This window comes from Pseudonaja textilis, chromosome 2 (assembly GCF_049901715.1).
Source record: "Pseudonaja textilis isolate UNSWEBS1 chromosome 2, rPseTex1.2, whole genome shotgun sequence".
NCBI classification, from domain to species: Eukaryota; Metazoa; Chordata; class Lepidosauria; order Squamata; family Elapidae; genus Pseudonaja; species Pseudonaja textilis.
The window spans coordinates 211,388,521-211,676,878 of NC_141991.1; the positions used below are offsets into that span (position 1 = coordinate 211,388,521).

A 288,358-nucleotide genomic window follows, 5' to 3' on the forward strand; every position below is an offset into this window, starting at 1 on the left:
TTCAGTGTTAAGAAACCCTAGCTCACTGTATCAATTCAATCAGCTGAATGGCTGACATTAAAACTTTCTATCCTCTGCTATAGCTTTTCCTTCTTTCAACCTCTTTGCACTATTCCTCCTCCCTTTGCCCTCTCCACAAATGTTCAGGTACATGCATAATAGATGAACAAAGGTGCTCTATTGTTTGTGGGATGCCATCCTGATTGAGGTTGCTTACAAAAGATGCATGTGACATGCTGCCATTTTTCCTCTTAATTACACCTGAAACTTCAGCCATCAGCTTCGGTGTCCCATTCGTTCTTGTTTCCCAAGTTGAAACTTTTCTCAAAGGCTTTCTTATTTGGCTGCTGATGACTGGCAGGAAATCTAAAATTGACCTTGATTTAAGGTATGGAAGGGAAACATATCTCTTAGGTCTCCTCTGATATCTTTTGTCTTTTCTCAAGTTTGCAAGTAATTGGCAAGAACTTTCTCACTTGTCTATTTCTTCCATCGCAAAAAGAAATCCTAGCAAAAATTATGTAGCATCCTAATTTGTGCAGTGTGTCACAAAAATAATTTGTATGCATGCAAAAATAGTATGTGGTTTCAGCTTAATAACAAGTTTGAAAAACAATCATATGCATATTTGCATAAAAGAAGCACAACATCCATTGAGCCCAGAGAAAACAGGATGGCAACTGAACTCTTTCACACAACAGGTTAAAAAAATGATTGAAAATATTTATATATGTACTACTTGAATAGTATCTGAGTAATGAATTCAATTTTGCATTGTTTAAAAATAAATTAAAAAGTCAGAAACTTTTTATATTTCTGAGTTAACCGGTGCAGCAGAGGGAACCTAGTGAAACATACTTTAATCTGTTATTCACTGTTAGATTTTATTTATTTATTTAGATTTAGATAGTGGGCTTCCTGCAGGTTTTAGTACGATCAATATTTCTCACTTCTATCCAACCATCACTGGCTGTGAAACTTCCATTAATTTTAGCAGGGCTTGGTTTTGGGAATCTAAAAATGAAATGAATAGCACTTGTGCACCAGGTGCCTGTTAGTGCAAGCTGTTAAGATAATGGAATACAATTAATTTGCCTTGCTTTTCTTTTTCATAAAGATACAATAAAGTTCACTCTTCTAGGTTCACCTTTGTTAGGCATGGGGAAAACGGCATCATGGTGTGTTTACACCTGTGGCCTTTAGTCTGCTTCTTTAATATTAATTTGTCTCTTAGCTCCCAGTTCAAACTTATCTCTCTTCATATGTAGAGAATTCCTTCTTCTTAGCCTCGTGGGCAGAATATAGCCCAAATATATAAGAAAGAAAATCCCAGAAGAAAACCGAAGAATATCTTAAAGGCCAAACTTAGTGATGGAAATACCATTAAGGTTATTAAGGGTATTAAGGTATCTGAGTGATTCCAGTCATTATATATGCAGCTGGAATAGTGGACTGGGTTCAAACTGAAGTAGAAGCCCTGGGCAGGAAAACCAGAAAAATGTGACATTGATTCATGTCATTGAATGATATTGAATCATTATGTAGTGGTATCGACATAAAGATGGGTCATACAATAAATCAATCCAAAGTTCTTGTATGGATGGACTTGATTAGAGCAGCAATGGTACACTGAAGCCTGAAGGGCTAGACCAGGGACAGATCATCCTAGATAAAATATTTCAATGTTGTTGCTAATGGCACATAAATACTGTATATCATATCCAACCATCCCATTGCTTAGAAAACTTTCATCCATAGCTTTTCTTTCTTGATTTCCTCAAGGACATATCCTACTACTAGTACTTTCCATCTAGAATTAATTTTGCTACTGCTCCCTGAAGTATTTTGCTACTGCTCCCTGAAATATTGCCACTGCTTCCTGGAAGATGCAGTGGCAATATTTACTATCTCCTTGCTTCTCCTGTTCTACTGCTCCAGTTCATTAGAAGTTTTTTCTTCCTGCTGATTATCCATGACAATATGCTGTATCATCAACTTGTCCTACAAATATCAACTACAATTCCCAGAACCTCCATCAGTGTGCTGGGAGTTCAGTACCTCTGCAGCAACATAGGCTGTATCTTTAGCTCTTTCACATTTTTAAGTCTACAGCCTTGCCTTATTTTTCTCTAACAATATTACAACCTTTCTTGTTGGTTTCAACATTCTTGCTGACAATTTCAGACCCAGCTGACTGGCCCAATCAGTCAGGCTGATGGACTCTTTTTTAATCTCTAAGAACTACTATGTTATTAGCCTTCTCTAGATAGCCTTTTTTCTGTGTTAAGCAACATTTTGTCAATTTCAGCATTGCTCATTTTCTGTCTTTGGCCTCCTCTACTTTCCTGACTTGTGATGAATTGTTGCTGGCTCAGAAATATTCTAGCCTTCTGTTTATTCCCACTCTATGCACCTTCATGTTATCAGTTTTTCTCTATTTCTCTCTCTTCTCTTTTTCTGCCTGTTGCCTCTAGATTTTGTTTTGGGTTTTTTTTGGGGGGGGGTCACTTTCTGGGTCAGGCAAAGCTATTGCCCAGCTGTCCCAAAGGTGCTTTTTTCAAGAGGCAACTGGACTTTCTGGTTTTTCTTTGAAGACGTTTTGCTTCTCATTCAAGAAACTTCTTCAACTCTGACTGGATGGTGGGGAATGGAAGAATTTATACTCCTTGCAGACAGGTGTTCATTTGCATTCTTTTAGTGGGTTGTTAAGGTCACCTGGAGGTTTATCTGTGCCATCAGGGTGTATCTCCAGGTGACCTTAACAATCTGCTAAAAGAATGCGAATGAACAGCTGCCTGTAAGGAGTATAAATCCTTCCATTCCCCACTATCCAGTCAGAGCTGAAGTAGCTTCTTGGATGAGCAGCGAAACGTCCTGAAAGAAAAACCAGAAAGTCCAGTTGCCTCTTGAAAAAAGCACCTTTGGGAAAACCGTGACCTGGATGACTGAGAATTTCCTTAGACAGATTGCCCAACTGAAATAAAATACATGATGCATTGCATTTATTCACATCCACCTACTATTATGTTAGCCTTTTACAGAACCTCTGGTTGCACAAATTAAATTTATTTGTAATATATTGAGATAGAGATATTTCTTTTCTTTGTAATCTATAAAGCACCAAGTATATGATATGTAGTTATTGTCATAATTAATATCCTTGATCCTTGGCTCAGCTTATTCACTGACATTATTTCCTTCCTGCACTTGAAAGCCATTTACTATATGCCTACAACATCACTGCCAAGGACATTTCTATATAAATAGATGATATATAAAGTTAACCAGGATACAGTACTTCAGTACAAATGAAACAAAACCGTTATGAATAATATAGTCTTATTTTTGATAGGATCAATTATAGTGATTTTTCTCAATATATCTACTATTGCAAATTTCAGATTTCCCCTCCAGAACAAAAGCAAATTTGGGAAGGTTCAATTGATTTTAGATAAAGCAAGAAAAATAAAAACATAATGCAAAATAAGGGAGGTGTTTGCATTGTTTAGAATCAGAAATTAATTGTTGTCTTCTAAATATCATGACATTCACCTAGAAGATTAAATTCAAGGTTATCTGCAACAATGATCAAACAATACACAGTTTACGTTAAGAAAGAATTGGGCCAAACAAGTACAAATTAAATCTACTTTTTGGAGTAAAAATTGTGAAACTTAAAGTTTAAATAGAGAGCCAGTTTGATCTAATGGTAAAGGCACCAGCCTAGAAACCAGGAAATTATGAGTTTTAGTCCTGCTTTAAGGCATGGAAGCTGCTTGGGTGTTCAGGCTAGTCATTCTCTCTTAGCTCAACCCATATCACAAGGTTGTTGTTATGGGAAAAATAGCAGGTAGAAGGAGTATTAGGTATGTCTACCATATTAAGTTATTTATAAAGATAATAAAAGTTGGGATCTAAATACCTGCATAAATAAATATATAACAATTCTAACCCAATTTTTCTCTGGACAAAAATAACATATTTTTGTTCTACTTCGAGTAAAGCAATTATTTAAATGGTAAAGGGCATAGTTGTATTTTAGGCACCACATCTAAAGGAAATGAAATTATGTAACCATCCAATGGGCATGATGTTCAAAGAAAGAGAGAACAACAGCAGCAGCACCAACTATAAACACCCTTGTTTAAAGCAGTGCAATGGTCACCAAATTCCCAATGAGATTTTCAATTTCCTTCTCTAATCTCATACAAAAATTCTGTTTATTTCTGACTTCTGATCAAAGACAGGCCTTTCTGTGAATAAAAGGCTATAAACAACAAAAGGTAAACTTTTTCAAGAATGCAGAATAGAATTGTGGCAAATGAGTATCTTGAACAACAGTACAAATTTTAACTTATATACCAGTCCACTCCTTGCAAATAGTGATTTGAGTACCATCATCCCTCAGTCAAATTATAGGATGCTACAAATATTGCCACAGAAGATAATTTTAATTGCATAAACATGCAGCTTTTAAAATTATAGATATCCAAGAAATTGTACAAGTGAGTTGTCACGGGCCTGGGGGTTCATGAGGTGGTTTGTCCCAGGGTCTTAGCTCGGCTTTTTATCCAAGCACCAATGGGGGTGGGGGGCAGAGAGATTGAACGCCATGGTAGAGTAGTATCTGAGATGCTATGTGAATTATCAGCAATTGATAATTGGGCAGACCTCCTGCCTTTTGTGGAGATCGTGTACAATAATGCTGTTCACAATAGCATGGGGTTCACCCTCTTCAAAGTAGTGAGCAGCATGGACTTTGTCCCAATGCCTGAGTATCCAACCCGCTCCTCAGTCAGCCTGACCAATTGGATGTCAACGCTGAAAGCAACTTGGGAAAATGTAAAGAAGGCACTGGCAAAACTGGCACAAAGCTATAAAAAACAGGCAAACAACGGGCCCCGCAAAGGCCATTCCAGGTGGGAGAGAAGGTCTACCTATCCACCAAGTACTTGAGGTTAAGGCTCCCTAGTAAAAAGTTGGGGCCATGAGACCTTTCCCCATAGTAAAGGCCATCAACCCAGTCACGGTGCAACTGAAGTTGTCCTGACTGTTAGGGAAAATACATCCAGTATTCCATAGTAGCCTCTTAAAACCTGTGGTGGGATCAACCCTGAGGCCACCACCTCGTGAACCCCCAGACCCTGTGGTCATAGGGGATTAAACCCATTATGAGGTGCAGCGAATCCTCAATTTGAGGTGATAGAGGAGACAACTCCAATATCTAATCAAGTGGAAAGGCTACCCTTTATCAGAGGAATCTTGGGTAAAAAGTAGGAATGGCCAAACTGATCACCTTGTGACAAGGTTCCATGCAGAAAACCCAACCAAACCTGGCCTTTTTTTTTCTCAACCCTAAGTTCTATACCTATAATAAATTTGTTTTCTTTCTGTGTTGTACAGGTCCCTTCAGAAAGTGAGGGGAGCTGAATGTCAATTAAAAAGTTACTCCTTTGATCTTTTTAGCTGCCAGAAAAAGGGAGTGGAGGAAAACAAGGCATTCCTTAAATGCCTAGATAATCACCTCGGTAGCCCAAAGTTGTTAGAGCATAAGAAGGTTATTGGAGAGCATTATGGATGACTCTTGGAGATGGATGTGTCCCATTGGAAAAGTCACATCCAGGGGGTGGGGGGAAGACCAGGATCAAGGGGGAAATGTATGGTATAATTCAGTATTGGCTATGCCAACATGTCCATTCCTAATAAATTAATTTACTTTTCTCTGAGATGCAGATAGAGCCTTTTGATTTGAATGAGGGTGGATTTGTTGGAGTCCTGGCATGAGTCCTGTATGATGCGATCTCAGATTTAGACACCTGTATTTGCTCCCCAGCACAATTTAATCCAACTTTGTTAATTTAAAAGGAATCTTATTTGTCACAATATTTATAACTTATAACGTAGTCTACATCAACAGATCTCAGAATACATACAATAGTTAAAATACAATTAAAAGCACATATGCCCATAGAATTCAACTGCAATCACTAGAATCCAGAAGTTTAATATCAATGCCCAGCTGCAGTGTAGAAAGATGGACTGAATGACTTAAGAAATGTTTTTATGTTATCATTCCCTATTATTGTATATACTGTTCCCAGTATACAGAATAGAGAAAATTGCTCTTAATGGTGAAGTATGGAAAGATACTTTTGTTCAATCAATGAAGGCAACACCTTAGTAAATTTGGGGACAATGAGGTCTTTATGGATGCCAGCTTCGTCTTTGGTTACCATGTTGATCTAGAAACCAGGAGATTGTGAGTTCTAGTTGTGATAGCTGACTAGGTGGCTTTGGGCCAATCACTCTCTCTCAGCTCAATTCAACTTATCTCATAGAACTGATGTTGTGAGGAAAATAGGAGGAGGAAGCAACATTAAGTATGTTTGCTGCCTTGAGTTACATATAAAGTAATTAAGGCAGAATAAAAATCTAATAAATAACCACGTAGTTTCTTCTTGTCTGAAATTTGCGTGATGGAACAAAATTAAAATTTTCCCAACTGTGACATAGTTTAATTTGAATTATTGCTCTGGATAAACTTGCCAGATCCTCTCTTTTCAACATTTAAAATCATTCATCCCCAGTGTCATTATTTAACATTTCATCTGACATGATGTTGTTTTGCTTGGTGCTGGTGTAAATAGTTTTCAGAGTTGTGCATGCAGATTGTGATAGTTCCTTTGTATGTAGTGTTGTAGATAATATATTATTAATGGATTGTCTTTTGTTAAAGACCTCTGAAGCTATTTAGTAGAATACAGATGCAGTAAATAAAAAAAAATGTCCCAGTAATACATATAATGAAAGTCAAAATATTCAGAAAAATCATAATTTGATAACATTTTAAGTCCTGATGCTGTGAAGAATTTGATATGGACTTTTAAGGCATTTTTGTACATGTGGAAATTTCCACTTGCATATTAAAATATTGTACTCTTCAAAGTTAATCAAAGAAGTAGAAATTGCCTTAAATCCCAAAAAATGTTTTAAGTCCAAAACTGTGGGTTAAAAAACAGAATAAAACTTTTTAGCTGTTCTTAGGTGAAATTACATAGTATAAGAGGTGTGAGTTACCATGTCAGCACAAGTCCATATCTCTCCTTATATGTGGTTCTTCAGGAATGTTCCCTGTAATCAATGCAAATGAAAATGAAAATATTATTTACTTTCTGCATGGAGCTAAGATTCAAAGATCTAATCATAGGATGCTGCATCTGTAACATTTTTTCCAGTTTTTCCTATCACATGCCATGTTTTCTTTGGCCCCCATAAATATCTTGGGAAAACTATTCTGAGCAATATGTGAACTGCCAAGAATAATTTTGATTGCTGTTGGATAAAAGCATGTTTAATGAAAATTCATAAATTTCTTCGACTTGGGGGAATTTTAGTGGAAAATATCTTAATCAATTGTATTATTTCCATTAATACTTTTTTCTGCAATCAAATTACATACAATTCAACATGTTTTATATTTACTTCATAAACACACATAGTTTATGTACAAAGAAAATCTCACTCTTCTCCTGATATAACCAAAACCTAGATTGGCATATAACATTGGTAAATTGAGATGAAAACATTGTGTCCTGGCAAGCAACACACACTTGCTTTCTCTTTCCTCTCCCCAAATTTAATGAATAGAACTTCTGTCCTAACTGAAGAAGTCAAATGCTGCATTATCTTTTCTACTTTTTCAATCTTCAAGCTGTGATGTCATTGTTGTAGTCATCAGGTGCCACTTCCACCCTAGAGGGTTACATAGGGTTTTAACTTGTGCCAAGAAATGCTACAGAGGAAACAAAAAAAACCTAATTAGATAAAGTTGCCCAAATTAATAACATGGACCAAGTATGCTCAGTGACAGAGAATGTTGACCACTTGAGGATGAAGATAGGAAATACTATAGTTGTAGATCAACCAGGAAAATTTTACATCTTGTGTCTTTCTATTATGTTATTGCCTATATTACAGAAACAGCATCACTCTGGACCAGGGGTCACCAATCTTTTGGACCTCAGGGACCACCAAACTCTTAATTTTAAATCCCGTGGACCACTAATATGAATTTTGATTGTTGCTGACATTGGTGGGAAAGTCGGTCCCATATTCCAGAGCTGCAGTAGTCAAAGGACAGGCCCTTTGGTCCTCCTGGAGCAGCTGCTCCTCCAGTCCATGGCTGGCCAGTGCACCTGGGTGGAGGAGCAAATGCTCTGGGATGACCAAAGGGCCAGTAATGTGACTACTGCAGCTCTGGAATGTGGGACCGACTTTCCCACCAACATCAGCAAGCCATCCCTGGGTGGATTTCCCTCCCCTGCCATTGGTCTTACCTTCTAGTTCCAGCTTGCAGGGCTCTACTCAAGGTAAGCTTTGCGCTCAGCTGAAGGGTGGGGGTCAGCGGGTGGGCAGGCCATCTGGGCAGTGCAGCCTTGTGTTCCCATGCAGCCTGGATTAATTGCTTTGGGGGTGTGTGCTTTGGGAGGGACATTTCTCTGTGAACCACCAGTGGTCCCCAGCCCACTGGTTGGCGACCACTGCATTGGACAACCCAATGCAGCCAAATGAGAGCAGAATGTGCTGAAAGTCCACAAAATGTCAATAATTGTGAAGCATGGACGGAAAATAAATTCAGATGAAAGGGAACATGGAATACAATATCTAAGATGGCACAGCTCCCTGACTGTAAAGCAATCCATGTGTCCTACTTTTATTGTGTATTGGAGTAGTTCTTAAACTTGGGGTAATTACCCTCAAATATGTAATTTGGGCATTTCCTGGATAATGGAACAATTTTTAATTGCTTGTTTGTGAATCAAGATCCAATTTGGGAGTACTTTTGCTGAGATGCTGTGTAAAACAACAGGGTTTTTTTTTTGTGTGTATAGAAGGTAATAACATTATTTGAGACCAGAAAAAGGGCTTATTGTACTAGACAGTTTAGGAACCAGAGGTGGCATTCAACAGGTTCTGACCAGTTCTGGAGAATCGGTAGTGAAAATACCTCTGGCTGGTAATTTTACAGTATCTTTCCCCTGCCATGCCCACAGAACCCGTAGTAAAAATTTTTGAATCCCGCCACTGTTAGGAACCATTGATTTATTAGAGGGATTTCTTGGTAACCAGAAACGAGTTTTCACTGATGTTGTAAATTTGTCTCTTGGTTGTTGGTTGGTTGATACAACAAAACAGTTTTTTGCTATCTACCTACCTATTATACTGAACATTCTTAGCTTGTTTCCTACTGTTTCTAATTTTCTATGTGGATATTGTTATTCATTTTCACAGTAGTTCAGTCATTTACTAAGATCTCCCTTGCACCCGGGATACAGTTCAGATGCAGCTTATTAACTGACCCTGGTCTTCAAGAACTTTATGTGTGTATGTCCGTCTGTGATTTATACTGTTTTCTAATTAGTATGCTTTACTTAAACATATGAGAAATATACTTCCACATCACTTATTGAAATGTTTTAAATTTAATAACTATTTGGCATGGTAAAAGGCATTGACTGCTATGGGCAGGTGTGGACAGAAAGGACCTTGTTCTATATTTAAGGCTGATGTTGAGTTAGCACATTACGATATCAAATCATTCAACAAATGGAAAGAGCATTCATTTATCACCAATTACAGCAATTGCTTCCGATACAGTAATTAATTAGATGGACATCAGCCAGTTCTTCATTCATTATATATTTATGAAGCATTAAGTTTCCAGGGATATTCAAATGACTTACAATTGATGCACATTTTCTATGTGTAAAAATAAACAAAAATTAATATTGAGAAAAAATATATTTGTGATAGACTTTCCTATTTGGCATGGCATGTTGCTTCTGAGTTCTCATCAAGTATTTAACGATTTCTTGTGCAAAAAGGAACAAAGCAACCAGTCTTACATGCAGAAAATTCCTATCAATTTTTAATATAGATAGCATCAACTTTCTTCGGTATGCAAAGAGGAAAAGCATTGTATGCATTGTGCCATTTTTCAACTCAGCCAACCCCTAAAAAGCATCAGATTTAGGTTCTTTGTAGCTGCTAACCTTCAATTACTTGTTTTCAAAATTTAGCTCTATGTTTCCTGTTCCTCTTCGACCTACCACACCTAACACTCTTCATTCACAAACTGCCTCTTCAGCATCCTTGGAGAAATAGTGGTTTGAAGACTATCATAAAACAAATTTCTATGTCTGACTTTTTGACACCCTAAATTATTATTCTCTTTGAAGTGATAATGTTCAATGATGTTAATTATATTTCTCTGCATGCTTTCTGAGTTCTAAATTCTTGGGCTGGATTCCAATGAGCGGACATGAATATATGAGAAAAGAGAACCCACCAGAGTTTCATAGTCTCCGCTTACGATATAAATCTGCCAACTTGTCATCTTAGAGTTGTGTTAGAATTAGACTACATATCCTATTATTGCCAACCAATATGTTCTTTCCCAAAGAGATACACACTCCTTTTCTAGAACACCAGCTCATTTATATAATAGGAAAATGCAGTTAAATATTTTTATATGTGCATGTTCATATAAAAGGCTACAATGCCTTTTATTAATTATCTAAATTGTCCTTACAGAAAAGACAGAAAACAGAATTAAATCAAAGCAAGCCAGAACTGTCCTTTTCTAGTATCATCCTGAGGACCAGATATTCAGTCTATTTATATTTCCATGGATCAATATCAACAATTTGGGGAGTTAATTCACTGATGATTAGGCATATGTACACTGCTATATATGACAGAAATTTATGGATATGACAATTGCCTGAACCAAAGCATTTATTTAGAGATGGAAGAGATGAAGTTTCCTTTGTATATACTGCACTATTGAAAGAGGTACAGGCAAAATTGAAAATTAAAATTATGCATAAATAATGTATCAATAGCGAACATAAGCATTGAAATATATGTAAAGCACTGAAATGATTAAATGTGAAGCTAAATGGGCGCCACATTTTATTTTGTGGTTTTCATGCAAGTCAATGTCATGAGGAATATTTTTGTGAAATATTTTTAACTAAAAAGAAAAATATATCTCTGTAAAGTAGGAACATTATTATGTATATAATCCAATTAATTATGTTACACAGACAGAATTGGTTGGCCTCAAGTTCTCAGAAATGCAGAGTCAGAGCAAAATAATTTGGCTGCATGTATGTACATAACAGATGCTTCGGGCTTTGCTTCTCCAAATGTGTTAATATATGAGAAATACACAAACTGTAGCTATTTTGTTGTTGATGACCTTATTCATGCATTCCTTGAAGTGCTCAGAGCTGTTTATGGCCAAAATCATGTAAATGCAACTTTTAAAAACAATGTCAGAATCACATATAAATGCTTGGTTTTAAACGTAAATTTAAATAGGTCATTTAAATACTATGAATTACCACGAATTAATTTTACTACCCATTTCATAGAATACGCAATATGGTAATATTAAAAGCAAAATAAAAGGTGATATCTTGGTTGTCAAAAATACTGTTATGAATTAATCTGCAGTATTGTTAAACCTTGTCACTGAAGTGTACGATGCCTGCAGAAATAAAGTTGAAAAATGAACCATGGTGAAATGCATAGTGCCTAGTTTGCAAGACATGGAAGTACTTTTGGAGTCTATAATATTGATATATTTTATTTCCATTGGTAGTGAAAGTTTTCCATAGGAGTTCTTTCAGTCCATCTCACCACCCAGTCCTTAAAAGGGACTTAACCATCCACCCCCAGAAAAGAATCAGACATTCTGCTATGCTGCCTTTTGTTATACATGAGTACTTTAATGTTGTAATTAGCTGCTATTAGCCATGTTTATAATCCTGTGAGATCTGAGGCAATTTAATTAGGAGAAGGCATGGGCACTATTGTGGCATGCAATGGGCATCTGATACTACTAAGCTGACCTTTGCCTTAATTCACTTCATTTGAACAAAAACCCTGTAATCCAAAGGCCGGACTCTTTCATTACTTGGAGTCAAGCTATTGATATGTTCTTATTTCTGAACGTAGGATATGATGCAAATGGAACTATTGTGATTTAATTCCAACATTTGCCTAAGGATTGCCACCTTAAGTCATCCGTTTTTTTTAGTACTCTTTGTTTCCATGTCTGTTGTTGAATCCACCGGGCTGACCAAGATGGTTTTCAGCATCAATAAGGAAACAGTCAAATTAATGGATGCAGAAATGTGCATTTATGGACTATTCCAATGTAAGTTTCTTATGGGATTTTATTTTCAAATAAGATTAAACAAAACGGCAGCAAAAAGAATGTGCACAATAATATAACATTGACAAAGATGCTGTATTAAAACTTTTGGACTGGCATTATATATGCAGTGTACCGCCATTTTTTACAAGTCCACTAAACATGATTAAAAGACTTTCATACTGTTCACAGTTCTAGTAAATTTGAAGCGCCCTTATTTATACTAAATATTTTTTAGGAGTCATGTGCCAATGGTACATCATTATACAAATTATCTTTTAAATTTTAATGTAAATTTCAGTCCTTTCAGCCACATATTTTCCAATTGTTCCCCGTGTATTATATAGTCTTTCGCTTATTCTTCTTCAAATTCAAATTCCAACAAAAGTTTATATACTTTAATGATTACATGCTAATAGTTTGTATGTAATTCAACTTCAAAATCTGTCTTATGCTGTTCAGTTCCAAATGCCTCCTTAGCTACGTTAAGTCTTTTTCTTAACTGTGCACATGAAAACTTTTGAAAGTTGAATATTTTTGCAATTGATTTATCTTATATTCTCCATGCTTTTAATATTTCTCTATGTATTAATAATTTCTTTTTGTCTGATACTTTTCTGTGTAATGCTTCTTGGGCCGAGACCCATACAATCACAATTTGGGTTGATATCTATTCCATAATTCTTAATTATGACACTTCCAATATAGTTATTTTAAAAACCCATATTAACCTTAGCTTTATCATATAAAAATCCATACCATCCAAATCTCAGGTCACGCTCTTCTAAAAATCTCTTATTTTTTAGCAGAACCTACTTTTTCATCCAAACTAAGAACACAGCTACACATTTTTGTTTCAAAGCAGGAAGTCCCAACCTCCCTCAACACTTTGCATATGACCCCTGACCTTTTCTCTTGCTGTACAAAACCAGATACATGTATTCTGGCCATTATTAAAGCATATTACATTCTCAGACAGCTACTGTAAGAGCTATAGTATATTCCAGGGATATCCATACAGGGTGTCAGTGGCAGCTGCCACCATATCCCTTTGTTATTCCACTGGCAGATACCACAATTCCAGCTATTTTTTTAAATAAATATAAAAATTAGCCCTTAGTTCCTTATAGGCAAAGCCCTTGAAACACTGAACTGCATTGAAAACAATTGTAAGCAGGTGTGGTATTCTACCAGTTCAGACTGGTTCGGTCGAACCCCTTGCTTCGGATCAGCTGGAAGCAAACCGGTTCTCTTGGATGATCATGTAGGCCCACCTGTCCCCCCACCCACTGAACTTACCTATATCCTCTTAGATGATTTTCACAGCAGAGTGGATTGTTGCTCCTCAGCTGTGTTACTCCCCAGTAGTAACATAGCAGGTAAGGTTTTTTTGGAAAGCAGTTCACGTGTGCTATCACCAAACCAGTTGTTACACCAGCAGCATCCCACCACTGATTGTAAGTGGTATTGTGAGTCAACCCTAATATAGTTAGGCTGGCAATAACTGTGATCAATTACCATAAAGCACATTGGATCAGCAAACTGATTTTATTTAAGCAAACTTCTTCTGAGTATTTGAATGACAAGGGAGAAGAAACGCCATATTATAACATATGCACCATACAAATGTCTCTTGGCACCATTGTTCAAGTAAATATGCTAATTAAGATCAGACTACAGTGTTCAGTACATTGTTACCCAATTTAATTTTTTATCCTATTACTTGATCCTTATTTGCAAAAGTGGAGTTTAATAGGGCTGTCAGAAGGATGATTTTATTTCCTTTTGTAAAGTAAAGTCTATTATTTGCATGTTAGAGATAACATCAGTTGTCTTTAACAGAAAACTTTATGTGTAATAGGCAATAACTAATGTCAGCTATGTCCTCTGTATTGAAGTTATTTTTTCCTGCTTCCTCTAGATCTCCTTCTGATTAAGAATGTCACACTAGTCAAGTCAAAATTCTTTTTCATTTATATTACTATACATGCTTTCATAAAAAAAGATAATGCACAACTTTGTAAAAGTTACTAGCATTTTCGTTTAGATGGCTGACTTGTGAATTCTTTTAATTAACTTTCTCTTTTACAATTTACCAATCATTATGCAGCTCTTGACGGCTGCGCACTCATGTTCTGCAAAGCTCCAGTTATGTTCACGCATCTCAGAAAGATGCTTTAGAATCAGCACTGCAGCTGCTACATGTTCTGATGATTGTAACAATGAAGGCACATCTGAAACGTCTCTTTAAAAAAATTCGTATGAGGAGACAAACAAGCATCTTTGCTTCTACTTGGATGTACCCCTCTACTCCCAACAGATGTGCAAACCAATTATATTATAATGATGATATTGTGTGGAACTTCAAATCTATAATTATTCAGCCTCTTTTCAAAACATCCTAGCACACTTATATGACTCTCCCTCCCACTCTCTCTCATATTATTGGCTTAGGTGAAGTTTGATGCCTTTCAATATCTGAAATCACTGAAAAGGAAGACAGTAAACAGAAGCTTGGTATACTGGAGAAATGTGATTAGATGGTGTATGGCTGAGTTGCCCTGCCTTCTACTTTAATACCTTTGAAGTTTCTAGCTCCCAAATAGCTGGTCACTAATCTCTGGGGAGAGAAATGAAATCACTCTAAATTTTGATAAGCCATTTTCCCATGGATTTTTTTTCTATTAAGCAAGAAAAATGTAAAGTTTTATTATACATTAATAAATAGAATCCTTTATTATACATTAAATAATCCTTTATTATACATTAATAAATAGAAAAATTTAATGATGCTATTCATGATTATTCATGTCACCCTATAATTAATTTTCAAACATTCTCCTCAAGACATTTTCTGAAGGACCTCTTTAGCAAACACAAAATGCCTTGTGTACTCCGAAAGAACTGAGAATCAGTTCTTGGCCAGAGGGAGTCTTTATCTTTTTTTAAAAAAAGACATTCAAGTGCTCAGTGTCAAGCAATCAAAATCTATACCAGAGCAGGCAGCTTTCTAAAAGAGTTTCCTTACTTTAATAAAGTGGCAATAAAGATTGACACATACCTGTTTTATTTTCGTCCCCATGGCAGCAGAAACACTCTGAAGTCCATGTTGATATTGAGAAGGAACCTGCTCCTGTGATAGAAATCATTTTAAGGTAACTTCTGCTTCTTGCACATCTTAGGGCTGAATGAGTACTTTCTCATTCCCCCCCCCCCGACCTTTGAGATTTTAAGTCAGCAAGTGGGAAAGCAAAGTCAGTAAGTTGTTTGCTTTCATCTTATCTTTACAAGATGAAGGCGAACAACTTACTGACTTTACCTTCTCACTTGCTGTCTTTTTTCCTACTTTGCTGCCCCTTCAATCACAAGGCATAGATAACCATTGTAACCAAGATCCAGTGCAACTGCAAGTTTATATTTGAGGATGCAACAACAGAGCTGATCCTAGGATCTGTGGAAGTCAATCCGTTTTTTTTTCCTGGCCTGGGAAATATTTATCTTTCTTTATTATCATTTAAGGCAAATTATGTAGAACTATTTAATCAAACATATTAAGTCTTTAAGATGCTACTTAATGGACTGAAACAAACTAACATGGCTACTTTTCTAAAAATAAATGCCAAAATGAAAGTCTTCTGAGACTGTTTGTCAATAGTCAACTGTACAATATACTTTTGAAACATAATGTCCATTTTGTGTTTTGCCAGCTTCCCTTCTGGAAAAATGTATTTACATGCACGCAGATACAAAAGCAGAATAAATATTCTTCATACAACCTCAATGTGTGTTAATAGGCCTTATTATTGTGTGTGTTACCAAAGTGAAAAGGCAAATATTCCTCTTTCAACCACAAGCATGGATTATTTTGGGCTAATTCACTAGTAGCAGGTAGCCCTCAAATTTTCTTTCCTCTGCTTCATTTTCTCCATTCTGCATCCTTAATTAAAATGGTAAAGGATGGGAATCAATAAGCTCTCTTCAAACAGCACAATAGCTTAAATGTGAATCTTGAGCCCAGTTCAAGAAATGAAAAATAATAGAAGGTAAGTGGATCAGGGAACTAATTCAGTGCAAGACATTTTTATGTTGAGTATTAAAAATCTGTAAAAATGTATTATTCCATTTTAAAATGCACTGTCTTCTGCATTTATTTCCTATTAACAACTCCTGTGCCATGCACTCTAAGACATGACTTGTAAAATAATCTCTTTAGTAGGTCCCGTTTGTTTATTTTTCATTTTAGCTAAGGAAGAAGTTCCATGGAAGTATTTGTTGATTGTTAGAGTGGCAAGGGGAAGCATCGCAACTATTGTGTTATATTTGTTCGTATTCCTCAGTGAAAATTCTTTATTTCAATTTCTAGTGCATGTTTATGCAGAATAACTCACTTCTTTAACGTACCTTATGATTATAATTATAGACAAAAGTCGAAGATATTTATTGGCAAAAATAAGTAGTTTCAATAATTGTTTAATTACAAGGCACACAGATTAATAGATAAAATTTAAGTCAAAAAACCCACATGAATTATTTTGTAGTGGCACTTGCCATGAAAGCCATGGGGGGAAAAGGATAATGGATCCAAAGTTATTGTGCTATTGCTTCTGTTTATTCTTTAATGTCAATTGCTTGAAAATAGAACTATGACAATTGCATTTTGCTTGTAACCTGTTATCCTCTTAATAATTTATCACTATACCAGCTTAATTCTATACTGGCCATCTTGGGCATAACTACAAGGAAAAAAACCAGCTTCAGCAATATGGAAAACTATAATGCAGAGTACAGTGGCATACTTTTCTGTTTCAGTGTCAGCAAATATTATATTATATTTGTTATGTATATTTACATCTATTATGGTATTAATTTGAATCTACCCCTCCATGTCATGAAATATATTTTGGTAGATTTGCATTCTCAAAACCTTTCCTATTCTTAGATTATCTGAAAAGGTTATTTCATATTTTTAGCAACTCTTAATGGATTTTTTAAAAAATACTGAAGCATATCTTACCTGGTATAGGCAAACTGATTGAAATAAACCCAGTGCAGAATGCCTGAGGTGTTGTCTTACAATTCACCACTAGAGGGAACATGGGCACTTTGAAACAACTGGAAAGCTTCAAAAAATTCTAGCCAGAGAGAGCAGTTAAAACACATACTTCTAGGGGAGGGCGCAGTTGCTGAAAAACTATTTTGTTATACTTGAAAGAACATTTCTCACAGAATTAAAAGTAATGCCGTTAGAAAGCAGGAAGGAAAACCCCTGCCCAAAATGTATTGCATGTCTTTCCCCAAGTTGTCAAAAGAACAGACACAAAGCAGACTATATTCCTTTAAGAAGATTAATTTTATTTATTTATATATCAAATTTAGAGACTGCCCATCTCACTTACAGAGTGATTCTGAAAGGCGTACAATTCATTGCACTCCCTTTCTTCTTAATTTATTTTCTGGTATAGTCAAGTTCCACTTATAACTTGTGGAACGGCGTTTATTTTTAGTTATTGGCCTGGGATTTTGGTCCCCACTGGGGTAGTTTTTTTAAAAAAAAAATATGTGAAGGGGTGATGGGTGGATCCATATAAAAGTACAACACTTTAAAATTGCTTTCTGGAGAAAGGTCACCTGAGCCGGCTCACTAGCGGGGGTAGCATACAAATGCATCTGCCTGGAGACGTTAAGGTATCTGTCCTGGGAACAAAGCGGATGAAATGGGACTTGCTAAGGTCCACAATTTCTCTCTCAGCAGCACATGTTCTGACATTACAGCTTGCATCAAAGCATGACATGGCATTAACCTTTTCTGGCATACTTTTTTTCTGCCATGTCATCTGAGTTTGCCTTGTCCCCACCCAGGAATAAGACAGAGTTAAAGCACCGTCTTCTGTGATCTTTGTAAAATCAAATAGACTTTATCACCTGCTATTCTGGAAAAAAGTTAGGTAGCTGGCCAACCCTGGAAAAAGAGAGCAGGATATACACAGTCAAGCACTGTCGTTTTTGCCGACTCAAGGATGGGAAAGGGTATTCAACTCAGTGAGAGGCTTGGGAACCTACAAATGTAAGTGCAGATCGAGCAAAGAGCACTTTATTTTGAACAATCTTATGCAAACTTCTAGGATTGACCTGCTTTTTAGCAAGGCATCCATCGGGAACAGAAGATTCCACGCAAATTGTTTATCAGATGGTTAAGCTCATTTCTCTCCCTCCCCCTCCCTTTAAAAACAAATCACACTCTCAAAAGAGCCAGACTAAGCTGGCAGGTTGGGATGAAATTCCATGGATCTCGGCATATGATCGCTTCCTTCGGCAGCCGATGCCGCATTCCTTCCTCCCAGATCTGGGTGAATGGCTTTCACTTGGTTCTCCTTTCACCTCCCTTTCCACGGGGGAGTGGGAAGAGCTAAGATCCAAGAGCCGGCACCGGGCATCGCCCTGCAATTCTGCCGCTGTTCCCCCGTGGAAACGGTTACCTGCTGCATCAAGAAACCACTTGGTGTAATTCAATTAGTCAGGTTTTCAGAAGGTGGGAGAGTCTGTTTGGTGTAAGGGCGGGCCATAAGGCGAAGGAGACGCCTCTTTTGATAAGATCGGAGTCCAATCGGGTTGGAGGGACAGAACAAGGGGAAAAGCAATCAATAAGCAAACAATCTGGGCTCTGACTGGCTGCTCCGAGCTTCCTCGTCCTCGTCCTCCTTCTTCCCACACAAGTAAACTGCCTGCAAAAATCCCACATGATCTAGCAGCAGCGCTTTCGCTCCCAAGCCAGCCGCTTGCGCTGTTTTTGTGCACACGCACTGACATAAAACGGAGGCTTCCAAACCTGGCGCGCAGACACATGTAGGATGTCTGCCACGGTCCCCGCATAGAGCATCTACGCAGCCCGTCTGTTGCTCACAGCCAGCTATCCCGCGAGCATCCCCGCTTTTCCTTGGTGACCGCTGACGATTTATACGCGGGCAAGAAACCGGTCGTTGCAAAAAAAAAAAAGAAAGAAAGAAAGAAAGAAAAAAGAGAAAAAAGTGGGCGTGACTATTTAAAGACCCCCCCCTCCCCTTTCCCTTTCCTTCCTCCTCTTTGGCAGTGTTGACTTCTGCTCCTCCAATCCTGGCTGTTCCTCGCGGTCCCTGCCTGCCAGCCGCTGCATTCGACTTTTCTTTCATTTGCTTGGCGGACTGGGGAGAGAGGCGCTCCCCCGCTTCTTTCCACTCCCGCCGCGGCGATTTCTGAGAGCGGGGAGCAGCTGCCTGCCGGGCAAGCCCCGGATAGCTTTCTTCCTCTTCCCCCATCGCCCTGCCTTTCTTGCTCGCCCTCTGATGTAGGCGTCTGCTGGGTTTCCTTGACCTCTTCTCCCCCCCCTCCGCCTCCCCCGTTTTATTTTAATCCCACCGCCGCCTCCCTCTTTCGCAAAGTTGACATTCCAGGGACTCGGACCTCGCTTCGCTCCGGAGCCACTTGGCGAAGCTGGAAGGAGAGACCGCCTGCTCCCACCTCCCGGGGAGCGGAAAAGCTGCTTCCTCGCCCTCTCAGAGAAAGAAGCCCCGAGAGCTGGAAGACATCCTTTCTCCCACTTTCCGCTTCTCATCCTCTCTTTTCCGAGCACCCCTTCCAGAAGCGAGTCGGTTGGGATTGCAAACTCCTCTCGATCCTCTCTCCCCTCCTTTCCTGCCGCCGGTTCTGGGTCTGTGGATTCCGGCCGGGTTTTCCTCCCATCCATCAGCCGAAGAAGAAGAACGGAGCATCCCTCCCAGAGTGAGCCAGACGCTTCAACTCCGGCCTCCCGCAGCAGCAGCAGCAGCAGCAGCAGCAGCAGCAGGAGATAAGCGAGCCCAAGCGGCTGTCTGCTGCCGCCTCGGAAGCTTTGCCGCAGCAGCTCCTTCTCCTCGCCGGCCTCCATCTCCGCTCCCTCGGACCCTTCGCGCCAAAAGGCGGAAAGAAGAAAGTCCTAGAGAGGGAGAGCGCGGGGCGGGGGAGAGCAGCCCTTTCTGAGGGGAGGGGAAGCCAGGACGGCGGAGCCGCCCATACCAGCGCTGGACGGGGGCAGGGCCGGTGCATGTCTCGCCTTAGGCTCCACACAGGACTCGCCGCGGTGAATGAGCGCCTCCCGCCTTCTCCTTCGCCGCCGCCGCCTGCTGCTGCTGCTGCCCGTCTCGTCGCCCAGCTCCCCCTATCGGGGCACTCAGGCTCCCTACTAAGGATCTCTCCTCGGGACCGGCTTTTTTTCGGCGGGGATCTCCTCAAGCCTCCTCGTTTCCCTTGTACTTTTCTCTTTGTGTGTGTCCTGTGACTTTCTGTGGTTCGTCCTTCCTTCTTCTCTTTTTTTCCCCTTTCCTCCTCCTCCTCCTTCCCTTCTCTCGGTGTTTTCCTTTGTTCTTCTCTCTCTCCCACTTCGCCGAGTCTTGCGGCGGGGAGTGATGTTCCACGTGGAGATGTTGACGCTGGTCTTTCTGCTGCTCTGGACGTGCGTCTTCAGCCAAGATCCCAGCTCCAAAACGGTGGCCGATCGCTATGCCGTCTACTGGAACAGCACCAATCCCAGGTAAGGAAGGAAGACGGCGCACTTTTAGCACCGGCGCAGTCTTGAGGGGTTTGGCACGGCAGCATTGTGCTTCTTTCAAAGGGGTGCCTCGGGGAAACGGACAAACGACTTCTCTTTCGGACGCTCCCAGGGGCTTTGCCTCTCAAGTACGCGTAAGTGTGTGTGTGTGGGGGGGGGGACACTTGTTTGTAAAAAGAGAGCAAACTTTTTCTCGTAGTCATGAGCCCGGGCATTGCCTAGGACCTCACTTCTCTTTATTATCCATGTCGCCTCAGTGATGAGTCCAGCTAATTTCTCCCTAATGACCTAGTTGTACGGCCGGCAAAATCTCTTCTTGGATCATCGGTAAATCACTCGCGAAAGCGAATATCGGTGGGAAACGAAATGTCCTGAAACGGCGTCCGCGCGCGCGATCCTGTGGAGGACCGGTTTTTGGTGTTTTTCTGCTTTGATAGGTAACAAATGTTATCGGGGGGGGGAATCACCCTCAGGAAATTTTGAAGAGGCAGCGCAGCGAGAATTGCCGCGGTGCTCTGAGATTATGTCAGTCTGAAGTGTGTTTAGGTTTAAAATATTAAGCTATGTTTATATTTGTAGTCGCCCTGGGCTGCTGCGGGGAGACTCCAGTTACATGTAGCACCTGTTCTGAAGGCTCTAAGAAAGCAGAACTGTTGCTCTTCCACCCCGGGGTTCAGTTTTTTCCTCTTTGTTTAACAGGGTTAGTCTTGAGTAAGCTGGTTAAGTCAGACTAAAGGAATAAAGAGAACCTCCTCCTGCTTCCCCAAGGTTTTCAGTGCTTTCAGATGATCCTTGGTCTTGGAGGCTTTCCACAGCAGAATGACTCATGCTGTCAAGAGTATGCATTCACGTGCAGTAGTAGTTGGTGATGTTCTCATAGTGCAAAAGTAAAGTGTCCTGTCTGTAGCTGATGATTTCATGGTGATTTAGCATCATTTGTCAGTGAATGAAATTAAGGTTATTCTGCTGTTAAAATATATATATATATATATATGCTTTATGTCCCTGAACATTCTCAATATAAAATGTTCAGTTGAAATTATGTAAAAACAACTTTTCTGTTGCTTCTTTGTTTCCTTTGCTTTAAAAAAAACAATTGTAAGTACAAATAAAACTTTTGGGGGGGTTGTTTCTTAATTCTGTAACAATTATAAGAGTGAGACATGCAATTGGATTAGAAAGTTCTTTTAGGGGTCTGCCTCCCCCTGGCAATTTTCTTGTTTTTCACCAGCTGATAATAGTAATCCTTCCATTGCTGTTTGTGCATAAATAAGGCAACTGAATGTTGTGTCAACTTGTTAAAATGCAAAAAAGTTGTTCTAATATATCAGTAGGATTTTTGTTTTGGTTTTCTTAAACCTTATTGGACTACTCTAGGTTTATAGATGTTTTTACCTTATGTTAGCTTTGTGCTATGGATTCAGAATACTGTAGCATATTGATTCTGTTGTTGTTGTAGGTAATGTTTTAAAATAGTTTAGTAGTGCTTGCCAAAAACTGTTTTACTGTGTTTGATGGTAGAGAGAAAGTACACATTGCCAAGTAAAAAATAAAAGGTAAAAACTGTTTGTTTTTAAATACATCAAGTTTAGCTGGCTGTTCATCAAGTGAATTTTAATGTATTGTTTTAAGTAAAACAATACTTGAGGATTAGCAGTGAATATGTTCCTGTAACTTAATTTCCCTGATAGTACTATTGTACTTACAAACCCTGGCACATCTTCCCATCTTATTAAAAATAAAACTAGCTAAAATATTTCAACTAAAATAAGACAATTTTGTAATAGGTAGAGAGCTGTGGGAGAATTTGTGTTTTTTTGAATGATAAGTGTTACAGAATAAAAGTAACATGCTGAAATATGCATTTGTCAAAGGTGATGAAATAATAAACTGAATTTGCCCACTTTGCTTGTGAAAGCGGAAATGTTTGCTGCTTTGAATTTGACCAAATGACTTGCACATGTTGCTCTTTTGCTTAAATCAAAGCACAGTATTAAATGTTTTGTTTCTCTGCCAGTTGTGGTATCAATTAAACATGCAGTGTAGTGCAATACTTCAGTATAAATAATCACTAGGACAGTGAGGTCAGAACTTGAACATTTAAACCAATGAACCCAGAAACCAGTTGTATTAGTGAATACCTTTTTAAACACTGCAAAGAAACAGACGTGTACATATGTATTTTAAAATATCAGAAAGTAGTGGGTTATAGAACTTTATCAAAGTGGTTGATGAAATGATACATTTCCTACCATATTACTGTATTAAAATGTATGAAATAGATTTTCTGATCTTAAATAGAATATGATGAAATTATATATTTTTCCATACGTTCATTCATTTGACTTACTCACTACAGGCCTTTTTTAAGACAAATTCTAGATTTTAATACATTTTCCCAATTTATGTTTTATCATTGGAAGTTCAAAGCCCATTTATCATTGGAGTTTTAAAGTTTTAATTAACATGAGAGATATTACTTGACAAGCAGACTTTTATATCTTTTGTAAGTTTATGTATAGATTTCGGTAACAATTTCTGAGTTTATAATGCACTTCTAATTAGAATGTGTACCTGAATTTTATATACAGTTAATATACAGAATTAGAAAAAATAATTTAAATGGGATATACTAATAGTCTGCTGAGATTTAAATGAGTGCCCATTTACATTTTAATTAATTACAAGTAATATATTACAAAAAATAAACATATACAAATATATGTAAAAACTGATGAAATTTTATTCTAAAATACATTTGATTATATTTTGAAAACTATGTTATGAATGCAAATCAAGTATTGAAGAAATTATGATTTGTAATGTTGCTATAAGCACTAATTATGAATTAAAATAAGTTTATTCTTCAAATGTATTCACAATTCTTAAACGGGTTGCATCATCTGTGCTATGAAATATTTGAAAAATTCTTTTAAAGCTACAGTTGGCATAGCAGATTCTGTTAAGGACATATATAGACCTTAAACTTTAAACTCTTTATCACTGATGTCTATGATTTATGAGTCTGAATTCTATTTTCAGTTCTTCTAAAGTGATAAGTTTTATAATTTTGAGTACTAAAATATATTTTCCTGTCTATTGTGTTTCTAGATTACAGATACATTTTGAAAACTTGCAAATGCAGATATATTTGAGCAGTATTTTATAGAAATGTATCATAATTCCATCAAGAATTTTAAACAAAGTGTGCATATAGTTAGTCTTTCCATTTATATAGTTAATCATATGAAAATGAAACATGTACGAAACCTATGGCCATTTAAGTATTTCCAGAGAAATATGGTAAATGCAAAAAAGGTATTCTTATGTGCAAGAATGATACTATGCAGTACATTCCTGTGCATGTTTACTAGAAATCTTTCCTTCTAGGGGATCCAGTCTAATATAATAATGTAATATTAGCCATAGATTCATTAATAGTAGTTATCACTACAATTTATCAGAGATGTGAAAAGGAATATGGAAGCATAAAATGAATAGCTTATCCTCAAATTGCTCTTTCTGTTAAAGAAACGTTAAAAGAGATTCAAAGATAATCACAAAGCTATAATAATGACTGTTCTTGTGAATTGTTTGCTAGTGAACTTAATTAGACTTAAATATATTATTATATTGAGACTGCACCTATGCTTAATTGTATTATGAACTTTAAGCTGAGTATGACCAAGCAGGCTACTTTAGAATTATAACTTTTAATAAATTTCATGTTACATTAAAAGTGCTTAGCTATTCATAATGAAAGGTCATTCATATTAATAATATCTTATTGTGTGCATTTTTTCTGAATTTTGGATATCACTTAAAGTTCATGACTTAACATGTTGAAATCCTGTAGCAGATGACTCAAGTAGTTTTGTTCCAAATGGCATATAAATTTTCACTAGAAATAAATACAACTGTAATGTTATTTAAACATGTTTTAAATTTATTTTTCTTTAATAAGAATATAACACTTTATTTAATACAATAATTTTATTTTTAATAAGAGATCAGTGGTTTTATTTCAAGCTTTCACAGCATAAAATATTGGCAATTAAAAGCTGGTGAAACCAGTCTCCAGCCCAGGGAATTTCTTATGATTAGAAGTGTATAGGAAAAAACTTCAGAAGTGCATTACATATTCTTTAGTTGGGCTGAAGATAGTTCTCTGTATACAGTGATTATCAGTACAGTCTAGCCTTTTGCTTTAGACGTCATCCATTCAGCAGCTACATAGACTTTACAATTCATCAGTAAAAGTAAAGTAAATAAACACATCTCTACTTTTACAAATATTCTTTAAGGATGTGTTTTGAAATTTAGGACACAGTGGCCTGTTTTATTGTTAGAAATAGCTAGATAATGTTCCTTACACAATATTTCTCTTCTTGCAGACCTAGCAGTCTGCCAGCTCTGAAACAAATAGTGTAAGTCCAACAGACATCCTGGGCTTTCTGCCTGTGTTGACTTGATCAGATAAATGTACACACAAGCACACAGGTGCTGACATTAAGGTTAGGGTGGGAAAAACATTGTTGAGAGTAGTTGCCTAGTTAACATTATACTCATACTTTTTAATTACACTGTATTTTATATTTTGTTTAGGAACTAACAAAACTAACAAAAAAGATATAATGATTTTACTGTTTGTGTTTAATGAGAAAACTAAGCATTTCCAGTTACAATGGATAATTCTGAGTTTATAGTTTGGCTTCATCAGGCCTTATAAGATAACTATTACTGATTATACATTTTGCTTCCATAAATTATTATACAATATGTAATAAAGTATGTTCCTTGAAATAAAGATTACTTAATTAAAACTAAGAATGATCAGATCTTATCCTTAGAAGCTGAATATATTGTTTTGTATAGTCAAATACTTTTATTTTTATTAGTTTTCATTGAAATTATTGTTCAGTGCAAACTAATGTTACAGTAGCAAAGTTTGTTTTTGCAGTTTTAAAAACTCAAAATTGCTGAAAGCAATATCGTGCGATTATAAATCTTTTATCTTGTCCATTTTATTTCAGTCTGTATGTTCTATCTTGTAGCTCTAAGTGTAAATGTTAGTTTTATTCAGTCTAGTTTGCTGACCTATAATAAAGAATTTGAATATTACAACAACGAACAATTCAAACTAAATTTCTACGTTAAACACGTTACTTTTCAACTTCTAGATTATTAAACCATTTTTCCAGCATTACAATTCTAATGAGGCATATGCCTTTGAGAGCAGTTTCTTTGTGTGTGTATGTGTGTATGCGCATGTGCATATATTTCTTCCATTTATGTTCAAATCTGTAGTCATTCAGAAATTAAATGTCAAATTTATAAGACAAATGTTTTTGAAACCACTTTCTGCTGACCTTAGAGCTATTGATTTATCACCCACATGTAACACTCAACACATTCAATATTTCTTGTAGCTAGTCTTAAACTTGGGTATGATTCATGCACATTATTCTAAAAGCCAGTAGAGATAGACTAGTGATTTTAAACAATTGCAAAACTAAGTCTATATTTCCTTCTTGTAAAGCAAAAGAGAGAGAGACACAGAGAGATGGAATTGCTAATTAGAATATACCTTGTACTAAAGAAGTTAATTTTGTACCTAGTGCTGCATTAATCATGTAAATATAATGAGGTGTTTGGCTTGATTGCCAAAGAGATCCTCTGTATATCTGATAGTTTATAGATCAGTGAAAATGTCCTGCAAAGTCCTGATCTTTCAATCATGTGAGAAAATGTGATCAAATCTAAAAATGTTATTAATAAATGCAGAAAATAAAAACTTTGTTCTATTTATTGTGATTAAAATACATTGTCCTCAGTGCCTATATGCTGCTAGTATATTTATGTAAGCAGAACAGAGTGGGGGAAAATGGATTAGGTAAAAAACAAAGCCATTTATATCACTTAATTAAAAAACAACAACAGATCACTGACATACATTTAAATTGTACATGGTTATGGTCATATTGGGTATACTCAGCTGTTGTCGGCACTCCAAACTTTTCTGCATTCTACAGTTACAAGCATAACATACGTACAAGAACTGTTCAGAGTACAAATTCTGTTCTTAATGATACGTAATAACCATGTATCTTGTGAACAGTACCTTCCAATTCTTTTTGACTCTAGCCTTAGCCCTAATTCTTTAAAAAAAAAAGAAAATCCAGGTTAGAATATGCCACCATATAAATGAAAAACTGTAAGAAAATTTCCTATTAAGACTTTAAAAAAAATATATAAGTAATTTGGTATGTCATAATCTCAAATGGCTCTATAATTTATTTATTAAATTTATACTCCACTCAATTTAACATTGAGAACAACTATTAGCACATTTGTTCATTTATTTGTAAATGTACAAATTGTTCTGGCAAAGAATTGTGTTACTAATCCATTGATTCAATTTCTAAGGGTAGTTTTCATCTACTAATTTTTTTAGTTGTGTGAATCATTGAATTATTTTGAGTCTTGTTTATTATGAGTAACAAAAGGGGATGGAAATACAGCAAATGATATATTTAATATTTAAAATCAAATCCTAAACTATTGTACATGTATAAGACTCAAAAGCTATTATATTTTTTTATATAAATAAAGTAACATTCTTTGAAGGACCCCAGATAATATTTATGCAGATAAAACTGTAGTGATGAATCTTACTTTGTAGATTTCATTTTTTTGTCACTTAAGAGCTTTTGTTTAGAAATGTGGCTTTAACCAGCTTTTTTACTTATATTCATTTTTCTATGTTATGCCAGTGAACTAGGCCTATTTTTTAATGCGAAATGAATATTAAAAATTATAAAATATTGGTCATAAAATAACATTTCTTTTACAATCCATTTCTAGTCAGATCTGTTTGCTCAGTAAACTTAATATACTGAATGTTTATAGGTTGAAATATGATTCAGACGAACTATCTCTGAAAATGGAATTTAATTTAATGTATATACATTCCCATAGGGTGGGGAGAGGCGATTTTTGCTAGTTTTTTTCTATTCCCAGATTTAGATTAAGACTAACTGTTGGTCAAAGATGTTGAAGAGGCAGGAGAAATTTGTAAAAAGCCTTCTGTTTTCTTCAGCCAAAGCTTCTGCTGCACTCAGTATTCTCTATTATGAAAGACCTAATTTAAACCTACCAGTTTTAGAATTATTAAAAGTTTTATGATCTCCTATACACATGCACCATCAACAAATAGTAATGGTTCAGATTATAATAATGATTTTTTATAATAATCTCTTTTCTGTATTTTTAATTTAAAGCATTCTAAATTTTGATATACATTTACAGGGAATGAATACATAAAAATAAAGTGATAATAAATAGATACATAGAGAGATACAAACCACACATACTGTATACAGGATGTATCAAAAGCCCCTATAAGCTAATCAAAATCTTTTCTTAATGTATCTTTTCAGAAAAAATGAACATTCATAGGTCATGTATCAAGTGAGAAAATATTTAGAACAAAATGGCAACCATTTAGTACTTTTAATATAATTTATATAACGACTGATGGGTATATCTAAATATATATTAAACATAGGTTTTTTTACTTTAAATTTCAAGATGTTCAGTTGATCATTATGTCAAAAAGTGATGCTTGTAAATCCTTTAATTGGAAATTGTGGTATATGATGCTAAAATGTTTCAAAGAAGGATTACATTTAAAATTTCCAATTAAGGTGAATTCGTTCTTCAATTAATTTTGAGATCTGCCCAACAAATTAGTATTAGAAATAGTTTTAACAAAGGTAAGGTAGTGACAAAATCCTATACATTTCTCATACTCATAGAAAAAATAGTATTTTGTAACAAATTAGTTTAAGAATACAGGATTTATTTAATAATTTTTGTAAAGCGGGATTAGTTTGAAATGAATGACCTGAAACATAAGCGGAACTCTTTTTTTTTTGCATTGCATCAACCAGTGTAAGGTTGTATTGTAAATGAAGGCTTGCATATCCTCTGGAATATGATTTGAAAGAAGGGCGTCGGAATTTGAGATTACGCACCACCTCTTTGCTATAATTTCAAGCAACTTGAGTTTTTTCAGGCTTTGTGATGGAATTTTAAGAAATTCATTCATTAAATTTTTTTGGGATTCCAGAAAACATCTTTTTTTGCATTGATGTGTAAAAAATATATATGTTGCTTTATTCATCAGCAGACAGGTACTGTGCACGCATAAGCTCTGAAATATTTCTTCCAAATCATAGTTCTAAACCAGAATAAGACTAACTATATCATTCATTCATGCAATCAATCGATCAATTTCCACCTAACTCAACTGGATCTGCTTGCAATTATAAAATTATAAAAAATTAAAAGTAATAAAGCAATATTTAGTACCACACATTCTTGTTTGTTCCTAACCATGTTAGAATTCTAGGGCAGTTCTTCAAAGAAAACTTTTGTAGAATAATTTTATTTATTGGTGAAAACAAGGATTCATAATCTTTGAAGAAAAAAATATTTGTTGCTTCGCTTCATATATTTTGTCAAAAAAACAATAATTTTTTGGAAACTGATATCAGTTTTTTTGTCCATATGCGTGCATTTATATTTTGTTAAATGCATTTATTGGTAAATTCATTCAAATCAGACAAGCCAAGAACATGTCCATGTAAGACAACATCATTCTTTATTTGTTTACTCTTGTTGGTTCAGTGCATTTTGCCATTCTTTAGCAGCTTGGCTTATTAAAAATTAGTGATCCATCACTAAGAGGGATACAGTAGTAGTATTTTAGAGGAATTTTGTGCCAAGCAACAAGAAATAATAGCAATACAAGAGCTGCCAAATGTGTGCCTTCTAATTCCTAATTAGGCAACAACTAGAGCTGACATTGTAGGAAGAGGGAGTTTCTTCTACATATCGAATAAAAAATACAGAAAAGGAAACAAAAGGGAGAGAATGGTCAAATATTAGCTACCACTATTTATAAGACTTTGCCACTATTTATAAGACTTTTCCAGTTTGAAAAGTAAAATAGATCTTGGGTTTTGTGAAATAATGGTTACTGATGCTTTCAGTTACTTTAACGTATTAATAAACAACAGCTTCAGCAGAACATAAGGATGAAGGGTCTAGTCCTTTTCCCCCAATTATGTGAGCAATGGCGTATGAAAGTAAAGCAACATATCAATATTTCTGCTAGCAGGGTTGCCAGTAACTCTTGGCAGAGACTTTATCATAATTGTGACACCATAATTAGCACATTTTTAATAGTACAGTGGGAAAGGCAAGAGTTACAACTGTCATGGGATTTTTTAAAAAACCCTCTTACACTGCTGTATTTTTGTTTGGCATTTAAGAAAAAAAAATCCAAGATAGAATATATGTACATTTTATTTGGCTGTATTTAAAAAAAAGCTGTTAAGAAAAAAAGTATGATTTATAGTTTCTAGTTATTTATGTTTGATTCAGACTTGTATGTTGCCTCATTCTATAGAATCTAGGTAGATTACAAGTATAATACAGATGTAACACCGAAAAACAATCTATGTTAAAATGAAACAATAATCGGAACATTGAATCATCCATCTGCCAACTACTCTAACCACTGCATGGCATAACATTATTCCTGGAAGGTTTTGTAGAAGAGTAGCATTTAACTCTTTTTTGTACATAATAGGGAATAAATCACCTTGATTTGGAGATATAAATTATTCCAAACCTGTCTTATTTCTGAGGTTCCACTATGCCTATTTCTCTTAGGAAGTCTCAGCAGTCCCCACTTTTAATTGGTACTATTGGATGAGTTAAATTTAATCAGTTGGACACAAAGATATTGTGAACCCAACCCATTTACAATATTATAAGGAATCACCAGTAGCTAGAATAAGTTGATAACTGGTGCAGCTCTTCCTGTAGAGGTATTAGGTGACTTTGCCAACTTCTAACAGATACAGTAGCTATTTTCTTCTTCAGTTGCAGCATCAGAGTGGCCTTTGTTCTTTTAATCAAGTTATGGTAATTTTTTAATAATAATTTAATGGTATTTTCTTCTCCACTTGTATCAAGTCAATTATTCTTTGTTTTATTTATAAATGTACAAATACATACTTAAATCTAATAGCTGTGAGGAAGTAGCAGTAAATTCTGAGGGCTGAACTTAAAGGTTGCTTTGTTTACAGCATGCAATTGCAATTGTTTTTTCCTTATCACAATTGAGGAATGTTGGCATCCATACAGTCACATGCATGTAAGAGACTTTCTTCTTTCTACCACACAGAATTATATCCCCTTCAGTTTTAGTAAGGTTTTGAGTAACTTTCAGTATATGTTGAACCTTTGAAAGACGTGTTTTGGAAGACACAGAATTGCATTGTAATATTTTTACAGATTGCTGAAACAATTACAACCCTTAATTAAATGTTTATCTATTATCCATTTACTTGGTATCTGCTTATCTAAGATTAAAAAAGTCTACTTTAATGGAACTTACTTTTGCATTGTTATATATCCGATTCAGACAACATATCCATGTATCGGGCAGTTCATTTTATTTTCCAGCTGCAGGCTTTATGCAATATGAAATACCAGCATAAGGGGCCAGTATGACTCGTGTTTGTATGTCAGTCGCTGATTTTCTGGGTGTACAAATTGCTGTTGTAGAAAAATAGGTAGGACAATAAAACCCCGAAACATCCAAATGTCTTTTACATTTTCGCCATACAAAATATTATTTTGTAATTGAACTCTTCATTTTCAAAGGTCAGATACCTGCAGAACAATATGTGTATGCACAAAGGAATTTAGCTATATTTTTGGTAATAAAAGAAATCATTTGCTTAAATTCACAATACATATTTATTTCGTATTTTAATTATTGACCGCTACATTTATTACTAAAATACTAAAATACTTTGCAAAAGATTATATTATACATAATAAATGTGTTAATCTCTGGCATACTATAATACAAACATTCATTTTGCTTCAACAGATTAACAGAATTAGTATTTTCAAAGTCTATAGCTATGTAACTGTTTTGGGTATCTGCAAGTTTTAAATCCCAAAATAAATCCATTAGCAGTATGAAATAAGTAATCAGTGAAAACATAAACAAGTTGGGATTTTATAAACTTAACATTGAAATCCTGGGCATGTTTAAGCAAAACAAATTCCTATTGTTTTCAAATGAGATTCACTTTCTAGTAAACATGTTTAGAATTTCAACCCATTTTAACTGCTTCCATGTTGCAGACATTATATGAAAACAACACCAGATAAATCAGCTAAGTTTTTGTATAAATTTGGTTTGCATTTGGAAAGTTATTTGTTAAAATAAATAACAGTTCTGATCGCATTGACAATATGAGATCTAATGTTTTAAAACTGGTGTTTTTACCATACAGATTAAGGACTTTTGTGTTTGCAAATTGGATATGTAACAGAGTCTCCCTTGGAATACATAGGTATTTTTTTAAAAAAGCAAACTGAGCTAATAGGGATTGAAATCCATGCAATGACTTAAAATAGCCTTTGCATGATAAGATTTGATCTGGCTTGCATTTTCCATACTTAAATTTGAATTGAGAAAATATGCAGTTGCATTTCATAAACAAAAAGCAATATTTAGTTTGACTAAATTATTTGTTGCAGTCATAAAACACTAGAAATTATTCTTAATTAAAAATAAACAAATGTATATATTATATATTTTACACATTTTCGTACCAAACCCTTAGAAGAAACATATATAAGAAGATGTTGAGGATGACCTGGAGTATATGAGGAGGAGCATATGATTTTCATTTTTATCAGCTTCTAAATTGGGATTGGCCTCGCTGGAACCCTCTGAAATTGTTCTGTGAAAAATTGGTGCAATTGCTGCATAATAGCATTGGATTTTGATAAGGAAACAAAGAATAATTTTTAAAAATCTGATGCTTTAAACCTTGAATAAGATTTAGGTAAAGGGTTATAATGCTCCCAAGTTCACAAGTGAACAAAGCCCCAATCATCAAAACTCCTCCTTTCAACAAGAAACAAAAGAAAAACTGTGGGCATTAATTGCCAAAAAGTTGCAAGAGCAAGGGAATAATTTTGCAGATTCGCCGCCTCCCTTTAGTTCAATAATTATTGGGTTCCAAAAAATAAGATGGTACAATCTGCACTGGAAACTAGTACTATTCAATGCATAGCATGGGAATTGCTTTGTATTTTCTAAAAATTAAGATAGTAAAATAGAGTAGGATAGAAAGCCTGTGTGGTACTATAGTAACTCAAAATAGGGTATGACCCAATTTTAAAACGCTGATTTAATACAAACATATAGTCATCCCTGACGCCTTCACTGTTAATAACTAAAAAGTACTGTGCAAAAGAGGGATATTTTTAATGTATTTATTTTATTTTATCCCTTCTCCTTTAGCAATAAATATTACCTATTTGGGCCTAAAGCATAATTGTGGCTTAATGTTACAATTATTTTATGAAACAAATTATATAGTATGCTATCAGATACTTTATTATGTCATACTGCAAAATAATTCTCAAGACATTGAAATTAAGGAATTCTTAAATGCTAATTTATATTATTAAATGAATAGTTCATAGATTAAGTGATCTCTCTCTATTTTCCAGTACCTAAGGCAACATTTCTAATTTCAAGAGGGATTTTGCACTAATATGGGGATCAATTAAACAGTTGTATGCTGATGGACTAATTAGCGTTTAGGTGAATAGATAGATGAATTGGTTTTTATCTTACCTAGGGAAACCCAGGTGTTTTCATGAAATTAAAAAATTCATAACACTTTTCTTTTAAAAAAAAGTGCAGGTGAAGAATTTTTTCTGCTAGATCACTCTCCCTCAATCTTGAAACAGTTGAACAGTTGAAATGTAAGCTTTTGAGATCTTTCAGATATACTCAATTCATAAAAGATCCAAATTTTTTTAATAACCCTAGCAAATACACACACATATTAAATAGAGGATTGCTTTCCATTGCGTTGGCAAAGCATAATTTTCAGAAAGTTACGATGGACTTAATATTAACTCTTTTTAGGGTTTAAAATGTTCCTGTTCCTCTTTCTTTTGAAAAGGGATGCTTGAACATCTCTCAATGCTTTTAATAATTGTAAAACCTAGTCCCATGAATTATGATCCTTTTTATTCCTGGCTGTAATATTTATTTTGTAGCGGACTAATTTATTTGGATTTCTGCAATCTCACAACAATGGGAAAATTATCTAGATTAAATTGTTAGTATTTAAAGCACATTCTTTTTAATGGGATATTTCCAAGGCATTGGGCTAGATAATTTAAGGAATTGCCACTCCCCAAATATTTCTGTCCATCATATCAGGTCTGACAGGAAAGCCATGGTCTGGATCCCCTCTACTTGGGAATGTCGTCTGACGGTGCCCCGGGGAAAAAAACCTTTCTGATGTAACTTCTTTCTTTAGAACATCCTCTTCCTTCTAAAGATTAGATAAGACCCTGACCCTGCTTAATTTTCATGAGGCTTAAATACATGGTTCTGTCACTAAGCTTGGAGATTTGGATCTGTAATAGAACCTGTACAACAGTTATATTAATTGCTATTTCTATTTTATTGTTCCTTAGCTGCTGACTTCATTTGTATGGTTTTTATGTTGTATTTTTGCTGTTATAATTTTTAATATTTATTACTTCCCAGAGACATGCATTTGAGATGGGTGGCTGTATACATTGAAATAATAAATATTAAATGAATTTCTAATAAAAATTACTTTTTTCACAATACTACTACTACTTGTCAGATGATTTGTTTTACCATTTGATTGCTATACTAACTTCATAAGGTTCCTACATCATAGCATTTTCTTATAGTTACACTTTTATCCCCAGTAAAACATATAATATATTCAGTTAGTATGCTATTATATGAAGGATATGTATCCAGTTTTTCTCTATAGCCACATATTGCTTGTGTTATTCCTATGAATTTATAAGAGTAATATTATGTTCATATTTTAGATGAATTGTTCCAGGTGATTTTTCTATAAACCTCTGGCAGTTTGGTATTTTATCCTTTTTGGCAAGCTTCCCTAATAAATAATTAAATCTGAAAAATTAATTATTTTATTTATGTTATCATTAGAATAATTACCTAAATCATCCATTTCATTGTGTTCCTCCTTTTTTATCCTTATTTTTTTCCTGAACCTTTTTCTTAATTGGTATTCATATATGATTTGTCTACATTCTGCTTATATTTTTGTTTAAAATAAGATATATTAATCTTAGATCTAATTGTATATTCTGCTTGAGGCTATATGCATACCAAATCTAAACTGCTGCAAAATACTGATAGGATCTATGAGCTAAATTCTTTTCAAATATATCTTTGACTATTTAAAAAGCCAATTATTTTTCCGTAGTCACACACCACAGCCAAGATTGAAGTATTCATCTGTTAGGAAAAAGTAATGGTACACATAAAACACAGAACACAGTTGAATTCCATTCTACTCTATTGAGAAGAAATGGATGTCGTCATTATGAAGGGTAATAGCTCATTTTAAATTTTTGAAACTTTGAATGCTTTAGAAATAGATTACTTTTTTCTGTAATGGAATAGATGTATGTATATATATTTGTGACCTACTTCACATTTTAGACTTTTCTGTAGTAAGGAGCACTTACATTAACTTTCTCATGATGAAGGATCAGAGATAGGAAAACCGAAGAATAACCTGGAAGAATGCACTGGAATGATACCCCCTCTTCCCATCCCATAAACATCAGGCTGTCACAATTTGACTACGCTTTAGAAAAGCTAGTAAGACCTATCCAAAAGGTGTTTTCTCCGAAAGACAATGGGAATTCCTTGAGTTTTTTTTCCTTTGAAAATATTTCACTTCTCATCCAAGAAGCTTCTTCAGTTCTAACTGACTGGTGGGGAAGAAAATAATATCCCCAAGAAAATCCAGTTGCCTTTTGGAAAAGGCACCTTTTGGACAACCATGACCTGGATGATTGAGTTTAAAATTGTTTTTTTCCACAAGCATTTGGGTCCAATTGAGTGGAGTCCACTTTTGATTGTTTCATTATTGTGCCAAAATAGTACAGATTTTGGAGGAAGGAATAATTTTTCTGCTTTCCCTTATAACCATATAATCTGGATTGCTATCTAGCTGCCCTTGTCACGTCAAAAAAAAATAGTTTTATTCTATGATTTGCAGTGTTTTCTATAATTGCCATCTTATATTGACAGTACTTTTTGTCTTTTAGTTCAACTCATTTGTAGAAAATTACTTTTCCACTGTATTTATTTAAAGGAGCATATTGCGTGTATAAAATTGCTTTGTGTTTAATAAATGTAGTTGAGATACATATAATTATACATTGATCTTTTTCGGTTGTACATTTGAATATTTCTAACCATGTTCATGCATAAACAAGTACTGGTAAAGAAATCATCCTGAGGTGATAAAACATAGGACTCTAGTGCTAGTTTTTATTCTGCTTAAAGTAATACTTTAACTTAATGTTAACACAATTTCCTAAGGTGCAATATTAAGTACTATTTGTATTATTATAAAGTGTAAAAAATTACAGTATTCTAAACCATTAATGTTTTTATATAATATCGTGTATGGCTTATTAGTTATCTCGAATATATTGTGGTTTAGCTGCTTTTCTTCTTTAATAAAAATAGAAAAATACGGAATGGATTGAATTTATTATAGAAATCAGTTTGATTTAAATACACTGTGTTTTTATTATAAACTCTACAAATAAAAATCAACAAATAATAGAAGTATTATGGGTGCTTATTAAGCATGAAAATTGTGGTAAGGTATTTAAAAGTATGTTAAAGTATTTAGAAGCATGTTAAAGTAGTTTGGAATTATCCAACCAGCAGTAGTTTCAATTACAGATTATTTTAATCAGCTCCCTGAATTAATCAAAATAGATCAAATAATTTTCCTGTGAAATTCAACTTGGTTAAATTAGTTTGCTGATCATATGGAGCATAATGAATTATCAAAAAGATAGACATATTGTTTCAAGTAACTTATATTTTTCAGTGGGTGTATTAAATAATAAATATGAACAAAGCTAATTATGCCTTTGAATAGCATATTTATTTAATTCAGTCATTTGTTTAATGTTATTAATACAGTTATGCGTGCTTTGAAAACTAATAATGTTCTATACTAGACAAGTGCAGCAGTTCTCTTCATTAAAGTGACATGGTCCTTTTTAGCTCCTTCATAAATTTTAAAATACATAGCAGTTTTGAAAGGAAATTAACCAAAAACATTACTGTGAGTCTTCAAGTAGCAGTACCACACCAAGACTGTTTTTCTGTCTGCCTTATATAACCACCAATCTTACTTAAAGTGATTCTGGATGGCATACAGGAAGGAAATAAAATCACAGAATAAGATAATGATAAAAATATAGTTGATTATTGAAAAAACACTTATTAAAAAAATAAGATATTCAAATTTGACAGAATGAGTAAAATATAAATCTCACCCAACAGTCTACTTCCAGAAAAGCAGGGATTAATATTAGACAAATGAGTAGAAAACAATACCCTAATCAAGGAACTTCCAAGAAAAAACACACATCCACACTTTTAAAATTGGTAATTTAATTTAAAAGTGGATAGCTTGTATGTCATGAAGTTTATATCCATTGATCTCAGGGAACTGCTTGATAAAGTGGCATAATCAATCTCTTATAATCACATTTTATACCAAGTAAAAGTTTGTTCAGTTAGCCAGTTGTACGCAGAATACACCAGAAGTCATGTTATGATAGAAAATTCTGGAATTCATTTTCATTTACGAAGGTTTTCTTTTTACATGGGATAGAAAAGCTTAAAGATTTGACTAAGAATATAAACCTCTAAGGAGATGCCATTACAGTTTGTTAAAAAATAAGTGGGATAAGTTAATAAATTAGTAATATGTGAAAGAAATCCTGGTTTTATAACATGTTATATGAAACTCAGTTTTGTGGTGTGTGTGTGTATTGGGGCAACAGAGACATTAGCTCTTGGACAAATATTTGCTTGAAGGAAGAATTACAGTTGTGCAAAAAGAGCTAGGGCTTATGTAAAATATTAGTAATATGTTATCCTGCAATCAATATATCTTCATAAATGTTCTTGCTTTCAATACAAACTGATTTTATTCTAATTAATTGGCTTTTACAATAGATCCCTTAAGGACTATAGTCTTTTTTTTCTATATAGAAAATTTATTCTATTGAACTCATGAGTAATGATTGTACAAAGTTGAATTGTCTTTCTGTGATGATGGTTTGAGAAATAATTATTTCTCTGTTTATTTTACTGGAGGACCATAGTAAATGACCAATCAAATGTTGTTAACAAGTTAAATTAGAATATAGTTTTCAAACATGATTCCGCAGTACTTTAGAATCAGAGGCAAAAAAAGTCAATTGGAAAAAAATAGGACTTTATCTTCATCTCTCTCAAACCAAACTTCTTTTCCTGGGAATTGCACCAGAGTTTTTGAGGTCCATCAGCTGCAGTAATCCCAGGTGCTTTGAGTTGCATGAGTGTCCTATGTACTCCCAGGTACTTTTTAGCTTTAAATCCAAAGGGACTTCACATAGCGGATAAGGGAAACTTATCTACGATCTTATCTAATTGAAAGAACTATTCTTAGCTTCCGATTACCTGTCTATGCCTTGTGTCCTGCTTATTAGATGAAAAGGATCCTTTCTTTCATTCTTTCGTTCTTTCTTTCCTTTCTATAGTTTGGTGGCTTAAAAATGTATATCCAAAAACCCATGTAGTTTGGACTGGTTAAAAAACCCTTTCATGAAAGTTAATAGAAGATAAAGGAGTGTTACAATGTAATGTTTGTCTAAAGAATTTGATCCAAGGTGTCCATCTGTTTCTAATGGAGGGTGACAAGGAAGGTTTTAAGAAGTCATCCTATTCATTGTTTCCAAATACAAAAGCCTTCTGCCTGCATTGTTCAACTTGCTGCACCTCTTGTGAGGAGCCATGAGCAAAGCGCTGAATGTTTATTAATCAACTCTTACAAATGAAAAACCTTTGCAAAGAAAGTAAGAGTTTTATATTTTTGATTGTTTTTACACAAACACATTTTAGGAGTCTTCTGTGTGTTTGGGGAAACTTCAGATTCAGTTTGGATTTTGGGTTCTTGATCTATTCTTTCCAATTCACTTCATTTTAGACTTTCTGTCCCAATATGTTCATGAGATATTTTAAAAATACAAAGAAGATTGAACAAGAGCGTGTGTTTTGTGTTCTTTGAGGAAAAGGAAAACAGCAGGGAGAGGAATACCTTTTGGGAACTGAGGCAAGGAAACCTAAGCTGATAAAACATGACTCTTCTCCCCCTACTCTCTCCCCAAGGGAAGTTGTTTGGATAACTTGCCCTTTTCTAAATTCTTTTCTCTTTCTGTAGCCCTTTCCTCTTTTCTCTCTCTTGTCAAGCCCACTTCATAAACGGTAGCAGCTGGAGATCTTTTTAGTGGCATTCAGGGATTACTGCCCTTCAGGATTTTAATAAGCTTCTATGCTTGAAATGTCTGTAAGGGTGCTCTCTGAGACAATTACCATTCAGGGCCAAGAAGTGAGGACCCTTCAGAGGCCCAGATGGTTGTGGTTCTGCATGTGAGCAGATCGTATTCCAAGAACAACAGCTCACTGGAGCAAAGAAGGGGAGGGAAGTGAGGCACCAAAAAAATAGAGAATGAAATAATGTGCATGTCTATACTGAGATTCATCATATAGCCAGGTTTTCTATATAATCAAACAAAAAGCTCTAAAATATAAAGAAAAAAGTTAATACTATTTTAAAAAGTTAAATAATTCTACTGATTGTAAAGTGTTCAATATGTTGTTTACAAATTGAGTTACAGAACTTTAGAATTTTTATTATTTTTCATTTCATTTCAGTATATTTCAGTTCTAAATGAGCAGAATGTTTTACTCTTTACTAACACAAAGAGGAAAGAAAGAAAGAAAGAAAGAAAGAAAGAAAGAAAGAAAGAAAGAAAGAAAGCTGATGATAGATCACTGTCCAGGACACATGGAAATAGTACTGATAGTCCTTTTGTATAAGAAAATATGCTGAGGAATGATTTTTAAAATCTAGAATACTGTGCAGATTTTGAAAAATAAGATGGCTTTGACAAAGAGTCTTAAAAAGATGGATATTTTTGCTATGGCATTCTGAAAAACAAATTCTTGTGGAACATTTCAAAAGTTGCTACTCTATGTAATCATTTATCTTATTGTAAACACTCCTCTGACTATTGCCCATCTATCATTTTAGCCACATGTTGCTATGTAATGGATGTATCTATTTCTGGCTTAGTTACAATAAAATATATCTGTTTAAATCTTAAACCAAACCAAATTTTAGATTGACTGGAATTTTGGAAGTCAGGCTTTAAGTGAAAAGAGGTAAAGAATAAGAAAAACTGAAGTCCTTTGCATCTAATTAAAGTCCTGATCTTTTGATGTCTAATGAAAAAGTATCCATTATGTTTTACCTTTAGCCTAGCTTATTTATTATATTGTAACTCAACATAATAATGCTGTGATGCTAAAATGCAGAGAATTCGCGATTAAACCAAAGTTAACAACAAGAAGACGTGATGTAAAATTATAAATTCAGCTGTATAGGTGTTTTTGCTGTAAAAATCTGTATTGTAAATAAAAACAACTGTCCCCTAAAATGTAATCGTTTTAGAAATTCTGGAAAGTTGGAGAACCTATATATCTTTCTCGCACAGAGAATGTAATTACATATTTTGATAAAAAGTAAAACGAAATATGTGTAGTCCTATACCTGTCTGAAGTATATCCGTCTTATTTAGGAAACATGCTTTTAAATTTAATCTATGCTTTGTTGCAAAATAAATTATATATTTCTTTGTTCAATTTTGTATATAGTTAACTTTATTAATTTAGAATAAGTATGATATCTAACCTTAATCCAAAGAATATTGTGATGTTTTAGAAAAGCATCTGTTTCCTTCCTCTCTCTCTCTCTCTCTCCCTCCCTCCCTCCCTCCCTCTCTCTCTATATATACACACACACATGCACATACACGTACATACAATGTATAGTAATCAAATTATTCATTCTTTTGTGTCTATTTAAGTATTATCTGTTTGGTTTTTCTGTACATATGAACAACTATCTACTATGACAACATTGTCTATATGCCTCAACATAAACAGAGTTATATACATTTCTCAGTATTTAATGCTATCAATATTTTTATCAGTAGTATATGTTTCATAGAAAGTTCAAATGTTATGTGGGAACAGTGCATGGGCAAAGATAATTGGCTGTTAGTTTCTGGATAAAGAAGGCACATTGTATATTCTGTTGAAGAAATTGACATTTTAATTCTTAATATTTGAAAAAGTGTGAGTGCATTTATGTATGTTTGTAAATGTATGAGCAAGGTCAAAATGTTAGGAAATTGGTAAAAAAGGAGTAATAGTATAAGATATATATTCTTTGATATTTACAGAAAACATCTCAAAATTAAATATGGATTATCTAAATAGCTTTGTAATCTTTTTCAAAAATATTTTTTACAAAACAGAATTTGAACCATACCCTTTGAATAAGCCTTTACTTAAAGTAATATATTGTGTACGCTTCAACAAATTAACAAAAAATTGGCAATTTTAGCTAAATAAACTATATTTAATTGTCTCAAATGTATTAAATAACATTTGTCCGGTTTTTTTTAATTAAAACACTAATGGTGTAGTTTCTTGATTTCATTATAACTGATACTAAATAATTACTTGTAAATATTATATATGTATATATTAAAATAAATGTAAAATGTACATATAAAATATTAAAATAAATGTAAATCTAAAATGGTTTTATTCTTATTGATTTATTGACTATAATGTTTAAAGCATCTATACGTCATTTCCACAGAATTTGCCATGAATTCCCTGGTGCTTCTAGTTTTATCTGATTATTAACCTATGATGGGGCAGATAAAGCATTTCCTCATCTTGAAATTGTGCATGCTGTGTGCCTTGGACTAAATTAATTATTAAAAGCTGTGTGCAAGCTTACAAACAGGAAGGGCAGGCAGACCTTAGCGCACGAATAATGAAAAAAAATTCCCAGGAGAGACTAGATAAAACCGTTGGGCATAGCGTGCATAATTTCTTCGTATAGCTTCAAAATGGTGATCTCCTAGAAAATGTCTGAAAATATAATGCAACACCAGGAACAGGAAAATGGTCTTCTTTATTGAACCAGGAGTAGAATTAGTCTCTGGGGGATGGGAAGGACTTTTTCTCTATAGTATACACTTACAACGGGCACTAGGTTTTGTTCCAATTTTGTTTAGGGACTTGGTGCAGGAGGAGACTAAGTAATCTTTCTTCTATAGTTAAGATGTCCCTTCTGTACCTGCTGTTAATCATAGTGGGCATATCTTAAGGAGTCATAAAACTGGAATAGTTAGAATGGTTGCTGGAAGTGGCTCTTACAGTTCTGAGATCCAGTTAAATTTTCTGGAATTTTGCTTATTGTAAATATATCTGAGCCATGACTGCTGACATGATTATCATTGTTTGACACCTAGAGTTGCAGCACGTCAGTTTCAGTAATACCTGGAGATGTTAGGATTTTTTTTTAACTTCAGAGACCTGGTTGTTAAGTAGTAGTAGTCCATACACAAAGAAAAGGATTTCCTGGTGTAACAAATGTGTGCCAAATTGGCTTTTAGTATAGTAACTTAACTGGACAAATAAACACTATCTTTATGTTGTTTTTATTCTTTGCTGGCACTTTAGTAGAGATATCTTGTTCATGAGCTTTCTGCTAAATCTTTCATCCCATAGGTGAGACGGTTGTTTTACAAATATGGTTTTATCTATCCATGTAGCATTTAGTGGAAATGCATTTATATTACTTAATTAGAAACTGCCTTTGCTGAACCTTCCCACTATGTGGCTATTACCTAAGGCTTAAAAACCATGATAATTACCACCTCTATAAAATGCCTCTCATTACAACACATAAAATGTGTTGAATTAGAAGGATTCCTATGAGATGATTGTTTTCTCTATTTCTGCATGGACAAAATGGATAAAAAATTATACATATATGAAGTAACCATTCAATTTAGTGGAATTTGCCCACTAGATGAGAAAAATATGTTTATATATATTAGTTTATTTTATGTGTTATATAATATGAAGCCACGGATTTATTTTTGGTATACGTGTGCTAGGAATAGATAAGCAGGTCAGTCAAGTTACGATAGTTTTGCAGTGATTTTATAGTGTATTTCAAACATTTTATAAAAGATTGCAACATTAAGGCCAGTGATGAATAGGATTTCATCACTGGCCTATTCAATGAACCCTATTCAAATAGAATTCACATGTTACAGATAACTTTTTAAGGTTTTAGTTTATCTAATAAGAATTCTAGTCCAAGAATTCTTATTAGAAAACTAAAACCTTAAAAAGTTATCTAAAATTGGAAAACCCTTGGAAAACTGCATGCAGTTGAGGAAAGGTTTAAAAACTGCTCATTAGAAAAATATTTATGACTTCTGGATAGTATGAAACAAATCAAACTGAAATGTTCATAATATGCAAATCAATTTCTGCATATGAGATCTATAACCTACTCCACTTTTGCATTTAAGCTAAAATTTGAAGATAGATCTGGTAGAGGGAGAATGTGAAAGCTCTTGATGGTTAGCTCAAACCAGATAATGATAACTTTCACAAAAACAACTGCATGATTGTTTATCGAGTCTGACTATGCTGATTGGTTACATCATATGGATACCATTAACTGAGTTTGCTTTTTTAAGCAACTACTACTCTTCAATTTGAAATTGACATGGCTAAATCCCAACTTCTTCTGGAAGCAGTGCTTTCAAAAGTATATCCTTTTCCATTTCTTTTCTTTTTTTAAATATTTGGGTTTGGGGAGGGAGGAGAAATAGATCTAATGTTCTTCAAATTATTAATTTTCTTTCTTTGCCTCTCTTCTGAACTTTGCTTACAACATAGATTTGTCTGAAAGGATTCTGTAGGAGCTGAGTTTGCTTTAACAACAATCTTTCTGTTACTGAAGCATGAAATATACTTCTCAAATGGAAACATTCCATTTGCTATATCATGTTATTAGTGGATTTCAAAAGCAAACAGAAAGTGTAATTTAAATCCATCCCTCTCAACTGCACTTCATTATAAAGGTTTCCTAGTTGTTTTAGAACTACATGAGCTGTTATTCCCCCCCCCCCTTTTTACTTTAATTTACTAACTTGGAAATGCTGAATCATGAAACTGCAGTATGTTTCTAATGAAACCCTACATGTTTTTTCCAAAATGAATCCTACATTATTTCCAACCCCTTCATCTGTTCCTTTTTGCTGTGCTCTTATTTTAACATGTGTTGTATAACAATACGGATAGCATTACATAGCTTATCCCGGAAGAATGAGAAGTAGTTTTGTATTTTATAATAAAAACCAAGTAAAAGTTAACAGAAAACTATAGCTTTTCAATTATTAGTCGTGATCTTTGTATGGGAAATAGGAATTGTTAATGTTTTGCATATGCTTAGCACTACTCTTTCCTTTCCCTAGTTGTAAATATACTTAACATCTATGTTGGCAATATAGTTGATGATAAATCCATTTGCTTCCTTATTTCTTCACTCCTTCCTGTTCTGTTATTACCAGCAATTTTGTTTCCTTTATGGAAATTTAACTGAGATTTACCAAATACCATTTGAAGCAAATTATTTTCAAACAAAACTAACTTAAAAGAAAAGAAAGCTCTGTTCTAATTTATCTAGAGTCAATCATTTGCTGTAGCCTTAGGGGCTAAATTATGCACCAACCATGCCTTCTCTAAATTCAGAATCTGTACATTAGCAGAATGAGCAGTCTTTACCAATATGTATATGGCATTACAAGAGCTACATATCAGTGGTGAAAAGAACATGGCATGCAGGTGTTTAAATTATTTATTCTCATAATTGGCCTTTATGTTAGATTGCTGTGCCAGGCCTCAGTTATTCTAGTGCATAATTGATAGTGCTCAGAAGTGGAAAAGTTATAAAAGCAGAAGTAATGTGACGTGAAAGTGCAGTGAGGCAACTCTAGTTGGTGAGCCTATTGAGGCCGAGAGAGGTTTGAGGCACAATAGAATTGCATGTGTGTTGCCACTAAGGAAAACACATCAGAATTAAGAAGTTTTTATTCTGGCATGTTGTTTGCATTTTATTTATTGGGAATGGAAGTGGGGATTGTAAAAGTTAGCATTTCTGTTGGTAGGAATAGCTATTTGTAGCAATATTGTTATATATGGGGTATGCTGATACAATTAATTTATTGTCAATCAATTTAGAGCAAATTAATTTTTGTAACCTGTCATTCTTATTAACATTTTAAATCCACATGGTTATAACAAAAAGCATGCAATGTTCTTGATGTTTTGGTTGAATGGTGATCAGTTGTCTTATGTTGTAAATTCATTTTATTTATAAACTTTTAAAAAAGCATTACAATTATTCTTTAAACTGTAAATTGCAAGTTATTCATTACAATTGTTAATGAATAAGACCCAATCCCCGTGAATACAAAAGCTGTTACTTAAATATCTTTGGTATAAGGAAATGGAGATGTGTATTATTACATTAGAAAAATAGTTGGATATACTTTTAAAATTTGTTTTAATTTGTGTAATTTGGAACCTGTGTGATTTAGACATATATTTAACAGCTATACAATTTAACAATTATACATTTATATCTAAAATAGGAAGGAATGTTTACACTGAAAATGATCAACCCCATGAACTATGCTTGTTTAAATTATCTTTTTTTTTTTTTACAAAAAGTAGTACTGGTACAGAAACTAAAGGTAGAATGTTTCTTCCATAATAGTTTTTAAAGCAATAAACTAGTTAATAGGTTTTATTTCTGGACTTCCAAAATGAGAACTTTGCCTTTCATTTGGAAAAACAGTACAGAGATTTGAAATCAACTCATTTAATAATCATGCCTCATTAACATTTTTGTATTAATAATACCATGTAAAACAAATAAACACCAACAGAGAACAATGAAAGATGAATAATTCAAAGATTATTATAGTACTAAAAGACAGAAACTATAATTCATAATACAATACTTCATCCACTAAAAAAGTTTCATAGCATTTAATGAAGCAATACAAATGCAGATTCTTTTATGATAGTGTGGAAAAATAATTTAATAAATATTTTAAAGAAATCCTTGTTTCATTGCAGTAGCGTTGTATATTCCATGCCATAATATTAACGGATTTTTCTAAAAATGTCTTTAAGATTGGTGTAATATTCCTTAGTGAATCTTCACGTTGGTGAAGCCACATGAATTTTAAACATGGTTAATTGAAGTGTATCCTTTACAAGTGAATAATTTTAGAATTCAAATTGGATGACTCAGTTGGGGGAAGGGAGATGAGTGGCCAGCTCATTGTATTTCAGAACTAAAATGGAAAAAATAATAGAAAATGAAGAAATTAAAATAAACTGGGACTTTAGAATTCAAACAGACAAGCACCTGCCATGTAACACCCAAGACTCAATAATTGCTCATACGAAAGGAAAAGAAGTCTGTACAGTGGACTTTGCAGTACCGCGGGACAATAAAATAGAAGAGAGAGAACTGGAATAAAATTGCAAAATACAAAGATCGGCAAATAGAAGTAGAAGTGACTGGCAAAAGAAAGCAATGATAATACCTGTAATGACAGCACCGTGGGTGAATTCCAAAACTTTTGGAACACCCAATGAACACCATTGACATCAACAAAATTATTGTCAGTCAATTGCAAAAGAAAATAATTTTAACACCATCTAATAACATCCGCTTATCACACGTCCTTGGGAAGGACTCAATAGGTGGATAAAATGCCAAATCTTGTCTAAACATCTGCATCCAACAACATATTGAATTTACATGCCACTCATCTGCTCTCCTTCTTATTGAAGTTCTTTTTTAATAATCTTTTTGTAATTATGTGATCATTAAGATGTGCAGTGAAATGGCAAGATAAGCACTATTCTAAATAGAAATATAAAACTCATTGTGATGGTTCATTCATAGTGGTAACTAATGATGTTGAGATTTTGTTCTCTCAGAAAACTGGAAAAGTCCAATTGCTTATTGTAACTTTAAAACTACAAAATAGGGAATATAAACATACATGTTACATTAGCGGCTACATGATGTACTAAAAATGCCTGCAGTACATTTTAAGAAATAGTGTGTAGTCTTTCCCAACCGAAGACTCTTGTACGTATGGAATTCATGAAGCATTTTATTGTAAACTTTAAGAAATTAAGATAAAAATTATCCTGAAAAAAAAAAAGTAGTCAAAAGGTTATGAATGAGTAAGCAACTCTACACATGCAAACTTCCAACATAGTTTAATATTCCTTTTTGTTCCTTAAAGAGACAGTCCTTGTTTGTTCTGTTGCATGCTCTGTCTCCAAATTACATTTTATATTTTGTTTGCTGTTAGATTAATCTCTTTGGTTTGATTTATTATTGTTTATGTTGTACATCACCTAGAGTCACACTCTTTGAGCCAAGTGGCCTTATAAATCTTGAAACCTTTGAGGGTGATGGGCAGTTAGGAAATAGAACAAACAAATTAATCAGAAAATCTATTGTGGAATTTAGAATTTTTATGCATGTTTCATGAAATTAAAATTGCTCAATTGTTCCAATAATTTTGGTGATATGATATGAAATGTTCATTGTGTGAATCTATTCTAAAGTGTTTTCAAAAGTTATACGTTACAGGTTATTCATAATTTGATTGAGATCATCCACAGTACCTCTAAAAAAGTAGAAGAGACACTGTTATTATTACATACATATATCTTTTTAAAAAACATTATATGGCAGCAAGCAGTTATACTTGAGAAGCTTCGCTGTTTAATACCTCTATTACTTTTAATATGTATCTTAGTTTATTAATATATATTGAATTGTATTTAGGGAGAAAATGCATTGTCATCATTGGAGTAATGATGCCATAAGAAGATTGATCTTAAGTGTTGTGAAAAATAGATTTTAATTTTGTTATGATTTTTTTCCATTCAGAAAGAAGAATGAGATTCACCTATTCTAAATATGTTTGTGTAAGAAAGTCTGTCCATAACAAATGCATCTGTCTTATTTAAAACTAAGAATTTTTGTAAGGTAAATTAAATTTAAACATACCCATGCTTTAAATTAAAATTTATCCATGCTCCTATTTGATAAGAATTACAATAACAATTCTCTTTCCATAAATAATTTACTCTGAAAAAAAAGTCTGATTGCAGAATAGCTTGCAAAATAAGGTAATAGAACTATTAAAATACTTGATATGAAATACATTTTGCTATATGTGGATGTTATTCTTAGAAGCCATATGAAATAGTTTTGGACTCTATTTACCTTTCTTCAATGACATTTGGATCATTTCAAATTGAGCTGCAAGAGAAATGTATTTTTAGAAAACCAAGGGAATTGCTAACTTGTTCAGATGTTTGATCGGCCAGCTTAAAAAGCATAATGAAATTACTAGTGTATTACAAAGACAAGACTTTGTGATTATGTTATCTCTTAACATAATGTTAACCATTCAACGATTAGACTCAAGAATCATATACTTTTGGGATGTCTTGGTGTGCAGTTACTGTGCAATGGCAATAAATGGGATATTATTTTAATGATTACTGATTCAGAAATTAAATAATTGTAATATATATACATATATAAATTTTAATTTTTCAATTATCCTGTGGCTGATACCATTTTGTCAAATGCCAAAGTTACAGTTACATTGCTCATACAATCCTGCTACAAAAAGTAACTTTTGTTACTGGACAGCAAAATGTTACTTCTTCTCAAATTTATCAAATGTCATTTATTACGTAGCATGTATATTTCAATATAGTTAGAAGTAAATATAGAGCTTTTTAATGCCACACATCCTGATTTCACACAGAAACTTCTTCCTCATTTGTTCCGATAGAGACATAGAGATGTTTTCTTCTATCTTAAGCTGTTGAAGTTTATGGATAAGAACAACTAAAGCACAAAGCAGAGCCTTTTATATAATTTCTATGAACTATGAATTCATTCATGTGACTACTTCAATGAAAGAAATAGAGTGTAACAGGCTAATTAAAGAGGAGGGGGGAATAGGTGTACATAAAACAACAGATTTTGACAAAATAAAAATTTCAAAATAAAATTTCAAAATAAATAAAAATTTTGATACATTTTTCTTCAGTAGAAATGGTCTAGGGATAAAGCCCAACAGTAAATTCACCTCCATACCTTATCCTTTAAACAACACAAGAACAACAGCAAGGTATTTCTCCAGATACTGGTTTAAGGCTTCTTCTTAGGATACTGGTTTAAGGCTTGCAGTTTATACTTTTTGCTTTTGGCTTTGTTTGCAAAGTTCAAAAAGAAATAAGCTAACATAATTTTTATATTTGGACATTCAGAATTGATAGCAGCCAGAATTCCACTGTTTGGATAGGTGCCATACAAATTTGTTTTATAAATTTCATAGACAGCACTCGTGTGCAGACATGCTTACATTTCACAAGCACCCTGAGAAGGAAGACACATTTCAACTCATGGACTGTAACTTGCCAATAGGAAGAATTTGAAAAGTGCCATAAACTTACCAGTAGATAAGCATAAATCTTTCAGTCTTTTTATGTCCCAAATGGCTTTTGATTTCTCAACATTCCTATTCTCTCATCTAGTATTGAATCTTTTGAAGCTCCCATAATCTCACCTTGGCTAATGCAGGTCCCAAGTGTCTGTGCTTTGGAGTATTTTTTTTTTTTGAAAAAAGACTAAGAGATGCAAGATGGATGGCTGCTTTCTGTTTAGAATGTTTTTATTCCCCTTAAAAAAGCTGACTTCTTAGAACTACAAGTTCTCTGTATAAGGTACGTATTATACAGCACAAGGTTTTTCAAGTTTCATTCTGTGGAACCCTAAAATTGGATGAAAGATTTAAAGTTCCCCTTAACACATCCAATTTTCGATCATAGGAACTTTTTCTTTGGATTGGAGGATTTAGATAATTTTTTTAAAAATTACTGTCTCTAGTTTCAAACAAAACTAGGAAGCCCTTGGTATACCATATTTAAACATTCTTCTCAGGTATTATTCAGCTCACCGTACCTTTTGCTAAAACAAAGAATAGAGCTAAGAGGTTTTCAGAGAGAATTGTAATTTAACCAATTCATTTTTTTGTGTATCAGCCAACTGTTCAAAAATATTCTTATAAAAATAAAATATTATTATAAGCAATAACTTTTTGTACTGCTTGCCAGTTGACCCATGTGCTTCATAATTTTGAAGGTGGACATTTAAGGTATTTAATGAGCATTTATAAGTACTCAATGGCCTAATAGGCTCCTGATAAATATCCTGTAGCTTCAATTTATCTTTAAAGAGTTAGCAAAGTGAGTGCAGGTCATAGATAATTTGTTTAACTATTCTTGGCTAAACAGCAGTTTTAGTTACTGCCATGTAAAAAAAAACTAGAAGAAAAATAAAATATTTATTTTATTGTAATAGATAAAAAGCTCTTTAAACCAAATGTTTTTGTTCTCAATGAAAACTGCATTTATAGTCAAATGTGAGAAATATGAATGTATTGCCATAATCTGCAACAGTTACTATGGTGGTAACAGTAGGCATTGTATTAAATGAATATATATGTACCTTATGTTACAAACCAGCCCCATGCCATCAAGGACTTTAAAAGTAACACCTTAAGTTAGACTCGGAAGCAAACTGGCATCTAGTGCAGTTCAGTCAATCAACTTTTATTTGATCATTGCCCAGCAAAACCGATGCAGTTCAGGAGCAGAAAAATGACATGTGTTATTGTGAGAGCACACACAACTTCTTGTACTACTTCATTCTGCACCAGTTGAAACTTCTACTTACCGTATTTCCCCATGTATAAGCACCCCCTTTGTATAAGCCACCCCCCCAATTTTTGGACTGTGAAGTTTTGAAAAAAATATTTTATTAGAGAAACAAGTTATGAAGAAAGAAAATTTACAAAGAAACAAAATTCGACGTCTAGATCTACAACTTCGGTCATGACGCCGAAAGCGGTGCGGGCGACGCTAGCAATCTACGCATCGGAACGAGAGTAGGAATGAAGCATTCAGGCCGATGCCTAGCGTATGCATTTCTATCGCGTACTCGCACTCGTAATCGTATCATCACGTACAATTTTTACAAAAAAGTATAGCATACTGCTGGAAAACCAGTTTATTCCTACTTTATTATTTTATGCATTTTTCACGTATAAAAAGTGTACCTGCTTTGTATATGCCACCCCCCTACTTTTTGGGCTTGAAAATTTTGGAAAAAAGGGGTGGCTTATACATGGGGAAATACGGTACTCTTCAAGGGAAGTCCTATGTAGAGTCTATTACAATTGTCTAATGTAGAAAAGACTAGGTCATAAGTGACTATGTGAGTAGTCTCCTGACCTAGGAATGAACATAATGGCATACCATACAAAGCTGTGCAAAATGCCTATTAACCCTGACTGCCATTTTTGTTATATTATTTGTGTCCAACCTTTATTACTTTTACAAATAATTCAAGGTGGTAAATATATCCAGCACACCTTCCTTCTCCTTCTATTTTACAACCATGTGAGGTGGCTTGGGTAGAATAACCTAGCTAGCTGTTACGGCTAAGATAAGACTAGAACTCATAGTCTCCTGCTTTTGATCCTGGTGCCTTAACAATCTACCAGATCTTTATCTGGTGTTGGCTTTCATATGCACCATTATCTTCCCAAAAATTTAGGATGTGGTAATGTATCAATGTTGTACATGTGTGGATAGAAACAGTGTGGTCTTCTGTGATTGATAAATGGAACTTTTATCCAAGTGCAGAATTTACTAAGTGCCACTCAAGATCTTACAGCATGGCATCCAGCGTGCCAATAATCACTGGGACTACCATGGCAGATTTATGCCATAATTTTTCAATTTTGGTTTTTAGTTCCTGATATTTTCTGATTTCCAAGTTTCTGTCTTTTGTTCTACTATATTCTGGTATTGCCACATCAATTATCCACACTTTCATTGGAAATCCCACAACATTTTAACTTGTTCATTTTCAATTATTTTTTCAACTCTGTGTTTTCAACAGTTTTCATTACTGGCACATGATAATTTTTACAGATGTTCCAGTAAATCATTTTGGGAGTGGAAATGTTGTTGTCAATCAGTTTGTGTCATCTTCTTTCACAACCTAAGTAATCAATAGTCTGATTTAATAATTTTTCTGCTTCTTTGTATAATCAGCACTTAGAATAATTTTATGAGTACATATCAGTACATATCAGGCCTTCTGTTTTTAATTTACAGTTGTAAGCCATTGCTAAGTTTATCTTAATTTTCTCCTTGATTGAATTGTGCACAGTATACAAAAGTCAATAGTACCCAATGTGGTTGTATTGTACACACTTATGAAAATACTTGTCCTTATAAGTTAAGCTTCGTTTTTAGACAGTTGATTTAATTCTTTCAGTTTTAAGAAGCCTCAGGAAGAATGGTAAAGTGCATGTTTTTGGAAATATGTAAAAAAGATATTTCTTCATTCGAAACTACAATACATAATTTTTATAGGCAACTAAAATGTCAAAGAATAAAATAATTGATTTAGTTTTAATTGATTATGTGCCATAAAGTTATGGCAACTCTTAGTGGCCACATGGATAAAGGAATTGAAGATACAGGCAGTTCCTGGGCTATAACAACATCTGTTCCTAAGTCTGTCTTGGTTTGAATTTGTAGGTAAGTCAGAACTTAAAACTTAATTGTCTACCTATTACTAAAAATGGTAGAAGGCATTCTGCTTCTGTTTATTAATCATTAAAAACTGCTGAAAACATTTTGTATATTAAAAATGCACAGTGGTTTATGAAAATGTTATGGGTATATTGGTTTTTCAGCTCAAAAAGAATGTCTACCATTTTTTTAATAGGCCGTAAGTTGAAGTTATTTGTAAGTACAGGATGCTAGTCAGATGTTCTTCAACCATGCACTGCCTGTATTTAATGCACATATTCCTTGCACCCCTCCCCCCAATTCTTTCAATATTCAGATTCATATGATCTGTACTTCACAGTCTGAAGTATAAGAGTCTTGAGAGCTGAGCAGTATGCAAGCTTAAAAAAATATTACCATTCCAATGTCATTCTGCCTCCACAAATTAAAAAGATTAACTATGCACAGACATAATGCAGGAATCTCCAATCTTTCTTTGAAGAATGTTCAAGAATATGAACAAAAAAAGGAGATTTTGACAATCCAAATGATTCCTATTAATATTAATTTGTTACATTGTAAAAACATTAATGTCTCAAAATTCTTCCCAGACTTTTTTTTTACAAAACAATTTTGGCAAAGAACTACAGGTAAGGGATTGAACTGAATTTATGTACAGTCCCCTTGGTTTCTGAAGAATGATCTCTTTAGGAACAATATATAGAAAAAGATGTTGAACCCATTGAGAAGGCTTTGCCAAAATATATTTCTTTATATGTTTTGACATACAGCTTTATAGAGTTATTACTACTTTACCTTGTGAAACACCATGGAGAAAGAATGCTGAATCCTTTCATTTTTATTGACATCTAATTTATAGGCATTGAGACACTGTTCTCATTTAGAAAGGGAAAAAAGGAAAAAAAGCAGCATAAAATGTTTTTGTTGATTTTATGTAGGCAGGACTTTATATTTTAATGTCAATTGCAATTTAACCACACCTATTGCAAATTCCAAAACTGCTCAAAACTTATAACTGAAAAAGAATCCTACATTTTTAGATATTTTTTGTATAAAATACACTTTATTTTCATAATTTTATTTGATTTGTCTTCATTCGCTTATGAGGAATTTATCCAGCATTTTGGCAAAACAGTGCCAAAATTTGTTCCTGAATACATTCCTGAAAACAAAAATTGAATTTATTTATAAAATAAATAGAATAAACAATTGGGCATAGAATATTTGTTTATGAGAAACAGTGCCACTATATGTCCCTTAGGAATAACTTTCATTGTACACATTCTGATTGGCCTTTATTACAGTATGTTCCCTGATAAGATAAACAATATCATCATACAAATCAACACTAAATTAAAAATTAGGCATGTTTTTTAGTTAATCATTTTTTCCCTTCAATTATAATTATATTATTGGAAAAAATGGAAATTATATAATCAGAGCCCAAAATTGTTTTTTGAGTATCAAAATAGAATAAAGTAACATATTACTCATAATTTTTTTATGAGAAATGAGTTATTTTCTGTGGCAGATAAGATCTATTTCCATTTAATCTACTCCTGGGCTTTAGCTAGAAATAAAAAAAAAACTATTGACATCAACAAAAAGGTTTATTTTAAATAAGTGGCATGTAAGGTGATACAACGTATTCATGGAATAATGTTTATTGTATTTATTTTCAGAGTGCACTAATGTTTCCAATGTATATTTATATTATAAGGGAATTAGGGAAAGTATATTGATTTATTACATTAAATTAAAGTTTTATATTGAAAACAGTCTTATAAAACTGAAATTATAAAAAATAATTGTAAACTAAAAGCTTCAGAATTGTAATTTAAATGCAATTGCATATGTTTTATTTAGTTAAAGACAATAATTTCTTTGTATATGAAAACAAAATCTAGAATAAATACATGTTAGGAAAAACAGTTGACAAACAATAAAGAAAGAATATAAGTCTTGGCTTATAGGTGTTTTATAACTGCTCTTTACCTTAATACAAGTGCTCACTGACAAGCTTTTTTTAAAAAAAAGAAATACAAAGCACAAATGGTATATAACATGATTAAAGAATAGAAACCATGAACAGGTGCTGGAATTACTGTGGTCTTTTTAGGATCAGAAGGTTAGACAAACTGCCCCCCAGAATTTAAACAGGGCAGTTATTTCATGTCAGTTTAATTATCTTTCTGTTTTAGAAACTGTCAAGTGATCTGGAAACCTTGAGAAATTGGAGCTTTCACATCTCTGAGGGCAAAGTTCTGATTGGGGTTCATTTGGTAATCTTTCTCTTTATGAAAGCCTTAATGTGACTGATGAACTGTTAGAATCATAAGAGATACTTAGTGCAAAAACAAGTTTAATCGGTATGGTATCTTTTGGTAGAACATCTTAGCAGTTTGATTTTTTTTCTCTTTGGGTCATATAGTCATTACGGTGGTCAATACTTTGATTTTATCATTAGAATTTAACTTCCAAAGTACTGCAAATAACCCTTGAAAGAAATAGTATGTCTTTAAGTAGCCTGGAATTGGATTTGAATAAAAATAGGATTTTAGAATGTGTACTGGTACAAATAATGTTCATCAAGTGTTTCATTTTTGTTTTTGTTGAATATTTGAATTTTATTCTTGGTTCCTAGAAATCAAATTCTTTTTATTTATTATGTCTGCATCAGAATTAAAAAAAATAATTGGAAAAAGGACATATTTGTAAATAAGTGTAATAATATAAAAATAGAAACATTTGAGATTTTAATTTCTCGAGTCACAGTCCACAGTTAGAATCATGTAAGTTATAAATTAGGATGATATAATTCAAATTTATATTTGTAAGTTAGAAACTGAAAAAATGAATGTTCATTATTTTTTACTATTTGGAATTAAACAGTATTAATGAATAGACTGTGACTTTATCTGTATTATGCTTTTTTGACTTTGAAATAGAGATTTGTTAAACTTTTTAACAAGGTAAATATGTCCTTTTAAAATTTGGTTCATCTTGTATTTCCTTTGTTTTACTTTAGAATATTACTTTATTATTATTTTATTATTATTTATTTTTATTTATTATATTATTAGAATATTACTAATTCTTTACTTTTTTTAAGTGTTAATTTTTATAGTTTGCTAAGCAGAATATATCTATATCTTAATATTATTTACTATTTCATTAAACAAATTGAAGTGCCTTAATTCAATTGTAAGAATATAAATTAATTTTTATATAGCATGGTATCTTTCATATACTGTAGTGAATTTTTAAAAACCCCTTTCCTTTGTTTATCTATTTGAGGCCAAACCTTGTTTGGGCTTTATATATATTAGAAAAAATAAATAATTGGAAGCTGAGTTGTCTTTTAAAATTAGTACGGACTCCTTTATTATTCATTTAGGAAGTTTTAAATTATACTAGTAGCCTTTACTTTTTACTTGATAATATGACATCTGTTTCTACAGATTATATTATGTCTTTTTAAAAATTGTATTCTAAAGTGGAATTTCTGTGTAAGATTTCTACCGTATCTCAACTATAAGTTAATGTTTTGTAGATATCGTCTAACAAATAGAAAGGGAAGAAAAAATGAGACATAGATCCCAAACACATTGATGTAGCAAAGATGTGCATTCTAAAACTATGAAGTTTTGAGTTCATTTATTGTATTACTGTATACATAATACAATAAATAACTGAACTCAAAACTTTATAGATTTTTTTAGGTAGTGGGTATAATAAACTATTCAGGTTTGGGAAAATCACTATTCTTCAATATACTCAGAAATTTATTAATCGTTTAATCCTTTTGATGGTAATCTCTGATACCTTATTATCAGTGTAAATCTTGCATGAACACATTTTTAAATTGAATCCAGAAATTTTATGTATATTCCAAATATACTAATGTTTTGACATGGTTTAGACTGTTTTTACGAGTTGGGACATCATTAATTATCTTTAATTCACAAAAGCCTTAGAAAAAATATTTTTATTTGTGAATTTAAATAAAGTTTCATTTTTTTCTTACTCTCTCAGCAAACATTACTAGGTGCTTCAGTATATATGTGATATATGTGAATTAAGTCTTCCCTTTGGTCTTGCTTTGTGCGAAGATGGTTGAAGTCAGTAAACAGTTAATTTCTAGTGAATACAGGAGCACATCTTTGCTATTTCTTGCTAGGTTACGAATCTGTCATTGCCCCTCTTTCATGCTTGTGTGAGTATGGAAATGATTTGAGACAGGATATTGTACAAAGTGGGTGAATGCATTAGAAGCTGTACCTCGTGACCATACATTGCATCACCATGAAAGCCTCTGTAGAACTCCTCTAATATTCTTTGCACGCAATGGGATTGAGAAAAGGCAGATCAAAATTTGCACTTCTAGAAAATTTCTTATTCACCACATAACACATAGCTATTATTTCTAAAAACACCCTCCATATTACAGCCTTTCAGATGCATTAAGATTGCTTTTAAAAGTGTCAGAAATGCAAGAATTAAAGTACAATAGTCCGTGCAGTTAGACGTATAATTGTATTAATGAATAAATGTTTGAATAAATGTTTAAAACATCACAATTGCCTTGAAATGTTCTTTAAAAGAACAGGTTATTTTACTAAAAAGTTATGAGCCTATGGAATCTCTCATCTCGTATAATTTCTCCCATTATAATAGAATCAGTAAAATAAAACTTTCTACTTGGTTCTGGTAGCATAAAGAGTATAGTTCAAGAAATTAATCCAATTAACTAATGCTCATGGTTTGTCAATAATCATACTACAGTGTGTTTTCTATTAATCTTTTTTGCAGTACATATTTAAAATCTTTATACTGAACTCTGGTATTTTTATTTATTTAAAATTATTTTGGAAATGATACTAATTTTTGCAGACATTTTGCATGTGTTTTGGTCCAATAGGTTGAAGAGATTATTATGATAAACTAATATATCAGGTATTGCTGTTTTTCCTGTTCTCCCCTTTTGATATTAATTAAAAGTTGGAGATAATCTGAATTTATAGGATAGACGACCCATGCTCTTTAAAACTTTTGCTGACAAACAAAATTGCTTCAGTCCTTTTAAAAACATAATGGATAGATTAGTAAGCTTGACACTTTGCAATAATGATTGAATGCTTACTATCTAAGTGTAAATTAACAAATTCTTTAAAATGTGGAGGTACAGGTCTAGCTGCTGTTGACTCAGTACTAACAGGCATTCCTCCGCAATGCAATCTATTGACCTCTTATTGTATCCTGAGTCTTATTCCTTTTTTTTCAATGTAGGATTTTATTTTTAACATAGTTCGACAGCTGCCTGCATGTGGGCTTTGGCTTTCTTCTGTTTAGAAATTATTTACTTTATTCTGACTTGAACTTGCTGCCCTCACGGTTCCTGTTAATAACATAGATAGACAGATCAAAGGAAAGAAAGCCCCTGGATAAAGGAAGTGGGGCAGCCCTAGTTGGTATGAACACGATTACTTCTAATTCATTTTTATAAGCAGCAATTCCAATAGTGGCAAATTTAAATAAAGTATAAACTATTCAAAGTTTTCACTCAAGATTCTTTTTCATATCTTCTACATAAACCATGAAGTTATATTAATGTATCTTTTCTTTTATGTATATTGAGAGTATTTGCACAAAGACAAATTCCTTGTGTATCCAATCACATTTGGCCAATAAAGAATTCTATGTTCTAAAAGTTATATTAATTTTTTTTTACTACAAGCTTATATATTTGAATTACTGGAAAGAAATGTAGTTTGTGCTACTATATTTTGACAGACACTATATTTTGTGGTCATATATTAAGAAATGGCCACAAGACAGAGTACATTTTGTCCAAAGTATGAATTTTGATCTGCTACTTTAATTAAAATAATGAGGAGAAATGTCTGTATTAATTTTAAATAACAGTTTTTACAGTTTAAAAATTGAACAGTTTTGGTGAAAGTTTTCATTTTTAATTTCTGTTAAAAAAATAAAACAATTGATACTATATATTCACGTTACTAGGGAAAAATAAATGGTAAGCTATCATATTTTTTTAAAATAAGGTAAATAATTTTCCTCCATATTTAACTAATAGCTAGGGTGTTCTATTACTATTTATTTTCATGTTACTATTGTAATGTATGATACGTACAATTTAAAAAAAACAATATCAGGCATTTTGGATTCTATAGATTAATTACAATTGTATTGTTTTGATTTATTGTTACAATATTATATTATAAAGAATAATTTTTGTTAATATTTTCATTACATTTCTTTCAGTGAAAATTTTTTTTCTTTATTAATATATGTAGTTCAAATTTTAACTTTGATTTCTGTTGAAAAGTAATTTAATAATTTCTAATTAATGGTAAGAAATAAAAAAGCGCATAAAGGTATATATTTTCACTAATTGGATGTTTGAATTAAAGTATATTTGTATGCATATATGACACCTTCTCTTATCCCCTGGCATTGTAGTTTGTGTCTTAAAATAGTAAACCACTCTTCCTAAGACATTTTAGATACATATAATTTTGAAAAGTTTGTAATAGCACATTTATAATTGTCTTTTTGTGATTTTTGCTTCACATTAATTAAGTTATATTTTATGATCCTATCTTTGTTGGAAGTAACAGAGATTAAAAATGTACCCAATCCTGAAATTTAAAAAACAATTTATATTAAAAAAAATCCTTTGATAAAGGTATCTCTGTATCTGTAACTGTAAATAATTCTACCCAGTTTTGAAAAGTTGGTCATCAAAATTAACATAAATCTTAAATTCTAAAGCCCTTAATTTTTTTTTTTAAATGAAATTTTTCCTGCTAGTAATATTTAATATATGTATGGAGATAAAATGCACTACAAGTAAAAGTAGCCATCTTTCAGGTACAGAAAACTCTGGTGCTTTTTATGTTGGTTTTGTCAAACTGTGAGAAAAATGTATGCATTGCGAAGCGTGTCCAATTCATATATTTGTTCACCCAGCAGGAAAAGCCAAACCGTCTGAATTGTTAAAGAAAAAACACTTTTGATTGCTTTTTTTCACATGGGTAAAGTAATTGAATTTTGAACTTGCTTTACTCTTTTGTTTTCTTTCTACTATTGAATTCAGTCCGGGAATAAAATAAGTTTATCTTTTGCACTTTTATTGCTGTGGATTGCAAATAGTCATTGACTAAGCAGTCAGCGACTTTTTGCACTCATACAATGATATTACTGTAGCAAGATTTTGCATTAGTCTTGGGTGACATAGCATGTAATATTAGGACAATTTTAAATATGAGACCTCTCATGTCTATTTTCATGGTTTATACGAGCTCCTAGTAAATGCTAGAGAAAATGTATAATGCTTTGTCCTTGAAAGTGATGCAACTTTATTGAGATAGTACAGGCATTAACTTAGCGGGATAAATATTTTCCTAAAGACAGTCTTTGTACTTTATTATGGAATTTTGACAGAAGGTAAGGTTCCTGATAAGGCACAAGGTTTTAAAAATCTATTCTGGTTGTTTTCTTTATTCAAGAACATGCAAATCTTTTGAAAGAGATGCTTTGCAACATATATAGCTTATACATGTTTAGCAACATGTCTTTTGATGCTCACGTAGCCGCTTAGTAAACCGTTCCCAGCTCTCTCCATATAAGTGTACATCCATATTTACTTCTCATGCCAAATACTCTAAAATATTATATAGTCCTACTAAGCTCCATCTAGATAAAGTTATAATGATTTTATTATAGAGGATAAAGTTGATCTCTATGTATATTACACTTTCTTTCACAAATATTTTGGACTTCAGTAGAGTATATCTTAAATACCGAATCTTTAACCTGAAAACTTTTTTTTGTGGCCCTGCTTTTCTGATTTTCATCACCTTGCTTCCGATTAATACAGCAAGCCTCCTCCCTATGGAATGATTGTTTATTTCCTTGCTATTAATTTGATCTAAACAAACAATAATCACCTTATAAAAAATAAATACAACAATAAAAAGATTTTTATTCACCTTTTTATGGATAAAATTTGCAGTTTATTTTATTGATTGATAGATAATTTGAAGAGAAATGATGGTGAACAGGTTCTGTTAAACAAAAAACTTGTTACAATGTGCTTGAATATAACAACAGTGGTGTCTTATCTGTGTTTGTTCAAAAGTATGTGCCACTATTTTAATACTTGTTAGTGAATTAGGGATTACAGCTTATGAATTTTCTACAATAGGATGCTCTGATTATTATTTAGGAAAAATATAATGATGGATTTTGTTCACTCTAAAGCAGACTGCAGAAGATTTGCCTGTGAGCTCAAAGCATTTAGTATGATACAGATATACCTACCAAGTCAGTATGTTGTCTATTTTCTTTCCATGCCTGATATTTTCCATGCCTGCTTTGTTGTTATTTTCTATACATATCTTCATCCTTCTGTAATCAAATTCTTCTTATATTTTTTCGGTGATTTTAAAGGGTTTTTTTCAGTGATTTTTGTGGGATTTTTTTCAGACTTCATGAATTCTGATTTTGTTTTTAAATGAGTATAGCACAACAACTAGTGTGCTGTTGTGCATAGTACAGTGCAATATTTCCACAATTCAGATCATCTTTGTGCTGCTTTTCTCTTATTAATGGCATTATATCATTACATACATTGATAAATCACAGACCACATATTCACACAATTTGGCAAAACTTTTCTCATTAGCATACTTTATCACATATTTAATTTGTACTACAATATTTTTGCCTATAATTTTATTTAATATTATTCAAATTGTACCAAAAATAACAGGTATCTCGGTTATTATGATCTTAACATCCTTTTCGCATAATCTTTTGTCATTAAAAAAGTACTTTGAAACAGTGTTCTATTGAAAATAGTTTTTGAAAATATGGAGAAATTGAAAAAGATGATATTTTCAGCTGTCTGTCACTGCTGCTGTAGGCTGGATGTAATAGAATAAGATATGCATGTGGACAAATAATAGTATATTTATTGAAGTATGGAAAATTGTGGCTACTTTCTTTACCAGGTAAGGTAACAAATAGTAAAATGTATATTATTGTCTCAGTGAAAGGAAATAAAAAACAAGATTGATCAATGAATGATGAAGCTTCAATCAATGTCCAGGCAGATGAGAGTACATATCTGAAAGAGAAAAGAGAACTTGAAACCATGAAAATTCAGTCCATTACATTTCAGAAAGATTTGGATGCATTGAAAATAATTACTATAATTTCTGATTTCCAGGAAATCAGAATTCCTATTTTAAAAGAAAAGGAACAATGTTGTGATACACTTACTATAAATCTGCAAACGGAACTATTTTGAATTGAAAAGTAACTCATAAACAACTTAAAAGTAATCTATCTTTGGATGTAAATAATGTTACATTGAAGAATGTATTCAGGAAATCTTCTCACTGCCAGCTGACTTTAAATTTGAGGTATTTCATATTGACAGATGAAGGGCTAGATGCAATCCTTTACAGGAATCTCCTATATATAATTTCTAATGTCAGAAACACAGGTATCTTGCTTTAACTTTCAAGATGATCTATTGAATTAAAATATTGTGGAAGTAAACCCTTTTCACACATTTTAAAAAGATATTGTTATTTTCCATGCACACCAACAAGAAATAAAAATATTAGGTATATCTTATTGTATCCAGCAATCTCCTGTTTTTCCCTTGGTGAACAAATAACTTACAAGCCTTCTTCTTCTGTGGAATATTTAGAGATTCTGTGCTTATCTGATGAGTACCAAGTTTATTTTTCCTCTTCATTTTCCCTTTTGTTTCATACTCATTAATGCTATATGAATATGGAAGGCTATTTTTATGTCTTTTGTTATAGAGCAGAGAGTGGATGGGTAGTAACTAAAGCTAAATTAAAAGTTTAATTTGAATGTTTTCTTTTTTCCCTTTTAGTGCTAATGCACACGGGAATGGTTATTGTCCTTTTTTAAAATCACATTTTTATTATTTTTTGTAATTTAAATGACCCCTATATATTTGCTACTCATTAAGCTTATTATAGTGTGAGAAGCTTATAATGTGTGGAAAATAATTCTGAGATTATTTTGTTTACATGGAGACGTGGCACTTATTCAGATGGTATGATAATAGATCCAAATTTTATAAAAGGTTGGTGAGGAAACACTAATGTTAATAATTTGGAAGATTACAATGAGAATAATTCTGTTACAAAAAACACTGGATACTCCAAGGACAGCTTTTTTGAGACTTAGGACTATCGTTGGAATGGATATTAGTAGATGCTCAAATAAAGCATATGGGGTAAATATTACCAGTAGTCCTCAACTTGTAACTGGCCATCTAATAACTGAAGAGGTTTCAGGCAGAGGATTTTAAAAAACCTGGTACAACCATTTACTTCATAAAAAACACAGAGATAATTCTCTCCGTGAAAATGTGGAAAGCCTTGGATCTGATGGATTTCTAGAGGAATGATGGATAATTTTGATAAACTTATTAGAATCTATATTCAAACTCAAATACTTTGGTCACCTAATGAGAAGGAAGGACTCACTGGAAAAGAGCCTAATTTTGGGAAAGATTGAGGGCAAAGAAGAAGGGGATGACAGAGACTGAGGTGGCTGGATGCGTGAGCTTAAATGGACTCTGGAGGATGGTAGAGGACAGGAAGGCCTGGAAGAACGTTGTTCATGGGGTTGCGATGGATCGGACACGACTTCACAACAACAACAGAATCTATATTATTACAAATTTATATAAATGTGTAATAAATTGATCTTTCTACATGCCATTTTATATTCATACATTACAGTAAAAGCTTAAGAAAAATCCTGTTGTAACTTACTTTGAAATGTGATGCCACCCATAATTCACTAATTCAATTCATCTACATTGATAAAATAGAAAAACATTTAGTATTTATCTGGTGATTAATATTTTAGACATTGTGACAGGTAAGTTATAGTGTAATCTTATTAGATGCAGAAAATGCCTTTGATGAGTTCAAATTGAATTGTGGGACACCTCCGAAATCTGGCATTTTAACATTTTTTGTATGGGATGATTATTTGGTATCTTGTTCTGTGTCTGGAGTAACTAACAAATTACAAAACAATAGTTTAGATTGCAACCTTTTGTAGTGCATTAGTGTGTGTTTTAATTTGCATATATACATGCTTCCTTTGTTCTTTAAGGTAAGCTCTCTTACAAAAAGGCATATTATCTGCAATCAAATAAATTTATTCTCCCAAAGGCTGTAATATAGCTGATTATAAATAAGTATACTTTTAATTCAGGTAAATATTTAGTTTAACTTCTGGATTTTAACACTTTATAGGCCTCCAGTTACCATATTTTTCTGACTATAAGATGCTTTGAAGTATAAGACGCACCTAGTTTTTGGGGAGAAAAAGAAGACCCCCCCGCTTCTGTCTCCCAGCAAACAGCAAAAGCCTGGTCAGCTTCAGCACAGCCTGATTAGCACAAGTAGCTGATTGTTGGTTAGAATTGTGTCTTGATGATCAGCTGTTTCAGGCAGTGGCCAAAGGGTGGGGGCCAATGGGTGGGCGGGACTTCAGCAATATTCACTGTATACACACACAGACATTTCCACCCACCTTTTTTGGGGGGAAGTGCATCTTATACACTGAAAAATACGATAATTGGTTCCAGTGATTGCCTAATTAAATCATGAGCCTCAAGCCAAGCTTCAAAAGAATCCAAAAGAGATCAGAATCTGATTTATGACACACCGGGGGTGTCTGTCATGGTAGGGTCACAGGTGACCGTAAATTATGTGTGGCAGAGTTGGTTTCATATAGGTCATGCCAACATATATTGCTCCTAATCTTTTGGATTCTTTTGAAGCTTGGCTCGAGGCTCATGATTTAATTAGGGAAGTCGCCAGAATCCTGTCAGCATGTTTTTTTTCCACAAAGATTCAAACAGCATAATTCGTCTTTACTTTTTGGAGATTTTTGCATTGATTTCATATTATGTTAACGACCCATTCCCATAGAATCCGGAGGTTTAAAAAATACCATCAAAAACATTAAAAATAATCAACTGAATAACTATGCTAAAGAGACTACAGCAGTTTTTAAAAATGTAATATTACTTATAGAAAATGGGCAGGAAGTCCTTGGGTTGTATGGTTCATTCCTGGTCTATTCTCTTTGTTATAATGTTCTTTGAAATACTGTGACAGGCTTGGAAAAAAATTGAATCAAATGCAAATTCCTCAGAAGTAAGACTGGCAAATTCAAAATGAAAAGTGTTCAAATGTCTGACTTGTTTTCTTAATGTGTTAATGTTTGGGGAAATTAGCCTTATGTTGTAGTATAAGTAACTGCAAATATTACAATTTTTAAATTGTTAGAAAAATACTAAAATGAATTAAGAGATAGTATGACAACATATTTTTTTTAAATGTTGAAATAGTTTTTACTATTATTTAAAGGTAGTTTGGTAGTTTAGAAATACATTGTGTTTTACCTTGGTTAAATTCACAGTTCTTTTACCCAAAACAGTCCAAGCAATTGTGTGTAAACATTTAGTCAAAAAAATCTCCCTAAGTGAACGGAGACAACTTCTACACTTTTCTGCAAATTTGAGTGCATATACTATTCTTGTATGTGTAGATCCAAAGTAGAAAACAGTGACTATAATAGGTACATAATTTGAATACTACTTTGTATTTTATAAGTATAAAATAATACGTTCTAAATATTTATAGTCAGTCTGAAAAATGTATTTTTCACATTTTGTCGCAGAATTCTTCTAGCCCATAGTAGTTCTGTTTGCATGCAGAAGCTTTGTTGCACATCTTTTCTGCAAGAGGTTTTTTACTTGTAAACCATGCAGATAGCAAGACTGGCAGTGTATAAATTTGATTAATAAATAAAAATAAAATTAATTCATAGTTGATTTGGAGATATGTTTCGGATTGTTGCTGATGTGCCTAACTTAATACACACACACACACACACACACACATACACACACACACTTACATAACAATGACCGACAGTAACATATAGGTTGTTATATAAACAAAAGTGTAATCCATTCTTTGAATTTTATCTAAGCCCTTTAATAGATCATTTGCATCATCAGGTCCAGATCAGTTTAGATAATGGATGTGGGCTGACTGTCAACAAATTCAGCAGAATCCTGTTCAATGTTTTGCATGAAGTTTCTTTAGATGTTTGATTCAGAAATGTGAATTCAATCAGCAAGTAAGTTTTGAATCAAATATTTAAAATAAGCATTGTGATACCTTAAGGTTTTTGATTCAACAATTAAATGTTTTGCTTCATTTTCAAATTGAAACAAAATGAAGAATTTTAGGACTTCTGAAAACATTGTTCATGTTATATAATAAATTATTTGGGATAACATCAGCAGCTACATACAATTCTAGAAAGAAATGAATCGGAACTGGTAGCATTGAAAACAATGTCACCTTAATACTACTCATAATTTTTGGAATGGCTTATCTGCTTATTCTGAAAGCAGTCATGAGATGACAATGATTCATTAGTAGATTAATAAGGCTTATCAGATTTCAGTGATATACTTGAATTTACTAATTGTAATCAGTTGAATTTTAAAGTGCTTAACTTTGGCAAAATTGTGCAAATACTTAGAAAATCTTTATTCTAAATTATTTGTTGAAATATTTCCATCACCTTTACTGCTTTATTTCATAGTTTCACTGCTTAATCTTTGCATAAATCATAAAATAAGAGATGACATTTAGTAGCTTCTTGGCTGTTGATAAGTGGAGCATGTCAAATGTGTCTGTACATATGGCTGAAGGATGAAGAAAAACCACAACAGAGCCACAACGAAGTAAATTGTGTGTGTGTGGTCTTCAGGATGTATTTTATGTGGCATTTTCATGATGTGTAAACCAATTGTGTTTAAATGTAATTAATATTCTGATTTCAGTTTGTGATGTGTTGTTATGGTAATTTTAAAAAATTATTTTGCAGTAAAGATGGTACTTAATAGTGATAAAGGATTTTGACATTTGACACTGTATTGTAAATTGTTTCACATTGGCTTATTTTCCATATTTTCCTTGCAGGCATGTCAAGAATTCTACACTGTATTTCTCAAAACTGTATTTAGTTAAATTAATGTTGAAGAAGAAATCTGTCTTAGAAAGAGATCAAGTTCTTGCTTGTTGAACTGAAATATGGGCCTTGAGCATAGATAGTACAAAACATTAAAATAGTAATAAGATAGCACAGCTTGTGTAGTCATGCCAAAACATGAAAAGATCAATGCATTTTGAAGAATTAACAGGACCTAATTTCTTTTGAACAACCTCCGTTTAATCCTAGGATTCATTCATTAATTGATGTGTCCAATTGTACTGTTTGTTTTAGAGTATTAGTTTGAACAACTCATGCTCTGAACTACTTTCATGGAACATACACTCATAAAATGAGATTCCCGAAAGAATGCAGAAAAGGGCAACAAAGATGGGACTGGAGCATGGGGGGGATTCAGATTTTTTAACAACCAGTTCTATGGTCATGGCTGAGTTGGTGGGCGTGGCTTGGTGGTCATGTTATTGGCTGGGTGTGGCCAACTCAATATCACTCACATCAAGGCACGCATCTCCTCGCCTGGCCTCTCATGACTGTGGGAATGCTGCAACAGTCGTAAGTGTGAAAAATGGTCATAAGTCACTTTTTTCAGTGCCATTGTAACTTTGAATGGTCATTCCACACAAGCAAAATACCAGCAAAGGATACCAGCAACTTCTCAGGAGAAGTTCCTGAGAAAGGAAGTCTAGTCATGCCAAGAATGTAATAAGGGTTAATGGAGAGGCAGTTTCTGTAAGCAACACCAGAATGTTTCCTTCCTACCTTCCTTACAGGATTAGGCCAGTAATTTCTTCTAACAACTGGTTCTCCAAACTTCTTAGAATGTTAACAACCGGTTCTAGTGAATAGGTGCGAACTGGTAGAATCCCACCCCTGGTTGTTTAACCTGATGTGAGCTGTTCAGAGTAACCTGAACCCCAAGATGGATGGTAAATAAATTTGATAAATAAATATGTAAATAAGCAAGCAAGTCTTTAAGTAAATAAGTAATATGTAAATACATACATACATACATACATACATACATAAATACATACATATATACATACATACATACATACATGTACACCAACATAAAGAATGTTAACAACCGGTTCTAGAGAATAGATGTAAGCCTGTAGAATCCCACCCCTGGACTGGAGGCTAAAACATATAGAGCAGTGGTCGCCAACCAGTGGGCCGGGGACCAGTAGTCTGCGAGAAAATTTTGGTGGTCCGCAGAGAAATGCCCCCAAGCAATTAATACAGGCTGCACGGGAACACAAGGCTGCACTGCCCACATGGTCCACCTACTGCTGGCCCCCACCCTTCGGCCAATTAGAAACCTTACCTTGAGTACAGCCATGTGAACTGGAAGGTAAGACCAAGTGCAGGGGACGAAAATCCACCCTGGGATGGCTTGCTGAAGTTGGTGGGAAAGTTGGTCCCTATTCCAGAGCTGCAGTAGTCACAGGACTGGCCCTTTGGTCATCCCAGAGCAGCTGCTCCTCCACCTGGGTGCACTGGCCTGCCATGGATTGGAGGAGCAGCTGCTCTGAACTTTCCCACCAATGTCACTGTCAGTCAAAATTCATGTTAGTGGTCCACGGGATTTAAAATTATGAGTTTGGTGGTCCCTAAGGTCCAAAAGGTTGGTGACCCCAATATAGAGAAGAGTTGCTAGAACTGGGTATGTCTAGTTTGATGAAAAGAAGGTCTAGGGATGACAAGATAGCAGTATTCCAATGTCTCAGGGGCTGCCAAGAGAAGAGTTAGTCAAGCTATTCTCCAAAGCAGGAGAAGAAGCAATGGATGGAAACTAATCCAGGAGAGAAGCAACTTAGAACTAAGGAGAAATTTCCTGACAGAACAATTAATCAGTGGAACAACTTGCCTCCAGAAGTTGTAAATGCTCCAACACTGACAGTTTTTAAGAAGAGATTGAATAACCATATTCTGAAATGATATGTAATTTCTGGCTAAGCAGGGAGTTGGACTAGACTTCCCAAGTTCCCTTCCATTATTCTAAATATTTTGGATTTTCTTGTGATGCAAATGTACTTTCATTGGGAGGAGAAATATTCTTTCCTATGATAACATTTTTTTGTGCAATGTTGTGTTTTAATTAAAAATTGAAGTCCTTGCATACTAGCAGAACTTTTACATTTGATTGATCATATTTGAAAAAATCACTCCTTTGTAGAGAAGTAGCTAGCTCTATGTGATAAGTAAACTGGCTTCCATGAGTAAACTGGCTTATCTATGTGATAAGTAAACTGGCTGAATTTTCTATGTGTAGCACCAGGGATGATAATTCATTTATTTAGATTTTTTTTAATGCCATCCAACTCCAACTGAATATATTCTTGATGTGAAGATGATGGCAATTTTCCAAATACTTATATAAATGTGAACATAACAACCTAAATAGATCTGGAAGATCCTATCTTTTATGTCTAATCTCTGGCAGCTTATCCAGAAGTTCTGGAATTTGTGCAATAATTGTGGTACTTATGCCTTTTAGCCTATCACATTCATCCTTGATCTCCTATTTATATCACTATTAACTGTGACTGTTCTTGCTATGTGATATTCCTTTGTCCAAACCACATTGATTATTAGACACATGGATGCTATTTTAAAGGAGATTAGAATTCTATTTTCATGACCATTACAAGTGGTTCTCAACTTGTGACCATTTGTTCAGTGACTGTTCAAAATAATTAGGAATGAAGGAACTTATGACTTGTGGTTGAAATTTTGGCTATTGCAGCACCCCCGTGGTCACATGATAAAAATATAAGTGCATATTAGCTTAAAAATGCTTAAAACAGCAGGCGCACTTCAACTTCCTACATTTGCCTATTTCTCTTCTGATCTCACTTCCACCAGTCCACCAGTGAAAGCAAAGTTGCTGCAGCCAGGGAGGCCTCACCACCCATCTAGCCCACCAATGTAAGCAAAATTGTCCACACCCAGGAAAGCTCACTGCTCACTGGCCATTGTTTTTGCATAGCAATAAAGCATCCCTGCCAACTCATATCCTCTCTAACAACCCTACACTTAGCTTCTCTCCCACCCCCCGGTGACTCTTTGTTCCTCACCTGGGACTTGGCTGGTTAAAAACCCATGTGATCACTTAACTATCACAATGGGGAATGCTAGGTTCATGGTTATTGAGTGAAATGATCATGTGATGTCTCTGAATTTGGGATTCTTTCTCCACTTCTGTTATTGGTCGAGGACTACCTGTAAATACTTAAAATTCTTATTTACAAAGGAGAACAGATTTAATCAGTAGTGATAATGCTGAATGTTCTATAATTTACAACTTTTAACATACTAGAAACAGTAGGCATAAAAGCAGTAGGCTAACAGTTAAACTATAACATAATAGATTTATAAATAAAATGGAATAAAAAAATGGGAAAAAGAGGAGTTAAATCAAATTTGACAGAAACTTTGTGGCTCTTAGATTATTTTCTATTTAGTTTTCAAAACTTTCAAAAATAACACAACTAGAATATCTTTCTAAAATGAGATTTGTAGATGGATAGATTGTGGGCTAGTTATTAAATAATTTATATTTATTAGAATTTCTTCTTAGCTCAGTTACTTATGCTTTGAACATAACTTTAGAACTTGCATTGAATTATTTATTTTGTGTTCATATGCCAATTTATCTGGGACAGAGCCCACTAAACTTACTGGTATTTATTTCTAAATAAAATGAACAGATTGCATTGCTAATTTAGTAAATATAAAGAAAAATGTGGTAGGTCTTTTTTTGTAAAATGGAAAAAAGCTGATACATGATTTATTCAGCAGTAAACTTTATAAAGCAGAATGCTGTTGAGAGTATTTTTTCTGGTAAATAAAAAATACTAAACATAGTTATATGAAATTGGGTTACTTTTCTTTCTAGCTAATGGTTAGTATTAGAATATATATAGATCTTCTCGCCTATTTCTTTTTGCTGCCAAATTCCAACTCATCTTGCCTATTTAAGTTTCCTTTTTTGCTTTGCGATTGCTAGTCAAATAATTCTTGAAGCTACATACTTTAACTTTATTTTCTTACATGCCCAAGGTTCTAAAATCCTCAGAAATGTAAGTTTCTTGTATTTTAACTGCTCCTATCTTCTATTCCTAGTTAGCATTTGTGTAATGATTTTGATCTGTGCAGTCTTTTCATTAAACATCCTCCAATGAAAGTCCAAGCATTGCAGTAATCTAAACAAAAGATACTATAACATGACAGAAGTAATCAGAATTTATAAATAAAATGGAATATGTAACTGGTAGGAGACATCTATGCTTCAAAGGCACTTGAATATCCAATTATCTTTATTCTTTAAAGAGGGTACAATTTCTGTCCACAACAAACTGAATACTGTCATTCACCATGGATCACTCAACAATATCAGCCAATCCTTATCAGCACTGAGATTAAGTTAATTAACCCTTATCTAACCCATAATTTGTCCAGACACCAATTTAACAGTTCACTGCTTCCTAACCTCAATCAGTTGTATAGAAAAAGTATACGGAGATGTTATATTGGTGACACTTTCAAACCTCTGCATGACCTTTTTCAGTACCTTAATGGAAATTAAAGGCATGAAGGTCAGATAGTCTTTATATGGATCTAAAAGTTCTATTCCATGTAGGATAGAAACAGAGTAAAAATGTAATTAAATAAAATAAAATTGTATCTTGCCTGTCTTTTCTCTAGCATCAGGATGATGATGATAGTTTCAGCACTGAAACCTGACTTAAAATTGAATCAAATTATATCTCAGTGAAATTTTTGGACCTGTTAAACATCTTGGCAAGAGTATGAACTAAAAATTGTTACAAACTCATGAATTTTGCAAGTACTGTATAGCTTCACAATTGATTCTTTGCGGTTAGCTGAGACAGTTATCTTTTCTGCTGAGAATCTGGCCACATTTGGATTAGCTAACCAATATCTTGATGATATTGTCACAAATATAAGGGTATATCAGCCAACATTTTCACATTGAAAGTATGAATTTATTTAATACAGACTTTCTGTCTGTGGTGCTTGGCAGTAAAAGGAAACCAGGCTTACAAAGAACATGGTAGCTGGACACCATCAAGCTGACAGCAGCCAGAGCATAGGATAACTTACTACAAGTTCAGAAGATGTGAAGAAACCTGTTCCATAGAATTGCTAAGAGTTGGATATGACTAAATGGACATCATCATCATTATCAACATCAACAACAACAACAATATTAATTGTGTCTTATTTGTACATTTCAGTTGCACTCCCCAAGGACTACTAGTCCTATTCTACTGATGTAGATCAGTGGTCCCCAACGTTTCCGGATCTGTGGGTCATCGGTGGTGGTGGTGAGGAGGGGATAGTGTCACATGCACACCTGCTGCTTTGGCAAATAGAGCTTTGCACGCTCGCCTGCCACTTCTGTAACCCAGTTCCCAATGGGCTGCAGTTTGGTAACTGGCTGTGGCCCATGAGTTGGGGATCCCTATTATAGAGTGTAATAGAATATAATTATTTTGGACACCTAAAATAATGACTCTTCCCTCTTATGCCAAAGAATCAGTGCCATGCAATCTTGAGTTTCTTACCAATCCCATCCTCTCTTTGAAGACTAAGCTGATACAGTATTTATTTAGCTACACTTCTTATGTGCAGTTGTCACATTTTTATTAAACAAAAAACATGTTGCTTGGTTCAAAGTATAAAACTCCTCAAGTTCTGTCTATTTGAAAGTTATTTGAATGAATAGAACTAATTTGAAGATAGAAAGAAGTAGAAATTGATTATTGCAAAATAATTTGAGAATGTTAAGATTATAGAATTTGTACAACAAAAGTCATATTTTTGCTACTTATGCAAATCACAAATGTTTGTGAGCTCTTATGAGCATAAAGCACTAATGAATTTGTAGCTCCTTGCTCTTGTTTTTAATTCCAAAATTTCTTAAGTCAAGGACTTGCTGTTCCATAGTAAACTATAGAAATAACTCAATAGTTAATAAATAATAAAATCAAATCACTTTAATAGTAAAGTCGTGCATTTTAATGATCAAGCAAATATTTATGAATTAATTTAATTGACTGTTTATAAATAGTCCCCAAAATGGCTTTCATGCTAACAGTATAAAATCTTGCTGAATATTGAACAAAAATACCTCTGATGCTTTTAAAAGAATTGATGAAATACCTGTATGTGTACTAATGTAGACATAATGTAGACATACCTCTGATGCTTTTAAAAGAATTGATGAAATACCTGTATGTGTACTAATGTAGACATAGTGTAGACATAATGTTTTCCTACTAATGTAGGGGTAGCCTGTGGGTTTTCCCACCCCCGGTTTAGCAAGGGAAAAATGTTGTGAAACGTCACATAATGACAATGTGATGTCATGAGTTTGACACTGCTGCACTAATGCTTTCGTTTTTTGGTAAGAACATATAATTCTCTTAGGAATTTATAATTAATGGAATGTTAGGCCAAATAAACTCAACAGTTATATGCTCCTTATGATGCTAAATGCTACTTTAAGTATTTGATTAATTAAGCTTTTGATTGTGCTATTGGGGCATTCATGACTATTTTATTGTATTGAGAAGTTATAAGTAATAATAAATAGAAAGTAAGGTTTTCCTGAAAGTTTTCAATGCGGTTGCGAGATGTTTTACAATAATAATACTGAAAAATGTTAGTGCAAAGAAAACAGAAGACTGATAGAAGAGGCAAATGTATTATTCATAATAATTAAGTGTAGGATGATGGGAGTATACATTAATGAAGATATTTCATCTTTGTCAAATCTTTTCAGGCTTAACTCTTAAACTTTTCCATATCTATTTTCATGCTAGTAATATGGCTGTTCATAGAGTACATTACCTTTTTAGACAATTCAGACCACACAGATATATGATTTTTTCCCTGTCTAAATTCTATAATGTGACTTATTCTTAAATCCTGACTTTTTACCAATGCTTGTGATGTAAAGTAGTAGTATTTTTTTCTTTTGTTTGAGACTTAAAGTTATACAGAAAATACTAATAATTCACAATATGACTGTGTATGAAAGTTTGATGAAGATAGTGTATTGTCACAAAGAGCCAATAAAACAACTCAGTGACCTTATAGTCCATCTTAAATAATAATAATAATAGATAATATTTTTTTCTTTGGAAGCCTTGCTTATATTACAGTTTTCACACTAACTGTAGTACTGGTAGTCTTCACTTTATGACCACAACTGAGCCCAAAATTCTCGTTGATAAAACAGTTGTTAAGTGAGTTTTGCCCCATTTTATGACCTTGCCACAGCTGTTAAGTGAATCACTGCAGTTGTTAAGATAGTAACACAGTTTTTAAGTGAATCCGGCTTTGCCATTGATTTGTCAGAAGGTTGCAAAAGGTGATCACATTTACCTGGATACAATTGCCAAGCATCCAAATTTTGGTCATGTGACTATGGGATGCTGCAATGGTCATAAGTGTGAAAAACTATCATAAGTCACTGTTTTCAGTGCCACTGTAAGTTCGAACTGTCACTGAACAAATGGTTATAAGTAGAGGACTTCTTATATCACAATCCTATAACAGCGATAGACCACATAAATTATGACATAAATTGTAGTTAAATGTCAGGTATGCCAGAGTTTATTTATCAGCTAATTATCTTAAATTCATAGATGAAATTATAAATCAGTCCTTCCTTTTACCTTCTGTTAGCCTGCTGTTTTGTTTTTGGAAAAACTCCAAAAGTCTAACACAGCAGCATTAAAAAATCATTTTAAAAAAGTTTCTCAGGCTATTTTATATAAAATCTCATTTGTGAGTGTTAAGAGTAAAAAAATTCAAGTAGGAGTTCTAATTAGGATAAGTTAAATTTTAATTTTATCATTTATGTGTTTTAGAGTCAGTATGGATGCTTAATTAGGATTGCATTTCTTCACAATCATATTATACCTCTAAAATATATATATTGAAATCACTGTGGTACAAATAAATAAGAACACTTATAAGTTAATGGAATGATTCACTGTGTATTGGATCTGAATAAAAATATTACATTGCTAAGCACTGCATTTTTTGTCTTAGTGTGTATGAATATTTGCATTTATGATACAATATTTGCAGGGAGAAGATAACATTTCAAGTATCTGATAAGTCATTTTTGTTATAAAGATGAAGCATTTTAGAGGCTTTATAATGAATAAACAAAATGCTGAAAGACATTAAAATTCAGTGTAGTTGTCAATTTGGAAGTCAAGAATTTTGGAATGTGTATGTTGAGGAGATGCCTTTTATGCTAACTTGCTTAGTTACGCTTTTAGTTGTAGGTCATTGTACATTTTATTAGAAAAGCATTTAAAATTTGGGTTTGAATAATCTAGCAGTGAGGAGGAGGGAAATATAGGCAATTTGCACAAAATATGAATTACTAATGACTAATTTTCAGATACTATAGAAATAGTTTGAGCAATGTTTAAACAAAGAGGAGATTGTTAATTGAGCAAAAATCCATCTTTCTTTTTTCTCTACCACATGAGCTTTGACAGTTCCTCACCGGGTAAGAAGTGTTAGTACATAGGTGGTACATTGGAATATTTTTGAGATAGGCTTGCTGATCCTCGGACTTGTAGCTTTGCAGAATTGCTATTTTCCCATTTAAGATTCTATCCATTGAAACCAGTGGAGGCGAGAAAGAGTAACCAGTTAAAGTTGTGTGGATCAGGTTGAATCATCCAAAGTGGTGTCATACCTGTCTGGCAGCCACACATTCCATATCTTTCCAGGAGTGGACTGTTTTTTTGTCCTCTAAACCAGAGGTTTCCAAATTTTGCAACTTTAAGACTTGTGTTTATGGAGACTCTCAATCATCCTCAGCCAGTGTGGAATTCTGGGAGTTAAAGCCCAGAAATCTTAAAGTTGCCAAGTTTGGAGATTTCTGTTCTAAACTTTGTTCAAATAAAGGAAATAATTGTGCTACTCGTTATTTCATGTTGAATTAATATCACATTTTAAAGCAATGTGGTTATTTATTTAAAGTATAACAATATACATTGAAATAAGAAATAATCTATAATAAATAAGTTTTCTCTAGTTTGTAAGAAGATGCTGCTTTTCCTTATGAAGTTTTACATAGTGAACAGTACATAATATTGCTTTATCTGACATTATATTGAAGGCATTGCTTATGTTGTTTAATGTTTATTAATTGGAATGATAGACATAAAATACAGCTATAAACTGTGTGAATGTCTTAACCTTTTATGATACACTATTTCATTCTGTATATTTAAGAAACAGTGAAAATCTTTCCTTCTTGAACTCCAGTTTTGCTATTGAAATCATATTCTGTTTCCTTAATAGTTCATACGTCAGAAAGTAGAAGTATTTTAATATGAGGTGGTGGTTATGATTATACAAGGTAGCTATTAATTTTTGTAATGAGCTATTAACATTTGGTAGAAGGTTTGTCTTAATTTTGTGAATTGCTATCACTGCAGTTTCTTTTAAAAGAATAGTGCAGGAAAATGAAAATGTTTAAATGAAATTGCAGCAAAGTGTTATTTCAGTAGAAAGATTATCTCCCCCCTACTTGTCACCATTTTATTTAACATACGGGTTTCCTGCAGAAAAAGTCTTTATTCAAGTACACTATGCAGCTTATATGATCATCTATATTTTTGCAGTAAAAGCAGGGGTGGGCTTCAAAAATTTTAGCAACGGGTACTCTGACCGGTTGCTGGTGGGCATGGCCTAGTCAGCCTGAGCCATGGTGGTGGTTGGCATTTTTGCCCTCCCTGGACTCTGGAGGCTTTCCTCAAGCCTCCGGGAGGGTGAAAACATCCTCCCATGCTCCGGAGGCTCTCTGGAAGCAGGAAACAGGCTTGTTTCTGGCCTTCCTGAACTTCCAGGAGGCCCATTTTTCACCTTTTCCAGTTTCTGTGCGTACTCTGCACTTATCTGCATCCAAAATGGGCCGTGTAAGGACTCCTGGGAGGATCAGGGTGAGCAGGGCCAGCCCGGAATGGGATTTGGGGGTTCTCCGAACTGTGCAGAATCTTAGCTAGAGGATCTCCTGAACCCCTGCGAATGCCCAGCAGCCCACCCCTGAGTAAAAGCTCTCTAGATTATTTTGGAATTCGTTCTGATAAAATATTGTTTTCCATTTTATCTTGTGTGAGGAATTTTACCTTTGAAAAGCTTGTGAATTTTTATTTTCTACCTCAAAAATATATACTGGGGACTTCCAGTTGCTCTTCCATCATGGTCGAAGTGAAATCTGCGATCATACGTGGTCTTACTCCAAGCTCACTTGTTGGAGGATCCCAGTTGGGACCGGAACCACCCTGGATTTGTAGTGAAGAAAGGGGGAACTGCTTGGAGGTCCGAGGGGATCTGCATCTCCCCTCCCTGACAAGATAAACCCCCTCCAAAGATAAGTTGCAGCTGTGGTCAAAAATGGCCACCATGAAGACGGGAAGCAGTCCAGGAAACTAAGACTGTGCTGGAGTGTTGAAGTAGCGAGCGGAGTGTGAACCAGGCAAAATACATGGATGTTAAGGTACCCTAAAACAAAGAACTATTTTGGATGAAAGTGTGTAGAAGCAGTGATCAGAGAGAGGGAGGGAAGGAAATTGGAACTTTTAAAACTGGCTTTGAATATTGAAATGAACTAATTTAGAGATGAAAATTCATAGGAAAATATTTGAGCACAAAAGGCTTGGAAATTAAATTGGATAACTATTGGACTTTTGGCACTTAATAGGCATAAGTAAATGCTGTAATTGAATATGTTGAAAAGAAATAATACCTAATAATTGAAATTAGAGAAATTAATAAAAGCTTTATAACTAAACAAAAGGGGAAAAGTTGAAAGAAAGGGTGGAACAAAAGGGGAAAAGTGAAAGAAAGGGTGGAACATGGAAATACTGTTAAGTGCGCCACCTGATGGTACCAGAAAAATTTCATTGACTCTTTGAAAAGTGTTTGGTTTTTTTAAATTGGAACTTGGAACTTAAAAGAAAATAAGAGGTACTCCATCATAATAAAATTAAAACCCTGAAAAGTGAAATACTGGAATATTACAATGGGAAAAATATTTGAAAAAATTGTTTTGGAACCAGCCGGTGACTTTGAGAAAAACCTGGAAACAAAGACTTATGGACATTGATTGTTGAAATTAAATATAACAAACGCTGGTTGAAGCAACCTAATGGACATTTGGATTGGATATAATTATTAAGGAAGAGGGAAAAAAGGAGCAGCATATACAGTGGGGGAATTACTTGTGGAAATGAGACTGGATTTACAAGATATGAAGGAAATGATGAAAGTAAGCTTGGAAATGTGCAGCAATGTAATACAAAACTATAAATGGCGATTCAGATTGAAGAAGAAAAAAGAGAACCAGAAGGGGAGGAGTTAAATAAAGAGAAAACCAGTCTTGAAGATCAAATGGAGCAACAATCATTTAAACAGGAGGAAAAAAGATTTAAAGTTAAAAATTTGTGGATTGATGTGATAATGAAAGGGGGAAAGGTTCAGAAAACTAGACAAAGGAAAGGGAAACAGCAGAAGAGGGAACTACAGAAGAAAGATCAAGAGAAGGAGGAGGATAAAATAAATATTGGAATGAGAAATGGAGGAGAATAATAATGGGAAAAAGTGGAACTAAGAGAAAGGACCAGAAAATAAAGAGAAACAGGAAGTAAACAAGAACGAAAAGAAATTACACAGTTAGGAGGTTGAGAGACAATAGGTAAAAAAGGATAGGGAAGGAGATTCTGCAAGGTAATGTGATATATAAGAATAAGTATTTGAAATTAGATAAGATTGGAACTGATATTTTTCTTTCTTTCTAAGGATTATCATTATACTAGATATGGAATTCAATGAAATAGATATAGAAATGGGAATTTATTATAAGAATATTAATTGATAATCAGCAATGTATAAAATTATGAGAATCATAATGGAAAGATTAATATCAGTTTCTATAATTAATTGACTAGATTAATATTTTTGCAATATATAGATGATTTATAGGGTGATTGAGAAAAGAATACCATGCGGAATCTGATGTAAAATATATGTATATCTGATACTTAGTAGATAGGAAAATATTGTAATTAATGTAGAATGAAGGTGATAAGCTCAATTTGACAATTAAAGGGGACAATTTTTAGAATTAATAGAACAAGGGTTGATAAAATGGCTAATGTGACAGATAAAAGTAATATGTGCAACAAATATAGAAATGAAATAAGAATCTTAGATAATATTGTAAAGTAAGATTTGAGAATATCCCAAGAGAAATGAATTGAAATTGGATAAAATAAGTTTAATGAATTTAATATTAATAAGTAATAATGTGATATGAAACTGAACAAGAAAGATGAATATGTAACTGTGATCATGTTTTTATTGAAATGTAAAAACCTGGAACTACACTGCTTGCCAAAAGGGAGGTTTTCTTTAAAAAGAAATTAAAAATGAAAGAAGGAATTGAATAATGAAATTATCATGTATGCTTAAAAAATGTGGTGATTGGCATTACAAGAATATATTGGAATATTGAATAATTAAATAATAAAAGATTATAATTTAATACAAATATGTGTATTAACATAAGAGATATGATTAATGTTATTACTTTTGTTTGCACCAGAATGTATGATGCTTAGATGCCACACTGTTTATGTATTGATGTGTATATACAGAATAAAATAAAAAAAATTGGAAAAAAATATGTACCATTATTTTTCAATTTTACTTCAAATGACACATTTTCTTCTTTTTGGTCATTCTAAAATTCCTTTTTACTCAGGTAAAACTAGAAAATTGTAATACATTAGAGCTTATGACAAAAACCTTCACTGAGCTTCTCATCATAGGTATATGATGTACACCTGTAAAGACTTTGTGTTTGTTCAATGAAAGTAGTGGCTTGGTCTAGTAATGTTATTAAAACTCTTCTTAAGATCTTTACACAATGGAGATATTCAGTAATCATGGTAGATATGTCTTGGGGTGTGCATGTTTAATTTCCTATCATTTACAGTATACCACCAAGCCATGCTGACTGAGATAGGACACCAACTGGTGTGAGTAGCAGAACTAATATTAGGGCTGAATTCAGTAATGACTGAAGTATTAATTGGAAGTTTTATTTATATTTATCAGCAGGAGACTTACAGGTAAGAAAAATAAAGCTTTAAAGCTATATTACAATTTGGAGGCAAAGTTGGAAGCTAGTTTCTTTAATTAGGTTTTGGACAAACAGGGCCATGGAAAACAAGAGAGATCTTAAAATTTCAGGACTAGCAAATTTTAGGAGGGAAAAAATAAACTATTCCCTAACAGTGTAATGGGACTGAATATGTGCAGTGAACACAAATTGCTGATGAAAGGAGGAAAGGATCCATATACGGATGAAATTGAGCAAGGCAGCATTGCTGTATTAGCTAAATCATTGAAGAGGCAGCTACCACTTATACAAAGCAATAGATTTTCTCAGATCATAATTTTCAAATTACAAATCTCTGAATTACTGGCAGATGGTTGGCAGAACAATAGGTTATTTTTTGAATAAATCTGCATGTTTTCATTGTTAAAAGCAAATGTGATTATTTGACAAAAGAAATGCACTAGTAATTAAAGAGAATTGTTCTGATGTGATGCAATATTACGATTTTTTTCTGTAAGCATTTTTTAAAACTTATTACATAATTGCAAAGCTATTACCATTTTAGAATATTTCTGTGTGGGGATTTTGCTTATCTTTCCATTTATAAACTTAGGACTGAAAAATTACATTGTTCATAACCACGGAGTTTACTAAAAATAAGATTAATTTTACAATTGTTCTGTTCTTAGTGTAAAGTAAATATAATAAAACATTTGAGTTTCATTATAATAACTTAAGATTCAAAGTATTTCTTTGGATTTTAAGATGGTCTCATAATGAACATGCTAAATGTATATTTTATGGATAAATTTACTTTCAGATTACAATAAAAAAGTCTATGGCTATGTCACAAAGGGCCAAATCAACAGGCAATGTATTTTGCAAAACCGTATTTGAAAATGTTTGATTTGTTATTATATAGATACTTTAAGTCTTTGGAGAACAGAGAAATTGCATTTTTATAAAAGTCTGGAATACGCTTCTAAATGTGCTTTTTCCTAAAAATAGAAAAATATGAAATGGCAATTTATGGATTGATGGATTAAAAAGGTTGAATATGAATGAAGAGAATTTTGTAATGTAATCTTAAAGAGGGAGGAAGACTAATTAGTTTGTGTGTAACTTCTGTAAAGAAGTTTGGAAGTAATTCCTTTATATCTTTTCCCATCTGTACTTCTGCACTTTTTCTGTTTTCCATTATAATGTTATTGGAATACAATATTTTATAAGTCTTGTACTGAATTATAAAATCTTTTTTGCCTCTTTCCATAATTACAGAAGAAGCCAGGCTATGTTTATCAATACAAGTTTAAGGTTATTCCAATTCTGTAATTAAAGTTGAGAGAGCCATGCTCTCCTCTCCTCAGTTCTCAACAAGGCTGAAGTCTGGAATTTCTTCAGTGAAACTTCAAAGCTAGAAGAAATCTTGTCTCCAACTCAGAAATGGAAGTGACAAATGTTCAGTTTTGCTCTAGGCCTAGCAGGTATCCTTAGATCAGAAGGGCAAAACTATTCACATCTCTTAAGTGTTGAAATATAGGATTCCTTTATATTTGTCTTTTTAACTATGAAAGACAAGCAATAGATGTTTCTCTGATCTTTTGTTATATTTGAAGTAGCATAAGTTCATGAACAAGACTTTGCTCCCCTTGGGGAGAGATTTTGACAATAAAGATGATGTGGTTCTGCCTTGATGGCAGTCAAAATAAATTGTTCCCTGTAGATAACTTTTAATGGTGCTGTTGTAATGGGAAATATTTTAAATGTTTGTGTTGTGCAATTAACAGTTATGGTTTCTGTGTTTCTAATGTAAAAACAAAATAGTGAAATTTCTGTTTCAGTTAACTGTTATTGTATTCTCTTAACAAAGCACTGAAATACTCAATTTCTCAATTTTTCTTTCTTTAAGGGTTAATAAAAAGTTGTGTCTTGCTTTGTCAATGGACAGTTTTCAGTATTAATTCAAAAGAAGAGAAAGTGCCCTGTGCTGTAACTGTGTACCATTTTAAACTGGAATGTGCTTCAGTCTTTTTCAGTGATGCTTATATATAAAAGTGGGAAAAAGATACACTCTGAATTTAAAATTAACGTATTTTAATATGCAAGTAGGATTAACTTTTCCTGCCTTAAGCCTGTCAAGATCAAACTCAAGCAGGCGTTCACATCCATGATTGAAACTCACCAACCTTTTTTTTCTTAAGTTAACATTTGTCCAAATTCTCCCCATTGGTTTTGTCAATAGATCTTTTAAAGGCAGAGATTTTTTAAAGATCTTTTAAAGTGGAGTTTGCATTAGTCTTTTTTTCCCAGTAGCTTCAGGCCCAAGGGCTTCTTTTAATAGGCATTAGTTAAAGGACCTGAATTGAGTAGACGTTTGTGAAGGAGACTTGAAGTTTGGAACAGAATTGTCTTTTATAGTTTTTCCAGAGGAAAAAATCTTCTTATGTGAATAAAGGCTTTAGACTAATCTCTCTCCATCTGGAAAATGGAGAAGCCAGAGGTTGTTGGCACCAGGTCACATCCCTTATGTAAACTGTCAAATTCTTTTCATATTAATGGTGTATTAGCTTAAACCCATGGAAGGTGGTTTTCATTTATCAGCCTTATTTTGTTGCTGGCAAAAATTAATTCTGCTGACTGATAATACATTGGAGTCTGTTTTAAATACTCACTTTTGTTTTCTTAAAAAAATGTTGACTTGAAGTAGCATTATATTGGATTTTTTTTCAAGTGACTCTTGTAGCTAATTAAGCTGAGATTTTAAGTTTCCATGCAAGTGAAACGGTCTATGAGACATGCAATATTTGCAATGCATAGTAGTAGAGGGTTGCCAACATTAAATAAGAATGATGCCAATGCTAAAACAGAGCATCACAGAATATTAAATATCCCTACTGAATTAGTATGATATTTTTATCTTGGCTGGTTAAGTCTCTTCGTTTATAGACCAGCTAATGATGATGAGAGAGAAAAATAACTTATTGACAATGAAAATCTATTGAAACAAGATTAAAAGTAGATACTAGTGGTTCATATTTTAGAGCTTGTAAATTGTGCTGACTTTCTGATAGATAATTAAGGCTATGCAATTCAATACTATAGCATATACATTTCAAAATTAATTTTGTGATAAAAGTCAAAGAAATAAATATCTTTACATTCCTGATTTTCTCTCTCTCTTTCCCTTTCTCCATTTAGAAAGCTTAGTAAGGATAGAACAAAACACTTTGGGATTTTATGATTTCTTAAAAGTTATAATTTTCATTAGCTGTCTAAATACAGTGGTATTTAGGATGAGTAACTCTGAGTATTTCAGTTTATATTGAAAAATCTTATATCACTAGGAACCATTCTTCAGCTTCTAGGAAAATTTCAACTTTTTAAATTTGTGGATAATGAACTTAATAAAAGAGGCAAAACAGTTGTCATCTATGTCTACTTATTCTACAGTCTTATTCCTCCCACTTTCAATACATGGCTTGTGTAGGTTGGAAACAGACAATATTTTAAGGAAGCTTAGATAGCTTAGGCCAAATAACTTGTTTGCTAACTAACATGTAACTAACATGCAGAGTTTCCTCAGGAAACAATGGGATGGTTTATTGGACAACAAGAAAAATGGATGAATGCTTCTGACAGATAATCAGAGCTATTGTCATTAAGTTAAATGTTGCATATTTTTTATACTGGAGCTTTTGTCATCCTAATGACATAGCTGACTGGAACATATTAGCAGCAGTTTTCCTTAAGTAACCGTTTCCAATTGGTGATGGTGGGAATGTGCTTTCAGATAATCTTGCTGCTTGTGTTACACAGGATTTTCTGACAGACCCCTGAAATGCTCCAGCAGTGGTGTTGAAAGGAGGTTGTTGCTGTGTAAGATCAGTGTAATTTTATGAAACAACAGTTGTTCTTCCTAGCTTCTGAGGAAACTGACAACTGATCACTGTAAGGATCTCAAGGAAAGCTGTGCTTTTCTTTACTGAGGATTACAAAAAACTTTTAACTTTTTAAATTTGCAATCCCAAATAATAAGTTTAGTTTAAAAATTTAATTTACCATGAAAGTGGTAATACCTACTTTTACTAATTTGATGAAACTATGTGCTTATTGTGTACATTTTAAAGGCTAGATTTTACCCCTTTTAGGTGCTCAAAAGCAGTGATTAATAATCAGTTTCTTACATGAAAATTATATTTCAAATTATTTGCAAATTTTTATAAGTTAAATTTGAGTTTCAAGGAATATAGAATCCCATAGAAGAAGTGATCTTTTGTTATTAATCTCAGTGAGTGACATTGGAGTCAGTTATTGCTTTGAATTCTTTTACTCTTAGTTGGAACTGAATGTAATTGTAGGGCGAAAGTATCTTTTCTATATCCTGTGGCTTTAATATTTTTCATTGTTAGAAATTCAGTTTGTTCTTGATATCTCATGAATGTATCTGTATTTCTTTTATAGTGGTTTCCAGAGAATAGATAACATTTAACTATGAAATAATAGTTAAAAATAAATACTTAAGACTTGTAGTTGAGAAACTGTCTTATATAATACACAACAGGTAAAATTTTAAATCAGTTTGCAATCTGGTAACCTTTTCAGTTTAAAATGTATTTAAACTATAAAGGACACTGAAATATATTTTGGATTTTTTCTGGAGGGGGGGAGGGTGTCAGAAATTTAGAAGAAAAGTGAAATGAGAAATTTCAAAGTAAGAGCCAGCAGGGGGTGCCATTGCTAGTTAAAGCTAGGTAGATATACTGTGAAAACAGAACAAGCCTTCTGTAATCCATATATACTTCCATGAACTTTTTTATTAGATTCCAGTCCTGTCAATGAAATATTTTCAATTGCCCATCCTATAGGTAAAGAAGCCATGTACAACCATATTCCTTGATGGTTTTGGCTGTGTGGCAAATAGCGCAATTGTTCAATATTTTGACTGTTGTCTTTGCAACACTCCAAAATATTAACTTTAACTTCTTGCAGCAGAATAGAATGCAATAGAAACATGTACATACACACCATGTTCTAGAGAAATGTGAAACATAGTAGAAGAATTCTTCAGAGACCCAGAAGTCACCAGCTGGAATCGTCTCCTTATTATATTATGAAATTACATAGGACAAATAACTTCTTTTTTAATAGTCAAAACCAACAAAGCTCCTTTTTGGTCTGTTTTGTATAGCAGTTTTTATTTAAAATGATATGAGTGTAAGAAAAAAAACCCTTTGCTATATAGAAAGAGCATGATAATTTCAGAATGAAAGTTCACCAGTTAGGTGACCAGAGCTTGTAATCACAATATGGTTTGAAAGCCTGATCCATTAATTAAAAAAAAACCCCATTAATAAAAAAACGTAATTGACCTCTGTGATCATATTAAGAGCAACTGCGTTCTCTTCGCTGATGATGTAAAGCTATTCAACACCACCAACAATACTGCTACCCTTCAAAAAGACCTCGACTATGTGTCAGAATGGTCAAACAAATGGCAACTTCAAATCTCAACAAATAAATGCTCTGTCTTACATATTGGCAAAAAAATTCAGAAAATAAAATACAAGCTGAATAGTCAAGACCTTGTTGGAGACACAAACTTTGTCAAGGACTTTGGTGTACTCATCTCAAATGATCTAAGTGCTAGAGCCCACTGTAACTACATAGCCAAAAGGCATTAAGAGTTGTTAACCTAATACTGCATAGTTTTTTCTCCGGTAATATCACTCTACTAACTAGAGCATACAAAACATTTGCTAGACCAATACTTGAATATAGCTCATCAGTCTGGAACATATCTTACATATCTTTAAAAAAAAACTTTATTGATTATACAACGAAAATGTCAAACAAACACATACACAACACACAGAAAGAAAAGAAAAAAAAGATTAAAAACTAGCAATTTTTATCGACAGTCTAAGGTTCCTTATTTGTTATCAATATTGGTGACATATTTACAAATACATCTTATTGTGAATATATAATTACTACCTCTTTTACATTTTACAGTATTTACTAATATATTTTCTATTTTTGTTCTATCCAGTCATACCAGCATTCCCAGCTTCTATAATATTCTGATGTTTCTTTTTCTTTAAGTGCTAAGGTTAATTTATTCATCTCTGCACAGGCTGTTATTTTCTGAATGACCATTTCCTCTGTTGGAATGTCTGCTTGTTTCCAACACTGTGCAAAGGTTATTTTGGCTGCAGTAAGAATGTGCAGTATTATATATTTGGCTTTTTTAGAAAATTGTCTATTAAATATCCCCAGTAAGAAGAATTCTGGTTTTAATTCAATTTGCTCCGCCATTATTTCTTCTAACCATTTTTTTATTCTGTGCCAGTATCTTTGGGCTTCAGTGCAGGACCATCACATGTGAAAGAATGTTCCGTGTTTCTTTTTACATTTCCAGCAATTCGGATTCATGTTAGGAGACATCTTCGCTATTCTCGAGGGTGAGAGATGCCATCTATAAACATTTTATAGGCATTTTCTTTGTATGTTGCTGATTTTGTAATTTTATTGTTCCTTGTCCAGACCTTTTCCCATTCTAATAATGTAATGCTACGTCCTATATTTATACTCCAAGCTATCATGTTGCCTTTGACTACTTCCTCTTCTAATTCTATCTCTAATAAATAATTATAAAATTTAGTTATATTTTTTTTATCTGGGACTAATAGGATTTTATCTAATTGTTGTGGCTTAGCATAAATTCCAAATTTTTTCTTATCCTGACTCTATCTATTTTGAATTTGCAGGTAAGCCCACCGGTCTACTTGTAGCCCTTGTTCTTGGAGATCTTGCCATGATTTTAAAGTTCCTTGTGCATCAAGAAGGTCTTTGTATTTTATCATTTTGTTAAGATCTAAATTATTTGGATGTATCATCGCCTCCATCGTTGAGATCCGGATTGGGATTTTTAAATAATTTTATTTTATTCCAATTAGCCAATAAGGAGTCTCTAATTATATGTCTGTGGAAATAATTCTGTTTGATTTTTCCAGTGTCCCTTCCATACTGGAAGCACAGACTTGCTGAGTAATGTCTCTGGTTTCACCGTCTCACCGCACTGTCCGCTATAGCCATTCCTCCTTTCATTTAAAAGTCTTGTAGGTCAATCTTTAAATTTCATATAGTCTTTTCCTTTAATAAATCTCCTCCACTTACTACAGCTCCAGTTCAATAATCCAAAAAGAGTCCAGTAAATTATTCAGTTTCGTCCATGGAATATTTAAAGTTGTAATAAAGCTATTTAATTCCTTACTTCAGATCTCCCCTGGTCTCACGTTCGTCCTTCCAATTTCCCAAAAATCCACAGTTCAAATCTCTCGAAGTTCCTGTAAATTAAACTTGTTCTTTCTTTCTTTTACTTCCCCACAATTATTGTCAGTCACTCAGGTCCCTCCGATTCTCTTATATTCTCTATCCGATCACTTGCATCCTTACCCTCTTTTGTTTCACGAGCCCTTTCTCTTTCACCGCCACTTGTATCTGCTTTGGCCGTTGTTTTTGGGCTTCGCTCTGACTAAGGTTCTCTAATATTCAACACTCAATCAGGATTGCAAATTCTTTCACCCGCACTCATTGTTCACCACAGTCTGTCACTCACTCGCTTCCTCTAAAATGTAATGATCTGGACTTCAGGACCGCCATTACTGACAATGTCTTGATGTTGGTCTCTCTGCGTCACGATGAGAATCACTTTCTCCATACCGTGACTCGAGTCTCCCCACACCGGCACACTTCTCTACAAGATGCGTGCACCCCAAAGGGTCACTCCAACAGCAAGAGGAGATAGCATGAAACCCAGAGCAAGCTTCAGCACCTCCATTCATCCATATTTCGTCACCGGAAGTTTTCTTGCATTACATAATATTAATACAATTGAGAAAGTCCAGAAATATTTTATGAGAAGTGTCCTCTACTCTACTTGTAGCAGAATACCTTATGCCACCAGACTTGAAATTTTAGACCTAGGCAATCTAGAACTACGCTGCCTTCAGTTCGATCTAAGTATAGTACATAAAATTATATATTGCAATGTCCTACCTGTCAATGAATACTTCAGCTTTAACCAAAACAATACAAGAGCACATAATAGTTACAAACTCAAGGTCAACCGCACCAAACTTGATTGCAGGAAATACGTCTTCAGCAACAGAGTGGTCAATGTCTGGAATACTCTACCTGACTCTGTGGTTTCTTCTCCAAACGCCAAAAACTTTAACCTTAGACTGTCGACTGTTGATCTCACCCTTTTCCTAAGAGCTCTGTAGGGGGCATGCATAAGCACACCAATGTGCCTACCATCCCTGTCCTATTGTTTCTTTTTTTCTTATTTGTATCCATTTCATGTATTCATAACCATGTTTATACTTATACCAGTTATCTAATAACCGCTTGACTAAATAATAAATAAATAAATAAAATAAATAAATAAATAAATAAGTAAGTAAGTAAGTAAGTAAGTAAGTAAGTAAGTAAGTAAATTCCAATGTACTCAACCTTTTGGTTAGATTATGTACAATCTGAAGTCTGGAAAATTTCCCACTCTTGCTGATATAGACAGAAGCAGCTCTGCAGGCTGTGGAAGTTTGATGAAAATTTTTCTACAGCATGGTCTTTCTTAAGAATGAACCTAATTAAGAGTTGCAACTGATTTGACCTCAGTAATATGCAGTTCTTCAAGCTTTTAGGAAATATTTAAATGGGTTTAAATATAATCTATCAATAGTTGGCAATATTTTTACCCAGTATAAATTATTTTAATTGGACTGTTATTATGAATAATTTAAACATCTCCAGTGTTTGCAGTGAGGATTGAATTAGAACTAATTTTGTTGTCGTACATGCTGTTCAGTTAAATTTGCATTACCGTATTATTTTGTAATTTTTGGATTCTGTTCCATTGGATGCTGTTCCTCAGTGAAGGTATTATTATTATTGTTATTATTATTATTAATTGCACAGTCATCCAGATGCTCAGTCATCCAGATGTGGGTTTGGCATTTTTGTCTACCTACTGAGTCCTTACCAAGGATCTGGGATAGGCAAATCTGGATGTTTAATGATGTTACAGATATTGCCACAGGATGAAAGTTGTTCCAAGTAAAGCTGCCTTCTGCAATTGACTGATGGCAAATTTGTCAATGCCTATGGTGTTCAAGTGGTGCTCCAGTTGTTTTGGGACTGCATCCAAGGTGCCTATTACTATTGGTACTACTCTTGATTGCCATTGCCATAGTTGTTCTACTTCTATTTGTAGTTCTTTGTTTTTTGTTATCTTCTCCAGTTTTTTCCTCTTCTCTTCTGCTGTTTCCAGGCACTGCCACATCCACTATCCAGACTTTTTTTTATTGATAACTGTTAAGTCCAGGATGTTACGTGGCATTATTATTATTAATATTAATGTTAATATCATCATCATCACCACCTCTTTGATTAATTAAACATGAAACTCAATCAACTGAACATTTAAAAATGTATCACAAATGTATCACTGGTGCTAATGGTTGATATGTGTTGTTGCCAGCATCCTAGGTATCAACCAAGTATCTTCTTAAAATATACGATGTTCCGAGTTGCACAGTTTTTTGCAGTTCCACTAGCACTATTACGGGAAGCTATAATTTCTTGATGTGTTTTGTAAAATTCTTGGACATGGTACCAAGTGCCCCGAAGACAATGGGTATCACTGTTACATGTTTCATCCCTAATCATGTAGTTTTGATGGCCAGGTCGCGATATTTTTTCATTTTTTTTCCTTTTACTTTGGCATCTCCTGATACAGCAATATCAGTAAAGTGCATGCTTTGTCCCTCGACAACCATAATATCTGGCTTGTTGTGTTCCAAATGGCGATCTGTCTGTATTCAAAACTTCCACAAGATCTTCACCGTCTCATTTTCAACAATCTTTTCCACTTTATGTTCCCATGACCTTTTGGATACAGGTAGGGTGCATTTTTTACGTAATGACCAGTGGATTAATTTAGCAACTCGATCATGTCTAGCTTTGTAGTCAGTTTGCACAATTTTATTGCACTCACATATTAAGTGTGGAACAGTTTTAACTTTTTCATTGCAAAGTCGGCAGTTTGGGTTGTCATGGATTTTTGTATCTTCTCTTTCTTGGCATTAGTTTGTTGTGCTTGTTCCTGAGCAGCAAGTATTAAATTTTCTGTTTCTTTCTTGATTGTTCCTTTCTTAAGCCCATGTCAAGTTATCACATTTTCCTTCAGTGTTTTTCAAGTGCTGTCCATGCAAACTTTGGTTTTCCACCCATTCAATCTGTCATCCAGCTGTTTTTCCTTATATTCTGCCTTTGTTTCTGTTGTTTTTATAATGTTCTCTATTTTCACAGCTTGCAGCAATTTTTCGGTACTTTGCTTCAAATAAACATTCAAACTTCATTTTTCTTCTATAGTTCGATGGATTGCAATAGCCCTCTGCCCCCTATTCTTCTTGGCAGATATAACCGATTGGTGTCACTTCTGTTCTGACCCAGGCTTAGCAGAACCAAGAAACAGACTCCTTGTCCTGAAAACCCCCACTTTATTTTGTTACTGTGAATGCATAGGATTCACACACAGAAAAATCCCAGCAATAATCATTCCAAGGGTTAAGTGCAAGAACAGACCTTATCAGTCCTTGGATAATTGCCAGGCCGAGAACTTCCAGTCACAAGCTGTAAATTATTTCCTGGCAAGGTGTCTCTGAGGCACGAACCACAATAAGTAAATCTTCATAATAATAAGAACTAATTATCTCCTGCAACCACCATTCCCCGTTTGCTTCTATTTATTCCCCAGGGAAGGGCCATTCAGCGTCCACATATGCCTTTCTTTCTGAGTCAGCCCCTGTTCCTTAGTTGTTCTCCTCTCCTGACAGCTCTGTGCATACACGCATCTGGAATATGCTCCAGCTGTTCTTCTTCCCCACTTATCTCCGATTCTGAAGGCAGCTGGGAAATGTCGGATGGCCCTGGCCCTATCTCTGCTTCCAATGTAGAGCATCCATCAGAACCTTCCCCAAACTCCAGGACGAGACCAAGTTCATCCCTAACCTCCTCACTTTCAGAGTCTGCTGCCAGCTCTGCTGGCAGCTGGCAGGCCACAACAACTTCGTGGATGTAAAGTATGGTACATATTCAAAAGTTTACGTGTTTTCTGGTCCAGGTTTTCCAGTTCAGCCACAGTCCAGTTGATGATTCCAGGTGGGTTGTGTATCACTGGAACTGCCCATGTATTAATTGCTTTATGTTTCCAGCATTCAGCTTTGATTTTAATATTTTGCAGATCCACCTGATGTATTCCTTTTGAATGGAAAACTTTGATTTTTCCATTCAAGATATTATCTGCTTCCAATATGCCTAGGTATTTGTAACTGTCATCCTTTGCTAATGTTTTCATAATGCTTCCTTTTCCCAGTTCTGTTCCTTCTATTTTTTTTCCATTTTTCCTTGCTGCATGGATAGTAGAGCACATTTTTCAAGTCCAAAGTTCATTTTGATGTCATTGCTGAACAGTTGAACTGTGTTAATTCAAGTTCCATGGGGCTTTTCGCATACAGTTTTAAGTCATCCATGTATAGTAGATGGTTTATCTTGCCATGTTGGCTAGAGATTTGGTAACCCAGTTTTGTGTTTCATAGAATTATTGTCAATGGGATTAATGCGATGTTGAATAATAGTGGCAAAAGTGAGTCCCCTTTGAAGATACCTTATCTGATGTTGATTTCACCAATGTTCTCCTCATCAGTTAGAACTGTTTTCCATTTTTGCATATTTGCTTTCAAAAATGTACAAATATTTTTGCTGATTCCAATTTTTTTCAGACAGAAGTTAATCCAGCTGTGGGGTAACGTGTCAAATGCCTTCTTGTAATCTATCCATGCCATATTTAAATTTGTTCTTCTTTGTTTTTCATTTTTTAGTACCATTTTGTCAATGAGCAGCTGATCTTTTGTTTCTCTTGATTTCTTGTAATTTCCTTTTTGTTCTACTTGAGTACAAACTGTTTTCCATCAGATGATTGAATACTGAATTTGCCTGTACTCTTGTAAAAAGTTTGAATGTTGTTGGCAGACAAGTAATTGGGCGATAGTTGCTTGATTCTGTGCCCTTTTTTGGATCTTTCATTAGCAAGTATGTTCAGCCAGCTGTTAACCATTCTTCGTTTGTTGCTTTTTGAAGCATTTCATTAAATTGAGTGGCCATGCAGTAATGAAGGCTGGTCAGGTGTTTTAACCAGTATCCATGCATTTCGTCCAGGCCAGGTGCGCTCCAGTTCTTGACTTTCTTTACTTGTTGTGCAACCATATCAGTTGTTATTACAATATTGTCCATTTTGTTTCATGTTGTTTGTTTTTGAATATCTTTGATCCAGGACATAGTTTTATCGTGCTCCACTGGGTTTTCCCACAGTTGTTTCCAAAAGTTCAAAGTTTTTCCTTTAAAAAATTGTTGTTGTTTTGCAACCTATCTTGCCATAGGACTATTCTAAATAGCTTGCAGCAATTAAAATGGAGAAATGAAAAGGAGTGTAAACATAACACTGGTAAAGTAATGGAACAATAGAATAAGTGAAAAAGAAAACAGTGAGAATAGATTGATACAAGCGTAAAAGATATGAGCAGGTAGGGACGCAGGCAGTGAGAGATGGAGTGGGATTTGCTATCATTCCAGTTTCCAACTCCAGTATGGAGCTCCTTTGTTAGGTCACCAGGCCAACTAGAAGGGCCAGGTCTTCAGACTCTTATGGGAAGCTAGAAAGGTGGAGGCAGATATCACCTTGGAGGGCATGATGTTCCAAAAGATGGGCCCTAAGGCAAAGAAGCTCTTCTTCTGGATCTCATCTCAAATATCTTATCCCATCTCATCTCATCCCATCTCATGATATGATATCGGGAAATTTTATATTCAAAAACTCCTTTTCCGTATAGCCTATGCAGTGTTTAAAACATTTAAAACATATAGAGTTTGCCATTAATAAAGCAGAGGGGATCTAAAATGATATAATCACTCATTTCCAGTCTATCAATACAGTGTTCAAACTTTATTTCATTTATATCTTCTTATCTAGTTATAAGTGCATTAGTTTGTTAAATACGAAATTTGATAATGGTATACACTTTTGTGAATTTTGTGCTGCTATACCTATAATGAAGCATCATGTTTGTATAATAAAATTAACTTTTTAAAAATGGCACATTAGTTGCAAAATGATGTATTAGGACTGTTAGGAAAAAAAGTACAAGGGTTCATGGATGAATAGGTCAATATGTGCATATGAAGTAAGAAATAAATTATGGATAATGAAATAGAAAAGACACGGTTAGGATAGCAAAGGAAACAACCCAGAGAGAACAAGGGTATCTGTGACCAGTTATGAACCTATCCTTGACAACAACATATAGCCACCCATCTCAAACCAGTCACTTTGAGTGGCAGATAGTGTAATAATAAAGACAAACAATTTTATAATTACTATTATTAAAAAAGATAGAAAACCTCCAGCCTTTAGCTACATCCTGTATTGCAAATAAAAGATAGTGACTTTGATTATTCCACAACCTTTTCATGAAAAGAGAGAATATAACTTTGTAACAAACTTTGATTAATTAAGCTCAAGGATAAAGCTTGCAATCTTATATTGTATCCCTCTGTTGTTGACAACATTGTAGAGCAAATGCAGGTTGTTTTGACTACAGGTGAGTGAGACATTTCCTCGGCATGTGATCTGTTTAAGATTTAAAAAAAAACAATCTGTTATGATATATTTGTTCATTTTCTGTTGATTACTTGATTTGTTGGGAAGATATATCCTTCCCTTGATTAAAAGGATATCTCTTTTCATCTAAATAAAAGAGTCTATATAAATAAAAATGTTTCAAACTATAATAACTCTGATTATCTTTGCAAATATGCTGTAACTTACTAGTCATTATTAGTGTTAAGCCAGATATTTCTTTAAAAAAAAATACCCCCTTGCTTCTTAAGCTAAAGCAACTCTGGAAATCTTTTTTTCTTTTTATACATCAATGTCTCTGCCATAAATGGCTTGTAGATGGAGTTGAACCAGTCTATTTCCATTGTCTGAATGGAAATAGGCACATGAAAACCACAAATTAATCAAATCTAAGGCAAGAATAGGGAGCTCACACCCTTTTACATTCCTCTGAAAGAAGCTTTGAATTGGAGGGAAAGAACCTATCAAATACACATGAAAAATGGTGAGTTTATGAAGGAAACTAAATTGTGCAGCTTAACTGGACCTGCATACCACCATGTGTCTGGGAATGAGAGGAGAGCTGTGGATAGAAGACAAACAGTCTGTGAGATTTTCTCCTGAATGATCTCATTTAATTGATTGATTCTTGTGAGGTCATAAATGAGCTTCTTGCTGAGTCAGGGTTGGAGGTCAAAGTGTAGTGCCAGCTGCCTATCCAGCCATAAAACAATGCAGCTTCCTTTCCTATGTAAGAAAGAGGCATTCCAGCATAATGTTTTATTAGACTTCAGGGTAACCTCTCTTTTTACACGCCTCGGGATTCTCTTCAATAGAAATTATACAGTGTCACTTATAATTAACCTTTTCTTCTCTGTATCCATTTGCACTTGTGAATTCCTAAAAAATCATCCATGAATACTTTGCTGTGACCACTGTAACATTTCTTTCTATTTTTCTCTTTTGCTGTATTTCCCCAAGGTACATTGCAATTCATTCTTTGAGTTAGAAAGAAACAAGGAATTTTCTAAGGTACAAGTAATGAAAATATTCCCTTTGTGTGGTATTTCATTTGTTTTTAATATTTAGTGGTTAGCACACATGTATTATTGCTTCAGCCTTTAAATAGATTTGCTTTATTTACCAAGTTTTTTAGTAAAATTTGCTTTATTTATCAAGTATTTTAGTAAAAACTAAAATATCTTTAGCTCTTGTGTTTTAAAGGCTAATATAACATTTTATAAAATTTTATATTTTAGACCATGCTTTATTACCTAGGCTGTCATGAAATGCATGATTTCATATATCTTGCAGACTAACGTTAACTTGCCAATCTAAGAGATCAGTTTAAGTTGCAGTAACATAGTAATATATGTTTAACTTTAAAAGCAAAACAAAAACAGTAGCAGAAGAAAGTAAATGACAATTTACATATAAGAAAAGTAATAATTTTAAAAAGTATGTAATTCTCAGCAGTAGGCTGCTGTACATGGATCTTTGACTACAGATACAATACTGTGATAGGAATTTAGATGTATATGTTTACTATGAGCCTGCAATGAGATGCAGCACCAGTAGCTTGGTGGCAGGGGTCCAAAGAAAATTACATTGACTGTCATCTATTCCCATCCTAGAAGTCTTTAAACAGGGATGAGACAATAATCTATCTGCTGTAGAGAGATTATAAAAGTTTTGGAAGTATTAGTGTACTGAGGGATATCAGCTTCTTGGCAGTCACACATAAACAATCTTTATCCCCTAACATACCCTAATTTGAAACTGAAGACAGCATTCTCTTCCTTTGCCTTATGTTTGCATTTTGTTCCACACTTTGGTTTTATAGTTTTGTTGAAATTACAGATAATATTTGAGAAGGGCAATAAACGAATGTTACATTTAACTTTCTGGGATACTTGCATAGATTTTTTCTTTCGTCTTGTGGCTTCTGGTAACTTTTATCTGCTATTAAAATCTGTTGGAACTGCTTTACTTTCTAAGCTCAAGCTTCCAGACATGTCAAAGGTCATATTCCAACCAAATCAAGAGGGTAAACCACAAAGCAAAGGATGTACAATTTCTCAAAGAAGTGATATTCTTCTGTTTGGCTTCTTGGAAATTTAATCTAATAATAGAGCTAAGCCGCTTGTAAATGTACAAAATGCTTGGGTAAGCCCTGTTAAACAAGTAGCTGACTCTCATTACATTTTTCCTATGATATTTTAAAAATGAGAAAGTATTGGAAAAAGTTTAAGAATAGCTAGGAAATTCTGAGGAGATAAAGATAATTTATCATATATTTCTTTTAAAAAATCTTTGCAGTGACACTTTAATTCTCATATGCTTGAAAACTGATTTGTGTCAAAATAAAAACCTATCACTTAATGGACTTCACTTACTGCATAAATATTTTTAAATTTCATAATTCAGTCTTTAATAAAAAGTAATGTTCAGAGTTTTTTTAAAAATGCTAGCTTACAGGAAAAGATAAGAACCCAACTTGGCTGGATAGTTATTTTACAGTATTGCCCCCTCTTTTTTGATAAGTCTGAAATTTACAAAGTAAGTAGCTAAGGAGGAAAACTGCAAGGTTCCTAATTTGTGCGATTTCAATAAAAATCTATATATTGGTACTGCCAACAACAAAAAAAAGGTTTTCAGATTAAAAATATCTTTTTTATTTTCCTTATTTTTGAATACCACTTAAAACATAATGTGTGTTATTGTATTACAAACTCAACTTAATGCAGTGCTCAACTTTGCATATTTTCATGGTGTTGTGTGTCTTTTATAATCCTCACAAACTTAGAATCTGAAAAATTACTAGAAGTGTAAACATGCGGCAAAGTGGCTTTGGGGTAGAATAAGAATTAGATGCAATAATTTATGTATGGTTATGCTGTTACATTCTTTCTGAGTATACCTTTATAGCCCAAATTCAATCTGTAGAAAAAGTTCTGAAGTGTGTATGTCTCCTTATATGTTAAGAAAATATGAATCAATACACCTCTTTCAAAAATAATAATTTTAATATGTTTTCAAAATATAAGGAACAATGCTAACATTTATGAATTTTTTGCTTTCAGGACATCTGGCATATCAAGCTCTAGTTATATTTTATGGAAAGTATAGTAATTGCCTGTTCTGTCCTAATTCATCTTTAGCTATAAAATATGTACAATATATATTTCAAAGTCTTTTTGAAATTACATTTGTAATGCTATATGGTACCTGGGAGCTGTGCTGTAGGATATTTTGTTTAGGACAAAATGGTATCTTCCTACAAAGTTTTGCAATGATTTCTGTAAATGTATAAATATATTTTGGAGTATTATGGAATGTTTAATGCAAAAGAAATATCCATAGCAGTTAAAACTGTAACAATGTATGCTCTTCTTAACAACTGGAGAAAATAAATAAATAAAAATGTCAGTTATCTGACATCATCTATAAGCATCACATGACCCAAACTATTCCAAAACTAATATGTTAGGTTTTTCTAGTTTGTACCTTAGAGATGTGCTGAATTTTGAATTAATAGATTTTAATTCATAGGAGTTCTTTGGTTCTGGAGAATATCCATGGACAAATGTTGAATTATTATGGAGAATATAGCTCTTCTTAACAAACCATCCCTTCTTGGTCTCAGTGAAATTATAAACACTCAGGTAAGAATATATAAGTAGGAAATGAAAAGTAGACTCTAATTATAAGATCAAATTTTATGGATGTTTTGGATTGGAGAACAATATTTATCTGTGAATCATGCCTATGTATGTATGTGTTGCGTTACTGAAGAACACACTATACATCTGTTATTATTAATGTAGCTCTGTTTAGCACTTAAGTAACAGGTTAGCACAAAGCAAGAAAAATGGCAACTTTCTACTCATCCTGCACCTGGAAATGTCTGACAGATCCAAGTATGTCTTAATCCTAACTGATAAATGAAACTTGACACAAGCAGTTATGTAAAAAAGAAGAGCTGGATTCAGAAAGAACGTGGAAGGCATAGCTTTCATCTAAGTGATGCTGCTTTCCATAGAAGTGGCAAAAGCAGATGATCAAAAAAGGCTTGTCTGGCAGTATCTAAATTTAGAAATAATAAAACTTTAACAGAAATGCTTTTTGGCAACAGATATGAAATTAAACAGCTATTACTCAAGGACAGAAATCTGGAAAGGAAGACAACATAAATTTTACTTATCCACTCAAAAAGATATAGATAGAGACACATACAGGTAGTTTTGACTTATGGCCGCAATCTTCCATTGCTAAGTGTGCTGGTTGTTGCGTGATTTGTACCTGATTTTGCAATCTTTTTTGACATTGTCATTAGTGAATCACCAGTAACTAAATGGAACATGCAATTGTAAGCATATCTGGCTTTCTTAATTGACTTTGCTTGTCTGAGAAGTCAAAAATGTGATCACGTGACCCTCGGACATTGCAGTTCATGTACATACAGTTTCCAGAATTTTGGTTATGGGATCGCAGAGACATTGTGATAGTCATAAATGTGAGGACTAGTTTTTTCAGCATTATCATAACTTTGAATTAAATGAATGGTCATAAGTTGATGATTATCTGTAGAGAAAAATATATGCAATGTGTAGCTGAAACCAAATCATACAGATCTCAGTAAATAAGCAAATGTGTCATATTTGTGTGTGCCCTAAGCAATTCATAATTTGCTTGTTTTTATGCCCCACACACTAGTGTATTATTTACACTAGACAACCATGACCTGTTGGGTCATCATTTCAGAGTAATTTCTTTAGAAGAATTCTCAGCTCCTTCAACAACGGCAGAGTTTCTAAAGTGCCGTCCTCCCTGATAAAGTTCTTTAAAATTCACCAATACTCAGAGATGTATTTGCCTTGAAATTAGTTCATGTTGAATTGTATAGTACAATCAAACATAAGCTGATCACTGGAAATGTTTGTGACATTTTGTATTACAGTGGTACCTTGGTACTCAACTGCTTTTGAGACTCATTAAATTTGATATTAAACACATTTAGGAGTGAAAATTTCCTCCCACTATTCATTGTTTGTTGGGTACTCAGAATTTGTTGTGGGCTATTTCACTACATTATTTCTTATGGGAATAATGGGGATTTTTTTTGGAAAAATCTGTTCGTTATTCATCATTTTTGGTACTCATTGTACCTTCTGGAACCAATTAATGGCGAATACCGAAGTACCACCATTTATAATATTGAATGATAATTTTAATGGCATAAAATGTTTGATAAAGTTTGCCAAATTTCAATTCCATGGGAGCCATGAATTCTGAATTTTGGACATATAGTGTAATTTAGCCTTTTTGAGGTACTTTGGTGCAGAAATTGTTGCCCTATGGTGCACGGTGTCACCCTGTTAAAGGTCACAGATACAATCATTTTAGTAATATACACACACATACATATATACAAACAAGCAAATTATGAATGTGCAGATTTGAAGATTGTCCACATTTCATTCAAGAAAAAAAGATTGTTTTGTAGCATCCGTTGGCAAATGTGTTGAGAAAACACTTGCTCTTCCATTGCAGGGTCTTCAAATCCAGATTACTGCACCATCTCAAATGCATATGGACACATGTACAAGGTTGTGCATATTTACAATGGTGTGCATCTTCAAACTGTCAGAAGTCAAATTCCTAAGATCAAGCCACTAATCCTACTGCTGCTGCTGCTACTAGTACTATTAGGCTGTACAAATAAAGGAAAAGAAGTAGCTGGATGGGGAAGAGAGTAGTTCTGTTTAGGCATTACAAAAGGGGTTAAATTTTCCAGACAAACAACCCTTCCAAAGCAGCAGGCTAATCTTAAAGCTAAATTTCAAAGTACTAACACTTTTCAGCAGCAGTTTTTATACTTACACCTCCTGACCATTTCTTGTTTTTAACGGGTTCATCTAATAAAGGGATGTAACAGAACTCTCAATTCATTACTAATAATTTGGAGGAAAACTGGCTTAAAGTGGATGAGTACAAGAATAAAGTGGATAAGCAAACTTACTTCAGTGGTTGCACACATATTCTTTCATTCAACTGGCTGATGAAAAGGTTAGATATAGAATGTATACTGAGAGACTCAGAGTCAAGAATTGTAGCTAGCTGTGAGTCAGCATACATCCTAGGAAGTCAGTGCTTGCTAACTCATAAAATTCTTCATGATTCTGTTTAACAATTTGTAGAATATCATGGGAGCTCTGTTGCATAATATCTCATCATTTTTTGCATTTTTTCCTAAGAATGGATAAACTAAAATAATACTTTTACTCTGTGACTGAGTTTATTAATGCTAAAGCTCTAGGCAATGCTTATTTTCTTAATGCTGACCTGGTAAACAAGGCCAAAATTATTTCTCTTTTTAGTTTTTAGCAACTGTACAGAAATTGTAAAAAAAATTATACAAGCAAACTTGTTTTTTGAGAATGCAACTTACGTAAGACAGGTATGGAAAGTGTTCAACAAAGTTGGTTTTGAAGTGTGTAGTCACTGTGACACTTAGAAAAATGTTTCTCACAACAAGAAAACATGATAAAGTGTTAAATTTTCCATCTAGCATCCTGGTTTGTTGTCATAATGTATATTAAATGTATTTTAAATAGTTTCTGCATAGTTTAAATAGCTGCATTTGGATAGAAGATTTCAAAAATAATTGTGCACTTCTATTTAATATAAATAATATAGCTGTCAAGACCTCTATTGGATTTGAAGCACTTCTTTCCCAATAGTTACATTCAGAGGAATCCCAAAGTATGACCTTAAATTTTAAAATGTATACAGTTAATGATAGTAAAAGTTGAAGATAAAAACTGCTTACAGTGTATTTTATCTGTGTTGCATTGTTAAACACAAATATTTTAAGTTTAAATAAGCTTAGGGTTATTCTGATGAGATAGTTGATGAAAGTGGGATGTTATGCTTATCAGTACAACCTTATTCGCATGAAAAAAATACTGGTGATTATAGCTATGGAATTCATTTAATAAAAGCAAATGATATTTATTATTTCATTACTAAAGTTGGAACAATAATGCATAGTCTTAAAAATTAAAAATTATTTTAATGTAAATCAAGTTTGTAGTGTTATTATAAGAACACAAAAACTAGTCAAGAGAAGGAATGAAGCATAAAGTGACATTGATAGGTTAATTGTATCGTAAGAGAGATCTAAACCCAGGGGTAGGATTCTACCAGTTCTCTCCAGATCTGTAGAACCAGTAGCTCTGAAGAGCAGCAGAGACAGAACCGGTTCTATGTCTGCTGCTGTTTTGACCCACCCGCTCACCTGGGCTCTTACCTGATCTTTATTTCCTGCTTTTTCAACCTCAGCTGCTTTGCGTGGCACAGCTGCAGTTGAAAAAGCAGGAAAAAAGTGCTTTTTCAAATGCTGTGCACTCACATGCGGTGCTGTTCAGCTGTCCAAGCAGCAAGCTGACAACGTTTTACACACACGTGCAGCATCGTAAATGACCGAACTGGTACACTGGTCAGATCCCACCCATGTCTAAACCTACTCACGTCTCTTCATGACATGTACTTAATTTTGAAAGATCTTGAAACATGTGCTTTGGAGCTGTTGTTGCTACTTTGGTTGGATTGTTTAGCCATGATAGATCATTCTGAGAAATCCAAATGATTTATTCATGCTAGAACTTGTACCCAATACGGGAAGGTGTGCTTTTATACTTTATCCTTTTCTCCTCAGCTACCTGTCCATAATATGAAGAAAAGGTAATGAATAGAAAGAAGGGGAATAGAAGTAAGTGCTAATAGCACTTTTAAATGCTCTTCATGGCATGAAAAGTGTTATTAAATCTATGGTTGCATTAGCCAGAAAAACCAAATGAAAGGATTTTACATAATTGCTTTGAAGAGGTACTTGGCTGAGTAGATGAAAATTTGACATATTAGAAAACTAAGTTCTGTTTTCAATTTTGCATGCAATAATTTGTGGTTATTTATTCATCATTGGGCATATGCAAGTGTTCATACCTGTGTACCATTTCTTTTTCTTTTTCTTAACAAATTTTATTCAGTTTTTCATATTAAAAACAAAAATCTCTTTTTAGTGGACAACATATTTCCAGGTCATCACCTTTACATACAAATATGACATCAATTATACATTCATATATGCATACTTAATTCTATTATTACCTTTTCCATTCCAAATTTTCAGTAAGGAGAGAAACAAACACATTAATTCTAGCCTCTTTCATTAATCTCAATCGAAACAGCTTTTTGTTTCATTTCAATTATTTCAAATATAATCCTTTAATATTTATTTTAAAAATAAAGATAAACAATATATGTTTGAATAATAATAATAATAATAATAATAATAAAAATGATGTTACCAATGTCTCTCCTTGCTTTTAATAGTCTATGTTAACTTATTAATTTGGTCTGTCATATTCCCTTTCCATTACACATTCTTTTTATAAATTCTAGATTAATACAAATTTTAACACTAAAAAAAATAACAAGTAAAGGTTTCCCCCCTTATACTGTTTTGAATGTGACACCTCAATGATTAAAATATATGTTTATTCCCTCATCTTGATTCCCAATAAACCATTATTTTTAAGACGTTACAATAATAATCATTACATCTTTTCATTTGGATTCCACAGCATATTTCTCCCCTTGATTTTTAATAAGAGTTATCAGTATCTATATTACCCTATTTTCTAAATATTTTTAATTGCAGAAATATTATGATTACCCCTTGTCACCCTGCAGAATCCCCTTTTTAATTCATCAACCATTATCTTTGAACAATTTCTTTTCAACATTTTACTATTTCCGTATTTCTTTATTTCATGCACCTGTTTCTTACTGCTTCTCCTCCCCCTCTTTTCCCCATATTTTTTCTCATTCCAGTTCTTAATATCTCTCTTTCTTAATATCTTCCTTTCCCCTTTTCTGCTGGGTCTTTCTGCCTTTCCCGACTTCACAGGTATTCCCCCTTTTGATTGCCTTCTTAAATTTCAACTTTTTAACCTTACTTCTTTCCCCACTTCTTTGCGGTGTTCTTTGTGTTAATTGTCTATTTAAAATGTCTTCTTGAATCGACTCCTGCTCCTCTGAAGCTCTTTCTTGTTCTTCAGTCGCCACTTCCATTTTTTCTAACACAGAGCAAAGTGGTTCACCTCTTTCCTGTTGTAATTCTCTCATATTTTTAAGTTCCATTTTTAATTCCTGAAGGGATATCATCATTACACTCTTATATTTTATGATCGTTAAAGTCCACAGAAAAACCACTTTACTTTCCTTCTTTCTTCTTTCAATTTTCTAAAGTTCTCAGTTATTCCAGCCGAGGGTCTATACCAAAAACATCAATCAATCCCACAGTCAGTCTTTCCTTGCTTTTTTCTTTATTCTGGTTCTGCTTTCACTTTCTAAGATTCTTACTTTGTTTCAATATTTCTTTAATGTTATATCCACACAAGTTCATTCAGAAATAGGATGCTTTCCCTTTTGTTTGAGCTCAAGTTTTTGTCAAAAGGTGGCACTTTCCATTGTACAAAGTCTTCACCTTTTTCCCCTATTTTTTTATTTAGGGTTTTTCGAACCTCAGTATTCCAGCACAGTCCAGTCTCCAATTTGTAAACTTTATTATTATTATTTTTTGACAATCTTAAGTCCAGCTTTATTTTATGCCTGTTTATTCCCAAAATATTTTAGTCCAGTTTAGTTAAATCTTTAGTTCAAATTTCTTCTTTTTCTGGTTCGAAGCTCCACTTAGCTGTCAAAAATATTTTCTTATTTTTTTTCCTGTCCCTTTGTAATTTCGCCGCTCACTTCTCTTTTCTTAAAAATTCCATGTTACCTTAATCCTGGGGTTGTATTGCCCAGTTGTCCCGGTTCAGAAGTTATCCACCTCTTTCTTCACTCCTGCACAAATCTTAATCCAGCTGGGTCCTCCTCTTCGGGGCGGCCATTTTAACCACCACTGCAGTCATCTTCGGGGGGAAAAAGACCAAGCTCAGGGGGGGAGATGTGGCTCCCCTCAACCTGGCTTGCGGCTTCCCCTTACTCCACCACCCCTCCAAGGCAGCTTCAGCCTCTAATTGTAATTATCGGGGCTCTCCAACGAAAGAGCATGGACCATAGCCGCAGAGAGTCATGATCTACTGTCCATCCGCGAGGAGGCTCCGCCTTCTTCCACCACCTGTGTACCATTTCTGAAGTCATATGTCTGCTAAACAGTGAATACTGCAGAAAGTAGAACTGCTGTTAATGATCCAATAAAATCAAATTACTAATCCCTTAAAGCTTAACAAACTTATATTTTCTTAAATAAATTGTTGTGGCTATATGGTGAAAGGACTTATATTTAGAAATGGGAAAAGCCTAGTCCTCTAGTTCATTTTAGAAAGAAAAATAATAATTAAATATCTTTGTGGAAGGATGGAGTTTTCTATTTCACAATAATTGAAATACTTTTTTTTTTTGCCTTTAAGAAAATATCAGAAAAACATACTGCATATAAGTGATGATAAGATTTTCTTATATTTTTTTATTCTCAAACTGGTAGAAATAAGGATTTCCCTATATATTATGGTAGCTAACTTAAATATCTGCTTTTAAAGGGGTGAATGCTGCAGTTGGTCTGTCATAGCTCCTATGAGTAGGGCTAAATTATTCAAATGTGTGCAGATAGGGCTTTTTTTTCCTATTTTATCTAATGGACAAAGCAAAGAATTAACATCCAGTTTATATTATCCATTTGGAATTCTGTAGTTATGAGGTTTATGCATTGAAGGATTAATCATGTTTGGTTTACAGCCAAGATTATAAGATAAACATACACTATTCTGCATGCCAAAACTTGCTATCTTGACAAATAGGTAGTGCTTGTGAAGGATGATGATTTGATGCACTGGCAACAGTAGCATTGTCTAGCTTTTATTTTCCTGTTCCTGGAAGTCAAAAATTTGACTAATACACAGACCTGCCATTGAGTTGTAACTGTTCCCTGTAAATGTATTTTAGTTTCTGAAAACACATTTGTATAAAAATCTGCTTCAACGTTACAGAAACAAAACAGTATTGAGATTGTTATGAATTAGGAAAAAAATTAATGAACCACTCCTGTTATAATTAGAAGGTCCTGATTTCAAATGAATGTGATTGAAAACATACTTTGAAGAAGATACCTTTCCTCACTCTTCCCAACTGACATGTGAATCTTGTAAGTTTTTAAATTTTAAGCAAAGAGAAAAAAAAATGAAACCGAAATTACTTCCATATTTGATATTTGTTTGTGAATAGAAATTACATGGCCTCCGATCTCTCTCCAGTAACTCTGGGTACCTAACAATATATAAAACTAGGTGGCAGTGTTCAACAGCACTACAGTATATTGGAGGAGGGGATTAGCTTTGCCTGATATGAAGTATAAACCACGGATTATTGTCTAGCAGTATGCATGAAATAAGTTTATTCAATAAAACAGTTAACCATGGCTTATTTATACACAAGAGCTTATATATCCTAACTAAGCCATGGATATATAAGCTCTTGTGTATAAACTATGTATAGCTGTTAGCTGTAACTGTTTTTCCCATGTGTTCGCAGTTCTATGCCTGAATTAAATAATACAACATAAGAAAATACAATCCGAATCAAAGTAGAGAAAAACCATTAAGAGAACATTTAAATATGTTGCTGCATCTGCATATTTCTAAAGGCAAATAGACAATATTATCCTAATTAATATATAAATAAATGTATACTAATTTAACTATAATTTTAATTAATTTAACAATTTTCAAAAGTTTCCTGGCTTTTTCAATATAATTGAAAAAATTGTATTGGCAGTATTTTAAGCTAATATTTTAAATTGCTTTGTTCTTTATAATTTGTCCCAATAACTCTTCTACTTTCACCAATTCTCTCTTTCTCTCTCTCTCTTTCTCTCTCTCTCACACAACCAGAACATGTTTTTAAATATTTCTTTTTTTTTTACTAGAGCATTGTGTGCTATTATAACATTCTGTGAGAAATGTTGTAATCTGATACAAAAGTTTTACAACAGTTGATCTGGTCTAGGATAATTTACAAAGAGAACATTAAAAACAATAGCATTGCTGTAAGCCTTGATCGTTGCTGATTTTATTAGTAAATAGTATTCAACCTCTGCCGCATTATCATTTTTCATGGTGTAACTTCTGCAAGATATATGCTATATAAACTTATAGTCTTTGTCATGTTTATTTGGAACTGAACTCCATTGTGAATTTTATTGTTATGAAACATTTTTAATACTATAAAAATATTTAATACTGCATGAATAATTCAGTGAAGCTCTTTGTTACTTCTGTTTTGTTTTTTATTATACAACAGATTTTTCAGTTCTAAATAGTGCTAAATAAACTTTTTAAAATATTTCTTTCCATGTGCTGTATTCCTCCTTTTGAAAAAGGCATATTCAAATTTTGAATTAACTTTCCAAAGTAGACTATTTCATTAAATAGTATATTGGTACTAAACATGATGGGCTTGGTGGCTTCATTTGTTTACTTAGTAGTGTATATCTCCAATTAAAACCGGAACAGATTTAGCTGAAGATATCAAAATTTCAAGAAAAGATGAAATTGCATTGTATCACTCCAATTTTTTTAAATCACATTGCATATAAAAATTAAAGTTGCTTTTCTCAAGTGCTAATATTTTTATATAATATGTGCCAGGTTCTAACAATATTTTATTGTTTTATATAGTCAGAAACTTTTATGTAATTTTCTTCTTTCTACCATTCCTAATTTTGGAAGAAAGAGAAAAATTAGCAAAGTAAAAAGTTCTATATCAGATATTACATTGTATCTAAAATAGCTGAATATCTAGGTTTTTAAAATCGAAGTGTCTGTATTATTACTTATAAATATAAAATGCAGGACATAATGAGTACTGTTGCTTCATGTTTGGGGGAATGTCAGTCATGTGAAATGTATTGTTTTGGTTTTAGCATATTTTTACAGATGTGGACATAGTTTTTTCTTCTGCTTTCAAGCTTTAAAGTTTTGGCTTAATTTGATGCTGATGAAAGTTAGAGCCTGAAAGCACATTCATCAATGAGTCATATTAAAAACAGGTTTTAAACAGATTTCTTCAAGCATATCTCTCTGTAATGTCAGGTTCTGATCTGAGACACCTTGGCTTGCCTGGACCTGTGTTTCACCTGGGCAAAGGCTGCTAGTTGTGATTAATCAATGTGCGATGAAATGACAGCTAAGATTAGACTAATAGTACGTAAGTAATTTGTGAAGGCTTAATGCCATCTAATGTTCATGATACAATAGTTGTGATTTTTTCACTAAAAATGGTTAGGACTTTTTATTCAGACATTCATACCTGATTTGTGAATGCTCAGTTGTTTAATCTCTATGTCTTTTGGCCACAGAAGATTGTAGGATTTAGAATAATTTAATAATATGACAGTATCAAGATATGATCCATCATCACCTTACTTGCAGATACTCAAAGGTTATGAATACTTAATTTTAAAAACACATTTCTAAAATTATTAAGTGACTTGAAAATAAACCACAAGTTTTCCCAAAAAAAATTCCCCAAATATGTTTCCTGAATATTAGTTATATATGTAACTTCCTTCCCATGGTTGCGATAATTGGAGAAATCTGAGAAATAATATCCATATATGTATCTGGACAATTCTCCATATAGAATAATCCCAAATTAATTATCCAAGTTCTTTCTGAAAAGTGCTGCTTAAATAAACATGTTTGCTTGCTGACAGAAAGAAAATGGAGCTGTGCTGATCTCTCTTCCAAAGCCTTGAATACATATCAAGATATATTGTCCAATGTATCTTCCCATAATAGATACAAGTATGTTCTAAATTTTGTCATGTAGGAGTGGGCTTGTAATTCATTTAATTATACTAGGAAGAGTAACCAAACAAACTGTTATAAAAAACAGAATTACATACTTCCTATGACAATTCTTAATCAACAATCTGAACTTGCTAAAGTTTCTAAGCCCTCCAATAGTAGTTTGTGTCACATGTTTAACTAAAGTTACTAAAATATTTTCAGTTGCAAAATCAGACATGAAACTAGATTAAACAGTGAGCCAAGAAAATTCTTGCAGTCAAAATAGTTGGGCAACTGGATTGATACTATTTCATGAAAATTTCTGTTCTGTCACCCATGCATCTTCAAATAGATGTTATCAGACCCAGAAGGCTTGGTGATTTAGCATTTTTAAAGTGGCAAAAGGATCATGATAACTATTTCAATTCATTCTCACCTGATCCCTGTCCCAGGACTTATATATTGTAAAAAAAAAAAACCCTACGTGAATGAATCTGTTCTGTTCAGGACTTTAATACAGGCAAATCAACATGTTTATCTAGTACTAAAGTCCCAGGTGTTCTTTTGTCATTAGGTGGTATAACAGTACCTTGAAGCTAAAATGAGGGTCCTATTTCCATTCCAACTGTTTGAACTTGCAACCAACAAAAGAGGATTATTTCTGTTTTGATGGTCTCAGTAGAAATTTATTGCTTTCTGATTCATTCTATTGATTTTAATGAACAATTAAGTTCTTTTTTTAGGTCAATAACAATAAAACCATCAGGTATCTAGCATTCTTGCTTTTGACTTACAACAGTATTTTAACATTGTTTATACTGATTGATGATAAAAACAAAACTGATAATGATCAACACATAGAGGACTTCAGTATGACCATTAAATCTTACTTGAATAATCATAAGTCGCCTTAAAATGTTGTTCTGCTGCGTATACAGGAAATAGTTATAGATCTGTGTAAATGTAATCCGGTAACCAATGAGTTCATAATTTAAAAAGCTATATGATACTAACTGGGTGATGCTTTTGAAATGTTTCTAACAACTGACATCACTGCCAGCATTTTATCCTGAACTATTCAAAATCTTAATAATTGACTTTGTGAAATAATATATTCAGATATTCATGTCTTCCTTAATCACGGTATGTGATTAATTTATTTTTTAAATACATGACATTAAATAGCTTGTATAATTTATTTTGAGACACCACCCTGATTATATAAAATGTGTGATATGTTTACAGTATTTGAATTAGTGACTACTCCTTTGACCTCACAAGTGTTGATGCCGATTTTTGACAATAGACTAGACACTATTTCTTTCCACAGTCTTTTGGTCTCTGCAGTGGGTGGGACAAGCAGTGAAACAAAAGTGTTGTTTACTATGAGTAGATTCATCCCATCTTTAGTCACACACATTCAGTAATCTATTTCTTAACCTCTGTCATCAAGACTTCCTTTCTTTTGAATAGCAGGCTCTCATTAAATTACTAGAAAGAGATGGAAAAAAGTGTAGTATTGTACCTCACTGCTGCTACTAACAGCTTTAACATCTAGCTGTTTTTCTTGTTTTCCATTGTCATTTCAATCTGGGATATGTTTTGTATTTACTTTATATACTCAGAACATAATACTCACAATGTTTTTGTGTGTAATGAGAAGCTAGGCTTTGACAAAAGTCCAACATTACTAATCAAGCAGAAAGATAAAAAGGAAAATAATTGATGAAGCATATTAGAACAACTTAATCTGAGTTTGGGATTACAGCCAAGATTCTGTAAAAGAACAAAACCATAATAATGGGAATACAGACAGTCCTCAATTTACAACCATAATTGAGTCCAAAATTTATGTTGCGAAGCAAGATATTTGTTAAGTTAATTTTGCCCCATTTTATAATTTTTCTTGCCACAATTGTTAAATGAATCACTGCAGTTGTTAAATTAGTAACATGGTTGTTAAATGAATCTGGCTTCTCCCTTGACTTTGCTTGTCAGAAGTTCTCAAAAAGTAATCACATGGGAATGTTGCAATTGTCATAAAGGTGAAAAACTTTCACTTTTTTCAGTGCTATTCACTTTTTTCAGTGCGATTGTAATTTCAAATGGTCACTAAATGAATGGTTGCATGTAGAGGACTATCTGTAACTTAATTGAAAATCTGTTTTATGCTTCTCTTTTCTTTCATGTACACACAGACTCCTTTGTCTCTCTTCTCATCTTTTGGTTGTGGAAGTAATAAAGACTCAATAAGAATCATATAATATTTATTAAAATTTATCATCATGTAAGAAAATTATTAGCACAAATCATGGGACTTTCTTCATGAACAAAGTGCAACCACTACTTTCATGGTTATAAAAATATCAGCAATATAGACAATCTCTATGCTTATGTTTCTGTGTATGGGCACCGAAAAATTATGTTAATTTCCTATTCTTTTAGCTGTGTATGCAGCTTATAATTATCCAAATTTTTGTGCAATAAAATATAACCTGAAAGTATGTGTTTAGCCATTTATGAACTCCTAATAACTCAATAAACTGAGAAGTGGCTAGAGTCCAACTTTCGCAATCTGCGTCTACTCTGTCCACATATTTTCATATATATGGAGATATCCACTACATATTTCTCTCTCCATAGACATAAAAGTAAAGATAAGGGTTTTACCTTTCCAGCCTTGTCTGATTCTGTGTGGTGCTAATCTCTGATTCTTAACAAAGGAACCAACATTGTCCAAAGATAGTTTTGTGATCATGTGGTCAGCATGACTATGTGCCAAAGTGCATGGAACACTGTTACCTTCCCCTGCTGTTACCTATTTATCTACTCACATTTGCATGCTCTCAAAGTGCTAGGTTGGCAGGAGCTGGCACTGGTGAGATTCAATTTTTTTTAACTACCGGTTTTGTGGGTGTAGTATTTTCCAATTCTCTGAACTACTCAAAATTTCCACTACCGGTTCTCCAGAAGTGGTCAGAACCTGCTGAATACCACCTCTGGAACTGGCGCAAGTAATAGAAGCTCCTCCTTTATGTGGTGCTCAAATCTTAAATCCTTTCCAGCTGACAAACTCAGCATCAACCGCTGAACCATCTCATCCACTGGTGGGATTCAAATTTTTTTACTACTGGTTCTGGGAGTGTGGCTAGGTGGGTGTGGCCACGTGATTGGGTGAGTGTGGCTTTTTTTTGCAGCATCACCCCCATGCCATTTTTGGGGCCTTCCTGGCCACAGCAGTCCTCCAGGGGACCGTTTTTTGCTCCCAGAAGACTCCCCTGGGGCTCAGGAAGAAAAAAACGGGGCATAGGAGGGGCATGCAATTACCCTCCACACTCGGTTTTGGGGACTTCCTGACCTCCTCTCTAGGGGGAGTGTTTATGCTCCCAGGAAGCTTCCTTAGGGGCCAGGAAGGCAAAAATAGAGGGGAGCTGCACCCCTTCCCTCTATTTTTGCCTTCCTGGGCCTCAGGGAAGCCTCCTGGGTGAAGCAGTAAGAAGCGAGGGGAATCCTGGCATACCTGTTCATAGGAAAAGCTGATTGTTGAGAGGTTTAAAAAAAAGAAAAATACCTTAAGGAGTGACTGGGTGGGTGGGCATCGGGCGGACAGGGTGAACGAGCAGTGACCAGGTGACCGGGTTAGGGTCATGTCCAGCCAGAAGTTACTACTGGCTCAGCAACCCATGCCAAATCTTTGCTATTGGTTTGCTTGAACCAGTGAGAACTGGCTGAATACCATCACTGATCACATCCCCCTCTCCATAAATATAGAGCAAAAGATAAAATTAATAAAAATCACCTAAATCCTACATTTAAAATTTCAGGAGAAGAACTCAAGTAAAAGCATGGGGGACAAGGCAAACATTTCACTTTCTCTTTGTCTATATGTAGCAGATGAAATATGACAGAAAGGATTTCATCATATGGGAACATTTTCTTATAAAAGTTTTATTTCAGTTGCTTATCTCCGAACCTCAGCAGCATTTACTAATGTGGACTTAATACTAATGAATATTTTGTTTAGAATGAATATTGCTATCTTAAAAACTCTCTAACAGTATTATTATCCACTGTTTGTCAATAAGTGTAAGTAGACTCCAAATCTAATTAAATATCACTGAATATTGTTCAAGATTTGAGTTGAGATAATAGTGGTTACACATTTACACTGCTGCATTTTTAGAAACCACTGTGAGATCTACCCTTCACTGTTGCTTATGGGTTTAATTGGTTTTATCTGTTTTTGTCATCAGTCTTATCTTCACAGATGGTTGTAGGGATAAGATTTGGAGAGGAAAATTCAAGTCACAATGCCTTCTGTCAATTAATTCTTATTTGATATTTCTGCCTGAATTTTAGTTCCTGTGATTCAAGTCTTGGGCTTTTAAAAGAATTCTTTGGCAGGGTTATGGAATTGTATTTGGACTATGAGTGGTAGTATGTAGATAAATTTTACGTACGTTATGCACAAAATCAAGGGTAACAATTGACCATTGGTGTTGAGTGTATACATTTATTTGTTCCATTTCTTTTTTTAGATTTTAAATCTGCTAATCTAAGATTAGCTATTATATAGATTCCTAGGAGTGTCACACTAGATTTAATGGGACAAATAAGTCACATCAGTAAATATATATGGCTGTGCATTGCTTCAGAGTGTTCAGAAATGACATACTTGTCAGCCATTATATCTTGTGCCATTATTCCTGGGAATCCACAGCTATTCTTCATAAGTGCAGCATGATCCCAGGAAAAATGCATTTGTTTGAAGGAGTTGCTGACAGGTGCTATGCATAGGTCCTTGTGGGCTCAACAGTACCACTTCCCTTAGAGCCTAAAATACTGCATTATCCTAATATTAAATGTTTCTAATGTACATCAGTTGAATTGTGGCTAATTACATTTTTTATGGAAAAAATATATATAAATGTATGGTGTGTACCATTTTAGGTTCAGCAGACATTTATCTAATACAGGGCTGTCAAACTTGTGACCGTGGGCCGGATGCGTCACGTGCTGCCATATCCATGCCTGGTTTAGTGAAGGGGAAAAGACACAATATGTCACGTGATGCCTCTGTGATGACGCAAGTTTGACGCCCCTGATCTAATACATTTAATTTATTTTTTTGTAAATTATAACTGATTAAACAGTTCTTTCTGTATTCATAGACATTTTGGCATTCTGGCTGCTATATTATTTTGCTGAAGATAATATATTTTTCAATGATGAGCGAATAGTGTGAAACTTGACATAGGAAGGCAGATAGATTTCTATACAAACTTAATGCAGGTATGTAAAATTCCTGCAATCCTAGTTTGTTGTTATTCTGTCACTTTTTCCACCAATTTCATTAATTGGAAAAAAGGGAAACCTATGACTTTTAATGGTTGTCCCCTTTTGTTAGCAAGCAAGTTAAATAAAAGATATTCCTATGATATAACAGGAGCTCCAGACTTTTAAAATTTAATTAACATACAATAGGGAATTTTTGAAGCTGGATCAACTTAATCCATTTTAAAAATAAACATATTTATAGACCAAAAAAATTGAAATCAAAGAGTGTCTGTATCGTGGTTATTTTAATTAATTTAAATGCACAGATGCATTTATCAATTTATTTTTGTTTATAACGATAAAGAAATAAATTGAATATTACAAAAAATTCAGGTACAAAAAGGTAAAAAGTGTGTAAATGTGTAAAATATATTTATTTGTATGTTATTTATTTTAAATGAAATTGAATCTGAAGTTGGGCAAGACCATTTAGATCATCAGATTCTGCTTAAATACATCCAATGATGGGAAATTTGTACTAACCATGGGATGACAAGGAGATTGAAGTCATTCTGCATGCATAGTTACACTCTAAATTCTTCTGTCTGCCCTCTGTTGCCACAGCCTGGGAGATGGGCTTGGTGCCTTAGCTGTCTCATTATTAGCAGCTCCATCTGAGATGTTTGCTAATGTCCCAGTAAGCTTTTCTTTAAACTCTGAAACCTGGGAATTTCTGCACCAAAACTGTATGGCCTGCAATAAGCTCTACACCATCTTACTTGTAATAGAGACTTATGCCCTGTTGCTGTATCAGTTGTACAGGCTTGTCAAAGCAAATTTGTGAATGGAAAGTGGGGAGACTAGTAGTATCTATATCCACTATTTCTATAGCATAAACAAATTGTCTTTTGATTCACTGAATAAATTAGTTCAAAGAAGGTAAGGAATTGAAAAATAGTTTTGGTTAATACCCAATTATGGAATATATCTTGAATAATGTTAAGCTCTTCTTGTGTCTCTTTGTCTCAGTTGCTGCTTTCATAAAAAGACCATTCATACTGTATTCCTTTTCGACATCTATCTTGTTCTTTCCTTTACAGTTGTTTACCAATTTCAGTCTAGTAAAATTGGTAATGGCATACTTAATTGTCAGCAACTTTGTCAGTATTGAAGCTGACAGTAAAATTCAATAAACTAAAAAGATTTCCAACTGTTTGATATTTTATGCAGTTAAGGTAGAGTACCAAACTGTCTGCTAATTATATTTTGTAAACTTGTTTAACTCAGTCTACATTTTAATTCTAATATATTGATGAAATTTCTGTATTGTCTGTAGTCATGAACCATTGTAAAGTGTTTAAGGAAAGTGTTTAAGATTTGAAAACTATAATATAACTAGTACTAATAATTCCATTAATTCCAATGAATTAATGGAATCCATAAAAAGAGAGGCATCTTAGCAGTCGGGAATCTGCAAATTCTTTGAATGAAGTTTTTCAGAATGCATGAGAATGCAAACAAATCACATATTTTTAAATTGTTAATTCTGCACTGTCTTTTTTAAGACTCATAAAATTGTTACAGAAGCTGCTTTTAGCCAATTCAAGCTATCATCTATTTCAAAATTTTGCACTGCAAGCCACGTAGTATAAATCATTGAAATTAATTTTATGAATAAATGACAAAGAAATAATTAAATGAAATGAGGAACAGATATTTGGGTTTATCCTAGAATCATTGATTATTGAAGAAAAATGAAAGCTTGATATGAACTGTTCAAGAATAAGCTATTCAAACCTAGTCAAGGGCAGAATTGAGAAATAATCAAATAATTCAAAGTGCAGATTGTACAAAGATGCAGAAGAAAAAATATGTGTGTAGGACATGACACAGTTGCCCAATTGATTAAAAATGATTGTGTGCCAGGAATGAAAAATTTGTGGGAACATAGAGTTGAAAAAGTTGAGAGTAAGAAAATTAAAGTATTGTGGAAGTTCCCACCAAATCTTAAGAAAACCTGCACATTGACAAAAATTATGTCAATTACAGAAGGCCAGAATTGCTTGTATCCACACATATTAAGAGATTATATAATACCTTAGGTTCTTAGAAAGAACTTGATGTTTATGAAAACCAATACCAGCTAAAGAACTGGCAGCTGTGACTTCACATTGTTGTATGCATAATAATAATAACATACTCAATTTATTATCATTGTCAAGCTCAGTCTTTGGGCAGTATACAGAATATAAATAAGTAGTTAAACAGTAGTTAAAGATAAAATGGACACCCCAGATTTATATAAATCATAACAATGACAATAAGTTCAAATAATAGACAGAAAAAATTTGCAAGCATATAATACTGATATGGCCATAGCAAGCATATAATACTGATTTAGGTTCCTCCAGCAATGCTTATCTTTTCCTGATCTACAAGGAAAAGGTTCTCTATAGAGGCTATAAACTACAAGGCTATAGTTTAGCCTTACATAATGGCATAGACCTTGTAATATGTATTTCAGTTTTAACTTATTTATATATTTAAATGCTTTAAATGAAGATGACTTGGCAATATATACATGCAGACTTTTTAGAGTGTGTTGCTTCCTCTAATAGTTTTATAATTAATGTTGGAGACATTAATCTCTAAGTAAAGTGGAAGTAATGAAACACATGGCTATTGTCTAAAATACAGTTAAAAGCTATCATATCTTCAAAAATTGATAGAAAATAAACAATTTGCCAGTTACAAAGTGAAGCTTGCTCATATGTGCTAAAAACGCACATACAATGGAGAACTTGTAATTCTCAGCTGAAATAACTTGCATGATGGCTGTTTCTTCTCATCTTAGAGAAAAAATAGCTTGGTTGTTTTAATAGCTGGTAAGATGATACTGTATTGAAAGAGATAAGGAGAAATGCCTTTTCCTAGTTTGACAGCTAGGGGCTCATCTGGTCTTCAGAGCATTGGCCAATGATGAATGACTTTCCCAGATGTTATTCTTGGGCTCTAGTTTGACCTGTATGATTCATTTATTTCCATATGGTAGCTATCATACGTTGCTATCTTATGTCATAACTTTGAGAGCTTTTCTGCTCTGTCCACAGAACAAAATAAAAGGAATAGATGAAATGAATCAAAGAAAATAATGCATTTGGTCCCTTGACTTTGGTGCTCATCAGTGAGACAAGACAAAAGAATAAATTTCTGCTCTTTGTTGTTTCTAATCCAGGTTACTTCAAAAATTATGTTGTGCTATTTTTTCTAGGAAACATTTGCCTTTCTGACATAACAGTAGACTATGTAGAAAGAATAGATACGTTTATACTGGGGGTTGAAGGGTATGTGTGGTCCTAAAATGTTTAAGCATTCTGTTTCAACACTATTCCTTGTCCATGTTATTTTGTGTTTTTTCCATTATTATTACACAAAATTCAGTGAGGCTTGTTTCTGAATAAGGCATACAGAAAATTATATGGTTTTATAGGCAGATACCCCCAAAATATGAGACACTTAAATTCACATACTAAGTAAGAGTAATTCACCCTTAGTTATTTTGCTCAGATTTGTTAAAATGTTAATGTAGAAGACATAATCGACTTCCTTCCATATCATTTGAAATAATGATATAAAAAGGCCACAAAAAGTAATGGTTTTATAGATAAAAATAATGTTAACAAAACAAAGTTGTGAAGGTAGTATAATGAGACAAGACAAATAGTTCATTGAATTATTAGTTTCTACAATATTTTTGCATAATACCTGTTTTTCACTAGATTAATGGTAAAGAATAGAAAAGAATGCACATTAATTTATACGAGTAATAATTTATAATTATAAAATTTGATTATAGATCATAAGTATGTATATTTTGTTACTACTACAATAGTTTATCTTTGTAATGTAATGTACTTTATGTTATTAAACAAATAGATTTAATGATAGGTTAACATGCATATTATGCAATTTGTCTTTTGTGAAAAACTGCTCTATAATAAGGTTGAAAAGTATTTCAGCTCTGAAACTTAGTTTTATTAGATTTTCCTTAAGCACTAAAGAAGTTAGTTTTTCTATTGTAGCATTATGCTGTTATCTTTCTACTTTTCACCAAGCTAGATCATGATCACTCTTTTTTTTCTTTTTTGGCTCTTACATTTTTCCTGTCTCATATGACCGTATATTGTTGACATACTAGTAAGGAGGTAGATATGTAATTATTAGTGGAGGCTAGCCTAAGCAAATACAGGATGTAGGTATTTTAAACAAAACAAAACATTACACTTATTAACTGTAAAGCTCAATGAAAATTCACAAGAGAGGAAAGGGGATGGAAGACTTCACTGTTCAGACTGAAAATCTAGACTGATTTAGCAATTGTATTAAATGCTTTAGCACACATTAGAAGAAAGATTAGGGATTTTAATGCAACAATTAAAAATACTACTATAGCATATAAAATATGAATCAAAAATATATTTGACCTTAGTATGTAAATATCTGTAATCCAATTCATCTTAAAACATTTTATTATTTGCATATCTAACAGATCTCAAACTACTCTATCAAACTACTCTATCAAAAAAAATCTTATAAAAATATAAGTACATTCTTTTATGTTCATATAAGGTAAACCAAGTGAAACAAAACAGTCATATATATATCTGCATTCTGATGTACTAACAGGTAAAATGGTCCAATGTTTAAATTAGATTTAAACATTAATCTAAATTAGATTAGATTAGATTAGATTAGATTAGATTAGAAAAATGGCTCTCTTTCAAAAAAATGTCACCTGAAAGCTTATAGTGTAGGTTTATGATTTACAGGTTTAGCTCAATCTTATTTGTCAAAGATATATTTGAAATATACTTTGTATAGACTAGATTTTTTAAAATTCTGTATAGCATGTTCTATAATACTTGTTAGTAGAAATATATTTCTACTAATAATAATTACAGTCCAAGACTGAACATGAAGAAATAGGGTGGCAAGAAAAAAATATGTCTTTAATTTATTTTCCAGATGACAGATTTACTATTTTCTTAGATATTAATTATTAGCTTTCAGAAAAGTACTTAGGACAAAATTGAAATATGGTGGAAATTGCTGCAGCCAAAGGTATACGTGTGAGGTTCAGGTCATCCAACAGGCTTCATTACAGAGTCCAACTGGCTCTACAATTTTAGGTGCCAGAAGGAAATAATGTATTTCCCCCATCTATCTTATGTTTATATTTTTCCTGAAATGTTTCTCTTTCTCTTTTTCCCTCCCCCTCCCTCCTTCCCCCTCCCCCTCCCTTACATACCGTATTTATCGGCGTATAACACGCACTTTTTCCCCCTGAAAATAGGGGGCAAATGATGTATGCGTGTTATACGCCGATGTCCAGGGAGCGGAATCCTCTTTAAGGGATCCCGTTCCCAATAGTGCCTAGCGGCGGCGCAGCATCGTGACGTGATGTCAGCGCTGCGCCCGCCGCATATTTTTTTCCTGAAATTTCCCTCTTAAAGGGAATGCGTGTTATACGCCTGTGCGTGTTATACGCCGATAAATACGGTATACACTCTGAAATAATTTCTCTCTGACACATACTCAAGTGTGTGTTTCAGAGAGAGAAATTATTTCAAATATACTTGTATATAAAAATCTATTTTTTATTTTTAAATTAGGAAGATTCATGGTTTCTTATTTTCTTAAGAGCTGTTAATTGTAGAATTTCATGTGTGTATACAGAGATAAAGTATAATCATAATTAGTGCAGAAAGTAGGGGTTCACACCCAAAGTCCTGCTATCTGAACTGATCCTTCCTACAGTCCCTCCCCCCATCCCCCAAACTACCTGGCTTATATAAAAAAGGAAGAGAGCAGCAGTCTTTTGCCTATTCTTGTGAGCTCTTTCTGTCTCTTCAGGTGGCTATTTTAGTGATGGGTTTACCTACTGTTTCAGTGTGCAACAGAACCCCCAGTGGCAGAAGTATGAGCAAGTGTGAAATGGATGAGGAAATGTTGGTAAGACTGTACAGTCTCTCACCTCAATGGTTAGAAGGTTGCTGACTCACCATATAAAACATAACTTTAGAGTCAATAGTATATGCCCAAGAATGATAGATTTCTATTCCATTTCATTACATTTTTAATCAAACTAGATGATCATTGTATGTTTAGCTTCCAGAGCCACTGGAAACAATTGTTTCTGGTAAACTTTACAGCTCCATATAGTTTACACAAACATTGTGTTTGATAATAAAATAATAATGCCAATAATAATCATGCCATCAAGTAGCATTGCCTTATCCCAGGTCATTGAAAGTTGGATAAAAAGGCCAAATCCAGTCTAAACATCTGGCTAATTTTGCAATGAACCGTAATAATAACAGCAACAACGTATTAGATTTACAATGCTTCCAAATTAAATAGATTTAAGCAAAGTTGAAATTAAAAATTCAATAAAATGAATGAGATACACAAAATAAATCATGCTCTTGAGAAAGTGCTTCATTCTTTTTTTATTAAATGTGGTTTCAAAAATTTGCTTTGATGTTAAAATGGTCAGATCTATTACACCAATATTTTGTTCTGTATATATTTCTTGCAGTAAATCAAAGTCACTTAGTTGCCTTTATTGTACATTGAATTTCTGTTGCAGCAAATGTATAAAATCTCAAATTACTAAATCCAGTTAATTCTCCATATTGTGATCTCTTTGCTGTTTCTTTACATCCTATTTGCCCCAGGGAAAACTGGTTGCTATTGAACTTAAGAGTCGGTCAAAAGAAAAAAATTACTGATGTTGAGAAGGTAAAAAGATTGCTGTTTCTCAGTTAAATAAAAATGTTTCTGTTTATAAAAACTACTGGTATGTTTTTCTTTAAAGTGTATGCAGCTGGCAGTTTGAAATTTAATGTTTCACAAGTGGTGATTATTACTTGTAATATTGTTTAAAACTGTGCATGCTTGTTTCAGTCTTTATTTATGACTTTTAGTGACAAGCTAGCGTTGCTTTATATACAATCATTATCAAATAGATGGTGTGCAGAAGTATAATGTTAGGTCACAGTGCAAATGCTTACTATAACTTTGACGTGATTTATGAAGCATGTGAATAACTTAGAAAAACTTTAGTGATTACCTGGGTCTTCAATTTTACTGCTATAATCTTGTTAGTACAGAAATACAAATAAATTGAGAGCTCCTTTTAAAATATCCCCAAGTATGGAAAACAAATTAAAGAATTTAGAAATACTGGAAAACATTTTTGAGTTTGCTATAAATTGCATTATTTTTATCTGGCCTGATACAAATAGAATAGCATTTCCAGTTCAAGGGACATTAAGCTTTTTGCTGCTCTTTATTTTTAAAACAAAAATAAAATATTTTAAAGGTGCTTCTAAGGTGTATTCCATATACCTTAAGTATGCATGTATTCTATATAAAATCTTAAACTACCATCAGTAAATAATCAATGTGTCCATGAAATTACCAAGAGTCAAGCTTGGCTAAAAAATTCATTCTTTCCTCATTATCCAGTTGGTTGCCTGATTGATCTTAGAGGTAAGGAGATGAAGAAGATACTTAACAGAATTGTCCTCATTGGTCTTTCTCTCTATATCAATCTAGTGATGTTTTATAGTGTACTGAAGTTCTCTGGAGATAAAACATTAGAATGAACACCTAAAACAATACAAGCAAAAGACAAAGAACAAATATGGCCAAACATGGATACAATCCCAGATTTTGGATGTACATGGTGATGCAGAGCATCTGTGCTGAGTGGATTAAGTGGATTATCTAGATCCTTCTGACCTAGGTTCAAGCCTGGACCAAAAATGATACTACAGGTAGACCTCAACTTACAATATTTCATTTAGTGACCATTCAAAGTTACAATGGCACTGAAAAAAAAAGTGACATTACCATTTGCCACACTTATAACCGCTGCAGCATCGCCATGGTCACATGATAAAAATTCTGATCCTTGGGAACTGTTTCATACTTATGACAGTTGCCGTGTCCCAGGGTTATGTGATAAGCTTTTGCAAGCGTCTGACAAGCAAAGTCAATGGGGAAGCCAAATTTACTTAATAACCTAACCGTGTTACTAACTTAACTGCAATGATTCACTTAATAGCTGTGGCAAAAAAGTTGTAAAATGAATCTAAACTCACTTAACATATGTTTCAGCAACATAAACTTTGGGCTCAATCGTGGTCATAAGTTGAGGACAACCTGTAGTCATTCTTGTGCATGGCCTGCAGTAAGACTTAACTAGGAGAAATCTGCCTCTCGTCCTAATTGACCTCTAAAAGAACATTCAGTATGATTACCCATGGTGCCCTTTTGGGAAATCTGAAATATCTGGAAGTTGAGAGTACCTTTCTACAATGGTTCAGCTCTTTATATATGCATAATTAGTGAGAGAGGAGTTAGTGACCCAGTGGTGACTTCATTCTGGGCTGGCCTACCCCTGGGTTCTTTTCCAATTATTTTTAATTGCTACATAAATTGCTAGGAGAATCAGCATGCTGATGATATCCAATTTCGTACATTTTCACATCAAAATAAGCAGGAAGTAGATTTGTATTTGATTGATACTATATTTCTCACTTCTTTTTGGCTAGATTGGGTAAGACAAATGATCAAAAAGTTGTGAAATCAATTGCGATACTTCTTTTAGAACAGAATATAGTTCCAGAAGTTGTCTGTGTGGATGTACAGAATTGCATATACAGAATGGTTGGACATAATGGATCATTCATTTAATTTAGAAGATCAGTAGGGCGTAAACTACACAAACAGTATTCATTGAATTGTGTCCTGAAAAGCTGAAGGAAGTAATGTTTTCTGTGATGAAAACACAGGGCTGTTTTCACTCAGTTCTTAGTAGTTTTGAATTAGTTGGAAAGAATGGCTGCTATACGCAGAATAAAATATGTATTTATAACTATGTCCTATTAACATTCACAGAAAGGTAAACATCTGTCAGTCCATTTGAAGAAAACAAAACAGATATTAACAATATACTGTAGTTAAAATGTTAAATATGATGTATTACTTTCACTGCATTCAGATCTTTCATGTTAGAAAAGTACATGCTTTACAAGCTGTCTATTAACAGTTTTTTTAACCCATTCTTTCTTAAAACTGGTTCTGGGGATTATTATTTTTTTAGGTCTCTTACTACCATTTTATGAAATCCTAGTTTGAGTGCTTGGATTATTATAGGTTATTAAAACTCAAATATTTGCACCTAGTCTCTCTTTTTAAAAATTGAAGGTAGCAAAATATACTAAATTCTAAGTAAATTTCGGTACAGTAAGGGCTATATTGTAGAAGATGATTTTCCCAAGGAATTGTATAAAAAGAGCCAGAACTTTGGGCTATGGGATTGGAGAAAAACACTGGTTCCCCTTTGCTTTCTAATTGGTATTAATTGGTTCAGGAGGCTATTAGTTATATTTGAATCATATAGTTAATAGAGCATTATTTATCCCAGTTCTTCAGTGTTCCTTTTGAGTATGTTTAGAAGTACTTGGAGCTCTTATATTTCTAGAAATGGTATGTGTATTATCTGCAATTCCAAAATTACCAAAGACTTGTCAGTCATGATGACCTCTAATGACCTGGCAAAGCTAGGAAACAAGGCAGTAGGGTCTGAAATTATCTTTTCTTCTCCAGATTGTATCCTTGTGCTATTTGTTTGTTATGTGATAGAAAAGGGTGTGTAATATTCCCTAATTATTGGAACTATATGCAAACACAACAAAGCACTTAGAAGAAATCCATTTTTAAGCCAGGCTAATTTACTGTTTGGAAAAGTTTAATGTAAAGTGATGAATTACCAGACCTGCTAACTTTTGAAAGGAAAGTTTTTGCATCTGTTTGTTATTTAAACTTCATTTTATAAACTGTCTATTAACGTTACTTCTGTTTCCATGAGGAAAAAGTGCAAATAGAGCAAATAAAATAAGTTCTCTTGCCTTTTCCATGCTCACAATTCCTGTTTAATTCAGTTCTGAAATCCATTGACCCTTGCTGTACCTGATACAATTGTGTGGGTACAGTATGTGTGTCTTGTATCATCTTATTGAAACCAGTTTTCACTTTATTCTCATCAGGCCTTTTATCTTTGCAGTATATCTAATGGAGCTTCATTCTGCCTTCCAATTAAGATAAACTATTTTTTCAGAGGTAGATAAAAAAAAGGATTTAACAAAAAACTGTGAAAATAATATTGTATTGTTTATATCATATATTTCTCATAATTTTAAATTATTCTGTTTTGAAATATATGCTATACATAACCTATACTTAGGCTTTTTTGTCATCTATAACATTATTGATAGTGAAGCAAATCAAAGCACAAACAAGCTTAAACTTTTTGGGTGCAGTACTGATCATGGATTATATTAACATTTATGTCTCTGTATAATTTGCATGCAATATAGAATGATGTCAGGCAGAACTTGTATGTGTCTCATGAACTCTTTAACTACTAGGAAATTGGGATTAGTCAGGAACTTAATTGAGCTTTGAACAAAAAGAAACCAAATCTCACATTCCTGAAAATAATTTCTAATAAAATTCAGAATTTGGATTGCTCAAGCATGCAGTACAAGTTTTGATAGCTTGCATAATGACATTTTAAAAAATGATTCATCATATCCAATCCAAAAATTATACACTATTTTTTAAAAAATCAAATAGATAAAATTTCCATGATCTAAGATTTAATTTAATACATTTCTCTAGGTTAAAAGGAAAAATTAGAAAATAATAATACTTTATCATCTCTAATTAATCTATAGTCCTTAGATTTGCTTGGGAATATTTTCCATGGAAAATAATTGGATGGACTTCAGACTTGTTAGAAATAGAACTGCATGCCAAGCAGCGTAATTATTTTAAATTTCCAGACCAAATTTCCAACTGTTAAACTAATCATTGCCTGCAAGGTAAATATATATCTAATGTTCTAATATTACCTTACTAAGAAGCAACTATAAAATGCTAGCTTAAAACAATTCTGCAAGATGATGATAATAGTTAATATATAGTTAAAATAAAAGTGAATCTCTAATAATCAACTTCCTTTGTTTCTCCAAATAAAAACCAACAGCTTGATAAATTGATTTGTTTTATATTTATTTATTTTTATTTTATTTGGTTTGTCAGTTGCTTATAAGATAATAGGTATAAGTAAAAACATAATTATGAATACATGGATACATATAAGAAAAATAAAAGAAACAATAGGACAGGGATGGTAGGCACATTGGTGCGCTTATGCATGCCCCTTACAGACCTCTTAGGAAAGGGGTAAGGTCAATAGTAGAAAGTCTAAGGTTAAAGTTTTGGGGGTTTGGGGAAGAAGCCACAGAGTCAGGTACAATATTCCAGATATTGACCACTCTGTTGCTGAAGTCTTATTTCCTGCAATCAAGTTTGGTGCGATTAACCTTGAGTTTGTATCTATTGTTTGCTCTTGTATTTTTATGGTTGAAGCTGAAGTATTCACTGACAGGTAGGACATTGCAATGTATGATTTTATATACTATACTTAGATCGGACCGAAGGCGGCATAGTTCTAGGTTTTCTCGGTCTAGAATTTCAAGTCTGGTGGCATAAGGTATTCTGCAATGAGTAGAGGAGTGTAGAACTCTTCTTGTGAAATATTTCTGGACTTTCTCAATTGTGCTAATATCAAATACATAATGTGGCTTCCAGACTGATGAGCTATATTCGAGTATTGGTCTAGCAAATGTTTTGTATGCTCTAGTTAGTAGTATAATATTACCAGAGAAAAAGCTACGTAATATTAGATTAACAACTCTTAATGCCTTTTTGGCTATGTAGTTACAATATGTAGTTACTAGCACTTAGATCATTAGAGATGAGTACTCCAAGATCCTTGACAGAGTTTGGATATCAACAAGGTCTTGACTATTCAGCCTGTATTTTATTTTCTGATTTTTTTTACCAATATGTAAGACAGAGCATTTATTTGTTGAGATTTGAAGTTGCCATTTGTTTGACCATTCTGATACATAGTCGAGGTCTTTTTGAAGGGTAGCAGTATTGTCTGTGGTGTTGAATAGCTTTACATTGTCAGCAAAGAGAACGTAGTTGCTCTTAATATGATCACAGAGGTCATTTATGTAGAGTATAAAGAGAGTTGGTCCTAGAAAACTGCCTTGAGGGACACCACTGTTGACAGGTACAGAATTTGATAGGACGCTCCCAATTTTGACGATTTGTTGTCTGTTTGACAGGAATGCTTCTATCCAGTTATGCAGGTGTCCAGAGATACCATAAGATTTTAGTTTTAGGAGTAGTTTGTCGTGTACCACTGAATCAAAGGCTTTACAGAAGTCTATGTAGATTGCATCTATTGCTTTGTCCTGATCGAGTTGTGTAATCCATATGTTTTTGCAGTGTAAGAGTTGCAGATTGCAGAATAGTTTTTTTCTGAAACAAAATTGTTTATTAGAGAGTAGGTTGTTTGTCTCTAAGTGGAGGATAATGGTTTGGTTAATAATTGATTCCATGACTTTACAGGTGACGCAGTATAAAGAGATTGGTTTGTAATTTTCAACTAGGCTGGGGTCTTCCTTTTTGAAGATGGGGGTGACTGTGGCTTGTGACCATAGTTTTGGCAAGGAGCTGGTCCTGAAAGATTTTTCAAAGATTATTCTTAGAGGTTTGGCTATGGCAGTGGATAGCTTTTTTAAGAAGTAGGCACATATTCCGTCCAGTCCAATAGATAGAGATGGTTTTAGATTACGTAGTGCTTTTTCAACACTGTCTACTGTAAAATCTTGAGTCTTTTAATTTGTTGTTTACAAAATTGTAGGAAGCGCGGGTGGAATTGGTGCGTAGAAGGTTTTCCTCTTGTTTAATGTAATAATTGGTGCATTCAGTCTTTATCTGGGGCATAAATTTTTGTATTGGCTTTTGAAGTTGGCAATATAATAACCAAAGTTCTTGTTTGCCAAAAAACAAACAACAAACTCTATATTTTTAACACAATAATTGTCAATAATATTAAAAGATGCAGTAAAGGAAAATTGTATGAAGCCATACAATCATACTGAAGACGCATGAAACAGAACATACATCATGGAAGGGCTATTTACCTCCAGTTCTCTGTCATTATGAGCCTAAAGCTTCTCTGGTCTTGGTTTCACTTGTGATAAAGGCTGATGGTGATACACTCTCTATTCATTCCATCCCCACCCCTACTTCTATATTACTAGTTAGTGAGGTTCTGGAAAAGAAAACTTCTGTGTGAAAAATAAAGTACTCAGACTGTTATTGCCCCCTGTTCATAACTTGAAAATGATATTTCTCAATATTTCTATGTGTGGCAGTTAAATAACCATAATTAGCCATGCTTACCCACTGCATTAATTAATATAAATGAAAGGTATTGCATTTGATTTTTGAATGGGTCCCTTTCCCTACTTGAATCAAATAATATGTGACTTGGTTTTAAAACTTTGGTCTACACATGATACCTAGCCCATGCAGTAATCATTAAGGGGATACTTACATATATATGAATTTTTAAAGTATAAACCATCTGTTACTTAAGTGGTATGGAAATAAATGGAATTAACATCCATATTATCTACCCTTTTTAAAAGTTCTTGTAGTATCATATGTTGATAGGTATAGTTCTGAATTTAGAATAAAAATATTTGATACCTTCCAGGTTAATGATGCTTTCAGCTTCAAAAAATTTCAACAATATGATCCAATCTTTTTTTTAGAGTTTATTAGAGTTCAGTGGATATTTTTCTTGCTATATAACAATAAAATGTTTTTACTTACAGATAGCCATAAGGAAAAGTTGATTAAATATTTTTTTCATTAAAACTAATTATGCAGAAGATTTCCAGAGGTCAAAACAGACCCAAGAAATTAATAGTTTAATTAGCATGTAATTTAAAAAAAATTCTTCATGTAGTATTTACAATTGATGGAATCCCTACCACCTATAATGAAAGAGAAAATAAATGGAGGAATCACACTGAATAATTTTCAGGACAAAATCATAATTTTTTTAAAAAGCTCATTGTGGGGAAATTTTTGTTTGTATTTTGTTTTTTCTTTGGCATACATATTTTTGTTTCAAATAATAAATATGTTTATTTAGTGTAAATTGGCAAGATATCATCATTTGCCAGGAGCTACGTGTTGATAATGCAAGTTTTGAATGGAAAGAGAGGATTGAAACATTTTTCCTACTTCTCAATCTGTCACCTTTCAGTGTTAATAGACAATGGTATGCATATAAACTGCACACTGAGGCAAAAGAAAGGATTCAATCACTGAATATTTCTGTTGGTGTTGAAAAAAAGTCTGAATGTGTTATTTATTTATTAAACCAATTTACATAGCTCCCCATCTCATAAACAAATGGCTCTGAATGGTACAATAGAGCTAAAACAGTTAATAATTGCTGTAAAAAGTGTAAACCTTTACCTTTGAAAAATGGTGAAGTTTGCTGGAGCCCATCCTTTTTTTAATTAACATATTTTTTCAGGAGAACAGGAGACTTCTGTATAAAAGAAATATCTACTTTAGGAATAACAATTAGCTCTTTTTAGTTTTTTACATTGATTATTTCTATTCTATTCTATTCTATTCTATGCCTATCCCCGTCCTATCCTAAACATTAAAAATATTCTGTTACTATTAATTTATAGGTTGTATTTGTATATTAGTCATGATATTATATATATTTATAGGTTTGAAACCTATTTGAAATTATGTAGACATTACAGCACTGCTTTTGAAACATTGCATTTATGTGCTCACTTATGTTTACAGTTAACCATATAAAATCTAACCAAAAATTTTGCATTCATACAGTGGTTGTAACATTCCCAATTCACATAGTATGCCATCTAAATGGATTTTTTGCTGAGACATTTAGTTGCTGAGCATATATGACTGTCCATCTCAATTATATGACTCTGGGTAGCTTACAGCAACAACAACAACAAAAGAAAGCAACAGAAAAAAATATAAAATGATATACTACTGCTGGATTAACCGACAATTTTAGGTGGCCAAAATACTTGGAAATATTGGGTTCCGTTTATTCCAGGAGGTTTTCTACTGAGTTTTTTTTTTAAAAAAAATATTTATCTTTTTGTATAAGCTGATCTGTGAATAAGCTGATGATAACATTGTTAACCAAAATATCATGAAACATGCACCATACATGGATGAGACAATTGTGAAAATGAAAACATCAAATCATCAAAGTATCTAAGGGTGATAGATTTTGGTTAAAAATTCAATAGATGACTTACCCATTAGTGTATATGGTATATTCATACTGTATATAAAAAATAATATAGCCGCTGTATTTGGTCTACCATACACTTGGGTTCCCGACCTGAAGATAAAACCAAGTCCTTAGGAAAAACCAGTAATGTTGAGACCACTATGATCTCTGGCACCAATAATGTTCCAAAGGATAGGGACAGCAACATGATTTTAGTATTTCATTAATATTTTGATAATAGTCAGAAGGACAAATATTTTCTCTGCCTGCAAAAGTAACAACTTACCATTTTACTTCTATTTCTTTACTTATTCTAGAATCTAAACAATCAGAAGTACATATTTGTAACAAGATGATTCAAAAGACATTCAATACCAGTAATCCACGTTAAATAATCCTTTTTCAAGAGGCATCTGGACTTTCTGATTTTTCTTTGAAAACGTTTTGCCTACTGTCAAAGAAGCTTCTTGAAAAAGCACCTTTGGGACATCTCTGAAATGCACTAAACATCAAAAAGAAGAACATGCAGAGTAGAGAACAATGGTCAAGTATGGAAGTATCTCTATTTAAAAAATCTGTACACTACACACTGATGTTTTTGAGTTACATTTTGCTTGTGATTAATGTGATTTTACTGGAGAGACTATTCTTTGCCGAATGTCTTTTAAAAAGTGGTAAAAATGAGATATTTACATTGTTTTGTTTATTTAATTCCCTCCTATATTTTGTTTTATAGATGTTTTGAAAACTCTCCTTTGTTTTTGGATAGAAAATTGATTCAGCTAAGTTAGTAATATTTCCACCTAAGGACATCCAGACTCTTCCTGTTGAAATAAATCATTACAATAAACATGATTTACTCAGGTAGCAAAGAAGGAATCTTGAAGGAGAAATAAAACTACAGTTAGATTTTGATGTACCTTAAGAAGCTTCATTTCTATTTAGCCATTATTCTGTATTCATTCAGCAAATAGGATTAAGATTTGTGCCACAATAATTTTAACATAGTCATATACATCAGTTCCTCAGTCTTCTATTAGGACAGCTGAACTTTTCCTTGAAAACAATTTTAAAAATTTTGAAGATTTTCCTTGAAAACAATTTTATAAAAGAGAAAGCAAGAAATATACAGAATATCAGGAAAAAATATATATTACAAGCAGATATTTAAAGAGGAAATCATTGATCAATAAACATTAATCATTTATCAAATGATTAGGGGGATGCTACAATGGTCGTAAGTGTGAAAAATAGTTGCTAAGTCACTTTTTGTTGTAACTGTTGTAACTTTGGTCACTAAATGAATGGTTATAAACCAAGGACTATATAAAGTTTTGGCTGGCATGAATAAAATGCTAGATATTTTTGCTATTAGGTCTTTCAAATTCAAAGGATAAGATAGCTGCTATGGAGGATGTTTAGTTTGTTTGATTATTTAAAAGTGTGTAGAGATTCTCAGTCATCCAGGTCATGGTTGTCCTAAAGGTGCTTTTTCAGGAGGCAACTGGACTGCCTTGTTTTTTCTTCTGAAGACCAGTTGATTATTTAAGTTGTTATAATTAACGAATCCATAAGAATGGCATCACTTTATATCTCTACTGTAGATAAGACCAGCTTCTGCTAATATATGGAGCAGGGGCTCTTTCGATTCTTCCCCAAATAAAATTGTTTATTGAGATTTGTGAACCTTAAATTACAAACAGAGATGGGGAATCATTTTTCTCCTTTTTAGGCTTTTGCAATATTTATGCAGGTCTCGAGGGACAATACAATGCTATGTTTGAATTTCGTGTTGGGAATAGCCTTGCAAACTTTTCATATTATTAAAATAATAGGCATATCAGAATTAATTTAGAAAATCCATCTTGTTGGATAGAATATATTTTAAGCCATTAAATCATTATGAGATATTTTCCAGTAAATAGCATAAATGGAACATTTGACTGTAGTTTGAGTTGAAACTATCAGAAATGGCTGTCAAATGTTGCTTGACTGAATTAGCAAGCAAAATAAAGCATGTCTGTTACCCCTGCCATTTAACTTAAAATATATAAAATAATTTAAAAAAATGAACAGTGAAAAAAGTTGCACAGCAAATGCTGAAAATTGCCTTTTAATTTAAGGGTTTCATTTCTCATCCAAGAAGGTTCTTCAGCTCTGACTGGTTGGTAGGGAAGGATTTATACTACTTGCAGACAGCTGGTCATTTGCACTCTTTTAGCCGGTTGTTAAGGTCATCTGGAAGTTTATCTGTGTCATCAGGGTCACCTGAGTGGTGCAAATGGAGGTGGAGCCTTTGTCAGCTTTAGAAGCCATATTAGCACAAGAAGAAGGGCATCCAGCCTTCTTGGAACTGTTGAAAGGACTGTGTTGTAGATTGGAAATAGATGATGTCATATCCCTTCATTCCCCACTATCCAGTCAGGATAAGAAGTGAAACGTCTTCAAAGAAAAAGCAGAAAGTCCAGTTGACTCTTGATAAAGCACCTTTGGGATGATGGTTGGCAACTAATCAAGGAGAGATCCAACCCTGAACTAAGGGGGAATTTCCTGACAATTAGAACAATTAATTAGTGAAACAACTTGCCTCCAGAAGTTGTGAATGCTCCAACACTGAAGGTTTTCAAGAAGAAATTGGACAACCATTTGTCTGAAATGATATGGGATTTCCTGCCTGAGCAAGGGATGGAACTAGAAGACCTCCAAGGTTCCTTCTAACTCTGTTATTCTGTATTTTAAGATGCAACTGTGGGCAGGTTATTGCAAAACCTGGATGTCAATGAAGCTTAGCCTCTGGTTGGAAGGAATTACTTTCTTTGTATGGGATTTCTTTCTTTCTTTCTTTCTTTCTTTCTTTCTTTCTTTCTTTCTTTCTTTCTTTCTTTCTTTCTTTCTTTCTCCCTCCCTCCCTCCCTTTCTCTTCTTCCTTTTTCCTTCCCCTTTTGCTTTTTATCTCTTTTCTCAATGTGTTATTTCTCTATCTCCACCTATATTCTTTTGTTTCTGCAGAAAGAAGGAATAGAAAATCAATCCTTAGACACATACTCTCTGTCTCTATTATTTTGTAAATGAGGTACTTTATCTCATAAATTGTTGATTTTATAGTGGGGCCCTTTTTGCATATAATTATTTAATTATTAATTATTATTAATTTTATTGCACTTCGTATTATTTGTTCTAGTTCTCTCTTTTTAGATTTTGGAGTATTCTTTCTGGAAGATTATAATTGCAATTGTGAAGTATGTGATATGAAAATTTCAGATGTTTATAGCTAGAGTTAGTGATGCCAGACTGATGAGGAAGAGAACTTGGGTTTTAATAAGAGTTTTAGCTTGTGTTTATACTAGTCCCCTTCCATAAGGTTTATAGGATCTACCCATGCCCTGTTTCTTTTTTAAAACATTAATAATAAATTCCTGATTTGTGGAGATTGAATATCTAAAGCAAAGGTGTCAAACTCAATTTCATTGAAAGCCACATCAGGATTGTGGTTGACTTTGGGGGCCAGGCAAGAATGGCTGCCTGGGTGGGTGTGGCTAGTTGGACACCACTCCCCAAACTGCTGGCATGTTTCCTCTTCGTATTGGGTAAATTGGGCCACAGCCTCTTCTCATTGGGTAGACAGGGATGAAGCACTGTGGGTAGACTGGGACAAAGTGACACAGGCCAGCCCCTTAATTTTCCAGGACAGCCCCATGGGCCAGATCCGACCACATCATAGGTTGGATCCAACCCGTGGGCCTTGAGATTGACATCCTGATCTAAAGTCTCTTCTATTGTTAGCATGCACTGTGGTGAAATAACAAGGCCTTCATTTGGAAGCTATATATCAGTTAGACTATTTTTTAAAGTTGCAAAGGTCTTCACTTTGTATTCCTTAGTGATACAAAACTTTTCCAAGAAACAGATTCTTTTCAATACTATGTTGAGGTTTGCTAAGCATTAGCACTCTTTTGATTTAGAAATCAGATAAAAATACATTTAGTTACTCAAGTATTCAAATAATTTCCATTTATTGAAAGGGAAATTAAAAAAAATATTTTATGCAGTATCTTATTGCTTTTATGCTTATTTACCAATCTGAATTAAAATCATTTAAAAATAAAATAGAGCAATCTATCCACCTATATCGCTTTGCTGGGATCAGTTACAGAAAATTAGCAATTCTGCAACTCAGTTTTTAAAGCATTTGGTTCCTTTTTTCTCACTGAGCTTTGACTTGTCATCATTTCAGTGGTAGAAGTATATACTAAACTCTGTATACACAAACTGTGGAAAAAAATTAATTTGACACTAAAGCTGGCTCCTTAAGTTTTAATAAGATTTTTAGATTCATACTCTTGGATTTAAATTGTAATTTTCATTAAAATGAATAAATACTATCATAGATTGATCGGTTATATAGCTTTTTGTATATTTAAGGACAAGTCTTTTTATTCATTTATCAAATCCCCAAGTAAAATGTGACTTTAGTATATCTTTAGCTACATTGTCTGTATATTAGCTGCTGGCACATAGTGAAGTCATTAACCTTGAGGGAGAGTGGAAGAGTTCTCTTGAGCACAGTAGGTCACAAATCTCTCAAGAATTTGGGGTTCACAAAGTCACAGCTGTATTACTTATTCTGCACTAATTAAGAGTTACCATGAATCTATTTGACAATTAAAGATACAATGAACTTTAGCGCATATGTGCACTGTGGGATAGTAAACTGTTGTAAAGCAAGCAAAAAGTCAACCAGGATTTATTGCTTTATATACTTTGTTTAATGATATGTATGGTAAATGGCTAATATAAAAATAGAAATCAATTATTTCTGCACCTGAAGTGGCATTATCAAATCATGTATCACTAAGAATATTTTTATCAACTGTGGGCATGTGTAGCTAATTAGAAATTAATGCTCACTATCAATGTTTATTTTTTGTGACTACATAACTATAGTAATAATTCATTTTCTTTGCATTATTAATATTTTAATGATTGTTTAAAATGAAAATCTCTTTTTAGCAATATTCAAGCTAAATTCTGTTCTCCATTAAAGCATCTGATCTGAATAATTATTTTGAAACTATGGGCTCACCATAACTCAGAAATTAATTTCACAAATTGTCTGAAATATTCCATGTGTGGTAAGTGGCATTGTGGCCTAATGGTGAAGACATTCGCCTCTCACTTGGAAGCATCAGGAAGGGCATCCAGCCAATAAATTCTCAGCTCCATTCCACCCCAAATAAAGGGATTAAAGCAGGTGTGTCAAACTCAAGACCAGATTTGGGCCACAGGGTGCTTAGATCTGGCCTGTGGAGCCACACTGGAAACAACAGAATGGCCTGTGATGCTTCTGTCAGTGAAAATGGAGCTCAGGAGGGCTATGGGCTAGAACTCTCACTGGCAGAGGGCTGCAGGAGGCAGTCACAGCCAAAAACGGAATTCAGAAGCTTGCAGAGCACTTGGGCCACCTCAGGTGTCCCTGGCACGAATGACATCAAGCTGGTTACACCCACCCTGGCCATGCCCACCCCAGCCCCCTGAGATCAAACACAACCCTTCAATGAAATCAGTTTGACATCCCTGGATTAAAGGATCAAAAAAGAAAAAAATACTGTATATTCCCTGCTGAATTAGTGCTTCCACTGGTGCAATCCACAGTATATTGTCATCAGGATAAAAAAAATATTGGAATTAATAAAGATGCTGAAGACTTCTCTTGTGATTATTACTAATCATAGAAATCTTCTGCATCTTTATTAATCCTCAAATGGAAATGAAGTATTATTTATGATGTTAGTCTTTCGATGCAAACTGTTGAATTTTATTCATAGCTGCTGTCCTACTAAATAGTATGCTTAGACAATTTTACTTTGTTTGTGTGTTAAGTAAAGCAGAAAAAAAAAATCTAGGCAACAACAGAAAATATAATCACCACTTTATTTACAAATAGAACTTTATCTGATCTGAAATTCCTCTAGCTCCTTGTAAAAAGAATTTAGTGGAGCCAGGTGATGACAGTGCAGTTGCTGTGGATTTCACCACAGGAACCATCAATTCATAAGGGAGTACAGTATTTATTTCATATAATTTGTGAAATTAATGTCTGAGTTGCAGATTGCACAAATAAATAAAATATTTCAGATGGATTAATTAAAAAAAACACCCTGATCTATTTGAGTATGAGTATTTGAGTATGAGTATTTGAAATACAGTGGAATTAATGCTGCCTTATTTGTCTTTTGTCCTGGAAATGAAAGAGGGGAGTTGTAGGAGTAATTCAAGTAATCTTAAGAAATAAAAAAGATTATATTTGTTAAACTGTATGAGAAAAAAAGTTAGAAGATAATACGGCTTTGTTCAGAGTATTACATAAAGAAGATTAAAGACGGGAAACAAGCTGCTTAAACACTGTAAACTAATTAGTTCGATGAATTGTTTTTCAGAGGTTCATGAGATATGAAACATTGGCATCAGTGCGTGAAATACACTCTGCCTCAGTGCTCTTTTCAATTTATTTTTCTGTTAGTGTCATATGTATATAAAAAAGGAAGCAATAAAAAAAAGAAGAGGTTACAAAAAGAAATAAAAACCTGGCTCATGATTGAAGCTGACATTTTGTCATTTTAAACACGATGCAGAAGTGCCTTCCTGTAATACTCTTGTATAAGTACCACCTTCATTTTCTGCCATCACCAGCTATATTGCAAAAAATGATGTCATGACAAGGCCCAAAGGAATTCCTTTTGTTGCTCAGAGCCACTTTGGCAGCTCCAAGCTAAAGTAATCATGAAGGAGCTGAGGCATTATTAATTAGTTTGCCCAGTATCAAGGTATTTAGAAACAAAAGCAGGAGGAGGGAGAGACCGCATGGGTAAGAAAACAGAGACAGGTGTTTGGCATTGTCAATTTAGTGTTTGGTTTGCTTTTTCTTCCCTGTAAACAGATGCCTGCACAACTTGATGTGGGCACAAAGTACATATAATCAAGATGTACTGCTGGGAATGCACATCATTGTATATTAAATAAGTGGTCATTGAAAAGCTTAGTATATATGTATATAGAAGTGTATAAATTTTGGCACAGACTAGCCCAAAGCACATATTCTGGTAAAGAGAAGTGCTCTGAGGAGATACATGAAGAGGGGCAGATGGATGGATGGATAAATAGATCATGGATGGAGGTGTGTGTGTTCATATTGGGAAGCTTCCCCCCCCCCCATATATCATTATATTGATGTATTTGTATCAATAATCCCTTCTTTGTTTGAATTGCATCTGCATGCATTTATTGCTATTGTGTATAAACAGCAGAAATTGAAAGACCCAGCATACATGATGTGGCAGTACTACTGATACCACAGGGCCAGCTTGTGGGGGATGGGGGGACTGCCAAAAGTGACAAACACAATGCCAAATCCATATATAGAATCTAACCAAAAAATACGGTTAATGAGATAACAACTTCTGTTCTATTTGACAATAGCGACTTAAGCTTAGGGAGGAAAGGGAAATATTGTCCTGCAACATCTGCACTGTGAACTACTTACCTCACTCAAACCAAGCACAGTAAGAAAAAATGATATTGCCAGATATAAATATTCATGTGGATTATGCATATTTTAAAAAGAATTGTCAATTTTGAATCCACACATAATACTTTAACTGAGGTTTGAAAAGAGATTAAAATGTATAGATAGGAAAATATAGGGAACATTTTCAGTTCTTATCTAGGCCAGGAGTTCTCAAACCCTATGTATGGTTCTGCAAAAGCATGATAGGATTCTGTAAGAAAGTTGGAGGTGTTTGTGTGTGTCAAACCTAGCCAATATTCTATTGCTGCAGCCTGGAATCATGGAATATGAAAATGTATCATGCAACATTTCTTATGGGATATATTTTGCTGCATCTAGAATAACAATAACAGTAACAACAGTAATGGGAACCAGCAGTTCTGTTTCTAAGCAGCATGGTCATAAAGTGTGCCATTGTATCATCATATTGATTATGATGACAGTTCCTGTTCTTCCAGTTGTAGTCTTTAAGTGAATCCTGTGTAGATTTTAAGCATGTCATGGGGTCATCATTTGTGACCTTCTGCTGACTTCCCATTGACTTTGCTTGTTGAGACTGCAAATCTAGTGATTAAAGTACTGGCCTAAAAACCAGAAGACTGTGAGTTCTAGTCCCAACTAAGCATGAAAGCCAGCTGGGTAACTTTGAGCCAGTCAGTCTGTCTCAGCCCAACCCACCTCACAGAGTTGTGGTGGTTGTGGCTGCTGTGAAAAGAGATAAATTCAGTCACATGTTAAGTTATTGTATATGTAGATTTTTTTTTCTACCAATGCTGTCAACTGGGCAGTGACTCCCTTCCTCCTATTGGTACTTCTTACAGTAGTGTGTGTGTGTGTGTGTGTGTGTGTGTGTGTGTGTGTTCACACACACACACACACACACACACACAGAGAGTTTATTGATTTATTTTCTTATTGATCCATTTTCTCTTAATTCTTCTTTTGAGTATTAGAAAGTTAATTTTTAAAAATATTCTGGTCAACAGTTTCTTTTATTTATACATATTAAAAGTCAGAAAATTTCAGATCACTTTCTTCAGTGGCTGTTTTATAGTGGCTACATGTTATAAAGGCTGCTGTTTTTACTTTTAACAGATTAAAGTGGTGAAATTCTATAATTCTATTTCCTTTTCTTTTTACTGAGTGAAATTGATGAATCTTTTTACTAAGTTTCTCCTTCTTAGTCCACTTCCAGCCAGTTTGCATACAGGATTCAAGCATTTGTGGGATACAGTGCAGAGAAGCCCATAAATGGCACTATATTTTAAATTCTATTTAACACCTTTTAAAAAACCTGCAAAATTCTGACCAGAAGGAAATTCATTTGACTGTGTCCAAATAAGTTGTTTGACTATGCCTAATAATTATTCTCTCTCCCCATCCCCGGTTTTATAATTTATCAACAAGTTTTCACTTTGTATGCTATTTTTTAAAAAAAATTCACTTTGCCAACCAATGTTATGGAAAAGTTTCATGGGTTCTACCTTAATAAAATATGCACCCTGATTTTTAAAAAATGTTTTTACCCCAGACATCTGTGATAGCTTCTGAAATTTACAAACCTTTGTGCATAATCCCACAGCTGGACCTACACATTAGAAAAACTCAACTAGTGTTTGTTTGCTGCTAATTCATGTAAACCTGTGGGAACTGATTCTCTATTAATAAATTTGAGCAAGCAATTAGAAATCTTTGCATAATTTTGAAGAAATTATCCGCTTAGTTGTTTTGATTCTCCACCCCCTGTTAGGTCTTCTTGTCCCTATGCAGTCACAGTACCACTGGTGTGATTTTATTCTCATTAATTAGGGAGAAAAACAGGCTAAGAAATAAGAAATTTTACTTGGCACTACTGACTAATGGAGACAGCTGTGTAATTTGGCACTAGTGGGATATTAAATATGACATAATGATAGCATTTGTATCATGGCATTATATATCTGTCATAGCTTTTGTCAGATAAGTTTTTTTCAAGATTTGAAATCTTTCACATGTATTTTCAGTGAGTATTTAAAAAAAAAAAAACCTGAAGTCCCATTGCAACCAATCAGGTCATCTTTTTCTAAATACCTTCCTTTGACTGATGTCTTGTTAGGCAAAAGGGAACTGAGCTTTACTAAATTACATGACAACAATAGCTTGGCACAAGAAAAATTCTGGTATGTTTCATGAGGTGCGTTTTACCATATAGCACAGAAAACTTTGATGCAAACATTCTGAAATGTTATACTGCGTTAAGTACAGTGAGTCACGTATAAGCATAGATTGTTTAGTTTATGCTTTCAGTTAAATATAAATAAACTGAGTTGGATTCAGCTATACTAATGGTTGGAATATGTCCATAAGTCAGTGGGATATATATATATATATATATATATATATATATATATATATATATATATATATATATATATATATATATATATATATATGTTCTGTCTCACCTTTCTTCTTTCTCAAAAGATGAAAGAGTACAAACTCACACAAACACAGGCAGGCAAGCTGACTCGGACTTCACAGAGTTAATTCTTTGGAACTGATAATGTCCTTGGCATTCCAACATGCTCTGCCTGCCAAGTCCGAATTGATAACAAGTAAAAAGCTACTCACAGAGAATTACAAGGCAGACCACAAGAATCATTCACAACGAAAAACCTGAAGTAAGATTAAACTTTGCCCCGTACAAAGTTCTAGCTGACAACACACCCACTTTTATCCCCTGTGGGGTGTGGCTCAATGACTCAGCTCACTCTCTGACCCTCCCACGCCTCCTACGTTGCTGCTCATGTTTCTCCCTACGACGCTGCCTAGGATCAAGCCAACATTCTTCCTCTTGACTCCCTGTCAGGGCTTCTCCGATATGCCTTCCTCCTGATTAATCTCAGGCTGTTCCTCTCGGTTGTCTGATGAAACTTGAGGCATTATCAGGGAGGAAGGCATTGCCAGAGAGGAAGATCCTGGGGCGGAAGGCATTCCCAGTTCCTCCTCCTCATCTTCCAAGTCCTCTTCCTCTTAACAGCACAGGCTCGGGAATCGGAGCCACAACATACATACATACATACATACATACATACATACACACACACAAACACACACACATATATGTATGTATGTATGTATGTATGTTTTCTTAAGTTTTCACGGGTATTTATATGTATGGTATTCAGCTTTGTTCGGGTATTTTCCCACGTCATTATAGTTGTGCTTTTAAAGTTGTAGCAATGTTTTGGCAGAATCTCATCTGCCATCATCCGGTTTCTGTATAGTGTTCATCAGATGAACACACAGACGAACACAATACAGAAGCCTGATGATGGCAGATGAGATTCTGCCGAAACGTTTCTACAACTTTAAAAGCACAACTATAATGACGTGGGAAAATATCCGAACAAAGCTGAATATCATACATGTAAGTACCCGCGAAAACTTAAGAAAACACATGCACACATACACACACACACATATATTTATATGAGTACTTTTATGTCATGTCAATCTTGCTGTTCTAAATGGAGTATGATCAATTGATTTCAGCGGATGCATTCTAAGCAACATTAAGTTTGGATCCAGTTCATTATTTAAAGTTTCAGATTTAATTGAATACATGTGGAAAAACATATATTAAAAAAGCAGAGCTTTAGAGAGGGGAGATGTTGGACATCAAAGGTAGAGTTCTACTATTAACTTTGTGATGATGCAGTCAGATTAGAATAGAATAGAATACTTTATTGGCCACATGTGACTGGACACACAAGGAATTTGTCTTGGTGTAAATATTCTCAGTATACATAAAAGAAAAGATACATTTGTCAGGAGTTGAGAATCATAAGGTATGACACTTCATAAGGTATGATAGCTTACCAATGAATGTTGCATACCGCTTCTATAATTTTTTTCTGAGATACAAACTATTAAGAAACCATATTCATTTTCAATGCCTTTTCATTGAAATTGCATGGAATTCTTTGCCTTGAAATACTCTGAATTCTTTATGTTGGTGTACATGTATGTATGTATGTATGTATGTATGTATGTATGTATTTACATATTACTTATTTACTTAAAGACTTGCTTGCTTATTTACATATTTATTTATCAAATTTATTTACCATCCATCTTGGGGTTCAGGTTACTCTGAACAGCTCACATCAGGATAAACAACCAGGGGTGGGATTCTACCAGTTCGCCCCTATTCACTAGAACCGGTTGTTAACATTCTAAGCAGTTTGGAAAACCAGTTGTTAGAAGAAATTACTGGCCTAATCCTGTAAGGAAGGCAGGAAGGAAACATTCCGGTGTTCCTTACAGAAACTGCCTCTCCGTTAACCCTTATTACATTCTTGGCAGGACTAGACTTCCTGTCTCAGGAACATTTCTGGACCTTTTTTCTCCTCCTTTGCTGGTACTTTGCTTGTGTGGAGTGACCATTTAAAGTTACAATGGCACTGAAAAAAAGTGACTTATGACCATTTTTCACACTTATGACTGTTGCAGCATCCCCACAGTCAAGCGAGGAGATGTGTGCCTCGATGTGAGTGATATTAAGTTGGCCACACCCAGCCAATAACATGACCACCAAGCCATGTCCACCCAGTCACATGACCACCAAGCCACGCCCACCACCTAAGCCATGCCCACAGAACCAGTTGTTAAAATTTTTGAATCCCACCCCTGTAAACAACGTATAATGATTATAAATATAAAAGTGAATTAAAATTATAAAAATTCAAACAAGTTAAAATACAGGGGATTGGAAGGGAGAGATGGGGCGCTTGCTCTATTAGTATATCAACCAACTCCAGCCAATAGATTCTTCTTCAGGACTCCATGCCAGCAAGCATAGCCAAAATTTTCCTGAAGGCTGAAAGAGAGGGGGAGAGACTTACCTTCTGTGGCAAGATGTTCCAGAGGGCAGGAGCCATGGCAAAAAATGCTACTTTCCTGGATTCCAGAGCCAAAATTCCTTGGCTGAAGGAATCTACAGTAGGCCCCTTCTGCCAACCGGAAGGAAGTGGGCCAATCCCACTGGAAAAATATGATATTGAAAATATCCTGGATCCATGCCATAAAGGGCTTTAAAGATAATAACCAACACCTTGAATTGCATCTAAAAACAGATCACAACCAGTACCAGTACACAATCAGCTATAATATTGGTGTTACATATTTGAAGGCTAAAAGAGTCAAATAACAGCTGCCACTCTTAACTGTTTGATTGTTAGATTGTGTAGTTTGAAAAAAATTGTAAACTTTCTTATCTCATGTGATATACAATATCACACCAATTAGGGATTAAAATGAAAATACTAGTCATCAGATCATCTTCAGCCAATCTTTCTATTTGCTTTTATGAGCTAGAAGTCACTTAACAATTGAGAGAATGTACCATTGAAATACCTGTGATTTTACTAAAGCTATATAAGATCCTTATATTTAAATAAAATAACATGGGAATATCGGTTTTTTATTGATAATTTATTCATCTTATTTTAATAAAGTTGTATCCTATATCACTTTAAAAAGATGGTTATGTTTTCACAATATTAAAAGTCACGGTATATATGATCTCAGTGTCAGGATGAATTATACAGTACATATTAATTGTGCACTGCCTTGAAAAATATTTGACTCCAAGCCATACAGTATGTAGTATTTGTTAGTGTCTGGCAAAGAGGTTTCAGTGTTGTCTTCCACTTTTTAACAAAGGATAACTGCAAAGGGCATGAATATGAATAAGCAATGAAAATGAGAAGAAATATTTCAAACCAATAGCTTGTAACTAATGTGAAACAAGCTGCATGAAAAATGTTACAGGTAGCTCAGAACTCCATTTATGGAGTTAAAACTTCAGCATATCAAAGTGTATTTTTACTCAGATCTACATCTACATTACTAAATAGCATTATTTCAAAAGTGAATATGGCTCAGGTAACTGTTCAGACTTATGTTACTGATCCATATCTGTTTGTGATTCTGTTCCCTTTACCTCCCACGTGAGTTGTACCTTTCTAGTGCAAATAAGCTGCCACTAGTACCTCTGCTTGATCTCTGTGCTACAGATGTCTCTAATTAACTTTACTGTGACAGGCCACAGGATACAGTTACATAGGCTGACAGATCCCAGTATCCTTGGAGGCACTACCCTGTCACCTGACACATTCCTTGTGCTAACATCTTTTTGGCAAGCTCTTTTTAATGATTAAATCCATCTTGTACCTGAGTTTAATATGAGAAGTGGGGAGTGATCGCCACTAAAAGATAACAAAGAATTTATAGTTAGAAAGCAATTACATCATCAGCTTTGATTCAGTAATGTAAGAAACGTGCTATTAGGTTCCTTTTGAAAAATTCTTATACAACCATGCAGAAAAAAACAAAACAGCTTTTGAAATAATATTTTGGAATATTATCTTAAACAGCCCATAACATATTTGCAAAACTAAAAGCTGGAAGATATAGCCTTGAAGAATAATTGTAGTGTGACCTACTCTTCAAGTGGAAGAACAAAGCTTTGAGTTTATTTCTAAAGAACTAAATCTGTATATCAACTGTGACTGTTCGGTTTGAATGCTTAAGTCATGAAAGAAGGTGAAATTCATCAAGTTTTCATTGTATATGATTTTTAAAGATATAAGTATCCTGGCAGGCTCTGAGCTTGGCAATAATTTCAGTAAATTGATGGTACCTTAAACATTTAGAATTTAATTCACCTACTCCAGGAATTAAAACAAAGAGATTTATATAACAAGGCCAGATGTAGAAAGCAAATAGAAACAGCAAAACCAGAGATGTTCAGAATGGATTAATAATACCGGCATTTGAAATGGGTATACAGGATCAGACGGTGGCCTCCTCTGAAAACCCTTTGGCATTTGAAATAAACAGCTGGATAATTAAATTGATTGTGCACACATTGGTCAAAAAAACAAAGATGATTTGTAAAGTAAAACTTATTTCATAATATGACCTGGCATGTAAGTTCAGAAGGTAAATGGAGTATGGGTATCATGCTCTTGTGGACAAATCACTTCAGTTGTGGCACTGTAAATCTCCCTTTACAAGGATGAAGTTCAAATTATTATAAGCCACTCCATTAGTAAACTAATTGAGACACAGAGTAACAACATATCATGGCTCCTAACCCTGCCCGTATCAGTCTATAACACCCAATGATATATGGAATTTGGGTAATGAAGTAATGACAGGCAACTTAAGTAACTGTGGCACAGTTATAAAAATACATACATGGATGATCTAGAATATGAAGTAGTAGGGAGGTTCACCTCATGGTATCTGGGAAAAACCAGCTAGTAGACTTATATAGACTTATTTTGAAGGTGCTATGAACATTACTGAATAAAAAGTACCTACTAGGTTGATTGTCTATCTAGAAAAAGATTCCTGGATCAATACTACCACATTTTATTGGTCTCCTTCTTTCATTTGGTCTTCCAAAGAGTCCAAATTTTATTAACGGTTTCTGAGATTATTAGCATTTGTCTAATCCAAGTGGAATTCCCAGCCACTTTAAAGGAAAAACTATATTTGAACCTGACTGGTTTTAACAATAATGAGTAGGTGTTTTATATTTCACTGTTAGCCAAGATATAGAAGGCAGTGGTGCGTTGTCACACAAGTCCAATATTGTTTTTTCAGGTGAAAATCCATCTTCATTTTAATGGGTGATTATATCAGGAAAGATAGTAGGAATGCAAACATGAATTTTGCATCTGACCACAGTGGATTGTTTGATGAAGGTCAGGTTCAGAGACACTGTTTCATATGACTTTACTGCTACCACTTTATGACAGCACCTAGAAAAGTATCTTATTCAGTCTTTGGGAATAATTTTTGGGCGAAAGTTTTCAAACTTTCCACACTGTTTCTTATGTTGCTTTCCTGAAGCAACAGGCAAATACTGTATGTGGGTTTGGAGTTGTTACCAGCATCTTTATGTTACATGGATATACTTGTCATTTACTGAAAACTTGAGTGTGGACAACTTGAGAATTTTCTCATTTCCAGACCTTAAAGCAGGGGTCCCCAAACTTGGCAACTTTAAGGCTTGTGGACTTCAGTTACCAGAATTTTCCAGCCAGCCTATGCTTAAAGTTGCCAAGTTTGGGGACCTCTGCCTTAAAGAATTGGTTGTGGAAAAAACAACCAATTTCCAGAGCCAGCTTTGACTGGAGGTTGCTTCAGATAAACATGTGGAACTGCTGCCTCAAGGAGTAGCAGGGAGACACTGGGGCATGTTTCTGCTGCAGAGCATTTGTGGCAGCTGGAGGCAGCACAGATTGAGGTGCTGAATCTGGGACTTTCTCTTGGCCCCTAAGGCCCATAGGGCTGAGTGAAGGGCAGAACAGAACACTTATGTGCTTTCCACGTAAGTGAATACTTGTGAAAACCTTTGTTATTTTTAAATCCAGCTGACAGCCTTCCCATGACTTTGAGACCTTTAAGACAATGCCTTGATGACATTTCTGCTTTGTGCTTTGGTTATGCAATTCTTCTGGAGAGAGTTTCAAAGATTAAAATTGCTTAAAACTGCATACTTAAAATGTTTAAATGCTGTGCCTTCTATTGCTTTTAATTTTACAAACCCAGTTCCAAGGTAGACAACACTGAGCAAAATTCAGAAAACTCAGATTTGTTTTGTTACTGATTCTAGAGTAGGGACTTCTAAATTTGGGTGATATGAATCAATTTCTGTATTCTCTGGTATTTGGAAGTGGTCCTGAACACCTATCCATTCTTTATGTATTAACCCTTGAAAATTGTCCTGAAATTATGATAGAATGTGGCAGTGCAAGGCAAACTACAGTATAAAAGCAGCTCTTGGAAATTTCGCTTTTCAGAATCTTTGAAACATGTTTGGGGGTTGTTACTTTGACCTCCCTTCAGAGTTCTCACTTGGTATATGAAGCATTAAAATATGAACACATGACTTGGGTCCAATTTACCTGTAGTTTCACTTAAATCTCTGCAATCTATCTTGCAGGGTTTTTGAAGGATCATTTTTCCGGTTCTGCCATAGATACAGCCAACATTGAAAATAAACCCTGCTTTATCATTATGGTGCTGGGCTGTTATGTTGTGGAAACAGAGACACTTACTTTTACATTTAAAGAGGAGACTCAGTAAACTTGTATTTAGTAAGATCCTTTGTTTGCGTTTAAAATCTATCAACTTACGTTACTTTCAGGAATGCTTTTATTGTATGTGTCTAAGCTGCACAAAGCTGTTAATAAAGTGAAGGCATATAACTTTTCTACATAAATAAGATATAAAAGATTCATTAGCCATTAAGCAACAGTGCCTAAATAGATTTCCTGAAGTTATTTGCCCTGCAAAAATTATTTCCCTAAGTGGAAAAGACATCCTTCTTCTTAAAAAGAAGAGGCTATTTGTTTAAACTTACTTTTCTAAAGTAAAAGCCTTCTCTTCCAAAATCAGACCAAAAGTATATTAATGCTTGACAAAAAAAATCCAAACTGAATATACAGTTTGTCATATTCGATTAATTCTAATTAAGTTATTACTATCTTGAGATTTAAAAATTGTTTTAAGACTGTTAGTTGCATTTTTAACAGGCACAGTCATCTTATACAGAAGACATATAGTCATTTAAAAGGGTATGCAATGCTCAGTCTAAGATAATTACATCCATGTAAATTCACCTTTACAGAAATCTAAATTAAATATGTTTAATTATTGGTCCTTTAGGACTACTTCAACATACCTCCCACAAGCTTTCAAACCACAATTTATCTAATTATCTTGTGGGAGAAAAACAACAACTGGTGGATGATTTACAATTATCCTGATCTTTATTTTACAACAAAAATGTTGAAATAAATAAAATTAGATAAAATGAATATATTTATACTTCAAAATGCAAACAGACTTGTTATTGTGAAGTTTTCCTTATTAAACCATAAAGTTAGAGAATTAACCACACTTTAAAACTTTTGCAGAGTTACTCATAATCATTTTTTGTTCCTTTCTGATATTTAGGGATATTTTTTTCTTCATCCGGGCAAGGACCTATTGACTGCAGTGTTACTGATTTGACTATCCAATATTACTGAAATAAAATATCCAGCATTCTTTACCACAAGAGTGTCACAAGTTGCAGTTCAGTATCTGGTCACAGATTTCCTACTTATGTTGTAATGCCAAATAACCACAAAATGGCAAGCTCTATTGTTAAATGTTTTTCAGTTCTGAGTTTTCAGATATTGCACCACATCTTGAAACAATAGCATAATTCCTGGTAAAATGAGTATGATTTATATTAAACCTTTAGATTTGCTTTTCATCAATTGCAGTTAATATGTCAATACGTTTTGATGACAGATCAGGAAAGCTGCATTTGCAAAGGTTCTGCTGTACACTATTTCCATCTGAATGAAAAAGAAACTGGCATTGTGCATGCTGCTTACATTTGCAGAAATATCTTACTGTGCTTAAGATTTGACTTGAAATTATATCACAGTCTCAGTTTTAAAACTACTTCTGTAATTGTTGACACTACCTTGTAGAGTCCAGTTAATGGGATATTGGTAATCCTAGTTGGTCTTCAGTTACCACTAGACAAGTCAGATGATATCACAGTCCAGTGATTAAGGAAATTATTATTAACAAAGAATAGACTTTTGCAGACCTGGGCTTGTAATCAGAGTTGTGGAACATACCTAATGAATTTAAGATTGAGAATATAATTTTCTTAGAGGTATCACTTGAGAATCAGATTAATTATTTCCTATTGATCTTTGTGGAATATACTTTTAATTGCATTAGGGTAGGAATGCTCACATAAACATTTAATTGTTAACTTCATCCTAATTTTGAAAATAATCATCTATTCATATTTCATTGTCAGAAATGATAGTTAATTTTTTTTAAAGAAGAGAACATTCTCTGGAGCATCATAGGGTGGGAAACCACATATCCTCTAGAGGAGTCTTGAAACAAGGACTCTTTTGATAAACATCTATTACTTGGAAATATAATTGTACCAGAATGTTTTTTTTTTCAAATATAGAATATTTCTGTTTTATAAAATACATTATTTTTGAGAAAAAGTTAAATAATACTGAAACAGTATAACAGTGTAATCAATATGAAAAATAATGAGACTAGGAGCTTCTGGTTTGAAGGGCTTTGGCGACAGACAGGAATCCACGATCGTGCACGGTTTCTGCCTGGGCTTGCCACTGGAGCGCCCCGAGCCGGGTGGTTTTGGGGCTAAGCCACCCCATAGAGGTGGTGAAGAAGGGGGAGACTGCCAGCAGGGTCGAGGTGAGCCTCCTCAGCTGGTCAAACTCCCTTTCACGAAGGCGGTAGGAGCAGTGGTCAGAAATGGCCACCTCAAAGAAGTACTCAACCGGAAAAGAACATGCAGGAGGAAGATAAGAAGTGAAAGTTTGGCTGAGCAGGCTAAGTTGAAAAAGCAATAACTAAGGTACCCTGGAATTTAAATTTTACCAGAAATAACATTGCTCCCAAAGAAGAGTCGGAAGCAGCGAAAGAAAGTGAAATGGGAAAGGTTTGGCTTTTTTTTTCTTCTCTCTCCTTCCTTATATTGACAATTTAAGAATAAGAAATTGGAAAAATCCGCTTTGGCATCAATAGGCAATTAAGCTGAAAATATAACTAAATGCCAAGGGGACAATAAAGATTTCTGGACATTAAAAACTTTTTCTTCTATAAGCAGGGAGAGAGAAAAAAAGAATAAGGGCAGGATCTGGAAGAGGGAGGAGACTGCCTGGACTTTAAAAGAGTCTAAAGTAAAGCTTTAATAAGATTTCTAAAAGATACATTTTAACTGAAACTTTGCAACTAAATAGCAACCCTAGGAAGAGAAAGTGGCAAAAAAAAAAGAAAGAGCAAAAAGAAACAGTTTGTGTGTATTTGGATTACTTGGTGACTTTTGGATTTTTGGCTATTATATTTGAATGACTAAAATCAATCGGGTGGTTGTTTAATTTTTTTTACAATGGCATCACTTTTCGATGAATTGAAAATAGAGCTTAAAAAGTACAAAGTAGATGCACAAGAAGGGAAGGGTTCCTTTGGCTTCATTTTTCAATTCTTAGAAATGGAGATTTGGAACTATGAGAAACAACAAGAAAAGTCTGCAAAACAAGAAGACTGGGACAAAGAAGAAGCCACCTTTAATGAACAAGTAATTCTATGTGGGGAAGAAAAAGGAAAGGGGGGAAAGAGGATGGAGAATTTAAGATTTAAAAAAACAACCAAAGAAAAGAAAAATAATTCGAAAAATAAGTATAATATTGGAAAACAACAGAAAAGGGGAATACAGAAGAGAGAAGTAGAGGTAGAGAGACAAAGGGGTAAAAAGGGGAGGGAGAAGAAGAGAGGGAAGAAGGAAAGGAAAAGAAGTCACAAAGATCCGGAGCAAGATATAAAGAAACAGGACCTATTTAGAGATAATGGGTGAAAATTTAACTGAAAGGGGGATTCTGTAACGGTACATGAGATTGTGTTGTTATATTTGAAATAGAAATAACTTTAGAAAATTGGAAACAACATATGATTAGAATGAGGGACAGAATGGTTAGTGTAACTTTGTGAATGAAGTAAATGAAATAAAATGAATGAGAAAATTGAATTAGGAAGGAATGGGAACACTTTAATTAGTCAATGTTGTATAAAATATAAGTGAAGAGGGGGGGAATTGATTATGGAAAGCTAATAATTGTTCCCATAGAGGTATGATATTTAATTGAAAAGTAACGTGAAAAATTTTAAGACTTTAATGAATTTTAATATTAATGATAGAATTGAATTGGAATGGAATGTTGTTTTAATTATATGTGTATGTGTGTGTGTGTGTGTGTGTGTGTGTGTGTGGCATTCAGCTTTGTTCGGGTATTTTCCCACGTCATTGTAGTTGTGCTTTTAAAGTTGTAGCAACGTTTCAGCAGAATCTTATCTGCCATTTTCTATACAGAAGCCTGATGATGGCAGATGAGATTCTGCCAAAACGTTGCTACAACTTTAAAAGCACAACTACAATGACGTGGGAAAATACCCGAACAAAGCTGAATGCCATACATGTAAGTAATCCGAATGGAAGCTGTGTATTATATTGAGTGTTATAACTTTAGGGGAAAGATATAAAGGTGTCATACTCCAATCAGTAACTACAGGAGAAATTTTGTTTAATGAGAAAAGATAATAGACAATTGAAACAGGACAGAAAAAAAATATAAATATAATGATTTGAATTGAGATGAAATAAATACAATAAAATTGAGGAAATTAAAAGAGAGGAGAAGCTATGCAGAAAATGTAAAATTGTAATAAGATATGGAATAGAATATAAAAATGAGCATGAACCTGAAATTGTGTCTGCACGAAGAAATGTAACCCGGGATTTTGCTGCTTTGAAAAAAGATTTTTTTTCTTTTTGTGAAAACTCAAATAAAATTTACAAAAAAGAAAAAAGAAAAATAATGAGACTCAAAATATCCTTTCTGCATTTTGAATAAATATTGTTAATCCAAGATTTTTTGAACAAAGTAGAATAGAATATTTTATTTGGCCAAATGTGATTAGACACACAAGGAATTTGTCCTTGGTGCCTAAGCTCTGAGTGTACCTGAAAAGCCACAGAGTAATAATAATAATGCCACAAATACGAGGGGTAGAAGAGAAATGAAAAGGATAATAATAATTGTACAGTCATGCAACATGGGTGAATATACTTAGACATAAGCCAATACTCTGAGGAACATTTTTTTCAGCAAAATGATGGCATAAGGGGAAAACCTCTCCCTGTCTCTAGGTGTTTTGGCATGTAATGCCCTATATCTCGTCCTGAAGGGAGAAGTTGAAATAGTTTATGTCCAGGATGTGAGGGGTGTATACTTATTTTTTCAGTGCTCCCTCTGACTCGCGCAATATACAATTTTTCTATGGAAAGCACGCTGGTTGCAATTACAGAACAAAATAACAGAGTTGGAAGGGACCTTGAAGGTCTTCTAGTCCAACCTCCTGTGCAGGAAACCCTATACCATTTCAGACAAAAGGTTGTCTGGTCTCTTCTTAAAAACTTTCAGTGTTGGAACATCCACAACTTCTAGAGGCAAGTCATTCCACTGATTAATTGTTCTAAGTGTCAGGAAATTTCTTCTTAGTTCTAGATTGCTTCTTTCCTTGATCCATCCATTGCTTCTTGTTCTTACAATTGTTTTTTCTGTTGGAGTCTGTACCTGTGCTATTTAGTTGCTATATCAAACCAGACAGTGACAGAAGACACAATAATTCCTCTAAAATTGTATGTGTTTCTGGGGCGGTGTATCCCCCCCTAAGTTGATGCAGGAACATTCTTTGTTCTGCCTTTTTAATGATGGTTCTAATATTAGGTATCCATTTCAAATCCTGGGAGATTATATAAGATGTTGCAAGATATAGTGCAATGCCATCTTGAAAGCATCACCTGCCGATCTCTTTGCTTGGTAGACAAATTGCAAAGTGTCTAACATTGAATCCGTGTGTTGATTTTCAGGTGGGCCAGCACTAACCTCTCAAAGGTCTTCATAACTACAGATGTCAGAGAGTCTATAGTCATTCAGATGGAGGGTTTCTTGGGAACCAGGATGATAGCAGCATGTTTGAAGCAAGAAGGAGTTACTCTGTCTGGACTTGGTGCTTTCTGATCTTTTGTCTATGAAATAAACCTTGCACATCTTTTTCTGATATCATATCAGATATATCTTAAGATATACACGTTATGTATAAAATGTAGTAATTTCTAAGGCATTTAATCACTTTTCAATATTAAAAATTTCCAATATGGAATTCTATATCTATATGTAACGTTAGTATTACTTTCTTACCTATAATACATCATTATTTTATACCATATAGGAAAATCTCTAGTGTGTTTGTGGTTATTATCATATCAAATTACTTACTGCTAATCACACATATAAACCAATTGGTATATATGCAGATAAATAAGAGACACTTTATTGTGCTACTGCACATTCATCAAGAATGTATGCATTATGTTTCACTAAATTGTGTGTAATTCATTTCAAAAGAAGAATGATTAGTTAAAAGAACCACTATCATACTTTTAAAAAATACTTTTAAGATATTTGCATATCTATTAAAAAAGAAAGATACCACAAAAGAAAAAAGCAGCAGTTCACATTACTCATGTTTCATTTAAATACTAAAAGAAACTTTAGCTGGAAAGTGAACAATGTTGTATGAGTCTGTTATTTAACCAAAATGAGTCAGTGGAAACTGTTGATTTAAAAAGTGTGATTTTATTTATTTATTTTTAAATATATTTGCTTGTGTCTGAGAGAGAGGTTTAATGGACTTTTGAAAAAACCCTGGGGAACTCATTTTATGAGATTGTGATAACTCAGTTCTGGAATACTTCATAAACACCTCTAAAAGAGAGTCCTCTTGTCAGAAAAAGTTTGACTGGCATAATTATGGTTCATAAATGGCTGCAAAGCTATTTTTCCTGGCATTAGGTGATTTCTTATCAAACTACCCTGACAAGCTTTTTTTTCATCCCTGTGACCGTTACTTTTGTTTCATACATTCCTTTCCTCTTTATTTTTTATAATGCAGGGTGAAATTCTTTGGTGGCTTTCTAGGAAAATAATATACTACTTATATTTTACTGGGAAAATGTAAATTTTATCTGTAAAATGTTACATTATAATAGTTCTTATATTAATTATTTAGTGATTTGAAAAACTTTATTTAATGAAAAATTATCTTATTTTAAAATTAGAAAAAAACATAAATAAATACTTGATCATTGAATATAACACCTTTATTTGCTAAGTTAATAGTGTGCAATGGATTATGGCATACCTATTCAAATACAAGCTTTACTGCACAGGCTATACAAAATCCAGAAATAATCTTTTTTAGTTGTGCAATAAATAAATTCTGGGTGTAAAACAAAATGTGTATTTTGAGAATTTGTTTCAAGGACACTGTACTGTTTTATTCTGAATGGAAAGTAAAAGTTGGGGGTTTAGGTGTTGCTTCAGTTGTTCCAACTGTGCAATGGTACCAAAGATGGTACAGAGTCAACAGCATCACTTAATTTGCCACGGACTCAAATGTATAATTGGATATCAATTATACTAATAATACTAATGATATCTCACCCCATCGTGACAGATGAACTCACTAGAGGCTTTGTATAGATGTTAAATAGGAGAGGAGAAAACACCGAACCCTGCAGCACTGCACATAATAGGATTGAGAACAGGATCTTCCCCCTTTCCTCATTACCACTTTCTGGTATTGACTCCAGAGAAAGTAGGACAACGAACATAATATAGTGCTGTTCGTACCGTATTCATTCAGTTCAAAAGGTTGATGGTATCAAAAGCAACTAAGAATTCAAGCAGAGCAAGGATGAATGCACCACATCCATCACATTCTCTCTGAAAGTGCAGTCAGTGCTATTGTTAGTGTGATCTGACCATGACCAGGGGTAACTAAAAACTTCCCAGTTTCAGATAACATTGACATTGCTCTGACATTAGAGTCAGCTAAGATTTGTGATCACAGTCCCATGCCTGGCCTGGATGACTTGGGATAGGCCCACATTTGTCATGATAGCCATTTGGTCCACTTCCTGCCTTATTTCCAAAGATGGCAGATTGAAGTCCCCCGAGATGAAAAGTCTGAGGAATTCCACCACTGGCCCATAAATAAAATCAAGCAGCTCAGACAGGGAAGTTGTTATGCAGCAGGGAAGCTGGTACAGTAGCAACCATCTCAACTGACTCATGGAGGCCATGAATGAATAGGTGTTTATATCTAGCAACCTGTGGAGCAGCATGGTTGAAAGCCTTCAGAGATTCCCAGATAACAATCATCACACATCTACCTTTGCCTTGAAATCTCAGCTGATAACATACCCCAATCTTATTGGGCAGGTTTCTGAAAAGGCCACCCTCCATTTTAGACCCAGCTAGGTCTCAGTAATAAATGCCATTTCAGACTTCTCAGCCATACTTAAATCACAGATAATGGGAGCCTTACTATAGACTGAATTTGGCATTTAGTAGGAGTGCCCAAAAGCCAGGCTTGTAAAGATTTTCTAAGTGGGCACAGGAGTTAATATCAGGAAGTTGGAACATGAAATTGTTAAAAGATATTGGAGCTTAATATTTAGTTAGCATTTAGCCATGTGCTTCTCAGCATTGGAATTAAATTATTGTTGCTTGTTAACATAACTGAAAATCTGTCCTGGGAGAACTTAGCACTAGTTGAATCATATGTTGAAACAAAGATTTCCATACCTTATCATTGTGTTGCAGCAAACAAACTGGCTTGTAATAAATAGCAGCTCATAATAATAACCATATAGTTCATAATAACCATAATATGATCTAAGTTTATATCATTAGTTACTATGAAATGTGTAATAGCTTTTCTAGTTAAATTATGTATTAGTTTATTTTCTATTTATAATTTTTAAGTTAATGAAAGAAAGAAAATGGGATTTTTAATAAAAACATTCTGAACTAATTATGATTTAGAAGATCAAACAGAAGATATCTACCATTATCTCTTTCATAAAAACAGTTTGCTATCCATTTTTACTTGCACTCTATCAGCTGATAATTGGTTTTATAACAGCAGAGAAGCTTTTTATATTTAACATTCATGAATACTCTATTAATTTAGTCTATTGCTTTGTAGCTGTAGGAGAGATTTTTCACAAATTTTCCCAAGAGTTCATTTTAATCCAGAGACCAACACACTATTGTTTTGAAGCACACATTGTTTATTATGTCGCAAGAAGCAATGACAGCAAACCTAGAAGGGGACAGAGAAGCAACTTCTTTCTATAATTTATATGTAATTTATGCTAATTACAGTATTATGTAAGTGATTCAGTAAAATAAGTGAATGATTACAGCAGCATACTTCGGACATAGCAACACAACATGCATTTATTTAGTGAGGCTGTAAGATAATGATGACAGTATTACAAATACAGTAATCCTTGATTTAAAAAGCAATACACAAGAACATAAGTCTAGCAAAAAAACCTCACCTTATTCAGAGAATACAACTTTTGTCTAAACAGAGTAGCTACTGTTACTGCTATCATAGCAGTAGCAATAGCAATAGTACTTAGATTTAAAAACTAATCCATTATGCTTTACAGCACTGAGTGATTTACAAATGTCAACCTATTTTCCCCAACAATTTGGGTCCTCATTTTACTGACCTCCGAAGGATGGAAGGTTGAGTCAACCTTGAACTGGTCGGGATCAAACTCCTAGCTGTAGGCAAGTTAGCTTGCAATACTGTGTTCTAACCACTGTATCTCCATGGCTCCTGGTTGTCCCATAATTCATTTAGTAACAACATTTCTATCCAGAAATGTGACAAGAAGATCTAAATTGTTTTACATTTCCTAAACAGGAACCTTTTTGTCAACAGATGATGGGGATCAAACCAAAGTTTTGAAGCTTAATATAACCATGCTTTTAAATTGTGATTCTACTATTTAACACAAATGTTGAACCAAATATTTTGTTCAATAACCCAGAATCTTATACATTATTTCAAGTTGCTAATTTTCTACATAAAGTATAAGTAGATTCTGGTAAATATTTTTAGTTTCTTAGAAACACAGTGAGCTTCTGCACCAGACACAAATTCCTTGTGTGCCTAATTACACTTGGCCAGATAAAATATTCTATCCTGTCCTATCCTATCCATGCATCTGTTTCAATAAATATATTTCATATAAACTAATTTTCTTTTCCACCTGAAACAGTTTTGCAACATTTTTGAGATATGTTGCAATATCTCAAAATATGAAAATATCAAATATGGCAAGGAAAGTCATTTCAACACGAATCAATGGTTATAAAATATGAAGGCAAAACTAATATTAGGCAATAGTTTTCCTTGAGTGCCTCCTTTCCTCACCCCCAGTCTCCTAAATTTGGAAAAACAAATGTTTTTCCCAAAGTATAATGTTTGTATAGTACTTTATTATTACAGTATTTAATAAGCAAAATCCAATATATCTGTACATATTGGAATACATTTTAATAAAGAGTTTATAACTAAAATATGATAGGAACCTGAACATAAAGGAAAATTCATAACAGTGTATGGAAAAATGGATCAAAATAATCCCAACAAAGTTTCAGCTTTCCAGATGCTGGCCTTGACTTTTGGGCCACCGTGGCATATTTTTCTTACAATCTTACCACCTTTTTCGTATGGCAATGTGGATGGCTTATTAGAGACAAAACTTGCTATCAATCCTAAAGTTAAAGTTATCAATCCAGTTATTATTAATGGAGTTGTTTATTTAATGCTTATATGCTAAATTTGTCCCTTTTTAAGAAGAAAACCTGGAATGCACAAAAAGAAGCCTGGAATATAGACCCACTATGTAATGCTTTAGAGATATCTTACTCAGTTTTACTCTTTGAAAAGGAACAAGGATTTCTATTCCCTGATTTCCCAATCCCATATTTAATCACTTAAATCACTTTTGAAATGAAACCATTCTTGTAGGGAAATTGAATCAACCAAAATTAAGTCACTTATGTGCATGAACATTGCCAACTCCTTCTAGCTTTTTAAAAATGTTTTCTTAACTTAATAAAGGATACACCTTTGCTTGATTTAGAAGCTTTAATATTTCAAGGCCTAGGATAAAGATTTTCAAAATTGTATGTTTTAGGAATGTCATATTTAAATTATATGTTTTTACAAATTTGAAGAAGGAAATATCAAGATGTGGAACTTCTTGTGCAGAGTTCAAGCTGTTTTCAATTAACAATGATAACATATTCAAAGGAATTTCAGTATGTACTGTTATGTTAGCACATTACTTACTTTCAACAGGATCTGCTTTTGTATACTTGTAAACAAAGACATACTGTACAGTTTCTCAAAACTTTCTTAACTTAAGGAAAAAAATTGAAATGACATTTCTCTTTTGAAGAGAGGTGCTTACAAAAGGGACACATATCAAGAACAAATTACTTATATACGTTCTTTTTAATAAGTAAAATATTAGACAGTCAAGTTTTTAATAAACCAGTTAGACCAGTACGCTTTCTGTTTGACACACTGCTAAGAAATCTAATTACTTGTAGAGCTCTGTGAGATGTTATTGAACCAATTTGTGTTATATCCATTTTGCACTGAAGGATAGTTCACAATTGTTTATGAGTATATAAGAGAAATGTGAGTGAACAAAAGAAAACACAGTCCTTTATTTTACATCACATAATTTTTCTGCTTAATTTGTGGCATATATAATCTCACAAATACTTATAAAATTGTAGCTAAGTTAGAATCAGCACTAGAGTCAACCCCTAGCACTTTACAAATCAATCTTTCTGTGCCAAGCATTGAGCTAAATGAGGGTCTGAAAAGGTCTTTATATTATCTGATTGGCAAAAGAAGGTGATGCTGAATGTAATAGCTTGTTGGAGGCAATTCTGTTGAAAGACAGTGACTTGACACTTTGGCAAAGGCCTAATGCAGAATAAGCCACAGGCAATCCTAGCACAAAGCTAGAGATGGACAGTTAATTAGAACTTGGTAATTTGTTTAATTCTCTTGCAAGGTAATTGTAATGGCTCATTTACAACTTCCGGTAGTGATCTGAAGGATGCCTCTTTTTTTTAGTTTTAAATAAGTAATAGTAAGTAATCAACAATTATGGCTGCTTTGATAAAATTCTTCTGGAAACACTCCTAGGAGTAGTGGGATATAGTTGTGTGTATTTTAAGAATTGATGTTTTGATTAAAGTACTAATCAGCTCCCATTCCCACCTTCCCTCAGGGGAAAAAACTTTGGTAATTAGTTTATACAGAAGCATAAATAAGATTTTCGCTAATACCATCTTTCTGATAAGCTGTTTTCTGTATTTATTCTAATAGTTTCATAACTATGTTTTAATTATCTAAAATGTTTTAAAGATATAATTTCATAATTAATGCAACTTACTAAAATATGACTATGACTGAAACATCACTGGTGTCTAAATATTTATTATTTGGGGCATCAGTGATAAAACAAATTTTATTATTTTTGCTTTACTTTAAAAATATGCTTATTTTCCATCAATCCCTTCCAATTTTCATCACAGAGCAGTTATTCAAATGTATACTAACACAAATATTCAATAATAGAATACAGCCAACTAATACAAAATACATTAGGCCTAGATTAAAATAATCTGTGCGCTTAGTACATTCCATTCTAGAAAAATAATCTGAAGTGTGACTGAGCATAGAATTTCACTTATCTTTGCATAGATAGATAATTAAATGTAATATGCATTAGAAGAATCTGAAACATTATTTTCCAATAAATGAATGACTTTGTATTTTGAAAATGTGCAAGACTGGGATAGCCTGCTTCAATAAATCAGTGTGGTCTCTATTATGCTGGATACAGATGCTAACCGAACCAAAGTGATGGCTTTTAAAGTTCATTGGGGATCATGAGGGAAGAAAAAAAGAAAAAGAAAGAAAGCAATTTGCCCTGAAAGAAGTGAAGAAAATTTCCATTATCAAATTGCACTGAGCTCTAACCGCAAGGAGATACTACTGATTTTCTTCAATCTCTCTCTTTGTGAAGAGTTTGGTGAGGGAGGAAGAGACAGCCTTTGCCTGTATGTCATTTATGAGCTATTTTCCAAGGATTTCTTTTTAAAACAAGCAGGGCTTCTAAAATTCTATGTAAAAGTGTCAAGATAATTTCTCTGTGCTATATGCTCATTTTACTTTGATTTCTGACAATATACTTATATCCCATCAAATTGCCAGTAAACCTCCCCCCCCCCCCTGTAATTTTTAAAAGTGTCTTATTAAGGCTGCAATCCTGTACTCATTTCTCAGGAGCAAGTACCTTTGAACTCAGAAGTTTAGTTGGGAATGAACATGTGTAGAATTTAATGTTCATGATGTCATGGAAATAATAATTCCCAATCATTTGTTGCCCAGCTGCTGTCCCAGGTAACCCGTCAATGATAAGAAAATAACCAATATTTATTTTGCAATTCTAAAACAATAAACATTTGATTCAGTGTGGGGCCTCTAAGCAAACAGGTGAAGGACCCCTAACCTAAACTCTTATGCTAGCAAATATGCAAATATAATTCTGTTATGTTTTCTATGGTGCAATCAGGCTATATCTGGAAATAACACTTATTATTGACCTTTAAGTTTCAAGGCTTCATTGAACAGTCATGAATATACTATTTTTTAAATCCACAGATAATCTAACTGAAACTATTTTTAAATTGGAATTACCATATATATTATGTAATGTGTAGGATAAGCCAATAATCATATGTGCACTTAATACATACACTGCTGCTTCCACAAGCATACAGCTTACAAATTTGCTTGACCCATGAGAAGTCTGCATAAGATAAGCTCAAAAAAGCATTCTTAGTACAGAGATGTCAATTATTTATGTTACTGCTTGATGAGATTCATATTTTTGAATAATATGTAAAAAAACAATGAAGTTTCTCATATTGAAGATAAAGCGATGATATGTTTTCATGAACTTGACACCATAATTTTTGTTGGTATTTTGCATTCAAAAGAATACATGTGCTTTTCTTCTGTTGGGGAAAAAAGCTTTAATAGAAAGATGAAGTCATTACAGTATAGCCAGAAAACAGAAAGAGTAAAGTATAATAGAAAAATAACAAGGAGGTAAGCCTCAAAATAGGTTTCCTCTGTTTGAAGCTTTTCTTGCAAGGAGCAGCTGAAATTGGCTACTATGACGTGAATAATATTAAATAACATCTATTCAGGAAATGCTTTATTAAAATATTATATTGATTTTAATGACTGCTTGATTATATAAATTGTAATTATTTGGTTGTGTTTATTATGAACATTGATATATTACAAAAGGTGCAATGTTCTTTGGAGTTTGGGAGTATTCTACAGATGTCATTTGCTTTGTTCTCTTTTATCCTATGAATTTTCTTACCATTCATTTTCAGAACTGATTAGATGTTAGAGTTAGAGTTTTCAAACTTCAATCAGTTTATAATCATGATTATAGATTCTGTCTTTGATATAAAGAATGAGTGTTAATATTAGCACAGGAATATCATTGCAAATGCTCATAAAGCTCCAGGGTGAAAGTGGCATATTTAAGGGGGGGGGGGTAACAGTGTCTCAATTTGAGACTGTTGACAATTGTCTGAACCAGCCAATACAGAAAATATAAAATGCTGTATTGATCTGTCCTGGATATAAGGCTATTTCCTCTGTTCCTTTAATTATTTTTAGAATTTGTACCTTGCTTATCTTGTAACTACAAGAAAAAACTTGACTCACTGTTGAATTGTCAGAAGCTTCAGATAAGAAATGCATACCTGTATCTGTAGATATATACAACTTTTGATATTATAATGCTGTGTGATTTGTGTTTAAAAATTGAGCTACAGTAATTTTTATATCTGCATAGTGAAAAAATAGAGCTACTTTCTTTACTTTTTATGTTTGTTGATTTTATTTAGAGTAATACTTCTATTTGAATTGTATTTAAATTTTTGGCAAAGATTTAATTCAGTTTTTATTTTAAAAAACTAATTAAATCATCTTTTAAAAAGCAAAATGAACTGTCCAACAGGGACAATTTATTCATTAATATTGTACTTATTCCCTGTTCTATCTGACTTTTTTCCATATTTGAAACTTATTTTAAAAACACACAAAGCTGAATCATTACCAGGGCAACCAATAGCCTACAGTTGCCATCTTTATTTCCTAAAAACATCAAGAATGAAAACTGGCACAATAAACTTTCTTTTAAAAAAATAATGAGTGGGTGTCAGAATTCCAGTGCCTTGGAAGTATGTCATTTGCCCAGGAAAAGGATACAGGAATGGTAGGTAGAACATAGGGGAAAAGAGGGGAACGGCATTCTGATAAAGTTCTGTAACTGCTTTTATTTCTGTGGTAACCATCATGACGTTTTCTCAAAATTCTGAATACGATATCAAAAGTATTGCACTTCTTTTAGTTTCCAAATAAACTACCTGTTGCTGTAAATACATTTTATAAACAGTAATTGACCCAGTATCCCCTTACAATTTCTTTAAAAAATAAAAATAAATTTAGTTAATTATGATATAGTTATTGGTTTTGTTCATATAGAAATTCCGTTCACATTTGAAAAAAGAACTATAATGATGTGATCTGGAATTCATTCTGTTCTGTATCCTCAAAAAGGGAAGGAAAATCCTTGGATGCTATTTTTGCCTACGGGCTGCTGAGAGCTGATTATTCTTCTAATCAGAGCCGCTACAATCAGGGGAGACAATTAGCTAGGTTAGGTCTCTGCTGATTTCTCATGTGGCCCATAGCATCAGATGGCCTTGAGCACTCTTGAATCATGCCAACAAGTGTCCCTGTCGTCTGTATTCAGCTCCACCTGCTGTCATTAATATTCTTTTTATCCCTAAGGGGGTTGATTTTGTGTATTCTTATTTATATATAAAATTCAGTCTGAAAGAACTTGCCACCTTCAATAGAAGGAGTATCTAGATTTGACAGTAACAGATGAGTTTAAGCGGCTGATGTGCTGTAAATTTCATAATCTGAAATGTGATATATGCCTGTCTTTTTCTTTTTTGGTTATGATATAAATAGCATGTACTTAATGTATATAGTTTAGAATAAACTGTAGCAAACAAGGATTAACAGTTGCAGCTCAAGAGAGTTACAGAGATAAAAGATATCGTCCTCCATTCCTTCGCATACTACCGCTTTGGGACAAGGGAGATATTATTCTATATAGTAGTTGCAGCCATGGAATTAGTTACAGGGGCCTCAGAAACTCACAGCCTTTTCTTTTAAGTCCAGGAAGCAATTCTTCATGGAGGGTGGGCACATGGGATCATCTGAGCTTATTGAAACCAAAGGAAATGATAGATAGGCATGGATATAATTGAGAGATAAAACACTTGCTCCTTCCTGTTTATGGAAACTTTTTTTTTTTCACTTGCTATCATACAGCAACATGGTAAAATGATAAATCAGGCTGTAGTGCTGCATTATTTTATCAGGTTATTCTTCCAATTCAGAATGTTGCCAAAACCCACAAATAAGAATATCTACATTTTATTCCTACTATTCAGCACTAGCTTCTAGTCTAGCTCCCCAGCACTAGCATCTTCTCACAGGCTATGGCATATTGTCTTTTCCCCCCTTGTTGCCAAACAGAATATAGTATATACAGATAATATCATATTTGGCAGCTTAGCCTGAAAATGTTTTGATTTCCAATTTTTTTTACATTCATTGCTCCAAAGTAATCTAATTTCAAACACTTATTGAAATGCCCTGAAATTGAATATGTGGTTGGATATCCAACAGTCAATCTCACATTCTCCTCCATGCTGCATCGAGAGCCCAGGATGTGTTGACTCCTTCCTATGACCTCATTTAGCTGAGTCTGTACTAAGATATAAAAGCCAGCCTCCAGAAGAGACCCCAGCTTTTGACTCAGCTCCTTTCAGTCAGTAGCTGTGTCTCTGAAAGCTTCTGTTAGATAACACTCACCAGCGATCTTCAATGCCATTTTTCCTCATTTCAAGCAGCCCCCAGGATCTGGGCAGCTGCTCTTCCAGGAGAGCAGGGCTCTCTGTCTCTCTCCTGCAAGGTTGGGAGCAGCATTGCCAGAGTGCTGTTCAGGCAAGTTGGGCAGCGTCTGTAGACCTCCCCCACGCCTGCAGTTTGAACGGTCGTAAAAAGCGATCGGCAAACCGATACCAACGTCATCCAGCTGATCGTGTGGCCAGAGGCTGCCCTTTCCTTTGCTCACTTCACTCGGGGCTCTTTATAGCCTAAGGAGAAATTCTTCGATCTCGGAGCCTGTTTCCCATAGTCAGTGGCCATCTTGGATTGAAGCCTTCCACTACAAGGTGAGCGGCCATTTTTTAAGCCCAGGGGCCAATTTATACCCTAAGGGGCTTAATACAAAAAATTTACAAATGGTTTCTTTCCATCGTAAGAGCCTTTATTCTTCAAATGAAGCAAGATAAGGGTCAGGCAGAGTCCCCCCCCCCTCAGTGGAACAATCTCTTAAGCCAATAAGAAAAAAAGTTGTAGGCAACGCACCCAATCAGTCCAGAGGGAGGTGGCTGCTAAAATGAGAGCTAAGGCTCTAGCCCCTAAGAAGGCAACTCAGGCTGAGTTGAGGGCAGAAAAGAGCAGCCATGCAGCCCTAGAGAGGCAGTTCAACAGAACTATTCAACAGAAGGGAGTACAACTACAACATGTTTCAGGTGATACTTGTGGGCCCCAACCAAGCCCTCCCAGGGGAGGAGAAGTTATCTATGAACCTTTCCATCCTCCATCCTGGTCTCCTGTGGCTTTTGCAGTACAATGATTCTCAGGATCTAAGCAGCTTATTTATTTCCAACAGGCTTCTGGGCCCTATGCTCCTCCCCCGCCCTCCAGGCCTCGAACCTCTTCTCAATCTAGACCTGAAGCCACCTTCACTCCCTCAGCAGCGGGCCTTCGGCCTTCTGCCCCTACCTTTGTGCATAGACCAGGAGATATCCAAGATGTTGTCTCTTTGGCCATTAGGCAGGGATTGGCTGAAGGCTTCAAGCAAATCCTTTGACCCTTCTCCTGTGTTCAGGCCCTTCTCCCTTCTCAATGAAAAAGTTGCCTCATCACCCTGATTTACACAGGCTTCAGGACCTCAGGGTCCATTCTTCTCTACCAGAATGGGAGGAGGTTGATGAGGAGGGAAGGGCTTCACCATCTGAACACAGTTACTCCTCTCATTCAGAAAGTGAAGAGGGCAAGACTTTTGACCAAAATCTTCAGAGGAAGAGGACTCTCGCCCAGAGCAGACATCCTCTGCATTGGTCTTCAGTCCTTCTCTCTTCAGGCCATTACTCAGCATGGCCTTGGTCACTGCCAAGCTGTCGCCAGAGGAAGTGGCTCCCGAGCCACAAGGAATTCCCTCTAGCCAGGGAGACTCATTCTTCTCCAAGCCTGTAGTGCATGCAGGGGTTTTGCCTCCTCCCACTTTGTTCCTGGACATGGTCAAGGAACAGTTCGCTTCCCCTTCGGCAGGTGCTCATTCATCTTCTCTGGATTACCATTTTTACAATGTCAGCGCAGCCCTGGACAATTCCCTGGCAGTGCCTTCTGTTGACTTTCTGGTTCTGGCCTCGTTCACATTTTCTGGCACTCTCACGTGGGCATCCATACGGTGGCTGCACCAACTCCAGATTAGATTGCCTACATCTGACCTTCGGTCTCACCAAGGCCTTAATAAGATTATTGCAGTGGTGGAATTCACTGCAGATGCCACTCTCAATTCCACCAAATTTGCATCTAGGGCCATGGCATCTTCAGTAGCAGCAAGAAGACTGTTATGGCTCAGAAATTGGCAGGTGGAGTCACACCGTAAATGGAAGCTGGCTTCAGTTCCATTCGCGGGCGATAAACTTTTTGGCGATGCTCTGGAACCTTATCTCATCGAAACCAGAGATAAACATAAAATTCTCTCTTTCTCTGGGAAGAGAGCTGACTATCGCCGAGCTCCTTATACTGGTAAACAGCCCTTTCGGGAGGGTGGGGGTCATTCCTTCCATCACTCTAAGTAATCCCTCATTCTCCCCACCCATCGGAGGTTGCCTAGCCTTCTTTGCCTCCAAATGGGAGGAGTCAACGGCAGATGCCTGCGTGCTCAGCACTATTAGGGCAAGATTACAATTGGACTTCCTAATGCACCCCCCCCAAAAGGAAAAAAAAAATTTTTTTTTTAATCTGTCCTGTCTCTCGGGACATTTCAAGGAAAGACCTCATGAATGAGGCCATTCAACTCCTTCTTGAAATCCAAGCTATTCAAACCTGTTCGCCGCTCTCAATGGGGATGTGGGCTTTATTCTCGCCTTTCATCGTTCCCAAAGCCTCAGGGGAGGTAGCGAACCATCCTGGACCTAAAATTTCTCAACCAATTTGTAAAATACAGGCTATTAAAAATGCAGACTCTGCATTCTATTTTAGAGAGCGTCCGGGAGGGCGATCTCTCTTCCACTGATCTCAAGGAGGTTTACCTCCACATCCCCATTGGGCCTCATCATCGCCAGTTTTTCCGTTTCTGTTATCAGAATACCCATTACTAGTATCGAGCACTTCCCTTCGCCCTCTGATCGGCTTCAAGGGTCTTCACGAAGATTCTGGCAGCATTGATGGCATCTCTGCTTTCTGTTCCATTGAGGATCCAATGCTACTTGGATAACATTTTGATTCTGTCCTCCTCCATCCATGAGGCCCATCAGGATCTGCAAATTACCCTGTTTTCCACTCCTGTCTACTCTAATGGTTCCTGCTTCCCTACCATCGAGCAGGAACCAGCCACTCGTCCATCAAGGTCCCGCTCCTGCCACAAATCCAGAGATCTCTCAATTGGTGGTATTCCCCATTAATCTGGAAGGGACTCCTTTTCAGGGTCCCAGACAGGCTAGTGATAACCACCGATGCCAGCCGCCTGGGTTGGGGTTCCCATATGCAGGGCCAGATAGCTCAGGACCCTGGTCCAAGTCAGAGCAGGCCCTTCCCATAAATTGGCTAGAGCTCAGGGCCATTTTTCTAGCTCTCAAGCATTTCAGGCACTCATGACCAGCTCTCATGTTCTAGTCCTTATGGACAACATGGCTGCCGTGGCTCATGTCAACCGGCGGGGGGAGACGAGGTCCAGAGCCCTCATGGGAGAGGCTCTACGGTTGGGGTTATGGGCAGAGCAACACCTGTTGTTGATCTCAGCGGACCATTTCTCCGGGATCAAAAACTCCCAGGCTGACTGGCTCAACAGGAGCCTAGTTGACTAGGCAGAATGGTCTATTCCTCCTTCTCTATTCAGGTACCTTTCCCTCAGATTCGGAACACCGGACATGGATCTTCTCCACTCCTCAAATTGCCCAGGTCACGAGATTCTTCACCAGGTTTCCTTGCCAGGGAGCGGAGGGCACCAGTGCCCTTCAGTGCAGATGGCTCAAAAGTCTCCTCTATGCCTTTCCCCCGCTCCCACCATTCCGGCATTAATTTGGAAGGTGTTTGAGGAACGAGTGGAGCTCCTCCTCCTGACACCCTATTGGCCAAGGACTCCCTGGTTTGCAGACCTGGTCAACCTGTCGGTGGCTTCTCCTTGGAGGACCTCAGCCCATCTAATCTCCCTTCATCAGGGGATTCTGCTCCACCCAGAGCCCCAGTGGCTCAAGCTGACCATGTGGCACTTGAGCGGCAGCGGCTAGAGGTGGCTGATCTTCCTGAAAGGGTCATCATCACTATCCTGGCATCTCGCAAACCTCCCACAAGGCGCATCTATGATGCCACCTGGTGGTGCCTTAGGGAGGGTCTCTCTCTCTCCCGCTTTGATTTTCAGTCTGTCTCTATCAGTGATTTTCAGTCTGTCTCTATCAATCATCATGAACATCAGTTTTCTGAGAGTGAAAAGTAAAACCTTTCTTCAGATGTCCCTTGTTCATCATATCTATTAATGGATGTCAGTGAATGCCTCAGGACATGGTTAGCAAATATCAGTCTTAGCTGCATTCCATCAAGTCTACTGATCTGTAGTTTTTGAATCAGATAACATGGCTAACACATCTTACATGATTCAGATATGCTTTATTTAACAATATATAAGTAAATGCTTTTTCGTATTATTTTTAATTTAATTAATCTTAATTTAATAAACTTAATTTCTTTTAGTTGGATCAGTAAGTTTTAATAGTTTACATTACATAAAATCATTTTTTCTTTTACTAAAAATACCTAATGAATACATTTATGAGTATGTTAGAAATAATTGATGACAAGTTAAATTCTCTAGACTAGGCTGGAAAAAGCAAACCTAAAAAAGTTACATAAGCATTATACGATCTATTTAGATTGTTTTTTTTTAACTACAATAGATACATTTTATTAACTTTTGGAAATGTTAGTCATAAAAAGTTCCATGTACTTAAAAGATATAATACTTTGATATAACGTTTTAACTACTATTTTACATTACATTACCAAATCAAATAGCTCTTCTGCCTTTAATTTCTTGCTAGAATATCAGTTTTGCAAATCTGAAAATCAATCTTTCCAAAACTTAATTTATACACTTATTGTACCTTAAAATTGCATGTTCTAGAATGTGTTACACTAATTTGGGAATCTCTGGTTTTAAAAATTTACAAAAGGGAAGTAAACCAGGGAAGAGACAGATTAAATCTGTATAATACTTTTCTGTATGGCCCAAACTGGAAGAAAGTGGTTAAAATAAAAAAGAACTTGAAACAGTGACATCACCATGAAACAGATTAATATTATCCGGAGTTTTGACAGTGTCCTTCAAATTGAGTCAACATTGTGAATTGTAACAATTAGGGCTGATGCTAAGGAAGTATTTGGACAGAAGTCCACCTAATATCTGTAAATTATGTGGTCAAAGAAGCTGGTATAATTTGGACTGTTACCTTTATATCAGCTGGTGACAGACTAAAAATCCCTGCCTGACTTTAATAGCTGCTGAGAAGAGATACCCTGCAGTTTATGAGACTCAGTATAAAGTTCAGTTGATAAGTTTAATTGATGCCTTTGACAGAGTAAGAACTTTTCTTGTACAAATGCCCCCACCTTTTCTTTCTATCCTACTTGCAAAGTTAAATGCCTACAGCAATGGAAAGATGGAAGGTGGAAGATCCTACTTCAGGGATTAAAACTATGGAGTCATTTTGAGAATTTGAGGATAAGAGCCTCATCTCTGGATTTGGTGTTCTGACATGTTGCACAGCATAGATATGGCCCTTCTTGCCCTCTTTCTATATAATCTGGGGGACTCTTGAAATTCCACATTTTGTACAAGGGTGCTGTTCTTAACGTTGTAGTAAGAATTTTCACAGAAAGAAGTTTTCATGTATTTCCTCTAAAGGATGGCTTATGCATTCTATTCCAAAGTGTAGTTTTATCAAAGTGAATAAAGAATTGCAGTATTGAATTAAATGGTACTAAAGAGGCAGGGATTTATAAATGGGAAATGATGTTGATGTGTTTGTGTATTTTATGGAAATACTAAGTAGTTTTATAGCTGTTCTTTCTTAGTATGTTTGCTTCTTTTTCTTAGTGTCAGCTATAATTCAAGGGACCACAATATAAAAATCAAAGCCTTTATAATTTGAGAAATTGATCTTCACTGAAAAGTGGCAGCATGCAGATATGCTCTTAAAATCATTATATTGAGTTTTATGCTTGGGTTTCCATTTTATATGCCACCTTAGACTGCAAATTGTCAATTAAGTTACAAGACTTTGATTGAGATATATCTTGGCATTTTAGAATTTTGCAGTTAAATACTGATTTGTTTTTCTGTTCAAACTAAGCCACTTTTTGGGTTGAGATGTATAAAATGTTCCTGTTTCTTAGCTTTTCTTCTTCCTCCTTGGTTTAATTGGAGGTTGAATTCATACCAACTGCTTGGCGAACTTCTTAAAAACTGAATACTAGATGTCAAATAAGACAAATAACCTTCATGAAACAAACTTTCATTAAAGAATTAACACCAAATAAAACAATACCCTAATCAAGGAACTACCAAGGGAAAACACCAACTCCAACATTGGCAGTATAGCTACTACATATAAACAGGGAACAAATCCCATATGCTCTAGCAGTGGTGATGCTACCTAGTCAGGTGATGAAACATGCTCAGCCAAACAACCAAGCTCAGAGACTACCAAAGACTCCAAAATACTTTCATTATCTCACTGGTCTCGAAAGTACGAAGCCATTGGTCAGGTAGCATATTCTCATGTCAGCCTTTAGTAGTTATCTTAAAAATACTATAATATCCAATCACACTGCTAATCCATCCGTAGGGTGTCAGATTTGGGAAAGAATAAGCTAAACTGTGTCATAAGATTCTGTGCAAGTGTAATCCACTTATTTTAGTCTATTATGAGACAGCAAAGCCACGTTCTATCAATTCTTACAGGGAACTGATTCTACTCAGCTGTATAATAGTGATGGCAGTTGGCCAATGAGAGCAACAGCTTAGGAATAACCTTTGGGAGTTTTGTTCCAACAGAGTGAGTGACAGAAAAAAGTCAGAGAAGTTACAATAATATGCTTCAGTGCCTGATTTGTAATGATCAACTAAAAAATACCTTGGCTTCTTATGGAGGCCTAACTATTACAGAGCAGGTACATCTCTATGCCTGGACTGTATTTTATTTTGATCAGCTGCAGCATAACAAAGATAGGTAATTATCATAATCTTGCAATTAGCCTGGCATTCTTTTCCTAAGTTTAATTACCCAGATAAATAGTAATTGAATACTGAGGATTTAATGACAAAAGGAAGACATTTTCCTCTGTCTTAGACATTGCTTTCCAGGTCTGAGCATGATTGTTATATCATTATTATGTTCTCAGTATGCCATTTTTCTTTACTTGTAGAAGTACTTTTCCCATATTGTTAAAATTAAACAAGAAAACCTAAAGATCTAGGCTCTTCCTATTTTCCTTTAAGGATCCTGCAAGATCAAAATAAAACTAAACTACAGTTTTCTTCTATATGATCACGTGCACCTAGAAGTGTTTGGTTGTGAAAATAAGTTGAAATTAATAGTTTACCTGGTTTTGTATTCTGTAAATTTGAACAATTAAACTGTTTTCAAACACAAATCTGAGGAAAGGAGCATGCAAATTTGAAAAAAGGATAAAACAATTAATAGCTATCTCTGAATAATGATTTAGCATAATTTAACTTTCAAATATGGAACAAAGCACTATTTTTGCAATGACTGTAAATAATTTTATATTTCAATGTATCTAGTGAGTAGTTACATAAGAAAGACTATTGAGAGAAAAATCTAATTAATGCAAATTTATTAATGATTCAGAAGAAAGATTAATTTAAGTCAGTTTGAATAATATTTTATGGCACATATTGGTTGGTTTGTGACTTTGAATTCATGAAGTCTGCAAGTATCATGCTCTATCACTAGAAATTATTTAGGAGAAGAATAGTAAGTGGTTGAATGTTGATTTACACATTAAAGTAAGAGCTATTTAATTCTAGGCTGGACAAAAAAACAGAGAACCACTACAGGATAATGAAATATATAATGAATCTTTTGCTGCTTTCTAGTGATCATCCATATTTGTGCATCACAATATAAGTGACTAAGAAAAATATAATTTAGGAACAATAATATTTTACTTTTTTAACAATTTGGTCACATTAGAAATGATATCATGCAAAGCTGCTATTGCAAATAGCTTTTTTCCTATTCTGGACACTGTTGCTTTTCATCATCTTCTAATTTTACATTTTACCCAATGCATGAACCTTTGCATGTATGTTTCATAAATTAAAATACAGTTGTTTTGCATCTGCAGTATAACATCTTAGTTATTAAATTTTCTGTCATCCTAAATAAGTTGATAAATGTGATGGGACTTTGAGAATTAATAAAATGTTATTGACTCCTGATAAAATAATCTGGAATGGTGGTGGTGAGAGTTCATAAATTTAGTCATTGAGATTTTTACAGGATGTGTTCTAAGAAAGTACAGATGCCTAATTTGGGAGAGAGGGGTAATGTCATCACAGTCATTGGTCCATGACTTTCATACCTAGGACTACCAACCTTCACATTGTATACCAGTTATATCCTTGGAACAGAGGGGCAACCTAGCTACTAATACATTTGGTATAGGACCACATTAGCTCTTAGTCCAGGTTCAGCTAGTGCAGAATGCAGCATGTTGGCTTCCATTTAGTTACCAAGCAAGGTCCTGGTTTTTGGTTATGATGTACAAGATGCTAAGAATAGAATAGAATAGAATAGAATAGAATAGAATAGAATAGAATAGAATAGAATAGAATAGAATACTTTATTGGCCAAGTGTAATTGGACACACAAGGAATTTGTCTTGGTGTAAATACTCTCAGTATACATGAAGAAAAGGTACATTCGTTAAGAATCAAGAATCGTAACGTACAACACTTAATGATAGTCATAGGATACAATCAACAATCAAATCATATTAGGAAACAGTCAATATAAATCGTAAGGATACAAGCAAGAAAGTTACAGTCCTACAACCACAAGTGGGAGGGGATGGGTGATAAGGAGTGATGATGAGAAGATTAACAGTAATAGTGTACACTTTGTAAATAGTTGAACAGTGTTGAGGGAATTATTTGTTTAGCAGAGTGTTGGCTTTTGGGGAAAAACTGTCCTTGTGTCTAGTTGTTCTGGTGTGCAGTGCTCTATAGCATCGTTTTGAGGGAAGGAGCTGAAACAGTTTATGTCCGGGATGTGAGGGGTCTGTAAATATTTTCACAGTCCTCTTTTTGACTTCTGCAGTATACAGGTCCTCAATTGAAGGCAGGTGGGTAGTAATTGTTTTTTCTGCAGTCCTAATTATCCTCTGAAGTCTGGGTCCGTCCTGTTGGGTTGCAGAACCAAACGAAACAGTTATAGAGGTGCAGATGATAGACTCAATAATTCCTCTGTAGAACTGTATAAGCAGCTCCTTGGGCAGTTTGAGCTTTCTGAGTTGGTGCAGAAAGAACATCCTTTGTTGTGCTTTTTTGATGATGTTTTTGATGTTAGCTGTCTGTTTTAGGTCATGTGATATAGTAGAACCTAGAAATTTGAAGGTCATTGGTATATAGAGAGAAGAGAAGTGGAGATAGCACACAGCCTTGGGGGCACCCTGTGCTGATTGTACAGGTATCGGATGTGATTCCGCCTAGCTTCACCTGCTACTTCCTGTCTGTTAGGAAGCTTATGATCCACTTACAAGTGTGTTCAGGTACCACTACTTGGTTTAATTTACTTAGAAGAGTATCTGGAATGATGGTATTGAATGCTGAACTGAAGTCTACAAAGAGGACCCTTGTGTACATATTTGGAGATTCAAGGTGTTGTAGGATGTAATGCAGAGCCATGTTAACAGCATCATCTGTCGATCTATTTGCTCAGTACGCAAACTGCATGGGATCTAACAGCGGATCCGTGATAGTTTTCAGGTGGGACAGCATAAGTCTTTCAAAGATTTTAATAGCTACAGATGTTAGAACAGCTGGTCTGTAGTCATTCAGTTCCTTGATGGAGGGCTTCTTTGGCACTGGGATGATGGTAGAACGTTTGAAGCAGGAAGGAACATAGCACATCTCTAGTGATCTATTGAAGATTCGGGTGAAGAAGTGGGCCAATTTGTCAGCACAGACTTTTAAACAAGAAGGAGTTATCTTGTCTGGCCCTGGTGCAAGTTGAGATCAGAAAAACTGCTAGACCTTCACTGTTACAAATGTGGTCTATGACAGAGATAAGAAAATAGTGAAATGGGAGAGGGGAATGAGGAGATATACTACCACATGTGCCAAGAGTTGCCTTCTTCCATCTGTCAGATGCTTGTGGGTATATGTTTTTTATATGGTGGGGCTTGTGCTCATAAATGCTACCCCCCTGAAATTCAAGAGGACCTAATATAATAGCTTTTAGAGGCTCATTGAAAATACAGTGGAACCTCATGTCACAAACACTCCTGTTCACAACCAAATCGAGTGGCAAACAAGAAATCCACCCGATTTTTGAATCAGGTCACGATTCAAAAATCAGGTGGTGAACAAAATTGGCACAGAAAGATTTCCTTTCCACGCCAATTTCCCCTTCACTGCCATTTTTTTGACTGCGCACATGACAGTCAGTCTTGCTTCTGGACGTGACCAAAGTGGGTCTCAACTGGAGTCCGGGAACAGATTACAGTCATGACCCAGAGCTCCATTGTATACTTTTTTATTCAGGCATCCTTAGTATGAATGTTAAATATTTTTTCAATCATTTTTTAATGAATATGATTTTCTTTTTGTTAAGTATTATTTACTATGTTTTATATTTTTAGCTGTTTTTATTGTAAATTAATCTGAGATGCTTTGTCATATGAAGCAGAGAATAAACATAATAAGTAGAATGTTAATCAAAGCAATTTATTTCATGCAACATTTTTATAGAGCGTTATTGGAGTACTATGATGTGGTCTGTCACTTAAAGATAAAAATTTGTGAAGATAAAATATAGTTGTGATATGATACCTTACTGTCCAGATGGAAATTTTTTATAAAAAAATACCTGTCTTTGTGTGAGTGTCCCAAGATGAGATGTGGGCAGAGAATAAGAAATCATTCGCTGCATCCTTTAAAAAAGGCTATTGTCTAATTTGTAAATGGAACCACTGGAAACACAACAGCATACAGGAACAAGTAGTCCTTGACTCACAACCACAATTGAGCCCAAAATTTCTGCTGCTGAGCAAAACAGTCCTTAAGTAAGTGTTGCCCCATTTTATGACCTTCCTTGCCATAGTTGTTAATGAATCACCGCAGTTAGTAACATGGTTGTTAAGTGAATCTGGCTTCCCCATTGCCTTTGCTTGTCAGGTTGGAAAAGGTAATCTCATGACTCTGACACTGCAACTATTATAAACATGAACCGGTTGCTAAGCATCCCAATTTTGATCACATGACCATGGGGATGCTGCAATGGTTTTAAGTATGAAAAATAGCCATAAGTAACTTTTTTCAGTGGCTTAGCTTGAAATGGTCACTAAATGTTATAAGGATTACCATGATTACAACCATTCATTTAGTGACCATTCAAAAGTACAACAGTCCTACAAAAAGTGCCTTACAACTGGTCTTTACAATTTGGGTGCTTAGCAACTCATGCATATTTGAGATGGTTGCAATGTCCCAGGGTGATGTAATTGCAATTTGTGACCTTCTGAGCCAGCTTCCAATAAGCAAAGTCAATGGAAGAGGTTGGATTCATTTAATGTCCATGCCAAAAAGTTTTTAAAATCAGGTGCAGTCACATGATGGCTCATTAACAACTGCATCACTTAGCAATGGAAGCTGTGATCCCAATTGTAGTCATAAGTTGAGGACTCACAAAAACAAATGGCAATATTTGTGAGAGGGAATTAACAGGGAATGGTTAAACCTTCCCTTTTTTGTATAGACACAACCTTTTAGAAACGATCTTTTCCAAAATAGTTTAGTTTAGTTTATACACCACCATAAAGTAAGGCAGAAAGATGATCTCGCAACTTTTTTTTTTTTAAGAAAGAAAGAGAGAAGTGATATTGAGAGTTACAGTGATGAAAAACTCTATGTCTAATTTACATTAATATTCAAGACAAAGTAAATTCACATAGTAGTGTACCTTGAGAGAGAATTAGAATTTATCTCTTTCTGTATTTCATCCAAATTTTATTAAAAACCTGTTTTTCAAAAGCAAAATAATGATAAAGGTCGAATAGGTTTCTCTGCATATATCCTTGGAGAAGGCAGGGTTATTATTGCTTTTCTTCTCAAATTAAATAGAAGGATCCAGTTGGCAGATTTCAGATCCATTAGGTGCTTAAAATATGTCCCTCCGGTGACAAGGATCATTATAGTTAAATATGTCACAGTGTCTTTATTACTCTCTGTGCACTTGACGGATAGCTGGCTGCCAAGGAATAGAAGCCACAGATAATGATATGGTAGTGATGACCAGTAAATAGAAAGCAGGAAGGATTGTGTCTGAAATAAATAAATTATATCTATATTTCCTGTATTTATATGCCATCCATGGTGTGTGCGGTATGTGACATTCAAATAGTCTGTCTTTCAGAAAAATATAATATCATACTATGCCTCTTATATATTCATCATTACTGAAAACAAAACAGCTTCTGTGTTTTCGGTAAAATATGGAGTGTGTGGCAGTCATAATCTGTTGGCTATAATTGTGTTTACATTTGATTAGTGTATTCCAGTGCATCTTGTCTAGTTTGTAGATGTGCTTAATAAATTTGATTAATACTACAAGAATATGTCACCTTAATTTTGAAACACTTTCTAAGTTTTATATGCAAGTAAATACCATATTACCAAATACTATATTACAAGTGCAACTTGTATGATTAAAAAAAATTATTGGTCCATTTACAAATTCAACCTGCAGTATACCATATCACTAAGAATTGGAAATGAATTATTTTAGCTTTACCAGCACTTTAATGACAGCAAAACCAGCCTTACAATTATTGCAACTAATGCTGCTGATAACAAAAGTGCACTGGTAAAAATGCCTTGTACTGTCTTTCTCATCTGGCTCTCATTCCAAACTGTCAGGTGAGTGCTGATAATTCATAGCCTGGAATTCTTTTATCTGAACAGCAGTATCTCTTCTCTGTACTTGGCAATGGAATTATATTGCTTTTTCAAAAGTATTTCAAGGCATACTAGAGCTTTCTTGGATCTTAACTCTTGCCAGCTGTAAGGAAAAAGTCAAGATGAGTGAGTGTTGTAGGAAATGCATGTTCTTGCAATTAGCTGTGGTTGTGGAACAAAAAATGCATTCAGATTTGTTGTCAGGCAGGTATTTATAATTTACATATATTCCAACCCTAAGCCATGTTTAATTATAAAAAAAAAACCTTATAGAACTATAGATTCACTTCTGAAGTAAGCTTGATTGGGGAAATAAACTACTCTACAGATGTAAAAGCAATTGTATGGGGGTGAAGGATCTGACTGGATGGTGTCCTTTCTTTAAAGCAGGGGTCGCCAACCTTTTGGACCTCAGGGACCACCAAACTCATAATTTTAGATCCCAGGGACCACTAAAAAGTTCTATGGGTGTGGCCTAATTTGTGGGTGTGGCTTGGTGGTCATGTGACTGGCTGGGTATGGCTTGTATGTAAATATTATAAATATGTATATAAATATTGATTTTTTATAAAAAACAGCAACTTTTACCTAAAATCAGGCAAAGCAGGCAGATTGAGTTGCTCACAGAATCATTCAGTGCTCTGGGGGTGAGATTTCTCTGCGGCCCACCAAAATTTTCTCACAGCCCACCAGTGGGCCGCGGCCTACCAGTTGGCAACTGCTGCTTTAAAGGACAGTTAATTCAAAACAACAGATCATATTATTATCTCTGAAGGAAAAACGTTTCATTTGGTTTAAGATGTAAAATATTTTTTTAGAAAAATTACTTGAGTTGGTTTTGTCTTGATTTTATTTTTAGATTCCAGCGAGGGGATTATCATATTGATGTCTGCATCAATGACTATTTGGATGTATTCTGTCCTCATTATGAGGATTCAGTGCCAGAAGATAAGACTGAACGATATATACTTTACATGGTGAACTTTGATGGCTACAGCTCCTGTGATCATACCTCCAAAGGATTCAAGAGGTGGGAGTGCAACCGACCTCATTCTCCCAATGGACCATTGAAGTTCTCAGAAAAATTCCAACTCTTCACTCCCTTCTCATTAGGATTTGAATTCAGGCCAGGCCGGGAATATTTCTACATCTGTGAGTATACTGAGATTTATCTTTGCTCTGTAGAATCAAGAGACTGTGGTGATTTTGCCCCGTTGCAGTGGATACATTTTTATGTCCTGAAGAAGCGCCTAATTGGATTCTGTAAATCACCATGAATTTGGGGAATATATAGATATCTAGTTGTATCCATAGGAAATAAATGAGCCCTTGAGTTATTAACAAGGGCTTTCCCTTTCCACTCTGCTCCCGGATTGCTAGACAGAATTATTATAGCACTGTTTTTCATCTGTGGGAATCACATGCAGTGGGCTTTCTTGGTTTTAGTAAAAGTAGACATTTTTAAGCACTGTGAAAACAGAAAAAGTGAACTGAAAATAGCCACGAGGGAAGAACTTTTGATGTTATTCTCCTTCAAAGATTTTTTGTTGTTATTCTGTTTTGTACTTTCAGAATGGAGCAGGATAAAACAGTACAGTCCTTTATATAAACAAACCTTTATCTGAGCAATATTATTATGGTTTAATTTAATAATTATTAAATTCATTTTCATTTAAAAGTTTTTAGTACGGAAATATTGTGACAGTATGGAAATAGACACTATGTACACAGATAGATGATATGGAAATACCTTATAACTCATTTAAGATGACAGAAACCACATCGTCCAAAAATAATGAAGTAATCATTTCAGATTTATATGATTCTTTTGTGTTTCAGATTTAATGCCGAAATACCCTTGGTGCCACTAAAATAATATCATATTATCTTATTTGCATATGGTATCTCCACTAATGCTGCATGACTGCAGTATTGAATAATACTGAATAGTATTATTCAGTATTCAATAATATTTATTATTGAATAGCAGTCTTCTTTTAACTCATTGTAGCTATTCTTGAGCACAAAGGAGATTAAAATACAATTGGTGCAAATTTCCAAGTAAATTGCCAAGAAAGACATACACATGCATTAGTAAATTACTACGTGGTAAGACAGGTGGCTAATAAATGTTAAAAATAAAATAAATAATAAATAATGCACACTAGAAAATAATGTTATTTTTCTGTGAAATTGTTGCTGTATTATATGTCACCCAGAGTCATTGGGCCCTATGTAGGACTTTATAAATGACAACCAGTATCTTCAATTGCATTTGGAAATCTTTTGGAAGCCAGTATCATTCTAAATATAATTATGTGAGACACTATGGTAAAGCCATGGCTATCTGCACCACTGCATTTTGGATCAAATACATCTTCCATATGATGTTAAAAGTCAGCATTAGTCCAACCAAGGAATTACTAAGGCAGGTCCTTTTGATCCAGGAATAGACATTGTTGGCACATAAGATGGAATTATACAAAGCCCTGCCTGGCTACAGCTGTCATCATTTATTGAGCAGAGACTCCAGGAGGCCCCCGAATTACACACCAGTTCTGAGTGGCAAAATACAGTATCCTTCCAGAACCAACATTAGAAAATATATTTGGAGTGATCAAACCCTGAGCTACTGGCTTTTCCTACGATTGAGTACGTGTGGTTTCCTCCTCATCCAAGCCCCCATATCTTCCAGATACTGGGAAGCACCTTGACAGGATCACCCGATTGTCTCAGGGTATAAATATACAAGTGAGTTTCATCAGCTAATTATGTTTACTTCACCTATCCTAACAAAAGCCTTCATTCACCCATTTCATGGACATGTTAAATAAACCTGGAGAGAAAATGGGCATTCTGCAAAGCATGCCTCTTAGGGCTACAGCTTTCTTCCTCCATAGCAAATACTGGAATTGATCCTAGAAGAAAAAAAGGAAACTGGCTGGTTTTGGTAACAGGTGGAAAGAGGTACAGATTGTTTCTGCATTCTACATAAGATTTGACAAATTTGTTGTGTTTTGTGTCCCATCCATTAAACAATATCATCTGAGGGAAAATAAGATGTGCATCTGCCTCTTGGAATAGCTTACAGTTCATTTTATTTATTTATTTATTTATTTTATTTGACAAAAGCTTACAATATAACAGAAACAAGAATAAACAGTTTAATACAAGAAATAGGAACTAATAATTGGGGAGAATAGGAGAGGGACAGTAGGAACGATTGTGCACTTATGCATACCTCTTAGAGACCTCTTAGGAATGGGGTGAGGTCAATAGAGCTTAGTTTGAGGGTAAAGGAGTGGGGGTTTGAGCAGGTGACAACAGAATCAGGTAGTGAGTTCCAGACATTGACCACTCTGTTGCTGAAATCATATTTCCTGCAATCGAGTTTGGAGTGGTTTTCATTTAGTTTATATCTGTTGTGCGCTCTAGTGTTGTTGTAAAAGCTGAAATATTCATTAACTGGTAAGATGTTGTAATATGATTTTATGTACTATGCCTAAGTCTAATCTTAGTCAGCGTACTTCAAGGTTGTCTAAACCAAGAATCTGAAGTCTGGTGCTGTAAGGTATTTGTTGTGAACAGAGGAATATAGTACTCTTCTGATAAAATACTTCTGGACTCGCTCAATTATATTTATGTCAGATATACAGTGCGAATTCCAGACAGCAGAGCTGAATTCAAGTATTGGTCTAGAAAAGGTTTTGAATGCCATAGTTAGCAAAACAGTAAAATTTGCTTCGTAAAATTAAATTTACAACTCTTAATGCCTTTTTGGCAATACTGTTGAAATGAGCTTTGGTGCTTAGATTATTCGATATGAGAACTCCAAGGTCCTTGACAAAGTGAGGGTCATCAACAAGGTCATATCTGCCTAGATTGTATTTGGTATATATATATATATATATATATTTACCAATGTATAGGACAGAGCATTTGTTGGTAGAGATTTGGAGTTGCCAATTGTTAGACCATTCAGACACATAAGCAAGGTCTTTTTGAAGGATGGTAGCATTGACAGTGGTGTTGAATAGTTTTACATCATCATCTAAGAGGATGCAGTTGCTAATAAAGTGATCACAAAGGTCATTTATATAGAGTGTAAAGAGAGTGGGTCCTAGAACTCTCCCTTGTGGGACACCGCTGATAACTGGTGCAGGGTTTGATAGAGTGTTTCCTATTTTTACTATTTGTTTCCTGTTTATCAGGAAGGCAGTAATCCAGATCCGGAAATGCTGTAAAAATTTAATTTTAATAGTAGTTTGTTATGTACCACTGAGTCAAATGCTTTGCAGAAGTAAATATAAATTACATCTATTGCTTTACTCTGGTCGAGAAGTGTAGCTCATATGTTTTTGCGGTGTAGAAGTTGCAAATTGCAGGACATTTTTTTCTGAAACCGAATTGTTTATTGGAGAGAAGTTGTTAGACTCTAGATGGAAGGTAATGCGTTGATTAATAATTGATTCCATAACTTTGCATATAACACAACACAATGAGATTGGTCTGTAGTTTTCAACCAAGCAAGGGTCACCTTTTTTGAAAATAGGGATGACCGTTGCTAAAGTCCATAGGTTTGGTAAAGAGCTGGTTCTGAATGATAACTCATATTATGCTTAGTGGTTCTGCTATGGTAGTGGAGAGCTTTTTTAAGACGAATGCATATAACCCATCAGGACCAATAGATAAGGATGGTTTAAGGTGGCATAGTGCATTTCATAGTTCAGACTGATATATTCAGAGTATGTTCTCATATGTTCAGATTATAGTACAAAGTTCAGATATTTCTGATCACACAAGCCTGTAATGATCTCTGCAAATCTTTCCCCCCCACTCAAGCTCTGGATGGATCAGGATGTAACTTTTTGATGTACAGTTTCTTTTTTGTATGAATTCTTTGCATTACATTTACTTTTATGTTACTTATTGTTTTGTTTTAAAGTTTTATATGCTGAATTATTATATAAAACTAAATTGTAATCAAATGAATCAATGAAAAATTCTCTATCACAGCATTTTCCCACAAGATTTGAAGCCATTGTTTTGCATGTCAATATCCCTTATTTCTCCTAGACTATCCTGAGCATTTGGAAGAAACGTGATTGTGATTTAGATCAAATGATCAATTATTTTGCCATGTGTTGACAAAGAGTCCATTTCATCTATCTTACTTTTTTCCAGAAACTTTCAGCAAAAATGCTTGGCAGCTACAGTTTATTTATTTTCTAATTCATCAGAGCCTAAGTGGCTCACATAAACACTGTAGCTGCATATAGTTCATGTTTACCTATTGGGTTATTATCATTTGTTCAAATTTAGATATCTTAAAAATTCATCTTTATGGAATGTCAAAACCTAATATCTAGTCAAAGTGATAATATGTCAGCCAGGCCTCAGAAGAGAAGCACTATGAGCATGTGTGCATCCATTCTCATTTATACACTCATACTACATGCCAACTAGTAATGAAAATAAATTGAAACAGTAACAGTTGAATTGTTTAAGTGCTAAGTTCTTGAGTTTCACATGAAGACATGTCAAAATTAAACTTTGGCTCATATCCTGTGAACAAATATGAAATGAATCTGAAAAGTGGAGATGACTATGAAACATTTAATCTATTTCATGTAGTACCTACCTCGTGTATGCCAGCAACTCAGTGGACTTTGAAAAATTCATTATACAAGTCTATATTTCTTTGTAACAAGCCACACATTAAGTATTTTCTTAATGTGAATGTTAACAATAGTTTAATGTTCTGTCTGACAAGTAAAAGAACTCATCTAATATATTTAATTTTAAATCTATGCTTAATGTTTCTCCATGCTGCATCGAGAACCCAGGATGGGTTAACTCCTTCCTATGATGTCATTTAGTACTAAGATATAAAAGCCAGCCCCCGGGAGAGACCTTTCGGTCAGTAGCTGTATCTCTGAAAGCGTTCTGTTAGATAGCAATCACCAGCAATCTTGAGTACTTTTTTCCTCGCTTCAAGCAGCTCCCTTGGATCTGGGCAGCTGCTCTTCCAGGAGAGCAGGGCTCTCTCTTCTGCAACGTTGGGAGCAACGTTGCCAGAGCAATCGGTTTGAGCGATCGTAAAAATGATCGGCAAACCGATAACAGCGCCAGCCAGTGTGGCCAGCGGCTGCGTTTTCCTTTGCTGACTTTGCTCGGGGCTCTTTATAGCCTAAGGAGCGATTCTTCGATCTCGGAGCCTGTTTCCCCTAGTCAGTGGCCATCTTGGATTGAAGCCTTCCACCACGAGGTGAGTGACCATTTTGTAAGCCTAGGGGTCATTTTATACCATAAAGGACTTAATATAAATTGCTAAACAGTTTCTTTCCAACACAAGAGCCTTTCTTCTACAAAGGGATCAAGATAAGGCTCAGGCAGAGCTTTCCCCCAGTGGATCAGTCTCTTAAGCCCAATAAGAGAAAAAGACATAGGCAGTGCACCCAATAAGTCCAGAGGGAGGTGGCTGCAAAAATCAGAGCTAAGGCTCTAGCCCCTAAGAAGGCAATTCAGGCTGAGTTGAGGTCAGAGAAGCGCAGACATGCGGCCCTAGAGAGGCAGTTCAACAGAACAGACTGCAACTACAGCATGTTTCAGGTGATACCCATGGGCCCCAGCCAAGCCCTCCCAGGGGAGGAGAAGTTATATTTGAGCCTTTCTATCCTGGTCTCCTGAGGCTTTTGCAGAACAATCAGATCCTCAGGATCTCAGCTGATCTGGGCCCTATTTCCAACAGGCTTCTGGGCCCTATGCTCCTCCCACTCCTTCTAGGCCTTGAACCTCTTCTCAAGGCCTGAAGCCACCTTCACTCCCACAGCAGCGGGCCTTCGGCTTTCTCCCTCTACCTTTGAGCATAGACCAGGGGATATCCAAGATGTTGTCTCATTGGCCATTAGGCAGGGATTGGCTGAAGGCTTCAAGCAAATTCTTCAACCTCTGGAAAGGGTTCAAGCCCTTCTCCCTTCTCAATCTATAAGTTCCTTGCCTTCTCACCCTGAATTACACAGGCCCAAGGACCTCAGGGTCCATTCTTCTCTACCAGAATGGGACAAGGCTGATGAGGAAGTAGGGGCTTCACCATCTGAACACAGTTACTCCTCTCGTTCAGAGCATGAAGAGGGCAAGATTTTTGACCAAAATCTTTCAGAGGAAGATGATTCTACTACTCCCAACACCAAGACCAACGTGCGGAAGCATCTGGAAGGCAACAACCTGCTACTGGTAAATGGCCCTTTCGGGGGGGGGGGGGTCATTCCTTCCATCGCTCTAAGTCCCCATCCTCACTCTCCCCACCCATCAGAGTCGCCTAGCCTTTTTTGCCTCCAAATGGGAGGAGTCAACAATGGACGCCTGGGTGCTCAGCACTATTAGGTCAGGGTTACAATTGGACTTCCTAACGCCAACCCCAGAAAATTTTTTGATCTGTCCTGTCTCTCAGGACATTTCAAAGCAGGCCCTCATGAATCAGGCCATTCAACACCTCCTGGACATCAGGGCTATTCAACCTGTCCCTCCCTCTCAACGAGGATGTGGGTTTTACTCTCTCCTTTTCATCGTTCCCAAAGCCTCGGAGACGGGGTGGCAAGCCATCCTTGATCTAAAATTCCTCAACCAATTTGTAAAATACAGGTGATTGAAAATGCAGACTCTGCATTCTATTTTAGAGCATTCAAGAGGGTGACCTCCTCTCTTCCACTGATCTTACCGAGGCTTACCTCCACATCCCCATTTGGCCTCATCATCACCAGTTTTCCATTTCTGTTATCAGAATGGACATTACCAGTATCGAGCACTTCCTTTCGGCCTCTCATCAGCTCCAAGAGTCTTCACAAAGGTTCTGGCAGCATTGATAGCATCTCTGCATTCTGTTCCAGTGAGGATCCAATGCTACTTGTACGACATGTTGATTCGTCCTCCTCCATCCAGGAGGCCCATCGAGATCTGCAAATTACCCTATCATATCTCCAGAGCCACAGATTTTCCATCAACACCAAAAAGAGCCAGCTCTCTCCCACAACCAAATTGCAACACTTTGGGGCAGTCATTGATATCATGTTGTGGCAGGTTTTCCTGTCCCCACCTCATGGAAAGAACCTGGCAGAGTTCATCAGCCAGATCCAGCACCATCGAACTGTCCTCCTGTTGCTGCTGTCCAAACTTCTGGGGAAGATGGTCTCCTGTATTGGCATCGTCCCATGGGCTCAGCTCCATTCCCGACCTCTCCAATGGTTCCTGATTCCCTACCAATGAGTAGGAACCAGCCACTCATCCATCAAGGTCCTGCTCCTGCCACAAATCCGGAGATCACTCAATTGGTGGTGCTCCCTGTCAATCTGGAAGGGACTCTTGTTCAGGGTCCCAGACAGGCTAGTGATAACCACCGATGCCAGCCTCCTGGGTTGGGGTTCCCATATGCAGGGCCAGATTGCTCAGGCCGTTTGGTCCTGGTCAGAGCAGACCCTTCCCATAAATTGGCTAGAGCTCAGAGCCATTTTTCTGGCTCTCAAGCATTTCAGGCAATCAGTGACTGGCTCTCATGTTCTAGTCCTTACGGACAACATGGCCGCAAAGGCTCATGTCAACTGGCAAGGGGAATGTGGTCTAGGGCACTCATGAGAGAGACTCTACAGTTGGGGTTATGGGCAGAGAAACACCTGTTGTCACATCTCAGTGGTCGACAACTCCCAGACCACTGGCTCAGCAGGAACCTAGTCGACCAAGCGGAATGGTCCATTCCTCCATCTCTATTCAGGAACCTTCCCCTCAGATTCAGAACACTGGAGGTGGATATCTTCTCCACTCCTCAAAACGTCGAAGTCACCAGATTCTTCACCAGGTTTCCTTGCCAGGGAGCAGAGGGGACCAATGCTCTTCGGTGCAGATGGCCTGAGGGTCTCCTCTACATCTTTCCCCTGCATCCCATCATTCCAGCAGTAATTTGGAAGATGTTGGAAGAACGAGCAGAGCTCCTCCTCCTGACCCCCTATTGGCCAAGGAGGCCCTGGTTTGCGGACCTGGTCAACCTGTCGGTGGCTTCTCCTTGGAGGATCACAGCCCATCTAACCTGCCTTCACCAGGGGGCTCTGCTCCATCCAGAGCTTCAGTGGCTCAAGCTCTCCATGTGGCACTTGAGCGGCAGTGGCTAGAGGAGGCTGATCTCCCAGAAAGGATCATTCTCACTATCCTGGCATCTCGCAAACCTTTTACAAGGCGCATCTATGATGCCACCTGGAAGGCCTTTTCCCAATACTGCCTTAGGGAGGGTCTCTCCTGATTCAGCCCAGTTGATGGAAGTTCTCAGATTCCTTCAGCATGGTCTGGAGAAAGGTATGGCACCAACACCTTATGCAGGAAGGTTGCAGCCCTCTCCTTGGTCCTTTCATGGGGTTCGCTTCCTTCCTTATCCCATCACCATTCAGTCAGGAGGTTTTTGAAAGGGGCTTCCAGCCTGCACCCACCAGTGGTTCACAGGTATCCTTCCTGGGATCTTCATGTGGTCCTTAATGCCCTTACGAAGCCCCACTTTGAACCCCTTAGAACAGTGTCTCTCCGTTTCCTGACTCTGAAGGTAGTGTTTCTCATTTCCATCACATCAGCCAGGCGGGTTTCCAAGCTAGCTTCTCTTCCCATCAGACAGGGCCTTTATGCTTTTCACAATGATCGGGTTGTTCTCCGTTTGGACCCCTCATTTATTCCAAAGGTTAACTCCTGGTTTCACAGGTCTCAGGACATTGTGTTGCCTGACTTCTGTCCCCTCCTGCACCATAACTTAGAGTGGCAGTGGCACACACTAGACAAGAAGGGCTCTTAGGATATATATTAAGCGCACTTCCTCCTTCAGGAAGTCGGAAGCGATGTTTGTTTCCTTCTCCCCTTCTCGCTTGGAGGCCTCTTCTCCTACTATTAGCAGGTGGGTCAGGACTTGCATTGAGCAGGCCTACAAAGCTGCGGCCCTTTTGGTTCCCCAAGGTTTGATGGCGCACTCTACCAGAAGCGCAGCCACTTCTGCTGCCTGGGCGACCTAAGCATCCTTGGAGGAGATTTGTCGTGCGGCCACATGGACATGCCCATCTCTTTTTATCAGACACTGCCGTCTGGATGCCTTTGCCTCAGCGACCGCAGCCTTCGGCAGACGGGTGCTTCAACGAGTGGTTTCACAGTCCACCGACTGATGAGCCGGACGAGGACCTGCCCATGGACATGCAAGCTTTGGTATGTCCCATCCTGGGCTCTCGATGCAGCATGGAGGAGAATGGGCGTTGGTAGAAGTTACCGTGAACGCCCTTTCTATCTATGCTGCGAAAGAGCCCAGTCCCTCCCTTGATTTGTCCAGAGAGGGTAAGACATATTTCTATATTCATTTTGTGCTTTTAGAGACACCTTTCAGTCTGTCAAGTATCTTCGCCAAAGCTGAGGTCTCTCCCGGGGGCTGGCTTTTATATCTTAGTACAGACTCAACTAAATGACATCATAGGAAGGAGTCAACCCATCATGGGCTCTCTCGCAGCATAGATAGAAAGGACATTCATGGTAACTTCGACCAATGCCCATTCCCATTCCCATTAAATAACCCTGCATTACAGATGTATACATGCCCTATTTTTAACTAGCTTTTAGAAACAGGAAAAGCTCAATAAATATTCAAACCATTTTATTGATACTATTATACTGAAAAGTAGTGAGGAATTTCAGTATGACCTTATCTTTTAACAGTTGACTTACCATGAAATACAAAATCCACCATATTTAAAAACAATAAGTTGTAATTATTAACATAATTATTAAAATATTCTGCAATGCTTACAATTATGTTTGTTTAAAAGTTATTAAAAGCAATTACTTTACATTTAAATTAAATTAAATAAATTACTTTAAAATATAGTGTGGCCTTCAAGTAGTTTTCTGGAATTAATATTAATATCAAGAATTCCAGAAAGATGATTGTTTGAAAGTGATTAAAAGGATCAAAATGTTTATGCTTTGTAACTAAGTTCACTAGTTATTTTTAAGTGCAAAATTAAAAATACTGTTTATTATATTCAATTGTAAATATGAATTAAGTGAAGTTAAATATTTGAAGATCTAAATATTTAATTTAAATTTGAAGAAAACAAAAGCTGATTTGTATTTCATGTACTATTATAGTCTATCAGTTCTGGAAAGCATTAAATGAGTACTCCTATAGACCCATAGAAAATAGTGGTTAGTCAGACCATTCAGAAACCACATCATAAAAATGCCCTTATCAGAATTTTCTGGCAATCTTGTTTATTCCGCTGTCATCTTATACATATTCTAATGTTTGTATGTTTTTCTCTTATATCTCAGTGCTGTAAAAAGTGCAATATTCTCCCGAAATCTCCCCATTTGTACCATCATTTAAATGTTGAAACATTTCACAATCCTTCATCATTTCTGATAGGTAGCCTCTTTGGGATATTTTATAGAACAAAAATGAATAAATTAACTTTTTAATAACTCCCCCTTGAGACTCCAATCACTGTTAAAAAACAGGAGAAGTATAGTGTCTTGCCATTTTCAGGCAGGAAATTATAGAAGAAGTCAACCAAGGCTTAATGTATTTAGAAAACAAAAAGATGTTACAAATTAAGTGAATTTTCCCAAGATGGTGATCGAGGCAAATGCTAACCACATTGCTGGAGATGGAGAGTGGGGTCTGGGGCCAACGGAGCCACGATCTACCTCAACTGGGACTGTTGGAAGGTTTTGGAAGGTTCCAAGAACAAAGAAGTTGCTGGCAATCCTGAGAGTGAGCCGAGAGGCCAGGACACCATCCTGCATGGAGAGCCCAAGACTCCATTCCATAGGATGCCATTCCAAACAGGTGAGACTTGAAATAACTGGGACTGGCGGATAGTGAATAGTGCGATTCTGTGTGGAGAGCAGAGAGCGGATAGTGCTAAGAGCCGGGACAAGCTGTGATTAGATGAGAGTGTGATTCTGACATTTACAGAGAGAATAATTCTGAGAGTGAGCCATTCTGAGCAGCAAAGAATGAACGGCATGGAATGAGCTGTGACTGGTGGAGAGTATGATTCTGAACTGAGAGAAAGAGATGGAACTGACAGAGGGTGATCCTAAACATTCGAAAAAGAGCTGGAACTGGAGAAGAGCAGGAGAGTGTGATTCTGAAGGGCCATGAATTGCGGAGAACTGAGGAGACTCACGGAGAATCAATAGACATTATCTAAGAGGAATAATCTCCTAAACAGTCTCCATTTAAATCAGCCAGCTGATTAGTCAGCCTGCATTTCAATTCCCACTCAGCTGATTGGACAACCTCCACTTAATCCCCACCCAAATCTCATCCATTCCAAACTCCCAAGTAGATGATTGGAAAGTTCATTCAAATCTTCTCCATTCAAATCTATCAAGCATCAACGCTTCCTCTTTAAAAACAAAAACAAAACAAAAACAAAACAATGTGGCTTTAAGGAAAAACAAAGGAACTTTTCACTACAAACCTCCAATACTTCACTACCTCCACTATTTTATTACCTCAAGACCAATTATTGATAGATAATGCTTTGTCTAAAATAATTGATTTATCATTTAATAGTATAATAATTAATTGTTAAATTGTTAAATTTAATAGTATAATAATTGTTAAATGACCACTAATTTACTGATTTATTGAATTGATAGAGATTTGATACTGTATCATTGATTATCTAGTTGATTGATTGATTGATTTTTAGTAATAAGTAATCTTACTTTTGATCTGTTCTCTAACTTATCAATTAACATTTATTAATTACCAACATTGATTAAGTAACTCTCTACCTATCACATTAATTAGCTATTGTAATTGTTTAGTGTGCTATTGTCATTGACCATGCCAACCAAAAACTCCAAACCCTCCACTACCAAATAACAAAAAAAAATAATATATCTACCAATGACCTCCCAGACTCCTGCAAATGCTTCAAATGTCTTGAAACCGTCAATGAAAATGAAAATAACATTAAATGCCACCTATGTGACAATCAAGCCCACCTTGCCTGCTTAAACTTAAACAAAAACCTAGCTGATCTCCTAAAAACATCAGATACATTTCCTTGTCTGTGTCCATCATGTTTACCCAAGCTAAGCAAACTAAGTACCCTGCCTAACAGAGTTGAAAACATAGAATCATTCATTTACTCAATAGAACAACACTTAGCAACACATTTTGAAAGAACTATACAAGCAAGCTTAACCTCTCCTGAAAAAAAAAATACAGCACAGATAAGCAAATATCCTTTAGCTCAAACGCAAATCCCAACTCAACAACCACTACCACAACTACTACCTCAACTACAATCACAACTACAACCAAAAATAACCACCAAACCACAGCCACAAATAATCACTATCCCATCAAATAATTCCACAAATGATATCCCCTTACTCATCAGAGACATCATGGAATGTGATCAGAAACGTCCAAATGCCATCTTATTTGGTCTTGAAGACACCAACGAATCAGATGATATCACCAAAGTTCGCAAAATCATAAGCAACTCAAATACAACAAATTTCTCTCCTGGAGATATCATTGAAATAACCAGATATGGCCCTGAGTTCAAATACAATCTCGGTGGCCCCAATATTTTGTAGAGTTGTTTGCAAAAATGAGTCCAGCAAACGTATATTCATTCATACAGTAAATGCCATTTCAAAACCAATCTCACCCATAACAAACGCTCAAGACCAGACTTATCCATACTGCAAAGAATCCGCTCCTGTGAACTTCGCACAGAACTCAAAAAACGTCTAGACAATGGAGAGAAGGATCTGTACATTGACTACCATGCTGATTGTATCAAAAGTAAGTCACACTACCCACAACTCCACATCCAACCCTACTTCATCCAATCTACTACTCAAAACTAGGCACACACGCCCCTAACTACCTCAATTCCAACTACAACTGGCCTTAAATGTAAGCTACTCAATGCAAGAAGCCTCGTAAATAAAATACCTGAATTTCTCCTCTTACTAAATACAGCTAAATTCGACATTATATTTGTCTGTGAAACATGGCTCAACGCATCTCTTCCTGACTCCATTACCACAGTGACTATCATTTTTACCTATCAGATTGTGAAATCCGTCGAGGAGGTGGTGTTGCTGTCTTCTATAAAATGTCCCTACATCTAAAAAACATCCAAGTTACCCAGGAGCTTGCTTTTCCTGAAACCATCGTCTGTGAACTGTCCTTAAATATCACATTTCGATTCTTACTATGTTACAGAGCCCCTGATTATGACATTGAACATGTAAACAAGTTAAATTCGCTACTACACATGGACAACCTCCTGCCCACACGCTTTTATCTTTCTTGGTGACTTCAATCTACCTCATATTAACTGGAACCTAAACGAATTTAAAACTGAACCCATACATGCAACCTTCTAGAATGCTATAACAAATCTGGGACTGGAACAACTAGTAACCAACAATACTAGACCTAACAATTGCCTTGATCTCATCTTCTGCAATAGTTTGAATTCAATTTACGGAATACAATTTAAAGAAGCCTTTTCCAACAATGACCACAACATGATTGACTTTTGTCTCAACATACGTCCACACAAAAATCATCATAACGATGGGATCCGCAATTATAACTTTTAAAAAGGCAACTATGATTTTATAGACAACGATCTCTCATCTCTTGATTAGCAATTTCTGTTCTCTGGATGCAGTATTGTAGAAGACCATTACAACATATTTTTACTTGAAGTCAAAAGAGTCATCAAACTGTATGTACCAATAATAGCTCCCAAAACCAGAAAAAACAAATTACCCATAACAATAAGGAAGCTTCAATCCAAAAAGAAATCCCTTTGGCAGAAAAACAAATCCAGTCACGTTGCCAACTTTAAAAGCCGATACAAAAATTTATGCCACCAGATAAAGACTGAATGCACCAATTATCACATTAAACAAGAGGAAAACCTTCTACGCACCAATAAGGCAAAAACCTTCTGCACTTTCTACAATTTTGTAAACAACAAACTAAAAGATTCAAGGTCCATCCCACCCCGAAAGGACCTAATGGTAAAGACTGCAACAATGACACCATTAAAGCCAACCTCTTTAACTCATTTTTTGGCTCAGTATTTGTAAACAGCAATGGATCATGCCCAGTATTTCCTAGTCGAACCACAGACAACTACAATGATCTAATACATATTGATTTTACAGAAGACAATGTTGAAAAAGCACTACACAATCTAACACTATCTCTGTCTGTTGGACCCGACGGAATATGTGCCTACTTCTTAAAAAAGCTATCCACTGCCATAGCCAAACCTCTAAGCATAATCTTTGAAAAATCTTTCAAGACCAGCTCCTTGCCAAAACTATGGTCACTAGCTATGGTCATCCCCATCCCCAGCCTAATTGAAAATTACAGACAAATCTCTTTATGCTACGTCACCTTAAAGTCATGGAATCAATTATTAACCAATACATTAATCCCCCACTTAGAGACAAATAACCTACTCTCTAATAAACAATTTGGTTTCAGAAAAAAACTATCCTGTAATCTGCAACTCTTACACTGCAAAAATATATGGACTACACAACTCGATCAGGGCAAAGCAATAGATGCAATTTACATAGACATTTGAAAATCCTTTGATTCAGTTGTGCATGACAAACTACTCCTAAAACTAAAATTTTATGGTATCTCTGGACATCTGCATAACTGGATAGAAGCATTCCTGTCAAACAGACAACAAATGGTCAAAGTTGGGAGCTTTCTATCAAATTCTGTACCTGTCAACAGTGGTGTCCCCCAAGGCAGTGTTCTAGGACCAACTCTCTTTATACTCCACATAAATGACCTCTGTGATCATATTAAGAACAACTGCATTCTCTTAGCTGATGATGTAAAGCTATTCAACACCATCGACAATACTGCTACCCTTCAAAAAGACTTCAACTATGTTTCAGAATTGTCAAACAAATGGCAACTTCAAATCTCAACAAATAAATGCTCTGTCTTACTTATTGGCAAAAAAAAAAATCAGAAAATAAAATACAAGCTGAATAGTCAAGACCTTGTTGATGATCCAAACTCTGTGAAGGACCTTGGAGTATTCATCTCTAATGATCTAAGTGCTAGAGCCCACTGTAACCGTATAGCCAAAAGGCATAAAGAGTTGTTAACCTAGTCCTTTTTCTTAGCTGTTAACCTTAGCTTTTTCTCTGGTAATATCACACTACTAACTAGCGCATACAAAACATTTGCTAGACCAATACTTGAATACAGCTCATCTGTCTGGAAACCACATTACGTATCTGATTTTAATACAATTGAGAAAGTCCAGAAATATTTCACAAGAAGAGTTCTCCACTTCTCTACTCATTGCAGAATACCTTATGCCACCAGACTTGAAATTCTAGACCTGGACAACTTAGAACTACGCTGCTTTCAGTCTGATCTGAGTATAGTACATAAAATTACATATTGCAATGTCCTACCTGTCAATGAATACTTGAGCTTCAAGCATAACAATACAAGAGCAAACAATAGATACAAATTCAAGGTAAACCGCACCAAACTTGATTGCAAGTAATACGACTTCAGAGTGGTCAATGTCTGGAATACTCTACCTGACTCTGTGGTTTCTTCCCTAAACCCCAAAAACTTTAACCTTAGACTGTCTACTATTGACCTCACCCCTTTCCTAAGAGGTATGTAGGGAGCATGCATAAGCGCACTATTGTCTCTGTCCTATTGTTTCTTTTTATTTTTCTTATATGTATCCATTTCATGTATTCATAACTATGTTTATACTTATACCTGTCATCTTATAATTGCTTGACAAAATAAAATAAATTAATTAATAAATTAATAAATAGATAAATCCTATCCCCATTCTAGAAACTAGTCCTGTCCAATATCTTGTTCCAGCAATACATTCAACAACACACAAAACCTGTTAGTTATAGCCCTGAGCCATCAAATGATTGCTCACCATGTTTTATCATCTTGATCTGACAAAAAATGTTTATTGTACTGTTCACATATAGGTCTGTTGGGAGAAATGAATACCTGAATGAACTTTTAGGAATGAAAAGTAAATCAAAGAATTTGACAAGATCTACTTAGCACCCTTAGAACTTTTTCTTTTCCAAATACAGGTGGTCTTCAACTTACAACCACAATGGACACAAAATTTCCATTGCTAGGCAAGACAGTTGTTAAGTGAATTTTGCTACATTTTACAACCTTTCTTGCCACACTCAGGGTTTGTCAAATTTTTCAACTTTCAATTTCCAAATATCAGGCGGGTTCAAATATTGGGAATTATAAAGATATTTTGGTTACTTTAATATAACTTAGATGTGCTTGGTAAGTAACCACAATAAATATCATAACTTTCTAACATTTTGTTTGTTTCATTTGTTGTTAATGGAACTATTTCATTTCTTAATGAATAAGTATGTATTTCTTAAGTTGGTTACACAGTTGTTAAGTAACTTTGCTTGTCAGAAGGTTGCAAAAGGTGATCACATGACCCAAGGACACACAGCAACCATAATAAATACAGGCCAATTGCCAAGTGCCAAATTTTGATCATATGACTATGTAGATGCTACAATGGTCATGTGAAAAGCAATCATAAGTTACTTTTTCCCAGTGCTGTTGTAACTTTGAAATGTCACTAAACAAATATTTGTAAGTTGATGACTACTTGTAATTTTTATTTTTATTATTAGGCATCCTTTTTAAGTTTTCATGGAGATAGGTTCTGACATGAACATGATGCTGTTGACTGTCAGCCACTAATGTAAAGCAAGTAACCTTGGCCTTAATATTAAACTCAACACAGTTGCTTTAAGTATTCTAAGTGAAATCAGAATAATTGGAAGAATTTGGTAGATTTGCATGTTTATTTTATCATTGTTTGATTTTTTGGTTTAGCATTGATAATGAAACATTAAATGGACAATCAAGGTGACTCTTAAAGAGGATTTTTTTCTTAATTTAGTATGCTGATTAAAGGGCTATTTGTTATTAGAAGAATTAAGTGCTGGTCTTGAAAAAGAAAAGCTGGAACCATTATCACTGTTTAATAGTTTTTGATGTCAGTAGTGTTCTTAAAACCCTTAAAGGGAGCGTTAAAAGCTATTGCATAATTTGCAGCTGAAGAAATAGCTATGTAAGAAAATGAAGATAGAGACCACTGGCCTCTATTGTTTGAATGTCCTTTCCCCTAAATGCCTATCATATTACAATTTGAAAAGAGATTATTTGGATTCCTGCTGTTCAAAAATTCAAATATCATTAACACGCTAGAAGCAGAAGTATTTAAAGGACTCCACTTGTAATCTGCACCTTACAAGTATATTACATATAGAAAAGAAACTCTTGGCCTTTGCACCTGGATAAAGAAACGGTTTCCACAGTTAATGTGTTTTATTGGCAATTGATTTTTGGAAAAGTTTTGTTTTACTTTTCAACTTACATTTTAAAAAATCTAGTCCATCTTACAGAAAATTTAGTAGGAACCTATAACTAGCAGTGGCTTAAAAATACTTAAAGAAATGATATTATAGCTGATTGTTTGGTGTTTGATAAGTGTTCATCTTTTTTCTACATATATTAATTCAAATGTATATTCAGTATTATAGGTACTGTAGAATCTAGGGATGACTTTATGACTATCACAGAGAAGAATGATAGAATAAAAACAAATGTCCTATTTCATATAAGATAATTCTGTATTTGAAGACATCTTCTATTTGCAGAGCTGTTTTGACTAGGTCAGGTTATAAGAAAAGAAAAGTTAACAAGGGAGAACAGGACTGTCACAAAATCTAAGAATGGGTACCATAAATGGAGCAGGCTAAGCAGCTCCCAAGACACAACCGTATATTATATGACTAATGCCTATATTAGTATGTATACATACATAGTATACGTGTATGTGTTTGTGTGTGTGTATCAATACCAGGAGCAAGTGACAATATTTAACTTTTAAAATTGAAAATACAATTTTTTTGAAAATTTCAAATAAGAAGATATAGTAATTTTTTCTACACAAATTATGATTCAATTTAGCATCCTCATCTCTATTCATAGTCCACGCAAAGTCTATTTTTAATGTAAAAATATAAATATAGCTTATGTTATGTTTGAATAATACATTTTCCAAAAAACATCAATAACAATTATTGTTGTTTCTTCTGTCAGGGGCTGCAAAAGAAATATTAAATTGTGCATTGATGTCTGGGAGGGCATCCCTCCCTTTCTCGGCCAAAGTTTGTGTGTAATCTGTAAGATATGCCTAGTTGAAAAGATAGCAATTCTAAATTGGCATCTGATAAAATTCAGTATATTCAAATGTTACCCAATCAATGGCTTTAAAAGATTCCTGCTATCATATCAATGTACATAACTTCCTTACTTATGCACCAAAATAATACATATACACAGTCTTCAGCAGAAATACATATTTAGAAATACTTAATACTTTTTATCCTTTTATCCAGAATGACATTTGTACAGAGAAGGCTAATCTATTAGGATAAAAACCATTTTCCCCCTCAAAATGTTTATCATGTTTTAAACTTAGATTGAACCATTAATAAGATTGATATAGAGAGTAAGAAAGATGACTTTGATGGAGATATGCTGAGGTTCTGAAGCATCTTTTGAGTCCAAAAGAACATAATTTTGGAAGTTGCTTACACAGATATATGCTTCCCTAATTTAATGGGATATAAGAACACCAAAATTAGACTTGGAAGCTTTATTGAGTCTTAAAAACTTTGACTAAATTACGCCCTTTTCCAGTGTTGAATAATGCCATTATCCCACCCTCCCCACCCTACCCACAGAGAAAACAATTGTTTTACACAAATGTCTTGACAGTGGCCAAACTGCAATTAGAGATGGCTCCATTATCCATGTAAAATCCCCCGATTAAGTACCACTGTTACACCCAATGCCATTTGAAGTAGCATTCATGTGGAATTGATTTCCTGGTCTGGTCTGCTAGTGGGGCATCTAAAAATATTTTCAAATATTGTCTTAATGGCATTTATATTAAATCTAACACCTTATTTTTATCTTTACAACAGCAGTGTTAGAATATTATATAGCAACTTGCCCAAGGCCTTACAATAAAGAATCAGGGAGGACATTTTCTAATAGACCTCAAGCAGTCAATTGTTCCTGTGTATGTATGTTTGCTGTCCCAGTTTAGCTTGTATTTGAGGCAATAAAAATCATTTATACTAGTACCTTTGTGTGCCATAAGTGTTTGTGATAGGTTTCTGTGTATCCAGCACTTGAAAAAATGAGAGATTATATTTCTGTTTCATTTTTTTACCAGAAAAGCAGATTGTTACCTAATGCATATATCTGTCTATGTGGATTTGTTGGCATTATTTATATCAGTATCTCTCAAACTTAGCATCCTTAAAATGTATGGACTTTAATTCCTGGAATTTTCTAGTGAGCAGGATGGCTGAGAATTCTGGGAGTTGAAATTCACATAACTTAAAAGTTGCCAAGTTTGAACAATGCTGGTTTATATGAATATGTTCACATGTGATCACACATAACAATAACACTTATATACTGCTTTATAGTGCTTTACAGTACTCTCTAAGCTGTTTACAGAGTCAGTATATTGCCCCTAACAGTCTGGATCCTCATTTTACTGATTTCAGAAGATGGAAGGCTGAGTCAACCTTGAGCCTGTCAGGATCAAATTCCTGGCAATGGGCAAAGTCAGCCGTCAATACTGCTTTTTAACGATTGCACCACCATGGGTCTACATACATGTATGGATGTCAGGAATGAAATCTTGAAGCACACTATGGTCTTTATAGTGGGTTGTAAAACTCTGAACATGATATTAGTATCTGTTCTGACCAAGGCTTCCTGAGACCGTAATTGAGCACATGCTTAGTTAAAACAACTCTTGTTTTATTTCAATGCTGGGAATTATGTTCATTCCCTTTCTCTCCTTTGAATTGCTGCCAACAACTAAAGTGCCAAATTAACTATAAAAACCAACTGAAGTACAAAGTCCACACAGAGCTTCAAGGTTTAATCCAAACAGTGAACGACTTTGCTTCCTACAAAGGTTTTTCAACCTTTGCATTTCCTTTGTTCCTTATGGGAGGGACAATCACCTCCAAGCCTTACTCCCGAGTTGCCCCTTTTGTCTCAGCTCCTCTTGCCTTCTAGCAGCTCTGTGCACACACACACTGGGAACAGGTTCCCCTTGTTCCTCTGCCTCGCTACTGCCAGACTCTGGAAGCTTCAGAGTCAGCACACATATCCCAGATCTTCCTGACTCCATCTCTGCATCAGCACAGGACCCTCATGCAAGTCCTCCCCAGACTCCCAAACTGGTCCCCATTCTTCCCCACTGTCCGATTTCGCTGCTGTCTGCACAGGCTGCCAGTGAACCACAACAGTATCGCCACCATTTATCCTTAGTTTGGGAATAAATATGCATAATTACAAAGAAAAAAAGTACAAGAGTACAGATAGCTTTCAGTTAACTACATTAATTGGAACCAGGATCTCCATTGTTAAACAAAGTGGTCTTATAGTGTAACAAGCAAAGTCAATGGGGAAATTGGCAGAAGGTTGCAAATGGTGATCACATGACCATGCTGACTTATGATGGAGGTTCCAGCAGTTTTAGGTGAATCCTGCATAATTATTAGGTGTGATGTCACATGACTGCCATTTATGAGCACCTACCAGTTTCCCCATTGATTTTGCTTGTTAGAAGCTGGCACTGTAGATCGCAATTGGCAATCATGTGATTGCAGGAGACTGCACTGCAGCTGTCATAATTGCCAGCCATTTGCCAAATGCCTTTGCAATCACATGAGCAAACTGGGGCTCTGAGGGCAATTTCAAGGATTGGCTGTAAGTTTTTTCATTCACCACTCTTGTAACTTGAAATGGTTGCTGAACGAATGATCACTAATCAAGGATTACCTGCAAATAAAAACAGGATAAGAAAACTACTATTTAGTTTTAAATTTTCTCCATTATATCCTGATTGAGATTTATATTAATATGCTTTTAAATGTTGCGATTATTTTTGGTTTCAGTTATTATATTAATTGTTTTCCTATTAAAAAGCATACTCTTAATACGGGGTGTCAAACTCACGTTGTCACGGTGGCATCACGTGATGCATTGGGACTTTTTCCCCCTTTGTTAAATCAGGTGAGGTTGTGGCCAGCACATGATGCATCCAGCCCACAGACCGGGAGTTTGACAGTCCTGCTCTAATATAATATACATTGTGTGAAATACGATACCTAGGGAAACCATTCTTGAATGAATTTGGTCAGGCTTTAATTCTTACATTTTTAGACACAAATTATACAAGCTTTGAATCAGTAATGAATAATCATTTAATATTTTGCAAATCTATAGGTAAATCTTGTGTAATATTGTACTTTTTGACAGAAGATAAAGAGCCAATGGGAATAAAAAGAAAGAAATTAGAATGAATATAAGAACTCTTATCAGCAATATAGGGCAACCTAACAATATGTCTGTCATACTTTCTGGAACTATCAACAAAATATGTTTTGCCATATACCAGACATGGCAATGTTTGTTTCCTTGCTTTAAGGGTAAGCATTACAAAAATTGATAATTTTTAATTTAATTTGACATTTCTTTTCTCCTTGAAAATAATTGATTTTCTTTTTTTAAGACATTGGAAACTTTTAGAAAGGAGAAAAGAAGATAATCAAAACAAACCCATAAAGTTCAAACTGCTCACTACAGAAGATACAAACAAGAAGTGGGAGGGAGGGAGAAGCTCATTATGAAGAGATTAGAAAATTAATTGATCCATGGCTTTGACAGTTCCCACTGGACATCTGAGGATTCTGCAAAATGAAATTGCAGTCTTAAACATGACATTCTTCTGGATTATTTCATTTTTCTCCCTTGACTAGCAACTTCTCTGAAGGATCATTAAGTTCCAATTATTTCAGTGAAATATTTCACAGGAAAAGGGCATGATAAAAATTTGTCATGATGGTATAATTCCTTAGGGAAACCTATTAAATCTGTTATCGGGGTTTTACAATGAAAGATTCCTATTCAGCATAAAATGTAGAAGCCTTGAGAAGGTTCACTTCTACCAAGCACTTCAGAATACAGTGAGAGGTTTCAACTTCTTGATTGCTATCAGGTAGTGGATGAATTAAGTGAAGGTAAAGTAAAATCTCTCTCTTTTGTAGATAGAAATGAAATCTCTATTCCAGAAGTGTCAAACTCAATTTCATTGAGGGCCGCATCAGGGTTGTATTTGACTTCGGGAGCTGGGGTGGGCATGGCCAGCTTTACATCACCCATGTCAGGGGCGCCTTTGGCCTGAGCTCTCTGCCAGAGAAAACAGATTCCCAAGCTCCATTTTCAGCTGGGATGACCTCCTGTAACCCTCTACCAGCCAAAATGGAGCTCAGGAGGACCACATTTTCACTGACAGAGACACCGCTGGCTGCTATTTCCAGGGCTCCCCCACAGGCTGGATCTAAGTACCCCACAGGCTGGATCTGGCCCCCGGGCCTTGAGTTTCGCATCCCTGCTCTATTCTCTTCCAATTTTAAACATTCTTCCAGATGAAAATATTGAAAAAAAGATTTCTGATAAGGTTTAAATGCAGCAATGATCTTTTAAGGAGCTATAAATGCAAATAAATACAAGGAATTTTATCTAAAACTTTCAGATGCTTTTAAATAACTTGTGGATCTTTTGTTTATTGCAGCAGACATTAATTAACAAAGTATCAGCCTGGAAAATCTATGACAATATCCCAATTTAAATTGTTTTCCAGCAATTATCATAATTTTAGCTATTTATGTATAGACTGTAATTTCTGGTGTATGGTAGGAAAAAACAAAAAAAAATGGATTATTTTGTACATTTTCTTATAAAAAGCAAAAATAAAACAACTAATATGAACTTCCTTATTTCTATATCTGGCTATTTCTCAAATATCATTTTTATACATGATATAAAATTTGTGTTACATTGTAGCATGATAAAAAGTTGTATTTGCTTTATTAATCCAATTTACATGGCTTCCCATCTCACAAAATGTGACTCTGGCTAGCTTACAATAATCATGTGTAATAAAGTAGTATATTTAAAAAGCAATATAATAAAAAGGAACACAGCTGAGAAGAATCAGTTTACCCTAGGTGTTGAGGCAGTAGACTGGGAGAAGTTTTATCACTACCACCAAATAATATTCCTCAAATGGCCTCATTTTTCCTGAATGCAGGAAATGATGACGCATTCTCTGGTAGAGAGAAATTAAATACCTTGTGTGAGTAAATTGATGCTGTTCCACATACTGGCTGACATATGTATTATGGTTCAGTATTAAAAGGAGAAATTGCTGGAAGCCATTCTTGAAAGTTAGATTTCATGTCATAATTTAAGCTTAAGTACTAGGTTTGCTTTTGGTTCTAATTAATGACAACTAGATTCAGTAAATATATTTGGAAATAAGGCTTCTTCAAAGTGTAGTTACATTTCTCTCAGAGCTTCATTAATGATTCCAAAATTTATTGAGATGCTGAATTGTTGTCAGGATACCTGCAAATGTTGATCCATGTTTGCCATATATGGAATTCTCCAGAGTGAAGACAGGTAGAAATTGGAACGATTTAATGTTTTTGCCTGACCAATATAGCCAGTCTAGCCTGACTGATGCATCTACTTAGCATGTTGCAGAAAGAATATTGAAGTAATGTATTGCAGAACTGCCCCAGGGTTCAGTGCCCTTGCTAATGTTTTTTCTCACTGTCAAGGAAAATAGTGTGGTAGTGATGGTAGTTATTGCTGTTACGGTTCTGCAAAGTGTACAGCTTTTGAAGTTGAAACATATAGTGCTTGCTTGGAAAATTTTAGGCCTGCTGTTTTTACTGCTCTCACCCATCCCTGACCTATTATATTTTTCTGACTCTGGACAGTATCATAAACTCTAAGGATCACTCATCATCCATATCTTCTTGGACCTTCTGACTCCTCTTTCTCAGTGTTATAGATAAGAAATGGTTATGTGCAGGTATGGGATCTGATTGGTATAACTACCGATTCTGTCTATTACCATCACACGCGCATGCGTGAGTCACGCAAGTGCAATTTACAACCTGCTGAGCTGCCTAGACAGCTGAGCAGTGTTGCGTGCAAGTGCGCAACAGTTGGAAAAGTCCTGCTTTTTCAACTGCAGCTGTGTAGGCAAAGCAGTTGCAGTTGAAAAAGCAGGAAATAAAGGTCAGGTAAGAGCCCGGGCAGGCAGGTGGGCCACAACAACAGCAGACATAGAACCGGTTCTGTGTCTGCTGCTCTTTGGAGCAACCAGTTCTACAGAGGTGGACAGAACCTGTAGAAAACCACCTCTGGTTATGTGTGACTATTTAGGCTTAACAAGATTGTCTTCAAGGTAACCAAACAGCACCCTCCATGTACAAACCTAAAATAAACAAGAAGGCCACAGAGCTGCCTACTCTCCAGCAGAAAGGTGGCAAATTCATATGTAACATTAAGATACAACATGGCTTGTTTGGTTTTGAATTAATATGATATGTGAATCACTCATAATAAAAATGCAGGGGCATATGTACAGTCTCTTCTAAACTTATACTTTGCACCAAGCCATAATCAGGTTTGCTTAGTTGTGGCTTAGAATGCAATGTAAGCCATACTTATAAAATAAATCATGCACATAAATAATCCTGTTTATCTGCCCCTTTGTAAAATGGGCCCCATTGCCACATATATTCAGTAGTAATTCTTGGATGGGTATTTTAATAATATTATTTCAGTTCCTATAAAAAAAAAGCCAAATTGATTTTTTTAAAAAAGTACTTAGCAATTGTAGAATGCCTTTGTTTAAATTAATCACAAGTTATGCTGTAAATATTTATTGTCAGATCTATATGTTATTGAAGTTTTTATGCTTTACATTATGTACAGGTCTTGATTGATTTGATTTATAATTAATACCTGGAGAAATATATAAGCATTCTATAAGTTTTACAAGCAAACAATTGCTTAGCTTTCATATAAATGATTAATAATATTTTATAACAAAAATTATTGTGGATTCTTATGTTTGGTATAAGGCAGTGTAGTCGTAAATGCTATCAAAGTAGACTTCAAGGTACTTATTATAAAGTATAATTTCTAGTAAATGGACAGTGGTTTTAATGTGGTGCTGTCTTAATGTAACTGTTTCTTAATATTATGGAAGGGAGAAGATTGTGGAAACAGGTGTTTAAAGAAGGAATCATTTGTGACAAGCAGTCTATTTTCCATAACATAAGCCAGTTATTTTGAACATAGTTGCTTAATTTTACATATAGCTCAGGAGTGGCTAAAATACATTATTTTCCAAAAGCAAAGATACAATTGTACAATATGTTTTTTTATCTCTACCCTTTAAAGACAGAAATCTAACTAAAATTCTGTATGCATTTGAAGATGGCCAGGAGACAAAGGATTGAGGGGGGCAAGTAGAAGAAGGGACATGTGACAAAATGTGCATGACAATGCCATCTCTACTTCCATAAGGGCATGTGATGTTGCAACAGAAATACAAAAGGGCAGAACTTTGTGTTATGACCCCACTATGTGCATTCTGTCATATCGATGTCATATGCCAGCTTTTCTTTCTTCACTTGTGCAACCAATTTCATCCAAGCTGTTTACACATTAAGATCTGAAAAATGTACTTTGAAAATTGAGGATCCACCTTTCATAATCAATTGCACATATCAAATTGGAAAATAAATAATAAAGCAATTCTGTTGTGTTGTTGGCATAATATTTGCCCATGTGTATATATAACTCTGTGTGATAGATTAGGAAGCTGGGAAATTGCACTTGATTATTTTGCTTTATATGAGACTTTGTGTCTGCCGGTAGATGCACTTGGATCGGCTTAATAAAGATCATGTTTTTACACAGCTACTTCCTGAAATTCATCTCATATCAGAGACCAATACTAAGCTTTCTTGCCTTTTAGGAAATAAAGTAGTACAATGTCTCATTCTTAATTTAGAGCTGTAAAGAAAGATAATGAAAATGTTACAAATATATGAATTTGTCTGTCTTTGACGCAGCTGTGGCAGTCGCTCTGCCTGCTGTGCTGCCTAGCACACTGGCCATTTGTTGTCAAGTTCATATTTCACATGGTAGGGAATTGGAAACTAGGCAGACAGGCAAAGAGTTTTATTTGTAGTAGCCTATGTATCCCTAGACTCTGATTTGACATTAAACATCTGCTTCATGATCTGTTCAAGGCTACTTCCCTTCCACCAACAAAGGTTATGACTTCAGGCAAGCTGTGCGTTCACTGGCAGGGAAAATTTGCCTGAAGTCTTGATCTAGTCAGAAGCAAAGCACTCTGCCTCTGGAAGCTTACTTTCAATTATTTTCAAAACAGACAGGCAGCATTGTATTGATACAGAAAAGGTTATCAGTAGGGAAAACAAGTGTTTTATTTAATTTGTGCACTTTTTGCAAAGATCTGCATAGTTTTTAACAAAACAAAAATGCAGTTTTTGCTTTTGGGGACACACACACACACAGCCCTTGATTTAAATGTATTTCAATATTTGAAATAACATTTTTAAACTTTTCATATTGATATATAAATGTGCTCATGTTGAATTTCAGTTGAATTTTATAAATGAAAATTTGTATTCAGATATCTATTTAACATACTTAACAAAGCTTAAAGCAAAGCTTAATTAACAAAGCTAAAGAAATAGACCATATCCTGAAGTAATCTAGTACAGTTATTTTTTTAAAAAATATGTAAGTTGAAAGTTTAATTGGTAATTTTACATTACTGTAAAAAACATACTTTAAGTGTTTTGTAAAGATTTGTTTCAAGGATTATTCTTTTATTTCATCATGGGACCCAAATCTTTGTTTCCTAATTTTCATTTAGGGAGTTATTCTTGATCCTGAATTAATGTTGATGATAGAATATCATTCATAGAATTTGCTATTATTGGTACAAAGTCTATTTGTAAAAATATTTTTGCTTTAGAATTTCCTGCAGCTTAAAAAAATCTAATTGAATATTTGCATATTTCCAAGGACCCATGTGAATTAAACTCTGAATTTGTCATTTGTTGTTCTTAGGCCATTTTCATTTAAGAATGTTAGAGTATTGCTTATATGAGGTCTTTTTTTCTATAAAGTCAAAACTCTTCACAGCAGTGCACAGAAAACTAGTGGTATAAAGCAAACTCTTTAATAGAGAGAGCTAGGTTGTAAGTGTTTTTGTTCCCACAGAGCAGATGGAGCATCTGTTCCATATTCATAACAAAAGAGCTGACTTACAGGAGGGCCAGTTTCTTTGGAATAATGTTTCTTCCATTCTTCTTTTCTTCCTTCCTTCTTTCCCCAAATCAAAGAATATAGTCATTTAACTTATACAAAGAGAAATGGGCACTTCAGACATACATTTTACTGGTACTCAGTTTTAGCACACTTTTTCGACAAATTTTAAATAAAATCTTTTATGTTTTTTTCATAACAGTTCACCTTCAGAATTGCTTTTCATTTTACTTGTTAAGAAAATGAAACTTATTTAAAACACAATGTGAGCGCATTATATAAGTACAGGTAAAAGCAGATTCATGCTGTTGTCACTTAATTCTCAATGATATAGAGAAGTGTACAATTAAAAAAACTTCTTTAAAAAAGAAGTATACATTTAGAAAATTTGACATGAAACTATGGAATTTATTGAACAATTCACTTTCAAGTCATTTTGCCTATTCTGTTGAACTGGCCATAAATTCTGTAGGCTACAAAGAGTTATCTTTTTAAAGAAGGAAATTCTGAATACATTGCACACACTCAAAAAATAATCTGTAGATTTGCTTTCCCAGGAAATAAATCCCAGTAGTTTATCTGCCTTAAAAGAGAGTTTGTCAGATTCATAAGAACAGTTTGTAAAGTTTAAATATGGTCAAGTTGATGTTCCTCTAATACTGCTGCATCATACCAAGAATATAAATAGAGTTCTATTTGAAAACATACTTTTGTTCATATTGACCACATTAAAACTATGAAATAGTTTCTGCTAACAAAATATTCCAGTCAAAATTTACACATGCTTTACAACTCTATCTAAAATGTGCTGCATTTTAAATAATTGTATATTTGTATGCCTTTAAATGTAAAAGACTAAACAATTTCCATGTGGAGTAAACATTTATGCTGTGGGCAGTGTTTCACATAATGAATCATAATGGATTCATTATGGGAAAATTCAGTCATCATGGTATGTAATCCATGGTTTATGATTAAGTGTGTTGAGTGAACCCATTTGATTTATTCAGTAAACTATGGTTAAGCAAATAACTACAAAAATAAAAGTTGAAAATGATCGTGATACTTACACTCATAGCAAACAAGTACTTATAGATAGAATTAAGTTGGTTTATCAGACATATAAATGTAATTCACAGAAACTCATTTATGGTTCACATGAAACTATAAAGATTTCTAAAAACAGTTACTAACAGGATTAATAAATCTATCTGAAAATCCTTGAAAAAGATACTTAGGACTGAATTAGGTTTTTTGCAGATATTTTTTACATTTAATTAAAAATGTTAATTTCTTTAATCAGAAGAAATAATATTTTACTTACAGAGAAATTATTTCTTTAATTTTGTATTTTAATAAAAAAATAGAAAAGTATATATCAGTGAAAATAACAAAATAGAAGTCTAGTTCATATATCTCTTGGAATGATGCTTTAGTTTTATGTTAGCCAGAGTCAAGTTAGGAAAGAAAACCAAACTTCCAACACAACATTTAATAAGAACAATGGTTCTATATGATAAAACAGGGGTATCAAACTTACATTGTCATGGCAGCATCACATGTCATATCGGGACTTTTTCCCCTTTGCTAAGCCAGGAATGGGCATGGCCAGCACATGATGCATCTGGCGCATGGGCTGGGAGTTTGACAGCCTTGTCATAAAACATTTGGATGTAGCTTGATTCAAGCTAAGTGATGGTGGTTCTGCCTTGTGATTTAAGCACTGTATGAAATGTTGCAAGAATTGTGTTTTTTTTTTAAAGATATTTTTTCGGTATTTGCTAGCAGATTAGCTTACACCACTTCATTAGACCTCTTTTTTTCCCTTTTACTCTTAAAGGAAAGAATGTGTGGGCTATATAATAGAAACAGACACTTCTTGAATGGTGTTACTAATCTGTACGTCTCCTAACTTGTAGGATTCAGGCAAAATTGTCTTTGGATCAGGGATCCTAGCTTACATAGAGCAGTGTGACCATGCTTAAGATAAAACTGGATTTTGGTTCTGCTAGAATACTAATTAAAAAATGCCAGTGTTAGAGAATGCTGCAGGTGGCATGAATATGACAAAGGCTGGTAACATAGTCTACAGATTCACCATATGAAGGCAGAACATAAAGAAGGTTATAAAAGATTGTTCTTTTGATAATGAAATGTATGTATTAAAGAAATAAAAAAATGTCAGATCATAGGTTATCTGTCAGTCACTCACACATATTTGTTAAGCAGGAAGCCGTGTCTCCTGTGCAAGAAAACCACAAATGGAGCTACAGGAAGCTTGATGGTTTAGCAAGATGGCTTAGCAAATTATTTGTAATAATCCAACTACTTTAACGCAGCAACAGGGGAAGGGGTAGCTGGAATTTGAAGTAACCAATGAAATGCTGACAAGTTATATTTCTGTGGTTTAGTACTTCTGAAATGTATAAATGTGGTGTCAAATCTATAGGAAGGCATTCAGATGTGCCTTGGCTAAATAGCTCTGAACCTTTGCGCAAATAAAACAATTATCTTTGACTCCGTGGTCTGAGTCTCGTAATTTCCTGCAACAATATCACCAAGAAATGTTATGTTAAACACTTTATTAACCCAAACCACATTAAGCAGTACATGTCAATATCTGTGAGTCAGTTTGGTGATAATCAGGACATTTGAAAGAATAGAAGAAGAGTAAAATTTGAAAGATGAGAGAGTATAAGAGAAAGAAATACGGAACTGTGAAATAGTGAAAGTGATCTGACTTTGTAGTTGAAGATTATATGTAGGAAATGGAATTGCATATTTAGTTAGGAATGAAGGACTAAAATGTGTATCAAAGAGTATGAAGAAACCTCATCTAGGTTATTACTGTTTTCTAAAAATAAGAATCCTTAGGTTTACAGCCCTATCTTATCTCCAAGTAAATGTTCCTAATGGAAGAACCAGAGATTAGTTATGATACAAGTTGTATAACACTCTTAATTAATGCAACCCAAGTTAGAAGAAAAATAATCTACAAGAATGGATGGGTAGGAACTATGTAACATACTGCACGCAGTATCAAGAATAAATCATATGGTGACCTGTAAAGTTTCTGCATTGAAAAATACCTATTTTCATGAATGCATGTACATGAATTAAACAGATTTCTATTAATTTTTTCCTATAAAAAAGGAAAGACTCAGAAAGCATGATTGATCTGAATATTTATGAGGAAAAATTGTGAGAGAATTAGTGAAGATCAGAAGGATTACAGATACTAATTTTTTTAATAATGTGACTGAATGTGAAAAAAAAACATACACACAGAGAGAAGAACAGATATGAAAGTAACTAGATTGAAAGTAGAACCAGAAGAGAGAGTTATAAAAATTGTGTTATAAAAAAGTGTTAGAAGATGGATTAGTCTCACACTTGAACTGGTGGAAGTGAACAACAAGAAAAAGAAGGTACAAAATGTTTGGAACAGAATGAAAAGAATTACATTGCATAATGCAACAAAAATATATATGATTATGGAATATAATACAGTGTTTTGTGGAATGAGGAAGTGAATTAATACTACATAAAAGTAAGGAAACTATCGTATAATGTGTTTACAAAAAAAAGTGGCAAAATGAAAGAAAGCAAGGAATTGAAAATATTTTATTTATTTTTACTCATTGCAATTGAACCACAAGTTTTAGAGATTATATATAGAGGTATAGGAAGTGAAGAATGACTACTTCGTTAAAAATAAAAACAAGTTTTAGAAGTATAGTATTGATTAAGGCGCCAGGCTAGAAACTAGAAAATGATGAGTTCTAGTTTCATCTTAGACATAAAACATTAGTTGGGTGACTTGGGTCAGTCACTCTCTCTCTTAATCTAACCTATCTCACATGGTGGTTGTTGTATAGAAAATAGGAGTAGTATGTTTATCCACTACCTTGAGGTATTTAGAAAAATAATAAAGACAGTATTAAAATAAATAAAAATAACCAATTAAATGATTTGGGATGAAACTAAAGTAATAAATGCTAGAGAGTGTATTTTTGAGATTTGTATGGAAATAATAGTGTAAGTTGAAGGGTGGAACTAAAAGAAATGTTATAGGTGTTCATGTCTGTGGGAATTTTTTTTGAGAAAGGAGCTATAAATGCTGCAAAATTATTGAAAAATGATACATTTTAGATTACATGGTATAGCTGAGGAAATGTTAAAATAAGGGTGTGGTTTACTTATACATTGGCTAGGTGGTAGATGTATCATTTCCCTGTATAAAGAAAATGATAACTAGAAGGACTATAAGAAGTATAGGAGGATAAGTTTTTTTTAAACTCAGTGAAACATTGAAAGTAAATTATCTAAAGAAGTTCAGGACTCTGTTTATCTTGTATCAGCTGGAGGATAGGATAGGACAAAGACAGGATAGGATATAATTGTTTATTGGCCAAGTGATTGGACACACAAGGAATTTGTTGCCAGTGCATAAGTTCTTGTAACTCTAAAAAAGTGAAATAAAATGCTACTAAATTTGGTAAGAGAGATTGCCCAAAGATCAGATTGGAAAATGGACTGGATACACCCAGGAACTCTAGAAGAAAAAGAGAAAGAAAAAAAAAGCAGAAAAAAATCCTCAGTGCTTTTCTTAGGGACACCCAAGGTAACACCTGCAATGTATACAGCCCACTCTCTACCTTGGCAATTTTAAGACATGGACTCCCAGAATTCCCAATTGGTTGGAATTGAAGTCCACATATCTTAAAAGGTTGAGAAACTGCTATATACACATACACACATATACTGTATACAACATGTGAAACATGTACAGGTAATCCAGTACTTGTTCATTTAATGATGGTTCAAACTTACAATGGCCTCACAACCTGTACTCGCACTTACAATCATTGCATCACTAATGCAGCCACATGATTGCAATTTAGACACCCAGCTAAGTTAACATTTAAAATTAGTTGTGAGATCCAGTCCCATAATCGTGATTTGTGACTTTTTTGGCCTATTTCCAGTAAAAAAGTTGGATTTGCTTAATGACTGCACAATTTGCTTAATGACCACAGTAAAAATTGTCATAAAATTAGGCCTGACATGCTTTACAACAACAGCTTACAACAGAAATTCCAGTCCCAGTTGTGCTCATAAGACAAAGATTACTTGTATATGTGCATCTATCCTGACTATATTATATGCCCAAAAGCAACAGGCCATCCTTATTACAGTTTCACATGTATACACAAGTAACATTTACACTAAAACATGGCACAAAGAGTGCACACAGATACACAAAGATGCAACACATTTCTTTTTTTACAGTTGAGATTCTACCAGCATCTCCCATGGCTATTGCTAGGTAAAAGCATTGGAAATAATTCCAAAAGTCATGCTTTACTTATCTTTATTTTTATAGTGTATGTAATGCACTCTAAATGTAGTGTCTGCTCTGTCTTTTATGTTCGGTGAGGAATTTCCTCCTTTTGGACCGTCTTCCTGGTGGAGGTTGAGATGGATATTTGTGTGAAAGAACTAGGAGTTTGTTTTGCATTTTACCCTGGTTTCAAAATGTCCTTATCGTTTGCTTGTTTATTTTGCTGGGCAGGTAAGAAATTGTGGGTCCTACACTGTATCTCTAACAATTCAAAGTAAGAATATTTTTAAATGACTTTTTTGATGTCCAAAAAAAATTCAAGAAAGTCTTTGTTTTGTTTTACCAGTAGAAGAAATTTTTAGTTCTGTGGTACTTTCAAACTGCTTGAAAATCTAAATATGATTTAAATATGGTCTTTTTATCAAATATATAAGCTAAACCCTAAGGACACTTTTATTTCAAATAAAATTCAGCATCCTTTATAACGGAATACCCAGTTTTTGCTTTTTAAAGTTCAAAACCCTTTTGCCTCCACTGCATCAGTTGGCATAACAAACTTCATATTGAAAATATAAAGAAAGCTACCTGATAGAAATGCAAAACTACAATCTTCTCTGCCAAATTTTCTAACAAAGAAAATATTAAATTGCTGGGAGTCACAAAGCTGGAAATACTTTCAGTTGTAATAAATGATATAAGATTTAGATTTAGTTAGTGAGGCTTAGGTTAAGTGAGTCCTAGTGTTAAGAAATAATATGGTGAAATAACAGTTGATGTCAATATATTAATTCAAAATTCCCAAATAGATCATTGACTGAAGCCCTTATGATATTGCTTGTTGTTGGAGAATATCTTATTAATCAATTCATGAAAATACTGATGAACACTTGCATGACATCAATATACACACGCTATACACATGTATATGTACACAAATACTAAAACTCTGTTACCATAAACTATCATAGCAATATCTCAAATGCCTGACAGCATTTTCCCTTCCTTTTATCTTATACCAAAGAAATCAAGGCAGGACAACCTTGAATTTCTTTCTCTTGCTCTCCTGGATTCCTGAATTCAGCTCATGATGTTTTTCCAAGGTCATCACAGGTAGTCTATCAAATTTAGGAAAGAATGTCCTTGACAATTTAGAAAATTCTTTAGAAAATAGTTAAGACAATGACTTTGACTTTTTTATATTCTGGTATTCATTGGCATATGTTTGAAATTATTCTCCGCAATCCCAATTAATCAAATAAACTTTGTATCATCTATCAATTGACCCTAACATTTCTATTCTATATCAAATCAAACAAATTATCTAATACCAAGATTTGACGGAAGTAATACTTAGAAGTCAGTTCAGAATTTTATGCTATAAAAGTTTTATTTAAAATAACAGTAAAAAGTTATTCAGTTGAACAGTTGTTCAAATTCTTCAGCTCACTCAATCTTTGAGGTTCAAAGTTTCTTATTTCTTTGACTGGTTTGTGAACATTCCCTGTTAATACCTTGTCCAAATTATGCATCTCTAAATTCTCCCAGTAACTCCCAAGTTTCACCAAGATGAATACTAAATTTCACATTTGTGTGGTTCTTTTCTGAATGCTCCTCAGTTACACCTTCTCAAGTCTAAAAGAAAAAGTTGCTTAATTTTTTTCTTCTTTTAGGATGGAATCTTAATGCCCAAGAACCTATTGCTTTGGGGAAAAAATAAAATACAAGTTTCTTTATTCTTCTGGCTTTCCAATTTCTACTGTGATTTTTCCTTTACTCCAGAAACAAGATCTATCAAAGGGATATCTGTCTGACAATATAATTACTCATCAAATTATCCTTTCTAATCTAAATCTTAGAATACCATTTTAAAAACTTTTCAATAAAAATCCAATTTGGAAAATCTCACTTCTTATCTCTCAAACACATTCTGCTGATTCTAGTAAACAGTGTGAATGTTTGTGTTCTCTGTGGTGTTCTAAAATTCTATTTGTCTAGAAAGATAGCATCCTGTTTTTAGCAAAATAGAGTCAGAGGTCTCAATGCAGACTTGAACTAAGTTGTCAATTTCCATTCATATTCAAGGTGAACTGTGTATAGAGACATGTATTATAAACTAGTGGAGTAACCATGGCAGCAAAAAAATATTTAAAGGGGAACTCTAAACTATTTGTTGGGATGAACACTATCCTCAAAGTATTGAGACAGCCAGGCGCTTCAGAAAAGTCAGCCACCTTCATGCACAGACAACACATTAGCAATAGCACTTAGACGTATATAGCACTTTACAGTGCTTTACAGCCCTCCCTAAGTGGTTTACAGAGTCAGCATATTGTCCCAACAATTTGGATCTCATTTTACTCACTTCGGAAGAATGGAAGGCTGAGTCAACCTTGAGCCTGGTGAGATTTGAACTGCCAAATTGGAGTCAGCTGGCAGTCAGCAGAAGTAGCCTGCAGAACTGCACTCTAACCACTGTGCCACCGTGGCTCATAAATGAGAATTGCAGTGGAATGAAGCAGTTGTACCTGCAAGTATGGAAACCAGCTGTGAAAGTCATCAAAATAGTCACATCAAGCCCTCAAAACTACCTAACTGTCTTTGAGGACGGATATTTCATTTGAATCATGATGAATTGCTCATTTGCACAGTTGTAACTTAACAATATGTAATAATCTTACAACTATACAGAAATTAATTTATCATAGACTTTAGTGAGGTAATGAATTGTGAGGTGATGAATTGTGTCTACTGGATTTACTTTCCTGTACATTCAGTGTAACATTTGCATTACAAATGTTCTTCATACTTGGCCTGGAATGTTGGACTCTGAGTGGTAGATAGTCCTTGCCCACTTACATCAGTCTGAGGCAGTGATGGGATTCAAATTTTTTTACTACTGGTTCTGTAGGCGTGGCGTGGCTTGGTGGGCATGGCAGGGGAAGGATACTGCAAAATCTCCATTCCCTCCCCACTCCTGGGGGAAGGATACTTCAAAATCCCCATTCCTTACCCACTCCACTGACCTGCTTTCCAGCTCCCTTCTTCTGTGCAGGGCAACAAAAGAAGACTCAGCCAATCAGCTAGGACTCAGGAGGCAGAGAATAGATGGGGGCGGGGCCAGTCAGAGGTGGTATATACCGGTGTTCCGAACTACTCAAAATTTCTGCTACCGATTCTCCAGAACTGGTCAGAACCTGCTGAATACCACCCCTGGTCTGAGGCAGACTAAAAAAGACAAGAGTCTGTAGGGCCAAGGCAATCCTATTTATTTTTGTAAGATGTAGGGTCCTTGTCACTTTACATTTCAGTTACCCTCCTGGTAACATAGGACAATTTGAAATGTACACATGTGGTATTTTTGAATTTGATAGCAGGCATTTAAATTTTCTTTTCACTTCCATAAAAGCACTATAGAATCTGCTATATTAGAAATGTAATGAATAAATAAAATAAAATTTCCAATAAAAGTTAGACTTTGGATCCACTAATTAAAAAATTAAAATATATAAGATACTGTAGCACAGCCTTGAATTTTTTTCAGCAATAATGCAATTGCACCTTCTGTAGCTGGTATCGTGTTCCTTGCTTCAAGATATTAACCCCCCCCCCCGCTTTGTTGGAGCTTAATCTATTTGAAAATTAAATGGAGAGAGTGAGATCAAATATTGCCAACAAGATGAGTTGCTACAGTTGTTTAGCAAAAGAATTTATCATAGAATTTGTAGGGATAAACCACATACCCAAAATAAGCACATAAGAAACATGTAAGACTTAAGTTTCTTATGAGCAATTAGTTTTAAACGCAATTGACACTGCATTGAAAATGGAGCCGCAGATTTCTGAAAGATAGCATTACTTCGTATGTAAAATACCTGGTCTAAGTTAAAGGATTTATAATATATGAATATATAATTTAAAAATATGTTTTGTCAGCAAGTTTTTCTTTGTTTTTCAGCATATCAAAATTTTTCTCTCTGTTCATTAAACTTCAGCAGTCTCTCAGTAGTATTTATGTCAATGGTAAATTCTTTCAATTTCCATTGTGAGAAGAATATTAATGTTTGAACTGCATTTACCTGTCTGATCTACATATGTTTGTGTTGTGGAGTAAATCACACCAAGTCCTATAAAATAAGGGCTCAACTCTGCTAATAGGCTAACTTTTCCTTTCTCTTTTTTTGACTCCTACAAATTGAGAAATATTGCCTTTGGCAAACATAATGGGAAACTTCATTTTTAATGCTTCCACACAAGCTCATTTCTTTACTAAGGATGAAGCAGATGGCTGTTCTTAAAAATGAAACTTCCCAAATCTCTACAGCTGACACACAATATTAGAATTTTGGTGCTTCTGGCAATTAGAATGTAGATCTGAGAGTTATATAAGGTTATGTGGATCTTGGATCTGACTAATAAATATGGTATTGTGCTGAAAATGGTTAAAGGCAATTCTCTGCTACTCATACTTTTTCACACACTTCAAAGGGCTTGTCCACTAGAAACACTATCTGTACTTGAAATTTCAAATTTGTCTCTATGGGGCTGCTTCAACTTCCTTCTTGTCCTTGGGTTATGATGGTGATTGGGACAGGAATTTTATTTACTAAGCAATAAAGCATGATGTTTGACAAGAGCAATCTCACCACGCCTGGTTGCTGTCATAATCCCAGGATTGCACAGGTTGTTAAGTGGTAAGTGATTAAATTCTCAGGCAAGCAGATTGCAAGTGAAAGCTGCAGACAAGTTGGGAGGGAGTGCAAGGGTCAAATGCACTCTGTAGTGCAGGGATGGGGGTGAGGTGCTCAGGTCAGGTGCTGTGGAACATAGTCAGGTGGGCCAAAACGTGGCAAAACCAACTTTTGACTTCTTGCGAGCTACTCCATATATTTTGTTTATAGGAACCCAGCAGCCTAAGATAAAATGGCAAGCATGGCAGAAAATACCAGTAATCCTTGTTTAGTGACTACAGTTGGGATTGGTAATCCAGTCGTTATGTAAGTGGTGTTAAGTGAAGCCACAACTGATCTTCAGTTTTCCTTTGCTTTAAAGATCTGTGAAGGTTGTAAATGCAAGGTCTGTCATGCACCTGTTAGAATCTGACTCTGAGGGACAGGAGGAACAGCCGATAGGGAGTGGGAGTCTGGCTCTGGAGGTTGTGGAGGAAACTGGGGAAGGGTGCAGGCTGGCTGGGCATTCAGAGGAAGACCCAGGCCCATCCCCTCTTCATCCTAGGGCGCGCAGGGAGGAGCGGATAAGGGAGAAACGTGAATGGCATGGTCTATGGGGGAGGAAAGAGCCTTGATCTTCTTCATGGGCTGCAACTGTGAGGACTGCTTAAAAGGACAAACTGCGCATGGGCCAGTGCTGGAAGCAAAGCTTGAAAATATTTCTATTCTGTCTATTTTTATCTGAGTTCTGGCATCCTTCCCAGTGTGTGTATTTCTATATCTGTGGACATCTTCAAGCCCTTATCCTGCCTGGTCTCCTTAATTGCTTCAGTGTGGTTTGTGTTGTTTTTTTCTATTTATAATTTATATGTATTTTGAGTTTGAATGGAAGTTCTTCCTTTTCGCAACTGTTTGTGGGGTAGTTTTTTCTCCAGTCAATGATATTTGGACCTTTGAAGCCAAGTTGAAGGAAATAAAGGGACTTCACCTGTTTTTATGACTTTGTTGCTTTTGTATCCCATCCTGTGTCATCACAGTCTGGTTGCAAGGTTACTATCTCATCACTATCACAACTGAACAGTCCCTAAAAGACGCAGCTACTCAACAAGGAGTACCTGTACTACAACTAGCCTTAGAATTGATAAGATGTTGAAGCGCTTCTGCCTTTTATTAACAGTAAAGGAATTAGCTGTCAAGAAGTACACAGCAAGCACTTGACAGTATAGTAATGAAATCCTTTAAGAATATATACTGATGTTGAATGTCTCCATGCAAGTAGTTGTAAATTTACAATCATAACCAAACCTATCGCATGGTCGGATCTGATTTTTACATTTTTTTCAGTAGTCATTAAGTATATGCCACAGTCATTAAGTTAATACGCTTTCCCCAGGTTTTTTATCAGAAACCAGAAGTAAATTTTTAAAAAACTGGCAAAAATAAATATGTTACAAATTATGGTCACGTGGCTATGGGACACTGTAAAGATGAGCCTGTTGCCAAGTGTCCAAAATGTTACTGTGGGGCGGTGGGCTGCTGTAACTTTGCATGATCATTAAGTAACCAGTCATAAGTTAAGGACGATTTGTACCTACAAAAATCAGAACCATGCTAGAAATGGTTTTCCCTGTGATGCTCTATGGAAATGAAAGTTCAACCTAAAGAAGCAGGATTGATGCTTTTTAACTTTGGTTGAAGAAAGCTCCTGAGAATTCTATGAATAGCCAAACCCTTCACCCCTCCCATCAAATAGTTCAGTAAATAAATCAACCATTGGATTCAGTTATGGTGACAGTGGCTGCACTATTAGATTACTTAAAGGACCATGTTGAAGAAGAATGAATCATCTCGAAGAAAATGTGGTCACTAAGAATCCACACTGACTATATTGGTACGTAGTCAATGAATGTATTAAGAGTGTAATAGTAAAATATACAGTGATTGGAAGAGGTGAAATAAGATAATCATTTTTTATTTGGTGTTCAAATTAATTTGTAAGGAAGTTCAATTGGGAATCTGACGGGTCTTGGTTGCTCTCTGAACTTGGTTGTTTTCTTACACACATTACATTACCCAAACTAGGTAACATCGTCAACTATCACTGATTATGTTACCTAGTTTGGGTAATGAAACATCTGCAAGAAAGCAGCTAAGTTCAGAGAGGACCAAGGATCCCTCATTTCAATCCTGAGCTACAAATATTCTCCTTTATTAGTTGGGAATTTATCAACCATTTGGAATCTAAGCAACATTTAGGAATGGAGTGTAGTGGAGTAGAGTAGAGTAGAGTAGAACAGAACAGAACAGAATAGAATTCTTTATTGGCCAAGTGTGATTGGACACACAAGAAATTTGTCTTTTGTGCATGTGCTCTCAGTGTACATAAAAAAAATCATAAGGTACAGCACTTAATGATAGTCATAGGGTACAAATAAGCAATCAAAATCATACTAGGAAACACTCAATATAAATTGTAAGGATATAAGCAAGAAAGTTACAGTCATACAGTCATATATTGGAGGAGATGTTTGACAGGAACAAAGAGAAGATTAATAGTAATAGTAATTCAGACTTTGTAAATAGTTGGACAGTGTTGAGAGAATTATTTGTTTAACAGAGTGATGGATTTAGGGAAAAAAACTGTTCTCCTCCATGCTGCATCAAGAGCCCAGGATGGTTGACTCCTTCCTATGATGTCATTTAGCTGAGTCTGTACTAAGATAGCTGTGTCTCTGAAAGCGTTCTGTTAGATAGCAATCACCAGCGATCTTCAGTACTTTTTTCCTCTCTTCAAGCAGCTCCCTGGGATCTTCCAGGAGAGCAGGGCTCTCTCTTCTGCAACGTTGGGAGCAACATTGCCAGAGCGCTGTGTAGGCAAGCTGGGCAGCATCCAGAGACCTTGCCCACGCCTGCAGTTTGAGCGATCGTAAAAATGATCGGCAAACTGATAACAGCGCCGGCCAGTGTGGCCATCCTTAATCTAAAATTTCTCAACCAATTTTTAAAATACAGGCAATTTAAAATGCAGACTCTGCATTCTATTTTAGAGAGTGTTCAGGAGGGCAACGTCCTCTCTTCCATTGATCTCACTGAGGCTTACCTCCACACGTCAATTTGGCCTCATCATTGCCAGTTTCTCCATTTCTGTTATCAGAATACCCATTACCAGTATCGAGCACTTCCCTTTGGCCTCTCATCGGCTCCAAGGGTCTTCACAAAGGTCCTGGCAGCATTGATGGCATCTCTGCATTCTATTCCAGTGAGGATCCAATGCTACTTGGATGACATTTTGATTCTGTCCTCTTCCATCCATGAGGCCCATCGGGATCTGCAAATTACGCTGTCATATTTCCAGAGCCACGGATTTTCCATCAACACCAAAAAGAGCCAGCTCTCTCCCACAACCAAATTGCAACACTTGGGAGCAGTCATCGATACCATGTCATGCCAGGTTTTCCTGTCCCCAGCTCGTGGAAAGAGCCTTGCAGAGATCATCAGCCAGACCCAGGAACATCAAATTGTCCTCCAGTCACTGCTGTCCAAACTTCTGGGGAAGATGGTCTCCTGTATTGGCATTGTCCCATGGGCTCGGCTCCACTCCTGACTCCTCCAATAGTTCCTGCTTCTCTACCAAAGAGCAGGAACCAGCCACTCATCCATCAAGGTCCCACTCCGCCACAAATCCAGAGATCTCTCAATTGGTGGTGTTCCCTATCAATCTGGAGGGGACTCCTGTTCAGGGACCCAGACAGGCTAGTGATAACCACCGATGCCATCCTCCTGGGTTAGGGTTCCCATATGCAGGGCCAGATTGCTCAGGGCATTTGGTTCAGATCAGAGCAGACCCTTCCCATAAATTGGCTAGAGCTCAGAGACATTTTTCTGGCTGTCAAGTATTTCAGGCAATCAGTGACCGGCTCTCATGTTCTAGTCCTTATGGACAACATGGCCGCAAAGACTCATGTCAACCAGCAAGGGGGGACAAGGTCCAAAGCCCTCATGAGAGAGGCTCTATGGTTGGGGTTATGGGCAGAGAAACACCTGTTGTCATTGAGCAGGCCTACAAAGCTGCGGCCCTTCCGGTTCCCCGTGGTCTGACGGCGCACTCTACCAGAAGCACAGCCACTTCTGCTGCCTGGGTGACCCAAGCATCCTTGGAGGAGATTTGTCATGCAGCCACATGGACATCCCCGTCTCCTTTCATCAGACACTACCATCTGGATGCCTTTGCCTCGGCGACTGCAGCCTTCGGCAGATGAGTGCTCCAGCTCATCACACCGACTGTGGAACCACTTGTTGAAGTCAACAAGTGGTTCCACAGTCGGTGTGATGAGCTGGATGAGGACCTGCCCGTGGACATGCAAGCTTTTGTATGTCCCATCCTGGGCTCTCGATGCAGCATGGAGGAGAATGGACATTGGTAGAAGTTACCATGAATGCCCTTTTTATCTATGCTGCGAGAGAGCCCAGCCCCTCCCTTGATTCGTCCGGAGAGGGTAAGACATATTTCTGTATTTATTTTGGGCTTTAACTGACACCTTTCAGTCTGTCAAGTATCTTCACCAAAGCTGGGGTCTCTCCCCAGGGCTGGCTTTTATATCTTAGTTCAGACTCAGCTAAATGACATCATAGGAAGGAGTCAACCATCCTGGGCACTCTTGCAGCATAGATAGAAAGGGCGTTCAGGGTAACTTCTACCAATGCCCATTCTTGTGTCTAGTTGTTCTGGTGTGCAGTGCTCTATATTGTCATTTTGATGTTAGGAGTTGAAACAATTTATGTCCAGGATGTGAGGGGTCTGTAACTATTTTCACAGCCCTCTTTTTGACTCATGCAGTATACAGGTTCTCGATTGAAGGCAGGTTGGTAGTAATTGTTTTTTCTGCAGTCCTAATTATCCTCTGAAGTCTGTGTCTGTCCTGTTGGGTTGCAGAACCAAACCAGACAGTTATAGAGATGCAGATGACAGACTCAATAATTCCTCTATAGAACTGTATAAGAAGCTCCTTGGGCAGTTTGAACTTTCTAAGTTAAGGAATGTTACATTAAGATCCTTTTGAGCTAGTTTTATTAATGATTGGTAGTATTTAGTTACAAGAGAGTTTCACTATTTGGGGTGACTATATGTAATAATCATCACAATTTTTAAAACTTTTTCGGTGGTTGCAAAAGTTAGAATTGTATTTGGAGCTTTTCATTATAAGAGAAATAATCTGTAGTCCGAAAGCAAGTTTATGGAAATTCTTGCCTTGCTGTTTTGTCAAAGAAAAAAATCTGTGGTACAATGGATTATTATATACTGCTTTGTAAAGGCACAGCTTCCAATGTATAAGCATAAAAATTGACATCCTGCCTTTGAATATGCTTTTATGCTTTTTGGTGTCATTTGTAAAGGCAATTAAAAGACAGAATGGGATAGAAAGAATCACACATTTTGGTCATTTAAGATAATGAAGAAGTTTCTTCTATACCTGTATCACTGTTAGGTAGAGAACATGATATTTCTATTTTATTAAGCCATATAATCTATCTTGAATACGATTTGTATATTCATCAGAGGCCTCTGGAAGGGGGCCAGTTTCCTGCATGCCTCCACAGAGTGCAATACTTTGCCCTGTAACACATTCTTTACAATAAATGTCAGTAAAGGCTTCCCCCATATTTGATTTATTGAGAGCACACAGGGAAGCCAGCTGTTAGCAGTTCTTAAGTATTTGTCTTTGAATATGACTTAAAACTGAGTCACATTGTGCAATTTTGTTTATGATTAAAAGAGGCAGACTTCTTATGCCTCTTAATCTTTTTTTGTCTTGGATTTTTTTCCCTCTTAACCCAATATTTTGTCATTTGAGACCAAATATATCTTTAAATCAGTGCTAAAAAGAGTTCCTGATTCTGTCTATATCTATATGCTTTTCAAATTAGCATCAAAAACTGAAATATAGCACTGCAACATGAACATTTTTTTATAAAGTAGCACATCATTTTTAAGCAAGTTACCTCTTAAATCCCTGTAAGTCCTTACAGGAACAGGGATTTAAAATTGATCAGTGGTTATATATACAAATCCATAGTAGATACAAACAAGATATCAAAGAGTTTGGAATCTATAGCAAATTACAACACTTAGATAAAATCTTATTAGGATCAAATAAAAAGAATATCTCTAAATTTTATAAATATTTATTGGAGGTAGAATTAGAGCAAGAGATAGTGAAAGGGAACATGATAATGTGGAGTAGGAATATTGGAAGAAGCATTACATTAACAGAATGGGAAAAGATCTGGAATAGAATCATTAAGATTACGAAATCTGCGGCGTACAAAGAAAATATGTATAAAATGTTATATAGATGGCACTTACCCCCTTCGAGGTTAGCAAAAATGAACCCAAACTCTAGTCCAAAATGTTGGAAATGTAAAAACATAGAGGGAACCTACTTTCATATGTGGTGGACCTGTAAAGAAGCCCAGAAATACTGGCAAAAAATTAGAAAATGGCTGGAGGAGATAACCAAAGAACAAATTGAATACAAACCAGAGTTCTTCCTACTAGGGATCTCTGATAAACATTTTTCTAAAAAGACGAAATATATAATAATTCATATTCTAACTGCGGCCAGATTAGCATTTGCCCAGTGCTGGAAATCATCCTGTTTACCTACAGATCAATTGGTCATTCAGAAAATATGTGACTGCGCAGAAATGGACAATTTAACCATAGCTCTTAAAAATAAAGAGTCTTCAGCATTTGATAATAATTGGAATGCGTGGTATAATTGGTTATATCAGAGATAAACTGTTCAATGAGCATAAATAAGCATAAATAACCATAAATAGTGATAAGATGTGTATATTTAAAGTAAGGTAGGAGAATTGGATCTTGTAGACTGTCAAAAAGAATATCTGTCTGGTTTTAACGTATTTTCTTTTTTCTTCCGTCTCTTTGTTTTTTTCTCTCTTTTATACTTCTTTTTCTCCTTTTCGGATTCATAAGACCGGCTTTTTTTCCTCTCTCTTTCTCTTCTTTCTTTCTCCTTTTTCTCTCTCTGTTTCTTATGTAATGTTGTTATGTTATTTTTTTAATTGTAAATTCAATAAAATTTATATATAAAATTAAATCCCTGTAAGTCCTATCTTCCTTGAAATTTAGTATGTGGAGTATTGCCTGGCTGTACACACAAACCAATGATTATCAACCTTAAGTTCACATATGAGACTAATAAGAATGTTCAGAACTATTTATCAACGTATTTTTTCAGTCTTCATGGGACAGTGCAATTTTCACCAAGTCAAGCGGATTTGTACATATTGTTCCCTTCTTTGTGCCATCATCATAACATTTATTATTTTTGGAGCATCCTCTCGGTGGCCTTCTTAAATTTATACAACAATCCTCAACAATTGATCTTAATTAGTAATTGTGTTATCTCTGTATTCCAAGTACACTATTCAATCTCCAATCTTTGGTAGTCTATTATCTGGATGACACAGAATCATAATTCATTTTGCTATGCTGCATAGTAGGTTCAATTAAATAAATAAAACTGTAAATATTGGCAAACCATTAATGACATATCACATACATTAATTTATGATCAAACACAGTCATATAGTAACAGACATTATTTGTAATATTAAAAAGCATCTTTTTTAAAAAATCAATGATAATTGCACAGCAGGTTAAATAAAAGCCTCCAAGTTAAATAACCTATATATAATCCCTGATAAAAAGTTCAAACTTCTAAACTATTATAGCAATATCTCTTACCAAGACATTTAGTGATAAAATCCCTCTACTACCTTTATTCCTGGAACTATATGGTAACTGAATCATATTTTCCCGACTGGAAGGGAAGGAATTCCCCATATCGTAATAAAGGGTTGAAGAATGTGTCTGCTGATTGAAAAGTCCTGTTCAACCTCAATATTGTCAGGAATAATTTATTTATCAATACATACACATTTTACATTGTTATGATTCATTGTGTGCCGTCAAGTCAGTAGTGAGTCTTAGCAATTGCATAGATAGATACATTTATTTAGGTTAGTATATTACTTAGACACAAGCTCTTACAATAATGGCCCAAACCATCAAATGCTTTTGCTGAAAAATACAAGGAAAGTTAATTTTGCTTATGTGGATAAATCTCTTGGAATGTCCAAGTCAGACAAACAGCTTACTTAGAATCTTTATTCCAGATCAGCTAAGTTATGCATAGAGCTTAAGCCCAGGGAGTTTATAAGAGAAGATTTAGCAAAGGCACCACATTCAATTTTAAATAGAACAGATTTACAATTTTCTGTTATTTGTCACTGTAGGTAGATAAATAATATAAATTCAAGAGTATAATCTATGACTGCTTGGTTTTTAGAATCAGCACCTAGAGATAGTCCTTGACTTATGACCATAATTGAACCCAACCTTTCTGTTACTGACATATTTTAAGTGAGTTTTACCCCATTTTATGATCCTTCTTGCCACAGTTGTTAAGTGAATCACTGTAGTTGTTACTAACATAGTTGTTAAGTCAGTCTGGTTTCCCCATTGACTTAGATTCAGAAGGTTACAAAAAAGTTGATCACATGATCCAGGGGACCCTGCAACCATAATAAATATGAATCAGTTGCCAAGCATCTGAGTTTTGATTATGTGACCATGAGGATGCTGCAACAATCATAAATGTGAACAAAAGGTCATAAGTCACATTTTCCAGTGCAATTGTAACTTCAAAGAATAGACTAAAACAGAACAGAACAAAATAGAATAGAATTCCTTTATTGGTCAAGTGTGATTGGACACACAAGGAATTTGTCTTGGTGCAAATTCTCTCAATGTACATAAAAGAAAAGATACATTCATCAAGAGACAAGAATCATAAGATACGCTACTTAATAATAGTCATAGGGTACAATAAGCAATCAAATCATACTAGGAAACACTCAATATAAATTTTAAGGATACAGGCAACAAGGTTACAGTCATAGAGTCATAACTGGAAAGATGGGTAAAAGGAAGGATGGAAGGATTAATAGTAATAGTAAGGCAGACTTAGTAAATAGCTTGACTGTGTTGAGGGAATTATTTGTTTAGCAGAATGATGGAAAAAACTGTCCTTGTGTCTAGTTGTTCTGGGGTGCAGTGCTCTATAGCATCATTTTGAGGGAAGGAGTTGAAACAGAGTTTATGTCCGGGATGTGAGGGATCTGTAAATATTTTCACAGCCCTCTTTTTGACTCGTGCAGTATACAGGTTCTCGATTGAAGGCAGGTTGATAGTAATTGTTTTTTCTGCAGTCCTAATTATCCTCTGAAGTCTGTGTCTGTCCGGTTGGGTTGCAGAACCAAACCAGACCGTTATAGAGGTGCAGATGACAGACTCAATAATTCTCTGTAGAACTGTATCAGCAGCTCCTTGGGCAGTTTGAGCTTTCTGAGTTGGTGCAGAAAGAACATTCTTTGTTGTGCTTTTTTGATGACATTTTTGATGTTAGGTGTTCATTTTAGGTTTTGTCACTAAAAGAACTGTTGTAAGTCAAGGACTAACTATATTCAGTTTTCAATGCTGTATTGTTACATTTAAGGCCAAAATGGACAAGATCAGAGCCAAAAACAGTAGGGTGAAAGAGAAATACCCCTACTTGAACAGCCATTTCCTTTGGAAGGCTCATAAGCATGCTTTAAACCTTGTGATTTTTATGAATATATCCATGCGTAGATAATTGTTTTGTCTGATCCAATAGTGAAGAATAGCAGTTATGCATGAAGGAAAAAAAAAATCAAAGATAGCCTTTGAAGTAGCCATACAAGCCTTCCAAAGGAAGTTGCTTGGAGCAGGTGTACTTCCTAGCCCAATTTTCAAAACAAACCATTCAAGTATTTTTCATAGCTACAGAAAAATTAAAATATTTGTTAAAAAAAAAAAACTTTCTCACATGCATGCAAATCCTATTAGGTTAATTTCTTTTTAATGCTGCAATGAAAGCTCCCAATGAAGCCTTGATTTAGTTTCTGAAACAAAATGCAACTTATTAAACAGATGTATGCATCATGAATGTATTTTTATTCAAGCTATGTAGAGACCTATTCTGCTGTTCCACTGTTGCATTCAAATTGCCATTTTCTATAGACCCATTCACAATGTGACTTCTTTGATGTGTCATATGTAGAGTTCATTCCATATTTGTAAAGCAGATGTGAGGAACTTATTTCTATCCAAGTTTTGTGTTTTAATTGAAGCAGGATAAATCCAATCAAATATTCCCAGGACTGTAAGCCAACATAACCAAAAGTAAAGGATCATCAGAGTTACAGTTCAACAACCTAAGGGAGACCATATCGCTATCATCTTCAGGCTAAAGTGGACAATTTGTGAATTTTGGGCTCCCAAGGAAAGACCACCAACTTAGCTTTATTTGATGTTAAGAGATAGAAAATTTGGCTTATCAGTGTTGTTTTCACTCCCACTTTTTGAGAGGAAAGCAAAATAAATGAATAACATAAAGTAATAATATATAAAAATACAAAACACTTGACATTTAGAATTTTTGTTTGTTATTTGTTTATTCCCCAGTAATATGTAGATTGTGCTGTGATTACATACTGAAGGAAAAGAAGAATGTTGGATGTTGTTCCTTAAGATGAAGAAATAACTATGCTCTGAAATGTCCTATTTCTTTTTCAGCATCTGCAATCCCTGATAATGGAAGAAGAGCCTGTTTAAAGCTGAAAGTCTTTGTACGGCCTGCAAGTAAGTGCTTTATGCCTTGCTTTAGAGGGTGGCTTTACTTAGCGCATGCATTGGTTCAGTAAACATCAGTATAAACTTCTTTTAACTTTTAAAATCCTATGTGGTATCTCTTCTTTTCAGCATCACTTGTTTTTGTTTTTGCCATATCTTTTAATCATTTTTCACAAAGCAGTTTTCTTATTTGTTTTCCATATGCATAAGTTGCTAACTTGTTGTTTCTTAAATTGTGGTACCAAAAAGAAAACTACTGTGGTGTTTTGAAGCAGGCCACAGTTAAGTTATAAATATATGCCTATAATAGAAATAGAAATCAGACATGAAGACAGCAGCAAAAGAAAAAAAAAGGAAAATGGGGATTTTAAGGGTGTCTCACTAACCTATTTGGCTGTTATCTCTATTTTTGTTATAGACAACTGTATGAAAACTATAGGTGTTCATGATCGTGTTTTCGATGTTAACGACAAAGTAGAAAATTCATTAGAACCAGCAGGTTAGTATGCTTAGAGACTCTCTTTTAACAAATGCCTCTCTCTGTGGAGCTCTTGTGTCTTTTTCTTTTTCTTTGCATGGTTTGCACGGTAAAATTATTCTGCTTTTACTCATTTCTTGCAGCACTAATATTGCTTATAGTATATCTAATTTGCTAATGCTAGAATTCTCTTTTATGGTGTTGCAAAAAAGTATGCTTTTTTCATGACAATCTGCTTATTCAAACATGGCACCTCATTTGAAAACATAGTTATCCTAATCCCATTCCCACCCCATTTTTTGGTGTTTCTATTCAAGAATATGTAAGGGGGAAAAATGGGATGTATACCTAAAACACACACACGCATATATATGTTTTCCATGAGAATTTAAATGTAATTTATCTAGTTGCTACCCTGCCTCAATATATAGATGCATTTTTGACAGAATTTTACAATGTCCTAAAATATATGCACTGTATTTTACAGTAATATGTAATAAGTAATTATGAATAATATAAAATTGATTTCAGGTTAAAAGATGGACAATTGTATATGGTAATATTTTTGGCACATTTATGTTAATAGTGTATTATAGATACAATACGTATTATTAAATAAGAGCAAGTGAAGCTGATCTCAATGAAGATTTATTTGTGTGCCTTCTGGTTCTGTTTTAAAAATAAAAATATTGTAAAAATTTAGTTAAATACGAAATTGTCTGCATATTTCTCTGGACATTGTGCTGCTTTAAACATTCTCTTTACATCAAGGTCATGTTCTCCATTTCTCCCCAGTCTTCCTACTGGGGAGAAAATCAATTTCTTGATTTCTGAGTGTCCTGTTCTAGAGCTACTTGAGGCCTACAGAGGAAGTCAAACAAGGTTAAGGCAGAGGTTCTCAGATGAAGGAAGCTGAAGGGACAGCAGGCAAACAAAAGTCCCTCTGATGAAGAGAGAAGCTGACAAAGAGTGAATCCAAGGCAGAGACCCTCTGGCAAAGAGAAATGACAGAAATTCAGAACCTAAGATAACTCCCAAAAAAGAGTAGGAGGAAGTTTTCAAAGGAATACTCTAAAGCAGGGGTCTCAAACTCAATTTACCTGGGGGCCGCTGGAGGCAGAGTCTGGGTGAGGCTGGGCCGCATAAGGGATTCCACAAAAAAATGTTGTTAAAAAATATTCTCAAATGTCATCAACAGTTAATGATTTCTCCAATACATGAACTGTCCTGAACACATGAATGGAACATTGAATGAAGATCATGAACAATTCCTCAGAACATGGCTTCTCCAGCTTACTCCTTGCTGCCAGAGACTTGACAACGCTTCCTCTCACATATCTGAGCCACATTTGGCTTGAGAGAGGAGGCACTTGAGACCCTCAGTATGGCTTGAAGATGATCATCAGTAAGTCTGGACCTGTACTTGGACTTGTTAAAGTTCAGGGTGGAGAAGAAGCCATGACGAGGAACGGCGGGCGGGACTTCCTTCAGAGGTCCATTCCCCCTGCGGGCCGCACTAATATTATACTTTCATATCATGGTGGGGGCCACAGGATATCGTCCTGTGGGCCACAATTGGCCCGCAGGCCGCGAGTTTGAGACCCCTGCTCTAAAGTTTGTTATATGATCAAATAGCCGGAGCCTTCATTTTACATATTGAAAGATGTATGTTCAGGGAATTGTGATGCTCATATTCCTGAAAGAGACATTCCTGGTGTCTAAACTGAATGTTTCCAACATCAAGATATTTTTTCTTAATCATGTACTATAAGCTGTATATGTTTTTAAGGTTAGATATTGTTTTATGTTACAGTTTTGATATATAAACAACTGTGAAACTTTTAGAAATAATTATGACAATTTGGATGCATTTGCTCATAAATATAGAAATGAATTTGGTTTAGGAGAGGGAACACAGCGACTTTACAATTAAGTTCACTGTCTCTTGATAGTTATAAATCTTAATCAAAACCTCTCATAGATAACATTTTAATTTTTCTAGGTAAGCATTTTCCTACTTTACAAGTTAGGCGCTATGGAAAACTGATTTATACTGAAAAAGACCATCTGGATTTTTGTTCTTACTTCTAAGCATTCTTCTTAAGCATTCTCCAAGAGAGAAATGGAGATACTCTGTACCACTATTTGTCAAAAAACATAATAAGATATTCTGCATAATTCCTACTTGTGGCCATCTCGCCATCACTGAATATCTTTATTATGTGGTTTTTGCTGCTTTCTTAAATGATGTGTCATCTGTTTAAATATGGTATAATTTCAGAGTTTATGTTATTGTCTACTGATAGGCAGCTACAGCAGCTTTTCATCTCTCTGCTTAATTGCTTTCACTTTCCCATTTTTCTAACAAAAGCATAATATTCTATATTTTAAGAAAACAATATGCATTGATATAATTGTTCTCTTAAACAAGATCTCTGATCAAGTCAGTCTTCCTACAACCCTGTTCTCTTTCCTACAACTCTCTTTGTTTAAAATTGTATGTAGCCAGATTTTACTGGCAGAAATTTTGGAATTGTTTTGTAACTGGTAAATCATCATTTGGACATTTGTTGATTTTCTGTATACAAACTACACAAAACAAATAAAAATCTAAAACTAATTGAGAGAACGATGTCCAACATTTCAACCAGTGTTCCTTCTAGATTCATTAAGTTTTTTTAAAGTGCAACACATAGTATTTGACCAAGGAACTATTAAAAAGCTTTAAAATAATGTGTGTGTATGTGTGTGTTGTCTTTATCTTTGGAGGAAAAAAATACAAATTGTGCTTTCTGTTTGAACAGATGATACGGTACATGAATCAGCTGAGCCATCCCGTGGTGAGAATGCTGCTCAGACCTTAAGGATATCCAGTCAGCCTTTTACAACTCTACTGTTCCTTCTAGCAATGCTTTTGACGTTATAGCACATATTCCAGCAAGCTGCCACCATCAACTTCAGGATCTCAGAACATCAAAGATCCACTTAACTGCTCATCCCAACAACGGGACTTTGTATTGGTTTGCAGATGTTGGTTTGTTCTCCTTTCCCCATCTTCTCCCTTTCTCTCCTCTGCAACCTGAACTTTGAGCAAAAATTGAAGAGGAATTAACTAGACCTCTTCCTACTCCCAAGCTTTTCCCTGGCTTTCCTTGATCCCTTCTAAAATGAATGGACTCCAAATGAAAATGCCAAATTTCAATATTGACACTAGTGATTCTTACTTTCCTCTGCAGCCTCTCTTTAAGATACTGCCTAGTTAATTCATTGGGCCATCTGTATATGGAGAAGGAAAAATAATAGGAGATGCAGTTAGTTGAAGAATAAGGAAGTTATTTGAGGAAAAAAACAAGAGAAATTTTTTACTCTTTTCAATAAAATATTTATTTCTCCTTGTTCAGCACTGTAAGACGATCATGCAATGTACTGTGTCACCATGTCAGAACTGGAGGGAAGTTATTAAGAATAAATATATCTCAGTGAACAGGCTCCTCAAAGTAAAGAGATATTATTTGTATGCAACTGCCTTGAAAGGTCCTTGACAGTGGAAGTTATGCTCCATAACAGAAGCTCTGTCATTAGGGGATAAAAACGTGACTACTGACATGCAAGGTCAGGTTTAGGAAACTATGTTGGAGTGATAGTGCCTCTGTTATCGCTCTAGGTGGACAGTGCACACCAGATTACTTTTCTTTTGACTCAGATACCATGGTGCTACAGTGATTTTTGTTCAAATGCAAAAAGGCATTTCTGTACTCTAAGATACCTTTTCTGTGTGAATAAAGTGACCTTTCCCAAGGCTGACTTAGTAGCCAGTAGCCTTGGATCCAGCTCTGGGTAATGATACATACTATGTTGATAACAGCTCAGGGTGGAGTAAACCTGGTGAGTAATACAGAATCCCCAGTGTCCTGGATTTTTCTGCCTCCTTGAAAGTTTGGCAACTCTTGGAGTAAAATGTTGCCAGAAAGGAACCAGGACATTTATCATAGAGGGTGGATGGGTGTTCTGCATGGGAAGAATAGAGTACAGGAAAATTGATTTGAACTGTAGAGTAAAAGTTGAGGCATTGATCTCATCTCTTCTTTTCCAACACAGTTGAAAATTAGTGTAAATGTCTTCATTGGCAGGAGATAATAGACAGACTCCCAAAGGCCTTTAACTATTTTGTTGCTTTTAAAAATCCACTAGAGTAGAAAATACATTATCTAGATATACCTTATGCTGAAAATAATTATATATGCTTGTCCTATTTAAAGATGATAAAATGTGGTAATTTGTGACAAGAATATGGGATGGTGATCGGTTGAAATCAGAAGTGAGTCCTTAGGCAGCTATGATATAGCCTCATAAAACATTTACCAGGAAATGCCTTCTTTATAGTATTCCATTAACTTAGGCAGACCAAATTTAGATTTACTAAATAAGAGAGATCATGAAAACTACTTAGCAAATTTAGTTGTCTCCCAAAATTAGTGAGAACAAAACTTTACAAAAATGAGGTTAGGCTTCACTGAATTTTCACAAGATAGGAAAAAAAGCAGTTTAATACTAAATCATAATGCAAATGGACAGAATTTTGAAATTTCCTCATTGTATTATGAAAAGAAAGCATTTTTTTTAAAAAAAAATTGCAGAATTTCAGAATTCAAAAATAGCATGAATAAAATGGTAAATATAAGGCGCTCTGGGCTTGCCTGATACCACAATGTCTAGGCTGTATTTGAAAGCACAGAGATGTCTGATATAGCACACAAATAAAAAAAAGTTTCATTTCCTCAGAGTACAATCAGTCCCCTCTCTTCAATATGTATTTTGGGTGCATATGTAGGAAGGGATGACCTTGAAAATAGTAATCAAGGCAAAGACAATGTTGCACACGAATTAAGATCCTACAAGTGTAGCCTACCAATTGCAAATATGAGTCACAGTGTTTGTTGTCCTAACAATGGCTATAGCTGTTTTTTCATCGTTCATCTACCAGTAATAAAAGGCTGGACTCACTTGCCTCAATAGCACGCTTTCTAAACCACAGATTGTCACCACAGTGAATTCAAACTTTTGCTTTGCCACGGCGTCACTGCTAATCTAATGAATAAAAGCAACACTGTAATTACAGTTCAGATGCTAATTGCTACACTGCCTCAAATGCAGATTTGTTGGCAGTAGGTTTACAGGACCTTCGGATATATTTGATGGCATCAGGCAATCTTATTAAGCAAGAAATGACCATGATCACAGGACATAGTGAGACATAAGACTTGATTAGTATAAATACTTCTGAACAATGCAGATACTAAACCATCCATTTGTATGTTCCATCTGAAAGCAAATCATAACTCCTTATCAAAGAAATTAGCCATAAGCAAGCCATAGTTTTATTCTATGGTATGTGCAGGCCATGAATTGTATCTACTTGGAACTGATATTTAACAAGGTTTACTGCTCATGCAGGAGCACTGATGCTAAACAAGCCTTATGGTGCATTCATGCAAATGTGGCCAGTGCCTGAAAATCTCTTTTAATCTCTCCACTTGGGTATGTGTGTGTGTGTGTGTGTTGTCCTGACATCTTCAAAAAGTTGTCAGTATGTATGTTTATAATAGCTCCTGTCCTCAAGCATGAAATATGAGATACAACATTTGGTCTCCCTCAATTCAGACAGTCTGCCCTGTACCATCCAGTCCGAGTTTTGCTAAGGGCTTTGCAAAGGGTAGCAGGGAAATAAGGATTGATCTGTGTGGTGGATACTGTGTATCCTTTAATAGACGACAAGGTAACATTTTGTGTTAGTTTAGAAATATTGTTTTGTACTGTACTTTCTCAGCTGGCGAAGGAAAGACAAGTTAAGACAAAAAAAAATGCTATGTTCTTTAAATTCTGTATTATTAGCAGCCTTTGTTGTACATAGTGTTTGATAATAAAGTATTAATTTGATTATTATGTCTTTTGTAAGTGAGAAGAAAATAGATTTTCGTGATATTAAAATTTAAATAAACAATTCACCTTCTGAATATATCTCCCCCAAAACTCATCATGGCTACTGAAGATGTAGCCACCACAGGTCACTCCCCATACAGGATTTACTCATGAAAGCCATTCAGCCACTCTCAAGATTTCACAATGGCAGGACTTGGAACATTGTAGCATCTGGTTATCGATGTTTTGTCTGTGGAGTTAATGGTCTATTGTTGGAAGCCCATGGTATTTTTCTTTGGGTGTTAGGTTTTCATTAGCATGTGGATTCACAACTTGGGATTTTATTCTTCCTTCTTGTGAGAACATTTCCCCCCTTCCAGTTGTTTAATCCTCTTTCTTTTCATGGGTGATTGTTTCAAAAAGGGACCTTCCCAGCAACATATGTGATAATGTACAGTGACTTGATTCCTCACTCCATTGAACACCAAATGGAGCAGGGGGTTATATGTAAATAATTTTCTTTCCTATATAACCAATGAAGGAAAGAAATAATAGCTACCAAGGGAATATGTGTGTTTGGAGTTTTTTCACATATTTTATGAAAGCAGTGGCTGAATCAATTTTTGCAAATTTTGAAAAATAATTTTTCATACTTTTTTCCATAAATCAAGTTATGTACATTTAATAAACTTGTTTCCATCTACTGTACATCAGATTCCTCTTTCTCTTCCCTGCTACCAAGTCCCCTTAAGTTCTCATTAAAAGTGGAACAGTGAATGGGCAAATCTGTTTCTGACTTGCAGTGCCCTACTTTTGCCATTCCTTCACCCATGTTTTTCAGATTTGAGACTAATCTCCCTGCCAAAATCTTAATGCCATTATCTGAACAGTTTAATAGATGCTGGCATAGTGGAGGTTGCCCATGAGCTTACAGAATCTGCTTTCCATGGTTACCCTTGATGACCTAAAGAAACCACTGATTGTGTCCTTCTGGGTATGAAAGTCCAACTCAGTGTGGTCCTGTCCTTGTACTGCCCTGCTTTGCAGTTTCTTTGCACTTATTTATTGAGTGCTGTTTTTAAAATGCTTACATTATATGAATTTTAAAAAAAGTGTTAAAAAAACAAACCCATAAAAGTCTGTATTTGTATATACACGTGTCCGTACAATTATATCTGAATAAAAAAATTAAAGATTTTCATCATTTTAATAAATTCTTTCAGGCTACATTTTTATTTGCTGAATGACGCCTTTGGTTCATTAGCTTTTTTTTTTTTCATCTTAAATATTTGTAGGGGAGTGGAAGCCTGCAAGGAATACAACACTGAGCAATTCTGTAATGCTTGGAATGCTGAGGAGTTTTCATTTATTTATTTATTTATTTTGATTTGTCAATCACTTACAAGATAATAGATATAAGTATATACATAGTTATGAATACATGAAATGGGTACATATAAGAAAAATAAAAATAAACTATAGGACAGGGGTGGTAGGCACATTGGTGCGCTTACGCACGCCCCCTACAGACCTCTTAGGAAAGGAATGAGGTCAATAGTAGAAAGTCTAAGGTTAAAATTTTTGGGGTTTGGGGAAGAAACCACAGAGTAAGGTAGAGTATTCCAGACTTTGACCACTCTGTTGCTGAAGTCGTATTTCCTGCAATCAAGTTTGGTGCAATTAACCTTGAGTTTGTATCTATTGTGTGCTCTTGTGTTGTTATGCTTGAAGCTGAAGTATTCATTGACAGGTAAGTCATTGCAATGTATGATTTATATACCATACTTAGATCATACCAAAGACGGAGTAATTCAAGGTTTTCTAGGTCTAGAATTTCAAGTCTGGTGGCATAATGTATTCTACAATGAGTAGAGGAGTGGAGAACTCTTTTTGTGAAATATTTCTGGACTTTCTCAACTGTGCTAATATCAGATACGTAACGTGGGTTCCAGACTGATGAGCTGTATTCCAGTATTGGTCTAGCAAATGTTTTGTATGCTCTAGTTAGTAGTAGTAGTAGTAGTAGTAATAGTAGTAGTAGTAGTGTGCAGTTAGTAGTGTGATATTACCAGAGAAAAAGCCACATAAGATTAGGTTAACAACTCTTAATGCCTTTTTGGCTATGTAGTTACAGTGGGCTCCAGCACTTAGATAATTAGAGTAGTACAAGGTCCTTTACAGAGCTTGGATCATCAACAAGGGTCTTGACTATTCAGCTTGTATTTTATTTTCTGATTTTTTTTTTGCCAATATGTAAGACAGAGCATTTATTTGTTGAGATTTGAAGTTGCCATTTGTTTGACCATTCTGATACATAGTCAAGATCTTTTTGAAGAGTAGCAGTATTGTCTGTGGTATTGAACAGTTTTATATCATCAGCAAAGAGAATGCAATTGCTCTTAATATGATCACAGAGGTCATTTATGTAGAGTATGAAGAGAGTTGGTCCTAGAACACTGCCTTGGGGGACACCACTATTGACAGGTACAGAATTTGATAGGACACTCCCGATTTTGACCATTTGTTGACTGTTTGACAGGAATGCTTCTATCTAGTTATGCAGTTGTCCAGATATACCATAAGATTTTAGTTTTAGTAGTAGTTTGTCGTGTACCACTGAATCAAAGACTTTACAGAAGTATATGTAGATTGCGTGTATTGTTTTGCCCTGATGAAATTGGAATTGAGGTCCACAAGTCTTAAAGTTGCCCCTTGTCTAGACTGTGACTATAGAAATAATCCAATGTTTTAAATTGTGCTGTCTTATTTTTCTGATGAATGGCAATTTCATGCAGAATAAAGTAGGATGTTCTGCTAAGCGAGGACTGGGGTGACGTAAAGGACTGCAAACAGGGCAGACAATGCATGGCACCCCTTTTTCAAGTTTCCTTCAGCTAAAAATTAATGGACTAAATGAGTTTTAAAATTGGAGAAAAGTCTGTAGCATAGCTACAGATCTCCCCATCTTTTTAAAATCGATTTGAAATATGGACACCCAATTCTTGAACACTGTATTAAAAAATGCTGCACAGCTCTACAACAGGTTATCAACTGGTGTTCAGTATGCTTCATTATCTATTAATGGTAGTTCTGTTTTGTCACTCTTGGACCATTGAAATGTCAACTGTTGTGTATGCATTAAAATTCCTAAAAGCCATAGGCCCCCTCCCTGAACCAAGGTATACTTAAGGAAATCTCTCCTCACATTTCATCTTTTCAAATCCAAACTTTAATTACATTCATGTTAGCATTAACCTCCTTGAAAGCTTTTTATTAAATTTAATTGGTTAACAGGATAGCAAGTACTAATTATAACTTGCTTTGACTTCCCTTTACAAATTAGGAATGACAGCCTACTGTGGAGAGAAAGAGAGAGAGAGAGATACATGTTTAGTACAAAGAGCTGATGTGCTGAACTCTTGTTTCTGGTAGTATAAATCTAAGATCATACATAATATATTCTTGGTTTAGCTTAGCATAATAACCTCAATTTTTTTCAGCTTTAATAGGATCGGTTATAGTTCCAATGGGTCATTTTTAATGTTTAAGTTGTTTCTCTCTTTTCTCTAGTTAAGATCCTTGGTATTTCTGTTCCCATAGACTGCACCAAATAATGTAATAGTTTTAGCCTAATTTCAGAATGTCTTACAAATTACTCAGGCTCTAACAACATTACCTTGTCTTAGGCCATTGGAGGAAAAATAAAAAGGAGGCCTTAGCAGCATAACAAGGAAATTACTGTTCAGAAAGGGCATAAGAGAGTCCATTCACAGCTAGATAAGAATCATGTACACACACACACACACACACACACACACACACACAATCATTATTAGGAGTCTGACTAAATTTAAATATGTGCAGAAAAATATTGCAGAGATATTTTTCCATTTTTTCAAAGATCGATAGAGCTTTCTCTATGACAGTTTACCAATCTTTTTAAATGGCTGGTTTAAATGAACACAGAATACTCAAGTTATAAAATTATGCCAGTTATACTCTCCACTGATTATACTTTTTAAATCCCAGTTATACATAATATTGAACACAATAATAATTGTTTCTTTGGCTCTTGATGTCACCTAAACTCAAGGTTGAAGTGCTTATTTCCAAAAAGTGGATAGATTCACATCACATGAAGTGGGAATGAGATGGTGAAGGAATTGTGGGAGGCCTACCTTTATTATTGTTTTAATCTGTAATAGAGTTTATCAGCTTTCCAATGTTAGAAAACATGGTGGAATGTGTATGGCTTTAGGAGTCATCTAAAGAGATCATCATGTTCTGCCACTCCTGGTTGCTCATCCATGATCTAAACATGAGATGCAGAACTGTTGCGGAGAACATATGTATTGGATCTGAACTAAGCAAAGGGAAAGGTTAATAGGATTAAATCAAAAAGGATATTGTAATTTAGCATAGTTGATCTCCAAAAAAATTCTTTTATGTCTTTTCAGTAAGTTTAACTTCTTCCCATGCCAAATACTACTGGTTTTTGGCCAAAATCCCTACTTCTAGTTTTGATTCTTTTTGCCACATGTTGTTTGAATGGCGTGTTGATTAAATGGACCACTGAACTGTTCTGTTTGTGCCAACATCAAAGACGTATCTTCATTTACTTGCTAAATGCAGCATCAGGTCTGTACTGAGTTGGATGAGTTGTTAATAGAATGGGACAGCTATTCTTTGATTCCTTTATATATGCTGGCATCTAACACTGGAATGTGAGCAGTAAGATACAAGCTTTTTGGTGTTGCAGCCCCTCTCTCATGATTCTAGTCAAAGCATTCATAAATAGAATAGAACTTTCTACCTCACAGAAACAGAAAGGAATTCAATAATTTGAATCATGTCACAATATACATATATTAAAACCAACTTAACAAAACTCAATTTAATGGATTTGGATAGAACTATGTCTAAGTTAACTCCTGTTAGCCGGATTTCTCTGTTAAATCAAGGGTTCCTCCCTTAAGCTGGGGTTAGTACAAATTAGGCCATTTATTTCAATGACAACTGAAACAGGTACATATATATTGGCAAAAATAAGATAAATTTGGATTAAAAAAAATTACCTTCCACCAAAATGATCCATCATTTTGAAGTTCTACTATATCTTAAGGGATATTATTTAATTCAAAAGTTTTAAAATAATTTTTAATCTAAAAATGATGCTCACATAAGAAAATAAAGTCCTGAAAAAAAAACAATCAAGTATTCACTTTTCATTGCAATCCTTCTAAAAAAATTTATTTTTACTTTGCAATAAGCAGTTCCAATCAAGCCTTTTTATGACTAAGTCAATTATAATGTGGGTGTGAGCCTATAAAAAAATTGCAATTTCCATTGTAAGATGACTCCTACAATGGTTTGGCTCTGCCACAGATGATGGCAACCACACTTGATAGCAAAGAGATCTCATTTCTTTCATTCGATGATGATGCTAAAGAAGAAGAAATGAGGGCCTTATGGCTGTCATGCCAAAGAAGTCTGCTGTTGCTATTTTGATTTTTTTTCCCCCTTCATTTTTACATATACATATTAAAGCAACTTTGTCTCCAGGTATAAATGGGCAAACCTGCCTACAGTTCTTATGTGCTTTACTCATTAGCCAAACTTTTCTCTAAAGAACCTTTGCCAAAAGGTTAAATGGAATGCATACAGCTGCAAATGTTATGAATATTTATGATGGTGTGAGATGGGGATTTTGCATCCATGAATAATAAAGGTGCCCCCCCCAAGTAGAGATAATGAGATGGGGACAAAACGGTGATGTTGCAAAGTGTGGAAACCCCACTGGGAACAGCAGGGGCAGCCCAATTCTTCCCACCCTTTCCTGCTTGAACTGAAATCAAAAAGTAGGACAGAACATACAGACTTTTTAAAATGAAAGCTTCATAGCAAATGAGGGCTTTATCTACTGTGTATGTCACCATCCCCTCCTGTGCACTTCATTTGCAAAAACTTGGGGTGTGGGGTATATGTCAATGATAAAGTCACCTTCCAGTTTGGAACACAAGAACTTATTTGTGAAATGCTCAGGGTAGCTGTTACATATTAAGCAGAGGCTGAAGGAGCTGTTTTGCATTCTCTTCAAGAGCAGTTGACGGGAAACTCTTTACAACAGCATAAAATTTTAAGTTCCATTGACTGTGTAGCTTTGAAACAGTCTGGTTTGCTTTGGAAAAAAAAAAGCAGAGCAACCAAGCCAATCCTACTTATTTCAGATATGGACAGATGAATAATATTGAAGGGATGTGCAAGGTCCATTTCAGAACACCCTTACTTAAACTACATCTTTAGGTGTTTAAAAGCCAAGAATATCACACATGAAAAAAACTTCAATGTTCTTAGCAACCAAAAGACTCCTACAGTTAGCCATGCTAGCATGAGAATGTATATGGAGATTCTCAGTTATCCAGGCCATGCTAGCCTAAAGGTGCTTTTTCAAAAGGCAACTAGACTTTCTTGGTTTTTCTTTGAAGACATTTCACTTCTCATCGAAGAAGCTTCCTCGGGTCTGACTAAATGGTAGGGAATTGAAGGAATTATACTCTTTACAGACAGCTGGTCATTTGCATTCTTTTAGAGAGTCATTAAGGCTATCTGAGGTTTATCTGTCAGGGTCACAGTTCCAACAAGGCTCCACACCCATTTACACTACTCAGGTGTCCCTGGAGACACAGATACAGTCAGAGCTGAAGAAGTTTCTTGGATGAGAAGTGAAATGTCTTCAAAGAAAAACCAGAAAGTCCAGTTGCCTCTTGAAAAATCACCTTTGGGATAGCATGAGAAAATGTTATGCTAAATGTTGTACACTTGAGAATTGTACAATTTCTTAGTAAAGAAACATTAATTAATAATGACCTTTGTTAGTATAACCCACATCTTCAGCTCTTTCTGACTTGACACACTTGTTACTATATTGAACTCAACTGTATTCCTCTTTCCACTGATCAGGGATCCTATCTGCATATACCAGGAATGCATAAGTAGCTGTCCTAACCATTCTTTGCAAAACATATTATTGATTTATGAAATGCATATTGCTGCCTTTTGCATATGGCAACTCAAGACAGCTTACAAGAATATAAAAACCTCCTATAAAAAACAATAAAACTAATAAAAGAGAATCATACAATAAATTAATATAATAATCCAGAATCTTCAGGCATTTTGATCCCGTAAAACCTTGTCTGCAAATATGTTTATTTCTATGATGGATGAATCAGAGAGTAGAGTGGAAACTCACATGCTAATTGTTTGGTTTATAACCACAACGAGATAAGAAAAACATTTTCATGGTTAACATCCCACACTTGGGTTATTTCTTTTCTGGCAATTTATTATTTATTTATTGTCCACCGAGCTCCAGTTGGACTTGCTGTTGTCATTCTACTACTGCCTCAAATAAAGTAGTGTTTTCATGGCTGTGGCAGGTAGAAGAAGCAATTAATAAGTCTTGGGTAATAAACAAACAAGTGTGAAACATGATTGCATTTTACTGCATCTTAGTTTTCTGTTAAACACAATTTAGGATGATGAATCACTGGTGACAGCTATTACTTTTACCACTTAAACAATTTTCTCTTCATTATTTGCCATTAAAGTAATTTTCCAGAGAGCAAATTATGTGTTTGTATGTTTATTTTTAAAAGCATTCTCTGCATTGATGAGACTTAACAGTAAGCATTTGCTTTCTCCCTCCCTCCCTCCCTCCCTTTTTTTCCACAAAAGATTACTGGCAGGAATGGTCCTTCTGCAAATCAAACATCACCAAGACAAAGTTCAACTAAATGAAATTATATTTTCATTTGGATTCCAGAATGTGAAATTGTTGTTTAATGGTAATGATTTAGCACATGTTATCTCTGTGAGATGGATTAGGCTGAAACAGTATGACTGGCTCAAAGTCACTTAGTGTTAGTTAATACCACATAAGTTATTGTCCCACACTCCAATGAATCCAATCAACCTTTTGTGTGTGTGGCCTAACTACTTTGTTTCTTGTTTTTGAGTGCTTGATTATGCCATCTTTATTCAGTTTAATTATTCCCAGAAATTAACCTTGTTTCAATCTTCTCTCATCAGGAATCCTATTTTACTTGGGGAAAACAATAAAAAAAATATAATGAAATCATTATCCAACAGCAGAGGTGTGCAGTAGTGCAGTAACAATTATATCCTTCCTCCTCCCCTTTATAAAAAAAAGAGTTTTAAACTATGAACTACCTCTAAGAAATAGTCCACTCATGCATAGCATATATCTGTTTTAATTTTTTCTATGATAATTCACAGCATCAAAATTAATGTATACCATTGGTTAATCATTATATTATACCCAAACTTCTTTGCCTATTGAATCATACTATAGAAATTTCACACATTCATTTTCCAGATTTAGTTTCAGCACTTTATAACTCTTGAAAATAACATGTTAATCATTAACACACAATACAATTTCCATTCAATTTTTTTTACTGATTTAAAGTTACAGTTTTTGCCTAACACATTAATTTTTTCCTTCATTTGTAAATATGTCAACCAGTGACATACATGGAATCCTTCTGATTCCAATCTTCTTTTGACTTAAAATTGTTTTCACCTTGATTAAAATATATTATTTGATCATAATTCCAACAGTTTGGAATTATCACCATCATTTCTTTTCTGAAGAAAACTTTCTGAGGTGACAGTCAAAGATGTATCTTAAGGGAGAGCCTTATTTTATATTTATTCCAAATCCTTAGGGATAGCATGCCTAACACATGTTTCTTAAAGTCAGTATTCATTTTAATTTTGTCAAACCATAGGTAGGTGTGCCATCCAATTCTTACACCATGACAGTGCAGTTCAAGTAATATCTTATTTCTAAGAGTCACCCCATCTTTCATCCAAACCTCACCAAGCGCATGTTTCCACCATTTGACTTTTATTGTGTTGACTTTGTGCTGACTTCATTTAATTTTCTTTCAAATCAATCCATGCTTTTCTGATTGATTTCAATTTTAGAACTGTTTATGGCTTTCAAAGTTGGGTGGTCTGATTCATTCTGTCTTAACTATATTCATAGCTACTATGAGTGTGTTTAAAATTGAAAAACAGGATTAGGCACATTTAAAATAAACTAAGATTTTTGCTCAGATTGCTTCAGACACTTCTCATCATCTTCTGAGAGCGAAGGCGGGAAAGTATTGCTGTGCCCAGTAGTTTTCAGGGACAGCTGCCAAAGGGTTGAGGTTGCATATCTAAAAATAAAGTAAAAATAAAGAGAAGTGTATCATCCTCTGGCTATAAATGTTTATATTCTGCAATTTCCATCAGATTGATGGCTGACCTTGTTTTCTGCTGCAGTCCATCCCATAATTATGGCTTTACCTTAATTCTGTACAGTCATATTACATGAATCTTCCACCAACCTCATCTATTGTGGAGCACAGTTGGGAGGCTAAAACCACTTGTGCCTCATGGCACTCCAGAAACACTCATCACAAGACAAACCACTTTCAAAGATATTCTGTCAAGTAACATCTTTGAAAATCTCTTCAGTGGTTTGGAAAATATATATGTTCAAAAATACACGAATTGGCTGAAGTGCAACTATCATTCAGATATGAATGAAGAATAAATAAATGAAGACTGAAGAAGCTTTTGGATGAAAAGTGAAATTTTTTAAAGAAAAAAAACAAGAAAGTCCAGTTGTATTTTTGGAAAAGGCATCTTTGGGAATATCATTCAGATCAGATGTTAAGTTGCTTCAGAACTCTGCTTGAACTCCTTACTGTAAAGTGAATGTTTAGTCCCATTTCATACTTTCATACTCAAAAGGCTGGAAATTTTTAAAAGTTTTCCTTGACTTTGAAATTGAATTATTACTTTTAAAAGAAATCCTAAAAGCCAGAGATTATAACTTTCACAGAAAACAAAAATAATATAATAATTCAAGTTGAAATTTAAGTAGAAAAAAAAAGTTTACTTTAGGTAAGACTTTGAAAATTCTTCCTGATCTAGCTAGGGCAAATTTTAGGCCAATCATTTCTAAATGGATAAGACTCCAAAAGCTGTTTTAACATCATGCATTGATAGGAAGCCTTGCACTAGTGCAGCAGATGAGTGGATGCCATTATGTTAGTAACAATCACTGCCCGATAGTGTTCCTGAGCACATCATTTGGAGAAAGAAATGTCTTTTTGAATCTATTCTTTAAAACAGTGAAGCTGCAGCCACCTATTTATTTATTTATTTTATTTATTTGATTTGTCAATCTCTTACAAGATAATGGGTATAAGTATAAACATAGTTATGAATACATGAAATGGATACATATAAGAAAAATAAAAAGAAACAATAGGACAGGGATGGTCGGCATGTTGGTGCGCTTACGCACACCCCCTACAGACCTCTTAAGAAAGGGCTGAGGTCAATAGTAGACAGTCTAAAGTTAAAGTTTTGGGGGTTTGAGAAAGAAACCACAGAGTCAGGTAGAGTATTCCAGACATTGACCACTCTGTTGCTAAAGTCGATTTCCTGCAATCAAATTTGGTGCGGCTTACCTTGAGTTTGTATCTATTGTGTGCTTTTGTATTGTTATGGTTGAAGCTCAAGTATTCATTGACAGATAGGACATTTAGTAGTGTGATATTACCAGAGAAAAAGTTACATAGGATTAGGTTAACAACTCTTAATGCCTTTTTGTCTATGTAGTTACAGTGGGCTCCAGCACTTAGATCATTAGAGATGAGTGCTTCAAAGTTTTCCTTTTCAAGGTCTTCTGAACAGATTACCAGCAGAGAACTGAATGCCCAGATGTCTTTGGTAGGGCCTCAAAGCAGCCATATATCTGTTTCCCTTCTCTGAAGAACCCATTTAGAGAGATTTTATTTGTTTGTAAAATTTATTGGCCACCCATTTTAATACCATGGTATTACTGTGGGGCTGCTTCATTCCCAAATAAAGCAACTTGCTTACATGATTTGCCCAGCACAGTCAGAACTTTGCAAAGACAGCATAATGTGGATTGGATAACTTTGCTTAGTGCCCAGATCCAAAGGACTCGGATGAAGTAGATTTTCTGGATCCTCTGCAGCTGAATTCAGACCAGATTATAGTACTGAGATGGCATTAGTCACACTTATGCATGATGTCTGGAAGGCTTAGGAAAGGATTGGAGATGGCCCTAGCCCTTCCGTATTTCTCAGTAGTTTAAGTATCATTGATCATGATGTCCTTCTAGACTGATTTAGAAGATCGGGAATTGGAAGTACAATTTTTCAGTGGTTTTCTTCCTTTAAATGTTTTCTATCTTCAATTGGTGTTGGGAAAGGAGTAAAGAGAGGCATATCTTATATGAGATGCCTCAGGGCTTGTTTTTTTCTCACCAAACATCTACATGAAACCATTGAGCAATGTCATCCAGTGGTTGTAATACTGATAATATTCAATTGCACATTTCTAATCCCAGGCAGGACAAGCGATGCTATTTAGGTGCTTTCCTGGTATCAAGTGCTTATTTGGGCTGTAAATGTCTGGATGAAGAGGAACCAGTTTTCATTTAATCCTAGCAAGACAGAGTGGCTTTAGGATTTGCGATCCCCTAGATTTTGAGAATAGCCAGATTTAACTCTTGACAGGATAGTACTCCATGAGCCAGAATTGGTATACAATTTGAGAGTCCTTGTGGACACAGGTCTTTCTGGGCATTGCATGCATTCATTTTATGTGCCAGTTTGCACCTAATCCTAGACTGAGAGTCCTTATTCATGGTCACTTATGTCCTAGTCACTTCCCATTAGTCCTATGATTTAGCCTCCAGACACTTTATCATCTTTGGTGATTTTCTCTGATTTCCAGAGTCTCAATTGATGATATAAGAAACCAGATACTAACTTGGATGACCAACCCTCCCTTTCAGAATACTTGAGGAAGTGCTGCTTTACTGTCTCTTTCTCTCACTTATTTGTTACAATTTGTTTATACAAGGTCACTGAGATGGAAGAAAAGAATGGGCAGAGAGTATACTCTGATTTTTTTATTGAATAAAGGACATAGGGTAGTTACTTAATATCAGAACACTGGAAATACTATGTGAAAATGCTTTTCATTATTTATTCATTTATTTGTTTTAGAAAGTTTATATTGCTGCCTATTTGCACATGGGGACTCAAGATGGGTTACATGAATATAAAAACATCATATATATAAAAATAAAACTAATAGAAGAAAATATTAAAATAGTAGCCTGCCCACCCTACTGGTGACAACACACCACACAAGTCATTTAATGGGCTTCATCATGCTCTGGGTTCCCTAGGCCCGCTGGCAGAACCAGGTCTTCAGCACTTTCCTAAAGAGTCAGGACCAGTCTAATTTCTGTGGGAATGATGTTCCAGGAGAGGGAGCCACCACAGAGAAGGCCCTTCTGGGTGCCACCAGATATATCTCCTTAGGGGATTGGACCACAACATTCCTTGCCTTCCCACTCTAGTGGTAGTTTACATTACTTGTACAAGAGTGATAGACATACATTTCTCAGATTATTTTTAAAGTGTTACACAAGCAACAAATATTCATTTCTAAAAGAAGCTAATTTGCTAAAGAGCTTTTCAGAAAAATCAAAGGCTCAGGGAATGATTGTGTCTACAATCTTTCTAAAACTTTACTTTTTAAACAACCTCTAAATTAGCTTACTCTTTTTTCCCATCCTTGCTATATTTTATTATGATGATGATTTTAATACACTTTGTAATATATTTCATCAATGAATTAACTGCTCAAGTTTAATGATTTATGGATACTTCTGCAAATAATAAATCTTTTGTATTCCAGTGAAACCCTTGAAGCTACTTTTGGTGACACTTTGCAAGGCCTATTCTCCTAAATCAATGTTTTTGAATATCAGCAACTTTTAAGATGTGTGGACTTCAGCTCCCAGAATTCCCCCAGCCATATTGATGATCTACTCCTCTTGCTATTTTCATCTTTTTCTGAGAAAAAACTGAAGCCGCTATAGTTATTTTGATAGTCTATTTTCTATAATCAAATTAAGTTTGATGTTGGAGTCTGTACAATTTTCCTTCAGATCTCTTAGGCATATGTAAGCTAACAGGTAAACATTTTTCTTTTTCATTTTTTTTTCTAAAAATGATCAGAATTAAGAAGTTAAGAAGTTCACAGTATGTTTTCCTGGATGCTTGGTGATGAAGAGGTCTGCTCTTTTATATATAAAAAGATATTACATATGCACATGCACACACATACGCGTGCACACACAATCACAATTTTCTTTAAAAATTTGGTTAGAACACTAAAAGGTAATACAAATTAAATATGAAAAAAGGAAAAAGCACAAGAAAGCAAATAAATACATAAACAAGCCCACCCTCCAAGACAGTGACTTCCCATCCTCATGATGTATAAACCAGTTTATAGAAGGATAAAAGACACACACCTTTCAGAAATGTTTTTTTTTCTGAAAAGATAGTAATGCTAGTGCTTATCTTAAAAATAAAGTTGGAGGACGGGGAAATTTTTAACATTTATTTTCAAATTTGCTTGCTGCCCATATTAATGTTACTCTTACATTAATCTCTTTTGGTTCAGATAGCCAGGAATACTTTTCTCCTTCCTGGTATTATGGTGGAGTGAATAATGATATTCCATGTTATATGAGATGGCACACAATAATTCGAATAGAATACCAATGGTGTGCTGTAAATTAGGGCCCCCAACCTCCAGGGGGCTCTGGCCTGTTCAAAACTGACCCACACAAGAGGCACATGAGTATGCAAGTGCATGCAGTGCCAATTACGCAAGCAGCAAGAGCACTTGCCACTCATACAAAATCAACCCTTCTCTCCCTTTGTGTCAGGCCACTAATCCATAAAGGTTAGGGACCTCTGCTGTAGAGTACACCACCATTTGCAATTTGGAATGGCATTCAACTAGTTGTTAATAACTAAAGCAACTCTTTTTTCACTCTCTGTTTCTTGCCCTTATTTTGTCTTACACCCAGTTCTAAATGACAAGGTATAAAGGTACACAGTTAGGGAAATTGCTCCAACAAATTATCCATCTGTAGATTTTTTCATTCATATTGCAATACATTTCACAAGGTAGCAAATGACATGTATTGCAATATCACTTTGGTAAGAAAGCTGGCTATCTAAATTAAATAAATATTGCAAAGCTTTTTTTTTTTTTTGTTTCTATACTTGAGTACAATGGCATCATGCAAGAACAAAAAGACAGAACTTGACTCATGATTTCACAATGCAAGTTTTGTAATTTTCAAGCTATAATTAGGAACTATATTTTTATCTTTAAACAATAATTCTCTTTGGGGTTAAGTGGAGGAGGAATAATAACCAAAGTTTTACCTTTTAAGCTTCTTCTTATCTGTGTTTTCTATTACAGCATGCCAACTGAGATTGTCCAGTCACTTTCTTGTTCATATTACTAATGATAGAAAAACCAAGATATGAGATTGAGAACATTCTCTCTCAGCCATCCTTCTGTCAGATCTATTATACGTCTACTGTCTTCTTCTTTCTGCACTCTGTAGCATTCTTCTTTGCCAGATATCTGGAATTATTTAACATATCCACGATGGTCAATGCTGACTATTTCATATCTTTAATAATTACTTGGCATAATCTTCTCTAAATCTGGATTAAATTGCTTCCACTTTATTATATACAAAGGGAAATGTTTGCTAAGTTCTGCTAACAACTGATATGAAGCATTTGCACATCCTTTTAGATCTTGTGTGATGTTGACTAGGTATCAATCAGTTGCACTACTATTAAATCAGGTGTTTATGATAGACTGCCTGACACAAGGGCTGAAACCCAACATGTTACTTTTGTTGCCTTAGTGGGTTATGTTTGGGATTAAATTTACAGAGTCCCACATTCAGATCCATTTCCAGCCACTCTCACCAGGTGCTTTGAGGTTTGTCATTTTTTTCTATAACCTACTAACCTACTTCAGAAGGTTGTCACTTTGTGGGAAAAGGAGGAGAATGTGCCACATGAATGGAAGTAAAAAAGTATGTAGATAAACTGTTTGTGCTGTAGTATTTTGCTTAAGGCAAACTATGGATTTTCATACATAATTCTAGCATGAGATTTAATTGAATAGTGGATTTTAACAGTCAACATAAAGGTGAAATTGTTATAAATCAAGCAATTAAATTAAAGAATTGTTTTTAGGCTACCTACAGACCTCTTGCCAAGATCTCAACAGAAAAAGTCTTTAAGTGTGTCAGGGGATACAGAGGCCCTTTTAGAAGAAAAGAATGACCTCTGACATCATTCACTGTGACATATTGTTCCTTGTGATAGAATTAGTCTGAAAGAACCCTCCCATTAAAACTAACAAAAAACACAAAGAGCATCCTTAGTTGTGTTTGCATATGTCCCATCTGTGTATAAATGGAAGGTAAATGTGAAGATGGATATATGTGAATGGGCATGGGTCTATGTTTGGTTTTGACATTCTTCAGTGACATACATGTAATGCTAAGAAGTAGAATGGAAGTCCTTAAATGACTTTTCTGTCACCTTGATATGAGTTCTTCAGGAATTAAATAAGTCTGCATTAACTGAAGCAGAGAGATGGAAAACCGAGATCATTGTAAAATATGATTGTGCATGTTGTTTCTATAAAATATATATGAAGTTAAGTTGTTTATTTATTTTCATCAGAGTTCTTATCCCAAGTAAGGATATTTATTCTAGGAAAATTATTTTCTTCTATCTTAGTATTTCTCAAACTTAGCAATTTTAAGATGTGTGGACTTCAACTTCCAGAATTTCCCAGCTGAGGTTGAAGTCCATACATCTTAAAGTATTCAAGCATGAGAAATATTACTCTATCTGAACCATTATACTTCATAATAGAATCAGAAAGAATATTGACGATGTAGGCAGAGAAATGATTTGATTTCAGGAAAGAAAGAAAATTGTGAAGCTGAAATATTGAATGGAAATTTGTTATACCATTATTTATTTCATTAATGCTCATAAAACTGTTCCACCCTTGTGACAAATTATACACAGGAGTTGCAGAAATGAAGTGAGTGAAATGTAACATAGATTGAAAGAAGTATCTATCAATTGCATTTGTACTAGCCTAGTTGATGTGAACCGAAGTGAGACATTAAGCCCTAATCAAAAATGACTTTAAATCACAGCAATTTTACATCCAGCTTGTATCCTAGCCATTAACATGTCTGAAGTAGTTCAAGATGAAAGAGCTCACATCAGTCTTGTTAACACATACACATGTATTACTTCCTTACTTACAGAACTGTAAAGGCAAGAAATGCTATCTGTAGAAGTTGTGCAAAATTGTGGATTTGTTCTCTAAGAAATCCTTGGAAGATGTGGGAGCAATGAAAAATAGCATCCTTCTACAATACCTCAAAGCAGCTGACCCATATCCTGCTCTGAAAACAACCACAAACAGCAACTTATTTAAAGTTGTTGGAGATACCAAAAGCCCTTTCTGAGATCAAAGCTAAAATACCACAAGGAACATTTCTATCTATATGATGGAATCGCCTTTTAGTTAGTGCTATATCAATTGGAATAATAAAAACATTACACAACACCAGGTTTTGAATGTCTGGTTAGTTTTTGAAATATTGAAACTTCCATTACCAACTTTCCTGCCCTTTGATCGCAATCCCTTTTTTCATCATAACCAGTGAGGAAGACATGACCTGATAAGGAGAAGAAAAATCTTTTCTTGTTATGTAAGCCTCACCTACTGAGTGAGCTTTGGGAGGGTTGTGTTTTATGCAGTAAAGGATCCATGGAACAGTTACTTAAAAATAGAATTACAAAATAAGTTCAGCAGTTTGCCCTGGGGATCTGACATGACCTGGCTTGATGAAGTTTCACACGGAGAATGGCTTTTATTTTATTTTTAGGGCACTCTATCTAGGGTTAGCAGTGATAGTGAAACAGTAGGAGATAGTTTGTCTTGATGGCTGGCACTTATGCTGGAAAAGAATGGAACAGCATATTTAAACTGTCAGACCTTAATTGTTTCATTAGGCAGTGGTACCTCCCTCAGAAAAGGAGCAAGTGAGCCACTGAAAGAATGAGTGATGATCAGCAATTCTGAGAGGGCACAGTAGCACTGCAAGCTTTGAGCCACTCATGAAAGGAAGAGTAGAAGGGAATTTATAAAGATGTTTAGAATAGGTTTTTAGCCCCTGAGGCATATAAAAATACAGATATATAGTTGTTTCTCTCTCTCTCCCTCTCCCTCCCTCTACCTCTGCCCCCTCCCCCCTCCCCCCCTCGCTTCTCATTCCTGCTGCCCAGTTCACCACTCTGTCAAGAAGGCAAAGATTCAGGAGAGTGCTTTTACTTTTACTTTTTAATTTCAATTGTTATAAAAATCTGCATTCTAATGAGATAGTATAGATCTAGCTAATGGTAAACAAATCTAAACCACCAAATGTTCTGGGCCAATTATCCTATATTTTAAGGAAAAGAGGCGAGGTTCCTATTACTACCCTTAAACAGAGTTGAAATTTTTTTTGACGCTTCAAGTAGTTTTGAAATACCTTTTTTTATATTAACATCTCTATATTATGAAATAAGATTCTCAGGGCATAGATTAAGTTCCAAAAAGCTTTGGATATGGTGTGGAAAGTAATTCCCATGTATTGTTCAAAACTATAATACATAGGAGCTTGATAACTTAATATTCAACCTGGCCTTTTCAAAACCCAGAGAGTCTAAAAAATTCCTTAAATCAGCCTCAGAAGTATAATTAATTGTGCTTTTACAAATGTATCCAAGATCATGAAATCTTAAAAAATAAATCCTGATAAGGTACAATAAAGACTATTTCATCATTCAAGTTTTGTAGATTTGCATTCATGACCACCCAAGCTGTTTTCTAAGCCGTGCGTCAAATGAACTTTGTTCATGTTAGTACAAACAAACAATTACAAGGAAATTGAATTCACTATTCTGTTAATTTGGACTTTACAACATCATGATGTTTGAAAAAGGCAATAATTCCTTGTAAGATAAGGTAGACATTCAAGTCTGGCCAAATGTTTCCAGAATTTCCATGTTGTGCTTTTTTTCTTTGCAAAATGTGCGCTTTCCTTTTAGTACTCACATCTTTGCAGGCTTAAGGAGAAACTAAGAAGCAGTATGGAATCTTTCTTTGGTTTATTCCCACCTACCATGTGAAAGAAAGGTTCTCAATATGCTTCCCATTTATGTCCTTTTAGAGACTTAATGGCTCTTTGTGCAAAGTCCTAGTAATGTTTTGTCAAGAAGCAAAACAGAGAAGTTTTCTTTCAGTTTAAGCTCAGGTAGGAGTGTGTGTTTCAACTGTACTTATCTTTTATGAAGGTGTTTTTTTTTCATATTTCTTTTCCTCGGGTATAAACAACTGTGTGTGATTAATAGGTTCTTCAAGAAAAAACTTGCTTGGAGTGGGCAGCTACAAATGGGAGCATTTCTCACAGGTGTCCTTTATAAATCTGAAGTGGGAGGAAGGCTGCCAGCCATAGGCTGGTAGAGGCACTCAAGCAGAGCAGACAGCTTTTGTGCTTCTGTAGATGGGGCTGTTGAGTAATTTCAATTTATCTGCCTTAAGGGGTGTTGTTTAAGCAGGTTAATGCAGTTCATCTTCTGGCTCAGGCTTAACTTCATGCTAATGACTTTCAGCCAAGGCAATGTGTTTCCTCAAATTTGTGACTAGATTACATGAATTGCAACCTTGTTTTTCCCTCATTTTCATCATTCTACTATAACATGGTAGTTTAGCTTATTGAACCCTCAGGAGAAATTTACAGTTCTGTCTAGTACAGGCCTATAAACACAAGTGCCAGGCCTGTTCCTGCAGAAGCATCCAAAAATGCTCATTTTGATTGTGCCAGGATGTTCCTTGTGGCTACAATACCATTGGACAGCAACAAGTGATTTGGTCTCTTAAGCATAACTAGATTTTATTGGATTTATTAAACATGTGGAAGCTTAGAAGGGGAAAGGTCCCAAACTCTGATATTCTAGAGGCCTTTGAGCCCTATAGAGCCAGAGTTACCATTGTAAGCAAATAAATATTGGTATCTTATAGTAAGGGAATAAATATCTGTTCCTGGGCAGGAGGATACCAAAATCAATCAATCTTATTTTCCTGTGCTATTAAAAAAATAGGTGATTCAGAGGAGTCAACAATTTCAGAATAACACTAATATTTATTGAAAACTCTTCATGATATTCCTTTAATTTAGTAGATAAAGGAAGTGGCAAACTTTCTCAAGGAATTCCTTTTGATGAGATTTAAGGAATGTGAGTGTGAGCCAAGAAGTCCAACATCAAATCACTTCTAATAAGTAATTATGCCATAGTCAAGCTAAATGTTCTTGCCTCAGTGATTTCATCTGCATCTCTGGAATAACAATACTTTATTTCATTAATCTCTCCAAAAATCAATGTTTTGCCAACTTTAACATGTGTGGAACTCAACTAGATATCTTAAATTTGCCATGGATGAGAAACACTGGTTTTAAAAGTTGGGATGTGAATCAAATTGTAAAAATATTGTTAATAGTTCTTATTAATATAACTCTAACCATTTGGTACAAAAGTTTAAGCTAAGTTACTGAGTTCATTTTACCTTGACTGCAGTACCAACAAGTTGTGCCAACAATCATCATGCTATGATGCTATGACTCCCAGACCTCCATAGCGTCCCCCAATCAAGAAAGTTAGATTAGGCCTTGGCCTTTACAATCATAATATAAAACATCTATCTTTTTTTCCACATTGTACACCTTGGAATTTCTGAGGAACCCCAATATCTCATGAGAAACTATACAAAAATAGTTTGGCTCCTGAAACTCTACTAATTCATTCAGTTTGAGAAATACTCCTGTTGACTATATGGTCAACTCATGTTGTTTTCGTGGCAGCAGTATTGAAATTCATTTTTTTCCCAAATTCTAGGTTAATTTACATCTAGGTGATTCCCTAGTGGTCTCTCAACCAATTCTAATCAGTTCCAATACCATTTAGCTTTTTCAGAATCAGTCATGGTCTTTTAGATTCTGACACTTGCTGTAGACCAGTACTTCTCAATCTTGACAACTTGACAACATGCTGGCTAGGGAATTCTGGGAGTTGAAGTTTACACATTTTAAAATTGTCAAGGCTTAAAAACACTCACTTAAAACATTAAAAATTAGTATTAGATTGATGGTTAAACAAAAATCTAATATATAGTATAATATAATAAAACATTCATGAGGGTTTTTAACTAATCTGAAGCAGTCTATCCTTATGGACAAATGCACAAATCTGGTGCTTTAAAATTTTATGTTGTAAAGAACCTGAATTCTAACTAAGGCAAAAAAACAAAACAAAACTGTGCACAGAATTACAGTCTTTAAGCAGTTTCCAAACCGAGTTAAATATACAGCTTATTTTTCAGACACAAAGCTAAAACAGTTAGACACTGTTGCATACTCAAACCAAATAAAGTTAATTTTCTTAAGGTGATGTAGAGTTGATAGTAAGATCCTCTAATAAGTTTAGGAAGTAAGTTTAGGAAGATTTTTGGGATTGAAAACCTGATCGTTAATGGAATTTCTGCTATATGTGGAATGCTACCAGTGGGCTTTATCAAAGGAACTCATATTCTTTCCACAACTAGAAAAAATTAATAAAATATTTCAATAGTTTGACTGACAGGACATGATACATCGAATTTTCTTTGTGCTACTGTATATTTGTCTCCTATTCATGACTATTTTGTAAAAAAATAATTCTATTTACCTTTGACAAATAGCCCATCACCACCACTTGGAAAGAAGAATGAATTCAAGTTGATAACTTTCATGTAATGTCAACGTAGATTTATTTTAAAAAAGATATCTTCATTTAGAGTTGGCTGGTAGGTAGCTGGAATGAATGTAGTGAAAACCAACCGTGAATATGACTAAATGCATGTATCAGTCATCTTCAATGCTATAATATTTCTGCCATCATTTAGTTCTCAGGATATTGTCCAAAAACTATATTATTTGGTGACTTATTCCAATTGAGACAAGTGGAATCTTAATGGGAGTACTTGCTAGTGATTCTCTAGTATAGACAATACCTTTCTGTCTCTGTCTGTCTGTCTGTCTGTCTGTCTGTCTGTCTATCTATCTATCTATCTATCTATCATCCATCCATCCATCCCTCTCATTTTAGTATTCAGTTAAGCATGTGAAAAAGTGCAGTGGCATTTTGGAACATCTAACTGACAGGAAAGGAATTTTACTATTATTCAGCGGAAACATGAGCATCCTAATGCAATGTGGTAGTTGTGAGGGTTTTTTTTCAGTGTGGCCTCAATGTAAGGTCACAAAGCATGTTCAACTCATTTTAACATTTGATTATTTATTTATTTATCTTTTTTAAATTATAGGCCACCGAGTTTCCTAATTAGGAGTTATATAAAAATACATAAAACTCCAAGAGAATACAAAGAGAAAAGTATTTAAAATAAAGTCAAACAAAACAAAAAGGACAAAGGGTTCTCCACAACCACTCTGTTCCCAAGGCCTTGGAGAACAACAAAGTATTCAATAGTTTCCTTAGTGACATAAGAGTGGGAGCCACATGAATCTCTCAATGTTGCTGAATGATTCATGATGATGAATATTTCCTACTCTGACAGGATACCAATTCTGAGATTTCAAATCCTTTATGGTCTTGTTTGTGCATCTTAAAGCCTGATAAGATCTGTTCATACAAAGTTTAAACATCTATCACTGTGGGTGTGAGCTACCTGTGGTGAACTAAATGGTCCATGCTGTTCTAAAAAGATAGAGAAGTGACATTGTTATCTGTATCTGACTAAAAGCATGAATCACTCTAGTTAATAATGTGTGCTTCCCACTAACTCACCTTAGGAGATTAATTTACTCATTCTAATTTGCTTCTTTCCATCTCTTTTGCTGATGGTTCAATAACTTCTATCTTCTGGTACAATTTTTGCTGCCATTTTTATAATTTTTTAAAAATGATCTTTTTTGAATAAAATGCTTTGGAATCCTTTCTTGTGGTTCTTTTTTATGAAAAACATAAGTCTTTTAAATTATTATTTATTCAAAATGTGTCTACTTTTTTCAAAGAAACTTAAGACTATTAATTAACTTCATAAAAGAAAATATTCTATCTACAGAATAGCAATGAATAAAAAAGGTTAATTTGTAGAACTCAACAGAAACAAAATAAATTTTACTTTTTCTAAAGAAAGAATCGTTTTCTTTATTTCTGACTGAAAAGAATACTGTAATTACAGGGATACTAACGAAAACACGTCATGCTTCATACAGGGCAATCTCCTAAAATAATTTGGAGCAGAACCTTATTAAAAGTACACATGTTGAGATATATTACATCTCAAGCACTTCAGAATCATAGCATTGAAAATTGCTGTTCTGAACCAGGCTTGGAGATAAACTGAAAGCCAGCACAAATGCTTAAAAATAGGTAACCATGGGAATTTCAGAGTATGTATTAAGAAACATGATACTACATTCTAGAGAAATTTTGGACATATTTCAAAATAATCAACCATGATAACTTGACCCCAAATCAAGAATATTTAAATCATTTCATTGATATTTTATCCACAGACAGTATTTTTGTAGCAGACCCCAATCCTACTTTATCTCCTATTCTTCTTAAACATCTACATGAAACAATTAAAGATCAATTTGGCAATTTATGTTTGTTTCATGTTGACAGATTTATATATTTTTTATTCCTCTATATTTTCTGTCAGCACTGTCAGCTGATTCTCATACAATATTTGTTCTAAAGTCAGTCATAAGAGATTTTACTGAGATTAGGAAGAATCTGTCATGTAGTATATAAAGCTAAATACAACTCTGACATTAGAAATTTGTTGTTTTTAACTAAAGAGTTTATGGTCATTGATCTCTTAATGATACTACGAGCTAGTGGAATGGTTGGAACAAGGCTGAGGACAATTTTGGGAAGAGAGGATTGGAGGCATTGAAAAGGCTTCCAGGATATAGATCAGCAGAGCAGAGCAGAACAAGCCTGGGAATAAAGAAGGGAAGAGGCTAAAACACCTCTTTCTGAAGAGGAAGAAATTGAAGTCAATGTGAGTAGGTTACTAGAAAATGTTTCTACTGCTTTCCAATGATAGCCTACCTCCTTACTCTTTTCTGGTGGTCTTCAGTTTTCCTATTTAACTTATTTATACTATCTTCATTATACTCTTATCTGACATTCTGCTGTTGCCACTGGTTGTGTTACCGTGCTTCCAGAATATCAGTCATATGGAGAAAAGAGTTGGCTGTGAAGTTTCTATTTCTATTTTCTATTTCTGAACAGGTTGTTTTGAGATGCATTAAGTGATGCAAAATGAAACTTAACCTAGATAGGATGTTTCATTGATGTTTTGGGTAGCAAGATGGTTGATTTTGAATGTGGGCTATATTTTCCCAAAGCCTATAATCCTTAGAAGCTATTTTGAAGACAGCAGAGATGATAAACATGGAGATGGTGGTATTGCCTATTGCCAGGAAACCTTTGTCAACATTTAGTGCATTGGTTGATTGACAGTTGAAGTTTAAAATCTCACTAGTATTACATATAGGTTTGGTTATTGTTTTTATGTGGCATTAAACTTTATTGTCAGGTCTATCTATAAGAGATATAATATTGGTACCACTGAATACAGGTTTTTTTTCTTGATGGTTCAGTTTTTGAATAATTGCAAGAAAGGTAAGATACTGCTTTATCTTGCTGGACTTCATAAAATGTTTAGAACTTTTTTTCTTGTCTATATATGATTGATTTTAGCATACTGTGTTTTAATTTTTTATTTAGTAGCTACAGTATTTGATCTATTATGGAATCTATCTATCTATCTATCTATCTATCTATCTATCTATCTATCTATCTATCTATCTATCTATCTCTATCTAATATGTGTATATATGTGTATATAATGTATATAACATATATAAAATAATGGGTTTATATATTTTTTATTTTTAAGTAGTAATCCAACTTGTGAAAATTTTACTTTGAAAAGTGGATAATGTATTAAGTTAAATGTAAGGGAGAAGAGAGAAATTGCTGCATTGTTTTTGTATTGGCATTCATTTTAGGAAGATGTGTAGATCCAATTGCTTTTCATTAATGAAGATCAGCACATGGTAAATCATAATTTAGAATTCTTATTCTGTCTACAAGTTTAGCAATCTTCTTGATCTGACACATTTATATGAAGATTAAAGATTCAACACAATCAGTTTCAAATTTTTTATGTAGAATATTTTTATATAAGACTCAGAATTGACACTAAACAGCCATTTGATTGCTTCAACATGCCATTCTTGAAAAACCTATTTAGCACAACAGCTTCTCTGTTTTTCAAAATCCAAGTCATTAAGGATTTAAGCAAATTCTTCAAAGTTGTACATATGCTATACATATTGAAATATGAAGACTGATTGTCAGTGATTATTAAAAGCTAGTTGACACTATCCAGTAGTACATTTAAGTATTTTTCTTATAGAAATATTCTCAAGGAGAATATTTGTAGCCATATTTAAAGGAGGGGTCCTTGGTGCTCTCTGAGCTTGGTTGTTTTCTTGTAACAGAATAACAAGAGGTGGAAGGAACCTTGGACTGAGGCAGGAAACCCTATACTAGTTCAGACAAATGGTTGTCCAGTCTCTTCTTAAAATTTTCTAATGTTGGAACATCCACAATTTCTGGAGGCAAGTCATTCCGCTAATTAATTGTCCCATCAGGAAATTTCTCCTTATTTCTAGGAAGCTTCTCTGCTTGGTTAATTTCTATTGTAGATGTTTCATTAGCCAAAGTAGGTAACTTTACCAATACTAGCAACTAATGCTATTACCTAGTTTGAGTAATGAAATGTATGCAATGAAACAACCAAGCTCAGAGAGCACCAAGGACACCTGATATCTTATTCAAGCCCTGACACTACAGAAGAAGCTAAACTTATTCAGAAAATATGAAATATGAAAACACAAAGTATATATTGTATATTGTCTATTCAAATCAGTGTCTTTTGGCAGTCATCCCATCTAAAATGCTTGAATACTAGAGTAATTTCATATGGTATTCTTATTTCCCTGCTACACATACATATACTGATAGAAATAATTTGTGTATTCAGTTTAGTTTTTCTTTTCCATTTGTTTGGATAAATGATTAGTATTTACTTTATAGTTTCCAATGGAGTTATTTGGCTGTTATCATCCTTCTCCTACTCTATGTTAGAGTCACTTTTCCTTGTGGAGGTGGTGATGATTTTTGTTGTTATCTCTATTGTTCCATCCAAAGGCATTTAAGCAAGCATAAAAATTGGAACAACAACCATCCAAAATAAAAATAATTAAAATTGCTATAATTTATTTAATCTAATAAAGCCTAGATAATTAAGATGGTCTTCATAAAAGCAAAAAATATAGGGGAAAGGAGCAAACCCTGAAGAAACAACTCACCAGAGTCTCTGAAGTGGGTGTCTCTAATAAAGTTAATGAAACAAACAAATAAAACCATGTAGCATAATCAATGTTATGCTTAAATGCCTATTGCCATGAGGCATTCACCCATCTCCTGAGGCTCATTCACCTATAGATGAACCTTTTTGTAGAGCCCTGAACACTGGTGTTCATCAGTCAGAATGATGTGTCACCTTTTAAGCCCTTCATGGCTTGGTATCAGGTTATCTGAGGGACCATCTCTTTTTGGTCACATCTACCTGACCCATCAGAGTGGGGAGGCAGGGAATGTTGCGGGTCTCATCCCCTAGGGAGATACACCTAGTGGGATTTAGAAGAAGGGCCTTCTCCATGGTGGCTCTCTCTCTGGAATATCATTCCCTCGGAGATAAGAATGGCCCCCACTCTAACACTCTTCCAGAAGGTGCTGAAGACCTGGTTCTGTCAGTGGGCCTGGGCAACTCAGAGCAGGATGGAGCCCCTTAAATGGCTTGTGTGATGAGCTGTTGCTGGGGTGGGGGTGGGGGTGGGGATGATTATATTATATTATATTAATTTATTTGATTCTTTTTTATTAGTTTGTTTTAAATGAGGTTTTATATTCTGTAAGCTGCCTTGAACTGCCATGTGCAAATAGGCAGCAATATAAATTCAATAAATGACTGAATGACTGAATGAATGAATGAATTTTGAGAATGCCCAATGTTATTTAATTTATTATAATAGGGATTCTCTGCCTCCAGTACCAGAATAATGACAGATCTTCAATTATATTTTACAATTATATCTCTGTAGCAGCAATTTGTCATGAGATATTCCTGCCAACATTTCCCTAATTATTGCTAAGTTTGTTAAATCTATTGAAAGGGTTATGTAATGACTTAAACATATGCTACATAGGTATTCTGTATATTTAGTTATTATAAATGTATATGCTGAACAGCTCCCTGATAAGGTGATTTTGTATACAGGTATATGTGAATATGCACAGTTAACACTTTCATTAGGAAGTGACTATGTGCACACACATAGAGGGGTTCTGAAACAACCTTGAAGCAGATGCATAGTTCATTCTGGAGGGCATGGATGCCTCATTGTTTCAAGCAGTGGCATTTTGATCTTATCCATAAATACTCAGGCTGGATTAACACAGCTTAAATTCTCTGTGTAGCTTTTTTATGTGGCGGCTCATCAAATTGTGGACAAGCTGCATGTATCATGGGATTGATATAGAGAATGGAAACATTTTGACTGCTTTTTATCCCTCCTAAACCACAATCAAGGAAACTCAGCAGGGTCTCTCTAATAATAGGGTGATTTTTATAATTACCATGGCAGGCTCTGCTTGGGTGGTCACTAGAGGTTGTGCTAACATTTAAGTAAGCACTGCTAACTGAACAATATAGTCTGCATATGTGTATTTGTGCCTGTTACTATCAGCCTTTCCCTGAAGGGTCTTTTCATTGTTTTGCAAAACTCCAATATCCGATTCTTTAGAATACAACTATTATTTAAATGTCCATGTTGATAAAAACTCTCTTTAGTGGATCTGTCTCATCAATAGAATTATACCTAGCATATAGTTACAAATCTATCATTGTAGATCTGTTTTTCAATGCCAGTTACATAAGTAGACTCCCCTAATAAAATTATATTTAATAGCTTTAGCTTTTTATGGATTTTTTGTCTCTGTGTACAAAAGCTCTTTTTTCAATTAACTCCAAAGCAAGAACTTTCAAATGATAACCACAAGTGGTGACAGAGAACCAACATCTTTGATTCTATTCAGGTATAATGTAGAATATGAAGAGAGGAAACCACTTGGAATTTTGGTAGAATATTTAATGAAGTGAGAAATTTAAATGCTTTGAATGATAGGAGATATGCCTAAACATGATAAACAGTAAGTGAAAGAGAATAGGCCTCCATTCTGCTTTTGTCTTCCTCTTCATTAAAATCAGTTAAAAATATCTGTTGAATGCTTTTAAAAAATAGAAATGGGAAATGGGAAACTAGATAAGGAATCAGATGTTGAACAGTATGCACATATTAAAACATTTGCTGTATTTGTTAACTACATTTGTAAAATATTCAATAGAGACATGTTTGAGGTCAACATTTTATATTAATATCCCTACCCATAGTTGACACACTGGAAAAACATGGTGTCTAATATTAAAAATAAACTGTAGCAGCAATAAAACTAAGGTACTGGTTTTTGTTTCTTTGAAGACTGTAGTCTTCTAACTAAGTTAGATATGTGAAGTACTATTTTAAGTAACTCAGGTAAGTTAACGTAAAGTAAATGAATATCTAATAGCTTTAAAAAAAGTATTAGAAGGACAGCATAGAGGTTGCCATTTATGTAAAATTTTACAATGATCCCCTCATATGAGACAATGAGGTCACACACAGGGCACCTTGCTGCTTGCTATGCAGTACTATGCCACGGATGGAGTAACAGTCCAATGGTTCCTCTGCCACTCTGCCCTTTAATTTGTGACCTTTCCATTCTAAACAAGACTTACTCGTATTTTCAATATTCAAAGTATCCGCATGAGTAACGGGATAGGCTCAAGGTATCAGAAACAGATATTTAGTTTTCACATAGCAAACATGGTATTGCAACCCAGTTTGTCAGATCAATATGTGAATTCAAAATTCCTTAGACTTATGCTTCAATCACTGTAACCATGACTTTGAAGTAAACTAAAAGAACCTATATGATATGATTATCTTTACAAAAAATTTACTAGGAAACCAGTTCATCAAGGGTTAATGATGTGTTATTGAGTCATTGCTGTCTTTTTAGCAACTTCATATATAGATTTTCTCCATTATTATCTGTTCCTAACCCAATCTTTCAGATCTTCCAATAGTGCATTCTTTACCACCATAACTGAATCCATCTACACCAGTGGTTCCCAAAGTGGGCAGTACCGCCCCCTGGGGGGTGGGATACCTTGGGGGGCGCTAAGAGGTAAGGGGGCTGGCAGGGGGGTGCTGAGAGGTGGCAGGGGGGCATTCGAGGTGCCAGCCCCGCAGGCTCACCCCATTGACTGTTTCACCACTCCGGAGCTGGTGCCTCGAATGCGGCGGCAGGGGCTTTGCTCTACTTTCCTAACGTGCTGCCCATTTGAGGCACCAACTCTGAAGTAGTGCAACAGTCAATGGGTGAGCCTGCAGGGCTGGTGCCTTGAATGCCCCCTGCTGCCTCTTAGCACCCTTCTGCCGGCCCCCTTGGGGGCACAAAGAGGCGGCAGGGGAGTGTTCAAGGTGCTGGCTCCACAGGCTCACCCCATTGACTGTTGCACCGGAGTGGTGGAGGGGGCCCAATGGGGTGAGCCTGAGGAGCCGGTGTGTTGAACGCAGCAGCTGAAGCACGTTTGGAAAGTAGAGCAAAGCCACTCTGGCTTTGCTCTACTTTCCCAAAGTGCCACCGCTGTCACATTCTGTCTGTCTGTCTGTCCATCCGTCTGTCCATCCATCCAAAAGATCTGCCTACCTGCCTGCCTGCCTGCCTGCTTGCCTACCTACATGCCTGCCTGCCTGTCTTTCTGTCTGTCTACCTACCTATCTACCTACCAATATCTATCTATCTACCTACCTACCTACCTACCTACTTATCCATCCATCCATCCATTCATCCATCCATTCCTCCACCCAAAAAGTCTGTCTGTTTGTCTGTCTTTCTGCCTGCCTGCCTATCTACCAATCTCTATCTATCTATCTATCTATCTATCTATCTATCTATCTATCTATCTATCTATCTATCTATCTATCTATCTATCTATCTATCTATCTATCTATCTATCTATCTATCTATCTATCTACCTACCTACCTATCTACCTACCTATCCATCCATCCATCCATCCAAAAGGTCTGTCTGTCTTCCTGCCTGCTTGACTGCCTACCTACCTACCTATTTATCCATACTTTCATCCAAAAGGTCTGCCTGCCTGCCTGCCAGCCTACCTACCTACCTACCTACCTACTTGTCTCTCTCTGTCTCTATCTATCTATCTATCCATCCACCATCCATGTTCGAAGCACCGGCCCCGCAGGCACATCAGGAAGGTAGAGCAAAGCCAGTCTGGGAGGGAGGAAGGGAGGGAGAGAGAGAGAGAGAGACTTGATGCATCAGATTGAAATGAGGCCTAGTTTAGACTGAGGCCCTTTTACACATTGAAACATCTTTGCCAGCACAATAAAACATCTTTGGCTTCTATTAAAAATTTTGTGGATGAAACATGGTCAAGACTATCAGAAAGCTCCCACATTTTGTTGAGACTTTACACAGGATCCATTGGACCAGATCTCCACCCTAAAGATTATTTATTCCCAATGTATTACAGTGCCAATTCTGAAGAAGACAAAAACCAAAATGTACTGGTAAATTACAAGGAGAACACACATGCATACACACACACTCCCTTCTAATCCTCTGGAGCAAGTGATTGGACTAGAATAGATATCTCATTATCTTTCTCCTCCCTCCTTCTTTATTTCTTTTTCTTTCTGTCCCTTCTTTCCATCTCCCCCTTTCTTTTTCTTTCTTTCCCTTTTCTCTTTCTTTTCTTCCTTCTCTCTTTCTCTCTTTCTTTTTTCTCTCTCTCTTTCCATCTCTCAGGCTCACCATATTGACTTGATGCACCACTCCGCTCGGATTTGCTTGGGCAGATCCCTCCAGTGCAGCGGGCTCAATGGGGTGGACCTGCGGGGCCGGCACCTCGAACGCAACAGTGGCAGCACGTTTGAAAAGTAGAGCAAAACCAGAGGTCGGTAATTTTTGCTGCAAAGAATCACAAAAGCTTCTGGGTTGTGCACAAGAAGGGACACACATGCCAACGCAATTCAGCAACATAAAATAAAGAAATACAAATAAAACAAATCAACAAGATTCGGCAAAGCATCTCTGATTAGATTCTATTCACTACTAGAATCTAATCAGAGATGCTTTGCCAATTCTAAGCCAATGACCTGCTCCAGCAGGATTGGAAGGGAGTGTGTTTGTATGTGTGTGTATGTCTGTCAACTCCAAAAACAGGTCAAGTAGCTCTGGGGAGGTCAGTCATAAATTAGAAGACTTGCTAAACAACTGGTCATTAAGTGAGGACCACTTGTATTTGGTTTGTCAGTTACCTGGCCACGCACACCCAGTCACATGACCACCAAACCACACCTACCTGGTCATGTGACCGGCAAGCCACACCCAGCCAGCAAGCCACGCAGCCATGACCAGCAAGCCACGCCCCCAATCATGTGACCAGCAAGCCATACCCTCAAATTAGGCCACACCCATAGAAATTTGATTCCACCCCTGGGTGGGGGGCACCGAGGATGAGTTTGTAGCACCAAGGGGGCAGTAGACTGAAAAGGTTTGGGAACCACTGATCTACACCCTGCTGCTGGTCATCCTCTTCTCTTTCCTTTCAGCTTTTCCAGCATTCAAACCTTTCCTGACGAACTGCTATAGCTTTTGCATAATATATCCAAAGTAGGATAATTTGACCCTGGTCATTTGTGCCTCGACTGAGTAATCTGAGCTAATTATCCATTTATTTGTTTTCTTGATTGTGCATTCTTTCACATGTTCTTCTTTTAAATTTCAATAAAAGTTTATACATTTTAGGAATTACATATCCATCATTTGTACTCAATTCCATTTTAAACTCAATTTTACAATGTTCGAAACCATAAACTCTATGGTCTGTTTTAAACCTTTCTAATAACTCTAGGTAAGAAAACCAATGACAACCATACCCTTCTATCAATTTTGTGTAATCCTTTGACAAAATTCTAATATCTCATGATAAGTTAGCTTTGTTTGCTTATTATTTCTCATCAATAAAATGCATCTTTGGCTTAGAACCACAAAGTATTTTCAAGCACAAACTGGGTTTGTATCTATTCCTTATTTTCAAGAGATCTTTAGCTTGTGAATAATATTTAAGACATGTTTAGAGTGGCCTTGCTGAGAACAAATTTATTCTTCTGTTATTGTGGTTCAGTGCACATTTTGCCATATTTTCAGACTGAATTTTTATTCATCTACTGGTATCAAGCCCTTCCCAAGGAACTGCAATAGCAGATGTTGAAGTTTTGTGGTGTTAAAGAAATCATCACAAAATGTAAGCTGTTCCAAGTAAAGCTGTGTTTTGGAATTGACTGATAGTGAATTTGTCAATAATGATGGTGTTCAAGTGGTGCTCCAGTTGTCTTGGGATTGCATCTATTACTATGATATTATCTTGTTTTCTTTTGCCACAGCAGTTCTATTTCTATTTGCAGTTTTAGGGTTTTTTTTACCTTCTCCAGTTCTTTCTTTTCTACTCAGCTGTCTCCAGGTACTGTCACATTCACTCTCCTGTCTTTTTGGTTTTTCTTATTGACAATTGCTAAGTCTGGGATGCTATGTGGCAAGTGCCTGTCTGTTTGGATTCTAAAGTCCCAGAATACTTTAGCTTCTTCATTTTCTATGACTTTCTCTATTTTATCATCCTGCCAATCCTTGCTTATTATTACTTGATTAAGACTGGTACTTAATGATAATTTGTTATTACTTACATGAAGGACAGTTTATCAGCTTTGTCTCTCCAGATGTACTGGAAGTATAGTATCCAATTTCCTAGCCAAAATTTGGAGACCCCAAAGTACATTGAACTATTGTCTTCACCAAAAATGTTTCTTCTCAGATTTTGCTTTTGTTATCTTACATCTTTATCAGCATAACGTTTTGCAATGTTACTTGTGTTTGGAAAGTAGTGATTTGTTCTGGAAAGATATACATCACAATAATAACAACAAAAAATAATTAAAAGTGTGCTTCTGTGTGGAGGAAGATGACCATATGTGTAAAACATATTTCCATGTTATCCAGACATTGAAGCAGTTACTTAAAACTTCAAAAGTGTCATATTTAGACAATAAAACACTTCGCCTCAGAGGTCTCCAAGTATGGATTTTCTCTACAGTTACTGATGATGTACCCAGCTGCCTCTATTTGTATGATTCAGTCTCCTAGATACTGTTACTGGTATCCAATTTGCTCAAGGCAAAAATAATATCTTGTTTTTTGTACCATTGAAATTCTTGCATCCTCTGTGCCTTTCTTTGATAGTCAAAGAACCTCTTGAGAAACAACAAGGTTTTGTTTTCTGAAAAATGTTATTTTTTATTCTCTCTCTAGAAATCTTTAAAATACTATGACTATCCTATATTTGACATTTTACTTAGGCTGAAAGAATAGATTTACAGGATTGGATCTACATGTACTTACAGGAGCTACATTGAGAGAAGTGAAAGGAGTTAACATAAGTAAAATAAAACTTATATATTAAAATGGTATTTTCAATAGGTTAGGATAAAATGTATTATATCCAAATAGATATAGTTTTCTTTTAAGCCATTAGTAGGCTCAGACTATTAACATTAGCATCTTTTTTTCATTCATCAGCTACTCATTCCTCTAGAAACCTTTTTGTGTTTGACTTAACATTTAAAACTCAGAGAGTTTAAACATATTTAATGTAATAATGATTCCTTGTAATTAGATCTACTCTTAATCACAGATACAAAATAGTACTTCTTGTCCCCAAAGAAACTTCTGACTGACATGATGGGTATATAGCAAGGAACTGATCTTTTTGTGAAAGTACAAGCTCATCCACTCTTCAGTTGTCTTTATTATTCTACAATGATCTTCTTAGTTCCCCATTATTTTTATGAATATAAGGGAAAAATAAAAATCCTAAATTATATTATCCAAGGAACTGGGGTGGTAGCTTATTGTTAATATGGCAGTACACTATAGAGACAATGTTCTTGACAGAGAGAAGTCAAAAACATGGAATATATTATTTCCTTAATAATAACATAAAATGAATTAGAAATATAATTTTTTTCATGAGTGAAAAGAAAGATATGTGTCCCAGAATAATGTTGTAGGATTCAATCTGGTTTAGTCTTATGAGTTTTCAAACTCACGTTGGCCTCCATCTGCAGGGAACTTCTCTCTACTGGAATGTAAGCTTTGGGAGTATCTATGTGTTGCCTGATTGGGTGTTGTTCCATACTAGCAGGCTTGTAGACCTGCAAATCCGATTGGTCCGTGAAACCCGGGCTGTGATTGGACGATATGAACATCTCTGATTGGTTCGTACAGGGCTTGCTGCGATTGGGTGAAACCAAGCGCGGCAAGCTTGAAAGACTGTCATAGGCTGCCTAGCCGTGGCCGGCTCTATAAAAAGGGCTGCCGCGGCTGGGTTTGCTGTCTCAGAATCTGCCTCCTTAATAAAGAGGTGTTGTTCACCACTCGAGCCTCGTGTCTTAATGGGACCCACTGACCGTACTTAACAGGTGTGGCTTTTTATTTGTTGATTGGAGTGTTGATGGCTGGCTATTAAGTTGTTCGTTGACTGTTGTTTCCTTGTGCTGGCAAGGAAACAGCACCTGTTGACTGACAAGGGGGCTTCAGTCAATAAGGTGTTTTCATCTGAATGCTCACTTGTGTTCTTGCAATGTGGTGGTTAGTTTCCTCTGCCTCTGTCCTACATAGTCACAGGGGCAATGACCAGAATTCATTGGGAGCCTCACTTTACAATGAACAAGGACATACATTCAATTTCACAGCTACTAAAATTGTTGGCCAAGCAGGTACAAAAATATCCAGTGATTGAAGTCTAGGAAACAGACACCTTGTCAGTCAAGAAGAATGCTGATTTACCACCAGCTTATCCAGTACTTAGGAGCTGAGGACTTGGCAGCACAATAAAACAACAATCAATGACTTAATAACTGGCCATCAACATGCCAATCAACAACTAAAAAGCCACACATAACCAGACACTACACAATTTCTATAATAGCCCAAAGCATACATTCTGGTGTGAGAGAAGTTCCCTGAGGATGGGCTTGAGCACAAGTCCAAAAGCTCATAAGACCACAGTTCTGGTCCTGTGACTCACCGAGATTGGATCCTGAAATATAACTTTTCTTCTTTAAAGTAAAGTAGTTAAATTTGTTCCTTCTAAAGAAATATATTTCACTGAGAATTCAACAAATGCAGTCCCTTTGTATACCCTTTGTTACTAAAAATTAGTAACTGATTTTTTTGGAGTAAATTAGCCGAGTCTGTCTTGCCTTAAAACATTCATTTGAGCACAACCAAATTCGTCATTTCTTTGCAATTGGCCTTCCTCTCCCGTGAAAAATAATCTTGTTTTGATTTATGTATTTAATATTTCACGCTGGAAATGCAAAACTATGGTGGTTGTTTTATAGTGCCTGGAACAATTTATTATATTTATTATTTGGCTTTATAAAACTATAAATCAACAATATTGAAAATTAAATGTAGTTAGTGGTTAGATGTGGTTAGACTATAAGGGACAATTGAGGTATAGCAATGTTTTACATATGGCTTCAGAAGATATGATAAGAAAATGAATTATTCATGCAAGACCCTAGATATTCCTTCAATTTAATCAAATTAATAAAACAATTTTGTTTTAAGACCTGAATTAAATTGTTATACTCAGTAGGAGCTTAGCAACAAGATACATTTATAGTTCATTTCAGAATTGGTTTTTTTTCCCTTTGGTTTAGTTGTAAAAAAATAAAAATAAAAGTTGTGTTCTTGTGTGCATGTGTGTATCACAACTTTCATGGTAGCTTGATACATTTCAAGGTTTCTTATTATATTTTTCAGTTAATAGTATAATAATTTTGTGTATAGAGAAATATTACTATGCATAAATCTTGTACTAAGCCAGGTTACATTCTGTCTAAGAATTGTGTTGGGATTCTGTGGTGAACAGAAAAAATAAACGGTGGAATCATAATCCAAAGTAGGTGATGAGAGCCATTATTTTGGGTATATTAAGAAGTTCAGATCAGAATAATAAAGAAAATTCAAGAAAAACTGAGCTTTAATTCATATCCCTCCAAGAGATGGTGGACTGCATAATGACTAGACATGCAATGCGACATGAGGAAAACATGGGTGTAATTCCCATACACACCAAAGGTTCACTCAGTGACTTTAGGCTAGTAAGAGGTCTTAAGTATAATCCATCTTCTAGCTTGAAAGGGAGAAGGAACTATCTTGGTCTCCCTAAAGTCTTTACAGGAAGAATGAGGAGAGAAACATATGATAAATAGAATAATACATGTCATACTTTAAGTCCATACTGTATAGGTGACTGCAAAAATAGATGAAATAGTGCATGTTTATATTAGATCAATATGCTGATCAATATTTTGTGTTTGAACTGATGTCCTACATTATATATTATACTGACCTATTTTATAATCAAACAGCATTTATGATGAGAATTTGTCAAATGATAAAAGCCATGTGATTTTCTTCTCCTTTTAGATGATGTAATGCTTTTATGTGCTACTGTAGTTTAATTCTATTTTCTATCCCTTTTCAGTTCAACTAATACCACAGTATTCTCTCATTCTTAAGATTATCTATGCCCATTCAATTAAATTTATGGTTGATGAAAATATATCTTTTAAACAAGTTGATAAACAGATCCCTCCATGAAAACAAGTTTTAACTTTAGACCTAGGCAAGCACTTAAAAACAATTGGCACTGACAAGATCACCATTGGTCAGCTGCAGAAGGCCACCTTACTGGGATCTGCTCGCATAATCCGCTGATACATCATGCAGTCCTAAACACTTGGGAAGTGTTTGGCTAATGATTTGTGATATGAAAACCAGCATGATTATCTCGTCTGCTGTGTATACTGTCATTTTTGTGTACAATAATAATAATAATAATCAGCAACAGCAAATGGGTCAGCAATGCAGATCTACAGCACCTGCAGAATCACTTTGAATTAAAATAGGTAGCAAACAAATCAAATAGATAGATGGATGGATGGATGGATGGATGGATGGATGGATAAATAGATAGATAGATAGATAGATAGATAGATAGATAGAGAGAGAGAGAGAGAGAGAGAGAGAGAGAGAGAGAGAGAGAGAGATGATAGACAGATAGACAGTCAATAATGGAAACCCAGTGTAAGTCTACCAGCAATCATAAAGCTCTATTTGTAATGTTGGCAAGTCACTTTCTCTCAGTGCAACTTGCCAAACAGGTTGTTGTGGGGAAAAATAGAAAAAGGAAATGCAACGTATGTCATTCTGAACACTTGAAAGACAAGAATGTAAATATAAATATCTTGTAGTTCAGGGATCTGCTATTTTGACCATTTTCATTTTTGTGACCACATAGGGACTATTCTTACAGTAACTCGTTTTGGCTACTTCAAATGGTTTCCATTGTTTTAAGCATATTTACTTTTTCTTATTTCTAAGAATATCAAATACAGTATTCTAAAATGTTCATAATCAACCTTTCAACTGTCAGACTTTTGAGGTAGACCAGATTTGAACATCAAATGTATAAATATTAAAACTATTTTTATTGCAGTGTTAAAGTAATGGAATATTGCAAATCTGAATGAACCTCTCCCTCCCTGCTTTTAGCCCAAAGAGAACTAAAGAGAATCAATGTGAAATATTTTCTCAAATTACGTTCCTCTTTGGATTTGGATTACTCTTATTACTCCATTTTCTTGGCTACAATCTTCATCTTGTTCCTCAAGGTCATTCTCTAACATGTATGCAAATTTCTAGAGGGACATTTTTGCAAGTTTTGGACATGATACCCAGGAAACTGGGTTTGTGTAACACAATTAAATTTGTCAAGAACAAAATTAGTATGTTACTTGAATACCTGGGCATGAGATATTTCTGAATTTTCTAGCTTTCCTATCAAGCAATTTTATACAAATGAAAGACAACTTTGTCCAATCATCCTTCAAGAAAAAAAGTCTATAGATGTGTCTATTGAGTGGTTTAAAAAAGAAGCCTCAAAACTGACTATCAAGGCCTGATAGCACCCAAAAATTCTTCCAAATTCTGATTGGCTGTATTGCCCAAACCCTTCATACTGTGTCCTTCATGGTTAAGAGAGAAGGGAACAGTGATGCAATAAACCTTGCCAGTGTTTAGATTAAGGATTTATGGTGTGGTGGTGCATGACCCAGACAGAGTGGGGGAAGTGTGAAGAGGGGGGCAAGCTTAAAGTTCTTGCAAGGCAGGAAGCAACATAGATCTTAGCTCCCTCCAAATCCCAGAAAGTCTAATTTGGCAGTTCCTAGAAAATGCAGTCAGTCTGGCAAGATTCTTATAAATAATTATGAAGTAATAAAGAAATAACCTGATCAATTTACGGTGTTGTTCTGGTTCCTTGTCCCTGACATAAGGAGATCAGGCTAGATTGTAGAAATTAGGTGGCTGGTGGTGGTGCACATAAGGACACTAAGTAGACCTCTTTTAATACCTGACTGTTGTGCAAAGAGAGCTTAAATAATATCATTGAACCTTAAAGTCTGACAAACACAATATTGCATAAAATGTTGTGGACTAGATGGCACTTCTTCAAATGCATGGCAGGTTAATCTCACAGAAAAGGCATCTACATTCACCAACATGCACACATGGACAAACCATGCTTTGGAGGTATTTGCATGTACATATTCATTATAATCCCATTCATCTGACATTTAAGCCACAAATAGTTATGCTGTAATCTGATACAAATAGTCCTACAATGAAACCTATTTGAGAGTCCCACAATTCAATCACTCAAGATATCCAAAGTTTCCCTACAAGGAAAACATATCCTCTTTGTGTATGTAACACAGGAAAATTAATTCCCCAAACTCTGGGAAAAAAGTTATTCCATTCATTTACACTTCCTTTCCTCAAAGTTATTAAGGTTGCCCCTAGATGTGAGGCTTGGGAAGCAGATATCTTTGGGGGTGAGGGATGCTGGAACCAGAGGAAAAGAGGCACTTTTCTGTTTGGTGTTCATTGCAATTCATGCCATGTTTACGAAGGTGAAAGCATTAGTGCTCTGGGGGTCATTTGCTTTCATAAGCTTTAAACCAGAGCTGAAGAAGTTTCATGTCTTGATTCCTTTCCAACAGTGCTCTCTCTCTCCCCTTCTCCCTTTGTCTCAGCAAGGCACAGAGAAGCAAGCTGAGACATACTGATTGCCAGTAGAATCCTCCAACAAAAATTACCCTGTCTGATTCACTTAAACTAGGAGTGAAGAGAGAAGTTCTGCCAGTTCTCACCCATTGTGCTGAACCACGCTAGAGGCTCTGGAGTATTCCTGTTGGGAATGCAGTTTCCTTTCTTAATCAGTGTTTATGACTAGACTATAATTAATGTGACCCTTGACTTTATACATTTTGTATAATGCCTTGTGAAATATTTATTCTTTGATGTGTCATATTGAAGAATAAAGGACACACACACACACACAAACACACACAAATATATGCATGTCTCTGTAGAGAAGCAGCAGAACACACTACATGTGTATTCATACAATATATTAAATGGGTAGAAAATAATTACTGTAAAATTTATGTAAACCCAAACTTTAGGGAGAATGCTTCATTGTATAGATGAAGAAGAAGGAGAAGGAGAGAAAAAGAGAGAAGGTGAAAGGAAGGAAGAAAGAAAAAGGAAAGAGAAGAAAGAAAGAAAGAAAGAAAGAAAGAAAGAAAGAAAGAAAGAAAGAAAGAAAGAAAGAAAGAAAGAAAGAAAGAAAGAAAGAAAGATCACACAAAAAAGTGGGATGGAACGTGAAATTGCCACTTGGTTGTCGTAGATAAAAGAATAATAATAACAATCAAATATTCAGTTTAATTTATGCCAAACACAAAATGCTACCTTTATTCACAGTGTTTTTTAAGAGTTTGATTTGGGATAGGGACATCCAGATTCAAATCCCCTCTCAGCTATGAATACTACTTTTGAAAGAGTAGTTCCATTTAAAAACCCAGCTTGGAAATATCTGAGGTCCCAAATAGCTAAAGTTAATAAATTTGCTCTGAGTGCTTGTGATCTTCCTCCCAGATGCCATTTTGGCGTTTTATTTTTATATCCTCCTTAGTGTTTCTTCTGGGCATGCTCATTTGATGCCTATTTTATCAATAGAGGATTTATCTTCCTTCTGTTGCTAGAAGCATTTTTTTTAACAGCCTGTTAATGGAGCTACCTGATAATATAAAAATAGTAAATTAGCAATGTTTGCCAATTGCTTTATAGGTATAGTTTAGGTCTACTATTTCCTTTGCATCCTGGACCTCAGGGGTTTATTATTTTCTTGATAATGGCAAGGAACAGAGTAGAAACATTTATAAGTGAACTAACTATATTTGACAATGTTCTCATACAATCAGACAGTGGATAAATTATAAACATGATTTCACTGATTATATTTTGTTTATAGCTTACAAGCCAATTGTTTCAAGTAAAAAAAAAGGGAGAGGTAAAGATTTTTTTTTTAATCTTTTGATCCAGAAACTTTTGCAAATTTGGTAGTGCGGTTAGAGTAGTCTGATTTAGTTGTATATTTAATTTTGCTTGCAAAAGCCAAAATCCTAAAAACATCAGTCCATTTGTTCTTAATGCAGATTGGACTGGGCTGCACAGGAATGTATCCTGCAAGAGATACATAGATAGACAATCTATGGGGAAAAAAACCTCTTTCATACATGATTTTGTACTGTGTGCATGTGTGTCTATATATGTATATGTATGTAGAGACAGAATATATTGGTAGTAGAAGAATTTGGTACATGTTATTTACTGTGAGTCTATCAGATTCATTTCTGAGACAGCATGTAGAAAAGCAATTTTTCAGTTCATGTCCTTGTCTACTTCTCAATCAACATATAGGGGAATAGACATGAATCTGAGGGCCTTGTTTATTCTGGAAGAAGCTTTGTCAACATTAATTTTGGATATATCAAAACTATAATGTGGTCCTCAAAGTCCCTCCTAGAACTGAACTGTAAAATATTCTCCACTTTGATGCAAATGTGATTAAGTAGAGTAAACATCAGTTATGATTAGAATGCCTTGTTGGTGGATCTCTATGGTGTATATCCATTTAGGGTTTGAGATACAGATTATGTGCTGGCCAAGAGAAGGAGGGAGAAGCCTAGGGCTTATATAATAACCATGTCTCTATTAGATTCCCATAGGCAGACAGATAGATTTAAAAGAATGTTGAGAAGAATGGTTGCGTCTCTACACTTTTCAGCAGAAGATGATCTTAGTTTGGCCTGAAGTTCAGACCACATTTCAGTTTTGGCAGCCTCGCCTTTAAAAGAATGTAATATCAAATAAAATACTTGCAAATGATGCTACTAATTAGAATGGTTCTATTAAGGGGCAGTGACAAAATACTTCATATCTTCCTGTCCTACTTACTTCAGCACTTCTGCTTTGGATAAATCTCCCTATCTTTTTTTGAGAGCTGAAGTTTTGCTTTTGGTTTGATTTCATAATCTTGCATTTAGTGTCTTAGAATTATGCATGGACATAAGAATAATGCATGGACCACAAGAGAAAGGTAGGTGTTTCTTGGATTTGTTGCCTGGTTTTTTTGGAAAAATGAAAAGGAAGGGGAAGAAGGTTAAAAAAAGACCATAGTGCTCTAATATTGTGAATTTGGACTGAAGGAATATATTTGACCTCCACTGGCAAGATAGTTCAACATAAGGATAATTTCTGGAAATGCACATGTATTTTATTTTCTGTTATAGATAACAAAGTTTGGAACTGCTTAATGTTAACTAAAATTTTATTGCATCATTCCTGGCCTGTTAGAAAGGATTCTCATGCAGGGACAAGATGATCATAACTAAACAAAATATGTGAGTGCTAATATGTACAGATAATCACTGAAATATCCTCCCTGTATAATTTTTTTTAAAAAAACTTACATGCCTGTTGTACTACTTACTTCAGCTGGATAGGAATTTAACATCCAAAGTATTTGCATTAGAAAAGAGGCTTTAAATTGATTGGTATGTGTGGATTTTATTTTGTTTACTGCCTAGATTAAAATGCATGAAGTAAGGAGGTTAGCAGCTGGTGGATTTGCTGTGAACTGAAATAGTCTTAAAATTATGGATGATTTAAGGAAAGGCTGAATCTCCAGTGTTGAAAGGATGCCTGTTATTTTAAGATCTTGAATATTAAATTCCCTGCATTTAAAACTCTGTTAAATGAAAGGGAGGGGGGAAACTTGTCTCTAGTGGAAATCCATAAGCCCAGGAGTTTTGTGTCTTTTCCCTCTAAACAACTTGAAACAAAAGTTGCCCCGTTTGTTCCATTTATTGTAATGGGGTGCTAATGGTTTCAAAGGCAAGCCATGACCATTTAAATGCAAACACTATTAATCAAGCAGCTAAAATACAAACAGGCAGCTTGAGGTTCTGCAATTTAATTGCATGGGGCAGTTGGGTCCAATTTGAGGCTGGAAGAGAAATAATTAAATAAGCAATGCAGTTGAAAAGGCAAGGGATGAAAAATCTCAGCAGAAAGTAAACAGAATAAATTAGGAAGAATAAAATATGGGGATAGAAAAAGAGCTAGAGACTTAACAGGTGTTTTAAAAGTGTGCTTCTTTCACAATCACAAATCAGTCTGCATGAAATGTTTAAGCACAAGTGTCAGTTTTATGAAAACTTGGAAAAGTTAATTTTATAAAATCTGGTGTCATCTACCCATTGAAAACAAAGGTATTTTTATAAATCACTTTCTATACTTAAATTAAGAGGAAGATTTTAATGAGTTTTTTTTTCAAGGATATCCTGAATGGCCTTAGAAGAGACCCATTGTAGCTTCTTTTGGAATTAACAGAAATAGTTATTATCTTTTATTCTAAAATCACTTCTTCTGAAATTGGGACACTGCTTACACAAGAATAGTGGGAAATTTTTATTATTATAATTAGATTTTTATCCTATCCATCTATGGCTAAAGATGACACAAGGGTTATTAAGATTAATATGGAAAGGATTATTAATTTTAGATGCTTCTCTTATCTTTAGATTCCTACCTGCATTTCTTTCTTGGGATTACTCTAAACTAATATTTCCAACCTTATCTATTTTAAGATTGTTGACCAGAAGAGCGGTTGCCAACCAGTGGGCTGTGGAAAATTTTTGGTGGGCCGCAGAAGAAATGGTCCCCAAAAGCAATTAATCTGGGCTGTGCAGTTGTCTCACCTCCTGGCTCTTTGAGGGACCTCGGAGTCAGGTCCCTGAGATGCATGCACCAACCAGCTCCCACACATGGCAGCTGCGGCAACAACAGTCCCCACCCCCAGTGCCCACTGTTAGCTCTCCCCATTAGTTCTCTAGCTTTTCATTGCTCCCTTCTCTCTTTCCTCCCCACCTACACCCACGTGGAGCCATGCGCAGCTCTCAGCTCTTCCAGCCCTCACTGCCTCCCAACATCAAAGCCTCAGAGATTCAGGCAAAGCCACTGCAGTGGTAACATCCTGAATTGCCTTAGCATGCTCGGTTAGTTAAGAATCACCCTACCCAAAGAATGAGGTGCTGGAGGAGGAGGAGGAGGCAGTAGTGGAGAAACAAGCAACTCAGGGTACCACCACTGTGGTGGCTTTGCCTGCGTTTCCGAGGCTTTGATGTTGAGAGAGGCAGCGAGGGCTGGAAAAGTGGAGAGCTGCGCACAACTCTGTCTCCCTTTTCTTTCTTGCCTGTATGTGGATGCGGGGAGGGGGGGAGAAAAGAGACAGCGCCAGGAGAAATTCAAAGCTAGAGAACTAATGGGGAGAGCTGACAGCGGGCGCTGGGGGAGGGGACTTTTGTTGCCGCTGCCGCCATGTGTGGGAGCATGCATCTCAGGGACCTGAGCCAGGAGGCGCAGGAACTGCAAGTGGGAGCATTTGGTGGTTTTTAAGATCTCCTGGTAGATTGGTGTTTTGTAGGTCTCAGTGAAAGAGTGAGTTTTGTTTCACTTCCTTTCCTCCCCTGGTAATGTGAGAGATGCTTTCTCTCTCTCTCCCCCTTCCCCTGCCCCCTAATAATCACTGGCTGTGACTGGGTTTGGCAGCAAAGTGCTAAAACAAATGAAGTGCCCCCAGGGACATCTTTCCTCGCCTGTTTCCAGGTGAGGCTGGAAGAGCTACTTCCCCCCAGCTTTTCCTTGGTTGCAGATCTGAGCTCTCTCAATCCTCCACCTGGCATCTGAAAAGCTCTTTTGTCTCTTTGGAAGGTACAGGGGCGGGGTGGCTTCCAGCCCAGAAAGTTTTATTTTGTTATCACTAAATATTTATGTTTTTGTTATAATGCATAAGTGCACCATTGTGCCTCCCGTTCCTGTCCTATTATCCCCATTTATTTGTACCTATTTCCTGTGTTCTTTCTCATGTTTATACTTATATCTATTATCTTGTAAGTGATTGACAAATAAAATAAATAAATTAAATAAGTGTGTGTATGTATAATTTTTATATTAAATATACTTTTTATATTAAATATATTAGCTTTTTAAAAAATCGTATTAGTGGTTCTCGGGATTTAATAGTATGAATTTGGTGGGCCCTGGGATCCAAAAGGTTGGTGACCCCGGACCAGAATACCTCAGCTAGCAATGCTCACATCTTAAAATGGCTGAGAAGGAAATGGGAAACATTGGAGTAATTATTGATACAGGTATGTCCCTTGATACTCTACATTCCTTTACATCTTCCATCAGGCCACCTACATCATCAAGAGGGAATCCACGAACTCAAATAGGAGCTGTTCTTTCAACCTCTGCTTGTCAAGAAAACTCCTCCTTCCCCTCTCCTCCCTCCATCCCTCCCTCCTCCTCCTTCTTCTTCTCCTCCTCCTCCTCCTCCTTTTTGAAAATGAGATATCCTGAAAAAGGGGAAAAGAAGTGAGAAGTGGGACTGAAATGAAAAGAACAGGAAAGTTTTGACATCTCTTTTGAATCCCGGATTTAAGCTTGGAATTCTCATGAAGTCAAAAAGTAAGTCCAGGCAAAATAAAAGGACATCACTGCTACTTAAGTACACACAGATAAATCCCTGGTTAGCCTTGTGTTAAGTTTGTTCTTTTCTGTGCACTCCTAAGCTTTTGTATTGTCTCTGAGGTTTGTTTTATTTATCCAACGTCAGATATTGTTTATTGATACATCTCAGGATCACACTGCAATAACCTCATATTTTATTAGTAGATCTGTCCCATCCTACAAACTCTAGCATTCTCTGTGATTTTAGCACCCTATGTATATTTTTCCATCTTTGTTTTCATATGTGACTATGTTTTTTTGTAACAAAGGTTCTTTTCATGTTTCTTTTATTAAAAAGTGATTTTATTAGCTCTTTGTTATTACATTCCATGGATTTATTTGCAAAGGAGGAATAGGTGTAGATTTCCCTAGTTGCACATCTCGAAAATACAAAGGAGATCCTCTATTTCTCATATGCCAAGTAAAGGATAGATATTGGCAATGGGAATTACCAAAATGGCTACACTAAGGCAGGAGTCAAGTCTGAATGTATGGTTACCAAATACATCTGTCAGAGGAAGGTTGAGACCTGCTATCTTTTCCTGGACCCAAGGAAGTTTAGTCTCTCCCTAGATCAAGTCTGTCAGAAACAAGAGTATCAAAGTCTAAAATAGCACAAACTTTATTGTGATCTATAGTATCAAGGGTTGCATTTTTTTCTATTCCAGTTCCTTTTATACTATTTCCAAACTCTAAATTTTATTCTCTACTTTGTGTCCCTTCCATCCAGTTCCCAATTCCACTATTTCTTTGTAGGCTCTATTTTTTCTGCTATGAAGTTCCAAATTTTGTTGAATGATCTATTTCCCTTTGTTTCTCATTTCTCTCTGTTTATACTTTCAACTTAGGCCTTGTACCTACATTTTTCTAACTTCAGATTTTGGATTCCATGTGCCAAACTTATTTCCTTGTCTCCTGTGCAGTGGTGGGATTCAAATTTTTTTACTACCGGTTCTGTCGGTTTGGCTTGGTGGGCGTGGCAGGGGAAGGATTCTAAAATCCATTCTAAAATCTCCAGTCAGAGGTGGTATTTGCCGGTTCTCTGAACTACTAAAAATTTCCACTACTGGTTCTCCACAACTGGTCAGAAACTGCTGAATACCACTTCTGCTCCCATTACACCACCTCTGCTCCTAACAGTTTACATCAGTTTCATTCATTTCTGAACTTTATATAGCCCCTGAGTTAATACATATACATAATACCAATTCATAATTTTATATAAAATTTTATCCCTTTAATTTTATCCCTTTAATCCATACATAAATCTATATATTTACTTCCCTGCATGAATCATCAATTACACTTCACAATAAAAAGCTCCCATTCTAATCTGCTGCATGCTTTTCTTTCTCGTATTTATATAGACCAGATCAAACTGGCAGCCCACAAGATGGGCAACCCACAATGCACAGGCCATGTACACTCTGGCTCTGCAAAGACAAAAAAGTCACCAAAGATCACAATATGGCATCTGTTGTGTGACATGATCAAGTTTGACGCCGGTCTATATCACTGGTGTCAAACTCGATCATGTCACATAACAGATAACAGATAATCAGAGTTGGAAGGGACCTTGTAGGTCATCTAGTCCAATCCCCCACCCAAGCAGGAGACCCTACACTATTTCTGACAAATGGCAGTCCAATCTCTTCTTGAAAGTCTCAAGTGATGGAGCTCCCACAACTTCTGAGGGCAAGGATTCATGCAGGGAAGTAAATATATAGATTTATGTATGAATTAAAGGGCTAAAATTTATATAAAATTATGAATTGGTATTATGTATATGTATTAACTCAGGGGCTATATAAAGTTCAGAAATGTGATATAGACTGTAATGCTTTTTAATAAGGTGCATTAATTAGATTATCAGTCTCATGTCACCTGCAAGCTTCCCATGCTAGGGATGAGGACAGTTCCAATCACTTAGGACCCATTTTGACCAGTATGCCACATATATAATCATACTCTTGCTAAGACCATACTCTTGCTAATCTGATGATAGTCAATTATACATTTCTACCCCTGGCTGAGGGGACACAGTGGCTCAGTGGCTAAGATGCTGAGCTTGTTGTTCAGAAAGGTCAGCAGTTCAGTAGTTCAAATCCCTAGCACCATGTAACGGAGTGAGCTCCCATTACTTGTCCTAGCTTCTGCCAACCTAGTAGTTTGAAAGCATGTAAAAATGCAAGTAGAAAAATAGGGACCACCTTGGATAACAGCATTCCGTGTGCCTTCCATGATTAGTCATGCTGGCCACATGACCACGAAGATGTCTTTGGACAATGCTAGCTCTTCGGCTTTGAAATAGAGATGAGCACCACTCTCTAGAACCGGAAACAACTAGCACGTATGTGCAGGAGGAACCTTTACCTTTTACCCCTGTCTGGGTAGGTGATGCTGTCATCATGCTGACCAAGTGCCTGGAACTGTGAGGGACTGGATGGGGAGGGATTAAGTTTGACTTAACCATGGCAAGATGCAGTGGCTTTGGGGTTTGCCTACCAAAAAATGGTGATATGCCATATTAACTGGTGTGTAATTTGGGAGTCCTTCTACACTCTTGGTTATTGCTTATGAGCAGGTGACAGCAATGACAGCAATTGACAGCAATCCCATATCTTGCATACCAATTGCAACTGTTCCTAGATGAGAACGTCTTGTTCACAGCTACTCATGCCTTGGTCACTTCCCAATGTGTTTTACATAAGACTTCCCTTGAAGACCACTTAAAAGTTACAATTGCTGCAGAATGCAGTGTACACACAGTGTTCAGCACTCCTAGGTTCACTTATGTTGCCCTTTGCTATGTAAGCTGCACTTGTTTCCATTTCTCTTTTGAATGAAATTCAAGGGCCTGGTTATTACCGTTAAAACCCTACATGGCATGGGATCAGATAATCTACAATACTGCTTCAGCCTGACGGCATTTGCTCATTTCACCAGAGTTGATAGAAAACACACTCTCCAGGTGCCTTCCCTTAAGCATTGTCACCTTGTGGATTCTTGGAAGTATGGTTTTTTTTATTGCAGCCCCTCCCGCATGGAACATTCTCTTCCAGAGATTAGACATGTTGCCCCCCGCCCTTTTAACTTCCTGAAAAGAACTCAAGACCTGATTCTTTACTAGGTGCTGGAATAGGGTAAAGTCATAGTGGGAAGAGAATGTGATTGTGTGCACCAGAGATGTGTGATTATGGCACCTGGTGTTTCTCTTTTTCCTATTTTTTTTTGTTTTAGCTGTATATGTTTTTTGGGGGGAGGTGGGGTTGAAAGCTGTCCAGACTTTAAGATGGGCAGCAATATATGTTTTAAATGAATAAATACATAATAGATGCAAGCAAGAAACAGTAATCAAGAGACTATCTGTATGCTTCTCTTGTATCTCACCAACTAGGATACTCGTACAGTATACGCCATTTTTGCTCTAAGTTAAGGTAATAATAATAAATCATTCCAAATGAAGCAACAAATTTAAATTCTAAGTATCTGTTGTGACACAGGTAGTCAAGGTAAGGCAGATGTCCAGAAAGTCCTTTATTTGTTTCAACAAATGGTCCAGCAATCGACCATCCAACAATCGGTAAGGCTCTACCCCCATGCTGTCATGAAGTCATTCACCCTCAGTTCCCCAAACAACAGCCCCTATAGTACAAATAAAGCCCACAGAGTAGGAGGAAGCTCACAGGTCAAGGTCCAAGGTTTGAAGTCCAGTCCATAAGGCAGAGTCCAGGCACAAGGCAATGGCAGTCCTTGGGGCAAAGAAAAGGTCCAAGGCAAGAAGCACTTCCAAGAGCACAGCAAAGCAAAGGCCAAAAGCAGTTCAGAGGGCTAGAGCAAGGTCTAAGACAAAAGGTGAAGAGCAATCTTTGAAGCAAGGCAAGGCAAACAGCAACAGGCATGAGTCAAGGCCAGGGGAGTGTAAGTGAAAGCAAACAATTCTTTCTGGTAAAGACTAACTCCCATGGCTTCTCCTTAGGTTAGTCTGCTCCAGATATTCCTTGTGAGGAGAGGGGAGGTGACCTTCTCCTGAATAGCCTTGAGCTGTTGTCTGGGTTTACCTGCATTTTGCTCTCCTTGCCCTTGGATCTGTGTGGATTGGGCAGCTCTTCCTCATCAGAGGAGATCTGCTGCCTATTAGCACAGCTGCCTGTCAGCAGCTGATCCTGCCCTGTGTCTGTACAGGCAGGCCACTCTCTGTCTGGTTGTCCACCTCCCACAATGCCTGAGGAGTCTGGACAGCATTGTCCTCAGTCCCTGGCCTCTACAAATCTGCTAAGGGAGATGTGCCATCTTTGTCAGAAAGTCCCAGTTCCAACTCCTCCTTCTTCTCCAAACTGGGCTCCATGATAGTATCCATACCATGCTAAATGTTGAGTATGGCATACATCTATTCTATTTTCAGAAAATCATAAATCTCTGTTTTGGATTTATATAAAGAGCATTCTTAATTCTGAATATAGTTGCCCAATATTTAGCAGATGTTGCCTATGAAGAAAGAGGCACTCAGGGAACGAGTTCAAAATGTTTCAACTATCAAATAAACGATTGTTTGTGTAGATACTGTTTTTTCAGTCTGTCTACTGGTAGGATGCTTTATTTCCATCTTTCCCATTTTTGAACAGTTTATGTACAGTGAACTAGCTGGAACTTGCATTTTGAGCTAAGCTAGTTACAAGACACTTGATCATAGTATACAGGTATAATAAAATATGATGTACAATTAAAACTAAATTATTCTTCAATAAAACAACAAACCTCATTGTATAGTTAAATATAATTAATACAATAAATGCAACTAGGTACAGCTTAAATATATGTATCTTCAGAAAAATGCAACCTGCTGTTCTTTTAATGGTTCTTTGCTTAAATGAATTTTGAGAAAACGTATTTAGCAGAAATGAACTTGCAGAGATCATCTACAAAAGCTAGCTATCATACTAAAATTTGTCTCCCTCAGGCTAGAACAGGGAAACTTGTGAGAACATATCTTCTCCCAGAAGTAGCTTCATTTGAATTAAGGAAGTGCCATTAGATGTGAAAGGTTGTCTTACCTTGTTGTTGCCACATTAATCCCTCCTTAAATAAAATATATATTGAAAAGGAAGGTTGGATATGGGTATGAGAAAACCAGCTTTTTAAAGGAGGTGCAATAGATAAATTGAGTGCAGTCACATCCCCACAGATAATCATTTTTACACACCTGATGAGGTTTATGTAAAAATGATAATTGTTCTTAAACTCCACAAGAGAGCATGAAAAAAGAAACTATATCACCTTTGGGACCTAGTGGATAACACTAGGAAAATATTGATTAAAAAAGGCATGGTATTAGCTTTCTCTGGCAGAGCTGATATATGATATATGGTTGCTGCTTTGAAAATCTAGAACAGTGTTTTTCAAAGCTGGCAACTGGTTGGATTTCAACTCCCAGAATTCTCTAGCCAGTTGCCAACTTTGAAAAACAGGGATCTAAGAAGGTCTCTAGAGGCTCAGCAGCATATTGGTCTTAGTTAAACATCTTTTTCATTTAAAGAAATAGACACATGACAGACAGCACATGGATGGAAGTATGATCATTATCATAATTAAATTTGTCATGCTTTTCTATAGGTATATTTTACTTATTTAACTATCAAATTTAAAATATGTCCATCTCCCTCACAGAGGGACTCTTGAAACTATTGATTTAATAACTAAGTTCAATTTGTTGCTTGTGAACATCTGCCCTTAAAACAGAAGACTGAACAGAAAAGAGCCATTTTAAAACTGCATATATGTTCAGTCACTGTTGCTCTGCTGATGTGGGAAATGCAAAAACCAATTTAAGTGTCACTTGTGACTGTGGCCTTTGTCTTTAATAGTCATGTTCTGTGGGAGCTACACTGAACCTGTCAAGTTAAAAGGTTGCTAAAAGGAGAAAAATATGACTCTTTCTCGGCAAAAGAGTAGAGCTGTTACATCTAACAAACAGTGGAGATGCCACAGAACATTAATCTTGCTATCCCCAGAAAAAAAAAGCCTGCAACTCTTTGACATTACTTTCCAAAGCCATGTTTACTTCAGAGGACAATGGAGAAAAAGGAGAAAGCCATCCTTGCCATAATGACAAATTAAAAAAATAGAACAAAATGATCAAAATAATTAAAAAAAAAACCTACTATTTGAACCAAGAGTCAAAATCGGAGGTGGTATTCAGCAGGTTCTGACCAGTTATGGAGAACCGGTAGCTGAAATTTTGAGTAGTTCGGAGAACCAGCAAATACCACCTCTGACTGGAGATTTTACAGTATCCTTCCCCTGCCATGCCCATCAAGCCATGCCCATGGAGCCTGTAATAAAAGAATTTGAACCCCACCACCGGTCAAAATGGTTTGATTTGGGATGCTAAATGTGGATAATATGCAAATACTTTATAGTTTATATAATGCACAGTTTCTCCAAATAAGTTTGTATATCAATATATGACTTTATAGAAAAAAGTTTGATTTATCAATTAGAGTCACAAAATCATTGAATATAAGGTGGAAAGTTACCTTAAAGATCATATAGTCCAATTCCTGCCCAGTTCCAATTGTTTAAAAGCTCCACCAAAGAAGATTCCATCAATTCCCAAGGCAGGTTATTCAACTGTTCAACTTCATTCAGATTATTTTTGCTGATGTTCTGCCTATATTTTCCTTCTGTTTTCTGAAACAACTCTGGATAATTCTGATCATTTTGTATTTCACAGCTTTCAGATACCAGAAGGTATAGAAGATAACAAAAAGTGACTGAATAATTTTATCATTAAATGGCTCTCATATCTTCCTGAATTTGAAACTACCCTATACAATTTTTGCTGTTCTACCTTATCTCTAGGGAGTCTACAAATTTGATAATCATATCTTCTAACAACTTTTTTATTTACTAACATAATTGCAGAATAGTTTCTGAGGAGTTAACAAGAATCAACATTTTACAAAAATGTTGAAAAACATAGGGCCCATGATAGCCCTGTGATATACTAATCAACAGTGCCCTCCTGTTTGATCCACACCTATTCTTAATGAGCTGTGGTGGTACCGTGGTTAGAATGCAGTACTGTAGGCTATGTTTGCTGCTAGCAGTTCAGCAGTTCGATTCTCACTGGCCTCAAGGTTGATTCAGCATTTCATCCTTCTAAGGTCGGTAAAATAAGGACCCAGAATTCTGGTGGCTATATGCTGACTCCTTGAACCACTTAGAGAGGACTGTAAGGCATTGTGAAGCAGTATATAAGTCTAAAGGCTATTGCTATATGTTTCATTGTTTTGACTGACTGCCCAGCACACTTTTTTCACCTTCTGTAGATCTTTAAAAGAAACTGTCAATGTTTTTCTAAAGTTAAGATTATTATTTATTAACTAAACTAGTCTTTTTAAAAAAGGAGATTGGTTGGTTTGCCATGACTGATTCTTGACAAACACATACTGGCTCATGTGAAGCAATGCCATCTTTACTTTTTGAAGAGAATATTTGTAGTTCAGGGTTGAACTGTGGGGTCCTTGGTGCTCTCTGAGCTTGGTGGTTTTCTTGCAGACATTCATTATCAAATTAGGTAACATCATCATTGCACAGCAAGAAAACTACCAAGGTCAGAGAACATCAAGGATCCCACAATGCAATGTTTTCTAAATGCTCACTAACTGACCAATATCTTTCCAGAGTTTTCCCCACTATTGATGTCAAGCTGACTCCTTTAGCAAACAACATTTGCACTTCACATTTGTACTGAAATTATGGCCACATTATGAATCACAGAGAATTTTAAGTTCCAAGCTCTTTCAAGACTGTTGGATGTAACTGGTCTGATTGGGCTACTGTTGAAGCATTTCTAGAATTACTTTGGGTTGCCATTGCCTTCTTTTTTTGAACATTCTACTTAGATGCACTTAAACATCTTCCACTGGAGAGAAAGACCAAAGGAAAATAGAATTTGCCCTTCGTCCACTATCTATTATTATCCTAGCATCTTCTCCTACAAGTAGGCCCACTTTTTCTTCTTTTTCCATTTTTTACAATGGATAATTGTAAAATGTGGAAAGTGTTTGCTTTCCACACTCTATTACAGTGACAGAAATACTGTGACATAATTTAGTTCTTCCCATTATTTAGTGTATTTATGTTCATTTATGCAATATTGGTTTATGAGGTGCTATCAGTTTTCAGAGCAATAACAGATTGTTTCACTAGGTCCAGATTTTCCATTGAGTTCGTTCAATTCCAAAGGAAAAAAAAAGATCCATAGGAAAAGCAGTACAGTAGTAAATGTGTCTGTTTAGTATGATGACTTTTTGACATTTTATGTGTGTGTGCATGTGTCCAATTTTCTTTCCACTGTGGACATTTTGGAATGCAAAACCCTGACCACGTTCATATTTGATTTCAACCATTATAGAGTCAGTGTATTATTATGATTACAAAGTTGGATAATTGAATTTCAGTTTTATTCAGATATTTTTTTATGAAAATTTAATCCACTTTAAAATCTTTTCTACTGTGAGTGAATTTAAGAAATGTTCAAGCTATCAGCTTCTCTATTTGGATGGTTCTCGGTTTATATTGGTGTCTTAGAGACAGTTGTGCTTAGCTATGTACAAATAACTTCCAAGTATGTGAGCTTTCCTGTAGGGATCCTGTTATCAGGGGGATAGGGTTTATGTAATATTGTAATGTGGTACATATTTTCAGAAAATATGACATCTGAACAGAGCTGTAGGCATAGCAAGAAATATGATTTTCTGACCCTACAGTCTCTGATTCTTTCAAAATCTCAAAACTGGATATATTCTTAGGGGGATTAAGCTACAAAAGGTTAGGGAAACCCAATCCCTTTCTGGTGTCACTTACAGGAGCAATTTCATTAATGGAATATGACACTCGAGTTTAGTAAAATTCTACAAATTAATATTTCCTCACTATAAAAGATGCACCATCTTGGATTATTAATGTTGCTCTAGGTATGAATTATTCTTTTAATATAAACTTTAGAATGTCCTTCAACCTGATTAGGTTTGCATCAAAATTAAAGTCCAAACTCATTTTGGCAAAAGTGTAAATGGTTGACGCATGCCAAGAAATTAATCTTTGATTTTTAAATATGAAACCCATGCAAAATGACAAGAGTTCTCATGTATGGAGAGACAATATAGTAAGAGGCTGGAGTACATAAATTTAAAAGCAGGCTTTTCTTGGGACATCATGATTTTATTTAGCATTGTTAATTCTATGGAATTTGGTATCCTCATTTAAATTTACTAAGGGAAAAAACACCTGTTGTTTACAAACATACAAAGTTTCAGTCTAGATAGTAAATTACTATTTACTTTTGGATATGTTATCTCAACCACTCTACATTTGACAGAGAATGTATTCTCAAATGTACTGTGCATAAAGTTAGCTTCCATCAAATGTACTGGTGCATAAAGTTGAGGAATTCTTCTCTAAGGTGTTTTGGCATCTGAAAGATCAGTGGAAATAACTGTGGGTATAATGATTTTAGAAATAAAGGAATATATAATATTTCTTTTTAGCACTTATATCAAAAAGAATGTCCCAGCTGCATGGCAAGTCTCCAAATGATCCACTTATCAACTGATTGTAGCACTTACCCACAGATTGTAACAGCTGCAGTTTTAAGCAATTTCCACACGAGGGAGTGACCCTGAAATCTACCTATCCATTCAATAAGCAATAACAATAAATGTTCTTATATCATCATTAGGCACATGCTTGATTTTTAAAAATAGGCAGGTTGGTTTCTGGCTTTGATCCAGTGCATCTAATTGCCAGGCTGCATGCACAGTACTAGAGCTAAGTGGGGAATTGTAGGTGTCTTTCTCACAGGCAAGCTTCAGCAGAGCCACTTCTTGCCTGACGAATAGGAGAGACAATACACAACAACCATGGCTTTCCTGCAAAGTAATAAAAATTATAATGGCTGTCTCTTTAGTAGGTGGATTCTGGAAGACTTGCAATGTTTTTCAGGAAAAGAAAGGCGTGTATGGAAAGATATTATGAGTGTATAAATTGTATAGAAATTCACAACAATGGTGTCTAACAGCCAACTTCTGCTGTGATTTTAATTCCTGCCATCAAATACTCGGTGCAGATACTACAACAACATCTAAATTAGCAACAACTTTTGAAGTAAGCATAAACTTGATGTAGGCAGTTATTCTGAAATTAATGGTTATCTCATTCATCTCAAGATCACAATATTTTAAATCAGAATGGGTTCCTTCTGTCTATTCATTACCAATATGCTTCATACCTTAATAAGAACAATAAATACATTCCCCTATATTATACAGGTATTTTTTTTTCTACATAGTAATTTCCTTCAGGACCAATATCAATGCTAATACAGCATTAATAAAGATAACAACATAAAATAATGTTGCAATAAATTTCTCTTCTTAGACATGGAGGCACTATTTCCATTTAAATTTACCTCAAGACAGTTTAATGTTTTCTCTTGCTAGAGTTGCAGAATTAGGGCACATTGCTAAGAAGACCTCTATTACAGCCATTAATGAGATTTATAAGAACATTAATAAGTAAATCTAAAGCTCTACTCTATCAGCACTAATGCAAATGAGTGCAGCTTCAACGCCTTTAATACAAGTATAAATATCACATTTATTTATACACATATATAACAAAACAATATTGCATATAAAATGCATATAAATATTCCTAATTGTTTTTATTTTTGTGGTATGTGCATGTTGTTGAACAGATGTCAATTGTTAGTATGAAATTAGCTGTGATTGCAGGGAAAGGATATGTAATATCATTTAACTACTATGATTGGCATCTCGGTATTCTACCTACTTATAGAGACTTTGTACTCTCTGGTTCAAACCTCACAGTACTATGTACTCATTGGATAGTTATCTCCATTATTTATCAGCCTCAGTGATGGACCTGTCCCATTTCCAGTAAGTGTATACTAATACTATTCCCCCTCTGTGGTGTTGATAGTATATCAACTGAGGTAGTATACAGTATGTTAAGTGCTTTGGGGGCAAATATGTTTTACTCTCTTTTTATTATTACCATACTATGATTATAGCCAATATTATTATTATTTTTAGTAACAAAGGGTTCAAAATTGCAATTTAAATATTTTTTTTAAAAAAATAGAGATTGGTTACAAAGTCTTATGAGAGAGGTTAAAGCACCAACCCAGCATGCTAAAAATGAAAATAATATTAATAATAATTAGGAATCCAGATGGTATCTATATTGAAAAATTGGAAGAGTTGTCATAGATGGAATAAGCAAGTTGTTCCTATAACTATAATGCAAAATGGTGGCATGGCAGCAAAGAACTACACTTGACTGCTACCTCTTAGTAGTTGTAGGTAGCCCTAAGATGGTTACCAATGAAGAACATTAACTCTGCTAACTCTTAAGAGTATAATTATAAAGGTTTTATTTTTGCTTAACTGGAATATATATTTTCTACAAGGGTTTCTGTTAACTGAAATGAAGAATATGTGAGGTTTTCCTACCTGGGGCTTCAAGGCTATATCAAAATATTGGTTGTAAATCAAAGCTTTAGTATCTTCTCTGCTTAGAACTAAGCTGTATAAACAATGATAAAAAGGCTTCTTGAAAGGAAAACCACGTAAAGGCTGATCTATGCATCAAACCATCCAATCTTAGTGTCATGGCGTTTCAAATAGCTATCTCACTGCTGGGTATTTTTTCCTGAACAGAGCCTTAATGAATGAGCCATGTTGTTTACATTACTGATGAATAATGATCCTTAAGAATTATGGTTGTGAGAAAGTGACTTCTTGACCCTGGTGCTTTTTATTCCCTTATGGGAGGCCTGGGTTATTTCTTTTCTAGGGAGAAATTTTAAAAGAAAAGACTAAATAATCTCAGGTGTTTTTCTAAATGCATTGTCTTTATTACAGTCCAAGAAAGGAGCATCTATAAAGATTCTATATTACTCCTAACAGACAGCATTGATTTAAACTCATCTTGCAAGTTTATATTGCAGCAGTATGTCTTTATGACAAATTATCATTTTCAACTTTTTATAGTAGATAGGACTATCCAAATACATAAAAATTATTATTATAACGTAGACTTAAATCTCCTTCTTGCTAAACAGGAAATATAAATTGAAACCAACAATTCTTTCTAGAATTGTTCAGCACTATTTCTTTTTTTAAAATTTCCTATACTGTTGTGAGATAGTAGAGACAAATGCTGAGCTGTTATGAAATGCAAGATGTTTCTTTAAACTTCATAATACTGATTTTACTAAATACCCCCAAACTTCTTAAAACAGCTGATTTTTGTGTGTGCATAATTCCCTATAACCCTAAATTATTCTCAACATGCAAATGTAGACTTGTTTTATATTTTATAACTATTTTTCTCCTTCTGTAATATCATTAAATCATTTTCAATACCATTTCTCCAAGGCATCAAGATAATTCCAAACTGACACGTAGTTTCATGTCATCCGCCAATGTGATAAGTACGGTTGCCACTTTTTCATCCAAGACATTAATAAAATGACATACCTAATGTCTTGCTCCTTCACTCAAATTAAAAGTAATTGAGTTTATGAAAAATCAATAACATTAATATGCAGTCCATTAAATTACATGGCATTTTTATAGTGATGAGAAAAATGTATTTGCACTCTGTTAAAATGTGTTCATTGGGTATGGTTTTGACAGTGATATCTCCTCCTCTGCATAGTCCCTGTAGGATAAAGCTTATTTTACATGGAATAGAGAAATAGTTCATAAGCTGCTCTGCAAAAGCATCATGGACACAGGTCTGGCCAAAAAAGGCATGATTTGAAAACCAATAGTAAGGCACTTCAACTATCTGGACTCTCTATTTGAACAGACGACAAGGCGGCTGTTTTTCAGAAGAGAAATTACAAAGACCTGTTTCATAATTAATTGAACAAGCAGACATTCCTTAGAGTATTTACAACAATTTGTCAGGGATTAAACAGATAATAAATTTTATATCATACTAGTGTATTAACCAGTTTATCAGTCCCAAAATGTACTGTATGTTATGATAACTATCACTGGGTTTGGTCCCCTTTAAGGCATGTACTTTCAGTATTTGACTAAGATATCTCTTGTCTCTCCTCCCTATTCCAACAACAGTTTGAGGATAAGCATATACTATTTAAATTGCTAGTATAAAACAATATCCAATATATTGCTAATATAAAACAATGTGTCATGTTTTTCTGATGACACAAACCCGAATCCTTGATGACTTACACTATAATATGTAAGTTGTATTTAAGATGCTTCCACAATTAGCAAAGACTTATATGGATATCCATTTGAAAATTATAATCTTTCTAACAATTATATCATTTTATCAATACGATTGTATAATTAACTTTTTAAGGAAAACAACTGATGAATATATAATTACACATGTTGCTGCAGTATATCAGTTTGTTTCTTTTAAATGTATACAGAAACATTTTTTCAGAACAAAGTCTTATATATTTATTTATTTAATATATATATTAAATTATTAGTCTGATAAGCATTGTATTTTTATTAGTGCAATAATCATGATAATAAAACAATAGACTTTCCTCAGTAGGAAAGGATTTCTTATAAAAGCATTCTGATCATATCAGAATTATTAAATAGTTATTATTGGGTACCAGAGGTATTACTGATAACAAATTTAGACATCAATCCTTTAAACTAATTTAGAATTGTTCGTGATCATTATTTTGATAAATCATTTTGCACTAATTCAGAATATTTATCTGTCAACAGCTTTTTCTGATACAGGAAAAGAAAATTTAGAAATCTATCAAATAAAATTACTACATTGAATATTGCTGCTTTTGCAATAAATTAACAATGAAGTTTATAAGAGAACTAATTCCATTTCTGATATTCGTTGTATTCTTTTTTTTTTAAAAAAAAACAAGGTTCTGTGTATGAGTGGTGTAAATTAATGACTGGACCTGATATAGACCATGGTTGGATCCAATTTGTTACAACTTTCCTCAGTCAGGGGATAAAGAAGATCTGAATTCAGAGGGACAGTGCTCAGTTGACCACTGGGCATTAATATGATGGGTGGTTGTCTCCTCAAGGACTCAAGAATATTCATTATTCTGTTGATAATATTGAAATGAAAGAAAAAATTAAATAAATAGTAGGACATTGGAATCAGGACATTTTCTTGATATCCTACTTCCTACAGGAGAGAAAGAAGCAGAGCCAGGGATGGGTTGAGCCAAGTGAGGAAGCTGCCTGGAATCATTACATTCCCACAAATGATCCAAGT

General features: G+C 35.0%; 1 protein-coding gene across 2 annotated transcripts; it reads left to right on the forward strand.

Annotated features, from left to right (window-relative positions):
* The first annotated feature begins 18,962 nt into the window (after positions 1-18,962).
* On the forward strand, positions 18,963-228,248 carry EFNA5 (ephrin A5). Of its 2 annotated transcripts, XM_026719668.2 has the most exons (5): positions 18,963-20,765; positions 174,864-175,156; positions 223,096-223,161; positions 223,571-223,651; positions 226,435-228,248. In XM_026719668.2, exons 1-5 carry the CDS (start codon positions 20,641-20,643, stop codon positions 226,554-226,556), a joined length of 687 nt encoding a protein of 228 aa, XP_026575453.1. In that variant the 5' UTR covers positions 18,963-20,640; the 3' UTR covers positions 226,557-228,248. The 2 variants fall into 2 exon arrangements, with proteins under 2 accessions (XP_026575453.1, XP_026575458.1); XM_026719673.2 differs by lacking the exon at positions 223,571-223,651.
* Positions 228,249-288,358: the final 60,110 nt, after the last annotated feature.

Coding starts and splice junctions, on each gene's coding strand:
- EFNA5 (XM_026719668.2), top strand. CDS start 20,641: ATGTTCCACGTGGAGATGTTGACGCTGGTCTTTCTGCTGCTCTGGACG. Junction 20,766..174,863: donor TGGAACAGCACCAATCCCAG/GTAAGGAAGGAA, acceptor TTTTATTTTTAG/ATTCCAGCGAGGGGATTATC. Junction 223,652..226,434: donor AAATTCATTAGAACCAGCAG/GTTAGTATGCTT, acceptor CTGTTTGAACAG/ATGATACGGTACATGAATCA.